The sequence below is a fragment of the Musca autumnalis genome, unplaced genomic scaffold (assembly GCF_047663935.1).
Source record: "Musca autumnalis isolate F117 unplaced genomic scaffold, ASM4766393v1 scaffold_5, whole genome shotgun sequence".
In the NCBI taxonomy this organism is placed as follows: Eukaryota; Metazoa; Arthropoda; class Insecta; order Diptera; family Muscidae; genus Musca; species Musca autumnalis.
Window position 1 is genome coordinate 149,614,402 of NW_027412088.1, and position 288,358 is coordinate 149,902,759.

At 35.3% G+C, this 288,358-nt stretch overlaps 4 protein-coding genes across 8 annotated transcripts; 2 read left to right on the top strand and 2 right to left on the bottom strand.

Moving 5' to 3' along the window:
* Nucleotides 1-4,761: 4,761 nt before the first annotated feature.
* Nucleotides 4,762-6,960, bottom strand: Cep89 (Centrosomal protein 89kDa). Of its 2 annotated transcripts, none has more exons than XM_073989493.1 (2): nucleotides 6,586-6,960; nucleotides 4,762-6,257 (listed from the first exon to the last, which is right to left on the bottom strand). In XM_073989493.1, the coding sequence occupies exons 1-2, from the start codon at nucleotides 6,844-6,846 to the stop codon at nucleotides 4,932-4,934; spliced, it is 1,587 nt and encodes a 528-aa protein (XP_073845594.1). In that variant the 5' UTR covers nucleotides 6,847-6,960; the 3' UTR covers nucleotides 4,762-4,931. The 2 variants fall into 2 exon arrangements, with proteins under 2 accessions (XP_073845594.1, XP_073845595.1); XM_073989494.1 differs by having other exon boundaries at nucleotides 6,678-6,935.
* Nucleotides 6,961-20,320: 13,360 nt separating this feature from the next.
* Impbeta11 (importin beta11) lies at nucleotides 20,321-25,024 on the bottom strand. Its single transcript, XM_073956113.1, has 3 exons — nucleotides 24,737-25,024; nucleotides 22,501-24,594; nucleotides 20,321-21,920 (listed from the first exon to the last, which is right to left on the bottom strand). Exons 2-3 carry the CDS (start codon nucleotides 24,574-24,576, stop codon nucleotides 20,886-20,888), a joined length of 3,111 nt encoding a protein of 1,036 aa, XP_073812214.1. The 5' UTR covers nucleotides 24,577-24,594; nucleotides 24,737-25,024; the 3' UTR covers nucleotides 20,321-20,885.
* A 14,615-nt stretch (nucleotides 25,025-39,639) lies between these two features.
* Nucleotides 39,640-62,328, top strand: Gmppa (GDP-mannose pyrophosphorylase A). The gene is made up of 6 exons (XM_073956116.1): nucleotides 39,640-39,928; nucleotides 39,991-40,758; nucleotides 41,155-41,291; nucleotides 41,352-41,472; nucleotides 41,549-41,692; nucleotides 62,082-62,328. Exons 1-6 carry the CDS (start codon nucleotides 39,889-39,891, stop codon nucleotides 62,180-62,182), a joined length of 1,311 nt encoding a protein of 436 aa, XP_073812217.1. The 5' UTR covers nucleotides 39,640-39,888; the 3' UTR covers nucleotides 62,183-62,328.
* Nucleotides 62,329-81,534: 19,206 nt separating this feature from the next.
* On the top strand, nucleotides 81,535-233,652 carry fus (epithelial splicing regulatory protein fusilli). 4 transcript variants are annotated; one of them, XM_073992687.1, is made up of 13 exons: nucleotides 81,535-82,097; nucleotides 132,803-133,295; nucleotides 173,054-173,542; nucleotides 187,685-187,961; nucleotides 188,030-188,119; nucleotides 188,199-188,253; nucleotides 203,606-203,716; nucleotides 204,690-204,960; nucleotides 205,026-205,340; nucleotides 206,340-206,486; nucleotides 206,554-206,794; nucleotides 227,209-227,480; nucleotides 232,463-233,652. In XM_073992687.1, exons 2-13 carry the CDS (start codon nucleotides 133,167-133,169, stop codon nucleotides 233,228-233,230), a joined length of 3,165 nt encoding a protein of 1,054 aa, XP_073848788.1. In that variant the 5' UTR covers nucleotides 81,535-82,097; nucleotides 132,803-133,166; the 3' UTR covers nucleotides 233,231-233,652. The 4 variants fall into 4 exon arrangements, with proteins under 4 accessions (XP_073848788.1, XP_073848786.1, XP_073848787.1 ...); XM_073992686.1 differs by lacking the exon at nucleotides 81,535-82,097 and adding an exon at nucleotides 90,168-91,296; XM_073992685.1 differs by lacking the exons at nucleotides 227,209-227,480; nucleotides 232,463-233,652 and having other exon boundaries at nucleotides 206,554-209,442.
* The last annotated feature ends 54,706 nt before the right edge of the window (nucleotides 233,653-288,358 follow it).

Below are 288,358 nucleotides of genomic sequence, written 5' to 3' on the forward strand. Positions count from 1 at the left end.
TATACTGACATTAATACAAAATAATTACAGATTTCAAGATTCCAGCTGTATCATTTCGTACTCTTCGTACCCATAAGTAATATTTTCCAAAACTACCTCAATCCTTCACTTTAACAGCAATTTTAATTCAAAACTTCAGGATTCCAGCTCTATCTAACGGATAGAACCAAATCCAAATTGTACCAAATTTAGAACAATTTAGAACTTTCGTACCCGTAAATACGAATTTTCAAAACTTCCTTAATGCAGCAGGGCTACAATAATCATAATTTCATATTGCAGGATTCCACCGCTATCCGTTCACCTAGATCCAAATTGTACTAAATTTAGTATCATTTAATACTTTTCGTACCTATAAGTATGATTTTTCAAAACTACCGGAATCCTACTCATCGACAGGATTCCAGCTCCAGTAATTCATCCAAATCCAAATTGCACAAAATTTAGTACCATTCAGTACTTTTCGTTCCCATAAGTACGAATTTCCGATACTATCCTAATCCTGCACTTATACAGTAATATTAATTCCAAATTTCAGGATTCCAGCTCTATCCGTTCACCCAAATCCATATTGTACCATATTTAGTACGTTTTAGGACTTTTCCTCAATTCTTCACTACAACAGTAATCTTAATTCTTAATTCCACCTCTATCCGTTTACTAAAATCCAAATTGTACCAAATTTAGTGCTTTCCGTACCCATAAGCACGAATTTCCAAATCTACCTCAATTCTACAGTAGTAGTACTGCTCGAACTCATAAATACGAACTTCCAAAACCATTTCCTTATTTTAACGCCACTTCCCAACATTGATTCCCATACCAAATTTGAAGATTGTAACTATATCCGTTTAAAATGTACAATTAGTACCAAATTTAGAAACTTTTAGTACTTTTCGTACACTTATCGGTCGAATTTCAAAAAACCCTTTTGATACATCTCTACAACTCTCCATCTGTGAACCCTCGTTCAAAATTTCAGAATTTAGCACCCTTTAGTACTTTTCGTACCTTTCTAGAACGAATTTGCAAAAACCCCTTTACACAAAAACAAATTGTACCAAATTCTGTACCATTTAGTACTTTTCATAGTACGTATTTCCAAAGTCAGCTAACTGCATATATTAATCCCACACACAAACAGTGGCTCTAAGAACAAATTGTGGAATTCCAGCTCAAATTTAGAACGATTTAGTACTTTTCGTATATTTATGGTATACACGTATTTCTGAAACCACCTCAATATACCAACGCTACACACCAACACTCTCCCTGACTCCAATAACAAATTGAGTGTCATTTCGCAATTTTCATATACATATGGTACGTATTTCGACAACTACATATATCAAACCTACACTGACATTAATACCAAATAATAACAGTAATACTCTTTTCCGTTCGTCCAATAAAAAAAATTACCAAACTTAGTACCATTAAGTACTCTTCGTACCCTTCACTTCAACAGTAACCGTAATTCCAAATAACAGGAATCCAGCGCTATCCGCGCATAAGTACGAATTTCAAAAACTTCCTCATCTCCAAATTGTACCAAAGGTGGTACCACTTAGTACTTTATACACATAACTACGAATTTCCAAAACTACCTCAGTCCTACACTCCAACAGTAATCCTAATTTCAAATTTCAGGACTCAAGCGCTATCCGTCGCCCAAATCCAAATTGTATCACATTTAGTACCATTTAGTACTTTTCATATCCATAAGTATGAATATCCAAAACTATCGTAGTCTTACACTCCAATAGTAATATCAATTCCTAATTTCAGGATTCCAGCTCTATCCGTCCACCCAAATCCAAATTGTTCTAAATTTAGTACAATTTAGTACTTTCGTACTATGAGTTTCCAAAACCCCTTTGTTACATTTTTCTTACTCTTCACCAGTGACCCTAAGTCCAAATTTGAGGAATCAAGCTCTGTCCGTTCACCCAAATCCAAACTGTACTACATTTAGTACTATTTAGTACTTTTGGTACCCATAAGTATGAATTTACAAAACTTCCACAATCCTAAACTCCACCAGTAATTTCAATTCCACATTTGGAGATTCCAGCTCTATCCGTTCACTCAAATCCCCATTGTACAAAATTTAGTACTTTTCATACACATAAGTACGAAATTCCAAAACTTCCCCAATCCTACACTCCAACAGTAATCTCAATTCCAAATTTCAGGATTCCAGCTCTGTCCGTTCACCCAAATCCCTATTGTACCAAATTTAGTACCATTTAGTACTTTTCGTACAAATAAATACAAATTTCCTAAACCTTCCCCATATCTCAATCCTACACTTCAACAGTAATCTTAATTCCAAATTTCAGGTTTCCAGCTCTGTATGTTCACCCAAATCCAAATTGTGCTAAATTTAGTACCATTTAGTACTTTTCGTACCCATAAGTATGAACTTTCAAAACAACCTCAATCCTACACTCCACCAGTAATCTCAATTCTAAATTTCGAGATTCCAGCTCTATACGTTCACCCAAATCCAAATTGTACTAAATTTAGTACCATTTCGTAATTTCCTTACGATTACGAATTTTCCAAACCATTTCCTTTTAGAAGCACCACTTCCCAACCTTGATTTCCATACCAAATTCCATGATTCTAGCTGTATCCGTTCAAAATATATAATTGGTACTAAATTTTGTAAATTTTAGTACTTTTCGTATACTTAGAGCTTGAATTTCCAAAAACCCTTTAGTACATCTTTCCAACTCTCCATCACTTACCCTCATTCCAAATTTCAGAATTCTAGCTCTTCCCGTTTGCCTAATACAAAGAGTACCATATTTAGTACCTTTTAGTACTTTTCGTACCCTTCTAGGTCGAATTTCCAAAAACCCAGCCTTATCTCACTCCTACACACCAACAGCAACCTACAGTAAAAATTTAAACTTTCTAGCTTCAGCCGTTTCCTCTGGGCGATGATATGTCAGTCAGTCACTCACTGATCACTAAGCTCTTTTATATGTATATATAGATTATTTTTTATTTTTTTTGAGATACCTCTTCGGAAATTTATGGTGACGATATGTAATAACACGCAAAAATATGTAATAATTGAGGAAAATATCCGAATTTATCTTTTTGAATTTTTTTTAAATATGCAAAATACGAGTTCTAGCGATCATTAGGAATAAGTAAAACTAGCGATATACTCGTTAAACCCCTAACTAAAATTACTCCGTATCAACATACAATTTTTAAATTCGTTACAAACTTAAAAAGTTCCGATTACTTTATACACAAAAATTATTTTTGCCTACTAATTAAAAAAATGCTTACACCAGTTCGCACATTCTGAAGAAAATGTGCTTATTAGAACAACATCACACATCGTTGACTCCATTCATTTAAAAATCCATAAATCAATGCACGGTTGTTGAATTAAGTGAGTTGTGCTTTTGCTAATCTAATTCAAAAACCGCGAATTCAATGCAAATAGGCATTTTGTATTACAAAACAAAATAACAGCTCCCAAAAATATGCTATAATAATTTGGTGTAACTAATTTCGAATTTCGAAATTTCAGCTCCCATGGTTTGCTCTTCCCACGTCGTTTAGAATATGGAAAACGTGGGAATGGGAAATTTCGCTCCCATGGGAAACAGTTCCCATGGGAATGTTCAGAATAGGGCTGATCATGTTTTTTTGTTTTGTTCAATATTTATTTTGAAAATTGTGAGAAATTCAGTTATAGTTTTTTGTGGGGTTTTTCAGACTTGAACCACTATAACTTAGCCATTTGTTAACCGATTTAAAAAATTAATATGTAACTTGTTCAAAAAATATTATTCACCCGTTTAAAAAGAAGAAGGATCAAAAAAATCTGTTGTGATAAAAAAATATGTCCGTTTAAATTTTAAAATGTAAGATTTTCACTACTTTTACCCTTAAAAAAATAAAACGAAGTGACCCGAACAAACCAAAGGTGTTGTCTTTATCCATGGATTCCAACACGATATATGTAATTTTGTATCAGAACGCTTGAATATTTTTCTGGTCAACTTTTTTAGCACAGTGTCATTTATCGACATTTTTCGAAGAGTTTGCACCTTCTCAAGGCCAAAACTGTCTGAAGCGTTCCAATGCTTTCGCGATGTATTAGAGAGTTCTTAATTACTGTCTTGGCTACACTTTTTGTCCTTGTGTTTGATCGAAAATCTCAATGGTTTGGCTGTTATATGCCAAAATGTCCAAAAAACGTGGATAAAAACTTAAAGTCAAAATCGGGAGGCTTGATTTTCACCGTAGACCTATGCTCCAGTGGACTTTTTTGATCAGTTCAATCCCAGGAATAAGAAACGCGAAGGGCCCATTAAGGTTTTCAAATCGCCCCGGCCTAATGTATATGTATGTACCTCTACTGCAGGAGGAGGCATTGTGACTCACAAGAGAGCCCATGTGCTCTAAGTGAGCGTAAATTTGTTATCGCTCACAGCCTGTGTAGATGCTAACACGTTGTGAACAACAACAAATTTACGCTCATTGAGAGCACAAGAGAGACCCAAAAATGTTCTCTGCCTCACTCTGCTCTACTGACATATGAAAAAGCTACTGCTTTCAGCGCCCTAGCTCTGTAGTTTTTTACAGTCGATAAAATAACACAAGCCGGTGTAGCTTACCACGACGGTATTATTAGATTTCTATTTGGTGAGAGATCTCTATAAAAAAAAGATCGTTATCACAGTCGATTTTGGTACTTACCAGCTTTATGTCCAAATTCAGGAGAAGATGTTTTAAAATATATACTTTTTATATTCAGATTATAACTTACTTACATACAAATGTATAAAATGTAACTGAAAACATTATAAAACATAACCTGGCATTTTTATAGAAACATGTCCTACCAATTGACTAACTACAATCAACATTTACAGTGTCCGCCAAAGAAACAACTATTGTTATCTTTTCTCTTCTATGGTGTGGACATTAAGACGATCTCTTAAAATTGTTCTAATGGTCTCCTCTTTTTGGGCCAATTTCTTTTCCATTTTATCAATCTCTTGCAGGTGGCGAGCGTGTAAACCACGAACCTGTGACTCTTTGTGTTTGACAATTGTCTCCAAACGTTTGAGGGCATCCCAGGTGCTTTGTAAATTCGCCTGACCTTCTTCCAGCTTTTGAGCCCATTGTAAAGCAATGCGCAGACGTGCCCGTAGACGATCACGAGATCTTTTAACTTTTTCTGTTGAGCGTTGAAGTGAAGCATTACGTTTGCGTAACTCTTCCGATAGAGCAGTGTGTTGTTCCAATTCTTGTTTTAATTTCGTATTTTCCTCTTTAAGTTTTTCCAATTGATGACCGGCACCGGTATGACGCTCCGTTAACTCTCCAATTGTACGCTCGAGTGAATGTTTCTCTTTACTGTGTTGTTGGCGTAGTTGTTCCAAAAGTTCTTTACATTCCTTGAGAGAATTGGCAATGGTATCTTGGGGCAGAGCTGCAATACTTTTCAAAGATACCAGTTCTGCTTTACATCTGGTATAGGCATTTTGTAAATGTTCCATATCCAAGACTAGGGCTTGTATTTTCTGTTCATAGCAGTGCATAACCTCTACAAGTTTCTCTTTGGCCAAATCAGTTTTCCGTGTTTGGGCTTCGGCTTTTTGCCTGCAAATATCTAGCTGGGCCTGAAGTCTTGCACGTTCTTCACGCCAATTGCCGCCATCTCTTTTAAGCGCATCTACTTGCTGTTGCAAGCTGCTGTTTTCTTCCAATACTGTTTTCAGTTCACCCGTAAAATGTTCAAATTCCTGGGTATACTGTTGGATTAAATCCTCTTTGTCTCGTATCATTTCATCGTAGGATTGTAAGAGAGGTGCCAAGGTGTGATTACGCAAAGGTTCATCTTGCCACTGTAAAATGGAAGATTTTGGTGGCCCAGAGCCAGTTGCAGTCTTTGGAGTTTCTTCGGAAGTTCGTTTCAATTGGCGTAGGACATCCTGATAACGTTCAATTTGTACATTCAAGCGATACACTAAGGTCTTCATCATATTCACATCGGCACATAATAAGCGATTATCTTCTTCACTTTTCTTCAGATCGCTTTCCAAACGATGGCACTTCTCACAATTCAATATTTGTTGTTGTAAGTTGGCAATCTGTTGTTGCAGCGATTTGGCCACATTCAGAAGACGTTTATTTTCATCGGCGAATTGCTCATTGAACTTATGAACTGTTGCCAAACGTTGAAGCAGCTTTTCCATTTGTTTATCCTTGGACTGCAGCTGTAAACAAAGTGGATGAGGATTAGATTTGGTATTAAATGTTGTAGAGTTTAGCACAAGTCACAACAAAAACCATCGACATTTGTCTAAAATATTTGCCAGATGAACTTCTACCCTAGCACTAAAGCACCCAAGTGGCTCCTAAGTTTATGATATACAACATAGATGGCAAATCTCTTCTTTTACACATTTCTCCCTGCCTACATATGTATGTATGAATGTATGTACTTCTAAAAATCAAGATTATCCAGGGACTAGAAAACCTAGTGAAATAACTGAAGTTACAAAGTTCAACCTATTCCTTATCGAGTCATGCTGTATAACTTACCAAATCATGGAAATAGCTAACATGTTTTATATTCTTATTTGTCTTTTCACCAGCTGGCTCCCTTTCAGCTAACAGTCTTTCTTCAGACTTACATTCAGCACTTTGGGAACGTCGTGTAAAATTCCCCGATAAAGTCTGTAATTGTTTTTCTCTGTCACGTTTCTTGTGGACAACTTTGCGATGATTTTCTTCCACTTGTGGTGGCTGTTCATTATCCGATTGATCCAGATCGGTTATTATGACATTACGGCGTGTTGACATTTTCTTTTGGAAAAGAATTTTAATTTTATTAAGGAATTTATTTAAAAATAAGGTGTTTTGTCTTTATTGTTTATGAACTTATTGTGACAGTCAGGGTGGTGGAACGACGAAAAACAGGACTTCTAAAGTTCTACGATGTCATGGTAACCGCTCAATTAGACATTGGCGCGATAAAAAGGAATAGGGATGTCACCTTGGAAACAATATAACTTATTTTCAATCCTTTTACTTCTAAACTTTTGTCTTTTGCCTTTGTGTATTATCTCAGCTGACATCCCTAAATTCTTTAATGAGATAGGGGTGACTAACATGGGAAGGAAATTTGCCTGGTACGGTTTAACATTGACAAAAAACGTGACACATGCGCCCAGATATTGGAAGAAGGATATGTGCTAAAAATCCTACAAAAATTAAAAGCTATGGGGGAATTCGGGTTTTAATTGTGTAGGTTCCGTTATGTGAACTTAAAACAGGGTACCTCCTAACGCTCCCACCGTGAATCATTTAAAGTAAAGTCCAAAATTTTTTCGGTCCACTGTGTTCATCCTGAAAAGAGAGAAGATGAAAAGTCGAAACAGGATAAGTGTGGGCAGACAAGGAAAGGAAGAGATAGGTGGATAGAGCAGACAATGAGGGCGGAGAAACCGTCTCATAGCCATTTAAGGCGGTATATTAATTGATATTGATATTGAATTGATATTCTTTACAGAAGCGAAATATTTGTTATTTATTTTTGATTAAAAATACACGGTGAGCCTTAACCAAATTTAAAAGGAAGGTGCTTACACCTGGGAAGTTTTTGCAGATTCTGAAACTACAATGCTCATAGGTGAGAAATATCAAGAAACAAAAAAAATCGACGGAGGGATTTTAAAATAAATCGCGATTTAAGTTCACATTTTTAGGTGTTCTTTAGGTTTTCACGATTGTGCTTGGAAACCGCGAGTCCTATGTAAATGGGTCTAAAGTAAATGTTGTAGCTGTGAAAATTCTCCACAAGATTGACCTTTCTGGTATTTTCGTAGGTTTTACCGTTTTTGAGAAGTTCAAATTGAGATAATGCACTGACTGTATCGCCCCTTTATAAAACAATATCATGAAGGTTGCGCCTTAACTAAATTTTAATGAAAAACGCTTACACAGGGGACGTTTTGTGAATTCTGAAACAGCAATGTTCATAGATGAGAAAAATCCCAAAACTAGAAAAAATTGCTATAGGGATTTTTAAATAAATCGCGGTCAAAATTCACATTTTAGGTGTTTTTTAAGTTTTCACGATTTTGCTTGGAAACCGCAAGTGCTATCGGAATGGGACTAAAGAAAATGTTGTAGCTGTAAAAATTCTCTACAAGACCGACCTTTAGGTTTTTTCGTAGGTTTTTTTCATTTTTGAGATATAGAGGTTCAGTTCAAATTTTTAGGTTTTTATCTTAAGTCTACAAGATTTTGCTTGAAACCCGCAAGTCATGTCAAAATGGGACTATTTTGTAGCTGTGAAAATTCTCTACAAGATTGTCTGATTTATTTTTTCTGAGGCTGTACCATTTTTGAGATATATACCCCAGCAAAATTTATTTGAAGTTGTTCTATGTGAAGTAGTGATTGAATAGCTTTTTTAGAAGCAGTCCACGCAGAGTCATGAAAAATGCAATCCGTTCTTCATATTTTGACAATGTCCGATTTGAATCCATTTCATAAAATTTTCACATTTTAGCAATGCTTACATTTCTAATAACTTTTTGCAAATAAAATTCTTAACAACGCAATAAACAATTTATTTTATGGCATTTTAATTACTCAGCAAAATGTTTGTATCCAAAAAGATAATCATAGGTGCAAGGAATATCAGACTGCATATTTGTTTGTAGCCAAAAAAGTAGTTGAATCATGAGTGCAAGTGACTACGTCTTTTTACGTGAAAGAAGCTAGGATGCTATCAATTTTAGATGTTTATCACCTATTTTGCATAACTCTATGCAAGAAGGGTTTGAGGATGTTTTTGGGTATTTTTGAGCAATAAAAGCTAACCTTCTAGAATAAAGGTACTTGATTTTTATTTACACTCAGTCGCTTTTTAAAATGATTTATTTGAAATATTCCATTATTTTATATTCATTATATTTCAATTCCATTAATTATCGAACTATTATCATACTACTATTTTTTCAAACAAAACATGAGTTTGGTAGTAATTTGAACGAAAGAGGCCATAAATATTAATTAGAAGTTACCACAAATCTTTTAAATACTTTTTCCAAATAGCGCTGAGGTCTCAAATCAGTGAAAATCCTCGCTTAATAGATGTTAACTTCTCCCATATCCTCAAAATGCTTGCTTGCGAATCAATTTTTAAATGAATCGAAAAATCAATTCAAAATACATTCCATGGAATGTATATTTATTCACTACAAAGAACTAACGCAAAATGTGTACTTAAGAAGCAAATTAGACAGTATCCTCACTGCACCATGCCCTTGTAAAAATCATGACTTCTTTCACGTAAAAAGATGTAGTCCGAAATCACTTGCACTCATGATTGAACTACTTCTTTGGCTACAAACATTTTGCTGGGAATATTTATAAAGATCTCTTCGCGAATCAATATTTGAAACATATCAATGTTCATAAAAATATTTTTGCGGATCAGCATTTTAGTTAATTATAACCGCTTTTCTTTTGATTTAACCGCGTTCATTGGGTCGAAACGAATAAAATAGCTAAAATGAGAATAGGGGGTAGGAAAAAGAAAATTTGTTCGTTATATCCGGCGTTCGCTATAAACGTGTTCATCTGTAAAATTCATATTAAAGCTTACTTATATTTTGTTTTTTAAAATAGTCAGCCTTAATCCCATAGTCGTTGTTTTAATATGTTATTAAAACAACTTTAATTTATTAAAATATTGTTACGAATGTAACTGATAGGTTTAAGTTAATTTAGTTTAATTTCCGTTAATTTAAAAATTTGAATTGTAACGTAACGTTTTATTACGCAGTTATTTTATTTAAGCAACAACAACTACCATGTAGAACTCTCTTCATCATTCTAGTCGTTACATTACCTTTTGTTAATGTTCTTTTGTTTGTTTTACCATAATCATGTAATTATCGTTTAGTTTGTTACTTCTTTTCTTGCATTTATTTGTTGTTGTAATTACGTCATTGATCATCCCCCATGTATGTGAGTCTGGTTGTTCGCTTAGTGCGAATGTGCGTCTGTGTGTTCGTTGTACATATTCGAGGAGTTGCCAGACATTTTCTAGAGGACTCTCGAACAGGGAGACTTTGGGATATAAATACAGGGGAACTGGCAATGACGAGTTAGTTGTGAATTTTATACCGAAGTGTAAACATCGACTAGTAAAGAAGTAAAGTAAAGCTGTGTACTTAGCTATAACAGTCCGCTCCGAATAAGTGTAATAAAGTAAATAAAGCATTGTAGAAACGTAATCTAAAACGAACCCTGTTTTATTTGGTACAAATCGTATCGGGGAATAAAACAACGTCTACACGGAGATTAGTTAAATCTAATTCCGTAACAATTGGTGTCAGCAGTGAGATTACGATCATCCTACAATGAAGTTTAAGGATCTACGAGTGGAAGACTTGAAGAAGGAGCTAAGTAAGTTGGAGTTGTGTTCTACTGGCAACAAGGCCGAACTACAAAAACGCTTGTTGGAAGAGTTCGAACGCCGTGGAATGAACATCGATGAATACGATGGTAAGGAGGAAGTCGAGTTATCGGCAAAGGGCGAATCCAGCGTTGAGGAAGTTTCGTCGGTAGCTGCCAGGGGTGACGATTTGAAATCAATGCTGGCTATGATGATGCTGGAAATGAATAAGAAAAATGAAGAAACTTCCAGGCTTATGGCGGAAATGAAATCTGACAACTGTAAAATGTTAGAAGAGATGTCTAGAAAGAATGAAGAAACTTCTAGACTTATGATGGACGAAATGAAAGCAGAAAATTGCAGAATGGTTGAAGAAAATTCCAGAAAGAGTGAAGAATATTCCAGAAAATTGGAGGAAAAGTTAGAAGAGAACTCTAGAAAAATCGCTAAGGGCATGGAAGAGAAATTAGAGGCAAATTCTAGAACAATTAACGAGAAACTCGAAAACATCACGATGGTGATTGAAAAGAGAGTAGAAAACATGGAGGTACAAATTAAAGAGTTGGATAAAAAGATTTTGTCTGTTGACGAGAAATTTCTGGCTCAAGATGAGAAGATTCTGGGCATAGAAAAGAAAATGTCGGAACTGGAAATTAAAGGCGGTCCAGTGAGAGCTATCCATAACGCGTTAAAAATTAAGCCTCCAGTGTTCGACGGCTCTACCTCTTTAAATGTGTTCAAATTACAGTTCGAGACATTGGCTGCTAGAGATTCTTGGAACGACAACGACAAGGCGGTATCATTCCTTATGGCATTGAAGGGTGATGCTGCTGACGTATTACAGAGTATTCCCGCCGCTTCTAGGAACAACTATGGAGATATAATGGCTGCTCTTGAACGTAAGTACGGTAGTGAACACAAGCAAGAGATCTACCGAATGGAACTGAGGGGAAGAGTCCAGAAGCCAAATGAGACCTTACAAGACTTTGCGGCTGATATAGAGCGATTGGCGCAGCTGGCATATCCAGGAGAGACACATCCATTGGTGGACCGCATAAAGATTGAAACGTTTGCTAGTGGTATTCGTGATCCAGAGATAAAATTTGCGACGTATGCGGCACCGATGGGAACATTTGCAGAAACTGTGTCATTTGCCCTGGCCCAAGAAACCGCGAAGATGCTGGTGAAACCTAAAGCTTACAACGTGCAGAGGCTGCAAGTTGAGGACAACAATTCCCAGACCATTGTCGACCTGCTGAAGGATGCACTGATGCGTGTGAAACGAGGGGCTGCTAGAACGAAAAAGACTTGTTATAATTGTCGGAAAATTGGACACATGGCCCAAGAATGCAGATTGCAACAAGCAAGGCCCAGATCAGCCTCATCGCCCTCAAAAAGTGACGACCAACCGGTGGCCAAGAATCTGGAAAGAGAGACATCAGGTAAATCAAATAAAGTGAATTCCGTCAATCACGAGACGCCGCTGGCAGAGGATGAAAATGATGGTCCCACAATCTCTATAGCCATAGTCCAGCAGAGGAATCACAACCTAACGGTTAAAGGCTTCGTCAATGGTGTATTGCGTACCTTGACATTGGACACCGGTGCAACAAAGTCCATTATTAGACCGGATTTGGTAAAAGGGAAGGTATTGCCGTTAAATGGAGTCAAATTGCGGACGGCCACAGGCGAGACTACAACGGTGCATGGAAAGGCCTACCAAAGGCTGAGCATGGGTAGAAAATCTGTAAATTTCGATTTTGTAGTGGCCGATATTGTGGACGAAGTTATACTTGGTGTAGACTTCATGATTGCCTTCGATATAAACCTGGACATAAAGCACCGTCTGATGACTTGGTCCAATGTGGAAATACCGATTAATGTGGGCTACAAAGAGAAGAAAAGCATGTGTCGCCCTAGCGCAGAATCTGACGAAATCGCTGTAGATGTCCGTACGCTGAAGGTGGAAGCCGCCGAAAAATGGCCAGTACGAAAGCGGAAAAATCTCGCAACGAGGAGGAAAAAGCGAAGATGTACGTCGAGGAAACGTCCATCGAAAAGCGGCCGTACAACAAGGAAGGACAAGTCCGATGAAGACCAGGTGGCACTTAGGAAGGTGACCACAAAGAAAGAAGGTATAACGTCAAGGTTCCTGGAGAGAAACGTCCAGAAGAGCAGAAGTCCAAAGCTGACGCAGTAGAGGGTACATCTAAATCGGTTGCCACCACTACGGAACGAGAACTGCGTCTAGTCAAGAGGAACAGGCTTAAGCGGGAGGCAGTGTTACCAATGCCCATACCACAGAGAGGGAACTGTGCCTATTCGGGACGAACAGGCTTAAGCGGGAGGCAATGTTACGAATGTAACTGATAGGTTTAAGTTAATTTAGTTTAATTTCCGTTAATTTAAAAATTTGAATTGTAACGTAATGTTTTATTACGCAGTTATTTTATTTAAGCAACAACAACTACCATGTAGAACTCTCTTCATCATTCTAGTCGTTACATTACCTTTTGTTAATGTTCTTTTGTTTGTTTTGTATAATCATGTAATTATCGTTTAGTTTGTTACTTCTTTTCTTGCATTTATTTGTTGTTGTAATTACGTCATTGATCATCCCCCATGTATGTGAGTCTGGTTGTTCGCTTATGGGTACTTTACACGGTATGTTTTTTACATATGTGTTGTCACTTCGCGTATACATTTTGTATATAAAAAGTGACAACCCATATGTAAAATACATATCGTGTAAAGTACCCATTAGTGCGAATGTGCGTCTGTGTGTTCGTTGTACATATTCGAGGAGTTGCCAGACATTTTCTAGAGGACTCTCGAACAGGGAGACTTTGGGATATAAATACAGGGGAACTGGCAATGACGAGTTAGTTGTGAATTTTATACCGAAGTGTAAACATCGACTAGTAAAGAAGTAAAGTAAAGCTGTGTACTTAGCTATAACAGTCCGCTCCGAATAAGTGTAATAAAGTAAATAAAGCATTGTAGAAACGTAATCTAAAACGAACCCTGTTTTATTTGGTACAAATCGTATCGGGGAATAAAACAACGTCTACACGGAGATTAGTTAAATCTAATTCCGTTACAATATCATAAATATCATATGTTGAAAAATTTTAAACAGTGCTTAAATTCGTCGCTGTCCGCTTGCGATAGAAGCAGGCCTGCAAATCCTAACAAATTGTAAAAATTCTACTCGCGGGGTAAAAATTTTTGTTCGTTATAATCGTAGTCGTTTTAAGAAGTAGAATGTGTGTACAAATATTAAAAAAATTCTTTGGAAACACAAAACTTTGTTCGCTATAAACGTAGTTTCTTATAAACGATGTTCGCTATATCCGAATTTTCCTGTGTAATTCTATGTTTTATCTTACTTTGCATTAAAAATGTATAAAAAGCCCATAAGTCTACCGCTATTAATTTTTGCCTCAAAAACAGGCTAAATTATCTATTGTGCATTGTTGCAGTGCTGAAAGTGTTAGGAGTTGTTAGTGGAATGTCAGAATGTGGCAGGTAAAGTGTCACGGTATATGTTGACAGCCATGCTGCTTTAAAGGCACAAGGGTCCTTTGTCATAAAATCTAAGGGTGTTCAAAATTGTAGATCTGTCTTAAAAACTTGCGGTAGGGTTGTTGAGGGAAATTAGATAGTTGATGAACTAGCAAGGAGGAGGTCTCAGTCTTCTGACCTACAGGTGGAGGGCTGTGTCAATCCACCGATTTGCTCCTCAACAAGTTTTATTTTGAGAAAACCATGAGGATCTGGCATTACGGACCTGTATGCAAGTCAATCCGACCGTTAGTCTTAGGACGTAAAATAGCGCCTCTACTCTCACTTAGCAAGTCAGAGATTACAATTGCTGTAGTAGGGGTCTTTAATTTGTCACTGATGTACATATAAGATCTATGACAAACAAGTGAGAGGACAGCTTTGCGAAAACGAGGTAGAGACCATGGGAAGGAAGGTGATACAATAATACCAACTGATGTCTTCATTTGCTGTCAAAACATATTCACGGTGCGCCTTTACTAATTTTAAATGGAAGGTGCCCAGCAAAATTTATTTGAAGTTGTTCCTTGTGAAGTATTGATTGAATAGCTTTTTTTGAAGCAGTCCACGCAGAGTCATGAAAAATGCATTCTTCTTCGTTCTTCACATTTTGACAATGTCCGATTTGAATCCATTTCATAAATTTTTCACATTTTAGAAATTTCAAAATTTTGCAAAAAAAAACTTAAAAAGACAAAGAACATAATTTGTTTCTTGTTAATTATAATAACAGCAATATGTTTGCATCCATAAAAAGTAATTTGTATACAAAAAATAATAAAAGTGATTTCGAACTACATCTTTGTTTGTAGCCAAAGAAGTAGTTGAATCATATGTTGTTGTGATTTATTCACTACAAAGAACTAATGCAAAATGTGTGCTTAAGAAGTAAATTAGACAGTATCCTCACTGCACCATGCCCTTGTAAAAATCATGACTTCTTTCACGTAAAAAGATGTAGTCCGAAATCACTTGCACTCATGATTTAACTACTTCTTTGGCTACAAACATTTTGCTGGGTGCTTACACCTGGGAAGTTTTTGCAGATTCTGAAACCACAATGCTCATAGATGAGAAATATCAAGAAACAAAAAAATCACCGGAGGGATTTTCAAATAAATCGCGATTTAAGTTTACATTTTTAGGGGTTCTTTATGTTTTCACGATTTTGCTTGAAAACCGCGAGTCCAATGTAAATGGACCTATAGAAAATATTACAGCTGTGAAAATTCTCCACAAGATCCCAGCAAAATAAATTGGAAGTAGTGCAATGTAGACTAGTTCTTTTACGGCATGTTTTTATGCAGTTCAAACGGAGTCGTGAAAAGGGCACTCCATTCCTCACATTTTAACCGCATTTGGATGCAATCCAAAGAATCACATCCATTTGTCACATTTTAACAACATCCGGAGGCAGTTCAACGGAGTCGTGAAAAAGGCACTCCAATTCCTCACAATTTAACAGCATTCGGATGCAGTGCAAACGGAGTCGTGAAAAAGGCACTCCGTTCACTACATTTTATTAGCAGTTGTTAGAGATCCCTACATGTACACAAATCAGTTTGTACATCTCTACAGGCAGCGGAATACATTTCCAAAAAGAGATAATCGTGTTAACATTTCCAAACATATGTTAATACAAACTAAATAATATTTAATTTGTGAACATTTTTTCGGTAACTCACGAGAAGAAAATTTCCCAATGGAGTGCTGTTGGAGTACATGTCGAAATCTTAACTGGTGATGGGAAGGCAATATCAAACCCATTTAGCAGATGAAGCAAAAGCACTTAAGCTTGGATTAAATGAAGAGCGGAGGAAACACACATATTTGCGATTGAATTCAATAGAGAATTTTCATAATTTGTGTTAATTTAATAAAGTTATTAATATTTTATTTTGTTATTCAAAACACGTGCTCTGAACTGCCTCCTATTCTACCCCAAAGGGTCAGTTAAAATGCAATGCCAAAGGGTCAGTTAAAATGCAGTGCCAAAGGTTCAGTTAAAATGCATTGCCAAAGGGTCAGTTAAAATGCGATGCAATGGAGTGCCTCTTTCCGGGGTCACTCCCTTGTAAAAATCATGAGTGAAAATGCATAATTTGATGCACTTCCAAATCACTTGTACATATCATTTAACTGCCTCTTTGGAGGCAAACTTTTCGCTGGGTTTTTACGTGAAAGAAGTCATGATTTTTACAAGGGCATGGTGCAGTGAGGATACTGTCTAATTTGCTTCTTAAGTACACATTTTGCGTTAGTTCTTTGTAGTGAATAAATATACATTCCATCCCAGTTGGAAATTGAATCTGCGATGACCATTTCATCAACGAAAAATTTCAAAATTGTCTTTAAGCAAGGCGGTGTCACCGAATTTGTCACTCTTCCATGTGCGATGCGTGACGTTTTCAACGAAAATGTCTTGCAATGTGCCTTGGTACAAGTGAACGTTCATTCTATCATCCGTGAAGACAACTTCGCTTACCTTGTCGCTCAACTGGTCGTGCACGAGTTTTGCGACATTTGTATGAAAATGTCGTCGATGATCGCAAAGGGCTGTCATCAAGCCGTCTTCAATGGATTGGGGATAACTTTGAAGACACATAGCAGACAACTTCCAACTGGGATGGAATGTATTTTGAATTGATTTTTCGATTCACTTAAAAATTGATTCGCAAGCAAGCATTTTGAGGATATGGGAGAAGTTAACATCTATTAAGCGAGGATTTTCACTGATTTGAGACCTCAGCGCCATTTGGAAAAAGTATTTAAAAGAGTTGTGGTAACTTCTAATTAATATTTATGGCCTCTTTCGTTCAAATTACTACCAAACTCATGTTTTGTTTAAAAAAAATAGTAGTATGAAAATAGTTCGATAATCTTAATGGAATTGAAATATAATGAATATAAAATAATGGAATATTTCAAATAAATCATTTTAAAAAGCGACTGAGTGCAAATAAAAATCAAGTACCTTTATTCTAGAAGGTTAGCTTTTATTGCTCAAAAATAACCAAAAACATCCTCAAACCCTTCTTGCATAGAGTTATGCAAAATAGGTGATAAACATCTAAAATTGATAGCATCCTAGCTGCACCATGCCCTTGTAAAAATCATGACTTCTTTCACGTAAAAAGACGTAGTCACTTGCACTCATGATTCAACTACTTTTTTTGGCTACAAACAAATATGCAGTCTGATATTCCTTGCACCTATGATTATCTTTTTGGATACAAACATTTTGCTGAGTAATTAAAATGCCATAAAATAAATTGTTTATTGCGTTGTTAAGAATTTTATTTGCAAAAAGTTATTAGAAATGTAAGCATTGCTAAAATGTGAAAATTTTATGAAATGGATTCAAATCGGACATTGTCAAAATATGAAGAACGGATTGCATTTTTCATGACTCTGCGTGGACTGCTTCTAAAAAAGCTATTCAATCACTACTTCACATAGAACAACTTCAAATAAATTTTGCTGGGTTATTATTTTAAGGACCAAATAAATCACGCAATAATAATCCCTAGTTAGAACGTATTACGGCTATAATTAACAAAAAATGTTGACCACAGCACGTCTGCACGTTTTTACAACACATAGTGAATATTTCTTTAAAGAAAATGTCTTTTTAGTTCAAATCGGATGTTTTTTGTGTTTAATCTTTCCTTCACCAAACAATATATTAAAAAAATATTTTTTCTGCAAGGAGGGCATTTAAAAAAGTGCTATAACTTAAAAAACGCAAAAAACCGCACCTTGGTAATTATGTAGTTGATTCAGAACCCTTTGCTGAAGATATTCCCTGTGGCAGAATTTCAGACAGAGTTGGACAATTTTGTAAAAGTCTATAATATAAAACTATAATTTTGTAAAAAAATTCTTAGGTTGTATCCTATATGACGATTTTTCTGTGGTAACAAACATTTTGAAGAAAATTATTTCTTAAAAGAGAAGGTTCATACCGCCACCATTCCACTGAAAATCATATCTATGTATTTGGTTATTACCAAAGTCTTACAAATTGCGTTTAAATTCTGCTCTAAGTTTTAATCTTTTTTAACATTTTTTATTTTGTCTTCGAAATTTGGATTTTAACTTCGAATTATACCGCGAGTTTTGAATATTTTTGAAAACAAATTGCAAATCCATAGAATTTGACATGCTCTTTCTTCGAATCAAATTAGAAAACTCGCGTTATTAAATGTGCAAAAATCGACTTTATGCCTAAAAACCTGTCCAAATTACCTATAGTGCAATGTCTGCCTAAAAAGGCTGCATTTCATAACTATACATACCGGCTCCCATTCCATCTTCGACCTATCGGTGAAAATTGCTAAGATATCCTAAATTGACTTGTCCGGCGCCCATGCAATCTTATCCGGCATTAACGGTCAGCTGTATCAAAGTCAGAGTGTGCGAAATTTAGTCGGTTTCCTATCCTATATATTCGCTGTAGAACGGTTGCATGACCAAACTGCGAACAACGCCACATATTTATTTCTCTGAGCCTCAAATCACCTCTGGATGCCTGATACGGTGCCCGGACATAACTCCCAAAATTCGTTGGGAGTTATGCCCGTGAAGCAAAGCGGGCATAACACCCAAAAATATCGCGGACATAACTCCCAACATTTTTTTTAATTTCAAAATTATTTCTTTGCTTAATTTTGACATTTATATTTATACATTTTTTATAAACTTTAGAGCAAATGTGTTCTTCTTTGACACGGCGGTGCCGATGATTTTCGGCAATTTACACACACACGACCCGAATGCACAGAAAGAGCGTACAAAAGAGAACAAATGTTTTGATTTGTTATTGTTTTATAGCTTGCGTGAATACAAACTTACTAACACACTGTTATAAGTTGCCAATATTTTGAATTTTCTCCGTTCTCTTTTTGGTCATGTCTGCTTTAGAGTAGAAGTTGAATGTAAACGGAATTATAAAATATTTGTTGAGAAAATCAAAAAGTGTGAAAACATTTTTGTAAAAAATCTCGCGATTTTTTTCAAAAATACTTTCGCCTGCGGCCCTTTCGTTTTTCAGAAAGTATTTGAATATTTTTACAAAAACTGTTTATCTTTTTTAATTGTAAAAATATTTTTGTAATAAATCGCGCGATTTTTTTCAAAAAATTTTCGCCTGCGGTGCATTTTATTTTTCAGAATGTATTTGAAAGCTTTTACAAAACCTTTTTATCTTCTTAAATTGTGAAAATATTTTTGTAAAAATTCGCACAATTTTTTCAAAAACATTTTCGCCTACGGCACTTTTCGTTTTTCAGAAATTATTTGAATATTTTAACAAAAACTCTTTATCTTCTTAAATTGTTAAAATATTTTTGTAAAAAATCGTCTGATTTTTCAAAAATATTGTGGCACTTTTTGTTTTTCCGAAAGTGTTTGAAAAATCTAACAACAATATTTTAATTTCTTAAATAATAAAAATATTTCGGTAAAAAATCGCGCGATTGTTTTAAAAATATGTTCGCCTGCGGCGATTTTCGTTTTTCAGAAAGTATTTTCAAGTTTTAACATTTTTCGTTTGGGAGTTATGACCGCAAACCAAGTCGGACATACATAGCTCCCAAAATCGTTTTGGGAGTTATGTCCGTTGGGAGTTATGTCACTGCACCGCCTGATACTGAACCAGAATATCCATACTGAGGTTATCATCCCACACGGGATGAGCAACAAGATCAACCAATCCCTTTTCTCGCAGTTTCTGCGAAGAGTTTGGCGACTTCCTTCGTGGGAGTTGCTGTTCCTCAGACGGGTTGTTCGACTGCTGACTAATGGTCTTTGAAGTGGTCGACGCTGTCAAAGATGCGAGCAGAAGGAATAATGACGGGAAGTGAGGCAGATGAGGAGCTCTGCGAAATCGTCTCAGATAATTTAGGTGCAGTCTTCGCCTTTTTGGCTTCTTGGAAGACTGGAACTTAGCCGCCTTGGTCGAGGACTTACCATTAGCAATAAGTAAAGGGATCTAGAGGTCTCAACACCTTTCAGTTAGATCGGACAACCGACCAAGACCGTCAAGGTGTGCTCAACGAGAAATATTTACAAAAGCACCCTGCAGACAACGTAGACAGAAATTCCCCACTGATGACAATGACTACGTCATCTGCGTAAAAAACTATCTTAGTGTTTTCGGTAGAAAAGTAGAAAGGCTAATCGGTCTATAATCTTTCCGAAACAAGTGACTTGGCTTCCCAGCTTTAGGAATGTCTGTCACTGTTACCTCTTTCCGAAGTGCTAAGTTGTTAGTTGTTTAAATGAAAACGCTACACCACGTTGATCGGTTCGTTTTTGTTTTATTTTTCCATTATAACAAAACAATTGGTTTTTAAAAAAGAATTAATTTTGTTTTTTTTTTTTAATTAATTTTAGAAGTGCTGTTTAGGAGAGAAATCTTTATTTCTCGCTCTCTTTTCTTGTTCTTATTTTAGTTTCGTTATATTGTTTTCTTCCTTGCTTTTTGTTATTATTATAAAAATGATCATTTTCATCAAAACAAAACTCTTGTTAAATTCATAAAACATAATCTACAAAATATAGTAAGTAATAGTATTAAAAAAATAATAGCATTAAAAATAGTAATAATAATAATTAAAATGACATAAAATAATTTACATTGGTATCAAAAACTGATTAGAATAGTAACTTATACATTAACCAACAGATGGTGTTAGAACTTCTTAAACTTGCCAATGACTATCTCAGACAAACGCTTTAACATCCTTCCTTCCCTAAGATTAGAAACTTAATAGATTCCCTTTAGTTTGTTGCTTACTTGTAATTTGGGGGCGTAATATGGATTTGGAGTAATGGTGACGCGTAGATGCCCACCTCAGTGCTGCTAGTTGTTAATGGGAAAATTTATTTGCAAATTAACAAATTGAGAAAATCTTTCCAAAACAGCTGGATAAACTGTACGCATTAACTTCTGATAGTCTTCATCTCCCAATTGGCTACGTAAATTTCCCAACTGCCATTCGATGTATTGCGGCAATGCAATCTTATGCACTGGATCCTTAAGTGACAACTGTCGGCAACGATCATAGTGATAGGTTTTATAATCAAAATCATCCATAGTACAATAACTGCTGGTATCCAAATCGTATTCATCGACAAACACCAACGAGTCACAATATTTAACAGGCTTATTTTCTTGTGGCGGGGCGGCATTGGGATCATCATCAGTTAAATGTTGTTGCAGACCATCGTCATCTTCACGCATTACCTCAAACAGGGCATCACCAATATTTTGCATAATGGCGGGAAAACGTTCCAATAAAATTGGATTATTGGAGAATATCGATAAAAAGGCCAAGGAGAATAATTTGATTTTCTCCAATTCAGTGACCAAAGGCATTTTTGTGATCCATACATCTAGAATGGTTTCCAAGGCATTTGGTTGTTGTAGCTCCTGTATGACTTCCATGAATACCTGTTGACTTATGAGCAAGACACGTGCTACCATTGATAGGTACATGCCCATAAGCATGGGGAAATCTTTATTGCTATACACTTGTCGAAAGATATAGGGTAGAACTGGTCTCACCAGTTCCAGGCCATTTGTTGGATCTGTTTTTAAACAGATTTCTAAAACTTTAACCATAAGTATTATACCCTCTGGTCGGATATCGTCAAACATGCGATTACAAAAGTCTACAAATGAACGTCCATAACGTTCTAAATACGCACTGGCATCAAGCAGAATATAGGCTTGTATTAACACCAATACAGTGCGTAAATTTTCCGATGACATTTCAATTATTGGCATGATGTTTCGACATAAATCGATGAGTGGCGCCGTCATGCTTGTGGAATTTTCAACAACAGCTACCCACAGTGAGAGACCTTCTTCAATGAGATATATGTGAGATGGTTCCTGGGGAGAGAGACAAAGAAATTGATTAACATTTTGAAGAAAAGCAGGTAAAAAAACATTCAAGTTCGGCCGGACCGAACATTTTGTACTCCCACCATCAAAATATTCTGAACTAAAATTAAATTATTACTTTTCTTTCTGTTAGGATAGTACCAAAGTCCACAAATTGTGGTGGCAATTCTAATTACCAATTACATCAAATTCGGGCCGAAAATGTAGATTAAAACTTCACAATACCAGAAATCGGGTGATACCGTTATATCAGGTCTAAAATTTTCTGATGGAAAAGTTTTCTGACCATTGGGAATTCAAAATGCCAAATTAGATGCAATTTGTACCGATAATATCGTTTTCCAAAACGCGGACTTATGTAAAAAATGTTGAAGTTAATGGACCCTTTCACTTTCTCATTTAAAGCTTTCCTTATACTACACTGAGCTAGATGGCTTCTGGGGATTCCGATGCCCTAAACTTAGCTCAAAAACTTTGTGTCTATCTACGCCTTAAGCACCCATAACCTCACTTGAATTATATCATTACAGCATTCAATCAAAATAAAATAACCATCAAACATTCTTACCTGCAGATCAGTACTCAAAGCAATCACACTATATAAAAATGGACGCATTTTCTCCGGTATGTCACGTATCGCTTTAACAACCTGCTGCAGTGTACATATAATGGCGCATCGCAACATACTATAGTCCTCACTCTCTTTCCATAGCAGGGGTAAATATGATATCAGACTATCGGCATAGGGTTCAATGTTATCACTCATTTTTTCCACCAATGATGACATAATGGCCAACACCTTCATTTTGGTATCACATTCTTTGGCTTCGCGCAACAGAATGAAGAGAGCATTGAAGGAGGGTTCCAAATAGGGTAGAAAAGCTTCGGGTGCAAAATCAAAATCGGATATTAGAATTGATAATGTACTAGAGGCGGCCAGACGTATAGACATATCTTCAGCTGGCCGTAGCAAATGTAAACATGCCTCATAGGCCAATGGTCGTAGATTACGCGAGAAATTAACACCAGCCCATTCACCAAGCAACCATATAATACGTCTTCTTAAGATACGGAAATTAAGTGCTTCGATTTTCAATTCATTCAACAGTTGACCACTAAACCAAGCATCAAAATCTAATTCGTTGAATAAGTGTAGCGATGCCTGTCCAGCTGCATTGTAAATAGCATCTTTGAGTAGTATATCTTTTAAATCTGACTCGGCCGTCAGCTGAATCTGTTGGGCTTTCTGTACATATTTCACAACTTCGGCTGACATTTGAGCTTGGTAATTGGTTACACACACCGAGAACAGAGTCTCCACACAAGGCCTTAGAGCATATTTCCATGTATCACCACCACTATCATCTTGGGCGAATTCTTCCGGATCCTCTAGCCATAAATCTAATTCAATTTGTGTCAATATAAAGTAGTGGGTAATAATTTTCTCACAAATATAACTGATACGTTCCTCGGTGAAGAATGTCTCCAAAGAAGAACGTGATTCTAGGCTACTGTCGCTGTCCAACACATTATCAATTTTTACCCAATAGAACGGTGACATCAGGCCCTTCATCAGATTGATACAATGTATAGCAAATTGGCGAAAGTTGATGACATTCTCAGTGAATATTAGATAAGCACTAACATGGAAGACATGATCAAATGTGAACTGCAAGGCCATTGCCACAAAGTTCCTAAAGGCCACAGCATGCATTTCTTGGAATTCCAACAACGTTTTCATTTGTTTCAAAATCAATTTTTCCAACAAGCTAACCAAGTTTTCGTCTGCATTCAATTGGCGCAGCTCGTAACGGACACTCAGACATTGTTTCAAACGTTCGAATAGCTTTTCCACAAATTGCAGGCAGACTGGTGAGTTTTGTGGCTTCATATAACCATAAATGGTTAGCTTTCTCAGGATACGTGTACACAACACGGCAATTTCTAATGTGGGTTTGGCCAACATTGGTTGGACATCTTTCAATTGGTGGAAGAACAGTGTGCAGTATGTGTCCCACATTTGATAGATAAATTCATAGATGTTACTGGTCAGTTCTTCAAATACTCTCTTCTCGGCCCATAAACGTCTCGATGCCAATGCCTTAATCACATGATGCAACGTCAAGAGGACCCTTTGTTGTTCTCCGCTTTTCAATGATTCACAGCCAGCAGTGTTTGATGCGGAGAATGCTTGTATGCGCTTCAGCAGTTCAGGCATTAATTGGGGCCAATCATGTGGACAGTCTATGCGTGCAATACGTGCCATTAGTACCGCAATTTGTAATGAAACCTGGGGAATGGGTTCATTCGAGAAATGCATCAACAACAAATCACGTATTTGCTGTTTTTCCTCTGCAGCCAATTCCTGACGCATACCCTTGCGCCAATATTTATTAATGCCATTCTTCAAATATACCACTGCCATCCAACGGACATTAACATCCAGCTGTTGGATAATATTTGGATCGCCCACCGCAGCAACACACAAACGTGTCAACGTAGTAAAGAATCCGGTCTGAGTTTCCCATTCTACCAGCTGGGCTTCAGCTTTATGTACCACCTCATGATTGCTATCCGTAGCGGCTCGTAAAGCTTGACATACCATTACTTCTGGAGAGAGAGGCGGAGTTTGTTGCAAATCCATATTATGGATGGCAAAATACTACAAAGTTTGCAACCGAAAAGAAAGAAGAAAAGAAAACGAATCAACGTAATGCATCGATAACCGAGGCCGGAAGGTGTGGCAAGAAAATTGCTGAAAATTCGCAATTTTCACAAGGCAACAAATTCCGCAGAACACTTACATTTCTTCAACATCAAATATACGTTTGTTTCGGTAATATTGATTGGTCTATTGAAAAAAAATAGAATATCTGAATCGTGAGAATGTAAAATTTCTTAAATGCTGCAGAGCAGAGATACTTCAAGAGATGTTGCTGAACAATGACACTGTCAATTGGGGTATGTTCAGTGTGCTATGCAAAAAATAAATGTTGACAATTTCATTTGCCGGAAAAATATACAACAAAATTGCAAATCCAATCAGAATGAGAAAATTTTTAAAAGGGTAGTTCACATGTATTTTTTGGCACAGAAGAGGTGTGTTTATTATTTGGCTTGGTAAGCTGAAACCACATACAACGTTTGGGTAAAGTTTTGTGTCGTTTTGGCCGTTTTTACACTGTTGGGCATGATGCCGAAAATTTTAAATACATTTGAAATATATGCCGAAAAACAGATAAACGCTGGACTTTGGTGTCGTCGTCGCCCTGTTGTTGTTGTTTTTTTCTCGACGCCCAACGCAAAATTTTAATCAAACGTTGTATGTGTTTTCAGCTTAACCCTGCGTTTACACATGACAGGACAGTTAAGCACAAGTATTGATTGTCATCAAAACCCCAAAACTTGCCTGTGGGACGTAGGCGTTCAGACAACTACAAAAACAGTTTTAAAATTATGAATGAAAATCGTCGACTTCTTGTTTTCCGTTCACATACATACATATTTTGTTTTTGTTCATGTTCTTTTGTTTTCAACACATTTCAATTATTATCTAACTTATTTTTATAAAATATGTCAAAAATTTGTTAACCCGGCTGTCTATGAAAAAATTATGGACAGCTGGGAGACAGCCGACAAATGTATGTATGTGTTAGTTAATCAGAGTTGTATTTGCAGACAGACTGTCTTGTGTAAACGCCTAGTAAGGTAAATTCACGAATTACAACAACTAACAAATTTACAAAAACAACATCGTTCTAAAAATGTTCTCAGGCATGGTATAAGTAAAGAGGTAGGTTTAAATGAAAAAAATCTATAGAACCCTTGTTTTTCTTGAATTCCTAAAACTTCAAAATAAAAGCAACAAGTGGGTTTGTTTACAATGCATTTTTGGGCATTTTATAAAAAACGCGAAAAATGAATGAAGAGTTAAGTTTTCTCCACATAATCGAGTTGTGAATATGATAAACTGATTGTTTCAATGCAAATCACACCAATTTCTTCCATACAAATGGTCTAAAAACAATTTTAAAAATCATTGAATTCGATTGTTTTTAAAATTGTTTGGCATATTATTCAAACACCACACACACATACACAGTTTGTTTATATTATTTTGAAGTTTTAGGCATACTCGAATGAAAAAATTTAAATTGACATAAAGCTTTGGCTAACCTTTCTTATTAAACCATGGTTCTCAGGAAAAAACAAATACATTTTGAAAATCCTCTAAGATAGAACAAATTTGAATCAAAATGTAAATAAAAAGCATACAGAACTGTCGTAGGTCATTGTTATTACACGTTTACGATGAAAAGAAGAATTGAATGCAAATGGAATGGAGTGGAGTTGGAGTCCATGTCGAAAGCTGAACCAGTGATGGAAGGCAACATAAAAAAACTTTAGGATGATGAAAGAAAATCAGATGCACTTGGATTAAATCGAGAACGGAGGAAGTAAGCTGAAATGTGATTGAATTTAATGGAAACTTTTTTTAATTTGTGTTTATATAATAAAGTTCTTTGTGTTCTTGTTTTACACAAATAATAAATGCATTTTATTTATTTTGGGATATTTCGCAATGGCTAGCATTTTAATTGCATCTTTGGACTGATTAAAAATGCAATCCGAAGAGTGCCTTTAAATTCAATCCAAAACACTACATCAAAAGCTGTGATTTGGATCGAAAATGGAGTGCATCCTAGCTGTGTGCTGTGGAAGCAAAATGGAGTGCATCCTAGCTGCGCGCACTCTTGTAAAATTCAAAAGTGAATTCAAAGGAAAAGATGTACTCCAACGGCAAATGTACCGTACACTTGTAGTGATTCAACTGCATCCGCGGATGCAAACTTTTTGCTGCGCCCAGCAAAAAAGTTTGGAAGTAGTGCAATGCAGAGTTATGATTTCAATACATCTTTCGATGCAGTCCACACGGAGTTATGAAAAATGCACTCCGCTCGATACATTTTAGAAGCACTGGCTTATAGATCCCTAGCCAAGCAATCCAATTTTTTGATCCCTACAGTCGCAGTTTTTTTCTGAACACAAGAAAGAGTGTCTAAAATTATAAGAATTTGTTTAAAAAAAAATCATGGTACAAATAAAAAAGTTAACCTTATGCAGTCATATGATTACAATTTTTTCTAAATTGAAACTTTGACATTTCATTGTTAAAACGGATTTGACAAACACTGTCTATTGTCTATTGACAAGCATTGTCATAGTGATAACCCAAAATTAAAAAATAAAAGAAAAAACTTAAATAAAATGAGAAAGTGTTGCGTTTGCCAAAAATGACGTAGGGGGAAATGGATCTTTTTTTATGTTCCAAAATGCAAAGAAGCAAGTGAAGAGTGGTCCCAAGCTTGTGGAATTAAGTTCAATGGGAAGGAAGTTATTTGTGAAGACCACTTTTTGCCTTCAGATATAATTCAATTTTCAAAACGGCGATGCTTGCTTGCATTTCGCCACTAAGATTCGCCATCTTTACCACTGTAATAGAAAATTATCGCAGAATATCTGTATTTTTAACTTACCAAACGTTTCATTGTGTAAATGTAAATAAGTCCCAATTTACATTGGGCGAGTTTACTTGCGGCAATTGTCATTTTGTAGGAGAGAGAGGTGAGGCATATGGTAACCCTTTGCCTCTCAGCACCCTCTCTCACCCACAAACTGACAATTGCCGCAAGTAAACTCGCCTAATGTAAATTGGGACTAAACATTTGTTTTTTCCTGTCGTGCAGGGTTGGATACGTTCAATTAGTCTGTAATTGAGCATGTCTATAAGTCCAGAGATGTATCTACGATTTTTTTAAATGAGGTTACCTTTTATTATTCTACCATGAAAAAAATAAAGAAATACAAACTAAAGATACGAACATTGCTGTAATTCACGAGACGCAAATTATTTTTGAAGTGGAGTTAGAGTTTTTTTTTTTAGAAATCTGAACTGGAGTTGGAGGAAAAATTAAAAACCATTTGGATGATGAAGCAATATCAGTTGCGGTGTCACAAAAAGCAGAGCAAAGGAAGTAAACTCAGTTATGATAAAATTTAATGGAGAGTTTTTATAATTTGTATCAGTGTAATAAAGTTAATATTCTTGTTTGCACGATTAAGCAATGTATTTTATTTATTTTGGGATATTTGGAATGGATTGCATTTTATAGCATCTTTAGACTGCATTTAAATTCAATCCAAAACACTACATCAAAGGCTGTGATTTGGATCGAATATGGAGTGCATCCTAGCTGTGTGCCGTGGAAGCAAAATGGAGTGCATCCTAGCTGCGCGCTCTCTTGTAAAGTTCATAGGTGAATTCATAGGAAAAGATGTACTCCAGCGGCAATTGTTCTAGTGATTTAACTGCATCCGCGGATGCAAACTTTTTGCTGGGTATGTACATATATACTCTCTCTTATTTTACGATTTCGCCAGCGGCGGGTAGAGATCAACCAACTGTTTTTTATAGGGATCTCTAAAGCAACTGCTTATAAATTGTATCCAACGGAGTCCATTTTTCATAACTCAGTGTGGACTGCAAAGAAGGATGTTGTGAAATCATAACTCCACATGCACAACTTCCAAAATTTGTTGCTGGGAAGTTTGCGCTACAAGTGTACAGTACAAATGCCGTTGGAGTACATCCCCCAAAAAAAAATTGGAAGCTGTGCAATTGGAGTTATGATTTCACAACATCTTTCGATGTATTCCAACAGAGCTATGAAAAATGCACTCCGTTCGATACATTTTATAAGCAGTTGCTTTAGAGATCCCTACCAAACAAAAACAGTTGTTTGATCCCTACCCGAAACAAACTAAAGTTGCGAACATTTTTGTGGTAATTTAACACAAACAAAACATTGTTCCACAACATCCCATACGGGACAAGGGAGACTTCTCTCATATCAATGAGTGCACCCCGATTCATATTTAGCTCAATGATATGGGACCTACTGTTTATCGCCGAGTCCGAACGGCGTGTCCTAAGACACCACTTATAGAGAAGTTTTTCAAGGCTGAAATACTCAGGGTATTTTGCCACGGTTGAAAAATGTTTGGTGTTGCCTGGCCGGGGAATCGAACCACCGACCTTCTGCGTGCAAGGCGGGCGTGCATACCATTGCACCACGGTGGTAATTTACGAGACTGAGATTTTTAATGGAGTGGAATCCATGCCGAAAGCTGAACTAATGATGGGAAGGCAACATAAAAACCCTTTAAGATGACGAAGCAAAATCAGTTGCGCTTGGATTAAATGGTGAAAGGAGGTAGTACACTCAATTGTGATCGAATTTAATGAAAACATTTTTTAATTTATGTTTATATAATAAAGTTCTTTGTATTCTTGTTTTACACAAATAATAAATGCATTTTATTTATTCCGGGATATTTCGCAATGGCTTGCATTTTTACTGCATCTTCGGATTGATTAAAAACACAATACGAAGAGTGCCTTTAAATTCAATCCAAAAGACTACATAAAAAGTTGTGATTTGGATCGAAAACGGAGTGCATCCTAGCTGTGTGCTGTGGAAGCAAAATGGAGTGCATCCTAGCTGCGCGCTCTCTTGTAAAATTCATAAGTGAATTCATAGGAAAAGATGTACTCCAACGGCAAATGTACTGTACACTTGTAGTGATTCAACTGCATCCGCGGATGCAAACTTTTTGCTGGGATCTTTTTCTATGAATTTTACAAAAAAGCGCGCTGCTAGGATGCACTTCATTTTGCTTCTACAGCACACATCTAGGATGCACTCCATTTTCGATACAAATCACAGCTTTTGATGTAGTGTTTTGGATTGAATGTAAAGGTACTCTTCGGGTTTTTTAATCAATCTGAAGATGGAGTAAAAATGCAAGCCATTGCGAAATAGCCCAGAACAAATAAAATACATTTATTATTTTTGTAAAACATGAATACAAACAACTTTATTATATATAGCATTTCCAAATTAAATGAAACCTTTTCCAAATTGAATGAAACCTTTTCCAAATTAAATGAAACCTTTTCCAAACTAAATGAAACCTTTTCCAAATTGAATGAAACCTTTTCCAAATTAAATGAAACCTTTTCCAAATCAAATGAAACCTTTTCCAAGTTGAATAAAACCTTTGTTTTTTTAGAAGAAGTATACAAATTAACCCACTTAGCGCCGAGAATTTTTTTTGCGAGAAAACTTAAAATTTTTTATGAAAATTATATTTCTGAGATTTTTTAAGCATTTTTTAAAAATTAACTTTTTTCTCTAAAACGTATAGTTTTCCTGCAATCGGGACTTCTTTTAAAAGTTCCAAAAACTTTTGAGGGTAATATTCATGGTAGAACAAATACAAGGTAAAGTTAATACTACAACAAATACAACTCGAACAACAACCACAAAGGAATTTGTTTTTGTTTGTAACGTTACTGCCACTTGTATTTGTAAACAAAACAAGGAAATGTCTATAAATTATTGGAATTTAAAAAACTAATAATTTTTCACATTTGGTTGAATATTTTGGAAAACATGAATGAAAATTCGTTACATTTTCAATTTTTATTGTTCCACATCATTCCACTAAATGCATAAATTCTCGCAGAAAGTAGAATTCTTGCAGAAAAGTTTGGGGTCGCTGGAAATTCATAGAAAAAGGAGAAGCTGTTTCAATGTTTTGTTTTAGAAATCAAAGAAGAACATGTTTATTAGGGCTTTATTTTTTTAAATTTTAACAAAATACCTCACATATTAACAAACGTTGTATCGCCTCTACAAGCGGTGATTTACTGCGCGGCTTATCGTTCGAACTTGGAGGAGGTTACATATCATTGATATGAAGAAGTCTTTCTGGGAAATGGTTTTTTCCGAATGATATATTTTTTTTCTCAAAAAATATATATCCCTAATGTACTTCGAAATAGAAATGAATGTATAAAATGTCATATGAAATTTGACACTAACACTACAACCCAGTTCAGTCAGCTGGGTATTGCTGCTACCTTTTCTTGTTCTACCATGGGTAATATTGGTGTATCCATGGTAGAATAATTCTTAGGTAGGACACATGGTAGAACAAATACAAGGTAAAGTTAATACTACAACAAATACAACTCGAACAACAACCACAAAGGAATTTGTTTTTGTTTGTAACGTTACTGCCAGTTGTATTTGTAAACAAAACAAGGAAATGTCTATAAATTATTGGAATTTAAAAAACTAATAATTTTTCACATTTGGTTGAATATTTTGGAAAACATGAATGAAAATTCGTTACATTTTCAATTTTTATGTTTCCACATCATTCCACTAAATGCATAAATTCTCGCAGAAAGTAGAATTCTTGCAGAAAAGTTTGGGGTCGCTGGAAATTCATAGAAAAGGGAGAAGCTGTTTCAATGTTTTGTTTTAGAAATCAAAGAAGCACATGTTTATTAGGGCTTTATTTTTTTAAATTTTAACAAAATACCTCACATATTAACAAACGTTGTATCGCCTCTACAAGCGGGGATTTACTGCGCGGCTTATCGTTCGAACTTGGAGGAGGTTACATATCATTGATATGAAGAAGTCTTTCTGGGAAATATTTTTTTCCGAATGATATATTTTTTTCTCAAAAAATATATGTCCCTAATGTACATCGAAATAGAAATAAATGTATAAAATGTCATATGAAATTTGACACTAACGTTACAACCCAGTTCAGTCAGCTGTGTATTGCTGCTACCTTTTCTTATTCTACCATGGGTAGGACGCAGCTAACAGCTGATTACAATTTTTTTCTTTTTATGGCTTCTTCTGTCAAAAGCAGGGTTGACATTTCTTACTGTTGTTGACATTATACAATAATAAAGGTAGATGCATCGGTGAATTTTCCCAACAAAAACTTCACTGTAAGATATTATCTTAAAATTGAGAACAAGGACTACAAATTCTATTAGCATTGGCAAAGTTAAATTGGTTAATAGTGATACTTGCGAAATAACGATTTGTAAAATATTGATTTGAATTGAAATTAGTTCTGAAAGTACGGGAACGGAAAAACTACAAACATTGTAAAAATTCTAGCTGCAATGTCAACGTATGTGTATGCATGGTTTAATAAGAAAGGTTAGCCAAAGCTTTATGTCAATTTAAATTTTTTTTATTCGAGTATTCCTAAAACTTCAAAACAATATACCCAAACTGTGTATGTCTGTGTGGTGTTTGAATAATATGTCAAACAATTTTAAAAACAATCGAATTCAATGATATTTAAAATTATTTTTGGAACATTTGTACGGAAATAATTCGTCAGGTTATCATTGAAACAAACATTTTATCGTATCCAAAACTTGATTATGCAGAAAAACATTGGTCCTTCATTCATTTTTCGCGATATTTATAAAATTCTAAAAATTGGTGTTGTAAACAAACCCACTTGTTGCTTAATTTTGAAGTTTTAGGAATTCAGGAAAAACAAGGGTTCTATAGATTTTTTCATTTAAATCTACCTCTTTACTTATACCATGTGTGTATGCAAAGCAGATGCCCGCAATCTTGATGTTTGATCAGCCAAACTTGTCAAGTAGAAGATAATAGATTTCACTGTCGTAAGTTTGGGTATAACTTTTTCTATTTTTGGAAGTCTTTTCTAGCAGTACTGGAACAGACTAAATATTCTGCAGCATAGCTAGTGATTTTTATATTTTACTTTATTTGGCGCTTTTATCATAAACAGTGAAGTTCTAAAATCCATATGTTTTTGTAAAATCGGCTAACTATGCAGATACATCTACCCTTATTATTGATGTATGCCATTTGACGTTTTAAGCCATGGCTACAGGGTTGTGTTTTTCAGCGATTTTCATACCTGGCCTACCTATAATTTATTGTACCATGGGTGTATCCTTACATGCCAATCCCTTGGTTTTTGATTGAGAAAATACTCTTACTATATTCCTAACAAATCCCTGACTTTATATGATTCTAACATTTTTGATTAAATTTTTATCGCATATTTAAATTTTTCATCAAAAGTCGAAAATTACTAAAAAGTCGATTTTTTTGAATAGCTTGGGTTTTTGGCCAATTGCGTGGAAATGCGTAGGTCAAATGAAGCGCTATCAGCGTGAAATTACAGATAACAGACAATACTATCACAAAATGCAAAAAACCCCACAAAAATATTTGAAAAAAAACAGAGTTTTACGTCAATTTTTGCAACCATTTTTTTGTGGCGTTTAAACGACCAGTGGCTTTATCTGGGTTAAATTTGTTTTTAATTGTCTTACGAAATATAATTTAACTACAATTTAAATTATCGTTGATTTCTACAACATAAAATTATATTTCATTTACTTTATCTTTCTTTGCAAACTTACACTAAAAACAAACAAAAACATAATATTTGTGCTCATCAAAGATTTTTAAATGAAAATAATCTGAAAGAGAGGATTTAGGTTTTAAAAAATGCTGGTAATAAAGAGGTAATTCGTACATTTCTTATTGTGACTGTTATTAGTAAACATGATTTTACATACATATTATTCTGCATAGCAACATCGAAAATAAAATAAATGACTCATTTATGGCCCCGGCACATACGGCGCGTTGAGCGTTGCGTTACAACAACCACATGAAAACTTCAAGAACAAACTTGTCATCACTTACACATTTTTCATGTGGTTGTTGTTTTTAACGCGCGACGCGACTAACAACGGACCGTATGTGCCAGGGCCATTAGTTGTATCATCTTAAACAGAAATGAATAAAGGAAAATATTTGAAAGGGAATTAAAAAATAACCGTTATAAGAATTTCTTTTTAGACAAAAATATAGAAATTTAAATCAGTTGTATTTAAACAGGCAATCCTAGTGCATACACAATTTAAAATGAGCGAACAGGATTTTAACTCGGGAAGTTCCGACAACTGCGAGCCTGAGGAGGACATGTCCGTGAACTCTTCCAGCACTGCGGAAGCTGAAGAAGAAAGTACCCAACATGGGAATACAAGGCCCCGAAATAAAGTGGGTCAATATAAACGTAGTACAAAAGATATGAAATTATTATTATTTAAATTGTTCGAAGAGGGAACAACAATTTCTGAAGCCGCAAAATTAACTTCAATAAATATAAATTCAGCCAAAACGCTCATAAGAAGATGCAAACAAAACAGTGATTGTTTAAGTGAAGGCAAACGTGGCGGAAACCGAAAAAGGACGCTTACACCAGAAGTTTTGAATGCCATTGAAACATATGTGGAGAACCAACCTGGCATCACTTTAAAAACCATCAAAACTAAATTGCTGAGGGAGAAAAACATAAGCATATCATGGTATAAGTAAAGAGGTAGATTTAAATGAAAACAATCTATAGAACCCTTGTTTTTCCTGAATTCCTAAAACTTCAAAATTAGTAAACACGAAAGCAACAAGTGGGTTTGTTTACAATACATTTTTTGAGCATGTTATTCAAAACGCGAAAAATGAATTAAGTGTCAAAGTTTCTCCACATAATCGAATTGTGGATATGATAAAATTATTGTTTCAATGCAAAAAGGAAGAGTTTCTTCCATACAAATGTTCTAAAAACAATTTTAAAAATCATTGAATTCGATTGTTTTTAAAATTGTTTGGCATATTTTTCAAACAGCACACACACATACACAGATTGTGTATATAATTTTGAAGTTTAAGGAACACTCGAAAGAAAAAAATTTAAAATGACAGATAGCTTTAGCTAACCTTTCTAATTAAACCATGAAGCATATCAAAAAGCTCAATGGAGAATGCACTTAAGCAATTAAAAATAACACTAAAGTCGGCTTCCATTGAAATAGAGAGGATGAATGACATTCGAACTTTAGACTTAAGGCAAAAATATGCAATAGATTTTACTAAATGGGCATCTCAACAAAGAGAAAAATTAATTTTCATTGACGAGTGCGGATTTAACCTCCACTTGCGTAGAACGCAGGCGCGCTCACGACAAGGCACAAGAGCCAACGTAGTTTTACCGACTGTCAGAGGCAGAAATGTCACTCTCATTGCGGCAATTAATAATCATAAAATAATTTCAAATTCTACGGTCAATGCCGACAAATTTAAATCCTTCATTGAAGGTCTTATACAGTCAACCAAAAAAGTCTACATACACCCTATAAATCTCGAGTTTTTTGGGTAAGGAAGCATTTTTATGAAAATCCAAGTACATAGTTCTATTTCATATCCCTAATAAACAATATTACATACAACAAAAATATATTTTATAATACGAATAACGGTAAATTCTATAAAAGTTAAAAAATTAATAGGGAAAAAGTGTACATACACCCAATGAAATATTAAGATTACCGTAAAATTTATGGAATAAGCAATTCAAATTTTACATTTTATTGCTTTACCGAATATCTCTGGTTGTCTAAGATATATTTTAGACTTCGCGTATAGCTCGTTAAGGCGGACCCTTGCAGATATCTTTGAGTTTGTCAGTCTGGTAGTTTATGAAACCCCAGGAAATACAGTGGGACTAATTATTTTGAGATCTTAGAGCGCTTTGAAGTTGTTTTTACGGATAATATACAGTTAGTCAACTATATTATTGCAAAACCAAAATTATTACAAAATTTTAAATAAAACATCATGTTATTGGTATAAATAAATATCATTATTAATATTTTTGTTAACAATACAATTCTTACACATGTTTATTAATATAATAAAATAAAAAGTAGCTAAATTTCACTAAACATTTTCTTAAACATAACAAAAATGAGTACAACTCATTATTTGCACTGTCAACTAAAGAATTGCAAAATTCACAACTTTTCAGTTTTTCACGGTATTTTTCGAAAAGTTGGTTTTAATATTTCCTATGCCCACATTTGGCATCAAAAACAGCTTGTAAACGTAACTGAATTTAATAAATAAGTTTCGGAATGTCATATTCCAATGGTATTTTTTAACCATTCTTCTTTATTGCATTTTATTTAGTCCCCCAGGTTAGTGGGCGACCTATTCCCGACTTTTTTCTTCAGGTGTACCCATGAATTGTCGATGTTGGGTTAATATTTAGGCTTTGGACTGGGGTGTCAATGACTTTGGTGCAGTTGTATAACAACCAAGTCCTACATAAATACGATTTATGCGTAGGGTCGTTGTCTTGGTAGTATTCATATTGCAATTTTTTTGCATTTTCAGGGTCAACAGGTCCAAATTTCTTGACGTTTTTTGGATAAATAATATTTAAAACACGTAAATAAACGTACTCTGTCATTGTTTCCTTCAAAATCTGGATGTCACCAACGTCACTGCTTGGTATACAACCCAATACCATAATAGACAGTTTTCCGAACTTTGCGGTATGTATTAAATTCTTGTTTTCCATGACTATAAAGGGGTTTCGCAGTACTTTTTGAGGCCCCTCGTGATAGTACAACATAATTTTAGTCTTATCAGAAAATATAACGTCATCCCAATACTTAAGATGGCATGAAAAGTTGTCTGTAACAAGTCTGAATAGTTTCTATATGTTGTGCTAGGAGGGCAATATTTTTTACCTAGTCACTCATGATCAAGGCTTGTTGTTATGTAGCACTTTTCTGACTTTTCCATGTGAAACACTTACTCCAAATTCTATTTTGATTAGAAAAAGCAATTATCTGCTGCTGATTTGGGGTCTTTCGTCAATTTCTTTAATCAGTCTCCTGCCAATTCGTGGATTTACTACTTTTGGCCTACAATGTGACGTCTTAAGTTTGAACCTGCCTTCTCTCTCCGTGCGGTATATGATGTTGCATATAGTTATCAGCTTATGAGAGGTGATTTTAGCGATTTCTCTGGCGGATTTACCATTATTATATTGGAATAGTCCAAATGTAGCATATTTTCCGAATTCCGTTTACCTGAGTTTCTGTTTTTCTGAATATACCGCCTATGTTACACACAGAACAATTAATTTATGATGAAAAATTATGGGTTTACATGTCCACATACCATAAAATCATAAAAATCCTTAATTGAAAAAAATCGCTGTGAAAATCCCACGATTTTATTGCACATTCATTCATTTTGCAATTATTTAGTTGACACCACAAAAACCAGGTACCTATACTTTTTGTCCGCTGTTTTTGTAATTTACGACCGATTTCTGCATTTTTTGGCTGGATGTTGTCATTAACAGGTAAATCAACAGATACGTACAAAAAACCCAACATTATTGAAAGAATTTCTTGTAGTAATTCCTAATTAAAAATCTAAATGTTTAACGACTCATCGTTTGCAATAATATAGTTGACTAACTGTATGCTCCTGAGCTTCGCAAAATATGCGAATTCCTGAGTTTTTCATAAATTTTATAGTTTTCACAGCATTCCAAGGGTCGAATTACAAGAAAGAATCTTGGAATTACCTTGTAATAAATGTTTGGACCTTAACTCAATCAGAAATGTACAATATTATTATACAAACCCGCTCCTAAAGTTTCCAAAGTATCAAAATAAAAGCACCACCAAAGAATACATGTAATTTGTATGAAATTTACAGTGTTAACTAGTATGCTCTCGTATTATGATCGTTAGGGTCACTTGAAGCGCTATAAATGTCGGATACTTTTACATTGCTTATTCAATGGATGCTCGAGGATTGTACCAGACCTTATTACAAGGTAATTCGAAAGCTTCTGCATGCAATTTGCCCCTTAAAATGTTGTGAAAACTATAAAATTAATGAGAAACCTCAGGAATTCGTATATTTAGCGAAGCTCAAGAGCATATATTATCCGTAAAAACAACTTCAAAGCGCTCTAGGATCTCAAAATAATTAGTCCACTGTATTTCCTGGGGTTTCATAAACTACCAGACTGACAAACTCAAAGATATCTGCAAGGGTCCGCCTTAACGAGCTATACGCGAAGTCTCACCTTAAATAACGCCAATTAAAGCACAAATATATTCCTATTTTGTCTAAAATATATCTTAGACAACCAGAGATATTCGATAAAGCAATAAAATGTAAAATTTGTATTGCTTATTCCATAAATTTTACGGTAATCTTAATATTTCATTGGGTGTATGTACACTTTTTCCCTATTATTTTTTTAATTTTTATAGAATTTACCGTTATTCGTATTATGGAATATATTTCTGTTGTATGTAATATTGTTTATTAGGAATATGAGATAGAACTATGTACTTGGATTTTCATAAAAATGCTTCCTTACCCTTAAAACCCGAGATTTAAAGGGTGTATGTAGACTTTTTTGGTTGACTGTAGAAAGAATAATTCCAGTCTTGGAAAATTCATTTATAATTAGGGACAATGCCAAAATCCATAAAAGACAGAACATCAAGACATTGATAGAATCGAACAGGTGTCATTTGAAGTTTCTACCACCATACTCGCCTATGTTGAACCCCATAGAAAAGGAATTTTCAAAAATTAAGTTTTGTGCTAGAGAGGAGCTTCGCGATCTGACAATCGATCATAACATTGTTGAAGTGATTGAGCACGGTATCCAGCAGCTTAATCAACAGGGCTGCTCCAATTATGTTATGGACATGGTGATGAGAATTTCACAGGCAGCAAATCGTGAACCACTACATTAGGTATATGAAATAGCCCTCTTTATTACCTGCATTTTTTAAAACCTAAATCCTGCCTTTCAGATTATTTTCATTTAAAAATCTTTGGTGAACACAAATATTATGTTTTTTGTTTGTTTTTAGTGTAAGTTTGCAAAGAAAGATAAAGTAAATGAAATATTCTTTTATGTTATAGAAATCAACGATAATTTAAATTGTAGTTCATAAATATATAAATATAAAAACATGCTTTTTATAATAATGTTACGTAAGACTATTTTTTAAATAAAAAACATTAAAAACAAATTTCTTTTGTATACTTTTTCTAAAAAATTAAAGGTTTCATTCAATTTGGAAAAGGTTGCATTTGATTTGGAAAAGGTTCCATTTAATTTGGAAAAGGTTTCATTTGATTTGGAAAAGGTTTCATTTAATTTGGAAAATGTTTCATTCAATTTGGAAAAGGTTTCATTTAATTTGGAAAAGGTTTCATTCAATTTGGAAAAGGTTTCATTTAAGTTGGAAATGCTATAAACTAAAATTAAAAAAGCTTGCATTAAATTCAATCACATTTGAGCTTACTTCCTCCGTCCTCCATTTAATCCAAGTGCATCTGATTTTCTTTCATCATCCTAAAGGTTTTTTATGTTGCCCTCCCATCACTAGTTCAGCTTTCGACATGGACTCCAACTGCACTCCACTCCATTAAAAATTTCCGTTTCGTGAACTAAAGTAAAAATGTTCGCAACTTAAGTTTTTATTTCTTTATTTTATAACAAATTTTTAGAAATGTATACACTCTTTTTTATTTGTGATAGAAATTATTTCGCCAGAGGCGGGTAGGGTACCAATAATGAATTAAGCCAGAAATCCTCTTAGGTGACGAGTCCTTTAGTCGTTTACAAGAAGTTATTGGACTTTGTACAAATTAGCTCTGTTCCAGAACTAAAAAGTTTTTACAATTTTTACCACTTTTACACATTTTGCGTTCCCGTACACAAAATTTATATGCAAATCGTTTACGACTTTTACAACTTTTACGATTTTTACCACAAACAGACCTTTAGCCGACACTTTTAACAAACAACGATTTTTAGATACCTATAACCACAGCTGAGCTGTTTTTATGCGGAATAATTAGTAAAATTACAATAAAACGGAGTCTACTGTTGGAACATATGTCGATTAGTCGATTTTCTTCCGGCAGCCGACAATTTTTGTTAAAAGTCGATTTTAGTTATGATAAAAAATCAAAACAAATAGAACAACCATTCAGAACATACCGTACATTCATTGTCACCTACAAAATAAAGATAACACAATACATCGACCGGGTCATTTAATACCACGTATCTGGGCAGCAGCACAAATATTTCATTATTCTTAGAGAACGAGCAATAAGTTCTAGAAATGATTAAGGCTGTCATACTGATTGGAGGTCCACAAAAAGGTAGCATATTTCCCATTGAAATTCGATGGAGAATTACTTATTTTCCTCACCACTTATTCTAGGCACCCGTTTTCGTCCATTGTCGCTGGATACACCAAAACCTTTGTTTCCAGTAGCTGGTCGACCCATTATTCAACATCATATCGAAGCATGTTTGCGTCTACCCGAACTCAAAGAAATTCTCATCATTGGATACTATCCACAAACCCAGATGGAGAACTTTGTTGCCGATATGCAAAATTTGTATAGCATCAATATACGCTATTTGCAAGAGTTCACATCACTGGGTACAGCGGGAGGCATGTATCATTTCCGCGATCAAATCCGGGCTGGCAATCCTAAGGCATTCTTTGTTCTAAACGGTGATGTCTGTGCCGATTTTCCACTACAGGAACTTTATAATTTCCATAGACAACGTCCGGATACAGCTTTAGTAACAATTATGAGTACAGAAGCAACACGTCAGCAAGCTGTACATTATGGTTGTTTGGTATTTGATCGTGAAACTGGTGCAGTTTCCCATTATGTGGAAAAGCCCGGATCATATGTTTCTACATTTATCAATTGTGGTGTTTATGTTTGTTCCATGGATATATTTGGAAAATTGGCGGAAATTTTCCATTCTAGGGTGCAGGAATATAATGGTACAAATTATGTTGGTATTACTGGTAGCAATGGTAATGGCAAAGATCAAGGACACATACAATGGGAACAGGAAGTATTAACACCATTGGCTGGTACAGATAAATTATATGCAATGCCCGTGCCAAACTGGTGGTCACAATTGAAGACAGCCGGTTCAGCGATCTATGCTAATCGTCATTACTTAGGTAAGGAATATTAAACGGCAATATTTTAGAAATTACATTGAATCAGTAAATTGATGAAATGAGTATTTAACGGGTAAAGCTTTTAACCTCTTCGTAATACTGGAGCTAATTTTTAGTAATTTCTTTAAGACCAACGAATCTCAAATCATTTTCATTGCAAGTATTCTTTTGAAGCAATCCTCTTAATCTAGGTAATTGAAATGAGTCATTAATTTTTTTTTTCGGTGAAATTTTAAATTGAAAGTCTAATTAAAATAATATTCGACGAAGGATTGAATATCTATATCCTCAAAAAACAAGTACGAACTTACATCTTTTGTCTATCCGAAATATAAGCCTTAGAAAGGTCAGAGTACAGGAATAGTATTCATTCTAATCAAATTGTTTTTTTTTCAGAACTATACCGCAAGACCCATCCAGAACGTTTGGCAAATGCCGGTGTGAAACATGCTGAAAGTGATGGAAATCTTATATGTACCATATATCCGGATGTACATATACATCCAAGTGCCACGGTTCATCACACGGCTGTGGTATGTGCCATTGAGGCTATTCTTTGTAGCCAATATTTAATAAATTCTTATCATTTTTAGTTGGGACCCAACGTTTCAATTGGCCCAGGTGTTACAATTGGGCCTGGTGTTAGAATACGCGAGTCAATTATTTTGGAAAATGCTGTTATTAAAGATCACACATTGATATTGCATTCAATTGGTGAGTCATATTACACGTGAAGCAAATCAATTTTATTCATTTTCTTATCTTTTTCTCTATAATTACATTTTAATAGTTGGTCGCGGCTCCACAATCGGTCAATGGTCACGTGTTGAGGGTACACCCAGTGATCCCGATCCAAATAAACCTTTCGCCAAAATGGAAAATCCTCCCTTATTCAATAAGGAGGGTAAATTGAATCCATCCATAACAATTTTAGGTGAGTATTATGAAAAAAGGAAGAAGCATCTACATAAAAGGGGACTGTTATGGTCAGTTTCACTACGACGATTCGAGTTCAAATTCGTTCGAAATACTAGCAAACTTCTGTTTTTTGAAAAAATATTTCATTCATTTTTAAATTTAATCAAACAAATATTTTCTACAACAACAGGAGCTTGGTAGTAATTCGAACGAATTTGAATTCGAAACAGGCCATGAAGGTTGTATTCAACAACATTTATGAGGTATGAATGCCATTAAAATCAAAACCTAAACATTTCACACAAGTGAATCCAAATATGTTCGGGATTGTTATACCAAGCTCAATTCTGGATTCAATTTGAGTGTTGGCGAGATGAAAAGGGTGAATGAAGTAAGGGAACCCTGTGTAAAAGAAACACCTGTTTTCCACAAACATTACCAAAGAGACAAGTTGAAATTTCTCTCCTTTTAAAGAAATCAGTATCCTACCTTGACTGTACTCAATATGTCAAAGGAGATCTTTGCGAAAATGGATCCAAGTTGTGATCTGCTTTAGCCTTCGATGATTTATTTAGATAGATAATAAACCTATCAGCAAACATTTACACTCAGATGCTGCTAAAAATAAAACAACCCAGATGAACGATATAGATTCTATGTACCGTATGGAAGGATCGATTCCGCCAGAAATTGAAGTGAGGAATCACAGACTAATATCGTTTGAAATATCATTTAAGTGTAAAACTGTCGAGGTAGAGTTGATAGGTGTCTGTATCACTTGTATAGGGAACTAATGGACTTCAATACACACGACATTCCGTCCTAGGTAGTGAACAGACGTGAATAGAGCTGGTAGTGAACAGACGTGAATATAGCTGGCAGAGCAGTTTGATTGCTCCACGTATTGAACGGAGATTATGGCCGTGCCTGTTCGGCAGACCAAGCGGCGAATAACCGGAAAATTTGTCATCTGCAGAACTGCTACGAAAACTAAGGCACTTCAATCATGTTTGGTGCATGAGAATATCTACAACCAATGATTTGTCGAAGTCCCAGAGCGTGACTGGATAAAGAGGAAAGTATTATGTCGAATAAGATCTGGATCAATATGTCCTTTAGACACACTGAAGAAGTTCATCGATCCGTGGTAAGCCCTCCTACCATTAGCCTGCCGATTTACGGCAAGAATTGGGTTAGAGAGAACGCATTCGGTTAGTCCTTCTTCATCTGCTTCCTGTTTCGGGAGACCAATTCCATCGGCTAAGGTTAGTGTTTTCCACTAAAAAATAAAAATAGCTGAGTAGCCTCAGCTGCCACGACAAACCATTTTAGTTTTGGCTCAACTACGCTCGGGATGGTGCATCCGTTTGAATTCCTATAAGACAAGGATCGATGACACCGTGCAAAACATCTGGCCAACATGCGGCACAGGTCCGCACGTCACACTGCACCTTTTCAACTGCCCTGCAAACCTACTCAACTAACTCCAAAAGATCTGTGGTTACATCCTACATCGAATACTCATTTCGTATGTTGTGCAGCTCATCAATCATTGTAGATATTGCCGCCAGGATTTTTTTGAGCTTATAGACTATTATCTCAGGAAGTATAGACTTCCCCCCGAAAAAATGTATCGCCATAAAAGGGGCCGCAAGGCAAACTTTTGCAAAAAAAAAAATTAAAAACGATCCTACAGATGTGCTTATATTGAGAAATTTTGTGTCGGAGATACCCGAGTGGACCGGTTTATTCCACATTCGGACGTGACCTCTATTTGGAAAAAAAATTATCAAGGCACATTTTTATAAGGTAGAAGTGACAATCAGCTGTATTTTTTACTTTTTTTTTTGTAAATTTGGTTTTCAAGATGTAATAGGGTTTACTCATGAAATTTGGAACTTCGAAAAATTGTTTTCATCCTAAAAATGACCCACGACAGTTCTGAATGCTATATATTTATGTTATTATGTTTTTCCTGAGAAAAATTTTTGAACGGTCCTATTATTCAATATTTTCTTTGACATTTATGGCCTGTTCCCGTACTTTATAATGTGGTAAAAGTTGTAAGAGTCGTAAAAGATTTTCATATATGGTCTGTTCTTTTACTTTTGAAAGTGGTAAAACCGGCAAAAGTAGCAAAAGTTGTAAACTGCTACCATATGAATTGTATGGTGTCTGAAGTAAAGGAGCGCTTTTCGAGTAAAAAGTGGTAAAACTTGAAGATTCTTGCACGTAAAGGAACAGAGCTATAAATTTTGTGTACGGAACGCAAAATGTGTAAAAGTGGTAAAAATTTTAAAAACTTTTTAGTTCTGGAACAGAGCTTTAATTTTCAATAACTACAATGTTGTTTTTTTAAATTTGTTAGTTGTTGTAATTCATGCATCTACCTTATATAAATATGCTTGGAATATTACGAAGTTTGGACCAAATCGGTCCCCTTTGTGGGGAAAAACGATATGGTCATTTTTTGAGGTTGATTTAAGTTTGGACAACACATAACGAGGTTCTAAGTTAGGGTTAAAGCAGTTGATCCGTTCGAGAGTTGTCGTGCGCAATAGCCAGACAGACAGACGGACTTTGCTAAATCGACTCTTAATTGTCTGAAACATTCTTTGGGTCTAAAACCATTACTTCGATAAGGCCCATTTTTGGACCTTAACCTATAAAGTCTGGAGGTATAAAAATATCGATTGGTAAGTACGAGATTAGGGCCACCGTGGTGCAATGGTTAGCACGTCCGCCTTGAACTCAGAAGCTATGCAGTTCGATTCCCAGGCCAGGCAACATCAACTTTTCAACGGAAGCAAATTCCCCCTTAGTGTAATGTTCGCGACATTTCCAGAGTATTTCAGCCATGTAAAACTTCTCTACAAGTAGTGTCGTAAGAACACGCCGTTCGGACTCATATCATTGAGCCCAATATGAATCGGCGTGCACTCATTGATATGAGAGAAGTCTCCCTTGTCCCTTCGGGGATTTTGTGGGAACATATCGCTCATTTACTCAAAGAGTGACACATCTCCAAAAATCAAGTTTAGAGAAAAACGCGTTTTAAGTTGGCGATTGAAAAGATTATAACACAAAAAATAAAATAACTACTAGGACCATTGTTTGTAAAGAGATATCCAGATATCTGTGATAAATTTCTGTGCTAGATCGAGCATAATTTGAAGTGTTTTAGTGCTTCATAAACTCAAAAGAACTTTTTTGTTGTATTATGCCAAACTTGTAGTAAATCAACTGTAACCCGTTGAGTTTTAGAGATATAGGCGTGAAAATTTGATACAAGTAGAAGTCGTAGAAAAAATAGAAATAGCTAACTCAGAAAACGCATTTTTTGAGTTATGCCAATCTTTGAGTAAAGGAGCGATATGTACAGAAGTAGAAGTAGAAAAAAAGACCTTTCTAACATATGTCCCAAACATGTTTTGCAGCAAACATATATTAGTTTGCAAGCAGTCCCAAACATAACATATGTTTGGGTGCAAACAAATTATATGTTTGGGTGCAAACAAATACAAACCCAAAAGCCACAAAAAAAAACACATGCACCAGTGGGCGCTTACTGAGAGCAAGGGAGCGTAAATTTCAATGTAAAACACATTGAAATGTATGCTCACTTGCTCTCACTGGCTATTTCCATTATATATATATATATATATACACACTTATAAATGGTGGTTGTTTATTGAAAGGCGACAACATACAAAATTCCAAAGAAATACATAACACACTTTACCCCCCGTTTACACATGCAAGTGGCAGTTCGAAAAACACAAATACACTCACACATATTCATTGCCACACCAACTAACAACCTCACTGCCGACAAAATTTTCTTGTCAGTAATCAATGTAAGTGCTTTGATTGGGTTAATAACCCAATGATTACACATGCAAGTAACTTACAGACAGTTGTGTAGACATATTATAGCCGTAACTTCAATTTTTTCGAACTGACACTTGCATGTGTAAACTTTCGGAAAAAAATTGAAATTACTTTCAATGCACTTACTCTGATTACTGACAAGGAAATTTTATCGGCAGTGAGGTTGATAGTTGGTGTGGCAGTGAATATGTGTGAGTGTATTGGTATTTTTCGAACTGCCACTTGCATGTGTAAACGAAGGGTAAAAAAAACTGAATAAAAAATTAGTAAATAGTCACACTTTTAAAAAGAAAAAATATATAGAAACATCGTTGAACGCTTCTCCTTAGTTGTGAAATAAAACACATTTTCCTCTAAGTTGAAATCATTAGCGGGGAATCGGCATCTGGAATTAAATAATTATGTAATAAATAAATATTGATGTACCCTATTTCAAATATACATATGTATGTATGTAATTACCAATATTAAGTGCGATATCTTCTTTGTCCAATAAAATAATTCCATTCACCTTTTCGATTCGAGAACGGCAAATTGGCATGTAGACTTCCAACAACTAAAGGAAACAGTAGAGGGCAATGATACAACGAAAATAGTTATAGGCGATCACAATGTAAGAATTGGAGAGGACCAAGAATTCCCTGAAGAGATGGTGGCAGAATACCAAATAAGCCATAAAAGGAATTCTAGCGATAAGACAATCAGTGCGAACGGAAAAAAGTATATCGATTTTTGTAATAGTAATGGTATGGTCATAATAAATGGAAGAATTGAGGGAGATGAAAATGGACCTTTTACTTTCGCAAATACGAATGGAAGTTCTGTCATTGATTTATGTGCTGTGTCATTTGATATAATCCCAAATGTAAAGTCCTTTTCCATCGATAATCAAATTTGGTCCGATCATTGGCCTTTTGCAATTACACTGCAGAATGAAAAGGAAAAGAGAGATACAAATAAATTGACTCTTCTGCCGAAACTTATTTGGAAACCTCAGAATAAAAATAGCTATCAAGCAGCCTTACAGGAAAATATGAGATCATTATCTGAAAATACGTCTTTGTTGGAATTTATTAAAATTATTACAGTATCGTATCCTAAAATATCACATCGAAAAAAGATTGAATACAAAAATGGATGGTTTGATAATGAATGTCTGCGATTAAGGGAGAAGTTGATGAAACTTTTGAGGGTCTACAGATTCACAAAACATAACGATCACAGAATAGCTTACACCTTACAGAGAAAAGAGTACCAGCATCTATGTAAAAAGAAACAAGTAGAGTATTATGTCGATTTAGAAAGAAGATTGGATAGAATTTCGGATAGCAGATCGTGATGGAAAGTGGCAAATGAAATCAGGCAGAAACAGAATGAGATTGGATGCCACATTACAGCTGAAGCCCTAAAGAATCATTTTTAATCCCTTTTAAATACAGGTAGACCAACACCTTCCATACATTATGCTCCTGTATTAACGAAAAATGAAAATCTCGACAAAGACTTTAGTTTAGCGGAGATCAAAATACAACTCTCCAAACTAAAGGAGAATAAAGCCCCAGGAGAAGATAGAATAACATACGAGTTTTTTATGAACGGGACAGACGAGTTTCTCATGAGGTTATGTAATCAATATTCTCAAATTTTGATATGTTTCGCACAAATGTGATATATCCAATATACAAAAATGGAGATATTAACGATCCGAGTAACTATCGAGGTATAAGTTTTATGAATTTTATTGCCAAATTGATTATGGGTATGATTAATACCAGAATAACAGATTGGATAAATGGATCTAAAATACTAAATGAGTTCCAGGCAGGATTTAGGCAAGGGTATTCGACTGCCGATAATGTATTTAATCTTACATCAATAGTAAACATTAAGTTGGAAGAAAAAAAAGAAGGTATATGCATTTTTTGTCGACTTTAGAGCGGCGTTCGATACGATTCCAAGACAATACCTCATATACAAACTACATAACCTAGGCCTGTCGACAAAAATTTTTCGCTTTATAGAAAATGTGTATATGTGGAACAAATCATCTGCATGGACGGGTACCGATTTATCAAAACAGTTTGAATCAAGAAATGGAGTTAAACGGGGGTGTCTTTTGTCGCCTGTACTATTTTCACTGTACCTTAATGACTTACATGATTTTCTAGGAGGTGGTCTTTGTGTGGATGAAATTAATATACGTCTGCTGATGTATTCAGACGATATCGTTTTACTGGCAGATGATGTCGAAACTTTACAGGCAATGATAAATAATCTATCGAGATATAGCGATATGTGCGGTATGGAAGTCAATCAAACAAAATCTGAAATTATGGTTTTTAGAAGGAGCGGTAGATTGGCGGAAAACGAGAAATGGTTGTACAAAGGAGAGTATCTCAGGATTGTAAACGAATACAAATATCTTGGTATAATATTAACACCCAGACTTTCTTTCACAAAACACAAAAACAAAACACATCGAATATAAAACAAATGCATCAAAAACATGTCTGAACTTAACCTGGAAAGATTTCATTGCAAAACCCAATATTTCTATACCTGCAAAATGGAAAATATTTCTCTCAATTTGCCGATCTATTCAAAGCTATGGTGCCCAAACTATATCGATTTTTTATTAACAGAATTTTGAAATTGCCAGAACATACACCAAACTATATTCTGGCCCTTGAAACAGGTTATGAGGAAGGATTCTTCTATACATACGCTCTATATCTGAAATATATAGCAAAATGCTTATTTGAAATGCAAGGTCATCGTTTGCCATATAAACTCTCCTTAAAAATTATGGAAAAAAATATCTCCTAGTACAAGCATTTTAAAACGATGCTTTCAGAAAATGATATGCGTGCTGAAACTGCAGCTGAAAGCAAACGTGCGTGGAACAATATTTGTTGTCAGCTGTTGGAAAATATCAAACAGAAATGCATAAATAATATTACCAATCCACAGAATACAAGTGTTAGAATTTATAAAAGACTAAATTACGATATTGGTCCTGTTTATTGTTGTAATAATTACACCCAAAATCAAATATCTCTGATAATGCGTGCAAGAGGAAGTACATATGTTAAATTTAAATGGCTCCACATATCGATCAGAAAGTCAACAAATCTGTTCTCTGTGTAATTTGCAAGAAGTAGAAACAATTACACATTTCCTTGGTCGCTGTCCGATTTTCAACATATTGAGAAAAACATATTTTCAGAAAATCCAGCTATATGAACTTGAAGTTATTTTCATACTAAATGGTGGTGAAGATATTTCCTGGTATAGTATATACAACTATTTAAATGAGGCTTTAAAGTACAGAAAAGTGTTAATAAACGAATTTAATTACTAGTTATAAATAAGAACTCAAATTTCCAGCAGACGATTCATATGAATCATGCTGTAAATCTTATTTTTTCGAAACAAATATTTACATTAGTGTAAGAGTTTAATTTGTAACGTTTATGAAAAAATAAAAAAAAATATCTTTTCGATTCAATTATAAAATGTATTGGGCATTTAATTTACTAAAAAGCACAATTTCTTTAAGAAAACACAAAACACTGATTTATTCACTCACTTTACCGCTCTGAAGAAAGAAAAAACAAAATAATTCATACCATCTTTTCCTCTTCGCTTGCTGCGTTGGTTAACAACAACAAAACAAGAAATACACGTGTTTGACGCATACAAGCCACCAAAGCCACCTTCTTCGCTTCTACTTCTATTATAACATACACACAGCTCTTTATTATAAAACAGCATTGTGCAGCCGCGAGAGCACTGTTGTTACTCACTTTGACAAAAATCCTCTCTCCACCCATAAAAAATATGTTCTAACATAAAAAATATGTTGGTACCCAAACAAATAAAATTGAGATATCTTACAAAATGTTGCAAACATATATTTGTTTGGACACAAAAAAATAATTGTTTGGATCCAAACATATTTCTAACATATATTTTTCTGCGTGTATGTATGTAAGTACGAGATTACTACGTGAATAACTTTTCGTTTGGCCATAACTTCTTAAATTAAGTATTTCAAGTATATTCAATGGAGGAAATTTACCTCTCTTCAGCAGAACCAGACTTGGAAGTAGTCATCTTTGCCACCAAACTATACATGAGGTTTGTACGACAGAATAAACATTGACTTGTCCATCTTCCTTGAAAAGGATGACATAGGACGACATATCGCTCATTTACTCAATGAAGGACACATCTCAAACAATCCAGTTTCGAGAAAAAAGTTTTAAGTTGGCGATTGAAATTTGACTTCCGAACTTAAAAAGATTATTACCCAAAAAATAAAATAACTACTTGGACCATATTTTGCAAACAGCTGGCTAGATATCAGTGCTAAATTGCTGTTCAAGATCAAGCATGGTTGGAAGTTGTTTAGTGCTTCATAACCTCAAAAATTGTTTGTTGAATTTTGCCAAACCCTTAGTAAATAACTCGTCGATTTTTAGAGATATCAGCATGAAAATTTGACACAAGAAAAAGTGGAAGTCTATCTTAGAAACACACATATTTTGAGTTATGTCACTCTTTGAGTAAATGAGCGATATGTTTACAGACGGCCTTTCTGTAAAAGGAAAAAATCTACTGGCTATATTTTGTGACAACCTGTCACATATTATTCCAACAACGTTTAAAAAAACGTTACGTCGCACTTTGTAATCTTCTTCCATGGCTATATTCAAGGCTAATAATGTTTAACAAAATTGCTTATCAATATTACTATTAAGTTATTATTTATGCAGCAACAAAAATGATGTAATTACAAAATATCTAATTATAATTTTAAAAGTTTGCTACGGGCTGTGTGACCCAAATTTTGGAATCATTTTTAATTCTCACACATTTTTTAGGAATTTTCTACATTGCCTGAATTGAAATTCAATTGAGACATGTATGTGCTAAATGTTACTGAAAAAATTTTCAGTTACTCTTGTGTTAGACTATGAAAAATTTCTTGAAAATGTGTTAGGGATTTGAGTTTTTTCAAAAAAAAACAAAAGGTATCATTTTTATTAACGGACATACCACCACAACAGGAGTAATCGTCACTATTGTGATTAGTCTATAATGATTACCCAGATAAGTGTCAACCCTGGTTATTTCTTTGTATCTTTGCACCATTATTTTACAAATACAAAAAAATACCGCTATTAGATACACACCAAAAATCACCAGTTTTCCTATGACAGGTATATTCTGTTCTTATGACAGATGAGTGACATACCTTGCCAAACAAGGACAAACATATGACACTACAGACAGAGATCTAGAATGATCCTCAAAAAACGTGACACAAAATATGATGAACAAAACAATCGGCAAACATTAGTCAGTAGCGAAAAGTCATTAGAAGGATACACACAAGAAAGCCTCACTTCGCGTTTTTTACTGTGCCTCTTAGTAAAGAAAAGAATAATTATTGTGTTTGCTTGAACGTTACCACATGAACAAAAGAAAATATTAACAACTAAGAAATATTAAACAAACTGAATGATTAAATAAAGTCGTGTGGTTGCCACAAAAAATGAAAAGAAAGAAGAAAATCATTGTGTTGTGCGGAAAATTGACTTTCGCGGTGGTCGAAGACATGTGAGGTTTTTGAATCCACGGTGTGCGTCGTAGAAATTCTAATAAAAAAAGCCGCAAGTGTCATTTGTGAAAAAGAGAAAAACTTGGCTACTACAAAAGAAAAAATTTATATGATTATTGCATACAAAGAAAATGAATTAACTGTCCCACAACATGAATTGTTCTGTATACAAAATATAACACCAAAGTCTAAAATGCAAAGTTAATAATGTAATACATTAAAAGAGAACAACTTAGCTATTGTTTAAAAGAAAAGCTTTGTTACTGCACAAGAAACAGTGAACTAAAACATGTTAAGAATTGTTCCTCATGTGAATGTATGCAACAAAAATTCAGCACGAAATCAAAAAATCATCTTTAATTGATCTAACAATTTATAAAGCCTTGCAAAACATAATAGACAGGCTATTCAAAAAAGTAAAGAAAATAAAACGAAAGAAACTAAAAGTTTGACAAAATTGTGATGAATGTGGCGTATAGCAAAATAGTTGAAACCAACAACAAAACCTAACGACTGTACTACTTGTGAAATGTCAACGATGATTAAACAACAACATTAATAATATTTCGCGAAACTCCAAAAAAAGAAGAATATTAAATCGTGGTGTCAACCCGATGTTGCCCTTTTATTGTTATTTATCAATTTTAACCTGTTGCTGCTGTTTATCATATTATCGTCGTTGCTGTTATTCCTCATGGTTGCTGTTCTTCATCATCTCATCACCGTTGCTGTCATTCTTCAAATCATCGTTGTTGCTGTTGTTATTTAATAATTACCCCTCTTTATTAGTATGATAGTTGTAAGTAGCTATAGAAATCTCCCATTGCATGACATTTAAGAGAGATCTACCACCGAATTTTAAAATTGCTGAAAGATTGCACCCGAACTGACTCTCTTAAATGAGCATACATTGATACTAATAGTTAAGAGAAACTGATATATTAAATTCCCTCCAATTACTTCTGTATGTATATCTAATAAGAAAACTATATTCATTTATTGTACACAATGCCAAATTTTTCTCTCTTTACATTATATTTAATAAACTTTATAGCACATTAAAATGAACTTTTAATTATTTCACCGGTAAATGAAGGTAAATGTCAGATCAAATAAAGTGAGCGGGTAGAAGGTCTCTTTAAGGGGTAACAAAATAAATTTCGAGTGCTCATGTTACCATAGGCGTGTAAATAGGGTGGGAGAAGTGCACTTCCGTGTCAAAAACATCAGGCACCAGTAATTTTGTTTGTTATTTCAGCTCATGCTAATACACAAGTTTGTTTTTTTTTGTTTTTATAATTGAAAAATGTGGTTGTTCATATTGGCATGAAAAATTCTAATGTTGCGAGTCGATAAACCGGGTCAAGTAACCTCACCACGGCCGAGCTAGCCATCATATATTCATTCATGCCTTGACTTCAGATTGTCGACAAAAGATAGTAGTAATAGTACCACGCTCGTAACATAGATGGCGCCCAACGAAACAAAAACAAGACAATATTTCCACCAACGTGGACTATATTAGATTAATTTAAAGCGCAGAGTTTAACATATTCAGTTGGCTGACGTCAAAGTCAAGTATTAAAAGAAGATTTGTTTTTAACATGTGCGGCAAATTTTTTATTAATTTGACATGAGATTGTATTGAAACAAAATTACATTATTTTAACAGATGTGAGGAAAGATTTTCCAGTGAAGAATAGGATTGTCTAAATCACATTTTTTTTGTTTACATCTTTCTGAACCTTTGTGAATCTTCAACGCTCTTAACATTGTTGTGTGACATTCTATGAGTCAGTTCTCTTAATTCAACAACATTAAGATTACCTTGCAATAGATATGGCAACGGGCATAGTTGAGGGACAAATTTCTTTACATTTATTAGTCTGTGCTCAATGAATTTAATTTTAATGAGTCATATTGCGATTAATGGGAGGAGATTTAAAATTTGTGGGCCTAAGTCATTCATTTAGGTTATCAACCAGTTGTGTAAATATTCAAAAGGATCAGAAAATGTCTAACCTACAACACAATAGGCATCTGTTTTATGTATTTAGAAAATGAACCGATTGAACATTGTGTTTTGTTCAAAATAAAGTCCATGCCACTTTGGGGAAAAGTGCTAGAGGACATATTTTAGAACAGACCTCTTCTTACCACTAATTGATCTGACATTAACCGGATTTGGATTTTGACATACCTATTTAAAAAAAAAAAAACAAAAAAACTACATTTACAAATTTAAGAATCACATGATAATACTTCTATCTTTTCAACCACATGAACATTTTTCTCTGATTATACTTAAATCGAGTACCAAAAAGCAACACAATTTTTATTATTTTTCTCGTTCGAATTGTAATGGAACTACGAAGTGGTACTTCTCGAGTAAGTAAACCATCTTCAAATCAATCCAGAGGTAGAGGTAGACGATTAAATACGCCAAATAGTGCATCATTGGAAAACATTCATAATCCACAGACTTCCGGTACGTTAAACGTCGGGGAAACAAATTGCGTAAGACGCATTAATTTCTCCCTAGAGGACTTGTCCCTAAATAGATTTGAAAATTCTGGAAGTGATTCGATAGGAGTTGATACTTTATCGGTTAGACAGAAAACTGACATTATTGACCCAACAGCTCATAATCCATCTGATTCCCAAACAGCAATACCAGACGCTGATAGCTTTCAAAGTTCTTTGAGTAATACCACAACATTGTACGGATTTGAAGAAAATCAAAACATGGCTTCAAATTCTGAACATACAGGTGATTCTAATCCCAACAACGTCAATCAAGATTTGCTTGCAGCAGTTCATCAGACAATGCAGGATTTTAGATCAGAACTATCCGCCGTAAGAGAAACAATATCAGGTCTTAGTCAGAATACAAACAATAACATTTCCGTTTCTCCAAATACCTCTCAGCAATCTAGAACAGTATCATCTGATCGGAATACTCTAGACAACGTCAGACCTACCAAATTTAGGATTGATTTAGAGAAATGGAAAATTTCTTATAATGGGGTGGGTAATGCGTCTGATTTTTTGTTTAAATTAGATACCTTAAGAAAACGGAATGATTGTTCTGAAGAACATCTAATGTCGAATTTCCAAATATTCTTAACCGATAAAGCAGAGCAATGGTATTGGGAGTTCCTACAAAGAAACAAGAACCCTTCTTACGCCTATTTAAAATCTTCGCTTTTGGATGAATTTGGGACCGTTGAAACCGATGATGACATTTTAGTAAAACTTCAGACTAGAAAACAAGGCGCTAAAGAATCTTACAATGACTTCCATGCTGCAATTTTATCACTGAATAGCAGGTTAATGGAACCTCTTTCAGATAGTAGAATCATGTCCATCATAAAGAGAAATATTAATCCCAATCTGAAATTATTACTTTTTAATTCTGAGCCAAAAGGTCTTAATACATTAAGGGATTGTGCTCGTCGAGCTGAGCAACTACTCTCCGAAACGAAAACTCCATCACCTTTTCTCAATCGAACTCTAAGACAAGTTAATGAAATCGAAGTTGATAATTCCGAGGACTGTGAACTAGGTGAAGATTTTGATCCTCAAATAGCAGCTATGCGATTTTCTCGAAATAGAACCACACCTGATTATTCCAAAATCAAGTGTTGGAATTGTCTTCAACTTGGCCATTCGTATATTTACTGTCCTGACGAAACTCGACAAAAGTTTTGTTACAAGTGTGGAGAACGTGGAGTTATAACCATAACTTGTAAAAACGACCATCTGGGAAACCAGAAGAAGAGCGAGCTGGCTACCGGGGACACTCGTTCTACCAAACCACCCCCGAGTACTTAAATAATCAAAAGATGAATCTCCCAAAAAAAGACGAATCGGGATTACAAATCTCCCGCTTATCATCTCTTGAAACAATCGACCATGACCCTAATTCAAATACCAGATTTGACAAATATATTCCCAAGAAAATTTTAAATTGCCGAGTTCGCTATAGCAAAAGAAAATTATTTCGTAAAGTTATAGAATCCTCTGTGCTATGTAATACAAATGACGAACGACCTTTTGCTAACATCAAAATATTCGAAGAAAATATTTATGGTTTATTGGACTCAGGGGCAAGTGTGTCGGTTCTTGGCAAAGGCAGTTTAGATTTTCTTGAAAGAAACAATATTAAGCTTAGACGTTTTAAATCCTACATTACAACCGCCGACGGTTCGAAGAATCATGTCTTAGGTCATTGTACCTTACCAGTTATTTACAAAGGCGTTTTGAAAAATATTGACTTTTATATCGTTCCTTCTCTAAGTCAGAATGCATATCTTGGTCTAAACTTTTGGCGTGAATACGCTTTAGCACCAGATATCATTCCTGCCGTAGATTCCATAGAGACTGACCATTCTGAACAAAACGAAGTTCTATTTCATGATTTAACTGCTGAACAGAAACTTAGGTTGGAAAGTGTGATACTTGATTTCCCTGCATTTGAAAAATTAGGTTTGGGTTGCACAGATTTGTTAGTCCACCACATTGACACAGGCGATGCCACACCAATTAAGTGCAAACACTACCCGCTTTCACCTCCAAGGCAAGCTGAGGTATACGATGAACTAGATCGTCTTCTAGGATTAGGAGTCATCGAAGAATCCAATTCGCCGTGGTGCTTTCCTATTGTCAATGTAAGAAAACCAGGTAAAATAAGGTTATGCCTGGATTCACGTAAACTAAACCTAATTACGAAAAAAGATTCGTATCCACTTCCCCACGTTAATGGTTTATTAAGCCGTCTAAGTGATACTCACTATATAAGTGGTATAGACTTAAAAGATGCATTTTTCCAAATTCCGTTATCAGAATCATCAAAGGAGAAAACTGCATTTGCGGTACCAGGTAGACCCCTCTACCAGTACCGTGTCATGCCCTTTGGGCTTTGCAACGGCCCTCAGACGATGAGTCGTCTTATGGACAGGGTTATCCCTTCCCGTCTGAGAGAGCGTGTTTTCATATATTTGGATGATCTCCTGGTTTGTAGTGCTTCCTTTGAGGAACACTTGTCTCTACTCCGTGAAGTAGCGCAATGTTTAAAAGATGCGAAACTGACCATTAACGTAAACAAAAGCAAATTCTGCCAAAGTGAAATCAAGTATTTAGGATATAGAATTGGAAGAGGATGTTTAAAGGTAGATCCGGAAAAGGTGTCGGCTATTGTCAACTTCCCTTTGCCCAAATCACCTCGGCAAGTCCGAAGATTTATTGGAATGTGTAACTGGTATAGGTCTTTTGTAGACAACTTTGCAGACATATCTGGTCCATTATCAGATTGTCTCAAAAAGAACGACGGTAAATTTTGTTTGACACCTAAAGCTATTGAAAGTTTCGAAAAATTAAAGGTTGCCCTATCATCGGCACCTGTATTAGCCCAACCAGATTTTGCTCGTGAATTTTTCATACAATGTGACGCGTCCAGGGTAGGAGTCGGAGGCGTACTTTTTCAGCTAGATGACCAAAACCGGGAACGACCAATTGCCTTTGTATCTAAAAAGTTGAACAAATGTCAACGAAACTATACGGTAACCGAATTGGAGTGTTTGGCTGCCATTGTATGTGTTCAACGATTTAGGCCATATATTGAGGGATTACCATTTCGGATTATTACAGACCATTCAAGCCTGAAATGGTTAATGTCCTTAAAGGACCTCAATGGTAGGCTCGCCAGGTGGAGTCTAGAACTGCAAAGTTTCGATTTCAAGATGGAGCATCGAAAAGGCTCCTTAAATGTCGTTCCAGACACCCTTTCTCGCTTTGATGTGGATGCTCTTCAAATTGATCCTAACTCACCAGATATTGATATGAATTCACAAGATTTTGATGCCCCAGATTATAGTTCGCTTAGGGATACCATAATGAAGGATAATGACAAACTTCCAGATTTACATGTTTCGGGGAAACACATATATAAACGTGTGAAATTTCGTGAAGGAATTCCCGAAGAGGAGTCAAATTTATGGAAACTGTGGCTTCCTTCAAATTTAACAAAATCAGCGATACAAAAAGCTCATGATGCATGTTGCCATGGTGGCTATGTTAAAACTTTATTTCGGATTCGACAATTTTATTACTGGCCCTCTATGACCAGGGACACTAAAGCCTTCGTTTCACAGTGTGATGACTGTAAGGAGATAAAAAGTCCCAATCAAATTCTAAGACCTCCAATGGGAGAGGCATTCCATACTGCTCGTCCAATGCAACGCTTGTATTGTGACTTTTTAGGTCCTTACCCAGCCTCGAAATCCAAGAACACACAATTATTTATCGTTTTAGATCATTTCACTAAATATTTATTTCTTTGTCCTCTTCGATCAGCAACTTCGTCGAACGTCATTGATTTTCTTCAAAACCATATTTTTAACACATTTGGCGTTCCCCAGTACGTCCATAGCGATAACGCTAAACAATTTGTTTCGGCAGAAATGCAAGATTTTTTCTCTCAACATGGAATCATTCATATTAAAACAGGACTATACTCTCCTCAAGCCAATTGCTCGGAGAGAGCCAACCGAGAAATCATCTCTAAAATACGTTATTATTTGAAAAATGAAGAACACCATCTCAATTGGGATGCATGTATACCTCGAATTTTAGCTGTCCTCCGTAGTGACTTTCATACATCAATACAATGTTCCCCATATTATGCTATGTTTGGCCAAAACATGTGTCTACATGGGTCAGCATATTCTATGTTAGAGAGACTTGGTATGTTAAGAGATGATACCATAGTTACAAGGACGGACAAGTTGTCTAATTTAAGGGACAAAATTGCAACTAATTTGGAAAGAGCCCATGAGAAATCATCAAAGACATACAATACCAGAACCAAGCCCATTATGTATAAAGAAGGTCAAGAAATTTTCAGAAAGAATCACACCTTAAGCAACTTCCAGAAGGGTATAAATTCCAAATTTACCCCAAAATACATTAAATGTCGAGTACGAAAGAGAATTGGTAACTCTTTGTATGATATTGAAGACCTAACTGGAAAGTTCATAGGCAAATTTCATGCCAATGATTTGAAACCCTGATAGAATTTTGGATGTTTGGTTTATGCCCGGCTTTCGTGGGTCGTGCCACACTGCTTGTATTTACAAAAATTTAAACCCAGACAAATCCTTTTTCCTGTTTGTTTGTTCGTCAGGACCTCCAAACAAAGCAGTTGTGTTAGGGATTTGAGTTTTTTCAAAAAAAAACAAAAGGTATCATTTTTATTAACGGACATACCACCACAACAGGAGTAATCGTCACTATTGTGATTAGTCTATAATGATTACCCAGATAAGTGTCAACCCTGGTTATTTCTTTGTATCTTTGCACCATTATTTTACCAAATACAAAAAAATACCGCTATTAGATACACACCAAAAATCACCAGTTTTCCTATGACAGGTATATTCTGTTCTTATGACAGATGAGTGACATACCTTGCCAAACAAGGACAAACATATGACACTACAGACAGAGATCTAGAATGATCCTCAAAAAACGTGACACAAAATATGATGAACAAAACAATCGGCAAACATTAGTCAGTAGCGAAAAGTCATTAGAAGGATACACACAAGAAAGCCTCACTTCGCGTTTTTTACTGTGCCTCTTAGTAAAGAAAAGAATAATTATTGTGTTTGCTTGAACGTTACCACATGAACAAAAGAAAATATTAACAACTAAGAAATATTAAACAAACTGAATGATTAAATAAAGTCGTGTGGTTGCCACAAAAAATGAAAAGAAAGAAGAAAATCATTGTGTTGTGCGGAAAATTGACTTTCGCGGTGGTCGAAGACATGTGAGGTTTTTGAATCCACGGTGTGCGTCGTAGAAATTCTAATAAAAAAAGCCGCAAGTGTCATTTGTGAAAAAGAGAAAAACTTGGCTACTACAAAAGAAAAAATTTATATGATTATTGCATACAAAGAAAATGAATTAACTGTCCCACAACATGAATTGTTCTGTATACAAAATATAACACCAAAGTCTAAAATGCAAAGTTAATAATGTAATACATTAAAAGAGAACAACTTAGCTATTGTTTAAAAGAAAAGCTTTGTTACTGCACAAGAAACAGTGAACTAAAACATGTTAAGAATTGTTCCTCATGTGAATGTATGCAACAAAAATTCAGCACGAAATCAAAAAATCATCTTTAATTGATCTAACAATTTATAAAGCCTTGCAAAACATAATAGACAGGCTATTCAAAAAAGTAAAGAAAATAAAACGAAAGAAACTAAAAGTTTGACAAAATTGTGATGAATGTGGCGTATAGCAAAATAGTTGAAACCAACAACAAAACCTAACGACTGTACTACTTGTGAAATGTCAACGATGATTAAACAACAACATTAATAATATTTCGCGAAACTCCAAAAAAAGAAGAATATTAAATCGTGGTGTCAACCCGATGTTGCCCTTTTATTGTTATTTATCAATTTTAACCTGTTGCTGCTGTTTATCATATTATCGTCGTTGCTGTTATTCCTCATGGTTGCTGTTCTTCATCATCTCATCACCGTTGCTGTCATTCTTCAAATCATCGTTGTTGCTGTTGTTATTTAATAATTACCCCTCTTTATTAGTATGATAGTTGTAAGTAGCTATAGAAATCTCCCATTGCATGACATTTAAGAGAGATCTACCACCGAATTTTAAAATTGCTGAAAGATTGCACCCGAACTGACTCTCTTAAATGAGCATACATTGATACTAATAGTTAAGAGAAACTGATATATTAAATTCCCTCCAATTACTTCTGTATGTATATCTAATAAGAAAACTATATTCATTTATTGTACACAATGCCAAATTTTTCTCTCTTTACATTATATTTAATAAACTTTATAGCACATTAAAATGAACTTTTAATTATTTCACCGGTAAATGAAGGTAAATGTCAGATCAAATAAAGTGAGCGGGTAGAAGGTCTCTTTAAGGGGTAACAAAATAAATTTCGAGTGCTCATGTTACCATAGGCGTGTAAATAGGGTGGGAGAAGTGCACTTCCGTGTCAAAAACATCAGGCACCAGTAATTTTGTTTGTTATTTCAGCTCATGCTAATACACAAGTTTGTTTTTTTTTGTTTTTATAATTGAAAAATGTGGTTGTTCATATTGGCATGAAAAATTCTAATGTTGCGAGTCGATAAACCGGGTCAAGTAACCTCACCACGGCCGAGCTAGCCATCATATATTCATTCATGCCTTGACTTCAGATTGTCGACAAAAGATAGTAGTAATAGTACCACGCTCGTAACAAATGTTTTGAACTTATAAGAAAGGGAGCGTCTTCACCTCCGCTATCTCCTAAAAGCTAAAATAAGTTCATGTGTTATTTTCAGTGTGGCACAAGAGTAATCTGGCAAATATTCAATTATACAACTGTTAAAATTTGTGTAAAAAGACAACATCTATAAACAATTTGTAACAAAATATCGACCAAGGCGAATTTAACAAGGTGATCCAAAAGGCGAATTCGGGCAAATACAGGCCGTAGTCTTCATTTTCTGTCAACATTTTTTGCGCGAAATATCTGCAAAATGTTAAAGAAAACGGTAAAATATTCTTCGCGAAGTTTAAATAAAGATTTTGTAGACATATATTCTTTATAGAAGCGAAATATTTGTTATTTATTTTTGATTAAAAAACTGGTTTTTACAGCAAATGAAGACATCAGTTGGTATTATTGTATAACCCTCTTTCTTGCACCATGATATCGGCTACGCAGCCACGCTTTTTATCTTCGCCAATTCTTGTTAATAATGCAAATGGTGCAAATTATACAAATTTAGGTTCAACAAATTGGAAACCCTTAAACAGTTTATAGAGAAACGTCAAAGACGTTAAACTATTAAGAACTGACAAGGTGCATATCGACGCCTCCAAACAATAGTATGCTAAGTCGACTTAGCATGTTTTCAAGTTCTTTACATTTTTATATTTAACGTCCTTTAACTTAAATTCTGTCAAATTTTGGTAATGATCGGACAATCCGAACAGAAGTTATAAACAAATATTTCCTTAGCATAGTACTGAAGGTCAAAGAATTTTCCAAACTTTTAGAGCTTGTCCTGCAAAACTCGTTTTTCAGAATTAGCAAACTATTATTTGGAGGTGTCGAACGTCCTTTAACTTAAATTCTGTCTAATTTTGGTAATGATCGGTCAATCCGAACAGAAGTTATAAACAAATATTGACTTAGCATAGTACTGAAGTTCAAAAAAATTTTCAAACTTTGAGAGCTTCTCCTGCAAAACTCACTTTTTAGACTTAGCATACTATTATTTGGAGGTGTCGATAGGCAGTTTTATTATTTTGGGTATAACAGAGACAAAACGGAACACAAGAGAAGATATACATATGTATGTTAATCGAAAATCGCTATTAAAAGAAATTAATGAAATAAAAATAAAAATAAAAAATATAAAATATATAAAAAAGCAACAAAGTATGGACTTTAGCTGAAATAAATACACAACAAATAAAAAAAAGCTGAAAATTAGAAAAAAGTAATACCTGGAATAAAATGCATAAAAAATAGGATCTATTTACGAACAATTTCATGCTCTTTGGTTAGCTAAAAATGGTAAAAATACAAATAAAACTTTTAAAAATAACATAATGTTAGATAACCATGCTGTTAACTAAGAATACTAACAGGGAATGCTAGTAAACCATGTAATTCACTACGGAAAAGCCACATCTTATAATATTATACATATATCTTTGGAAATGTTTCAAATTTACAGAAAATTAATCAACAACATAATAATGTTAAATTTAAATACACATTTAAAAACATTTAAATTATTACTTCGATTTTAATTGTATCCTTCTATTTTTCTTTCAGGATGTTTCGTACAAGTGCCTTCGGAAAAGATACTCTTAAATAGCATTGTTCTACCGCACAAAGAGCTGAGTCGTAGTTTTAAAAATGAAATTATTTTATAAAATAAAAAAGAAATAGTAATTAGCATCTATTATAATTTGCCATTTTAATATTTTGTCTACACAATTACTGTGAGTTTTATTGTGCAGTTTTTATAGTTTGCTTTAATAAATTTAATTATGTACCAATTACATAAGGGATTCAAAAATTTTAAGATTTCTATTTTAGTGTCATTTTTGGTAATAAAACGGTCAATTCACCAGATCGGATGCTCGATTTGTAAGATATCATCAGTCGTTTAGTTGGTGCAGGCAGGGTCTTTGTGCTTTTGTGTCATTGTCTCAGAAAGTATTGATTCAATATGTGGACGGATTTCGTTAAATAAGAGAAAAATCTTGCCTTTAAATGGGGCGGAACCAATGCTATGTGTATTAAAACGTGGATCTGAACCAACAATTTTCTGTGGCAATATTTTATAACCCCAACAAAGACTAATGGGCCGATTCCGTACAGCGAGGCGAGTCGTGTCGCGTTGTCAAATGCAATTTTTCGATTCCGTATGGCAATATCGCCTGACGTCGTCAAATTTTGTCGCCGAAATGTTCATTTTCCGGCGACAACAAATTAGCTGTCGCCGTACATTTTTACTAACGAATAAAAAATAAAATAAAAAAAAATAAAAATAACTTGTTATCGACGATTATTTTCTATCGCTGTACGTAGTGCATTTTTTAAATTTTGTCACAGAGACGATAGACGACGCGACATGACTCGCCTCGCTGTACGGAATCGGCCCATTAGTACCGAATTTCTGCTGAATTGTGTGACTAAAACCTTCAAAATTCCCAAAAATCACCAGCTACCGTTTTATGGGGTCTATATGAAAACGTGGACCATTACCGACAATTCTCTGCAGGAATGTTTTATACCTCCAATGGACACTAAGTTCTCAATGTTAGTCAATTCGGTTGAATAATGTGGATAAAACCTTCAGAATACCGAAAATCGACAGTACCGTTCTGTAGAAAAGTTTTATAGCCCCATGGAAGATTAAACATAAATTTTCAGCCATTTCGGTGAGATACATATATGTAGATATGTTCCCACACAGGGACAAGGGAGACTTCTCTCATATAAATGAGTGCACGCCGATTCATATTGGCTCAATATATGGGACCTACTTTTTTGATAAAGCCGAAAATGTTGTTGTTCTGGTCAGGGATTGAATAGCAGACAATTTGAGTGCAAGGTGGACGTGCTTAACACTGCACCACGGTGGTTTCCCATTTCGGTGTGATGAGGATACAACTTTGGAAATACCGAAAACCGGGCGGTGCGATTCAATGGAGGCTATATAAAGACGTGGACCTAGACCAGCGAAGACTAAATACCAATTTCAGTCAACTCGGTGGGATAATGAGGCAGAAACCTTAAATATACCGAAAATCAGGAAGTACCGTTCCATGGGGGCTATATCAAAACGTGGACCTGTACTGACAAATTTCTGGGGGATTGTTTTGTAGCCCCATAAAGGGTTAAACACAAAATGTCAATTATTTCGGTATGATAATGAGTCTGTGGCGGCTATATGACGAAACCTTGAGTATACCGTAAATCAGGCGGTACCGTTCAATGGGGGCTATATGGAGACGTGGACCTATTCTCTCCTCTGGAATATTATATAACCCTATCGAAGATAAAATACCAATTTTCAGCCAATTTTCATGATAATGAGGCTAAAACCTTCCAAATACCGAAAATATGGAGGTACCTTTCTATGGGGGATTTATAAAAACGTGGCCCATACCCACAACTTTGAGGTGGAAAGTTTTATACCCCCAACGAAGACTGTAAACCAAATTTCAGCCATTTGAGTTGGATATTGGGGCTACAACCTTGAAACTATCGAAAATTGGGAGGTACCTTTCTATGGGGTCTATATGATAATGCGGACCAATACTAATGATTCTCTTCTGGAATATTTTATACCATATATATATATATATATATATATATATTTTATACTAAATACCAAATTTCAGCCATTTTGGTGTGATAATGAGGCAGAAACCTTCAAAATACCGAAAATCGGGAAGTACCGTTCTACGGGGGCTATATCAAAACCTGGACCTGTACCGACACATTTCAGGTGGAAAGTTTTATACCCCCAAAGAAGACTAAAAGCCAAATTTCAGTCATTTCTGTTGGATATTGAGGCCACAACCTTCAAAATACTGAAAATCAGGCGGTACCCTAACATGGGGGCTATATCAAGAACTGGGCCTGTACCGACAAATTTTTGGAATATAGTTTTGTGGCCCCAAGGAGGTTCAAATACCAATTTTCAACCATACCCCCATCGAAGACTAAATTCCAAATTTCATCCATTTCTGTTGGATATTGAGGTCACAACTTTCAAACTACCGAAAATAGGAAGGTACCGTTCTATGGGGACAATATGAAGCCGTGACCTGAAGTAACAAAAGTCTGGGGAAAAGTTTTGTGGTCCAAATAAGACTTAAAGGCAAATTTCAGGCATTTCGGTTGGATCGGTCGGTACCGTTCTATGGGGGCTACATCAAAACGTGAACCTGTACTGATAATTACCTTCTGGAATATTTTATACCCCCATAGAAGACTAAATACCACATTTATCCATTTCTGTTGGATATTGAGGCCACAACCTTCAAAATACTGAAAATCAGGTGGTACCCTAACATGGGGGCCATATCAAAACCTGGACCTGTATCGACAAATTTCTGGAGGATAGTTTTGTGGCCCCAAGGAAGATAAAATACCAAATTTCAGCCACTTCTGTGTGTTAATAGAGACCTTAAAATATAGAAAATCGGGAGGAACTGTTCTATGGGGCTATTTTATAGCGTGGACCTGTACTGACAAATGTCTGAGGAAAAGTTTTGTGGCCCCAATTACAACTAAATACCAAATTCAGCCATTTCGGTTGGATATTTAGGAAACAACCTTCAAAATATCGGCGGGTATCCTTCTATGGGGGCTTTACCATATAGTGGACTTATACTGATAATTCTTTTCTGGAATATATTATACCCCCAACGAAGACTAAATACCAAATTTCAACCAGTTCGGTTTGATAAATGTCGCTGAAACCTTCAAAATACCGAAAGACGTGGATCTGTACTTACAAATTTCTAGGGGATAGTTTTGTAGCCCCATCGACATGTCGAAGACTACATACCAAATTTCGTCCAGTTCGGTTTGATAATGACGCTGAAACCTTCAAAATACCGAATAGCGGGAGGTATCGTTCTGTGGTGCTATTTTAAAATGTGGCCCGGTACTGAAAAAAGTGGCCCCAAAAACGACTAAATACACTTCATCCCGGTTATTTACCTCCCTAATTAACTGCCTTTCCCGTTTAATTACCTCATAATCTAAATCTCCAAAAGTTTTTCATATAAATGATTTCAAACTGTCCCGGTTAATTACTTTTCTATAAGTACCTTATTCGGATATTTACCTGTATTTTTCCAAAAAGAACATTTACTAATACTTTTCTCGGTTTATTACCCGCAATGATATATTTCTGAGACGATTTCGATGACTACGTGAATTGTGATGAAGACGTCCAGTGTTATGTTATGGTGTTATGATCACAGATGAATAAATTTCTTATTGATTAAACAATATAACTTATATTATACTCTTAAGGCCTGCGTACATAAGCTGCCTCGTCTGCTTATCTTGCTTGCTTCTGATAAAAGAATAAAAAAGAAAAGGGCAACCCAGTCTGAAATTTGCTTGGCCTTCTTCATTCTTTTATTTTTATTATGTCAGAAATGAAGTAGGAAAGCAAGGCAACCAGGCGAGGCAGCTTATGTACGCAGGCCTTTAGACTTGGTTTTATTTTTTGACTTTTTTTGGGAATTTTTTGAAAGGTAGTTAACCGGGGTGCAGTGTATGTACCAAATTTCTTCCATTTCGATTTGATATTGAGGCCTAAACTTTCAAACTACCTATACTAATAATTCTCTGCTGGAGTATTTTATACCTCCGTCACCAGTTCGGTCTGATAATGACGCTGAAACCTTCAAAATACCGAAAAGCGGGAGGTACCGTTCTATGGGGGCTCTATCTTAAATATTGCGAGCTTGATTTCTTGATTTCAAAAGACGGAAGGAAGGACATGGTTATATTGACTTTTATGCAGATCAAGAATATATGAACAGTGCCCCTCAAAACATTGCAACTCAGATGGCTATTTCACATTTAATCTATTTTAAGGAACATTTTGAGTTTTTGAATATATGTATGTATTTTTGTTATTTAATTCTTTATTTCCCTATTTTTAATAGAGTTGTGCCAAAGGAACTATATGGAACTATCTCGTTCACTTCGCAATGGCCCAGATTTTTTCTTTGAACAAACTGCGTATACTTACTATCACACGTTATATTTGATGATGTTACTCATACGTTTTGGAACTAGTACAAGGAACTAGGAACTAGATTACCCAACTCTAATTTTTAGCCAGCTCAAAACATTTGCAACTCCGTAGTACGAATATCTATTAGTGACTTTTTGTACGAGTTTCTTATATTGATTGGTATAAGATTTTTTAATCAGAAGAAGGGGACAAAAAGCTTAAGAAAACACAAATTATAGCCCGAAATTTTTTTCAAAGCTTTGCACAAATTTTTATTTTTGAAAATTGTGGATCCATCGAAGTCCAAAAATAAACATAGAGACAGTACAATTTTTAAAATTGAGCTGGATACCACATAAAAAAAGTACTAAAATCGAAATAAGATCGAATACAAACCCCTCCAATATATGAGTCGTTCAGTGCACACATCGATTAACTCCACTTTTTGAAAAATCTTAAATTTAAGTGTCAAAGCCCTTAATATAGTCATAACTTTTTATATTAAAAATAACTTTCCTGAATAATTAAGATTAACACCTTTAAATTACAAATAAACAATGACAAATATACAGATGCAAGATGGCAAGCCAAAACTTCATGGTCGCTTTTCTCCACTTTTCGTTTTATGGAGTTAATCGGGCGACACTGGGCGACACATACATATATGGATACCAGTATACCAATATAGGCAAATTTTAGGAAAACAGAAATGTCCAGGAAAAATGGACTTTTTCACAAACATTTTGCAAAAAAGAAATGTTTTGAATTGTTTTTGCAGTAGTGAAACCGAAAACTTTTCGTCGATTTAAATCAACATTGAAATTATAAGATTTGAAAAAATGTCCTTGATTTGCAGTAGTGACAAAAATCGGTAAAATTAAAACTCAAAGTTATGAATGAAAAGTATGAATAGAAGTTGGTACACTGTTGCTATCGGTAGAACTTTGGTTTGGTTGCTAACTTACCGAAATTATAATCATTTTTAATTTTACCGAGTTTTGTCGGTAACCAACGAATGCGTTAGAGAATCCCACTACAGGTCTAATGATAATAGAATTTATCCCCTTATACAAAAAAGTTTATTCAAAACGTAGAAGGTGGTTTATATTGACCTGGAGGTATTTTTATGGACAGAAATGGTACTGGAGGCATGAGGTCGAAATATTTATTAGATTCAAAAACTAACAGGACAGATAACATATCGAAATCGCACCATGTGCACACCAGTAGTGGGATTCTGTAACTCATTTTTGCTGTTACCGACAAAAATCGGTAAAACTAAATTGCAAAATTATGACTAAAAACATAAAGAAAAGTTGGCATCACTGTTTGTGTCGGTAGAGGCTAGCGACTACTTTTTATTCATCGTTAACTTACCGAAAAACTTCGTTAATTATCGAAATTATAAGCATTTTAATTTTACCGACAATTATCGATAACAGCAAAAATGAGTTACAGAATCCCACTACAGAAGTGTCGTATAACAAGGTGCTTTGACATAATACTGCCACTAAACGCACACATATATAACCACGTAAAACAAGTACTTTTTTAATTTATTTAGTTAACTGGAGACCTTTATGATGTCTTCAGATAATAAATAAAATGCTTAACTCACAATATACATACAGTCGAACCTCGATTATCCGGGATAGAAAATAAATGTTGGTCTTGTTTCGATTTCCTCTATTATCCAGTATAAACTCCATTATCCGGGAGCAAAAGCACACCTTTCAATTAATTTGATTAATACCCAGCAAGGAGGAAGGAAGAGATTCCATGCGATGACGTGATTTTATGACATCTTTTGCATTGGTTCAAACGAAGTCGTGAAAGATCCGATCTTTTCATTGGCATTTGAACCAATGCAAAGGAAGTCGTGAAAGATCCGATCTTTTCATCAGCATTTGAACCCATTCCATCGATCCAATAGAGATGAATTTCGTGTTTTTATTTATACACATTTTTCAAAATATGTATGTATATAAGATTAATTGTTTACAATAGGCTTGATGTTGTCGGAGACTCGAAATCACAACCAGCGTTGTTAAAACTCTCGTCGTAATGATAATGTCATTGCAAAGCATTGGTGAAAATGACATGTCAAAGCATTGGTGTAAATGACATGCTTTGGATCCAAAAATGAATAGCATCTTTTGGGGTCCACGCTCATATAAAATTCATCGATGATGATGCTAAAAAATGACATACCGGATCACTTGCACCCATGATTGAATGGCATCTTTGGCATCGAAGATTTTGCTGGGTAAATTCTAAATTGCTTTATGTTCCCGAAATAGTTTTATGTATATGTAAATTCTTGAATTCTTTATTTTATTTCATTTCTTTCCTTAAACCAGGGTTTCGGAGTAGAGGTATTTTTGGCTCGTCTCCGACTCCAGACGAGTTTTTTCACGACTCCGGCTCCGAGAGTGAATTCCTATACCACTAAAAATGAATATAATGTGCACAAATGTTTAACTTTTTCCTATATTTTGGCCAATATAGGCTAACGTGTTAGTTTTTCCTTACATATTCATTAAAAAGGGCATTCGTTCGAATACATTTGAACATATCAATATTGTTTCTGCCGAATCTTACACTGAAAAATAACAAAGTTCGAAAGTTTTTGTCGGGTTCCTTTTTTTGCACGAGTGTATTCTGGACGGAATTCTTCCGCGTGAGAAAATCTTTAAGCTTTCAAAATATGTGAAAATGAAGGGGCAATACAAATCATAAGGAGTACATGCAACCCGATCCTTTCCCATGAAAACTCTATGATTATGTATTTCATTGAATTTCGTATAAGCTATTGATTGCGTAGAAAAGTCGGATACTCATGAACTATATCTGTTCCTGGCGGACAGATCCGGTTATTTGAATGTCTACATCTAAAGCCCTCATTGAGCATATAATGAATCGTAGAAGAAAGAATCGTTTTTTTTCCCGGTCAAAATTCTGTAACTTTTGAACGGATAGAGATGAACAGATGAAGCTTTCAAATGAATTAAAAGCGTTCAAATTCGGTTTGGTAGTTGCAGAGAAATTCAAGGTGAAAATTAAACTTTAACTATTTTTCATCAAAATATGAGTGTTTTTGTGGTTTTTATATCTTCCTATGTATTAAAGATGGTCAAACACCAACAAGTAAATAATAAAATTCCAAAAAACTAAAATCAATTTTCGAAAAAAAAAATTCAAAAATTTAAAAAAAATACCAAAAAATTTTATTTTTTTTTAAATTAGTCCCAATTTACATTAGGCGAGTTTACTTGCGGCAATTGTCAGTTTGATGGAGAGAGAGGTGAGGCATATGGTAACCCTTTGCCTCTCAGCACCCTCTCTCACCTACAAACTGACAATTGCCGCAAGTAAACTCGCCTAATGTAAATTGGGACTTTACAAAAATACTCCTTGGGTTTTCATAAAACTTATATAACTCGTATAAAAAGTCATATACTCAAAAAAATTTTGTGTCAAAAATCTATACATAATTTATATGGGAAACGCTATAGAAAAACACACATTTTTACCCATGTAATTTCAATAAATTGAAAAAAGTGGTAAACGGACGGAACGGGTACAAAAGTATATATGGGCTAAAGGGGAGACTCTCGGGCATTTTTTTGTGAAAAAAGAACATTGTTCCATGTTGTTCCCCACAAAAGTTCTAGTCCACTAAATTTGGAATTTCTTCATCTTCCATTATTTTGACCTAATTTTTTGGTTTCCTTACTTCCAATATGTTTACTATCGAATCCCATACAGAAATCTTTGACAAAACAAAATTTTGATTTTTGGCCAGGAAAATCGATTCCTTAACCATTGTGCGCCGTTTGTCAGACTTCTGACTCAGCAAAAATTCGGATCCATTAGTCATTACGTAACCCATTACAAAGTAATGTAAACAAGCTTCTTTTCCCATTACAAGTAATCTGAAAAGTAATGGGATACTTCTTAAAAAAAATTACAAGGCAAACCTACTTACTTTGCTCCTCACTAAGTAATGAGGACGGTGGCACAGTGAGTGTGTGTCCGACTATAAATCCTAGGGTTTTGTGTTCAACGCTCACTGTCGGCACGCGAGTTTTTTTTTAATTAAAAAGTAACAGTTCGTGGTGCACATGTGCACTGCACTTTTAAGTTCTTAAGCAACCCTTAATGTTGGTGTGCGTGGCATAGTATGTAGTGTCTTTGGCTAGAAATCAGAGAGTTCGTGTGTTCAACTCGCACAGCGAGCGAAATAAAATAAAGTAAAATAAAAGTAAGAAGTGCGATGAAATTAAAAAAAATCTCTACATCAACTGTTCTAAAAACAGAATTTTTTTCAACTTACTTTTCAATTTCTAGTGGCCACAGAATAACTAGTTATTCTAGTGGTCATAAAATAACTACAAACTGAGTGCGACATGCCCTTGTAAAAATAATGGGGAAGAAACGGGGTTTGCGAGTAGTTACGGCTGCCAAAATCCCTTACAAAACCCATGATTTTGGGAGGACTTTTTGCTGGGGAGTTATGGCGGGATGAATCTGTCGTTGACCAACAACGAATTTATGATGCCCTAATCCAGAAGCGTAAACATCCGAATTTCATATATAGTTAATAGATTATGTGAAATTTACCGAAATACATAAACATACGGGTTTTTTTGAGAAAGTAACGGGTAAAACTGATAACGGACAATGAAAACGTGACAATATCGATTTCTTGGATATGGGAAACCTACATATAATTTTCATTTTTGTAGAAAATTTCATTTTGTTTTACTTTTTGAGTTCAAGAACAAAAAGGACACGGAAGGAACTGATCTAGAAGGACTACACATTCGACAGAAAGGTTCCTAATTCTATTTAACTGAAAACATGTCATCTAAAAATGATGAAACAATATCTCCAAACAGAGATATAAAGCTATTTTCTCAATGATTGATGGGGGTCACAGCGTATTCAGTAAGATTTCCCATAGAGACCATAATGTCCTTAATAGAAGACAAGGATAACTTCTCATAAGAAACAAGATGAGAATACCAATAGACCTTTGTGAGAAGACCCGTAAGACTTCTCACGAAAGAGGTTAAAGGTCCAATCTTAATTCGATTGTCATAGAACTTTACTTTTGTTTGCAAAAATGTAAAGAATCAATTGGATCAATAAAATAGAGATGAATAGTTTACACTTCAGAGGATAGTATATATCCTGTGAATTGTCCATTAACTTAGTATAATATACCGTTTGCATATATGTTTTCTTATGCCTTGTTCACACTGACGGCAATTCGCTCTCCATTCGTTATTCGAACACAAATTACGATATAATTACTACATTTCCCATACAAAATTTTGAGAACGAACACCGATTTTTGTACATTTCCCGCTTGCGCGATGGGCTAGTTCGGCATCGGAAACTCGTCGATTCTCAGCGTTACAGTAACTAGGTCCACTTCTGACCTCTCACAGTGCAATCAACTGTAAACTTTAACATGGGGATGTCATAGGAGGTAACCAATTGATACTCTATGCATTACCTATAGGTGGTATTGTACTAGTTCCAGGTTTACAGTCATATACCAGTTTATTTATAAAAATAAGTGGTGGGAAATAGTCACAACTGACGCTTCGTCGTTTACTTGGGGATATATACATATGTGTCAATTGGTTCCCTTCGCATTACTTATGGGTCAATTGTGAACTAGTACCACTTACCTCTAGTATAGGACTATTTAAATTGTGACAATTGGAATTGCTAGCGGGTAGAGAGAAGAAGAGGGCGATTTGCATATTTCCTTCGTATTCCTTTTTATACCAGAACAATATGTACGAAGATATTCAGTCCATCAACACTAGCTTCTGTTATTGGATGCTTCATTTATATTAAAGTTATGAAGAAAATGTAAATGTGAATTATTTATACAACTCGTCGTTTAAGTTAAGTTAATTAAGTCGCCACTGACGCCTCCTCGTTTACTTGGGGATAAAAAGGTGACAATTGGTTCCCTTCGCGTCTGTATACCAAAAAGTTATTTTGGCAGGTCTTTCTCTCGTTAATTTTGAAAAAAGAAAAATTAAAAAAGGTTCTGAAAACACCAAAATTGTAAGAAAATAGAAAACATGAATGAAAATAATATAATTTAATATTAAATATATCAGGAAAAATGTCTAAAATTGTCTTTTCCATTTCAAAAAAATCCAAAAAATTTTTTGATACTACATCAATGATTTTTGGTACATAGATTAAGAAAAAAATTAGCATTCCAAATCTGTTTTCGTTACTAATTTTGATCGTTGCGCGCAAAAGATATGACCGTTTTAATTATGATAATTAGAAAAAATTCTAAAAAAATCGCGGTTTAAAATAGTTAGCTGTTATATCCTATTATCGTTAACTGAATTCGTACCCTTTGCGATGATGCAAAAAATAATCGCAAAGTCTCAATGGATTCGCGAAAAATCAAATTTTTTAAATAATTTCACGTATTTACAAACATATTTTTGAAACAATAGCGCTCATACTTACGAAAAATATATAAAAAACAGCATCCAGACATTTTGAGGAATAAAATGAAATCTAAGTTGTGAAGGTTGGAGCTATTGTATTCATGTTATTTGCAAAAATACGAAGAAAATATTACGAAAAAATTAAAATCATATTATTCCAATTTTATTATACCCTATACCACAATGTGGAAAAGGGTATAATAAGTTTGTTTTCCCAAAAATTCATGTAACGCCGCGAAATATTCGTCGTAGACCCCTCATGTGGTATACCAAACTTCATATCTCGACGAGATAAAGCGATTTAGCGATGTGTGTCCGTCCGTCCGTCCGTCCGTCTGTCCGTCCATTAAAAATTGTAATCAAGCTAGAGGCCGCAATTATGGACCGATTGTCACGAAATTTAGTATGGAGGTCGGGTTTGGACCAGAATAGAACTGATTAGTTTTTGGCGATGATCGTGAAATGTTAAAGGGATGAAATGGACCAAAAACAAAATTTTTGCTCGATTTTGTAGCCGCTCTGTAGGTCGCAATAATAGTCCGATCGGCGCGAAATTTTAAACGTAGTTTTGGTTTGAGATGAAGAAGTAGCGTGCAAGTCAACGGTATGATCGGATAATATTTAGCGGGTTAAATTGATCAAAACTTTTGTGTGAAAATTGGTAAAATTTCTAATGCACATCTTATAACAGCTAGCCCGGAAAGCTAGTGCACAGGGATAGTGGTATAGGGTATCACATGGTCGGCCCCGTCCGACTATAGTCTGTTCTTACTTGTTTTTTTATTGTTTTATAGGAAAAGTTGGAGAAAAATGTTTGAGTTTTTCGGCATTTTCGTCAAAATTTCACGCAATAATGATGATATTCCGTTATAACAAATTTTTCGCTTATAGTTTTCCTATTGGATAATATTATTAGAACCTTATATTAAATCACAAGGAATTCCAATTGTGGCATAACGTTAAAATAATGTTATATTGAATATTACAACATTTGAGACGCATATAAACCGCGTAATTATGAAAATGACATGATGCGCATCCGATTTTCCAACACAGGGAATCAATCCCTTTTATTTGATGTACAGTTTGTCAAATTCTATTTGGCGGCCACGATGTAGCATCTGTTGCATTTAAGGGTGCAAAATACAGTAAAATGGTCATAATTTCCGCGAAGTTCATTTACATTTTATGCGCATCCGATTTCAATAATCACCATTAAAAAATACATCATTCTATACCGTTTCAATGCGATCCATCAAGAACCGTGGATGTAGCATCGCACTTAATTTTTAGAAAAAATCTATTATATCTCTGGATCAGCGATAGTTTTGAAATATCTGTTTTCGCGCAGTTTAAACACGCGTATCGATCTATTTATTTAAGTAGAACTGACACATCCAAAACGCGTTTTAATATGCGATATTTTCAAAATAATTTTTTGCAAATTTTCGAAATTTGAGGGGTATCATATCCGCCGATCTAGTGGGTGGATTTTTACGCGTCGTGGCTTGTTAGATTCAGAACGTAAAAAAACTAAATTTACGCGGGTTTCCACGGAAATCCAATGACGTTTGTAAATTTTAAACCAAAAAAATAGGTTTTTGAGAAAAATTTACGCACAAAAATTTCGTGTTTAGGCGCAGATTACTGTGATCCTGTGAGGGCTACACCCTCATGTTATACATTAAAAAATGCGAAATCGCGAGTACTACAATACAATAATAAGCTTTTAGGGAAAACCGTGGATGTAGCATCGCACTTAATTTTTAGAAAAAATCTATTATATCTCTGGATCAGCGATAGTTTTGAAATATCTGTTTTCGCGCAGTTTAAACACGCGTATCGATCTATTTATTTAAGTAGAACTGACACATCCAAAACGCGTTTTAATATGCGATATTTTCAAAATAATTTTTTGCAAATTTTCGAAATTTGAGGGGTATCATATCCGCCGATCTAGTGGGTGGATTTTTACGCGTCGTGGCTTGTTAGATTCAGAACGTAAAAAAACTAAATTTACGCGGGTTTCCACGGAAATCCAATGACGTTTGTAAATTTTAAACCAAAAAAATAGGTTTTTGAGAAAAATTTACGCACAAAAATTTCGTGTTTAGGCGCAGATTACTGTGATCCTGTGAGGGCTACACCCTCATGTTATACATTAAAAAATGCGAAATCGCGAGTACTACAATACAATAATAAGCTTTTAGGGAAAACCTGCTGCGCGTCCCGATTAGAGCAAAAATTCAAAAAACCCCATTTTTCAGGTTTCAAAATGTCAGCATCCGTTTGAGGTAGATACAGTGGATATATTAAAAAATCATACATTAGAAACTTCAACTCTGAAGTGTGCTCTTTAACTTCTCCTTTGAGAATTAAGCTCTACATTGTGTTGTAAAACCACTAATTGGAAAATAACATAATGAAACTCGTTTATTTCAACGATTTTTTCCGATTTTTTTACCTTGGTACGACCACAGCTTCCGCTCAAATTATTATTTTAAGAAACCCCTCGGTGAATCGGGCTAAAACAGTTTATTTTGCCGAAATGCGGTCGAAAGTTATGGTATAGTAGAACTGATCGCGAGTTACAATACCCCATACCTCAGTTTCAACATAAGTTAATTTTCTAAACATAAGTTAATTTTCTAATTTTCTAAAGCTTGATATATCTTAAAGAAGGACAAATATTTTTCCAGTTCATATCAATTAATTTTACTCGTCTTTTGGGTGAAACTTTCTTTAAAATCAGTAAATAAAATGTATGAAAATATGAATCATGTTGCTATGAATTGTGTAGTATGTCGTATGAAGGGTTAATTCGTGTACGTAGTTATGAGAGCGAACAACGTTATTCAAATGCTGGTATGAACATGGCATTATATTTTTCTTTTAAAATAAATAATGATTTAAAAAAAATTTCTTGTTCCAAATTTAATGTTATATTTCTATAATGTGGAAAAAATTTTGCCTGGAGTCGGAGTCGAGTTATTTATTTCGATTCACATTCAGACTTCGACTCCAGCAAAATTGCTCGACTTCGACTTCGAAACCCTGCCTTAAACCAATGTAATAGCACAGGTGAATATTATTGCGCAATTGTGTACGATATTATGACATTTTTACTAAAAATATGTGTTCAAAAGCCGCATAAAAAGAGTTGACTCCATTATCATTGAAAATCGATTATCCGTAATGCCTCCGGTCCCGTCCATCATGGATAATCAAGGTCCGACTGTACATCAAAAAACATAATTTCTTCAGATTTTACATCAAATATTCTCAATTGCAAATGTTTTGAGCAGAACCAAATGTGAGTTCGACGTTTGTTTTGTATATTTTTGTAAAATAAATGCAATTATCCCAAATTGTTTTTTAAATCTTTAAAAAGGGTCCAATAAAGAATCAACCTACAAAAATATTTGCATTTCAAATCCATAAATTACCTCAGAACTATATAAAATGTTAAATGTCATTCCAGTTGTAAATCTTTTGAGCAGCACTGTATATATGTATATTTTATACGGTCTCCGACAAATATTTTCATGTGACTATATGAAGGCGTGGACCTATTCCGACAAAGTTGTATACCCCAACGAAGACTAAGTGCCAACTTTCTGCCCTTTCGGTGTAATAATGAGGCTAAAACCTTAAAAATGCCTAAAATCGGGAAGTACCCTTCTATGGGGGCTATACGAAGGTGTGGACCTTTACCAACAAACTTCATATGGAACGTTTAACACCCCATATGAAGACCAAATACCAAATTTCAGCCATTTCGGTGGAATATTGAGGCCTTACTTACTTAGCTGGCCCATTACAGAACATTTGTTCCATAGACCGAACTAAGAAAAGATCTCAAATTCTCTCTGTTTCGTGCTTCGCTTTTTGGAATACCGCGCCTTTATCCACTTGTTTGCGCCATCTATTCCAAGCACTGCCTTATCTGCTTGCGCAAGTACCCAGGCTTCGGAACCATACATCAGCACGGGTAGTATCAGTGTTTTGTAAAGCGTTATTTTTGTTGGACGAGTTGTGGCTTTGTTTTTAAAGTGCATACTTAAGCCAAAGTAGCATATGTTGGCCAATACAATTCTTCTTTTTATTTCACAACTGATGTCGTTTGTTGTGTTTACGGTGGTGCCGAGGTATACCAAGTCTTTTACTACCTCAAAATTATAGGGACCAACTTGAACAGTTGGTCCGATCTCAATGGACGCATTGTGTGTAGACACCATCAAACTCACTTTAGCAGATTCTCCTTCGACCTGCATAAAGGTATCGGTTACTTCTTTTACTGATCGTCCCATGATGTCTATATCATCAGCATAAGCAAGTAACATGTGGCTTTTGGTGTATATTGTGCCACTTCTTTTGACTTTTGCCTCTCGTATAACCTTTTCTTGCAGGATGTTGAAAAGATCACACGAAAGGCTGCCTCCTTGTCTGAAAACTCTTTTGGTACAAAACTCTTCGGAGAGGTTCTTTCCTATTTTAACTGAAGATCTTGTGTCAGTTAGAGTCATTTTACAAAGCCGAATTAGCTTTGCGGGGATACCAAATTCAGACATTGCTTGGAATACCTTTGAACGTAGCGGGTCAATGGTGGACTTGCCAGGTCTAAAGCCGCATTGGTATGGTCCAATTATTTCGTTGACCATGGGCTTTAGTCGTTCTCACAATATCCCTGACACTATCCTGTAGGTGATAGGGAGAAGACTTATGTCCCTATAGTTGGAGCATAAAGTCTTATCTCCTTTCTTATGGACGGGACACAGGACGCTCAGGTTCCGATCGTTGGGTACGCGTTCTTCCTGCCAGATGGAGTTAACTATAACTAGCTGATGCCCACACCTTATCAGCGTGTCGCCTCCGGTTTTAAACAGCTAGACAGGTAGGCCATCAACTCCTGCTGCCTTATTATTCTTCATCCGGTTTATTGCTGTCTTTACCTAATCTTGGCCAGGTGGTATACATTCAATACCATCTTCTGGGATTGGATCTGTGGTATCTTCCTCGACTTCGCTACTATTGGATACCAACAGTTTGGAAAAATTTTCTTTCCATATCCTTAGCACACTATCTTTATCAGTTACCAGATTACCTTGCTGGTCTCTACAGGAGGATGTGCCAGTTCCAGAGCCATCAGTTTGATGTTTCACTCTTTGGTAGAATTTGCGGACTTCATTTTGTCTCCGGTACATCTCGATTTGTTCACACTCCCGCTTTTCCATCTCTCTCTTTTTCCTGCGGAAAAAAAGTTTCTCCTCTCTCCTTTTCTCCCAATATCTCCCTCGTGCGCTACGCGTTACAACAAATTGTAGAGTAGCCCTATATGCCGCATTTTTCTCTTCGGTAGCAGCACGACACTCCTGGTCATACCATGGATTCCTTGGTGGAGGTCTCTGGTATCCAAATACTGATTTTGCGGCTGTTTGCATGGAGTGGGCAATGTTTTGCCATTGTCCTGATATGTTATCGGGACGAGGAGTGCTTTGATTAAGCAGTTGGGCCAGTTGAGTGGAATATGCTGTGGCTATCTGTGTGATTGCAGCTTACCGATGTCCAACTTCTGTGTTGTGTCTGTTCGCACTTTGTTTGCTACGTTTAATCTGGTACGTACCTTTGCTGCAACAAGGTAGTGGTCCGAGTCTATGTTTGCACCTCGGAACGATCGTACATCCAACCCGCTTGATGCATGTCTTCCATCTATCACAATGTGATCAATTTGATTTATTGTTCTTTGATCTGGCGACAGCCAGGTGCCCTTATGAATATCGAGATGCTTAAATCTGGTACTGCTAACTACCATGCTTTTCTTGCAGCAGCAAAGTCTATCAGCCTCATACTATTGTCAGATGTTTCACTTTTGGCATTCAAATCGCCTAGTATAATGTTAATGTCATGGACAGGGCAACGGTCATACATATGTTTCTTCTAAGCGCAAGTAAAATATATCTTTGGTCTGTTCGTCCTTGTCTTCAGTGGGAGCATGAGCGCAAATAAAGCCGATGTTGAAGAATTTTGCTTTTAATCGAATTGCAGAGAGTCTTTCATTCACTGGGGTGAAGCTGGAGACCAGATGTTTTAACCTCCGACCAACTACAAATCCGCAACCAAACTCATGCTTTGTGCCATGGCAGCTATAATACAGTGTGACGCCTTTCCCGGTCCATCGTATTTCCTGTATGGCAGTAATGTCGGCCTTGTACTTTTCAAGTACATCTGCCAGGGCGTAAACTGCACCTTCTATATAAAGAGTGCGAACATTCCAGGTGCAGATTCGCAGATCATGGTCCTTAAAACGTTTGCGGGGGTCGTCAACTTTTGAGGGATTTGTTTTTCTTTTCTTTCGTTTTTTCATAGTAGGCTGTTTTTTCTAGGGGAGGGTTACTAACCCGACGCCCAAACCCAAGTTTTTAACGTTCTTATGGGTGAACGCGCGGCACATGTTAGCTCACTAACTTTAACGGGTGTTAAAGGCAGTTCCCCAGGTGACACCACGGGGAGGTCAGTGTCCACTTGAGATGAAAGAGGGACCAAGATAAATCCTGGGCTTTGTCATGTTAAAGCCGGTCAGGACCGTTCCTTGGTATCTTCCATCCCCTACCTCACCTGGAATATTGAGGCCACAACCTTCAAAATACCGGAAATAGGGAGGTATCGTTCTATATGGGCTATACTAAGGCGCGGTCCTGTACCGACAAGTTTCTGGCGGAAAGTTTTATACCCCCAGCGAAGACTAAATAAATAAGTACTGAAAATCGGGAGGTACGTTCTTTAGGGGCTATATGAAGGCGTGGAACTATACCGACAAATTTCTGGGGTAAAGTTTTGTAACCCCAATGAAGACTAAGTACCAAATTTCAGCCATTTCGGTGTGATAATGAGGCTAAAATCTTAAAAATACCGAAAATCGGATGGTACTATTATATCGGGTTGTATCTTGATTTCAACAGACGGACGGACGTACATGGTTGTATCGACTTAGAATTTTACCCTGATCAAGAATATGTATACTTTATAGGGTCTCCCTTGAATATCTCGATGTGTTACAAACGGAATGACATATTTAATTATACCCTCTATATTATGGTGGAGGGTATAAAAAAGTTGAGTATACCCATCACAAATGCAAAAAGTAAGAAAAGCGTTAAGTTCGGTCGGGCCGAAATTTTTATGCCCTCCACCACAAATATCAGCCATTTCGGTGGATTAATGTGGCCACAACCTTCAAAATACCGAAATTCGGAAGGTACCGTTCTATGGGGCTATATGATGGCATGGACTTATACCTACAAATTTTTGGGGGAAAGTTTTATACGCCTAAAGAAGACTGAATACCAAATTTCAGCCATCTCGGTGTGATAATGAGGCTAAAACGTTCAAAATATCGGAAATCGGGAGATATTGTATTATGGGGGTATATCAACACGTGGACCTATATAAACATTTTATGGTAGAAATGTTTCTTAGCCTCTGGAAACACAAAATACAAAGTTACAACCGATTCTTTGGTCAAATGGGTCTAATACATTCAAAATATATTAAAATGACGCGTACTTTATAAGGGGCCTTATGTGGGGCCTATACCAAAACGTGGACCTATATAACCCAACTTTGGTAGGAATGTTTTCTGGCCTCTGAAGACACAAAATACCAAATTACAACCAATTCTGTGGTCAAATGGGTCTAATACATTCAAAATATATTAAAATGACGCGTACTTTATATGGGGCCTTATATGGGGGCTATACCAAAACGTGGACCTATATAACCCAACTTTGGTAGGAATATTTTTTGGCCTCTGGAGACACAAAGTACCAAATTACAACCAATTCGGTGGTAAAATGGGTCAAATATCTTAAAAATTCCTTAAAACGACGACGCGTCACGCGTCATTTTGTATGGGGGCTATACGAAAGCGTGGACCTACATAGCCCGCTTTCAATACCAAAAGTCCTATGTAAATACATATAACAAAATTTCATCAACCTACGTCAATCCGTTCGGACGCTAGAGTGGTTTCCACAGACGGACAGACGGACGGACATGGCTATATCGATGTAGAATTGCACGCTCATCAAGAATATATATAGTTTGTGGGGTCTACAATGATTATTTCGAGTAGTTACAAACGTAGTGACAAACTTAATATACCCCCATCCTATGGTGGAGGGTATAAAAAAGTAAATTTGGCAACACTGACAGTGATATTTTGGCAGTGGTAAACAGAGTCAGTGACACATCTACATCTCACCACACCTGTTGTCAAAGAGTGTGGGAGTTATGAATACCTTATCGAACATTAAGAGATTGAAATTAGATATCTGCTCTTTCGTACTCTCTGTGCTGTCTTATCTTAACAAAACACACGTTTAATAGTCATACAAACATTTCAAATACATTTTTAAAGCTGTCGGTGAGTGAGCGTCGTAATTCAACAGGTAGACATACAGGTAGGTATGTAGTTTGATATGGCTTGGTTGGTTGGTTAATGATTTTTCTCGCAGGTACTCATTGTTTAGTTATTGAAGAGAGTTCGTGGAGTTATCAAGTCACCGAGTAGCAGCGAATGACTATGAAGTGTTGTGCGCTTATTAAACAAAATCGTGGTGTATAGAAGAAGAAGCTGAAAAACATACAATAAAATTAAAACAGAGAAAATGGCTAAATTCTTCTTGTCGATGACGGGTTAATTTTTTATATACAGAATTATTTTAATGGATTTAGTTTTTAGTTAACTGAAAACAAGTTACAACAAAAAAGTATTACCCATAAGAAAACAAAATAGTGTGTGGTATAACAAAATACCAAATGAAAAAGTGAAAATAATACCAACAAAATAAAGTGAGCAGCAACTGCGAAAAAAAGAAAACAAAACAGAAGAATTGTAAAAAACAAGTAAACGAATTAAGGGTTTTTCCTAAGAAACCTATAATTAAGAGGATCTACAAGTGCTGTAGCCCAGGTTTTATGATCGTCATTGTACAAAAAAGCCAATAACAACAACGTTAACCAGAGGTTATCATCTACAAGGCAAAATACACCCCAGGGGAGAGACGACTAAATGAACAGGTATGTAGGCAGTTAATTTGTTGTGCATTGTTGTTGTTGGCTGTCTTTTTGCCAGCCAAAAAGAGAATTCGAATTATTGTTTGTCAGCAGCAGCAACAGCATGGCCAAATGAGAATACAGGGTATATTCTCCACCGATTATGGGAATGCATCAGGTTGCGTGCTAACGGATATGGATGGATGGTTTGGTGGTTTTGTTGATGGCATGTCTAGGGAACACACCGTCATACATACACATGAACGTAGTGCGGTCGGTCAGTCGGCACCAGTGTGTTGCAAGTGAGCAGTGGTGTGGCCAGGAGGGGTTAATAGCAGTTTAAAGTTAACTACACACCAACATTTCGTACTACACTTGTTTGTATATAACTTTTTGTTGTTTTTATTATAACCATTAATTTCTCTCTTTTGTTGTTGGCCCAATGATGATCAGTTTTTTTTCTTAAACATTAATTTTTCCATGTTTCTTTACCACCTTTTGTCATTGCATGAGTATGGGTTATATTCTCTGTACTCAGGTAAGAAAACCAGAGATATTAACGACTGTTCATTTTTTGTGTGTTGTTGATTTTTCAATTCTCACAATTTTCGTGAGACTGAAAACGTTAACTCTCTCTATAGTTGATAGAGTAAATTTTTGTTATTCCCATTGTTGTTTTTATTGGTTTATATTTGAAAAGATAGCATCTCGCGGTAACTAACTCAAAGGTGTTTGATTCCAATTAAATGTTAAACCTACAAGTGGTTGAAAAGTGACATATCCTAATTAAAGGACTTGTCATTGTTTCCGTTTTCATTATTTTCCCACCTGAATTTCGGAACAATAAACAAGGGATGAAAAGGAACTAGGTATGTAGTTGTCAAAACAATGAAAATGCCTACAAGATTATGTGGTAGTTATCATAAACACTGGGCCAAATTATTCCACAAAACAAGTGAGCAAAGGCTATAGTCGGGACAGGGCCGACTATGTGATACCCTACACCAATACCTGAGCATATGGATTTCTCTGGTAAACATTTCTTTTTGGGAGATACGAAAGTTTTCAAACATCCTGGCTGTTATACCAGACGAATGAACGAAAATAATTAATAATTTGACTACTTTCGCAATCTACTCGTACTTGATACTGATTGAAAGCTCTGCACAAGAGAAAAAGAATAGAAGCAGTGGCATTTGTCATTAAAATGTCTTGATCATTGGTCACTTTTGTTGAATTGCACCCAACCAATGCTGGGATATTCGTTATTACGATTCAAGTAAAAAAAATGGCACGCCACTTACTCTAAAGCCACACGTTGAAACTTTCTGAATGAGCTCCTTCATCTCCCAAAAGCTGTGAAAGTTTCGTATGAAAGTTTCAACATGTGGCTTTAGAGTTACTTTGCAATGGCGATCTTTTCTTCTTCCATTGGCAGGCTTTCCTTTTGAAATATACATACTAGAAGGGAAGATATTCGCTTAAAATAAGACGTTGAATTCTTCCCACACAAGTTTGTTGCCCAATATTCTAGGTAGTGCTTTATAATTTGGTATAGAAGTTTCTATTGCCCCTAGGATGTTTGGTTCGATATTTTGAAAGTTTTAGCCTCATTATCACATCCAAATACCTGAAAATTGTTTTTTAGTCATCGCTTGTGCTATAAAATTTTCCATCTGAAATTTGTCGGCATAGTTCCATGTCTTCATATCGCCCCATTCAACGGTACAATATCCCACCGAACATGCTGGTAACAATATCCCACCGAACTGGCTGAAATTTGGTACTTAGTCTTCGTTGGGGGTGCAAAGCTTTCCGCCTGAAACATGTCGGTAGGCCCACTTCTTTATATAGCCCGCATAGAATTTTCGGTATTTTGAAGGTTGTGTCCCCAACATCCCTCGGAAATAGCTAAAATTTGGTATTTGGTCTTCGTTGGAGGTATAAAACTTTCCACCTGAAATATGCCGGTATATACTAACGCCTTCATATAGCCCCCATAGAACGGTTCCTCTCGATTTTCGGTATTCTGAAGGCTGTATCCCCAATATCCCACCGAAACCACTAAAATTTGGTAGTTAGTCTTCGTAGGGTTGTAAGACTTTCCATCTGAAATTTGTCGGTATAGGACCACGTTTTCATATAGCCCTCATAGAACAGTACCTCCCGATTTTCGGTATTTTGAAGGTTTTAGTCTCATTAAAACACCGAAATATCTGAAATTTGGTTTTAGTCTTCCTTGATGGTGTCAAAATTTCCACCTGAAAATTTTCGATATTTTGAAAGTTTTAGCCTCATAATCACATCGAAATGGCTGAAATTTGTTATTTAGTTATCGCTTGTGGTATAAAACTTTCCATCTGAAATTTGTCGGCATAGTAGTTCCACGTCTTCATATAGCCCCCATAGAACGGTACCTCCGGATTATTGGTAACAATATCCCATCGTTGGGTGGTATAAAATTTTCCATCTGTTGGTATATGTCCACGCCTTTATATAGCCCCCATAGAACGGTACCTCTCGACTTGAGGACCTTGTCCCTAATTCTGATCTTGTCACAAATATCTTTAGCTTGCGCGGACGACTTAAACAAGCTATCGAACGTTACATCCAGTATTTTGGTGTAGTTTGCGGTATAAATCAGAACACCATATCGACCAATATATTCAAGGGGAGCTTCATTTCATATTCCGCAGATAGTGGAGTACAATAATGCTTAGTTTATATTTACGAAGTCCACTCGATTTGAACTGTCAATTCCTTTGCGTATATGTCAAATGAAAACTCATCTGAAATCCTTTGGATTTCATTTCACGTTTAATCAATGGTATTGACAGTTGAAATCGAGTGGATTTCGTAAATGTAAACCAAGCATAAGTCTGCTATGTAGACATTTAACCTATCACATATGCATGTCATTTGAAACACCACCAAGATCGGGCAATCATCGGCATACACTACGATATCTATGCCATAGAAAGGTGTATACCGTGTGGGGTGTGGAAATCCAAAAAGTTGGAGGTTAAACAGTTCCGGAGAACTTGGGGAATTGCTTATTTCACTCCACCGACCTTAGGATTTTTATTTCTGTATTCCAAAAGCGACCCGCGTTCACACATATAACTAATTATCCATCGTTTCAAACCTGGCAAAGGACGTCTTCTTCCAACAGCTTGGCATGGTGTACGGTATCGAAGGCTTGCGATAGGTCAAGAGCCACCATGACTCTTTGGCACACGTCCTGTTGCTGTTGGCGTACTGTGCATTTTCCGGAATACATGCTGATATCGGGCAACTGGGAAACTGTAGTAGTGCCTCTAGAATATTTGCTACTAGAGTTGGGCAATCTAGTTCCCAGAGGGGATCGATCTTTCTAGTTCGTTTTCCCAAAAGGAACTAGTTCCTCAATATAGTTCCATAGTTCCAAATAGTTCCGAGAGCGATATAGTTCAATGAGTCTTTCTCTTTCATAGTTCTTGCTGTTTCCTTCGTTCCAAATAGTTCCGAGAGCGATATAGTTCCATAAATCTATATGAATTATCTTATCGTACTTTTTGTTTCCTTCGTTCCAAATAGTTCCGAGAGCGATATATGCAGAGCTCCGAATACTCGCTCAAATTCGCTCGAATTCCACTCGCGAGTGAAACTCTTTTCGAATTCGCGCAAGTTGAGGGGGATAACTTGCCCCGTCCCCACCGCCAAACAAAAACTTACCCCACCCCCAAATAAACTAGCCCCACTCCCACCAAAAAAATAGGACCCACAAAAAACTACCACCTCCCCCCAAATTTTCACTCGCGAGTAAATCAAATCTCTGGATATATGTAGTTCCATGAATCTTTCTGAATTATCGTTTGGTGGAATTGCCATAATAATAAATGAATTGCAGCGATGTAACGCGCATGTCAATTACGTTTATTTGCCAATGTGGCAGAATCTGAAAACTTAACACAACGAAAAACCAGTAAGGAAAGGATCAAAGTCGGGCGGGGCCGACTATATGATACCCTACACCACTGTGAATATGTAAAATATAAATCGGAGCTATATCCAGATCTAAACCGATTTTGATATAATTTGGCACATTTATTTCCAGACCGAATTCAGTCACACATTCCAAATATCATTGAAATCCGACTTATATAGCGTGTTTGGAGCAGCAAATACGCGAAATCGGCCGAAAATATATATGGGTGCTATATCCAAATCTGAACCGATTTCGATATAATTTGGCACATTTATTTCTAGACTGAATTCAGTCACACAATCCAAATTTCATCGAAATCGGAAATATATAGCGTGTTTGGTACAGAAAATACGTGAAATCGGCCGAAAATATATATGGGAGCTATGTCCAAATCTGAACCGATTTCGATATAATTTGGCACACTTATTTCTATACCAAATTCAGTCAAACATTCCAAATTTCATTAAAATCGGACGTATATAGCGTGATTGGTACATCACATACGAGAAATCGGACGAACATATATATGGGAGCTATATCCAAATCTGAACCGATTTCGATATAATTTGGCACATTTATTTTTAGACCAAATTCAGTCACACATTCCAAATTTCATCGAAATCGGACATATATAGCGTGTGTGTTAGAGAAAATACGTGAAATCGGCCGAAAATATATATGGGGGCTATACCAAAACTTGGACCGATATAGCCCATCTTCGAACTTGATCTTCCGACGGCTAAAAAAATGGTATTCCCCAATTTTCAGCGAAATCGGTCAACAAATGCGACCTGTACGTTGCGAACGGACGGACGGACGGACATGCATAAATCGACTCAGAAAGTGATTCTATGTATATCCCTAGAAGGAACTATGGGCCTATCTCGCTTCCTTTTGTATGTTACATACAAATGCACTAACACATAATACCCCTTACCACATAGTGGTGTAGGGTATAAAGATCCACGTAGGTGATAAATTAAAAGAACGAGATGAAAAAAAGGAACTATATATGCTAAAGGAACTATATAAAAGCAAGAGCCGGATATAGTTCCAATAGTTCCTTATTCGGAATAGTTCCTTGGAACTAGTTCGTTCCGAAACTACACAACTCTATTTGCTACTGGCGATAGGAGAGAGTTCGGCCTGTTCGATTCGCCTCTGCTGGAATCCTTGCCTGGCTTTAGTAGCGGGACCACACTGCCAACTATCCAGGGTGGGTGAGAGATTCTGTGTGTGCCCAAGGCTTTGGATGATTTTGCGTTTCGGATGACATCTGCAACATTTGAGAGGGCTCTTATACACCGTGGCACGCTCCTCCCTATCACTATCGGTGTGCTCTATAAACTGCCGGTTAAAATAAGACGCGTAAATTTTCGAATCTGTCAATGTCACTCCGTTGAAAATAACGGCCGTTCTATTATCCTTCTTTACCGGATTCTAGAGTGATTTAACCGTTGCATTGCCACATATGGTATAGCCACTTATGCACGCTTACTATTCTATTGATTTCAAGAGTAAGTTCCTTAACTCTAAGATCTTCGGGGTTCGTACGAGGAATCTCATCCTGCTCACTTGCTAGTTTCGTCGCGACGCGTCGCCTGTGCTGGAAAATTGGTCTAATTTCGTGTATTCAACCCAAAGATAAGTAGTGAGTAACTGCAGTCGTGATGATGTCAACTACCCGAGGATTTGAAGAAATGGTATGAAGCTTTGATTGGTAAATTCTCTGAATACTTGCCAATCAGCTTTTCCATAGTTAAGAAAAGTTCGGTGATCATAGGATATGAAATCGGGTGGTCTGTTTACGAAGATTATGATCGGGTTGCCAGGACACGGCATTTATCAGACCGGGCGCCACAATTGCGATGTCTGGTGAACTGTTGCAATCTCCTCTTGTCCTCGTAAGAGCGTGGAGCTATCAGTTTTGATAATAGCCTAGGATGGAATGCCAAAGCTCATGATGATCATAGAAGCCACTAGGCACCAGACGGTTATTGCCCTTCAATAGCGAACTATTGACGGGCATATGACGCAGCGTACACCTATATATACATTAAGGAACTCTACGTCGACAGTTCCAATTTTTACTACTACACCCACACATTCAGTGTATGAGTCACTAGAGTCAAGCTCAAGCGAAATAGGTCTGTACTGGACAGACTGGTGTAATACCACCTCCACCGCTTCTTGAACGTTCCTTCTGCCAAACGTTGTTTCCACCGCAACGTTCTAAGCTACAGGTAACGTTGAGCTTTGTTTCAGGGACCGCGGCGCCCATGATTATGCTCCTACAATTTCGCTGACGTTGTTGCGGAGAGCTTTGCAATTGCTTACAGGAACGATGTATTTCTGCGACACTGAACAACAACATGTGTTGTTAAATGCTGCGTTTGCTGTTGTTGTGGAAACTCTGATGGTGTATATTCTATGAATCCGACGACAAAGTTGGAGATACGCTTGGAGATGTTCCGACGCAACAAACAGCAACATAACTCCTATCGCGCAGCATTTCTGAAGGCAGCTAAGTCCAGAGCAGCCTCGAGGGTGCAACATTCCCTAAATCCATTACATCTCACCAATGTTGATATGTGCGGATCTGGAAAACAGATCTATGGCCTGGGGTTCTTTTCTATCCCGTCACAAAAAAAGAGCTCGGAGCTGGCATTCCGGGATATATCGCTGCTTCTTTCGGTGCATAAAACCGGCCACCGTGGGATTGGTGCCATTTTAGTTTGTTTCGGAACTTCTGGCAATTCCACATTTGAGGTTCAGTCACGAAACTTCTCCACCAAAACTAGCTATAATTTGACATTTGAAGTTCTTTGTGGTCACAATACCTACTTCTTCACCAAAAATCTTCAATACAGGTCCACGTTTTGGTATAGGCCGCATATAACTATACCTTCCGATTTTCAGTATTTTGACGATTTTTAATTTGACATTCCCAGCGGTCACAAAACTTCTCTACCAAAAATTGCCAAAATAGGTCCATGTTGTGGTATAGCCCTCATATAACCGTTGTTCCATATCACAACAATAACAACATCATCAGTTTATCTTAAAAAACAATAACAGGTGATTCTTACCCATTGTGCAATGAAAATATCAACACATGGATTAGCCCTATTAATCCGATAAAGCAGAGTCAAATGTTCTGTGTAATAAAATCTCCCGTAAAACTCATAAGTCATAAATAATCTCATCCAAGGAGAGAGTCTAGCAAATTTCTCTTTTTTCAGTATTGTTTTTGGTTTTATCTTTGATCTCAGATTTAAACAGATAGATTATTGTTTACGGTACATTGAGATGACACAGGAAAGAAAAAACAATAACAATAAAGCCATATTCAATTCGGATTATTCATAACCAAGCTAAAAGGTGCGTGAAGGCATCTCCTCAATTGTCCACAATATTAGGTGAGATAGGTACCTATTGAATTTTTTAGTCAGAGGTGTCCAATTTTGTTTTTTTTTTTTTTTTTGGCATTAGTAGTGTTAAGACGATCTTTTCTTTGTAAGCAATGGAAGATAAAAATTAAGTGAGAATATGGTTATTTTGCGTTACGAATGCGTTGGAAGTTGAGCATTGTTGATTTAGTTGTTTTGGTTATGGAGAGCCATTTTCTGTTGGGAGAGAGAGGGAAAATGTATGTAATAAAGGTGAGATAAATGTGTAAATAAGATAGTATTTGTTAAGTTCTCTCTCCACCTCTCTGGAGAAAAGGTAAACACCGTTTAACTATGAGAGATTTTAAGTTATACAGGTGAGATAAAGGTGTAAAATTTAGCCCTCTCTTCAGTTTAATTGTGGAAAGGTAAACACAATATCAACAAGTTAGGAAGAGAACCCCGTATTTTGTATGTTGATATGGAGAAATGAGAGGCCAAATGAGAACGATATCTGGCATTGTTTTACCACTACAGCTACAACAAACACCTGGTTAAATGAGTTGTGGCAAGAGTTACGTGTTTTTGAGTTACTGAATGAATTGAATGACAGAATCAACCAAAGAAACACGATTTAACCTGGCAGTGGCGGTGTTGTTGTTGTTGTTGTTGTTATTTTTGTTTCGGTGAGTTGAAATTGGAAATTGGGGACCAGACAGAAACTCACAAAAACACATTATACCGACGACGAGGTGTAAAGAAGGAGAACTGAAAAAAGAAATACGAAAAAAAGTTGAAACGCTCGTTAGTTGGCTGGGCTGCCTGGTTCAGGTTTTCGTACACACAGTGGAAACCACAAATCACCAGTTGCTGTTTTACCATCTAACGGAGAGCGCGACTAAACGGATAACCTCGGACTAGAAAAAAATCGACGGCGTCAAAACAGACAAAATATACTTTAAACAAAATTTTTGTGGACACAATTTTAGTGAAATTTTGTTAAAGTTGAAAGACAATTTTTTAAAAGTTTTTGTTTAAGAATTGTAAATTTAGAAAAAAGAAAAATAATTATAAATCAGTGATATTTTTCCATGACATCTACTTAAAACAAATTAAGATAAAAAGTGCAATAAACAAATAAAAGTTGTGAAAAAAATTAAATAAATATTATTTCAACAAACAGACAGATATCGCGATCGCCATCAACAAATTGTGAATAAAATAAAACTAACATTACATCTAAATATTGAAAGTTTCCATTAGCTTTTGGGAAATCCAAGCTAGCTTAACCACCATCCAGTTATTTGGACACTTGGCCTGCTTGTATCTTCCAGCCAACCCAACCAGCCAGCAAGCAGTCATTAGTAATTATCTACAACCTGTTGAAGAAACGGAAATCTTGAATCTTTGTGAATGTTTTCAAGTGTGGAAAAGCTGCAGGAAAATTGTGGATAAACTACTTCAAAACAAAAAATAAAAATAAAAGAAAAAAAACTAAAAGCAAAAACCTGATTAGACACAACATACCACTAAAAATAGAAATCAGACTATCAGTTAATCAGTCGGGCTACTATTCCCCAGGTTGAATCCATGAGATTATCAGAGCCGAACCATAAAAAAAAAACATAAATTAAAGCATTTCTTTTCTTCCCCCTTGGAATTGTGACATTCCGTTGAATTTACGATCTTATAAAAAACAACAACAACTGCACCACAACTGCTATTATTTCCACCTGTAACCACCTATCTATCTACAACAATAACAAGCATAAGAAAAATATAGTACATTTTTCTACAAAAACAACAACTACTCGACTCTGTATAACACGCAAAACGCTTTCATGCGTGCAACAAGTGCAGTGCTAATGTAAGTACCACTTAACTATCAATCTAAACTACCTACCTACCTAACTACCCATCTACCTACATTCGAGTACGAACTATTCGAAATAGTCATAGGCACATTAGACATGACAGCCTTATAGATGTTAGCTAAATAGATGGACATTTTTGAAAGAAATTCACTTCCCATTCATTCATCTTTTAATTATTTAGAAATGTTCCGAAAAAAAAAAAAACATTTCCTTCCCATTGATTGGATGCCCGATTTTTAGTACCTACCAACCAACTTCTTTCTTCTTTAGACTGTCATCATTTTTTTACTATTTCGTTTTATTTTCTAAACGTCATCTCATTTTTAGTTTTCTTTTTCGGTTCGGTTTCTTGTTGATGATCTGTGAAGTGAAAAGAAATTTACAGTTAAAAGTAACGACCAACGTTGTTAAGCAGAATACCAGAATTTTTCTTTTGAAACAAAAAAGTAAAAAAAAGAAGAACCAACGAACAGCCAGGTAAAGCAAGAATATTACAGTGAACGTCAAAAGTCTATCCATAGTTTTAAAACATGTTTTAGAAGTTTGAATAGCCGTTGACTAGTTAATATTCCACGAAGATGTCAGACGGTGTAGAGGGTGGTATTCTACTCGATTTTTTTTGCTCAACGAACCCTGATTAATCAAAACAAGACATTATTGGGGAGTTTGGGTCTGAATAGCTTCTTTGCAAAATCCACAGTTCTCAAAGTTATGTCCAATCCCTTGAGTTCCATCTGTAAGTGTAACTGCAAAAGGGGACCTAGTCCAGAGACAAAAAAAGAAAAATAAGTTCAAATTAAGATTGCTCAGTTATAGCTTTAAAACCCTGAATTACATAAGGCAAATTTGCTTCTGGGGAAGTAGATTGGAGTACTAATACCCCGTTTGCACTTAACTGGATTTAATAAACACACTGGGTTTCAGATGTTAATTCCATAGAGCAAACGTCAAATAAATCCTCATAAAGAAGGTTAACCCGGCAAAAAACTCTACTGCAAAGGCAAATTTGCTTGTGGAAAGTTGATTGGAGTGCTAATACCCCGTTTGCACTTAACTGGATTTAATAAACACACTGGGTTTTATATGCCAATTCCATAGAACAAACGTCAAATAAATCCTCATAAAGAAGGTTAACCCGGCAAAAAACTCAACTGCAAAAGCCGTTTAACCAAAACAAGACATAGAGGAGTTAGTTTGGGTCTGAGGGCCCGTAGCTTCTTTGCAAAATCCACAGATTTCAAAGTTATGTCCGATCCCTTGAGTTCCGTCTGTAAGTGCAACTGCAAAAGGGGACATAGTCCAGAGACGAAAGGAGAAAGATAAATTCATATAAAGATTGCTCAGCTATTCCTAGTAAGCCCCGAATTACATAAGTCAATTTTGCCTGCGGCTAATCCATGCACCGGACTTTTCCAAGAAAAAAAGAAAACATTTTGAAATATTGCTAAATCGTCGAGAATGTTCTTTTAGACCCCATAACGTCTATACATACCTAGCAAACAAATATTCGATGAACGTTACAGGTTACATAAAGAATGGGAATTTTCGTGGGACATTAAGCGTTATAGTCGATCAAAATTATCACCTGTACATTTGTGGTCCATTTATTTGGAACCTCATGATGGATTCTCTGTAGCGGGAATTAGCGGCCATATTCAGGATCTGGGCGTATGCGGATGGCCTGCTTATCATGATCGATGGGGAGACTCGTGTCGAAGTGGAACATCGTGGTGAGCAGGCCAAGGGCATCGGGGGTGGTTCTAAAGTGACCGAGTGTATGTTGAGGTGTCTAGAGAGAAGACTAAACTAATTCCGCTGATAGGCAGATTAGCACACAGTCGTCCTCCCCACGTTCAATTGGGTGACCATGGCATACGGTACGTCATGCAAGTGAAGTACCTGGGTATAACGATGACCGAGAGAATGATCTTCCTGCCGCACTTTGGTCGCTTGAAGGACAAGTTGACAGCTGTTGCTGGTGTGGTCAGAATACGTTCAGTGCGTACCATATATGGTGCGCTTTTTGTTACCTGTGCAACATATGGTGCACCTGTATGGTATGTCGCAGCAGAGTCAGCTTTTGGACGGAGAAAGCTCTTGTCGTCTCAACGTGTGGTGATGTTAGCATGTCTGCAAGTGTGTCGCGCTGTGTCCATGGATGTAATGCAGCTGTTACTTGGCGCCCCGAAAGCGAGATGTGGGGCTGTTCTGTATAAGTTGAAGCGTGGCTTGCAGCTGTCTGAGGATGATTGGCTCGAGCATTCTGATTTGGTGGATGGGGATGTTAGGCGGCGCAGTGCAATCCTTCGGCAATGTGCTGCTGATAGGTGGCGGACTAGGTGGACGAACAGTGAGAAAGGGAGGGTGACGTACGAATTTATTCGTGACGCAACTTTCGCCCTGGTCCGCCCAGACTTCGGCTTTAGCATGAGTTTGGGATTCTTACTGACGGGAGATGGCTCTCTAAATGCATTTTTTCCACGCAAGAGGTCTGTCCGGATATATTTCTGAGGACTGAAGGCATATACTGACGGAATGCCAGTACTATGATGACATTAGAGATATAGTCAATATGGGTATTACATATGAAGGGGCGGGGTAGGATTACAGGGCCCCTGAGACAGTCGGACCTTTAGTTGTTTAAGTAGTTTTGCACGTCAATTGTTTAAGGACTAGAGGACTAGAGAATGCCTAGACTTAGTGGAGGTAATCCCTCCACATAGTCATATCTACAATAGGTTGTTGTGTTGGTGTTGGAGGAGACTTGGTGTAGGTCCACACCTTCATATAGCCTCCATAGAATGGTTCCTTCCGCTATTCGGTAGTTTGAAGGTTGTGGCTTCAATATCCCCCTGAAATGGCTGAAATTTGTTATTTTGCCTTCATTGGGGGTGTAAAACTTTCTACCTGAAATTTATCGGTATAGGTCCACGCCATCATATAGTCCCCATAGAACAGTCCCTCCCAATTTTCGGTATTTTGAAGGTTGTTGCCTCAATATATCACCGAAATTGCTGTAATTTGGTATTTAGTCTTCGTTGAGGGTATAAAACTCTCCACCTGAAATTTGTCGTTATAGATCGGTGCGTTCATATAGTGCCCATAGAACGGTCCCTCCCAATTTTCCCACCAAAATGGCTAAAATTTGGTATTTAATATTCCTTGGGGGAATAAACCTTTCCACCTGAAATTTGTCGGTATAAGTCTACGTTTTCAGATAGTCCCCATAGAACGGTACCTCCTGATTTTCGATATTTTGATGTGGTGGCCTCAATATCCTACCGAAATGGCTTAATTTTTGTATTTAGTCTTCATTGGGGGTATACAACTTTCCACCTGAAATTTGTTGGTATAGGCCCATGTCTTTTGTATCCCCTATAGAAAGCTACCTTCCGATTCAAGGTTGGGCCTCAATTTTCCACCGAAATGGCTGAGATTTTGTGTTTAGTCTTTGTTGGTGGTACAGTATTTTTTGCTTACCTGCACAATCAAAAATTGCACGACTTCTTGTGCAGCAATCCCCAAAATGCAGGAAGCTTAAATTCGCTTACCTGCCCAACAAGGCCGATATCTTCAATATTATTTACGTGCATATGATGAGCAGCTATAAGCAATGTTGAAATAATAAAGTGAGAGACATTTCAAGTTCGTATAGCCCCCATATAACGGGGGATTTTACCTAAAATTTTTAACCTAACTACCTGTGAATTGACGTTTGGACTTCCCAGTTGTCACAAAACAACAACAACCAAAAATTGTCAACATTGGTCCACATTTTGGTACAGCCCTTCCGATTTTCGGTATTTTGAGGATTTTAACTAAATTTTTGACCGAACTACCTGTAATTTAACATTTATGGTTCCCAGTGGTCACAAAACACCTCACGGTATTTTGAGGAGTTTGGGTACAATTTTTGACCAACAAATGTTTTGTCCGTATTGAGATGCCCACATGTCCATATATGTATGTATTAGCAAGTGCCCGCTACTTCGTTAGCGGAAGTGACACAATTATAAAGAAAATCTCAGCATTAAAACTATTTTTTTAATAGAAATTATTTTTGTTATTTCTGACCGATTTCTGAATTTAAAACCCTAATTTTGTCTTCAACAGCAAATATGTTCAACAAACCAAACATTATTGAAAGAATCTTTGTTTTAATTTCAAATTTAAAATCAAAATTTTTACAAATTCATCGTTTGTAATCATCTTTTGTCTAACTGGATTTTAACGAAAGAAAATCTTTTGTGCGACACCTGTGATGTGAAAACAAAATTATTAAAGAGACGTAAATCAGGATCGGTTGGTATTTATAGCTTAGAGGTAGTTTACACTATCTATCGATGTCATATGACACGAAATAAAAAAATTCCATATCTACCCACGCAGGCAATGTGGAGACGTAATTTTATTACATTTTTGCTGGTGTGGACGCACAGAGTAAATGGCGTAAGGAAAATCTCCAATATTGCTCATATTAGTGAATATATAACGATGGAAAATTTCATGTCATATGATATTTACATATAGTGTAAACTACCCCTTACTTGAAGTTTATACCATTATCACCAGCTGCGACATCTGTTGCAATGGAAAATAACAACCTTCTTTGTCTTTCCAATATATATTGGTTTACGATAAAATAAATGCGCCTAGAAGTAAACTACAAAATTTGGAATTGTTTGAGATATTTTACGGTATTAAGAAATTATAGCATTTAATTTGACAAATGTGTTGCCAATAATAAGGATTTTTGTTATTGTTATTTTTTGTGGTTCCAGGACGAATTTTGCAAAACCCGGCCTTATCTCGCACATTTGCACCAACAGTGACCTACTGGTAAAATTTCAAGCTCCTAGCTTTAGCCGTTTTAGCTGGGCGTTGATGATGAGTCAGTCAGTCAGTCACTTATCACCAAACTCAAATATATAATAGATAAAGGAACTTCTGCATATCCACGTTTTGGTTTCAAAAATCTTCCAGTTTTAGCACTTTTACAAGGCAAGAGCACTTACTTTACTCCTTATTAAGTATTGAGTAACGGTGGTACAATGTGTGTGTTCGACTTCATAAACGAAAGTTGTGAGTAAATCTAAGCGTATAAACAACCCCTAATGATCGTAAGCATGGCACTGCGTGCAGTGTGTTTGGCAACGGACAAAATAAAGTGTGCTGAAATTGAACACAACTTCACCCCAACAGTTCTTTAAATAGAACATACGCTTTTCAGCTTGTTTTTCACTTTTGTCCATAGAATAAGTACTTATTTAATGCGACATGTTCTTGCTACAATAATGGGTTAGTACTGTATAAGTCAGTTATTTGGTGTTTGCTGGTCACAGACTTTTGAGCTTTACTTTTTTTGTCAAGAATCATTAACTTTTCGTGTTTTACCAACAATTCGCAAACATCGTTAATGGTGGTTTGGCGCTTATTCTCTTGAAGGCCTCGGTTTCTCTTTTACTCAGTGATTGTGATCAGAAAATCAACACAAAAAAAAAAATCACAGAGAGAATGGGAGAAATATTGAGAATGACAGTTGGGGCCATGTAAAAAAAACGGTGGCAGATGATGCGTAATGGAGCCATCTTTTTATGGTTTTATTTCCCCCCCCACATTCTCTGTTGTCATGTCTTGGATAGATTACTCTCTGTTTTCATGCTGTGTTCTCTCGCAATGAATAAGCTCACAATTTACTCCATTTCTGTTTGTTATTATGGCTTGTTGGTTGTTTGTGGCTTGTTTTTGTTGAAAAAGCCAAAAACACACTTAGAAGAAAAAAATTACCAAGAAGAAGAAAAAAACTTGTTAAACAGCCGTTTGCTGCCAAAATGTGAACAGCAACAACAACAACAGTACATTATTTGTATATTGCTGCTGCTGTGGTCAATTGGTAAGATAGATACATGGACTAGCTATGTACGAGTAATATCTTAGCACAATGTGTTATGTACATATTGTATTAATGAAACAAATGGCCTAACAACAACAACGGCAGATACTTAATTTGTTGCTATTGTAGGCTTTAATTTTTTGCAAAATACAAAATTTACGGTATAATTCCAAATAATAAAATAAAACCATGACTGAGTTATCTGAGGCTGTTAGTGCTGCTCCAGATGGCGATCAAAGGTGTTGGTTGCCAAGAGGCGTTTAGCGCGGTGTTGGCAATACATCAGTTGCATGCACCATGCAACAAACCAAGTCAGTAATATAAACATGATGGCCAGTGAGAACAGCCTACTGATCGTTTGAAAGCCACATAAACGGTGACAACAATGTAAACGTCACATTTGTTACAACATTTGATGATAATTGTTGCATCCGTCGTTGTTGTCTTCGTTTACATTCGTTGTCATCGTCATTGTTGCATACAACAAACATGCAGTTTATTGTCGATTTCCTTTTCTATTGAAGATTTCCTAATATAAGATTTATCTATTTGACTTCGTGTGTGAGATTTGACTTCGATGTTCGTTGCTCTGGCTATCTTGTGTGTCATAGATGTTAGTTCAGAAGAAGAATTTATGGAATTTCAGTTATTTTCGGTGAGAATACAGTGAGAGAAAAACAAGTAAGCTCTTCTTCTTATTCCTTGCAAGAGAATATCTTAATGAAATGAAATTCCTTTAAAAGAGCTCACATGGGACGTCATCTTCGTTCTTTTCAAAACAAGGACCAACATGTACAATTTACCGAATTGAGATTTTGAATCCTCTAAAAAATTTCAACATCTCGAAAATCGGGAGTATCGTTCTATGTAGGCTGTATCAAAACGTTGACGTGTAACGATAAATTTACGAAATTTGTGTCGGGGAATTGATCCCACAACCTTCAAAATGCCGAAAATCGGGAGGTACCCTTCTATGAGGGCTACATAAAGGCAGGTCCACGCCGACAAATTTCATGTGGAAAGTTATATACCCCCAACGAAAAGAAAATATGTACTTAATTTCAACCATTTTGGTGGAATATTATATGTTGGCGATATTTCCTGAGTATTTCAGCCATGAAAAACTTTTCTACAAAGTGGTGTCTTAAGACACGCCGTTCGGACTCGGCGATAAACAGTAGGTCCCATATCATTGTGCCAATATGAATCGGGGTGCACTCATTGATATGAGAGTCTCCCTTGTCCCGTATGGGATGTTTGTGGAACAATTATATATTATTATATGAAGACGTGGACCGACAAATTTCAGGTGGAAAGTTGTATAACGCCAGCGAAGACATAAAACCAAATTTCAGTCATTTCAGGCCACAACTTTCAAAATACCGAATATCGGGAAGTACCGTTCTATGAGGGCTACATGAAGGTGTGGATCTATACCGACAAATATCAGGTGGATAGTTTTATACCCCCCAAAAAGACTAAGAATCAAATTTCAACCATTTCCGAGGGATATTGAGGCCGCAACTTTCAAAATACCGAATTACCGGAGGTACTTTTCTATGGGGGCTATATGAAGACTTGGACGTATATTGATAATTCTCTTCTGGAATAATACGGAAGACTAAATACTAAATTCCAAGCATTTCGTTGGGATATTGAGGCCACAACTTTCAAAATACCAAAAATCGGGAGGTACCGTTCTATGGGCGCTTTATGAAGGTGTGGACCTATACCGACTAAATTTAGGTGGAAAGTTTTATACCCCCAAGGAAAACAAACTATCAAATTTTAACCATTTTGGTGGGATATTGGAACCACAACCTTTAAAATACCGAATATCGGGAGATACCATTCCATGGGGGCTATATGAAGACATGAACCTATACCGACAAATTTATGGTGGAAAGTTTTACTCCGCTAACAAAGACTAAGTACCAAATTTCAGACATTTCAGTGGGGAATTGAGCCCACAACCTTCAAAATGTCGAAAATCGGGAGGTACCGTTATATGAGGGCTATATGAAGACATGGACCTATATCGACACATTTCAGATGGAAAGTTTTATACACCCTACGAAGACAAAATTTCAAACTTCATCCATTTCAGTTTGATAATGATGCTGAAAACTTCAGTCGTGGACCTATGCCGTAAAATTTCAGGTGGAAAGTTTTATACCACCAACGACGACTAATTATCAAATTTCAGCCATTTCAGTGTGATAATGAGGCTAAAACCTTCGAAATACTGAATATCGGTACGTGGACCGATATAGTCCATTTTCAATACCAAACATTCTAGGAGTAAAATAAACTTCTATACCAAATTAAAAAATTTAAATTGCGAGCTGTATCTTGAATTCAACAGACGGACGGACAGACAGATGGACAGACAGACGGACATGCCCAGCAAACCGACACATCTGAACAATTTCGGAAGCAAAATCGTTCAGGTTTCGTTCCGATTTCTATACGATTTTTCTTAAGGGAATTCGTTCCGATTTCGGAGAGAATGTCGAAAGTAAATTTCCCTTCGAATATACCAATATTTTTCTTCCGATTTCGTAATTCGGAGCGATATTTTGGAAACAAATTTACCTTCGCACAACAACCACCTTTTCTATGTATCTAACAACAAGGGATTGGTTTTATTTTAGTTTGTTGTTGAAAAAAAAAACAAAGTTGTTGGTTATAAAATTCGCATATACATTTTTTATATTGGAACATTGGAGACGTTTTTTTTATTGGGATAGCTGTTACAATTTTGATTTTTCAAAATAGTCTGGCTGTATCCCATTGTTGTTGTTTTAATATTTAAAACAACTAATTTATTAGTGGAGAAGGTTTGGCATTGTTCGACAAGGGGTAAGGCAGGGAAGACTAGTTTCGATCTTCGCCACAGGATCTCATCAGTTCCCTTGTTTTTTGTTTGTGGATATTCTCCACCGAAGTTGTTTTTCAATAACTTCTTCAACAAAAACTTTTTATACCCAAACATCAATCGTCAGCTCGAAGTATAAAGGTGAACCAAGAAAAAACTTCTCATTGAAGTTTTTCTTTGGCAACCTCACACAACCCCGACGAAAGTGTTTGCAAAACAAAGCAAACCTTCTTCCACTGTTATGTGTCGTTGATTTTCAATGAAATTATTTCAATATCGTTCAGAAGTCTTTACGAAGATTCGTAAGGTACCTCCGATTTCCATACGACATTATTCCGAAATCTTTCAGAAATTTGTATGAAAATTCGGAAGAAAAAATTCGCCTTCCGAATTTTCTCAAGGATTTTCTTCCGATTTCGTTCCAAATTCTGACAGAAATCGATCCGATTTCGCTCCGACATTTCGTTCCGAAATTGTGTCAACCACTTCATACAACTTTTGTTAAGATATCGTTAAGATTTGGGATCCGATATCGGACGTGGGGTCCGAATTTTGTTCCAATTTCGTTACAATGTCTGCACGATTGGTTTGCTGGATGGTTGTATTGACTTGGAATTTTTATTTACTTTAAGGGTCTCCGCCGAATATTTCGATGTGTTACAAACGGAATGAAAAATTTAATTATACCCACCCCCATATTGTGGTGGAGGTAACAAAAAGAGATTCTCTCTGAAGAAATTCGTCCTATCAACAACATCAACTTATAGTCCACAATGGCGTACCAATAATTAATAAATATTTCTTCCCGAATTGGTTTTATTTTGAATTATTACAAAATAGGTCTTGTCATTGATGCAATTAAAACCACAAATTATAGTTTTTTTGTTTGAAAATAATTATTTATTTTATTTAATTTTTATATATATTTCTATGTCTTTAAAACAAAATTTGCATAACTGGAAATGGCCATGTTAGGTTACTGAATGTGTACCAGTTCGGATTTTTTTTGGGAATTTGTTGTTGTTTTTGGTTTGTTGTTATTATTTGTGGCTTTTTTTGGCTAATTCATATTTAATTACTTTTTAAAACGTATTTCTCAAAAATTCGAACGGTGAAAACAAAACAAATTTTACGTTAACGCGTACATTACGTATTTGATTATTCATATTTGCATCCACCATTCACACTCAGTTAGCCAGATTATCTTCTGCCTGGCCTTTATAATTGTTCCTGATTTTATTGCCTGTGGTTAGTTGAGCTGATGATCGTTGTCATGTGGTTTTGAATTTGTCCTTGTTTTGCAGAGTGAAGAGATTTTCTTCGGGGAAAATATATATTTTTTTTATTTATAAAATAAAAATATTTTTGGTCATGAGAAATTTTTTTGGCACAAGGTCAATGCATGAAATTTGGTCTATATAGACATTCTAAAAATAATATACAACGTATGTATTTTACAGATTGAAGATATTCCGTAGATTTTCTACACAAAAATATTGGCCTGACATAAATTTTGATCAGTAGAGATGGGTAGTGGGTACTCTAATTGCTAAACCATTCTTAAAATCGCAAAATGATGAAGTTTTTGAGATGTTTAAGATAAATTCCTAAATAAACCAACAACACAAATGTTAAAAAAGTGAAATATTTTGTATTTTCTGATAAAATAACAAATATTTCACACTGGTGCAAAGGAAAAATTGTCAATACAATAAATTTTAAAAAATTAAGAAAAAAATAGTAATCATTCGAATCCCACTACCAAACAGGACTTGAAATTTTTGTAATCAATCGTAGTTTAATACAAAAAAATTCAAGAAAATCGAAGAGTACAATCATTGATAAAAATCGATTTTAAATATTAAATCGTAAAAATTGCATCGCAGCCCGCTGTGGAAAATTCTTTTCTAATTTTTATTATATAGCTGATAAAAAATAAAAAACACAAAAAAAGTTTTTTTTCTATTTGGACCAATATTAAAGAAGTTATTTCTTTGCATATAGTTTTTACAGAATTCGACTTTTTCAAGGCGCGATATGATCTGAAACCGTTAGACAAAACATTTTGAAAATATACTGAAATGTTTTGCTGAGAAGCATCATTAACACAGCAAAAAATAAAGGAAATCAAAACCAACTTTTTAAAAAAAAAATTGTCCGATTTCCTCAGAAATCCCCATATACTCTATAGGGTCGCAAAAGATTATTTCAATGTGTTACAAACGGAAAAACAATCAAGTAAGAAAGTATCAGTCAGCTGTGCTGACAGGGATATACCATCAGCCACTTACCAAACATAAAAAACAAAAACAAACACAATAATTATGCCGTATATAAAACATATTCATTTTGTATCACAAGTTTGCTTTAAAATCTGTATGTATGTACCGTAATCTGGGGCTATACCAAATCATTGACATATACCAAACATTTTTAGTAACCAAACTTCTTCATAAAGGACGAGAAATATTAGATTACGTTAAACTAAGTTTGAAAGAAATTTTTGAAACATTTTTAGAGTTATCTTGCACGATAGCTATTTGTGTATGTATCGGCAGGGTTTTGGAGCTTGGACCATTATCTCAGGAAGTATTGACATACTCTGGAAAAAGACTGTACGGTTGTAAATGAGACCGCTAGAACAACTTACCGAAAAAAGAATCTAAATGACGCGAAATGAGCTCTTAAACTTCAATTTATCCGAATTTTGTGTGGGAGGTACCCGAAGGCGTGGACCGATATAGCCCATATTCCAACCTGATAGATGACCGGATGAAATAATATGATGTGCAAAGTCTGCGCCAATCAGAAACTCCCTGCGAAAATTATCTTGCGGATTTGTCATTTTGGTTGGTGCCGTCAGGGTTTCTTGGAACATTTAGGCAAATATCTCAGAAAGTATGGTCTTGCGCAAGAAAAAAAATTGTACCGTTGTAAAGGGAGCCGCAAGGACAACTTACTGGAAAAAAATCAAAACGATCCGAGAAGAACTCTTAAACTTCACTTTATCCGAATTTTGTGTGGGAGGTACCTGAAGGAGTAGACTAATATAGTCTATATTTGAACCCGATCTATATCTGGAAGGAATAATACAATGTGCAAAGTTTGGACCAAATCAATTGCTCTCTTCAAGAGTTATCGTTCACACCATTTTAGAGACAAATTTTGAACTTTTGTGGGGGAGGTACCCGAAGGAGTGGACCGATATGACCCATCTTCGAACTTACACTAAGTTTGGACAAAATATTACGATACCAAAATTTGATTCGAATCGGTTGATCCCATCGAGAGTTATCGGGCGCTCGAGCCAGCCAGACAGACAGACGGGTATGGCTAAATCGACTCCAAATTGTCGTCCAAACATACATGCGGTCTAAACCATTGTCGTCCTTTAGTATTCTTGAGGTTACGAAGTTTTTCGGCAAATCACACACACACCACCCGAACGCAAAGAAAGAGCGGGCAAGAGAGAGAGCATATGTTTTGATTTGTTTTTGTTTTGTAGCTTGCGTGCATACAAACTTACTAACACACTGTCATAAATTGCCAATGTTTTTAATACATTCACATTTTTGTGTGCTCTCTTCTTGGTCGGCACTGGTCTAAACCATAGCCGACCAAGAGGAGGGCACACAAAATTCTCAATATTTGCAACTTTTGACAGTGTGTTAATAACGTTGTATGCACGCATGCTGCAAAACAAAAACAAATCAAAAGATTTGTGTGCTCTTTCGTTGCTTTCGGGTCGTGTGTGTGAATTGCCGAAAAACTTCGTAACTTTAACAATACCAAAGCACGACATTGGTCTAAACCCGTTATTTCGATGAGGCACATTTTTGGTCGTATCAAAGTGTATATACTAGGCCGGGGCGATTTGTATGGAAGGAAAAAACCTTCTAAAGGCTGAGGGTATAATTAAAAACTTAAAAATTAAAGTGTTTTGCTAAAATGGTGTGTACGACAACTCTCGAACTTTTTACATCGCAATATTTCTTGCAGACATACGTAGATCGGGCTCGAATATGGACCCTATTGGGTACCATCCACACAAAATTTCAATCGGATGTCGTTTTGATTTTTTTTGTTGCGAGGGGTTGTCCTTGCGAATCCCTGAGTTTAACGGCTGTTCGAGGATTGTTTTCTACATTTTGTTTGTGGTTGTGGCCTTAATATCCAACCCAAATGGCTGAAATTTGGCACTTAGTCTGAAATTTGTAGATATAGATCCACGTATTCATGTAGACACTTCCGATTTTTCGATATTTTGAAGGTTGTGGCTTCAATATCCAACCGAAATGGTGGGAATTTGACATTAAGCTTTCTTTGGTGCTCCAATACTTTCCCTCAGAAATTTGTCAGTATATGTCCACGTTTTGAAATAGCCCCATAGAACGCTCCTCCCGATATTCGGCGTTTTGAAGGTTTTAGCCGTATTATCTAACCGAAATGGCTGAAATTTGGTGTTTGGTCTTCGTTGGGGCTTTAAAACTTTCCTCCAGAAATTTGTCAGTATAGGACGATTTGTTGATGTAGCCCCCATAGATGGTACTTATCGATTTTTGGTATCTTGAAGGCTTTAGCCACATTTCCTCGCCGTAAAGTCTGAAATTTGGTGTTTAGTCTTCGTTCGGGGTACAAAAATTTCCAGCTGAAATTTGTCGGTATAGGCCGACATCTTCATATAGCCCCCATAAAACGGTGCCTCCTGATTTTCGGTATTTGTGGCCTCACTATCCACCGTAATGGCTGAAATTTGGTATTTAGTCTTCGATGGAGGTAAAAAATATTCCGAAGGAAATTATTAGTATAGGTCTACGTTTTGATATAGCCTCCATAGAACAGTACCTTCCGATTTTCCGTATTTTGAAGATTGTAGCCTTAATATCCAACTGAAATGGCTGAAATTTGGTATATAGTCTTCGTAGGGGGTATAAAAGTTTCCACCTGAAATTGCTCAATATAAGTCTACGTCTTTATATAGACCCGATAAAACCGGTCCTACCCGATTTTCTTTATTTTGAAGGCTTTAGCGTCATTATCAAACCAAAATGGTTGAAAAGTGGTATTTAATCTTCCATCTATCGTCTAGATATCTCTATGCAGGTGGACGTTTTGATACAGCCCCCCCCCCCCCCCCCCCCCAGAGAACGTTCGTTTAGCCCCCATATAGGGATACCTCCCGATTTTTTTAGTTTTAGTCATATTTTTCTACCGAAGATAGAATATAGGAAACTTACTCGCAAAAAACTATTCATATATCCAGGTTTTAGTTAGTTGTGTGTTCTTTCGTTGTGTGTGTTAGTTGTGTGCTCTTTCGTTGCTTTCGGGTCGTGTGTGTGAATTGCCGAAAAACTTCGTAACTTTAACAATACCAAAGCACGACATTGGTCTAAACCCGTTATTTCGATGAGGCACATTTTTGGTCGTATCAAAGTGTATATTCTAGGCCGGGGCGATTTGTATGGAAGGAAAAAACCTTCTAAAGGCTGAGGGTATAATTAAAAACTTAAAAATTAAAGTGTTTTGCTAAAATGGTGTGTACGACAACTCTCGAACTTTTTACATCGCAATATTTCTTGCAGACATACGTAGATCGGGCTCGAATATGGACCCTATTGGGTACCATCCACACAAAATTTCAATCGGATGTCGTTTTGATTTTTTTTGTTGCGAGGGGTTGTCCTTGCGAATCCCTGAGTTTAACGGCTGTTCGAGGATTGTTTTCTACATTTTGTTTGTGGTTGTGGCCTTAATATCCAACCCAAATGGCTGAAATTTGGCACTTAGTCTGAAATTTGTAGATATAGATCCACGTATTCATGTAGACACTTCCGATTTTTCGATATTTTGAAGGTTGTGGCTTCAATATCCAACCGAAATGGTGGGAATTTGACATTAAGCTTTCTTTGGTGCTCCAATACTTTCCCTCAGAAATTTGTCAGTATATGTCCACGTTTTGAAATAGCCCCATAGAACGCTCCTCCCGATATTCGGCGTTTTGAAGGTTTTAGCCGTATTATCTAACCGAAATGGCTGAAATTTGGTGTTTGGTCTTCGTTGGGGCTTTAAAACTTTCCTCCAGAAATTTGTCAGTATAGGACGATTTGTTGATGTAGCCCCCATAGATGGTACTTATCGATTTTTGGTATCTTGAAGGCTTTAGCCACATTTCCTCGCCGTAAAGTCTGAAATTTGGTGTTTAGTCTTCGTTCGGGGTACAAAAATTTCCAGCTGAAATTTGTCGGTATAGGCCGACATCTTCATATAGCCCCCATAAAACGGTGCCTCCTGATTTTCGGTATTTGTGGCCTCACTATCCACCGTAATGGCTGAAATTTGGTATTTAGTCTTCGATGGAGGTAAAAAATATTCCGAAGGAAATTATTAGTATAGGTCTACGTTTTGATATAGCCTCCATAGAACAGTACCTTCCGATTTTCCGTATTTTGAAGATTGTAGCCTTAATATCCAACTGAAATGGCTGAAATTTGGTATATAGTCTTCGTAGGGGGTATAAAAGTTTCCACCTGAAATTGCTCAATATAAGTCTACGTCTTTATATAGACCCGATAAAACCGGTCCTACCCGATTTTCTTTATTTTGAAGGCTTTAGCGTCATTATCAAACCAAAATGGTTGAAAAGTGGTATTTAATCTTCCATCTATCGTCTAGATATCTCTATGCAGGTGGACGTTTTGATACAGCCCCCCCCCAGAGAACGTTCGTTTAGCCCCCATATAGGGATACCTCCCGATTTTTTTAGTTTTAGTCATATTTTTCTACCGAAGATAGAATATAGGAAACTTACTCGCAAAAAACTATTCATATATCCAGGTTTTAGTCTAGCTCTCATGAACCGGTTTTGGCCAATTTTATGTATTTCAAGGGTTCTTTCTTAAATTTTCGAATCGAGATTTCTGTAGTTTCCAATTGTATAAAAGCACAATTCGGAAAATTGATCCATGTTTTGGAATGAGCAGCGATGACGTCCCATATGAGCTCTTTTAAAGGGTTTTATTCCTTCTGAAGTGGATGCAACTTGGTATTTTGGAATCTCAATGGGTAGGGCTTCTGATTATAATTAGTTAAGATATTCTGCTCCTCCAAAAAATAAACCTTAAGGCCTCGACACATAAGCTGGCTGGCTTTCTGGCTGAAGCCATTTCTGGGAAAATAAATAAATGTCAGAACTACATTTGAATTAGGTCGAACTTGGTCTTTAGTCTTTTACCAGAAATGACTTCAGCCAGAAAGCCAGCCGCTTATGTGTCGAGTCCTTTAATGTAGAGGTAGAGCTTAGTATTTTCATAAATGAAAGGAATCTAATTGTTCTAATTTACTTCCATAGAATTTGTGGTGGCGGAGGGTATAAAAGTTCGACCCGGCCGAACTTAACGCTGTTTTTAATTGTTTAAATAAATTTTGTTTTGAAACTAAGTGCTAATTTGGGTCAAGGAACTACATGTTTATAAAATTAATATACGTCATAATATAGATATTCAAATCATTTTGTTATTCAAAAGCATTATTTTTTTTTAAATTTCAAAATCAATAATATTCCATCGCAAAATGAATTTTGTGGTTTTGAAAAATCCCAACTTAAGAATCATATGTTTATTCCATATTGCATTGCATTGCTCCCTTTCAATAATGAAAAAACAGCCAAATGGAATATTTGTTAATTAGTTGCATTGTCTAATAGCTTGTATTTTATAATTATTAATATTAAACCAAATATATTTCTTTTGTTCAATTGAAAGATGATGAAATATCTTAATGAATGTTAATCAGATTCATTGATTAAATTCTAGAACTTAATGTGAACACAGTCATAGAAGATTTTATGGCTGAAGCAAGATTCTAGAAAGATGACATGTGGAACCTCAAGTAGCAAGAGTCCTCTGGTAGACTTCTACTTTGAGAAATATATGCATGGTTTTTGGAACCTAGAGGAAAATGATGCTTTTTCGGTAGTCACACGGTGAAAACATGAATATGGAAGAACTGCTTCATATCCGCTCTCTCCCAAAACCTAAAAAAATGCCTAAGAAAGATTCCACCGTGTTTATACATGATGTCTACATCCTTTGACACTCACCATGTACATACATTTTACCTTCCAAAATATTTTCTCTTTTTTTTTGGCTTTTAAATTTTGATTTTTTAATATTTTCCTGTAAATGTCGCCTCTAAAACCAATGGTTTATTTGAAAGGCTATTTTTATAATTATAGCCTAGACTCATCATCACCTGTTGGACAGTTAATCTCACTTTTATTGATGTATGTGTGTTTTATATATATTTTGTACAAGGTTTTTGACATCAAGGCACTTTTTGTTCACAAAAAAGTGAATAAGATTGCCTATAATGTTGTAAATGTGGATAAATTATTTTGTTTTATAATGTGGACAATAACGACAATAAATTAACTTAAAAGGTTAAGTGGTGCTAAAATTAAAACCATTTTTTGTGTAAAATAATTTTATAATTATGAAGTTCCTTATTTGATCTGACATAAAATTTAGGTCTTTTTTTGTTGATGATTTGTGGGTTTATTGCGATTTGTGTGTAATTAATACACAACATTAATTGATTTTCAAGGATAAACGTAGGATTGAGTGATGACACAGTACATCAAAATTGAACTTTTTTGAAAATTACAACAAACCCCGCACAGATTTTGAAAGTAGACCGAAAAAAGAAGACACGTGTATTGGCATTTTGAAAGTTTACGTCGGGAAGTAACCCAAATAGGCGTGGCAAATTCTGCCCATTTCTACAAAAATAGTTTAGAATGAGCACACATAATCTTCTGAAGGAGTTTATCATGAAAAAACATCAATAAAATATATTTTGTGACCGCAGATTACGAAAATGTGAATAAAAACGGTAGAATATGGTCCTAAATTATATATAAAAGGCGAAAGCTTCTGGAGATGTTAAATATTACAGCTACAAATTTCTTTTGTTCAGAGACTCATAACGAAATTTGATTTGGAACATTTCTTCTTTTGACACAATCCCCAAAAAGTGAAGTATTTTAGGAGATTTTGACTCAGTATGGAATAAATTTTAATTAAGAGTCTTAAAGTTTAACAAATAATTTCTACCTATAATATCTAATTTTGTAACGTCATTTTCTTAACAAAGCGTTTTACTTAGATATCTAGTTTTTTCTGGAACTTACAGTGAAATTTTGTGTAGAATATTTTTTCTTTTAACAACTTTCGTCTTAAACTAAATTTCCTGTTACTTTCATACATCAACTCAAAAAAAGACCAAAACTAATTTATTCAAAAAAGATTTGTTGGCAGATTTGATGTATATATTTTCTTGATATATATTGCAAATACATATTTTATTTATTCGGCGACTAATATTGAAATTTGATGGGGAATATTTTTGTCTTTGACGCCTTCTATCTAGAATGAAGTTTTGTGGGACAAAACTTAATAAATTCAGATAAAATACAACATTAACCCTAAAACGTGATTTTATTTTTGGCAAATTCCTGGCGTTTAGGTACGATTTAGAGTTTTAGTGTATTCGGGGACAAATAATTTTGTAGAATATTTTGATCAGATACGAACGATCACATTTTAAAGGAGTTTTTAAACTTTTTTGAAAAAAGGGACCAAAAATACCCTTTTAGTGACTCGCATGAGGGTTAATTTGTCATTATAAGATTCCCCGCATCGTTGTCAGTAATATTGCCTAAGACACTTTGTACCTTTAATGCAAGGATTCCAAGGAATCTGATGTCGAATATTTTAAAGCCTGTAGGGCGGAACTTGCCACGCCTATTTAGGTTACTTCCGACGTAAACTTTCAAAACGCCGATACACTTTTCTTTTTCGGTCCTCTTTGATAATCTGGCCGAATTATCTTGTAATTATTTGTTGTGTTGTACAGTGTAATTGTAGTAGTTCACACATTCAACATTAAACCAGTAAGGAAAGGATCAAAGTCGGGCGGGGCCGACTATATGATACCCTACACCACTGTGAATAGGTAAAATATACTTATATGGGAGCTAAATCCAAATGTGAACAGATTACGATATAATTTGGTACATATATTTCTAGATCAAACACCGACACACATTCCAAATTTCATCAAAATTAGACATACATAGCGTCTTTGGTCTTTGATTCTATACATATCCATAGAAGGAACTATAGGTCTATCTCTTTTCCTCAGGCATGTTACATACAAATGCACTAACACATATTACCCTTACCACAGGGTGGTGTAGGGTATAAAAAACTGGATCTAATTTTGGGAGATATTCATTTCGATATTTATCGTGCCAATCAACTATTTAAGTGTCATTTGGGTGCCACCGTGGTGCAATGGTATGCACACCCGCCTTGCACGCTAAAGGTCTGTGGTTCGATTCCCAAGCCAGGCAACATAAAATTTTCAACGGTGGTAAAATACCCCTCAGTAATGTTGGCGACATTTCCTGAATATTTAAACCATGTACAAGTGGTGTCTTAGGACACGCTAATATGAATCGGGGAGCTGATATGTAACTGAAAATATGCTTTGGAGCCACACGACATAACCAAAATGCCATAACCTTTTGTTTATCACCATATCATTACATATAAATCATTTTATATCATATATAATTTCATTTCATATATCTAGTAAAAGTGGTTTGTGCGGGACCTTTTTATACCGTCCACCATAATATGGAGGGTATAATTAAATTTGTCATCGAAATATTCGTTGGAGACCCTATAAAGTATATGTATATATTCTTGATCAGCATAAAAGTCTAAGTCGATTTAAACATGTCCGTCAGTCTGTTGAAATCAAGATACAGCTCGCAATTTTTAAGATACAGCTGTATTATTTGGTATAGAAGATTTTATTACTCCTAGGATGTTGTGGTATTGTCAATGGGCTATATCGGCCCACGTTTTGATACAGCTCCCACAGAACGGAATTTTGAATGGTTTATCCCCATTATCACAACGAAACGGCCGAAATTCCGTATTTAGTCTTCATTGGAAGTACAACACTTTCCACCCAAAATTTGTCGGTATAGGTCCACGTCTTCAAATATCCCCCATAGAACGGTACCTCCCGATTTTCTTTATTTTGAAGGTTGTGGCCACAACATCCCACCGAAATTGCTTAAATTTGGTATTTAGCCTTCGTTTCTTTCCACCTGAAATTTGTCGGTATTGGTCCACGCCTTCATATAGCCCCATAGACCGATACAAAACATTTATAAAGGCACAATAAATGCCTTGCAAAAAAATCAGACAGTATAAGTCCGCATTTTTGTACATACCCCATATAAGCGTAGCCACCATTTTAAGAGATTTTAGTTTTTCTACCGAATTGGATTAATTGGATTTTTGTGTTCCCAGAAGATAGAAAACTTACTAGCACACAAACTGTCCATAAACATATGTATATCTTGGTTTAAGTCTAGCCGGTATTGCCCAATTTTATGTATTTCGAGGGTTGTTTTGTTAAATCTTCGAACCGAGATTGCTGTAATTTAATATTTTGTGTTGGCAGAAGATACTACAGCTCAAATTGCAAGTATTGGTCCATGTTTTGGAAAGTAAAAAAGTTAAGAATTAAAAATGATCCTCGGACAGCCCTTAAACTGTAGTTAAGCCAACATTTTGTACTTTTGTGAGTAAGGTACCCCAAGGTACCTCCTTTGGAGGAGATCTATAATTCATCAGATTCTGAATGGAAATAACCGTCACTTTATTTACATAATTAAATTTGTTTATTTTGCCCATAAATTCATAATAAATTATGACTGGTTTTACTGCTGCATGTCGTCATATTACAATGCATTTTTTGTCATTAACAAGGATTTTAAGTTATATGTCTAGGGATTTCCTTTGTAACCAAAAATATGATTCACTCAAATTGAATAATTTTACAAATTCATACTTGTAAATAAAACAGAAAAATTAAGCTGCAATCTGTAATACATGCGGAAATATGAAACGTAATATTAAAAACAATTGCCAAGATGCCATAGTTCAAGTTGCCCTTCACTATTAACATCAATAATTCTAGTCATGCAATAATCTATGGAGAGAAGAAAAATCATTAACTATGATTACACAATGTAACATGAATTTTATACATATGGGGATTTCTGCGTGAAATCGGACACTTTTTCAAAAAGTAGTTTTTGATTTCCATTACACTATGCAACACTGAAAATGCAAAGAACTTCTAGTATGCATTTTTTGAAAGTACATAATTAGACTACAAATACCCTAGTAGGGTTTTGTCCTGTCAGATCCAGTTCGGATTTTATGGCCTCATCTAAACCGGATAAATCTACACTTTGTTGCATTTATCAGGCCTTTATCTCAGAAACGAATAGGAATTTGGCCTTGCTGTCTTTAGCAATATGGTAGCCCTTGAACTTATCTTTTGAAAAAACCACATAAGAAAAACTCCATATAGGGGATCAAAATCTATAAAATATTAAAAATTTTCCATAATTGCTGAAATTCTGGTCAGTATCGGCTAAACTATTGGAAGTTGAACCTAGTAACCTTTTGCAAAAATCTTCCAAATAAAGTTCTCAACAATTCTTTAAACATTCTGAAACTCTAAAATGCTTACCTCATGTTGTTTCAGCGGTATTTTGCATCATGTGTTTTACAACACGTATTTCAAACAAAGTTCACACCAACAGTTTATTCTCGCATTTCAGATTTCACTACATTATTGACATTTTTATTAAATCGTCATTGAAAAATTTACTGAAAACAACGGCATAGAGGCATTTTACAACAATGAAATGTTCTGAAGAGTTATGTATTACATTCCAGGGAATAGTTTTGCAAAAGAAAATATTCAGAAAAAATTAACGGTTTTGGAGATACGGTGCGAAATGTATAAACATTGTGGAATTTTTGCATATATTTTGAAATTTGAGGCAATAACTGTAGTTTGTCGAGTTCATTATTTCACCAAATATTTTATTCTTGTCCTTATCTATAAATTTGCTTCAGAGGTCAGAAGAAGATTCGCATTGGTTTCAGAGATATAGCCCCGAATTTCTTTAAAAGCTATATATTTAACCATGTTTAGATGGGGCCATAAAATCCGAGCTGGATCTGACACAACAGAACCCAACTAGGCACAGTGGTCCCACTTGTATGGAAAGAAGTGCCAAAAATAGTTCTAATCGAGTTAACGCCTCGAAATTTTAAACATAGTTTTATAACGTGCCCAGAAAGGAGAAAACAAATTTAATGGATGTAGGTCCACATTTGGGTGTAGCCCCCATATAAAGGTACCCCCCGATTTTTCATATTTTGACGATTTTAGCCAAATTTTCCAGTCGATTTCGCTGTAATTTTGCATTTTGTGTTCTGAGGGAACAACATACCACCTTGCAAGAAATGTTCAATATAGGTCCACGTTTAGGTATAGCTCCCATATAAACGTACCTCCCTATATTCGGTATTTTGACGATTTTAGCCAGATTTTCTAACCGAGTTGGCTGTAATTTTGTAATTTGACTTCGGAGGGAAGATCATACGTCCGTGCAAAAAATGTTCAATATAGGTCCAAGTTTAGGTATAGCTCCTATATAAAGTACCTCCCGATATTCGGTATTTTGACGATTTTTGCCAAATTTTCCAACGGATTTGGCTGTAATTTTGCATTTTAAGTTCTGAGGGAACACCATACCTCCTTGCAAAAAATGTTCAATATAGGTCCACGTTTCGGTATAGCTCACATATAAACGTACTCCCGATTTTCGGAATTTTGGCGATTTTACAGGCGTGGTATAATTTATAGGGTGGCAGATAATGGCAGCTGGATTTCTGTTTATCGTAAACTAGAGACCTTCCCCTGTATTTAAAAAAATATGGACTTGCCCTTACGGGGCCATCATTAGTAAAACTCAACATAAATTTATAGCAATGCTATTAAAAATATCATAAAAAGTCATTTACAAAGAATTTATTTTTAAGGAACGAATTTTGAATTTGTTTTTTCGTAAGAATATTGTCAATGCTGTTAACTATAGGTTTCATTTTGAAAATTGTACATTTACCTCTTAATTTTTTTATAATTTCACTCATAAGCTACGAATGCTTTGCGGAACTTTTTTTCGTTTTTAAGGTACCACATACAAATCTCAACTTCTTCGACTTAACTTGGCATATTACCGCTGTAAATTGGCAAAAATAATACTGGATAATAAAAATTTAAATAATCATCTTCTGATGAAAATGTCACTTTAATATTTTGTAGATTATTCGGCTCGGATGCCCAGTCATATAATTCCCGAGCTGTAGTTATTTGATCATCAATTTAGTTAGTTTATTGCTAATCCATTTTCAAAATCGAAAAATGATGCAGTTTTTAAGATGTTTGAAATAAGTAATTAAATAAGACAACAAAACAAATTTTAAAAATTAGTCTTTTTTATTTATTTTTTGGTAAAATAACAAATGTTTCACATTGGTATAAAGGAAAATTGTATTTATAATAATAATAATTGTTCCACAAACATCCCATACGGGACAAGGGAGACTTCTCTCATATCAATGAGTGCACCCCGATTCATATTAGCTCAATGATATGGGACCTACTGTTTATCGCCGAGTCCGAACGGCGTGTCTTAAGACACCACTTTGTAGAGAAGTTTTACATGGCTGAAATACTCAGGAAATGTCGCCAACATTACTGAGGGGTATTTTGCCACCGTTGAAAATTTTTTGATGTTGACTGGCCGGGGAATCGAACCCACGACCTTCAGCGTGCAAGGCGGTTGTGCGTACCATTGCACCACGGTGGCACCCACATTCGAATCCCACTACCAAGGTTACCCACTACCGATGTTAATAAAGTCGAAGAGTACTATCATTGATAAAAATTGATTTTAAATATTAAATTGCGAAAATTTCATCCAAGCCCACTGAGTATTTTTTTTATTGGATAAAAAATATAAAATACAAAAAAAGATTTTTTCTATTTGGACCAATTCGACTTTTTCAAGGTGCGAAATCTCGGGAACCGTTTGTCAAAAAAAAAAAAAAAAAAAAAAAATATGAAAATATACTGAATTGTTTTGGTGATGAGCAGCATAACCACAGCAAAACACTCAGAAATCCCCATATGTACTATAAAGATTTGCTGGAACCTTTTGAAATAAATTCTAAAAAAATCCATACTGTATTATTTTAGAAGGTAGTATAACCTAGTGTTGTATAATGCAATAGGGAGTTGTTTTAGTATTTATTTCAAAAGGTTCTGGTTAGATCTTTATAGTCTGTTTGATTTTTTGGGCATGTGGGTTAGGCCGTTTTGGCGTTGAGCGCCTCATATGTAAGGCATTGTGGAGATTTTTGTTCTTTTACATGGAGCAGTACACAAAATCTTTATGTTCCGCTGTGTAATGGAATAGCATCAAACACAAACTACAACAATTTAACTATTGCAACATTTTACTTTTAACAGACACAAACATTCCGACTTAAAAACATCTAGTGAATGAAGCGCATTCACTCTGAGCTGTATATCCAACAACAAATAAATATTAAATGAACATATTTTCAGTGGATTAGAAAACCGACTTGTACAAAATCCATTATTTATTTATTTTTCAAAATACAATAATTAACTTTATTAATAATAATAAATTATTAGTAGTAGTGATAGTTGCATTGAACCTTTCTGCATAGAGGTCGTCGTAGTATACTTAATTGTAGAATTGAAATTATAGTGTTTTAAGTCCAAGTCTGGGTGTCTAGAAGAATATCAATTTTTAATTATGATTTGATTTGAAATTAATTAAGATTATAACAATTAAATAATATAAAGGGGGAGACATTTTGAAGCAAATTATTTTCACATTGACTAGGAGGTGATTCCGATTATCTTTGACTCTCTGAAACGAATTTCGTTCAAACACTCTTGGGGTCTAAAACCATTATTTAGGCGAGGCACATTTTTGGTCGTATAAAAGATTATATACCCTCATTAGCCTAAAGGCTGAGGGTATAAAAAAAGGTTTATCACTTAGTGGTTTCCGCATATGGTTATATTTTTATACCCTCAGCCTTTAGGCTAAAGAGGGTATTTACACTTTGATACGACCAAAAATGTGCCTCATCGAAATAATGGTTTTAGACCCCAAGTATGTTTGTACGATATCCGTTTTAGACAATTTTGAGTAGATTTAGCAATGTCCGTCGTCTGTCTGGCAGGCTGGTGCGCACGATAACTCTCGAACGGATCAATCGATTCGGTTCAAATTTTGGGTATCGAAATATTTTGTCCAGATTCGATTTAAGTTCAAAGGTGGGCCATATAGGTCTACTCCTTCAGGTACCTCCCCCACAAATGTTCAAAAATTGTCGCAAAAATTGTGCGCACGATAACTCTTAAGTTAAGTTTCATTATGGGCAAGTCCATACTTCCTGAGAAAATAGCCTGAAAGTGACAAAAACCCCTATGACACCGTGTGTAGTTGTTGGAGCGCAAGATAACTCTCCAACAGACCTGCCGATTCGGTCCAAAATTTGGCTTTCGTAATATTTTGTCCAAACTTAGTTCAAGTTCAAAGATGGATTATATCGGTCCACTCCTTCCGGTACCTCCCCCACAAAAGTTCGAAAATGTTCGGAAAATTTGTGCGTACGATAACTCTTGAAGGCAGTAACCGATTTGGTCCATACTTTGCACATTATGAAATTTCTACCAGACTTAGATGAGGTTCCAATATGGACTCAATCGGTAAACTCCTTCAAGTACCTCCCACACAAAATTTCGGAAAAGTTCAGTTTAGGACCTGCTCTCGATTCGCTTTGTTTTTTTTGTAACATCTTGTATTCACTGTCCCCTATACGAAGGTACAAGTTTCCTCAGGGGCAAGTCCATACTTCCTGAGAAAATAGCCTGAAAGTTGCACAAACCCCCTATGACACCGTGTGAGGTGGTTGGAGCGCAAGATAAGTCTCGAACGGATCTGCCGATTGGGACCAAAATTTGGTCTTAGTAATATTTTGTCCAAACATACTTTAAGTTTGAAGATAAGCCATATCGGTCCACTCCTTCAGGTACCTCCCCCACAAAATTTCAAAAATGTTCGGAAAAATTGTTCGTACGATAACTTTTGAAGGGAGTGGCCGAACTGGTCCATACTTTACACATCCTAATATATCTACCAGATATAGATCAGGTTTAAATATGGACTATATTTGTCCACTTTATCCAGTACAAAATTACGGATAAGTTCACTTTAAGACCTGCTATCGAATCACTTTGATTTTTGTTGAAGCAACTATAGCATTCGCTGCCTCAATTACGAAGGTAAAAGTTTTTTCAGGGGCAAATCCACACTTCTTGAGCAAACAGCCCGAAGGGTGTAAAAACCCAATATTGCACCATATGTAGTGGCTGGAGATCCACTTCCATAATGGTCAATGTTGATCCATTAATTTAAGTATTTCCTCCGCAAAACTGTTGCTCTTTAATCCTAATCAACATTTGTGTCGTTTCATACGCCCACAATTTTTAAAACCCTCTAAATACATACGTTTTTTGGGAAAAAATTGTTTCAATATACACAGCTGAGGGTATATCTCTGTTGGCCAAGCCTACTGATACTTTTTTACTTGTTTAATATCATGTAGTGTAGGGGTTTTTAGTGTAGATGTTTTGCAAAGACTTTTCCAATTAGCCCATTTTTGGCTTCCGTTGGCCCTTTACCTCGATCGGTTAATATGTAGTTAACATCAAGTTTTCCTTCTACATGCACTGCTTAACGTGCCAGAAAGTATTGCCTCAACTCTGCTCAATTTTGAGATCTGTAGTTCGATTCTCTAACTCATTTTTAAGTTACCGACAAAAATCGGTAACATTAATAGGCTTATAAATTCAGTAATTAACGATATTTTTCGGTAAGTTAGCGACGAATAAAAAGTAGTCGTAAAGTTCTACCGATAGTAACAGTGTTGTCAACTTTTGTTATACTTTTCATTTATAATTTTGCGTTTAAATGTTACCTCAAAAAATGAGTTAGAGAATCGCACTACTGAAGTCTGAATTCTATTCTAATTTCTGCTTTATGATTCAAGGTGGCTTCATATTTTCAAAGATTTTACACAGCAAAAAAGACTATTATGAATAGCATTCAAAGAGTATTGCAAATGTTCAGATTCATGCATATTATGAACGCTATTTCTAACGTTTATACCGTTTTCTGCTAAGAGAGATTGAGAAAGCAATTTTGGTGAGTTTTATTTTTCTTTTTGACAGGTTGAATTTTTGTATATCCTAATTTTTTATTTACACAACCCAGATATAGAGGAACTAGGAAAAAAAGTTCGTTCGTGAACTATACAAATCTATTAATAAATTTGTTCAATGATCTTAGCTCAGTGAACTAAAGTGAACTATATATACTTACTAGTTCATAAGTTCTTTTCAGTGAATATAAAATTGAACTAGTTCGTTGCTGAACTAATGTTAGCTATTATAGGCTTGAGTCAAAAGAATTTGGAGTGGAATTTGATTGATTTCGGAACCACTTGGAGGCATGTTAGTAAATTTTCAAATATTTCAATTTAATATTTTGTTTTCTTTAAATACATTTTCGATCGTATTCGTCTTTATCCTAAATTCTGCTGAATGTTTTTCTTAAGCTTTCACTTAAATTTAGTGAATGTCAATACAAGCCATTAAGATGTGTGATATTCATTGTAATGTCTTTGTAAGCTCTATAAAATGAACGTAAAACGATCATCAGATGGATGACCCATTAATGTAAAAAAAAAACAAAAGTTCCTGCAGGCCAAGGGAAATGTTACATTTAATAACTTCATTCACTCTCCACACACATACATGCATACATACAATAATTGCCCATGAATTATTTTTTTTTTAATATTTACCTCACCGATTGGTGTGTAATTTTCATTAAAGCCTTATACCGGTTTCCATTAAAACAAAAAGCAAAATACTCAACAACAACATATTTAATAACATCTTTAAGTGGACAGACAGGTAAAATAAATGCAAAAATACATTTTGTTTTAATTCTTATAAAGTTGGTTTTATTATATGTTTTTATTATACATCGATGTCGGCTCATACTGACGTCTCATTGACGTCTCAATTGCGTTCAATGGTCATGGGTCAAGTTTAGAGGCGTTTAGGTTAATCGAGCAACGCAGTCAAAGCAGCCCCAGTCAAGCTTATGGAAATTATACAAAAACAAGAAATAATTGGGAGTGAGTTTCTAGGGATTTTGAAATACAAGCAAGTGGGGATTTTAATTACCACCGCAAACGTCAATTTAGGTGACTGCAGAACAGCAAGAAAAATATTGAAATTCGAAAAAAATTACTTAAGCAACAATTGATGATAGGCGTTGACAAAGGGAGAGAGATAGAGGTGCCGCGAGCATACCACAAATTACTAACTACCTGACTAAATGACACAGATACTTACATAGATATGGCTTTTGGCAGATGTATAATTAAGGCACCTTGCCAAACTTCAACATCATCACCACGATGGTTGTGATTATCGACAGTTTTGTCAGTAGCAGCAATACATATGACAGTTGATCTTGGCTGATGATAGTTTGAGATGGCGACATATTCAAAGTAAGGGAGTAAAGTAAAGGGAATGTGGTATGAGAAGGTGCGGTGACAATTATTTTAGATAATTTTTTTAACCACCAAACGAGGATTACATATCTACAAAAATGTGGATAATTTATTTTCCACAAAACGTGGCAAAGTGGAAAAATTATTTATCCACAAAACATGGAAAAATTATTTATCCACCTTGCGTGGATAACTTTTTGACAAAACGTGGATATTTTTATCCACAAAAGTGGATAATTTATTTATCCACAAAACGTGGATAATTTATTTATCAACAAAAATTCAGATAATTTTTTTATCCACAAACATGTGGGTTATTTATTTATCCACAAAAATGTGGATAATTTATTTATCCACAAAAATGTGGATAATTAATTTATCCACAAAACGTGTGTAATTTATTTATCCACAAAAATGCAGATAATTTATTTATCCACAAAAATGTGAATGATTTATTTATCCACAAAACATGGATAATTTATTTATCCACAAAATGGAAAAAAATATGTATGTATCCACAAATAGGGGGAAATTATTAACCACAAAACGTGGAGAATTTATTTATCCATAATTCTTGGATAACTTATTTATCCACTAATTTAGTGGTTAATTTATTTATGCACAAAAATGTTGTTAATTCATCCAAATTCAAAAACGTGCATAACTTATTTATCCACAAAACGTGAATCATTTACATATTTATCCACAAAAGTGCTGATAACTTATTTACCCACAAAAAATGAGAATAACAAAACTGTTTATTAATCCACAAAAATGTGGATAATTTATTTACCACAAAAATGCGGACAATTTATTTGTCCACAAAATAGGGAAAATATTTATCCACAAATAGGGAAAAATGTGAATGATTTATTTGTCCACAAAACATGGATAATTTATTTATCCACAAAACATGGATGATTTATTTATCCACAAAAATGCAGATAATTTATTTATCCACAAAAATGTGAATGATTTTGTTGTCCACAAAACATGGATAATTTATTTATCCACAAAATGGAGAAAAATTGTATTATCCACAAATAGGGGAAAATTATTTTTCCACAAAACGCCGATAATTTATTTATCCACAGCACAACAAACAACATTGTTCCACAACATCCCATACGGGACAAGGGAGACTTCTCTCATATCAATGAGTGCACCCCGATTCATATTTAGCTCAATGATATGGGCTGAAATACTCAGGAAATGTTGCCAACATTACTGAAGGGTATTTTGCCTGGCCGGGGAATCGAACCCCCGACCTTCTGCGTGCAAGGCGGGCGTGCATACCATTGCACTACGGTGGCACCCAAATTTTATCCACAAGTAAGGGAAATTATTAACCAGAAAAAGTGGATAAATTAGTTATCCACAAATAGGGGAAATTATTAACCACAAAACGTAGAGAATTTATTTATCCAAAATTTTTAGATAACTTATTTGTCCACTAAAATTTGGTTAATTTATTTATGCACAAAAAGGTTAATTCATTTATCAACAAACCGTGGATAATTTATTTATCCACAAAAGCGTGGATGATTTATGTATCCAAAAACGTGGATAACCTATTTATCCACAAAACGTGGATAATTTACATATTTATCCACAAAAATATTGATAATTTACATATTTATCCATAAGAGTGTTGGTAATTTATTTATCCACATAATAGGGAAAAATGTTTATCAACAAATAGGGGAAATATAATTACACTGTGCTACAGTGAAAATTTGCAGGGGTTCTAATGCATAAATTCGGTTTTGTGGGGTTCCACAGAAGACGAAAATACCTTTGGTTTCTTTGGATCACTTCGGTTTTTCATTTTATAACAGTAAATGTAGTAAAAAATGGGCTTTCTTGGATTTTCAACTTTAAACGGACATTACTTCTTTTTTCCACAACCGATTTGCACACACTGTTTTTCATTATAAAGGGGAGAGTAATGCCCTTCGAACGAGCCATAGATTTTTAAAATCGGTGAACAAATGGCTATGTAATAGTTGTTTAAGTGTGACCAAAACGCATTAAAAAACAGTAAAATGTTTTTCCTTGTGCTCTAGGCTGCGTAAATGACACCTAACAGTACAATTATTTACAGTTAGCAAGTAGGAAATTTAGTTGGCTTTCCAAAATGGGAAAAACCAACAAAATCCGTTGAAAAATGAATGCGTTATTACATTTTTTGTGTTTCAACTTTTTGGTTTTTTTTCATATTTTCCTTTAAAAACATTGATACCTTGTGCGTAATTGTTAAGCAGGATAATCACAATTACAATCATGCATGCTAAGATACCCATCTTTTATAAAGGAAAATATGAAAAAAACCAAAAAGTTGAAACACAAAAAATGCCATAACGCATTCATTTTTCAACCGATTTCGTTGGTTTTTCTCATTTTGGAAAGCCAACTAAATTTACTACTTAGTTACAGGAAATAATTGTACTGTTAGGTGTCGTTTACGCAGCCTAGAGCACAAGGAAAAACATTTTACTGTTTTTTAATGCGTTTTGTCACACTTAAACCACTATTACTTAGCCATTTGCTAACCGATTTTAAAAATCTATGGCTTGTTCGAAAGGCATTACTCTCCCCTTTATAATGAAAAACAGTGTGTGCAAGTCGGTTGTAGAAAAAAGAAGTAATGACAGTTTAAATTTGAAAATCCAAGAAAGCCCATTTTTCACTACATTTAACGTTATAAAATCAAAACCCGAAGTGACCCAAAGAAACCAAAGGTATTTTCGTCTTTTATGGGCTCCCACATTTATCTATAAATCGTGGATTATTTATCCACAAAAATGTGCATAATTTATTTATCCACAAAAATTTGGATAGTTCATTTATAAACATGTGGATAATTTTTGTGTCCACAATTTATTTATCCACAAAAAATTGGATAACTTATTTATTTAGATAATTTATTGATCAACAAAACTTGAATAGTTTATTTATCTAAAAATTGTGAATAATTTATTTATCCACAAAAATGTGGATAATTTATTTATCCAAGAAAATTTGGATTGTTTAATTATTTACAAACACGTGGATAATTTTTTATTCACAAAAATGTACATAATTTTTTATGCACAAAAATGTGCATAATAATTTATCCACGAAATGTGGATAACTTTTGTGTCCACAATGTGGATAATTTAGTTATCCACAAAAATGTGGATAACTTATTTATGCACAAAAATTTAGATAATTTATCCACAAAATTTGGATAGTTTATTTATGAAAAAATCGTGGATAATTTATTTATCCACAAAAATGTGAATAATTTTTTGTGTACAGAAATGTGCATAATTATTTATCCACGAAATGTGGATAATTTTTGTATCAACAATGTGGATAATTTTAAAAAAAAATTGTATAATTAATTTATCCACAAAACGCGGATAATTTATTTATCCACAAAAATTTGGTAAATTAATTTATCCATTAAAATGTGTATACGTTTTTTATCCACAAGCATGAGGATCATTTATTTATTTACAAAAATGTGGATATTTTTTTATCCACAAAAATGTGGACAATTTGTTTATGTGGATAATTTTTGTATCCACAATGTGGATAATTTATTTATCCACAAAAAGTTAGGATAACTTATTTATGCACAAACATTTAGATAATTTATTTGCCCACAAAAATGTGGATAATTTAATTATCCTCAAAACTGTGAATAATTTATTTATCCACAAAAGGTGGACAATTTATTTATCCACAAAATTAAGTATAATTTATTTATCCATAAAATTTTGGATAATTTATTTATCCACAAAAATGCGGATAATTTAGTTATTCAAAAAACGTTTATAATTTATTTATCCAAAATGTTTATAATTTTTTATCCACATAACGTGGTTATTTGATGATTTTCTTCCCTCTTATCACACCCACCTCGTTCTTTATTATTAAGTAGTACATCAAGATATCTTTATGATTTCACTCACTGTTACAGCTCTGGGCATGTTTTCATCACAAACCAAATTGCTTTTGTGTTTTATAAAAAAAATCATTCATGGACATTAAATCTTATTGTGGTAGTTATTGTTTTGTTGTCATTACTTATGACACATAGGAAAAATAAAATAAATATATAAAACACAAAAAAAAAGATACTTTAACAAGACTTTCAACATTTTGTTACCGTTTTTCATTTAGTTGTTTTTGGAAAATCTGAAACAAAATTAACAAGTAATATAATTAAGTTGCAACATATTCATGAAACAGAAGACTGTCTGCCACACATTACATGTGTGTGTGTGGTATGTAGTTGTTTCCGGATGTTACCGTTCAATGGTCAGCAGTCAAATGTTAAGTGGCGGCGACAATGGCGTCGGCGACATCATAAAAACTTCTAACCCCGGAAAATAAACTTAAAAAACAACTCTAGTTTATTTTATGTGCGTGTGTTTGTGTGCTATTGAATGCATTTGTGGTGACATTTTCTTGACATCTTGTTAATGTGTGTGGACCTATCATTAAACCTTTTTTGAGAGCCGAAATGTAAATCAGGGAATATAATTCACGTTGTTGTAATACAATTCCGTAACAGATAAAAAAAATAGTTTTAAAAAGGAAATAGAGTACTTAGAACTGCAACCTTCGGGACCCAACTTCAACATTTGCTTGATATTTTAGAATTTTAATTTGAAAAACATTTATATGTTGTCTACTGACCTATACCCCAAATAATTTCCTAATTTAATTCTGACAACATTTCTGCCTTATGGATATTTGTTGGTGTTGGATAAAATAAAATTCCATTTGAATATAAATGAACTACACTTTTAATTTATTTAAACAATTTAAGTTTGTAAAAACATTGTGTGATTCTTATGAAATATTTAATCCATTTTATTTGCAAATACATATTTTTTATTCTTATAACGATGACTTTGCATTTCATTTAATTTTTTCTATTTACTTTTACAATTATTTAACATTTTTATTAGACTTAACGCTACTTGAATCATCACCATCACACCGCCGACATCATAAGCGATTAGATTGATGTCTATCGGACTTTCGCAGTCAGTGGTTTTATTTTCGCACGTGTTTTTTGTTTAAACAAACAAACAAAATGATTTAATGAACTACTTCAGTGTTTAGTGTTCAGATAAATAGAACTTTCGATCATTTAAAATGTCATAGTTATTGTGAATAATAGTTTTTTGTGGGGCCATAAATAAAGGAGAAACTCCAGACAATAAAAATAATAATATGGTTTTATACCCTCCACCATAAGATGTAGAAGTGATCTTTAGCTGGATCAAAGCGCTAAATTGCATTTTTGTAGGGAAGGTAACGGAAGGAATGGGCCTCATCATCGGACTTGATCTGAGTTTAAGAGCCACTCATTTCGATAGTTATAGTGTTCATCAGCCATTTAAGCTGGTCTTTGTAAGAGGTTTTAGAAAGACTTACTTACTCAGGTGGTCATCTTCAGAACGCTTATCCCATAGGCCGAAGTAAGAATAGATTTCAAACCGCACCGCTCTTTTGCTATATTTCGGATTCCATGCTTTGAGAGATCCCCCTTAACTTGGGCATGTCATTGCAGTATTGGTCTTTTAACTTTGTGGTAGTGTTGCGCTCGTATGCCTTGCTAGTGGGTTCGTCGTTACTCATCATTTCCAATCGAATATTAAATAGATCACATAATATACTGTCGCCTCAGAGATATTCTTTTCTAATATAACTGCAGATTTTGTATAAGTCGATGTTATTCTGCATAACCGTGGCTAGAAACATCTTTAATCTTATTGGGCTATCGAAGGCGGTCTAGTAGCTGCCGAATAGCTGAATTGTGGCGATCTTTTTTGTGGGTCTTCTTTAAGTTTTGGCGTATAGTAAAGATTTGATGTATGGTGGACTTTGTAGGTCTACAACCGCATTAGTATAGCCCGATTAGAAATGCTTTTAGCCGCTCAATCGGTACGCTCGACAGCAATTTATAAACGATGCACAGGACACTTATGCCTTGTGCACAAAACGTAATAGAATAAGATTCCAATTATTGGGCATGCGTTCCTCCATCCAAATTTTGCTCCTCAGCTAATGCATACTACTTATCACCATATCGCCATCGATCTTCAACAGTTCAGCTGACAGTCCATCAACTCCTGCTACCTAAAGTTTTTTCAGCAGCTGGAAAACAGTCTTGACCTCACTTTGGCTAGATGACATACACTCAATGCCGTCGTTTGGGCTTGACTTCGGGGCATCTTCATCACCGCCTATATTTGTTAGCAGAAACTTACAGAAAGAAGGGTTATGTATTTGCAGATTCTAAGTACGCTTTCGGTATCAGTAAGCAGATTTCTTTCAACATATCTGTGGGAGAATGTCCCTGGGATTTCATTCTGACTCCAAAACATCTCGCTTTTCTCTCGCTCACGTTTTGCCTGCTCTTTAAATACGCTTCTTCTCCTCTTCCGATATTTTTCGTGACATTTCTGTTGCTACTGACTTGGATACCAAATGGTGTTGTTTTCCAACAAATGGGTAATTTGAATGGAGTAGGCTTCTGTTACCTGAAGGGTTGCAGCTTAGCGATGTCTAGCTTTTCTGTGTTATATCGCAGTTTTGCCGTCACATTAAGACGGGAAATGTATCGTTCGTTGGTCTAACACATGGGAAGCGTGTCTTCCATCTATAAAGATGATCAGCCTAATTTCTGGTTAATTCACCTGGCGGCACCTACGCTGTTTTTGTACATCGTGAAATTTGAATCTGGTGCTGCTCACTACCATGTTTTGTACATCTGCAAAATCGATCAGCCAACAAAGAAATGCTGGATATTACCTCATGAAGGCATTGTGTCAAGAATATTTTCTCATTTTTCTCAGGGATAGTAGTGTGATATGGTCGGCCCCATCCGACTGTAGCCCTTACTTACTTGTTCTACCCTTCACCATAATATGGAGGATATAATTAAATTTGTCATTCCGTTTGTAACACATCGAAATATTCGTCGGGGACCCTATAAAGTATATATAAATCTTGATCAACATAAAATTCTAAGTCGATATAACCATGTTCGCCTGTCCGTTGTCCGTCCGTCTTTTGAAATCAAGATACAGCTCGCAATTTTTAGGATTGATCTTTGTAATTTGCTATAGAAGTTTCTATTACTCCTAGGATGTTTGGTATTGAAAATGGATTAAATCGGTCCACGTTTTGATACAGCCCCCCTAGAACGGTACCTCCGGATTTTGGGTATTTTAAAGGTTTTTAGCCTCATTATAACACCGAAATCGCTGAAATGTAGTATTTAGTCTTCGTTGGGAGTACACAACTTTCCACTTGAAATTTGTCGGTATAAATTCACGTTTTCATGTAGCCCCCATACAACAATGCCTCCGGATTTTCTGTATTTTGAAGGTTGTGGCCTCAAGTTCCCACCTAAATGGTTGAAATTTGGTATTTAGTCTTCGTTGAGGGTATAAAACATTCCACCAGAATATTGTTGGTATCGGTCCACGCCCTTATATAGCCCCTATAGAACGGTACCTACCGATTTTCAGATTTTGAAGATATTAAAAACAAAAAACACATTGTTCCACAACATCCCATACGGGACAAGGGAGACTTCTCTCATATCAATGAGTGCACTCCGATTCATAGTTAGCTCAATGATATGAGACCTACTGTTTATCGCCGAGTCCGAACGGCGTGTCTTAATCTCCATAGAACTGTACCTCCATATTTTCGGAATTTTTAAGGCTGTGTCCTCAATATCACAACAAAATGGCTGAAATTTTGTATTTAGTCTTCCAAAATGCAGACGACATTTCCTGAGTATTCCAGTCATGTTAAAACTTCTCTATACGTGGTGTCGTAAAACACGCCATTCGGACTCGGCGATAAAATGTAGGACCCATATCTTTGAGCTAATATGAGTAGGCGTCCATTTATTGATTTGAGAGATGTCTCCTGTGTCCCTTCGGGGATGTTTATGAAAAGTCTAGCCGGTATTGGCAAATTTTATGTACAATCGAAATCGCTTATAACGTCGGTCAAGGGACCGACGGAATTTGTCGCTATAACCGATATGTCGTTATAAGCTATAGGGCTATAAAGGGCCCCGGAGATTTAGGACTTTTGGATATCGTCGTTACAACCGATATGACGTTATAAACGACGACGTTATAAGCGATTTCGACTGTATTTCGAAGGTCTTTTGTCAAATTTTCGAACCAAGATTGTAGTAAGTTAATATTGTGTGTTGCCAAGGGATACAAAAGCTCAATTCGGAGAATTGAATTGGTCCATGTTTTGGAAAGTACAACGATGACGCCCCATATGAGATCTTTTAAAGGTGTTATCCATTTGTTAAGAAATTCTTTTCCTGCACTGAAAAAGAGGAAGCGCTTAGTATTTTCATAAACGAAAGGAAACTAATGGCATGTTTCACTAAGACGATTCGAATTCAAATTCGTACGAACTACTACTTCTTTTTATACCCTCAGCCTTTAGGCTAAGGAGGGTATATACACTTTGATACGATGAAAATGTGCCTCATCGAAATAATGGTTTTAGACCAGGCCTGCTCAGACACATACAAACACATTTTGTAATTGTGTTGGTTTTGAAATACACAAATTTCAATTTTCCTTTGTCTCTCTGTATACTGTGAGAAATATCGTAACAGTTTTTTTTTTTATTTTATATTTCAAAATATAGAGTAGAATAATTATTTTATTTTGACCAAATGTGACTGTTGATGTTATAATTTGTTGCAAATCAAGTTCGTTAAAAACCAAAGTGCGTTGACAAACCAAACACTCTAATTTGCCGTAAAAATTTTAGGCAAATAAAATTTCGTATTCAGTATCTTCATTCATTTTTTCAGTGTACGCATATAAATTCATAGACAAATTCGAAAACAGAACCTTCCTCATTGAATGTTCAATAGAGACTGATTTTTAATTTTGAAAATATTCAAAACAAAAACAAAAGCTCTCTTTTTAAATTGTGTGTGTGAGAAAATTGACACACACCGACAGCTCAGGTGCGCACCTTGAGCAGGCCTGTTTTAGACCCCAAGTATGTTTGGACGAAATGTGTTTCAGACAATTTGGAGTCGATCTAGCCATGTCCGTCCGTCTGTCTGTCCTGCTGGCTGGAGCGCACGATAACTCTCGAACGGATAAACCGATTCGGTTCAAATTTTGGCTTTCGTAATATTTTGCCCAAACTTAGTTTAAGTTCGAAGATGAGCTACATCGGTCCACTCCTTCCACTAAAGTTCGAAAACGTTCGGAAAGTTTGTGCGCACGATAACTCTTGAAGGGAGTGACCGATTTGGTCAATACTTTGTATAGCGTAAACTTTCTACCAGTGTAATATGAGGTTCCAATATGGTCTCAATAGGTCCACTTCTTCGGGTACCTCCCACACAAAATTTCGGAAATGTTCAGTTTAAGGCCATCTCTCGAATCGCTTTGATTTTTGTTTAAGCAACTTGTATTCACTGCCCTCCATACGACGGTACAAGTTTCATCAGGGGCAAGTCCATACTACCTGGGAAAATATCATGCAAGTTGCAAAAAAACGCCTATGACACCGTGTGAGGTGGTTGGAGCGCATGATAACTCTCGAACGGATCTGCCGATTCGGTTCAAAATATGGCCTTAGTAATATTTTGTCCAAACATAGTTTAAGTTTGAAGATAAGCCATATCGGTCTACTCCTTCAGGTACCTCCCCCACAAAAGTTCAAAAATGTTCGGAAAAATGGTTACCGTACGAACCATTGAAGGGAGTGCCCGAATTAGTCTATACTTTACACATCCTAATATATCTACCAGTTGTAGATCAGTTTCAAATATGGACTATATTTGTCCACTCCATCCGGCACCTCCCACACAAAATATCGGATAAGTTCACTTTGAGACCTAATATCGAATCACTTTGATTTTTGTTGAAGCAACTTGCATTCGCTGCCTCAATTACGATGGTAAAAGTTTTTTTAGGGGCAAGTCCATACTTCTTGAGCAAACAGCCCGAAGAGTGTAAAAACCCCCTATGGCACTATATGTTGTGGCTGGAGATCCACTTCCATAACGGTCAATGTCGATCCATCCCTTTTTGTATCTCCTCCGCAAAACTTTTGATCTTTAATCCTAATCAACATTTTTGTCTGTTCAAACGCCCAAAATTTTTAAAACCCCCTAAATACATACGTTTTTTGGGAAAAAATTGTTTCAATATACACAGGCTGAGGGTATATTTCTGTCGGCAAAGCCGACTGATACTTTTTTACTTGTTGAAAAATATGTGAATAATTTTTGTTTTCAATCAAACAATAATTTTCTACAATAACAGGATTATAGTAGTAGTTCGAACGAATTTTTATTCAAATCGTCTTAGAGAAGCAGGGCCTAATTGTTCCTATTTATTTCAATACAGTTCGTTGTGGATGGTATAAAAACTTCGGTCCGGCCGAATTTCAGTTTTTATTTTTTTTTATTATTTTTATATTATTATTTTTATTGTTATTATTATATTTTTTAGTACTATTTATACCCTATACCACAATGTGGAAAAGGGTATTATAAGTTTGTTTTGGTAAAAATTCATGTAACACCGCGAAATATTCGTCGGAGACCCCCAATGTGGTATACCAATCTTCATATCTCGACGAGATAAAGCGATTTTGAGATGTGTGTCTGTCCGTCCGTCCGTCCGTCCGTCCGTCTGTCCATTATAAATTGTAAACACGCTCCAGGCCGCAATTATGGACCGATCGTCACGAAATTTTGTATGGAGGTCGGGTTCAGATCAGAATAGATCCCTATTCTTATTGGTGATGATCGAGAAATGTTAAGCGGGTGAAATGGACCAAAAACAAAATTTTTATCCGATTTTGTAGCGGCTCTGTATGTCGCAATTATAGTCCGATCGCCTCGAAATTTTAAATAATGTAAGATTATATGACAAAGAAGAAGCTTGCAATTTGAGATGGTGATCGGATGATGTTTAGAGGGTTAAATGGACCACAACTTTTGTGTGAAAATTGTGAAAATTTTTAATATACCGGTAATATCTTTATTCCTGGACCACACATTCCGCCCACATAAATAATATTTGGAAGGACTACTCTTGCCCTTTCAATTAATGCCAACTATGTTGATTTGTGTGGTCAGATAACAGAGTTACAGCCTAATATATCGAGTGTTTTGCTTGTAATGTAATCAAAAGCATACTAGAGGTCGCAATTATAGATCAATAGTCACGAAATTTTCCACGAGGTAGGGGTTTAGGTCGAAGAAGATGCCTACAATTTTTGATGACGATCTGGTGCAATGGACCATTACTTTTGTATGCTAAATAAAAACATTTTATTTTTGGTCCATATTTGAGTCCCTGGAGGCCATATACCGGCAAAGTCGCCTATATAAGAAAAATTAACTACCGATCTTTCCTCTGATGAAAATTGCAATAATATGTGTGCTTGGTAACGGACCTACTACCTAAGATATAATGAGTTTTATGAGGAGAACCACATCTTCCTCCCATGCTACAAATTTTCTCTATCATGACAGACAAATTCCCAGTTCTTACAAATTGCGTGGAACCCTATCATATTACCTGTCCAATTGCTCAAAATTTAAAGATGTAGCAGAAATTGCAAAACAACGCCAATTTTCAAATTTAAGAATATTTCTTAAAATGTACTGTATATAATTGTTCCACAAACATCCCAGTAGGGACAATGGAGCCTTCTCTCATATCAATGAGAGCACCCCGATTAATATCAGCTCAATGATATGTAGACAGCGGAATTTTATGCAACACCTATTTTTGTAAAATTTGCATATTTTTGGCTTCTAATTAAATTCCAGTCGAAATATATCACATATGCAAAAATAGGCGAAATGTATAAATGATGCATATGCAAATATTAGTTTTGCATATGGAAAATTTCTGTATTTCACATGTTTTCGTATGCTACATATATTTCAATAATATCTTCTGTTTGAAATTCACTTCAGACAAGTCAATAAAACAGAGAAATCTGTAACCAGAGCCACAATCTTCAAAATGTCGAAAATGGGGAGCTATCGTTCTATGGGAGCTATATGAACGCCTAGACCTATACCGACAAATGTCAGATGGAAAGTTTAATACCCCCAATGAAGACTTAATACCAAATTTTAGCCAATTCGGAGGGATATTGAGACCATAACCTTCAAAGTACAGAAAATCGGTAGGTTCTGGTTATGGGAGCTATATGAAGACGTGGACATATAACGACAAATTTCAGGTGGAAAGTTTTTTTACCTCCAACGAAGGCTGAATACAAAATGTCAGCCATTTCAGTTTGATATTGAGGCCACAACCTTCAAAATACCGGATATCGGGAGGTACGGTTCTATGGGAGCTATATAAAGACCTGGACCTATACCGATAAATTTCAGGTCGAAAATTGTGATGAACGAATACTTAATACAAACATTCAGCCAATTCGATGGGATATTTAGGACACAAATTTTTGCATATGGTTTAGCAAAAATGTCAAAATATACAAAAAATTAGGTCCACAGTAAATGCCCGTTCTAAAATTACTTATTGGTGCCACCATGGTACAATTGTTTGCACACCCGCCTTGCACGCTGAAGGTCGGGCGTTCGATTCCCGGCCAGCAAACATCAAATTTCCAACGATGGCAAAATACCCCTCAGTAAATTTGGCGACATTTTCTGAGTAATTCAACCATGTACAACTTCTCTACAGGTGGTGTTTTAAGACATGCCTTTCGGACTCGGCGATAAACAGTAGGCCCCATACTATTGCTGTAATATGATTGGTGGTGCACGCCCTGTCCCTTCTGTGATGTTTGTGGAACCATTATTATATTGTTATTTAAACTTAATGTGATAAGGTTTCAGACTCCAAAAATTTATTTCTTACAATGAGCTTATTTGTCCAAAAGAAACTTTGATTTGCTGAAAGCTAACTCGCAGGGTAGTGGTATAGGGTATCGTATGGTCGGCCCTGTCCGACTATAGCCTTTGCTTACTTGTTTTTAATAAATATTTTAATTTGTTTTTTCTTTTTCTTTTTTGTTTATTCTTACAGATAAAATGACAACTTCAACATAAATAATGTACCAAAATCAATAATTGGTACTTTTCAGTACAAAAACAAACAACCTAACTACAATACAACACAACAACAATAAAACAAAGTCCAAATGATTTGTAATCATTGCCAGAAAGTAAAACATCAACAGCAGCAACAAAAACATCATCAGATTAGTTGCTTTAACGTTAAAGTCCTCTACAACTGCAACGTTTTGGCATCATAAGACACAAAAAAATCGCACAACTCTACAAACAACAACAACTACTTACATAAATTTTAGTTAGCAATTTTTTTAAATAAATTAAAAAAATAAATATCAATTTTCTACGACAATTTGAAAATCAGAGCAGCCACAAAAATGCAGGTTCCCGAACATGTTGTGTCATTTTATGTGGCAACCTGTGGACAAAATGGTCCCGGTTTGGGTTCCGATGAAAAAGAAATCATATTGCTGGTCTATGTGATTTTGGAAGCAGCAACGGGACAGGTAAGCATCATATGTATTTTTCATTGTTTTTATTTTCCACTTCTATTCGGAGAATAATTTAATTTAATTCGTACCACCAATTATATTGATTTGTTATTAAATTACTTTAGCGTTTTTTGTTGGTTTTTATATATGTACATACATATGTATGTTTTTTTATTTTTTATTGGTTACTTTTGTTTTATTTATAAACATTTTTTATTTAATTTTGTTGGGTAACGCCTACTTTGTCTTTAATCGAATGGAAGGGGGAAAACGCCATTGTTTTTCCTCATTGTATGGTTTAATTAAGAAATTAAACGTATGCGTGCCTGTATCAACGAGAAAAAGAAAAAACATAGAATCGAGCTGGGGTATTCAGTTCATGTGTATGTGCTTAAAAATTATACATATAGATTTACTCGCCATATTTTAGTTATTAGGGATGTCGTTGTGGGAACAGAATTATTTTTATACCCTCCACCATAATATGGGGGTATAATTAAATTTATCATTCTGTTTGTAACATATCGAAATATTGACCAGATACCCTATAAAGTATATTTATTCATGATCAGCATAAAATTCTAAGTCGATATAACCATGTCCGTCTGTCCGTCCGTCCATCAAGATACAGCTTGCAATATTTAAGATAGAGCTTTATAATTTGCTACAAAAGTTTCCAATACTCATAGGATGTTTGGTATTGGAAATGGGCTATATCGGTCCATGTTTTGATATAGTCCCCATAGAACGGATCCTCCGGATTTTCGGTATTTTGAAAGTGGTGACCTCAATAGATCACCGAAATGGCTGAAATTTGCTATCTAGACTTCGTTGAAGGTTACAAACTTTCTACCTGCAATTTGTCGTTATAGGTGCACGCTTTAAAATAACCCCCATAGGAGCGTACCTCCCGATTTTCGGTATTTTGAATGTTGTGCACTCAATATCCCAACCAAATGGCTGAAATTTGGTATTTAGTTTTCGTTGGAAACATTTGGACTGAAATTTGCAGGTATAGGTCCACGTCTTCATATAGCCCCCATAGAAAGGTCCCTCCCGATTTTCGGTATTTTGAAGGTTTCAGGGTCATTATCACACCGAAATGGATGAAATTTGATATTTAGTCTTCCATGTGGATATAAAATATCCATATCGGAAGAACGGTACCTTCCGATTGTGAAGGTTTTGGCCACATTTTCTCACCGAAATGGCTGAAATTTGTAATTTAGTCTTGCTTAAGGCTATAAAACTTTCCAAAGAAATTTGTCAATATAGGTCCACGTTTTGATATAGCCCCCATAAAACGCTACCTCCCGATCTTCGGTATTTTATTAGTTTTAGCTATATTATCCTGCAGAAATGGGTTAAATACTTCTTACTTGTTTATACTTATACTTATGTTTAAAGTTGCGAATACTCCCATGCCAGCAAAATGCGACTTTCCTTTGAGTTGATGCAGTTTCCTATTAGAGAAACAATAATTTTCTTATTAAAAACGGAATTCAATTAATATAAAAACATTACTTTCTTTAACCACCAAAATTAATAAATAAACAAAAACCTCAACTTTTGCAATTTCCAGTTTTCTTCTACTTGTTTTAAAAAATTTTATTACTGCTTTGTGGCGTAGACAGATAACTGGATTGTCTTCATATTTTTTTTGTTAATAATAATTTATTTGTTTTAAAAATTAACATTTGTTAAACCAATTTTAAATGACACAAATGCAACAAAAAGGTATATTTTCTTATTACTGCTACCGCCGATTGCGTCGATGTGTCCAAACGCTTTGCCGTTGCATCTTTGTATACAGATTACCCCACTAATGATGCCATGACGGCGTTGAACCATAAAGGAGGCATTGACAATTTAAGCCAATTTCTTGTTGTTTGTTACCTATTTCATTATTTTTGTTGTTTCTTTCAAAAATCAGTACCAAAACAAACATTGCCATCTCGGTAGTGTTAGCCTGGGATGATAATTTATTATGGACCGGTTTCATTATTTCCCAAAAATCTGTTGTCAAATATTTATTGAAATAATTATTTGCAAATTACTTAATTTTACGTTGTTGTTGTTGTTTATTAAGGATGAGAGTATTTTTTGTTATTGTACATTAGAAGCGAATTGGAATAGTCAAGGCCTAATATAAAGGTTATTAAACTTGTTAATTATCAGCTTCTTTGATTTTAGCGAAGATAGCCTTAAAGTGGTATTAACAATTAACTTTCTGTCAGTACATCATACCAAATATTATAATTATCTTTCATTACCAGTTTGTTATGACATGGGCAAATAGAGGAGGAAACACACGATTAACCCGAAAATAAATCATTCGGTTTTGCTGAATAACAATGGCAGGAGTGGTGGACCTAAATGTACTATAAACAGGACCTTAATTATAAAAGTAAATATAATTTTGTAGGTGACAAAACGTTTTGTAGTACAAATTTTAAGACGTTTGTGGGTTACGATGGCCACTAGAAAAGTTTTTGGCCCATGCAACATTACGAGTTGTCAGGCGCCATTTGACATTTCAAAAAAAAATTTCGTGGGATCATTTTTCATAGTATTCGACGTGGATTTTCACGACAAGAGTGCTTCGATGAACTCATAATTTTGTATGGTGATGAAGCACCATCCTTTAGCACATTGTTTTCATTGGAAGCCTGTATCTCAAAAACGTCGTGAAGGTCGTCCAAAAACGGCCGTTGTGCCAGAAAACATTGATGCCGTGCTTGAAGTGCTAATGTAAGATCGTTATTTGACGTACCGTGAGATACAGACATCCTTGGGCATTTCTTCTACCAGCATACATTCGATATTCCATGTACACCTGATCGTAAAATAGGGTTGTTCTCGTTGGATCCCTCACAATTTGACAATCGCTAAGAAAAAGTGTCGATTGGTGCAAAGAAATGGTGAAACAAGTAAGAACGGCGTTAAGTTCGGCAGGGTCGAACTTTTTATACCCTCCACCACGAACTGTATTGAAGTAAATTATTGAATAAAGTATGTACTAAACATTCCTCTTAATTCTTGCAAGAGTAGAATATTTTAACTTAACTATGGGGGCTATATGAAGCCGTGAACCTATACCGACAAATTTTATGTGGAAAGTTTTGTACCCCAAATGAAGACTAAATACCAAATTTCAGCCATTTCAGTGGATTATTGTGGCCACAACCTTCAAAATATCGAAAATCGGGAAGTACGGTTCTATGGGGATATATGAAGGCGTGGACCTATGCAGATAAAATTCTAGGGAAAAGTTGTTACCCCCAGCGAAGACTAAGTACCAAATTTCAGCCATTTCTGTGCGATATTGAGGTCACAACCTTCAACATACCGAAAATCGGGAGGTACCGTTCTATGGGGGCTATTTCAAAATGTGGATCTATATTGACAAAATTTCGGCAGGAACGTTTTTACCCCCCAACAAAGACTAAATACCAAATTTCAGCCATTTCGGTGGGATATTGGAGCCAAAACCTTTAAAATACCGAAAATTGTGTGGGACAGTTCTATGAAGGCTATATGCAGATGTGAAGCAATAAAGACAAATGTCTGGTGGAAGTTTTTATTCCCCCAACGACGACTTAATACCAAATTCCAGCCATTTCTTTTGGGTATTGAGAGCACAACTTTCAAAATACCAAAAATCGGAAGGTACGCTTCAGTGGGGGCTATATGAAGAGGTGGACATACAGTGATAATTCTTATCGGGAATACTTTATATCCCCATGGAAGACCAAATACCAAATTTCATCCATTTCGGTGTGATAATGACCCTGAAACCTTTAAAATACCGACAATCGAGGGGGACCGTTCTATAGAGGCTATATGAAGACGTGGACCTATACCTGCAAATTTCAGTCTAAATGTTTCATTCGCCCAACGAAGACTAAATACCAAATTTCAGCCATTTGGTTGGGATATTGAGGGCACAACCTTAAAAATACCGAAAATCGGAAGGTACGCTCCTATGGGGGTTATATTAAAGCGACAAAATGCAAGTTGAAAGTTTTATACCTCCAACTAAGCCTAAATAGCAAATTTTAGCCATTTCGGTGTAATATTGAATCCACAACCTTCAAAATACCGAAAATCGAGAGGTACCGCTCTATGGGGGCTATATGAAGCCGTGGATCTTTACCTGCAAATTTCAGTCGAAATGTTTTATACCCCCAAAGAAAACTCAATACTAAATTTCAGCCATTTCTTAACCTTAAAAATACCGAAAATCGGGAGGTACGCTTCAGTGGGGGCTATATGAAAAGGTGGACCTATACTGATAATTCTCATCGGGAATATTTTATATCCCCATGGACCATTACCTGAAAATTTCTGTCGAAATGTTTTATACCCCCAACAAAGACTAAATACCACATTTCATCTATTTCTTTTGGGTATTGAGAGCACAGCCTTCAAAATACCGAAAATCGGGAGGTAGGCTTCAGTGGGGGCTATATGAAGAGGTGGACATATACTGATAATTCTTATCGGGAATATTTTATATCCCCATGGAAGACTAAATACCAAATTTCATCCATTTCGGTGTGATAATGACCCTGAAACCTTCAAAATACCGAAAATCGGGAGGGACCGTTCTATGGGGGCTATATGAAGACGTGGACCTATACCTGCGAATTTCAGTCCAAATGTTTCGTACACCCAACGATGACTAAATACCAAATTTGAGCCATTTCGGTGGGATATTGAAGCCACAACCTTCAAAATACCGAAAATCGGGAGGTACCGCTCAATAGGGGCTATATGAAGACGTTTTATACCCCCAGCGTTGACCCAATACCACAGTTCAGCCATTTCGGTGCGATAGTGAGGTCACAAGCTTTAAAATACCGAAAATCGAGAGGTACCGTTCTATGGGAGCTATGTATATGTAGGCGTGGACCTATACCACCGAATTTCAGGTGGAAAGTTGTATACCCCCAACGAAGACTAAATACCAAATACTAAATACCACTTCGGTTTGATAGTGAGCCTAAAACCTTCAAAATACCCAAAATCGGAGATGTATGCATCTCATATAATCTTTTCCAGCAGAATGTTGAATAGGTCCTTGCCTGAAGCCTCTTTTGGTACTAAGCTCTTCGGAGAGGTTATTTCCTACATATTTTAACTGAGGACCTAGTATCTTACAAAGCCGAATGAGCTTTGCGGAGGATATCAGTCCCGTCTTCTGGGATTGGATCTGTGGTATCATCATCGCCTTCGCTAGTATTAGATACCGAAAATTTGAAAAATGTTCTTTCCATATCCCGAGCACACTATCTGTATCAGTTGTCAAGTTACTTTCAAGTTGTTGGTCTCTGCATGAGGATTACTGCTAGGATATTTGGTATTGAAAAATGGGCTATATCGTTCCACGTTTTCATATAGCCTCCATAGAATGTTACCTCCCAAATTTCGGTATTTTGAAGGTTGTGGCCTCAGATCTTACCGAAATGGTTGAAATTTGGTATTTAGTTTTCGTTGGGGGTGTAAAACTTTTTACGTGAAATTTGTCGGTACAGGTCGGTCATCTACATATAGCCCCCATAGAACTGTACCTCCCGATTTTCGGTATACATATGTTTTGAAGATTGTAGCCTCAATATCCCACCGAAACGGCTGAAATTAGTTACTAAGTCTTCGTAGGAGGTATACAAGTTTCCAAATTAAATTTTTCGGTATTGCTCCACGTCTTCATATATAATTTTCAGTATATATAATTTTCAGTATATTGAAGATTTTGGTTCCTATGTCCAACTGAATGTTTTAAATTTGGTATTTAGTCTTCGTTAGGGGCATAAAATTTTCCACCAGAAATTTCTCGGTATAGGCCCACGTCTTAATATATTTCCGGTGTTTTGAACGTTTTAGACAAATTATTAGAACGGAATAACTGAAATTTGGTATTTCAGCATAAATTTGTTATTTCGGAAAGCTGATTGTGTTGTCTGTTGAACAAAGAAAGAGTTATGAAAATATCTCTATCCGATTCTGAACCACTGTTCATCGTACAGTCATAGGCTGAATTATTAAAAAAAGTCTACCCTTGGAATAATTTTAATTAATTTTTTTTTCAATTTTGCAACGTTCACATTATCATTTTAATATAAATCTATAGTTTTCTGAAGATCGTGAATGGAAAAAACCTAATTAATCACTTGAGATATGATGATTGTCACTACTGACCAACTTTTTCTGGTTGGCGTCATCATGTTGGTTGTTTCATCTGATTTTTGGCAAACTTTCTGCATTATTTGTTCTGAATTATTTTATTAGTTATGTAAATTAAATGCAACAACAACAATTAAAATCTATTTAAGTATCTTCTCCCAAATTTTTTGATTTATTTTATTTGCCAAATGTATAATAATAGCCAATGCTGCTTGTCTTCAACTCGCATAAAAGTTTATTGGGGCACATTTTTAAACGGAATTCAATGGAGAAAACCAGTTTGTTGTTGAAGAGGTAGATATTAAAAGTATTTTATTTTTTTATGTTTCTTTCTTTTTAATTTTGCAAAAAATATGTTAAACAGAAAGTCCATCCGTGTCAGCCAACCCAATCGTTGCTGAACATAGATATTCATTTAAATTTCTTATAAAAAATATTTTATTTTGCAGAATGCCTAATGTCGCAATGACTATTTTTTGCACAGCTAAGTATAGCTGACAGAGTTGAAAAAATTTGCGATGAGGGTCTCTAATTCATCGAAGCCATCCATTCAAACGATTTACATAAATCGCCAACCATAGCCCCCCTTTCCCCCGTCAAATGGCTAAGGTTTTACTTTTTTTCTTAGTTAATATGCAATATTTGACTTAAGGGGTTAATGACATACAGCAAGTTTTTTGCACGCGAAAAATATTGTTGTTTTTTTTCTTTTTTGTGTTTTGTAAATATCAGCATTTCTATTGGCCACAAAGAAAGGTGATGTTTTAGAATTAAATGGGCTACTTAATTAAGTGTTTTTTTTCCTGAAATTGTTTTTATATATTTTTTCTATATAGCTTTAATACGGAGGGTTTGTCTAAATATTGGGGGAATGTTTGCGGTGCCACATGTAATTATTCCCTTCACCATAATTTGGATGGTATAATTACATTTGTCATTTCGTTGGTAACACATCGAAATATTCGTCGGAATATAAAGTATATATTCTTGATCTACATAAAATGCTTAGTCGATATAACCATGTCCGTCTGTCTGTTCAAATGAATATACAACTCGCAATTTTTAAGATAGCCCCCATAGAAGTGTACCTCCGGATTTTAGGATTTTTGGAGGTTTCAGCGTCATTATCAAACCGAAATGTCTAAAATTTGGTATTTAGTTTTCGTTGTGGGTATAACGGTACCTCCCGATTTTCGGAATTTTGAAGGCTGTGGCCTCAATATCCCACCGAAATTTCTAAATTTTTTTATTGGGTCTACGTTGGGTGTATAACACTTGCCATCTGAAATTTGTCGGTATAGGTCCACGTCTTCATATAGCTCCCACATAACGCTACCTTGGATGTTCGGTATTTGGAAGATTCTTGCCTCAATACCCAACCGAAATAGCTTAGTCTACATTGAGGCTATTAAACTTTCCACCTGAAATTTGTTGGTATAGGCCATTGTCTTCATATAGCCCTCATAGAACAGTACCTCCCGATTTTCGGTATTCCGAAGGTTGTGACTTCAATATCTCCCGAAATGGCTGAAATCTTCCATTTAGGTGTGGTATACAATTTTCCGCCTAAAATATGTCGGTATAGGTCACATCTTAATATACCTCCAATATCCCACCGAAATAGTTAAAACTTTCTACCTGAAATTTGTTGGAATATGTCCACGTTTTCATATAGCCCCAAGAGAACAGTACCTCCCGATTTTCGGTAGTTTGAAGTTGTGCTCTCAATATCCCACCGAAAAGACTGAAATTTGGTATTTATTCTTCATTGGGGGTATTAAACTTTCCACCTGAAATTTGTCGGTATAGGTCAACGTCTTCATATAGCCCTCATAGAACAGTACCTCCCGATTTTCAGTATTTCGAAGGTTGTGACTCAATATCCCCCGAAATGGCTGAAATCTGGCATTTAGTTGGGGTATATATACACCTTTCCGCCTAAAATATGTCGGTATAGGTGAAACGTCGTCATATAGCTCCCATAAAACTGTTCCTCTCGATTTTCGGTATTTTGAAGATTGTGGCCTCAATATCGCACCGAAATGGCTGAAATGTGGTATTGGGTCTTCGTTGAGGTATACAACTTTGCACCTCAAATTTTTGGTATCGGTTCATGTCTTTATATAGGTCCAGAGAACGATACTTCCCCATTTTCGGAATTTCGAAGGCTGTGGCCACAATATCCTACCGAAATGGCTAAAATTGGTGCTGGGTCTACGTTGGGGGTATAAAATTTTCCACCGGAAATTTGTCAGTATATGTCAACGCTTTGACATAGCCCCCATATAACGGTACCTCCCGATTTTCGGTATTTTGAAGGTAGTGGCTTTAATATCCCGTCTAAAATATTGCATTGGGTCTAAGTTGGGGATATTAAACTTTCCACCTAAAATTTGTCGGAATATGTCAACGTCTTCATATAGAACCCATAGAACTGTACCTCCCGATTATCGGAATTTTGAAGGTTGTGGTCTCAACATCGCACCGAAATGGCTGAAATGTGGTATTGGGTCTACGTTGGGGGTATAAAAATTGCCACCTGAAATTTGTCGCTATAGGTCCACGTCTTCATATAGCTTCCAGAGAACTGTACCTCCCGATTTTTGGAATTTTGAAGGTTGTGCCCTCAATATTCCATCGAAATGTCTAAAATGTGGTATTGGGTCTACGTTGGGGGTATAAAACTTTGCACCTAAAATTTTTCGGAATATGTCAACGTCTTCACATAGAACCCATAGAACGGTACCTCCCGATTTTCAAATTTGAAGGTTGTGGTCTCAATGTGGGTATAAAACTTGCTAGAGGTTGTGCCCTCAATATCCCACCGAAATGGCTAAACTTTGGTATTATGTCTTCGTTGGGGGTATAAAACATTCAATCTAAAATTTCGCTATAGGTCCACGTCTTCATATAGTCCCTATAGAACGGTACCTTCCGATTTTCAGGTATTTTGAAAGTTGTGACCTCAATATCTCTCCGAAAAGGCTAAAATTTGGTATTAAGTCCACGTTGAGGGTATTAAACTCGTGGCCTCCATATCGCATCAAAATGGCTGGCATTTAGTAATTAGTCTTCGTTGGGAGAACAAAATTTTCCACTGGAAATTTGTCGGTATATACTCACGTCTTCAGATAGCCCCTATAGAACGGTACCTCCCGATTATCGGTATTTTGAAGGCTGTGTCCTTAATATCCCTCCGAAAAGGCTAAAATTTGGAATTTAATCTACGTTGAGGGTATTAAACTTTCCACCTCAAATTAGTTGGAATTTGTCCACGTCTTCAAATAGCCCCCATAGAACGGTACCTCCCGATTTTCAGGTATTTTGAAAGTTGTGACCTCAATATCTCTCCGAAATGGCTAAAATTTGGTATTAAGTCGTTGAGGGTATCAAACTTTCCACCTGAAATTTGCCTGTATAAGTCAATGTCTTCATATAGCTCCAAAAGAGGGGTACCTCCCGATTTTCGGCATTTTGAAGGTTGCGCCCTCAATATCCCACCGAAAAGGTTGAAAATTGGTATTTAGTCTTTGTAAAATTTTCCACCTTATATTTTGGTGGACGTGGATCTATCTTCATATATCACCCAGAGAACGGTACCTCCGATTTTCGATTAAAGGTTGTTGCCTCAATATCTCACCGAAATGCCTGGAATTTGTTATATAGTCTACGTTGAGGGTATAAAACTTTCCACCTGAAATTTGTCGGAATATGTCCACATCTTCAATAGTTCCCTTTGAACGGTACCTTCCGATTTTCGGTATTTTGAAGGGGGTATAAAACATTATTACAGGAACAAAACATCCCTTGCAAAAGTATATTTCCATATAAAGATAGCAAGCCTCCATAAAAGGCTAGTCCCATCCTTTGTATTCTGAGATACTTCGAGTCACACCAATTTGCGCAATGTACTCCTTAAGTTGAGCTTTGGCATTTTTGGGAGAAAGTAAAACCGATTTATGTTTTCACCTACCGCGTATCTCTTAACCCACAACCAAACACAAAAATGATAATTTTATTAACGCTTTTTTTGTCGTTAAACATTAACCCAATCTTAACACCAAACAATCGGGTTAATTAATATTGAACATAATTACCATTATAATTATATCGCTTTGGGGGGAGTATGGAAATCACAAAATCTTCCCACAATATTTAAATAATCTCCATGATGTTTATTTAGCTTGAAGAAGTTAAGCCATTTGGTTTAAACCATCATTAGATGTGCATTTCTTGTCTTCTTCTTCTAGATGGTTTTAACATTTGAAAAGATTGATTACCATTAAACAAATTATTTTTATTTTTAAATCTATGTGGCTAATAACTTTCATTTTGATCACACAAACTCCACATGTATGTATGTATTTTAGCCAAATTGCGTGCAGTGACCCCTGTGGCTGGGTGAATCCCAATATCTTTCCACTGTGATCATTCACAATTTACATAAAAACCAAAAAAAAAGTTATAATTATGAATTTTTTGTATGTTAGTCGGTTAGCTGGTGATGGTGGTTTTGTCATTTGAAAGTTGGCTTATTTTTAGTTTTTGACTCATATATGTGTGTGTACGTTTGCGAATTTTGCAAAAAATTAGTAAAGAAAATCTATTATAATTTTGAAGCCCAACTCGCACACGCTTAGCCAAATGAATACAAAACTTTTATTTGTTTCAAACATAATTATGACAAACATTTGGCTAACACGGAAAATCCAAACAATGCCCCAACTGTCATCTTTAAAAAATTAAAAAAAGAAACGCTAAAGAAGAAGATTAATTAACCCACCAACATTTAACCAAAGATGACCCTTATAGACACTCGCTAACAATAGGCAAAATCTGTTGATGTTTGATGACCAACTAACCAAGCAACGATATTTGCCTAACCTGAAATGGTATCCACCATACCCCCTTTGTTTTTTTGGACAGATGGCAAAAAAATCAGAAATGGAATTGGCTAATGATTTTTTTTTAAAGAAAACAAAAATACAGTTGAAATGTAGAAAACAAACAAGTATCAAGTAAGAACCGAACCTTTTATACCCTCCACCAAATTTGCAAAATATCAATTTCTTTTACACAAGTTTTAATACCAATGAGAAATCAATGTTTTCTTTCCATTGAGATTTCGGATTCGAGATTCGGATTTGCTGCCCTCAAAGAAGACTAAATACTAAATTTCAGCCATTTCGGTTAGATAAAGTGGTTAAAAGCTTCAAAACACCGAAAATCGGGAGGTACCGATTTTTAGGGGCTATATCAAAACGTTGACTTATACTCAAAATACTATTTTTTTATTTATTTAATAACTACACCTGCAAATTTCGAGTGGAAAGTTTTTATCCATCAACGAAGACTAAAAAAGAAATTTCAGCCATTTCGGTGGACTATTGGGGGTACACCCTTCAACAACTATAACAACTTTACGCAAAGAAGTACTTACATCTTCTATAATATTGGTTCTAATAGAAAAATAAAATCTTTTTTGTATTTTGTTATCAGCTATCTAATAAAAAATAAAATAAAAATTTGCACAGTGTGTTTGGCTAACATTTTCGCGATTTAATATTTAAAATCAATCTTTATCAATGATTGTACTCTTCGATTTTCTTGAAATTTGTTTGTATTAAACTACGATTAATTACACAAATTTCAAGTCGTTTTTGGTAGTGGGATTCGTGGGAAATATTTGTTATTTTACCAAAAAAATTAAAAAAAAAAAATCATTTATATAAAAACTTCTTCTTCATCTTTGAAGAATGGTTCAGTAATTAGTGTACCAGCATTAGTGGGTATGACTGAATGATGTTTCTTTTGTTCCCGCGATAGGTTAAGCCTTTGCATATCTCAAATCCTCTTTCGTATTTAAATAATCATCTTCTGAAAAAAATATCACTTTAATATTTGGTAGATTATTTGGCTCGGATGTCCATTCATATAATTCCCGAGATATAAGTATTTTATTATTAATTTATTTAGTTGATTGTTCGGCTGGTACAATAACTGCTAATCAATTTTCAAAATAAAAAAATGAAGCAGTTTTTAAGATGCTTAATATAAATTCGTAAATAAAACAACAAAACAAATTTAAAAAATGTATTTCGTTTGTTCTGTTTTGGTTGAAGATCCAATCATATGATTGCTTAAGTCTGGAGTATTCCTCCATTGGCTTAACTTCATTACTATCCTCTTTGCAGAGAATAATGTTTACAAAACGCACTGACAGCTTGCAAAATTTACTGATCGCTACCAATATCAGGATTTCATCCCGGCGAAGGGAATTATCAATTGGCTTTTCAGTTCTGGTGTTTTTTTTGGGAAAACCGAAAAGTGAGCATCATTCTCATTAACAAGAGAATACTCGATGCTTAAAGAGTTCAGGGTTTCACTAAAAAATCATCAATTCAAAAACTGAAAAGCCAATTGATAATTGGTATTGAAAATTAGCTATGTCGGTCGACGTTTTGATACAGTCCCGATACCTCCCGATTTTCGATATTGGAAGGTTTTAGTCACATTCACCCAACGTAATGGCTGAAATTTTGTATTTAGTACGTTTTGGGGCTACAAAAATTTTCCCCAGAACTTTGTCAGTATAGGTCCACAATTTGATGTAGTCCCAATAGGACGATGCCTCCATATTTTCGATATTTTGAATTTTTTTATCGTATGGAAATGTTTGAAATTTGGTATTCGATATGGGTATTAAAAATGCCTGCAGATAATTGTGGGTATAGATGCACTTTTAATATATCCTCCATAGATGAGGTATTGCAGGTTCTCTGATTGGAAGGTACTATTATAACGCTCGATGTGAATTCATTTTATGGATTAGTCTACTGTAGTCACTGTAACATGGTATTGCTGATTCTCAATGGGTACAAAGCTCTACGAATAAATTTATTAATATAGGTTTATATTTTGGTATGAAGGTACCACCAAATTTTTATATTTTTACGTATTTTGATGGTACACTAGGCCGAAACTAGGGTGCCATCGTGGTGCAATGGTATGCACGCCCGCCTTGCACGCAGAAGGTCGGTGGTTCGATTCCCCGGCCAGGCAACATCAAACATTTTTCAACGGTGGCAAAATACCCCTCAGTAATGTTGGCGACATTTCCTGAGTATTTCAGCCTTGAAAAACTTCTCCACAAGTGGTGTCTTATGACACGCCGTTCGGACTCGGCGATAAACAGTAGGTCCCGTATCATTGAGCTAAATATGAATCGGGGTGCACTCATTGATATGAGAGAAGTCTCCCTTGTCCCGTATGGGATGTTGTGGAACAATGTTTTTTTTTGTTAGGCCGAAACAAAAAAAATGGAACACCTGCCCCCTGATTTTTTTCCATTTAATACAAAAACCTTACGAATTGTATTGAAGGAAAATGGAACAAGTATTTTCCTTTACTTTATGGAAGTATTAAGCTCTTCCGCCACGCTAACTAAAGAATATCGTTTTCTTTTAAACAAGGTTTAATACCAATGAGACGTCGATGTTTTCTACCTATTCAGCATCCGAAATACCATGTTGACCCAAAAGATTTTTTTGGAACTCATACCCCCTAAATTGTTTCCATTTGATCCAAAAACCGTATATTTGAAATTTTATGGCGATCTGTTTACTTTAACCCGCCCACTCGGTCGATCTTTCTGTCCATTGGTTGCGGGATTCTTCTTGAACGACCTCCCAATATGATTTTCTGGTCGTTGGTTTTGATGCTGTAGTTGCCTTATTGACCTTAGTTCACAATTTTTTTGATTTGTTGTAGTCTAGGAACAAAGTAAAAGCCTAGAGAACGGCCACGGAACTTCTATACCACAAGTTCTTTGTCTTTCCTCCAGATTATAACCCAGATTGTTACTGTGTACATCCTTTTGGAAGGACCAAACTAGTGCCAAGTTATCATCTAAATGAAATAGAGTCATATTTTCTAGGATTTCAACAAAAACATGTTAATTCTTCACAGTTTTGTTACCATGTATGGGGTTTAGCCTCTAACGGCAAAGTCATATCCATATTATTACGGCATAGACTAATAAATGTATAGACAAAGAAATCCTCTCACCTAAATTCTCTCACTGAGTGCGAATTGAGTCAGTTGGATATGCACGCAATTTTTAAAATGGCAATAACTACACAGAAACAAATATTTCAAGAATTTTTACATATTTTTTTCATACTGTACAGGTACCTCACAGAAGATACATGTGCAGTTTCTTATATCCAAACGAAAGCCACTATTTTTTCAAAACTATGTAAGATTTTCATGAGATACAAAATCACTTTCCTATTTTTCCCGATATTCCACTATTTACTCTCATATTTCCTCTCTTGGTTGGCAAATGCTCTCAACTTTGTTCTCGTTTTCTTTTGTCTCGTCGTCTCACCATCGTACTGACAATGTATCAACAAACCACAACACAACCCCCACCATCGTCTCACCGTCACATTGAGACTATATCAACAAACCACACCACACACATACATACCACAACAACATACCTAAACTGCCACTGTAGGTCGCAACAATTTTGTTGGTAGTTAACTGACAAACCAAACAACTACAGTGCATTTGGTGTTGAAAAAAAAAACAAATTGTTTGGCTGTATAGTTCGCAACTACAAATTTTTAATATCTTTAATATAAAGGCAACATCTAATATCTGAACCTAGTGCTGATAGACTCAACATGTACATATGTACATATGGTTCGTATTGTTCTGCTATGTTCACAAGACGATAACAACTACAGTGAAAATCATTAGAAGAAACGGTAAGTTACAATAATACAAAATAAAAGTATTAATTAATAAAAAACAGCAAAATATGTCTCTGGTTTGGTTTGTGGTGTTGTTGTTGGTGGTTGTTAGTCAATAATAACAAAAACAACAACTCGCCAAAATTGTTTTTTTTTAATCTCTCAGAAAAAAACAATATTTTTTTCTTGCTTTATGAAAGGCGTTCATGAAATGCAGAAATTTTAACTTTGGCAAGACTTTATGAACACTATTCCTGAAATGCAGTAATTATTTTTTTCGGTGTATGAATTTTTAAACTATTTGTTTTTGGTAAAAAACAATATGTGGGTAATCTTGACCGCATCTTAATCCTTATATAAAAATATTCAACAAAATATTGCGATTTACCCCAAACATATTGCAATTGAGTGAAAACGCTGCGCAGTTTCCGTAAGGGCGACACCTACAAAAAACGAGCACATTCCATTTTTTTCTGTCTATACATTTATTAGTCTATGAATACGGTTAAAAAATCCTCTGTTAATGGGTTTTGTTATATATTTGTGGTTCTATTCTGAGCTTTTGAGGACGTCTAACTGAGAAAAAAATATTTCCCCTCAAACATAAATATTTATCTATATAAAACATTGTTCCACAGTTGTTATGGTGGTGCTGCTATTGTTTTCGCAACTGTATATTTAATATAAAATATAATTTTTATATTTTCTAAAACATTTTTCTTTATTTTCAGGTAAGATGACATTTTTTATAAAATAAACCGCTAATATTTTGTAAAGTGGGTTAGTTTTAGTACGATAAGAGAGAATTTTCAACTGAAGACCTGATTATTGACAATTATGACCAGTTTCACCATGCATTACTTAAAGAATAAGTTTATATTCTTAAGTGACGTTTAAGGGTGAAACCTCATATTTGGTAGATTTGAATAAACCGAGGTTTGCTTTCTTGTCAATAGTGATTTACAAGCAGAAGGAGGAATAAAGGTTTTGGTTTAAAAACTTTTTTTATATTTACTCTTTAGAGCTTTTTCCCCCTTTTAATAAAAAAGAAACATTGGTAGATTAATATTAGTTGACAGCTAAATTCGTAACTAGTATTATAGACAATTTAATTATATATTCGGTAGCACTATAGAGCCCTGCTGCCGCCTGCCTGCAGTCAATAACTTTTACTTTATTCGCATTAATCAAAATTCCACAATAAAAACGGTTTTGAAGTAGCTGAAAGCAAAACATGGCAGCAAAAAAAAAGAAGAAAAGCATAGCAAAATTGCCACCACCAATGGCAAATGGCTTGTGTCATGTTAATAACTTTAGAGAGCTAAAGATAGTTACTGGGTCAAATATGAATTCTGAGAATTTGAAGAAAATTTTAACAAGTCGTAGATTGGAATTACTTTTGCAGATTTATAACTAAATTAAGACAATTAAAAAAAAAAGTTTTTTATTGTGGTTTTCAAAACAAACTCATGGACCTGTTTTGGTGGATTCAGGTGCCAAAAGATAAATATCTCAATTTGGATTTTGTTTTATTCATTGGCATAAAATTGAAACAAAACTAGTTTGTATGGGGGGAGTTTATATATTTTGAGTACATGTGGCATATAAATAGTATTTAATTGCCACCGAGCAATTATGTTTTCAAAAAATAACAATAAAACATTTCACACAGCAACAATCAACAATTACCTCCTTCCCTCCATGTTATTCCTCTCCTCCTCCCCCCTTAAACCCATTTAAATTCTATTTCGAAAAAGATATTAAAACTTCATAAACAAAAATTGATATTTCAATAATATGTAAGCCACAACTATCACCACTGCTGCCAAACTCTATCATCACCGGGACACATCATCACCGTCATAATTACCCCTTCTATAAAAAAGAGAAACCTCATTTCATTCCCTTTGAAATCTTTCTTCTTCTTCACCATCTTCTCCATTATAAAATAATATTTTTATTCATGCCACAACTTTGGACATAAAGTTATAATGTTAAAACCACAATGTATATAAATTTTGACATAAACACATGACAAACAAATAAAAACACACACACTCTCACACGTTTGCAAATAAATATGACTTTTCCCAAACATGTCAAACAAACAAACCAACGAAATATAAAAAAAATTGAAATCTCTGAATATTCAAAAAGCCAAAGCCATTATTAACTCATTTAATGAAGCGATTTATGATAAACATTTTATATTTGTTGATAGTTTGTAATTACGGATATATGTATGTATGTATGTACACACGTGTATATGACCGGTCATACAATTAAAATTGTTATTATGCTTAAATGCAAAAATAATAAAAACAGAAAACTCCACAGGCTGAATGAGCGACAGATATAAGGCAAGCGATAGGCTGACTGAACTGTCCCTCATTAGACAGCCTAACACTGTTGGACTAAATAAAGGCGAACCCTGGGAAGATTTTTATTAACCTTAAGGAAAGTAACGAGTTTTAGATATTTCTCAGACACTTCATGCACGGCACAATTTTGAAATGCATTTTACATGCTCAAATATACTGATTGTATATTTAATTTTCAAAATTAGTAAACCATTTCATTTTCACTTTTCCTTAATGATATTAAAGATTTGTAGGAAACAAATGTACCTTTGGTTACAATTCCACGGCAGCGGGTTCTCTCGTTCCGGATTGACCCGGCAGCTGCCGACTCAGTGTTCATTAGGGTTATGACTTTTCGATATTTTTCTCAAAAATAATTTCCTGTAGCACGGATGAATGAACTTTCTCCTATTAATTACTAATATAACGGTTATTCCATTGAAATATAAAAAGTTCACACACAAATCGATTTAAGAAAAAAAATATTTTTTTGAAAAAATGTATGAAATGGATAATTTTTTTTCTCAAAAATTATTTCCGGTTGCGCGAATTAATAAACTTTAGTTTGCTAATAACTAAAATAACGTTTATTCCATTCAAATATTGAAAAAGGTCTTGCACAAACTACTTTGAAAAATTTTGATTTTTTTGTTAAAAAATATGTCTTTGAAAAAAGCGCTTACGATATTTTTATAATTCTTAGAATTAAAGAAAAAAAAATGAGAAACAAATGTTATGTCAGTTTGGTTATCTCAGGGGGCTCTAAGGTTTATTTTCAATTTTATATCTGCTTACAGTGACTTCAAAAACTTGCCCATAATTCTGATAAATTCAAATTTTAAAATCATTTTGTGCATGAGGTTTTTTGACCGAATCACCTTATTATTAAGATGTAATCCTATGTAAAAACTCATCTCGCTATGATACAGGGATACAAGGTTGTAACCCTAGTGTACATACGTTTGTATTTGTATCGTTTTTCTGTGTTGGGAGCAGCATATACCGGAATGCCTTTTCCGGATTCTTTTGGCCCGTGTCGGGACGGAGGAAAACCCAGTAACAATATATTCGTGCTCGGTTTGACACATCCGCATTTTCACCCACATCCAACCTTCGGTGAGATGCAATAGATGTCAGGAGTGGGTGCATATAAGGGGTTGCTCTGGACTTGTCCACGTGAGGGACTATGTTGCTGCATGCTTCGTGAACACAGCCCTCAGTGAGTCGTCGTCATCAGACTACGAAACTCCCCCGCAGTCCCTCCTACAGCAACCGCACACGCAGCAATTAACACCAGGCGTTGTTGAAACAACCTCAACAACAACTGCAGCTTACAGCGTTGTGGTGGTTACAGCATACTGAGAACGGATTGCACCAGAAATGGAGGTGGAGGATTAGCTTTCCTATTGCATCAGTCTGTTCAATAAAGACATATCTTGAGCCTAACTCTAATGACCCGTACATGGAATGTATGGGGGTAGCAGGTCAGGTGTGGAACTGCCGGGAAAGAGTTGCTGAACGTATACATCCCGCAGATAAATAGCTGTATCTCAGGGTACGAGTCTGACATTAGTTCGCTTTTGGATGGTCCTAACCGTATGGTCTTGGCGGACTTTAATGCGCACCATGAGTTGAGGCATTCGGTCCTTGGAAACGACCGTGGGGGTACAGCCCTGGCTGAGCAGATTGATAGCTGTACGTTTTGCTCGGTTAATGAGGACGTCCCTACCAGTATTAGAGAAGAGTGTCACAGTTCGCCAGACATAACCATTGTGTCACCTGGCCTGACAAATAACGTCACCTGGCAACCCCTTTTCTTGGATCAGACTATCTCCCCATAATTGTCTTCATTAGCAGACCACCCGATTTCGTCACCTCTGAACACCGCACTTTCGTCAATCATGGTGAAGCTGATTGGCCGAGTTTCAGAGAGTTCACCAATCACCGCTTCAGAGATCTGCCCAATCCTTCGGATGTTCGGGGAAAGGACGTTCCGAGATATCATCACAGCAGCTCGCCATATACCTGCTGGACGAATACCCGAAGTGACACCACCCTTCCCAGCAGAAGCGAAGGGATTAGCAAATGAGCGTGATGAGTTTCGTCGAGCCAACCCCAATGACCCCAGAGTCAGGGAGCTGACTCTGGAAGTTAACAGGCTGGTCGGCGAGCACAAGCGGAACAAGTGGTTAAATCATCTGAAGAGTTGCAACATTGGAGCCGGTATAAGTGAATTGTAGGCAACGGTTAAGTCACTCTCGAACCCTGGAAGGAGTGAAGATAGGACATCAGTCACGTTTGGCAACGTTACGTTGACTGACCCGAAGAGATGCTCAAGTTATTTCAATCGACAGTTTGTCGAGCACCCTGGGGGTGACAGGGTGAAGAGAAGAGTACCCCGTCCCATAAGATCTCTTCCAGCCGAGGATGAACCACCACAGTTTACAATGGATGATGTTTCGAATGCCATCAGGAACGCTAAATCATCCAAAGTGTTGGTCCCTGATGGAATCTCCATGGTAATGCTGAAACAGCTGGATGAGCCGGCAGTGGAGTATCTCACTAAAGTTCTCAACTTGTCGCTAACCACCCTCATTGTTCCCGAAGTCTGGAAAATGTGTAGGGTGGTTCCGCTAACGAAGCCAGGCAAGGCCGATTTCGCTTTTGTCGCCCGTAGCAAAGACCCTTGAGGCCTTAGTCCTCCCCAGCCTCAGAAATAGCTATTAAGTTTCCGATCATCGGCATGGATTCCGTAAGCAGCACAGCACGACAACAGCGCTGCACGCCATCTCCACATATATTTGTCCTCCTCCAGTTGTCGATCACGAGGAAGGATTCCGTAGGCAGCGCAGTACGACAACAGCGCTGCATGGCATCTCCACATATATTTGTCGAGGACTCGACCAGAGACCGCCGTGTGAATGAACAGTGATGGTTGCGCTTGACTTATCAAAAGCCTTTGAAAACCGCCAGGCACTCCACGCTGTTTGTGGACATTGACTAGACAACCCTCCGGCCAAGTCTGAAACGTTGATAATCAATTACATGTATGGACCCCAGTTGCACGTGGAATTCAGGAACAACAAGCCCAAACCCCGTAGAGTGAAACAGGGACTCCCCAAGGTGGCGTAATATCTCCGGAACTGTTTAACCTCTACCTCTACCCCACCAGATGGCATCGAGATAGTAACGTATGTGGATGAATGCACGAACCTGACGTCAGGTACCTTCCCTGGTGACATCTGTGAGAGACTGAACCCCTTTTTAACCGATCTTACCACCTTTTTCCACGCGAGGAATATGTAGATTTGCGCCACTATATCTTCGGCCACTCTGTTCACATGGACGGCGCAGTTTGCAGGTGAGTTGAATGTCGCGGTCGACGGTAGCAGAATTCCGACCACAAACTGCCCCAAAATTTTAGGGGTCACATTCGACACTACTTGCACGTCATGCGCACACGTCACAGCTATCTGCGACAAGCTAAAAAGCAGGAACAAGTTACTCAAGTCCCTAGCCGGCAGTACTTGGGGTGCAGATAAAGAAACCTTGTTGTCCTCATATAACGCGATAGGTCGGTCTTTGGTGAGCTATGCGGCGCCAGTTTGGTCCGCGTGTTTATGTGATACGTAATGGAATAATATTCCAACTTGTCAGAATGCCGCGCTGAGAACAGCAGCAGGGTGCCTCCCCATGTCTTCAGTGGACCACCTGTATGAGGAGACAAAGATTCTTCCAATACGGCAACACAATGAGATGCTTTCGTTGTAGTAGTTGCTTGGGTGTTACCGTGAGAGCCATACCATTCACCATCTGGTGGGTAGGCCTGACACACCCAGGCACATCAAGAAGGATCTACACGTTTTAATCAAGAGGCATATGAAGCAGGTTTGAACAGCATTCACACGGACGCAATCAATCTAAGGCAATCACCAACTGTAGCGTGAATAAAGCCCTCGGAGTACATACCCCATCCATCGCAGCCGAGGAGCATCAGCTGCCACGATAAACCTGAGTAATTTTGCATCAGCTACGCTCGGGATATTGCAGTCGCTTAAATTCTTATAGGGCAAATATCAATCGCAACGTATTGCCACATGAGCCCGCACGACACACTGCACCTTTTCAACTGACCTGCCTAACCTACTCATGTAACTCAAGTGAATCTGTGGTTACATACCATCTAAGTAACCACTTTCCTGGAACTGGAGATAGACTCAGAGCCAGATTGAGCAGAAGAACGAACACACAAACATATAATAGGAAACACTGTTACAAAAACCTTTGGTTACAATAAAATACATACAAACTTCAAATTTCAATACCAATCAACATAGGCAATGTTCAGTCTTTATTGTATGTATATATGTCGCCAAAGAAATTCCCTCGAAAAAAGTGATCAATACGGCGATACATCCGTTATAGATCACCAATGCTTGCAGCTTCGGAAAATTCCAAATGAATTTATATAAAATTATCTGCCGGCCGGACAACCATTGATATTGAAAAAAAAACACTGACTTTGAGAAAATTTTTTACCTGAAGCGGGAACAGAGAGAGGTTGCACATGAATAATTCTGCTGGAATTAATTAACCAGTTACTCATAACTCGCAACATCATGTAACGCTATGATAATTATTCCGATTGTAAGTGGTGATAATAAAACAGAAAGAGAGATACTTAAATGTTGTGGACGGAACGATGGATGGTCGCACAGATGAGTGGCCCATACCGATTGCGTATGCAATAGAATTCAGTTCTGTGTGTAGAAACATTTAAATATGGAAAATTTTCTTTTTTTCAACAACAAACATTTTGTAATGGAAAATTACAATTACAGTTCAATTCGATAATCGGCACCTAAAGTTGTTATGCGGTTCGGATACAAAATCATGTACATTTCTAGTTATGGCCATATCAATTGCGTATGCAATAAAATTCAGTTGAAACATTTAAAAATGGAAATTTTTCTTAAAAAAAACCCTACATTTCTATTTAATATACGGAAGAGACAGTCTGTAACATTTAAAGGGATTGAGGTATTTTAATAAATTAGCAAAGGTAACATCCTAAGCTTTCCTTTAAATAAAATTCGATCAAAGGTGGCAAAGTGGTTCCTGAGGAATTTCGAGTGAAAATCTTACTTTTGAAAATTTTTATACCCTCCACCATAGTGTGGAGGCTAATTAAGTTTGTTTTTCCGTTTTTACCGCATTGAAATAATCATCGGAGACCCTATAAAGTATATATATTCTTGATCAGGATAAAATTCTGAGTCAATTTGGCTATATACGCCTTTTTTAATCGCTTAGCATCCGTAATAACTGAGCTAGAACGCTATATTTTCACCTTTTGATATAGCTCCTTTATAACGGTACCTCCGGAGTTAAGGAATTTTGAGGATTATGGCTGCATATTTATCCGAACTAGCTAAAATTTGACATTTGAGGTTCCCAGTTGTCACAAAACTTCTACACCAAAAATAAGTCCATATTTTGGTATACCTCACTTATAACGGTGCCTCCGGATTTTAGGTATTTTGAGGATTTAAAATGTATTGTTTGTGTGAACTAGCTAAAATTTTACATTTGTGATCACAAAATTTCTACACCAAAAATTGTCAACACAGGACCATGTTTTGGTATAGACCCCATATTTACCGATTTTCGATATTTTCAGGATTTTAGGTAGAATTTTTAACCGAACTAGCTGTAATGTGTCATTGGGTGTTCCATGCAGTCACGAAACTTCTCCACTAAAACTTGCCACCACAGGTCCATGTTTTTGTATAGCTCCCATATAACGGTACTACCCGCTTTTCCGTATTTTGAGGATTTTAGCTGCAAATTGTAACCGTACCAGTTATAATTTGACATTTGATGTTCCCAGTGGTCGCAAAACTTCTTCACCAAAAATTGTCAACACAGGTCCATGTTTAGGTAAAGGTCCCACATAACCGTAGTTCCCGATTTTCGGTATTTTGAGGATTTTAACTACATTTTTTTACCGAACTATCTGTAATGAGGTTCGCAGCGGTCACAAAACTTCTCTACCAAGAATTGTCTACATAGATCCATGTTTTTGTATAGCTCCCATATAACGGTACTACCTAATTTTCGGTATTTGGAGGATTTTAGCTACATTTTTCGACTGAACTATCTGAAATTTGACATTTAAGGTTCTTAGCGGTCACAAAACTTTTCCACCAAAAATTGTCATCATAGGTCCACACTTTGGTATAGGCTCCACATAAAGGTGTCGACCGAATGAGGACATATTAGATATATTTTCTGACTTTATTTAGGCATTTGGGGTATTGGGGTGCTGAGGAATTTAGACGTATGCACCATCCCGAGCGTAGTTCAGCCAAAACTACTCTGGTTTGTGGCGGCATCTGGCATTCCTCTGCTGCAATAGATGGAGAATGTACTTTATGGAGACATGAGGATGCACCCTGTTGGAATTTTAGCTTCAGGTTTCCATCGCGTTGCACTAGTATTCGCGGCCACACTGGTATGTGGTCAACAAGGCTTCTTTGTCTGCAACCCAAGTGCTACACTTTAGCCTGTCGCATATATATGTGGCATGCGCGAACCACGTGTCCGCCCTGTCGAATGTAAACCCTAGAATCTTGGTGTTGTTAGTGATTGGAATTCTGCTATTATCGATTATGACATTTTTTCCTCCTCACAAACATATAATTGAATATCCAACGTTTCAAACTTGGCCGGAGAGTAGTCAGCTCAATGTTCTCGAACAGTTTGAAGTGCTTGAGAGTATCAAAGGCTTTTGATAAGTCGAGCGCCACCGACACGCCCCTATCGCATGGCTTATTCTATTTGAGTCCTCGATTAATATGTGAGGAGATGGCGTGCAGCGCTGTTGTCATGTGCTGCTGGATAGCTATTTCTGGTGCTGAGGAGGAGTAATAAAGCTACTGGAAGGCTACTGGCGCCAAAAGCGATATCGGTACAATTCACCTTTGCTGGCATCCCTGCCAGTAGCTTCAGTAGCTGGACCATCCTACCCATTTTCCAGACTTCGGGAACAATGAGGATTGTTAGCGATAAGTTAAGAACTTTAGTCATCCAGCATTATCATGGAGATTCCATCAGAGTCCAACGCTTTGTACGTTTTAGCGTTCCTGATGGCATTCGCAACATCATTCATTGTAAACTGTGGTGGTTCATACTCGGCTCGAAGAGATCTTATGCGACGTAGTACTCTTCTCTTCGCCCTGTCACTCCCGGGGTGCTCAACAAACTGCCGATTAAAATAACTTGCGCACCTCAACGTAACGTCGCCAAACGTGACTGAGGTCCTATCTTCCCTCCTTCAAGAGTTCGAGGGTGGCTCAACTGTTGCCGACGATTCAATTATACCGGCTCCAATGTTGCAACTCTTCAGATGATTTAACCACTTGTTCCGCTTATGCCCCCCGACCATCCTGTTAACTTCCAGTGTCAGTTCCCTGACTATGGGGTCATTGGTGTTGGTACGACGAAGCTCATTACGCTCATTTGCTAATCCCATCGCTTCTGCTAGAAAGTTTGGTTTGGTCTCACTTTGGGTATTGATCTCACAGCTGGTAATGGCGAATGGCTGCAGCAGTGATGATGTCTTGGAACGTCCTTTCAGCTACCCGAACATCAGAAGGATTGGGCAGATCCCTAAAGCGGTGATTAGTGAACTTTCTGAAACTCGGCCAATCAACCTTCCCATAATTGACGAAAGTGCGGCGTTCAAAGGTGACGAAATCGGGCGGTCTACTAATGGAGACAATAATGGGGTGACGTCATTTGTCAGGTGATGTCATTTGTTAGACCAGGTGACACAATGGTTGTGTCTGGCGAACTGTGACACTCTCCTCTAATTCTGGTAGGTGAGTCCTTATTGACGGAGCAAAACGTAGAGCTTTCAATCTGCTCAGCCAGCGCTATACCCCTCTGGTCGTTTCCAAGGACCGAACGCCACATCTCATGATGTGCATTTAAGTCCCCCAAGACCAGACGGTTATGACCTTCCAAAAGCGAGCTAATATCAGACTCGTACCCTGAGATACAGTTATTTATCTGCGGGAGGTATACGTTTAGCAAGTCTATCTCAGCAGTTCCATACCTGACCTGCTACCCCTATATATTCCCTATATATACAAGGTGGCGCAAAAGTAATCTTCCTATCAGAAAATGCTATAATTTTTGCGATTGGCCCCTAATGTCAGTTCTGTTTTGACATTTGTGTAGTAGACACATGCAAAATACACATTAATAAACAATGTTACGCTTCACTGCTCCAGAACGCGGAATATTGGTAAATTATTATTTGACTAATAATCGGTCGGTGACTTTGGCACAACGTGAATTTCGTCGCAGACGTTTAGCCGCTCGCCTCGAAGAGACTGGCTCAACACGAGATGCTGCCAGGCATGGCAGACCCCGGAGTATCCGTTCTGCAGAGAATATTGCTGCTGTAGCCGAGGATGTCATGGAAGCGACATAGACCAGACGACGTGCCACGCAAATGGATATCAGTTGACGGTCTTTACAGCGAATTTTGGTACAAGATTTGAAGATGTTTCCGTACAAAGTCCAGACGGTGCATCAGCTGTTAGATGCTGACCGCCAATCGCGTCTAACATACGATCAAGCCATCCTTAATCACCACCAAGAGGATGATGATTTTTCATCAAAAATAATCATGAGTTATGAGGCGCTCCAGACTTCTTTTTGTGGGGCTTTTTGAAGTCGCGGGTTTATGTCAACAATCCTCAGACTCTTTCAGCTCTTAAAGACAATATCCGCCAAGAATGTGAGGACCTATCGCCGGAAGTTTTGGCCAAAGTGATATAAAATGCCATAAAATGGGCTCAAATGACAATAAACTGTGGCGGCGGCCATTTATCTGATATCATATTCTGGACTTGATGTAAAAAAAATTAAAAGACCACATAAAAATAATCCACAAAAATCAAAGTTTTTCATCTTTTTTTTTTTAATTACATCCAAAAACATCGAAAGATTACTTTTGCGCCACTTTGTATTAGGCTCAAGCGAGATAGGTCTGTATTGAACAGACTGGTGCAATAGAAAAGCTTATTCCCCACCTCCACTTCTGGTGCGATCCTTCCTCAGTACGTCGTAACCATCACAACGCTGTAAGCTGCAGTTGTTGTTTAGCTTAGTGGAATCCACTATTTCCTCCATCTTTCCTCGGAGTCCATTGCAATTAAATTGCAAAACGGTCGCATTTTCTGGGATTGGAACAGCAAAAGCTGGTGTTAAGTGTTGTGTGTGCAGATGCTGTTTATGGGACTGCGAAGAATCTCGTAGCATGCAGCAACATAGTCCCTATCGTAGTCCCTCACATGGACGAGTCTAGAGCAACCTCTGAGATGCACCCACTCCCGGCATCTATAAAATCATACCGAAGTTTGAGTGTGGTGTATGCGTATGTGACAAACTGAGCACATCCATATTGGTCCTGGGTAGAGATGGTATTTACCGGGTATTTATTTGGGTATTTACTATATTGAATGGCAAAAACAAAATTTTACTCCCTATTCTTGGGTTTAGGTTGTAAATTCGTTTCAAAATGGATAGTTTTACAATACTTTAAACTAGTGGGTAAATACTTGGGTAAATACCCGAGTATTTACCCTAGTGTTGGGTAAAAACTCATTAACTGCCGAACCACTTGACGTATGCTGACAAAATTTGGCTTACATCTTTCTTAAGTCAACAGAACTTCTGGTACTGAACATGGGGTCTCTGGGTCCATGTTTTGATATAGCCCCCATATAACCGTACCTCCCGATTTCAGGTATTTTTTGTCTATTGGCCACATTTTACAATAATATTGGCTGTAGCTTGGCACAGTGAGTTCTCAATGTGTAGAAAATATCCTTGCAAAAATTTGTCAATATAAGTCCACGTTTTCTAATAGCCTCCATATAGGGGTATCCCGATTTCGAGTATTTACCCAAATGTTGGGTAAAAACTCTTTAACTGCCGAAACACTTGACGTGGGCTGACAATATTTGTCTCAAATCGTACTTATAGCAAGAGAACATCTGGTATTGAAAATGGGATCTCTGGGTCCATGTTTTCATGTAGCCCCCATATAGCCGTAGATATTCTCTTGATAAGGTATTTACCCAAGTATTTACCCACTTGTTTAAAGTATTGTAAAACTATCCATTTTGAATCGATTTCATAACCTAAACCCAGAAATAGGGTCTAAGATGTTGTATTAGCGATTCAATATAGTAAATACCCAAATAAATACCCACAAATGGGTACTTACCCGGTATTTACCCACTGTCCATCTCTAGTCCTGGGTTTTCCTCTGTCTCAACACGGACCCCATGTACACGGACCAGAGAGTAACCCCTGAGACGCACCCATACTTGGCATCTATTGCATCTCACCGATGTTTGAGTGTGGTGGATGCGGATGTGACAAACCGATCACATGCATAATCCGGGATGTGCTGCTCCCAACACAGTGTTATGCCTTTTTTTACACCTTATATCCCAGTATCATATTTTCATGAGCTTTTACCTAAGATTAGATAAAATTTTAATAATAAGGTGATTCCATAAAAAAGCTTCCACACAAAAAGCTTTTAAAGTTTTTATTTTTCAGAACTTTGGTCAATTTTTTGATGTCACTGTAAGCAGATATATCACTGAAAATAAGCTTTAGGGCCACAGTCTAGCCGCCTACAGCGATATCTCTCGGTTTTACGTATTTGGAAGATAGTGCATGGTGGCGTTTTTTATTGAGTTGGCTGTTACAATTTTGTTTTTCAAAATAGTCTGGCTTAATCCTATTGTTGTTGTTTTAGTATTTTAAAACAACTAATTTATTAGTGGAGAAAGTTTGGCATTGTTTTCCAAGAGGTATGCAGTGAAGACTAGTTTCTAGTTTCGATCATCGCCACAGGATCTCATCAGTTCCCTTGTTTCTTGTTTGTGGATATTCTCCGCCGAAGTTAGTTTTCAATAACTTCTTCAACAAAAAATTTTTTATTAACAAAAAAAAAAAAACGAAATTGTAATTGCTATCTCAACAAAAAACGCCACCAATGCTCTATTTGAGAAACGCTGGCTCGGTTTGTATGGCTATAACAAGCATACCAACAACATTTTGTTACGTTGCCTTGTAATTCAACGACACATAACAATGGAGAAGGTTTGTCTTGTGCTGCAAACACTTTCCTCGGGGTTGTGTGAGGTTGCCAAAGAAAAACTTCTCATTGAAGTTTTTTCTTTGTTCACCTTTGTACTTCGAGCTGACGATTGATGGTTGGGTATAAAAAGTTTTTTGTTTAAGAAGTTATTGAAACATAACTGCGGTGGAGAATATGTACAAACAAAAATCAGTTCTCTTCATTAGATCCTGTGTCGAGGATTGAAACTAGTCTCCCTGCCTTACCCCTTGGCAAACAATGCCAAACTTTCTCCACGAATAAATTAGTTGTTTTAAAATATTAAAAAACAGCAATGGGATTAAGCCAGGCTATTAAAAAAACAAAAGCAAAATATTTGGAAGATATTTACGTTACGTTCGATTTTAGTCGGCTGTAATTTTGCAGTTTGTGTTCTCAGAGGACAGTAAATCCCTCATTCTAAAATTTTGTAGACATATCTGGTGGGGTAGTTAATAAAATATGTACTGAATTATGCTGGTTCTGCTATTCAAATCAATCTTATTTAACCTTTTCTTAACCCAACTCGAATTATTCAAAATTTTCCAAAAGCAATGGTTATGGTTACAATTAAGAAGTCATTTTGATTTGAACTCTTGTCGATCGTTTGGCGCTATAAGCTTTAATTTCACCTAATATTATATAATAAAATACAATGTTAACTGTTTTTTGTTTTGTTGCATCCAAAACGTCTAATAGTTGTACCACGTAATAGTTCAATGATAGCCAGGTATTAGTTATCTATCAGAGTGCTGCGAGTTGTTAATAATTGTTAATTTGTTTAACACTAAAATGGAGAACTTTGTAATTAAAGACAAAAAAAAAAACTGCAATAGCTATGGATTTCAAGTGGTCCCCTTGGCCTATCAACTTTGTGAAAAAACAACAACAATAACAAAACATTTTTAAAATTCACTTGAAATATACGAGATTTTATTGTGTATCTTATAAAATGAGAGAAATATTATTCAATTAAATCAAAAAGCAAAAAACAAAAAATGTGACATAAACTACATTTCAAATCCCATTAAGAAAAACCCCAAACTTAAGAAATCCACAAAAACAAAATGAATTCAAAATCACACACACACACACACCATGTATCATTCACCATGGTCTTGGTCTGGCTCAAGATGCACTCCTCAAGTTGTTCGTTCGCTCGCTCACACGGTGTGAATTTGTTATAACTGTCCATTTCAATCTTAAGTAGAGTGGCTGCTCCGTTTTTTACTGTTTGTTGTTAGTTTTTTCTTCTTTTTAACAAACATCGCTTATGATAATTACTTTTAATTGTTGTTATTCAAGTCATAACTATATAATAATTAACTACCAATTATTAGCCATTTTCATATCAATTCAAAAAATGGCACATAGATCACAAATACAACAGTAGAAAAATGTATCTCAGAAATATTTCTTGTTAGAAGTGTTGTTGTTGTTTGTGTTGCATTTGCTCGTGTTGTTTATATATAAAATCTAATGTGTTCAAATGATGCTCACACTTCTAAAAAAAGAGTACAAATATACTAGTTTGTATATATGTATATGCAAAAAAGAACAAGTAAAAATACGTTAAATTTGGTCGGGCCATGAAATATTCCTAACTAATATAGAATAATTAGTTTTCCTCCTGTTACGAAAGTACCAATGTCCACAATTTGTGATAGGGAAGTTTTCTGCCCACTGGAAATCCTAAATGCGAATTACATCAGATTTGGGCAAAAAATGTAGATAAAACATCAAAATATCTCAAATAAGGCGGTACTTTTATACATGTCCTATACCAAACATTTTGGGTGGAGAAGTGTTTTGACAACTGTAAACACCAAATATCCAATTTTAGCCAATTGGTTCAGCTAAAAAAAAACACCAGAAATCAGGCGGTACTCCCAAAATTGGTCCTGTGTCCAAAATTTCTGATGGAACCATAAATGCCAAACGAAATTCAATTTTGCCAGAAAATGTACTAAAAACATAAACTCGAAGTCCGTGCTACAATGCCAAAACATGGACCTATGTCCGCAATTTTCGGGGAGAAGTCTTTTAACCAATGTAAATGCCAAATAACATCAATACCTTAAATCCGGTGGTTTTTCTTTACAGTCCACAATTTTTAATGGAGAAGTTTGTTGAGCACTGGGACCCCTAAATGCATAATTACAGTGAATTTTGGCCGAATGTAAATAATAACTTTCAAATACCTGAAAGTTCCATTATATGGGGGCTACACCAAAACATGGGGGAGAAAATTTTTTGACTACTTTGAATTCCAAATTACAGCAAGATATATAATGTAGATTAAATCTTTAAAGTAACTGAAATCGGGTGGTACCGGTGGTAAGATCGAGGAAATCTGGACTTCATGAGTCGGAAGAATGTCATGGTCGCGGTGGTGTAGGAAACCAAGCTTAACAACAACTTTTTCATTCATAATTTTGCGTTTTAATTTTACCGATTTTTGTCGGTAACTCAAGAAATGAGTTACAGAATTCAACTACTTGTCTGACAAATGACGTCGCCTGGCAACCCGTCATTTCTCTTGGATCAGACCATCTCCCCATAATTGTCTCCATCAGCAGAACGCCCGACTTGGAAAGCTTATTGACCGAGTTTCAGAGAGTTCACTAATCACCGCGTCAGAGATCTGCCGAATCCTTCTGATGTTCGGGTAGAGACAACATCACTGCTGCAGCGGCTCGCTATATACTTGTTGGTCGAATACCCGAAGTAAGACCAAACTGAGATCCAGCAGAGGCGACGGGATTAGCAAATGAACGTAATGAGCGTCGTCGAGGCAACCTCAATGACCCCAGATTCAGAGAACGGACACTGGAAGTTAACAGGTTGGTCGGTTAGCATAAGCGGAACAAGTGGTTAAATCATCTGAAGATTTGCAACATTAGAGTCAGAATTAGTGAATTGTGGGCAACGATTAAGTCACTCTCGAACCCTGGAAGGAAGATGTGACCTCAGTCACTTTTGGCGATGTTACGTTGACTGGCCCGAAGAGGTGCGCAAGTTATTTCAATCTACAGTTTGTCGAGCACCCTGGGAGTGACAGGGCGAAGATAAATATGAACCACCACAATTTACAATGAATGATGTTGCGAACCCTAAATCTGAAACAGCTGGATATGCAGGGAGTGGAGTATAGTACTAAAGTTCTCAACTTGTCGCTAGCCACCCTCATTATTCCCGAAGTCTGGATAATGGGCAGGGTGGTACCGCTACCGAAGCCAGTAGCAAAGACCCTTGAGGACTTAGTCCTCCCCAGCGTCAGAAATAGCTATCTAGTTGCCGATCACCAGCATGGATTCCGTAAGCAGCACAGCACGACAACAGCGCTGCACGCCATCTGCACACATATTTGTCAAGGACTCAACCAGAGACCGCCATTTGATGGAACAGTTATGGTGGCGCTTGACTTATCGAAAGCCTATGATACTGTCAAGTACTCCACGCTGTTTGAGGACATTGAGCAAACAACCCTCCGGCCAAGCTTGAAACGTTGGATAATCAATTATAAGTGTTGACGCCAGTCGTACGTGGAATTCAGGAACAAAAAATCTAAGCCCTGTAGAATGAAACAGGGGTGATATCTCCGGAACTGTTTAACATCTACCTCTGCTGTATTCCGCCCCCTCCAGACGGCATCAAAATCGTAACGTGTGAGGATGATTACACGATCCTGGCGTCAGGTACCTTCCCTGGTGACATCTGAGAGTTGAATGTCATGGTCGATGGTAGCAGAATTCCGATCACGAACTGCCCCAAAATTCTAGGGTTCACATTCGACACTACGTTTAAGTCGTGCGCTCATGACACAGCTATCTGCGTAAACTGAGAAGTATGAACAAGGTCCACAAGTTCCTAGCTGGCAGCACTTGGGGTGCATACAAAGAAACCTTGCTGACCACTTAGAACGCAATAAGCCGGTCTGTGCAGGTACTGCATCGACAACAGCTTTTTGTGTTGATGTATCGGTAAATAAATAAGTAAAAATCTTCATCTCCTCATGGCGATGGTCCACTGGTGTCAGTCCTCAGATCGGCCTTCTGGCAACTTTGAATATTCTTCCTCTGCGTAGCGCTAACATTTGCATAACACACTGCTGCCGCATACCTTACCACAGACCGGCCTATTGCTTTTTAGGAGGTCAACAAGATTTCTTTGTCAGCACCCCAAGTGCTGCCGGTCAGTGACTTGTTCTTACTTCTGTTCTTGTCGCAAAATGCTGTGGCTTTTGTGGACCACATAAACACAGTGTAGAAACTTACACTCAATTTCATCGACCAATATGTTCTGGGAATGCCTCATTTTAGTAGTTCAGGTGGTGAACAGGGTTGCAGTGAATTTAGGGGCGGATATTTTCATATTCCTTTGATGGAAGAACTATATACTATCAGAGCTACATATGTAGACATTTAACCTATTACATATGTCATCGTTGCGACGATAGGACCCGACGACAAGATCGTACAAACACCCGCATACATTAGGATCGCTATGCCATATGAAGGATGTGGAATTTCAGAAAGGTAGATGTTCCGAAGTTATCTCCCGCTTTGGGAACTTCCTGTTTCACTATACGGTTATTAGAGTGAGGTCTTCTGAACCTCACAACAATTGGCGTCCGCACATATAGTTGATTATCCAACGTTTCAAACTCGACTGATGGTATCGGAAGCCTTCAATAGGTCAAAAGCCGCTATGACTGTTCGGTCGCACGGCCTGTTTTTGTACAATCTTTTACTAATAAGTGTCGATATGGCGTGTAATGCTGTTGTGGTACTGAACATTTTCCAGAATTCATGCTGATGTTGGGCAACTGGGAAACATTTGCTCACCATGGGCTAGAGTAGCGCCTCATGAATCTTCTCTACTGGCGACATGAGGGAAATTGGCTTGTACGATTCGCCTCCGTTGGCATCCTGGCTTCAATGGCGTGACCACCCTGCCAACTTTCCAGGCTTCTGGTACAGCATGGGTGGCTAGCGATATGCTGAGGACACTTGTCAAATACTAAACTTCGGGTTCATTCAGCAGCTAAAGCGTTACCGTTGAGATTTTGTGTGGGCCCAACGCTTTGAATGATTATGCGTTTCGGATGACTTCTGCCACATCGTTAATCGTAAATTGTGTTGGTACCTCCTTGGTTGAGAGGGATTTTATACGGCGTAGTACATTCCTCTTCACTATCGCGATGCTCCGTAAACTGCCGGTTAAAAAACACGCGCATCTCTACGGATATATCACTGTCATACAGTTAAAAGTAATAGCTATTCTATCATCCTTTTTTCCTGGATTTATTTCACTTAATCCTGTGCACTGGTTCAAGTGCTCTAGCCACATTCGGCTTATACTCGGCCACTAGCCTGTAGATTACAAGAGTAAGTTCCATAACTTTTGGGCTTTCAGGGTTCGTACGACGAATCTCATTGCTAGCTCCGTCGTCTCTGCTGGGAAGTTTGTTCTAATTTCTGGTATTCGACCAAGTATTCAAGCAAGTATGTAACGAGCGCCTGCAGTTGTAGTGATGTACCGGAAAATTCCTGAGGATCTGAAAAAAATGTTACCTCCGTGAAGCGGTGATTGGTAAATTTTCTGAACCCTTGCCAATTAGTTTTTCAATGGTTCGGAAAAGTACAGCTGTTAGATTTTATGAAGTTGGGTGGTCTGTTAACGGAGACGAAGGGTAACCGGTTGCCAAAACACTTCATTTTTCAGAGCGGTAGCCGCAATGCTGATGTGTGCCCAGCAGTGGCAATCATCTCTTATGCTCATAGGAGCGTCTTTGTTCACTGTGCAAAATGTGGAGCTATTAATTTGCCGGCCAGCGTGATCGTGATGAGCACTGCTTAGTACCAGAAGGTTATTGCCGGGCTTATAACGCAGGGCACAACTATTCATCGGCGGTAAGTCGACAGTCCCACGGTTTACTGATATCCCCATACATTCCCTGTGTGGATCACTAGAGTTATAACGCAGGGCACAACTATTCATCGGCGGTAAGTCGACAGTCCCACGGTTTACTGGTATCCCCATACATTCCCTGTGTGGATCACTAGAGTCGAGCTTAAGCGAGAACTGCCAGGATGTTTCGTTTTACAACGATTACGACAGCCCATCATCCATTACGTCTGACCACGATGTTGGCATGTGGTGGATGCGGATCTTAATTACCAACATATATAACATACATGTGTACCAACATAACATGCAAAATTAAAAAAACGGGATTTTCAGACCTCTTAATGCAATCATTATCTTACACATAATTAAAAAATAATGAGTCTAAGCAAGCCGAAATGTAGTTTTTATAAATTTTTTTTTTATAATTTATAATTTTTTTTATAATTTATACAATTGTTTTTATATTTATGTATGTATGTGTAATAAATACATAGTACAGCTTAGATAAATAATTAGATATATCTTTATACATTATTACCAATTGTGTAAGACAAATCTTATATATAAATAAATATTATTGTTCTAAATTTTAATTCAAATTATTCATCCTGAAAAAGACAACAGTTAGAACTTGTTCCGTTCAAGATGAGTTGGTTATTAATGTTTGCATTTTTAATTCTATTTAAAATGATTTTACTGAAAAGAGGCTATTATGCAATATAATTTAACTTAATCCTGGCTTAGTTCTAAGTATTATTTTTTATTTATTGAAAAATGTATTATAATTATAAATCACAATAAAATTATATTCAATAAAGCACTAATTTTATTGGACCGGTCATGTTTTACGATTTACCAGAATTTAAATGTCTAGTAATCCGATTCAAAGGATGATGTACAATTAATTACGAGTTATTGAGATATTTGATTTATTTGGATGCAAATTATCTTGATTCCATTGAATATAGTCTTCATTGTGAATTCAGTTTTTGGGTTATACGCGTAAAAATATTATTTCTTGTTTAATTATATTTTTGTCGGAAACAATCTTATTAATAATTAGTTTAGTAATTGCAATATGTTTCTAATGAACTTGTTTGGACCAATATTGTTATTGGATATTAAATTAGTAATTAGTGTTCCATAAAACGTACAGTTTTCAATATTTTACTCGTAGTTCCCATGATTACAGACAAAATATATTTGGCATTGTGTGTTATTCACAATAACCATTTTTGTGACTGTAATTTAAAATTTTATTAAAACCGCTCGCTCGATATATGTACATATATACATATTTTTTTCAACAAAAGTTTCAGCTTGTTTTGTACGTTCATGTAAATCGTTAACGTCGTTTATGGGACAAGTTAATAGGCTTTTAGGCTAATAAAAGCCGAATACAAAAAAAGAACACAAGTCATTTTAATAACTTGTGAAAAAAAAACTCGTACGAAGTAGTAAATCAACCATTTTGAATTTAAGTCAAATTAAAAATACTAATATTTCAACAAAATTGTGATATATGAGATTGAATGTGAATACTAAATGGAACGAATATATATGTATAGGAAAAAAGTTATGATTAGGGTTATGGTTCTCCGGAATTTTACATATGTATGTATGTTTCTGTCGGCAAAGATTCTGGACTTTGCCCAATGTTCTTGGTATTTATCGTCCTATTTGATCAGATCAACTCAATACACTTGTTTTGAAGACTCTTTCCTGGCCTGGAGTATAATATGAGCGAAAACAAAACTCTCTCTTCCTTTTGATAGATTTTTTTCAAAAATATTTTGAAGTACTGATTTGTTGTTTAATTGAATTGTGTTTAGGCTTTTAAACACAGCCATCCACATTGTGACAGTAAATATGAAAAATCCACACACAATACAAAACACGCAACAAAGTGATTTTGTTTATTACTTAAATTATTTGTTAATTTTTTTTCAAGTTTAACTTGTTAAATTTATACTTGTAGTCATAAATACTAAATAAAAAACGCTTTGTAACCAGCAAATTAATATGCGTCATAATATCACAATATCTTTGTGTAATATTGGACCGGTAGGGTCATCATTAATAAACTTTATATGATGCTGATGTGTTGTTGCTTAATAACAGTAAAAACTGTCACATAATTCACTCATACTTAAATTCCATAAGAATAAGATTTTTCAGTGGTATTTAACAACTCTTCTAAAATTATAACTACTTTTTTAGAGTGCTCCGAAAAAACTTCTGTAAAAGTGGTGTCGTACTATGCTTCGACACATTGTTCATCCACTGGGTCCATATTATTGTGAGAAATCTCCGCTCGTCCCCTAGGGAACAATCACAGAATTTTACTTCTTACTCATTCGATCGGTATGTGCCCAATGATAAGATTTTAAAATTTTTATGACACCACTGTGCTGTAATTTACAAAAACAGTTTCACAAAAACCAACCAGACACTAAGACGCTTACTTTACTTCAAGGTGCAGCTTAAACTGCTTTAAAATTTGTGGTCATGGAAAATTTTGTCGCAAGACCAAATAACTGATATATTGATATCATGGGGTGTGTCCAACTCCATAATACAAAATTATAAAATCCTATAAAAGTCATCGGAATTATGAAAAAAATAGAAATTTACATGTGAACCTATGTTTATTTCGGGCACTACATACATATGTGTGCCGGGGCTATGTTATTAAGCATTCTAAAGGCGCATAAAAAAACTCCTCCTCTCCTTGATAAGATCAATCGTTATTCGTGTGGCCTATGTACAAATTAATTATACATTTTATTTAGTTCGTTTTTGGATTTTTTGCCAATATTCAAATAGTTTACAAGAGCTGATTTTGAAGGCGCCTTAAACGATTTGTCATCGCCTTCTGTTGTTAATAAGATCGATATTCCCATGGTCTATATATGTATAACAACTCTTTAAATGCTTAAATTTGCTGGCTTACAAAGACAATATGGGATTCATTTCTAAAGATTGTTTTTAGCTTTCTAGAAAGACCACATCGATCGATATATCCACAAACTTTACCTTCTGTTAAAGTCTGTACTTTTCAAGTACTCGAATTTTCCTTACAGCAGAACATTTGCAGACACAAACAAATAACGAATGCAAAAACACAATGGAATATTTTTTGTTTATTTGCAAGAAATCGTATCGAAGCTATTGCAAATTCCAATAATAATAAAAAAGTAATGAAATATTTATAAGCTTAAAAAACATGGAGCTTCATACCTTCACCTAGCCACCGATTCTTTTGTCAATGTGCGTCTGACAATTCGAGGTTAAAACCTGTGCGAATCCATTATAGAGGAGAAGAAGAAAATTTAAGAAAGAAATACGCAAAATATAGTATTGACAGAGAGGAATTGTGTATATGACCACAAGAATAGAATTAGCAGAAGAAATAAAGGAAGGCACAACGAAAATAAAAAAGTGCTAGAAAAGTTAAGTGAACTGCAAAAAAAACTGTATGTTTTCAAACGGAAATGTTGCAATCTAAACGAATTTTCGTACAGGTGAAACGAGCGATTGGATTTTATATTTATTCAGCAAATACAGTGAATGAACGATTGATTTAATTTAAATAAAGAAATTGAAGATTTGAAGCCTATCTGTCGCTTTGAGCGACTATATAGAGCTTCTAGTTACTAAATGGTTGCGTCAGGCCAAAGACAGCTTGACATTATCACTTAAGTCATTTCGGGTAAAATAGTAAGGGACAAGTACACCTAATTCAAAAGTGGTTTCGACATTTCTCCATTTCTTTAGCAAAAATTACTTAAACAAGAATACCATGCCGTATTCAAAACTATATTCGATGGGAGTATAGAGTCCATAAAAAATGCCTTAGTGGAATAAGACTCGTTTAAAAAGATTCGGAACAACTCGTCTATAATAAATTCCTTCAACCCATCTATAAAAAGACTCCTCAAAGATAAAAGACTCCTCAAAGACTACCTTCAGTTGTCTTTCAAGATTTAATTCCACTCGTTTATAAGGACTCCCTTTAGCTTGTATATAAAGACTCACTTCAGCACGTATATAAAATGCCTCTAGCTTGTCTATAAGGACTCCCTTCATCTCATCTTCGAAGACTCCCTTCAGTTCGTATATAAAGACTCCCTCCAATTCGCCTATAAAGACTCACCCCATATAGTCTGAGAGTCCTTGAAAAAATATTCTTTAAAAAATCCATGAGCTGGGAGGCCTTGAATTTTTTTAATCCACAATCTGAGAGATCTTCAAAAAATATTCTTTAAAAACATCCACAATCTGAGAGACATTGAAAAGATATTCTTTAAAAAATTCCACGATCTTAGAGTCTTTGAAGAAATATTCTTTAAAAAATTCCACGATCTTAGACTCCTTGAAAAATATTCATCAAAAACATCCACGATTTGAGAGTCTTTGAAAAAAAATATTCTTAGAAAAATCCCCGACCTGAGAGACCTTAAAAAAATCCTCGAATAGGGAGTCCTTGAAAAAATATTCTTTAAAAACATCCACGATCTGAGAGGCCTTGAAAAATATTATTTAAAACACATCCACGATCTGAGAGGCCTTGAAAAAAAAAAAAAAAAAAAAAACAACAAAATCTTATTCTTTAAGAAATTCCACAATCTTAGAGTCTTTGAAGAAATATTCTCTAAAAGATTCCACGTGCTTGGACTCCTTGAAAAATATTCTTTAAAAAATTCCACGAACTTGGACTACTTGAAAAATTCCACGAACTTGGACTACTTGAAAAATATTCTTTAAAAAAATCCTCTATCTGAGAGTCCTTGAAAAATCCCCCACCTGAGAGTCCTTAAAAAATATTTTTAGAAAAATCCTCGACCTGAGAGTCCTTGAAAAAATATTCTTTAAAAAATCCACGATCTGAGAGTCCTTGAAAAATATTCTTTAAAAAAGTACACGATCTGAGAGTCCTTGAAAATATATTCTTTTAAAAATCCACGATCAGAGACTCCTTGAAAAAATATTCTTTAAAAAATCCACGATCTGAGAGTCCATAAAAAATATTCTTTAAATAATCCTCGATCTGAGCGTCCTGCTCGTCAATAGAGATTACTTTCAGCTGGTCTATAGAGACTCCTCCTATCAGCTTGACTACAAATATTCCATTCAACTCATCTATAATGATCCCATTTACATTTACATATTCGAATTGGAATTTACATATTCGCCTTTTTGGTTCTGTTCATATTAAATATTTCCTTCTGTCCATCTTTGAGTTCTCTTTTAAAATTTACTCTCCTTCCCGATAATATTAATATACCAAATAATTTTTTTTCTATTTATTAATTATTCTTTCTTTCTCTCTCTATCTTTTTGCAGATAATCGGTACAAAACAAATTTTAGTACGTCCCGATGGCACATTTGTCAAAGATCGTACAACCTCAACATCATCGGATGCATCACACACTGCTGGCGGCGCATCACCGCCACCCTTGACGAATACCTCATTTCAGGATTCGGGCAATAATAGTACATGTAGCGGCAGCAGTAATCACTTAAATTCAACTAGTAATAGTATCAACAGCAGCTCACTTAACATCACAAATAATAGTTCAACGCCAACATCGCCAAATACTTCAATAAGTAATTGTACAACATCAACACCATCTATCAATAGCAATACTTCCACCACCAGCAATGTCAATAATGTGACAGGCACAATCAATAACAATACAATTATCAATAGCAATAATAACAACAACATCACAAATGGCCCAACATCGCTGTTGACAAGCGATATTATCGAACAATTGCCAATTGCTATGGCTCAGGCTGCTGGAAAGCCTTTACAGGAAGCTATCGAAGAGGTGAGTTTTTGTTTTTTTTTTTTTGATATGCTATTAAGATAAAAATTGTAATAAATGACAAGATTTGTTGTGGTAAAGCAATTCTTCATCTGTCTATCAAGACTGTCTTCTGAACGCATGAAAAGCTATAATTCCAATTTACTTTATTCTGTGAGACTATTTAAGCTCCAACTACTCCTTTGCTCGTTTTTTAAAAACTCTCTACAGCTCATCGATAAAGACTCCCTTCAGCTCGTCTATAAAGACTCCCTTCAGCAAGTCTATAAAGATTCCCTTCAGCTCGTCTATAAAGACTACCTTCAGCTCGTCTAAAAAGACTCCCTGCAGCTCGTCTATAAAGACTTCCCTCAGCTCGTCTGTAAATACTCCCTTCAGCTAGTCTTTAAATACGCCATTCAGCTCGTCTATAAAGCCTACCTTAAGCTCGTCTATAAAGACTCCATTCAGCTCCTCTATAAAGACTCAGCTCTTCTATAAAGACTCCCTTCAGCTCGTCTATAAAGACTCCCTTCAGCTCGTCTATAAAGACTCCCTTCAGCTCGTCTATAAAGACTCCCTTCAGCTCGTCTATAAAGACTCCCTTCAGCTCGTCTATAAAGACTCCCTTCAGATCGTCTGTAAAGACTCCCTTCAGCTCGTCGACAAAAACACTCCCTTCAGCACGTCTTTAAAGACTCCATTCAGCTCGTCTTTAAAAACTCCCTTCAGCTTGTCTATAAAGACTCCTTTGAGCTCGTCTATAAAGACTCCCTTCCGCTCGTCTATAAAGACTCCCTTCCGCTTGTCTATAAAGACTCCCTTCCGCTCGTCTATAAAGACTCCCTTCCGCTCGTCTATAAAGACTCCCTTCCGCTCGTCAATAAAAACGGCCTACAGCTCGTCTATAAAGACGGCCTGCAGCTCGTCTATAAAAACGGCCTACAGCTCGTCTATAAAGACGGCCTACAGCTCGTCAATAAAGACTCCCTTCAACTCTTCGACAAAGCTCGTCTATAAGACTCTTCTATTAAGACTTTTATCGTCTCGGGTATAAGACCCCCTTCAGCTCTAAGGCTTACATCTGGATGCCCTTCTTCTTAGAACTGACTCTCCTTAGCTAGCCTACAAAGCCCACCTCCTCATGACCTCATGAGACATATTCCCGATAACTATGAATTGCAATCAATATCAATTTGCACTTTTCATTGGAACTCAATTTAGTTGCCATAAATAATTATAATAATATTGTTTTAAATATTTAAGTTAATGGCCATTAACCAGTTCCCCAAGATCAATTTAAAATTTTTATATAGAATTATAACCAGTAACCAGAAACGTAACCAGTTTCCCAAGATCAATTTACAATTTTTATATATGGAATTATAATTTAATTTTAATTTCGTCGTTAGTTTTCCTAATTTGCAAACAAAGCCAAAGAGTGTTGAGATATTAATTTAATTTATTTTTTACTCCACACCGGAAATTATAGATTTCCAATTATTGTCAAGCTCTCTGGAGTGTTTAATTACCAATCGTCAATAAGTATAATTTGTGGAACGCAATACTGAAACTACCTTACCTTAGCATTAATCTCTTTTGAGGGGTTCGAACAGCAATTAGTTCAATATATTCCAAAGTTCATAGCCACGCATTTACTGGCTATTTCGAGAATGGGTTGCTGGAGCGCCACACATTTTTGTTCGTTTTGTTGTTAGTTAATCTAATCTCCGCGATAAGACCAACTACTATAATACATACCAGCTTTCTTTCCACCCTTTTCAATGATGAATAGCATTTTTTTGGTTGTTGGAATTTCTTCCATATTTGATTGATGTTGCATTTTGAAACTAAAAATTCTTGCTGAGCGTATTTTACGGGGAATATTTTCATATGAATATTCAATAAAATAATTTAACTAAAGAAAAACTCAATTCAGCTAAGATGAATGAGCATTTTCCGCAAAAAGTCTGCGGTTTAGCCACTCCTTATTATGTTTTTTATTCGAAAAGTATACCTTGCCCTTTCTGGAATTTTTGTGGAACAAAACTCACAATTCAGCTAAGCTGAATTCATAGTTTCGATGACACCTTTAACATTTCCACAAGAAATTTGTTCATATGTTTGTAAAAACTCAATTCAGCCAAGCTGAATTATTTATTTTCAATAAAAATCCATCTTTAACAAAATAATTATATATATATTAAATTATAAAAATGCTATTCAGCTAAGCTGAATTACTTCCTTTGTGTAAAAAATATTTTGTCATTAAAAAAAGAAACCAACTTTGAAATTTTCACTTTTTGTTAAGAAACGATAAATATTGAGCAACTCCACCAACTGTCAAAAATCTCAAATTATTTTGTCCACTCTTTCGTCCAAAAATACTGTTATGTCACTCTTCATGTAGTGGCTCTGAACCACTTGTGTATCAACAGTGTTTTGTCTCTACTGAACAAGAAAAAATTTTGAGTTACTACCCTTTTGTTGAACAGGTGCGATATGTATTTTTGGTCTAAGCATATTCACCTGATATAATAACCCTATTATGTTTAAGAACTAGACGCATACTCTCCTATCGCTATCGAACTAAATTTACGATTTGATATCTCTCTCACACAGTTCACACCGAATCCCAACAAAACATTAATCAATGCAATTGGTAGCAATTGACGAAATAAAATTATTATGGCCGTAATTGTTAACATTTAAAAAAATTGTACTTGAAACTGTAAACAAAAATGTACAACAATAATAGGTATTAAGAACTGACAACTCTATTCGATTTAATCCATTTTAAACAAAAACTGATAATACACGTTTTTGGTAACATACATTTTTTATTCGAAAAATAGCTGAAAGAAAGTATGCAAATTAAAACTATGTAGATAAAGTTTGATAAGAGCAACAATATGCAAAATTGCGGAAATCAAGTACATTCCCCCTCAAGGACGTATAGAAAGAATATTGAAAATTCTAAACAAAACAAAACAATGTCAAGATTATAAGCTGAAGGCGGTCTTCATGGACGAGCGGAAGTGGTTCTCTATAGACGAGCTGAAGTGAGTCTCTATACACGAGCTGAAGTGAGTCTCTATAGACAAGCTGAAGTGAGTCTCTATAGACGAGCGGAAGTGGTTCTCTATAGACGAGCTGAAGTGAGTCTCTATACACGAGCTGAAGTGAGTCTCTATAGACGAGCTGAAGTGAGTCTCTATAGACGAGCTGAAGTGAGTCTCTATAGACGAGCTGAAGTGAGTCTCTATAGACGAGCTGAAGTGAGTCTCTATTGACGAGCTGAAGTGAGTCTCTATTGACGAGCTGAAGTGAGTCTCTATTGACGAGCTGAAGTGAGTCTCTATAGACAAGTTGAGGGAAGTCTTTATAGACGAGATGAAGGGGTTGAAGAGAAATATATTCTTTAAAAATTATTAGTCAAGTGTTCCTTGAAAAGTTTTAAAAATCTACGATTGGAAAAATGTATTTTAAAGATCCACAATTGGAAAAATATTTTTTTTAAAGATCCACAATTGGAAAAATATCGTCTTAAAATCTACGCTTGAAACAATATTATTTAAAAAGTCCACAATTGGAAAATATTGTCTAAAAATCTAAAAAAAAATAAAATAAAAAAAATATTTGAAAATTCGACTATTATTGTAAAAATATTATTTGAAATTTCCACTATTATGTAAAAATATTCTTTAAAAATTCAAAATTATTGTAAAAATATTCGGTAAAAAATTTTAAAAAATTATTTTAAGAAAAATTCACGATAATTGAAAAAATATCTACGATTATTGAAAAAAATTTAAAAAAATATTTTTTAAGTCCTCAATTATTTATTGTGCAAAAATATTTTTTAAATCAACGATTATTGAAAAAAATATTTTTTAAATCAACCATTATTGAAAAATCTACGATTATTGAAAAAAACATCAATTATTTAATATATTTTTCAAATCACCGATTATTGAAAAAAAAATATTTTTTGCGCCTTAACTAATTTTAAATGGAAGGTGCTTACTTACACCTGGGAAGTTTTTGTAGATTCTGAAACTACAATGCTCATAGATGAGAAATATCAAGAAACAAAAAAAAAAATCGTCGGAGGGATTTTCAAATAATTCGCGATTTAAATCCACATTTTTAGGGGTTCTTTAGGTTTTCACGATTTTGCTTGGAGACCACGAGTCCTATGTAAATGGGCCTAAATAAAATATTGTAGCGGTGAAAATTCTCCACAAGAGTGACCTTTATGACATTTTCGAAGGTTTTACCGTTTTGGAGATAAAGAAGTTCAAATTGAGACAATGCACTGACTGTATCGCCTCCCTATAAAACAGTGTCATTACTGCAATTTCCCAAATTAAACTTATATATCTTGAAAATGGTACAACCTAGGAAAAATTAAATCATCCAGTCTTGTAGAGAATTTTCCCAGCTTCAACATTTTCTTTGGTCCCATTTTGATATGACTTGCGGTTTCCAAGCCAAATCTTGAAGACTTAAGATAAAAAAACTAAAAATTTGAACTGAACCTCTATATCTAAAAAATGGTAAAACCTACAAAAAAAAACCTAAAGGTCAGTCTTGTAGAGAATTTTCACAGCTACAACATTTTCTTTAGACTCATTTCGATACGACTTTGGGTTTCCAAGCAAAATCGTGAAAACCTAAGAAAACACTATAATTGTGAATTTTGATGGCGATTTATTTAAAAATCCCTCCGGCAATTTTTTTCTGATTTTTTAACTTTTCTTTTCTATGAACATTGCTGTTTCAGAATCCGCGAAATCTTAACATGTGTAAGCGGTTTTCATCAAAAGTTAGTTAAGGTGCACTGAGCATGATATTGTTTTATAAGAAGGCGAAACATTCAATGCATTGTCTCAATTTTAGCTTCTATATTTCAAAAACGCTAAAACCTGCGAAAATGTCATTAAGGTCAATCTTGTGGAGAATTTTTACAGCTACAACATTTTCTTTAGGCCCATTTGCATAGGACCCGCGGTTTTCCAGCAAAATCGTGAAAACCTAAAGAACCCCTAAAAATGTGAACTTAAATCGCGATATGTTTAAAATCCCTCCGGCGATTTTTTTTGTTTCTGGATATTTCTCATCTATGAGCATTGTAGTTTCAGATTCTGCAAAAACTTCCCAGGTGTAAGCACCTTCCATTTAAATTTGGTTAAGGCGCACCGTGATTATTGATAAAAATTTTCTTTAAAAATCCTCGATTATTGTTCTGTTGGGCGTTGCAAAAATGTTCTTTAAAAAATGCCACGATTATTGCTCTGTTGGTCTTTGGAAAAATATTCTTTAAAAAATCCAAGATTATTGGTCCTTAAAACACATTCATTAAAAATCCACGATTATTGGTCTCTTGGTCCATAAAAATATTCTTTAAAAAACTCGATTATTGGTCTGTTTTTGGTATTTTAGAAAACATCCGTGATTGCTGGGCTGATGATCCATCATTAAAAATCTCTAAAAATCCGTGATTATTGGTCTGTTGGTCCTTGGAAAAAATTCTTTAGAAATTTTAATTTTATTGGCCTGGTGGTGCTTGAAAAATATTATTTTAAAAATCCTTGAACAAATATTTTTAAAATATCCACGATTATTGGCTTTGAAAAATATTCTTAAAAAAACTACGATTATTGAAATTGTGATACTTGGAACAATATTCTTTAAAATATACACGTTTATTGAAATAGTGATCCTTGGAAAAATATTCTTTAAAAAATCCACGGTTATTGACTTTGTGATTCTTGGAAAAGGTCCTTGAAAAATATTATTTTAAAAATACTTGAAAAAATATTTTTAAAAAATTCACAATTATTGGCTTTGAAAAATATTCTTAAAACAACCCACAATTATTGACATTGTGATACTAGGAAAAATATTCTTTAAAATATACACGTTTATTGAAATAGTGATCCTTGGAAAAATATTCTTTAAAAAATCCACGGTTATTGACTTTGTGATCCTTTGAAAATAATCTTTAAAAAATCGTGGATTATTGACATTGTGATCCTTGGAAAAATATTCTTTAAAAAATTCACGATTATTGGCCTGGTGGTCCTTGAAAAATATTATTTTAAAAATAATATTTTTATAAAATCCACGACTATTGGCTTTGAAAAATATTCTTAAAAACCCACGGTTATTGACATTGTGAAACTTGGAGAAATATTCTTTAAAAAATCCATGATTATTGACATTGTTATCCATGGAATAAATCCACGATTATTGACATTGTGATCCTTGGAAAATATTCTTTAAAAATCCACGATTATTGACATTGTGATCCTTGGAATAATATTCTTTAAAAAATCCACGATTATTGGTCTGTTGGTCCTTGGACAAATATTCTTTAAAAAACCACGATTATTGGTCTGTTGGTCCATAGAAAAATATTCCTTAAAAAATCCACGATTATTGGTCTGTTGGTCCTTAGAAAATATTCTTTAAAAAATCCACGATTATTGGTCTGTTGGTCCTTAGAAAAATATTTTTTAAAAAATCCACGATTTTTCCTTGGAAAATAATCTTTAAAAAATCCACGATTATTGACATTGTGATCCTTGGAAAAATATTCTTTAAGAAATCCACAGTTGTTGGCCTGGCGGCCCATGGGAAAATATTCTTTAAAAATCCACCCTTATTGGTCTGTTGGTCATTGAAAAATATTCTTTACAAAATTAATGATTATCCTTGAAAAAATATTATTTTAAAAATCCTTGAAAAAGACATTATTTTAAAAATCCACGGTTATTGGATTTTCTGTCCTTGAAAAAATATTATTTAAAAAATCCACGATTTTTGGTCTGTTGGTCTTTGGAAAATAATTTTTTAAGAAATCCACGGTTATTGGCCTGGTGGCCCTTGGGAAAATATTCTTTAAAAATCCACCGTTATTGGTCTGTTGGTCCTTGAAAAATATTCTTTAAAAAATTAATGATTACCCTTGAAAAATATTATTTTAAAAATCCTTAAAAAACATCTTATTTTAAAAATTCACGGTAATTGGTTTTGCTGTCCATGAAAAGATATTATTTTAAAAATTGGTTATTGGTTTTTCTTAACTTGAAAAGATATTATTTTAAAAATCCACGGTAATTGGTTTTGCTGTCCTTGAAAAAATATTATTTTAAAAGGCCACGGTTATTGGTCTTGCTGTCCTTGAAAAATATTATTTAAAAAATCCACGGTTATTGGCCTTGAAAAATATTCTTAAAAACCCACGATTATTGGCATTTTGATCCTTGGCAAAATATTCTTTAAAAAATCCACGATTAATGATTGTTCTGTTGGTCCTGGGAAAAATATTCTTTTAACAAATCCAAAGTTATTGGTCTGATGGTCCTTGGAAAATTTTAAAATCCTCGATTGGCCTGGTGTTACGTGAGAAAGGTATTGAAATATTTTTGTTATCAGATCATTTCCTAATCCCCAACGCATTGATCGAAGGTTCATCTAGTTGAATGGGCAATCCACATTGAGGTACCCCCGCCCTTACAACACATGTGGTTTTCTTCAACATTTATCTTTCGCACTTCCATTGTTAGCAACAATGGGTAATTTTATATTTCACGGTATACATATGTAAAGGTTTATATTTATTTTTGTTGCATCTAAAAATGTAAATCCCTATATTGACTCCATCACTTATCATGACGGCAGTTGGATCTTCCCCTTTATCTCAGACACACATTCCAATAGACAATAGAAACACCCCTTTAGACATACATACATGATGCTGTCAAATGTTGATATTTTTCTAATTGATTTGTCAAATAAATAATAAAAAATATTAATTCCCTTAGCAAAGCAAATCCGCACAACAATTTTCTCTAGACAGTCGTCGTAACAATAAATACGTTTGAGCTTGGCAAATATTTTAACAACAAATTAACTCAACAACAAACACACAATACAAAATGTCCATAACAAAACGAAATTTTAAAGGAAATCAAAAATATATGTAGTTGGTTGGTCATGCAATAATGCTTAGTTTCCTCGAATCTCTAGGCAACAAATGAGATAAACTGGAAAATCTAAGGCAGATACTCACATAAGCATGTGTGTTTGTATCTTTCAACAAATATCGACGTTATGACTTTTTTCACAAGCCTTTAATAAACAATGACATTTAAAATTATTGACTTTGCAACAGCAACAGGTTAATGTGCTGTCAAATGTTGATGAAAATTTGCTGGGTTGCGGGCCAGCTATTACTATGACAATTTTTGCTCTCTTGGTCAACCAACCAACCGGCCCTTTAAAATTTCGTCCGTCATGCCTATCATCATACACTTGGTAGGAGTATAATGTGTGGCGTAATGTTATGAAGTGGCGGCGGTATAATCTTCTCCAAGTGTGTAGTAACAATTATTGCTTTGCTGTTAGTTGTTGTATGCCGTCTGTTGCTGTTGACGACAACAATATTCCGGAGTGTAAATATAGACATAATGATGACACTGCTAGAATAGAATTGTTGAGGTTGTAAACGATTATGATTGCATTTTTGTTGGAAGGTAGGAGGTGCAGGAGGTTCCGCTGCCTCTCAACTTGATTTTTTTGTCCAATAACGTCAAAACAAAAATTCAAAAATACGAAAAAAAAACTCTCACAACGTTTTTAGCTTGTCACGCAAATATGCCTACCTTTGCGTGTGTTTGGCACGCGTTTTTAATAAAGCCATAACGATTTCAATTCGAAAAAATGAAAAACAATTAAAATAATAAATCAATGGCGTGTCCCCCTAATACATAACAAAATACCATTGAATTTTATTATAAAAGATTGAGATTTTGTTTTCTTAGCTCAAATCGGATATGGGAAATTAGTTGAATGACATTTCTTAATGCATGATCGGTAAAGTCTTGCGTTTCTCTCTAACCTCCAAAAAAAAAAAAAAAAAAAAAAAAACATTTGAGAAGTTGAAATTTAGTTTAAATAATCTACGATTACTGGCTTGGTGGTTTTTAAAATATATTATTAAAATAATCCACGATTATTGGCTGGTGATCCTTGAAAGATATTATTGAAAAAATCCACGATTACTGGACAGATGGTCCTTGAAAAACTTATTTTATTATTTATATTTATTTTTATTGTATTATAATATTATAAAAATGCACGTTTATCGGCCTGGTGGTCCCTGAAAGTCAATTATTATAAAATCCTGGTGGTCCTTGAAAAACTATTATAATAAAAGTCCTCGATTATTGAAAAAATATTTCTTAAAAAATTCGCGGGTATTGAAAAAAACATTTTTTTAAGTTTACTATTATTGCAAAAACGTTTATGAATTCACGATTATTGAAAAAAATGTTGTTTAAAAAAAAATGCCCGATTATTGAAAAAAAATTTTTGAAAAATCCACATTTATTGAAAAAATATTTTTTAACAAATTCATGATTATTGAAAAAAAATATTTTTTAAAAAAATCCACAAATATAGAAACAAATATTTAAAAAAATCTGCAGTTATTTTAAAAATATTTGTTAAAAAATCCACGATTATTAAAAAAATATTTTTTAAAAAATCTGCGATTATTGAAAAAATTATTTTTAAATATTCACGATTATTGAAAAAATATAAAAATTGCGATTTTTGAAAAAGTACTTTTTTGAAAAAATATTATTATAAAAATACAAGATTATTGAAAAAAAAATATTTTTTAAAAAAATCACTATTATTGGAAAAAATATTTTTTTAAAAATTTCACTGTTATTGGAAATTTTTTTAATCCACTTTTATTGAAAACAATTTTTTTTAAGAATTCACGATTATTGAAAACATATTTTTATTGAAAAAATGTTTTTTAAAAAAATCACGATTATTGAAAAAATATTTTTTAAAAATTCACGATTACTAAACAAAAATTTTAAAACATTCACGATTACTGAAAAAATATTTTTTTTTTAAATTCCGCGTTTACAAATATTCACTATTACTAAAAAAAATTTTTTAAATTCCGCGTTTATTGAAAAAATATTTTTTAAAGTTCACGACTATTGAAAATATATTTTTTTCTTTTAAATTCACGATTATTAAAAATGTTTTCTTTTTTAATATCGCGTTTATTGAAAAAATATTTTTTAAAAGATTCACAATTATTGAAAAAATATTTTTTAAAAAAACTATATTTATTATAAAGATATTTTTTAATAAAAATCCAGATATTTGATTATTTTGGTTATTTAGTTCATTTTTTTAAAAAAATCCACGATTATTGAACACATTTTTTAAAAATCTACGATTATAGATTTTTTTTTTAGTTTACTATTATTGAAAGTATAATTTTTTAAAAAATCCACGATTATTAAAAAATATTTTTTAAAAAATCCACGATTGTTAATAAATATTTTTTAAAAAATCCACTATAATTAAAAAATATTTTTTAAAAAATCCACGATTATTAAAAAATATTTTTTAAAAAATCCACGATTATTAAAAAATATTTTTTAAAAAATCCACGATTATTAAAAAAGATTTTTTAAAAAATCCACGATTATTGAAAAATATTTTTTAAAAAATCCACGATTATTAAAAAATATTTTTTTAAAAAAATCCACGATTATAAAAAATATTTTTTAAAAAAAATCACGATTATTAAAAAATATTTTTTAAAAAATCCACGATTATTAAAAAAATATTTTTTAAAAAATCCACGATTATTAAAAAAATATTTTTTAAAAAAAAATCCACGATTATTAAAAAAATATTTTTTAAAAAAAAATCCACGATTATTAAAAAAATATTTTTAAAAAAATCCACGATTATTAAAAAAATATTTTGTTAAAAATCCACGATTTTTAAAAAATATTTTTTAAAAATCCACGATAATTGAAAAATATTTTTTAAAAATCCACGATAATTGAAAAATATTTTTTAAAAATCCACGATTATTAAAAAACGTGTCTTAAAAATCCAAATTTACTAAAAAACATATCTTAAAAAACCAAAAAAAAAAAAATATTTTTTAAAAAAATCCACGATTATTAAAAAATATTTTTAAAAATCCATGATAATTGAAAAATATTTTTTAAAAATCCCCGATTATTAAAAAACATATCTTAAAAATCCCAATTTACTGAAAACATATCTTAAAAATCCAAAAAAATATTTTTTAAAAATCCCCGATTATTAAAAAACATATCTTAAAAATCCCAATTTACTGAAAACATATCTTAAAAATCCAAAAAAAATATTTTTTAAAAAAATCCACGCTTACTGAAAAGATATTTGTAAAAAATCCACGATTACTAAAAAATATTTTTTAAAAATCCATGATAATTGAAAAATATTTTTTAAAAATATACGATTATTAAAAAAAAAATTTACGATTATTGAAAATTATTTGTTAAAATGTGCACGATTATTAACAATATAGTTTTTAAATAACCCACGATTATCCACGGTTACTGAAAAGATATTTTTAGAAAAATCCACGATTACTGAAAAGATATTTTTAAAAAATTCCACGATTATTGGAAAATATTTTTTAAAAATATACGATTATTAAAAAAAATCTACGATTATTGAAAATTATTTGTTAAAATGTGCACGATTATTAACAATATAGTTTTTAAATAACCCACGATTATCACTATTTTGGAAATATATTAAAAAATACAATTTTGAAATTTGAAATCCACGATTATGTAAAAAGTATTTTTTAAAAATGCACAATTACAGAAAAACATATCTTAAAAAAAAAAACTAAAAAATATTTTTTAAAAAATTCAAAATTGTTGAAAAGTTGTTTTTAAACAAATCCACGATTTTTGACAAATATTTAAAAAAGTTACGTTTATTAAATAACCCACGATTATCACTATTTTGGAAATATATTAAAAAACACAATTATTGAATTTTTTTCTAGAAATCCACAATTATATAAAAATTATTTAAAAAAATCCACAATTACTGAAAAAAATATCTTAAAAAATCTACAATTAAAGAAGAAGTTTTTTGAAATTTTGCCTTTTTAGGGCGAAGATCATTTTTAATGATTTTTGTTAATTTTCTCGTTTAGAGTTAAGCTTGATGATCTGAAATTATTTGCAAGTATTTTTTTTAAATCCACAATTACGGAAGAAAATATTTTCACAAAAAAAAAAAAAAAAAAAAAAACACACAAAAAATAAAAAATATTTTTTTAAAATCCACGATTGTTGAAAAAATATTTTTTTAAAATCCACGATTATTGAAAAAATATTTTTTTTAAAATCCACGATTATTGAAAAAATATTTTTTAAAATCCACGATTGTTGAAAAAATATTTTTTTTAAAATCCACGATTATTGAAAAAATATTTTTTTAAATTCCCGATTATTGAAAAAATATTTTTTTAAAATACACGATTATTGAAAAAATATTTTTTTAAAATCCACGATTATTGAAAAAATATTTTTTTAAAATCCACGATTCTTGAAAAAATATTTTTTTTAAATCCACGATTATTGAAGAAATATATAGTTAAAAATCCACGATTATTAAAAAAATATTTTTTTTTTTAATCCACGATTATTGAAAAAAATATTTTTTTTTAAATACACGATTATTGAAAAAAATATTTTTTTTAAATACACGATTATAAAAAAATATTTTTTAAAAAAATCCACGATTATTGAAGAAATATTTTTTAAAAAATCGAAGTTTATTGGAAAGATATTTAAAAAAATCCACGATTATTGAAAAATATTTTTTAACACGATGTGGTCCTTGAAAATATGTTTTGGTCTTGTGGTCCTTAAAAAATATTATATTTAAAAAATATCATTTTAAAAATTCCCAAATTAAATCATATTATAAATAAGGCTAATATCCCTTTCATGTTCAGCATGTGCTAAGTGCACGCTTTGAAATGATGCGCAAGTGTACTTAAAAAACATCAACAAACAAATACAGCTTCAAGTATGGATAAACAAAGTTAATTTTAACATGTTTGAAGAGCTAGGTATATTTTTCCGTTGTTTCTATTTTGCATGTAAAATATGGAATGAAATCTTCACCTTAATTTTTAGCAAAATAACAACTAGGCAAATAAGAAACTTATATTCTCTAATTGATTAGCGATAGTTGTATAGTAGAGCTGAGCAGCAGCTCTCTATATAACATTTATGGAGTTTCTAAAGCGTTTATTTGTTTGTAATGCACATCATTATTTACATTTCCAACCCTAAGTACTTATGCTACACTCCACATCGATTTCAAAGTTTGTATTATACACGTAGCTTTTTAGAATTATGATGTCAAGGTTGTTGTTGCAATTACATATTTCGCGCTTCATTTATTCGCCTTTGTAATTGTAGATACAATGCGGATGAGCATTTTTGCAATTGGCGACTATTTTCTCACTTTGGGCATTTGATGCATGATTTTTGTTGTTTTTGCATAGACTGACTGACTGTATCAAGATAAGTGCATATTTAAAATTTTTAAATATTTAATATCATCTTAAGGTGTAAACAAATTAATCGCTGATCGCAGTTAAGTGATTTGCTAAAGATAACATGTGTGGAATATTATTTTCCTAATGGTTTTCCAAGCGGTTGTCGTAACACAAAGTATTATGTTTAACGCCGGCGGATCTCAAGCTTTGCCGAGTAAGCGTCAAATTATTTTTCTTTTACCCAATGTGATACAAATATCATGGGTCACTGTTCCTATTTATGATATTATGAAAGATATATGTATATGTAGCTGGAAATGCCTATTGAGTGTCAAACTAGTATTGAGGACATTGCTCTGAATTGTATATCAAATATTTATTGCCTACTTTTAGGATTATTGCATATCTCAAGTTTACACAAAGTGACAAAAAATATTAGTAAACATGTTTGGGATTTAAAATGGGAAATCTCTTGAGAGATTATTAAAACAAAAGAAAAATAGTTGAAGTACTTCGGTAAACAAAAATGTAAAAATATGACAACTTTTTGCAAGTTTTTTAATGACAAAAAGCTAACACCATAAAAAGCAAACAAATCATCAAACGAACAAACCTATTTTTTATTTTTAAACAAACAAAACATCTCTAAATGTGTGTTTTAAAACACTTGAGAGATATTAAATATTACAGAAACCTAAATTGATTTATTACATTGCTTAGAACATCTGTTTATATTTATTTTTCCTTTTTTACAGTTCGATGAATACCTACGTTCTTTGTCCTTGGTGGATACAGATTTCAAAATCATTACCGATGGTCAATTGCCCCTGCGTCAGTGTTTGCATCGTGAGGCGTGTGTCAAGGATATTGAACTGCCTTTGTACTACAACAAATTCAGTGATTTACGCAAAGAATACAACAACTACAAATCGGGTGATTTATCCAGGGCTTTGGTGCCAGTCAAAGATGTCAAGAAAATGCTACAAATGCCTGTGGTGCCAATTGTACAAAGCATTGGTGAAATAATGAGTGGTAAATTGAATCATTTTCAAACTCCTGTTATATAATTTATTTAATTGTTTTTCCTTTGTCTCTTTTAGAACTGAACCTTACATCGGTTGAAGAAACAGATTTCTATATACGTGAATCTCGTGACATGGTCTCAGTTATTCAACATTTACTCAGATCAGGTAAACATTTGGTTATTTTATTGCATATTATTATTTCTATGGTAAATTGTTTATTATTATTTATTTGTTATTATTTTAGGTCATAAATTCACAGCCAGCGAAACTGTTAGTTTAGTTTTAGAACCTGGAATTTGGTAAGTGATAAAAAATCGTCTGTTATAAGATTTTAATGAGACATATTAAAAGCTGACAATCATTTGACTACTGTGGGCAGTGGCCAATAAAAATATTTATTATCTAATATTTGTTGAGATATTTAATTAAGATTTGTTAATAAAATTTTTTATTAAGATTTCAAAAAAGGCAACTACGACTATTAGGGCAGTAACTAAATATAAATATTTTTGTGAACGCACTTCTGGGTTGTGTGTACTATAATTCTTTAAAGTAAAAAAGCTTTTTTCTTCAAACTTTGCACCTCGTAATATATGTATCTTCCAAACTTAAGTCGAATATTGTTTTGATCGGTCTCTTTCTTGGGCACACACCAACCACTCTTGCAAAAGCTCAAACATGTTCGGTTTAGTGCACTTTAAGGGCTGTTTGAGGACGTATACCGAGGGTAGTCCTGGTGATCTTGATCAAAACTATATATTTGTTCGTAAAAAACTCCATAATTTCTAAAATAATGGTCTGAATACTAAAAAATAAAAAAACGACTGGTCAGCTTTAACTTTAACAAGTAAAAAAGCTTTAAGTTCGGGTCGAACTTTTTATTCCCTCCACAATAAAATATTCTGAACTAAAACGGAATAATTATTTTCTTTCCTGTCCACAATTTTAGACGGAGATATTTTGATACCACCTTAATAAGGTAAAAAAGCATACAAAATTTATTCAATCGGTCGGGAACCTTCCCTGCAAAAATTTGGATACATTAGTCATTATGTAACCCATTACAAAAAAAATTTATACAAAAATAACTACTTATATTACTCATTACTAAGTAATGAGTACGGTGGCACAGAGCTTGTGTGACCGACTACAAATCCGAGGATTGTGTGTTCAACGCTCACCGCCGGCTTTTTTTTGTTAATAAAACATTGAACAATTGTGGTGCACATGTAAGCACATGTAAGTCATTAAACAACCCTTAATCTTTGTGTGTGTGGCCGAGTGTGTAGTGTGTTGGGCTACAAAGCAGAAGTTCGTGTGTTCAAATCCGGGAGAGGGCGAAGTAAAAAAAAAATAAAATAAAAAAATATGAAGTGTGTTGAAATTGAAAACAAATTCCACCTCGACTGTTCTTAAAATAGAAAATATAATTTTTTAACTTATAGCTTATTTTTCAACTTCCAGTGGCCATGAAATAACTAGTTATTCTAGTGGTTATATTGGTCATAGAATAACTAGTTATTCAGTGCGACATGCCTTTGTTAAAATAATGGGTTAGTAGGGGAGGACTTTTTTGCTAGGTATATGGGGCTATATCAAAGTGTGGACTTATGTTTTTGATTGAGAAGTTTTGTGACCACTGGGAACCTCAAATGTCTAATTGCAGATATTTGGGTCAAAAATTGTTGCTAAAATCAAAGAAATTGAAAATCGGAAGGTACCGTTATTGGAGGACTCTACAAAAACATGGACCTAGGTGGACAGTTTTTCGAATTGCAGATAGTTCGGTCAAAAATAACGAAAATGGGGAGGCACAGTTATATGGGGGCTATACCAAAACATGGGCATATGCTGACAGTTTATAGTGGAAATGTTTTGCGATTACTAGGAACCTCAACAGTCAAATTACAGGTAGCTCGGTCAAAAATTGTAGCTAAAATCATCAAAATACCAAAAATCGGGATGTACCGTTGGGTGGGGTCTTTACCAAAGGAGATGTTTTGTGACCACTGGGAACCTCAAATGTTCAATTGCATGTAGTTCGGTCTAAAAATTTAGCGAAATCCCCAATATACCGAAAATCGGGAGGTTCCGTAATATGGGGGCTATACCAAAACAGGGACCTATGTTGACAGTTTTTGGTGGAGGTGGCTTGTGATTACTAGGAGCCTCAACTGTGAAATTACAGGTAGTTCGGTCAAAAATTTAAGCTAAAATCCACAAAATACCGAAAATCGGCTGGTACCGTTATATGGTGGCTATACCAAAACATGGACCTATGTCGACAGTTTTTAGTGGAGCTTTTTGTGTGACCTCTGGGAAACCCAAACGTGAAATAACATGTAGTTCGGTCAAAAAATGTAGCTAAATCCCCAAAAAACCGGGTGGTACTGTTATACCAAAAAAGGCATTTTTCATATAGGAGTTTTCTGTCTACTAACCTAACCCCAAATGCGGAATTTCAGCTAATTCGCCCAAAAAATTTAGCAAAAAAACATAAAAATACCTGAAATCGGGTTGTACCTTTATATGGGGGCTATTTTAAAACGTGAAATTATGGAGAGTTTGGTGTATAAGGAAGGTATGTCTTCGTCATCCCCTTCTTGTACGATCCCTCCACAGAACGTTGTAACCATCGCTACAGGTGAGGTGAGCCATGTCTCCTCGATCACGGCAACCATGAACACAATCCCAACGGTGCACAGTGCGAAATATGGGAACTTTAGTGGAACTTTACTCAAAAATTAAAGTACATAAAACTAATGAGATTCTTGTTGAATTCTATTGCTAAGTTTCCCATGACTAATGCCTCAAATGCGAAACAACTAGAAATGCACTTAAAAGTTGCACATCCGTTTTACAATATTTATTTTCTTAAAAAATTGCTTCTAACTTTGCTTAAGTAATATAGTGATACAAACAAATTGTACGTTAGTTGACTATAGTTTTTATTGCTGTTATAATTCTCGACAATTTTTTGATTATTTGGCGTTTATAGCATTGTAATATCTAATTTAGTTTGGTTGCTACTGTTCCCCAAAAAAGTGCTTTTTTAAAAGTCTACTAAATTATTTTTTTATAAGTTTTGGTGGTTTTTTATTGTTTTGTGGTAAATTGCAGTATAAATCGCACATTTTCTGAGATGTAGGGTATTTTTCTATAGACAAACCAAAAATTAGATGCAGGTTCGCGCAGGTTTGCGAGATATGCGACTTTTTCAGAAAGTCATTGGAATATTCATATATCTATATTTTTGAAAATTTGGTTTCGTTTATCCCAAAATGGGTTCACCAATACTAAGAAAAGTTGCTTTTAATAGTTTTATGACTATTCTTGAGAATTTTATTCACATTTTATAGAAAAAATTGTCAAATTTGAGCAGTTTTCTCAGGACATCGTTACGTACGAGTACCTAAAACAAATCATAGTTGCACCAGATGCTTTTAGGTGATATACTCATTTGCAGAACCGTGTAATAAGATAAACATATCCTCAGTCGAAACGTTCAATTTGTAAAATTTATGTTACATCAATGACACTATACTAAAAATAAAAAATCTCATTTTTTTCATTTTTTTATTTAAAGGATCTATGCTCTGAATTGTTTTTTAGAATATTTTCTATTCAGTGAAGACAAATTTTAAAGTAAACCAAACTCGGTTGGCAATAATTACCTAACACCATTTAAATATCCCAAATTGTGTGATTTGGTAGGATATTTGGTATTGCAAAAGGGCTATAACGGTCCACGTTTTGATATTGCCCCCATAGAATAGTATCACCCGATTATCGGTATTTTGAACGTTTTATACTCAATATCCCACCGAAATGGCTGAAGCTTGGTACTTAGACTTCGTTGGGGGTATACAATTTTCCACTTGAAATTTGTCGGTACAGGTCAACGTCTTCATATCGCCCCCATAGAACGGTACATCCCGATTTTCGATATTTTGAAGGATTTAGATACAATATCCCACCTAAATGGGGAAATTTGGTATCAAGTCTTCGTTGGGGATATACAACTTTTCTCTCGAAATTTGTCGGTATAGGTTCTCGTCTTCTCGTAACCCCATAGATCGGTATCCCCCGATATTCGATATTTTGAAGTTTGTGGCCTCAATATACCATTGAAACAGCTGAAATTTGCTATTTAGTCTTCGCTGGGGGTATACAACTTTCCACTTGAAATTTGTCGGTATAGGTCAACGTCTTCATATAGCCTCCATAGAACGATACCTTCCGAGTTTAGCCTCAATATACCACTGAAATGGCTGAAATTTAATATTTAGTCCTCTTTGGGGGGTAACTTTTCAACTGAAATTTTTCGGTATAGGCCCACGTCCTCATATAGTCCCCATTGAACGGTGCCTTCCGATTTTCGATATTTTGAAGGTTGTGTCTTCAAGATCCCCCCAAAATGGCTAAAATTGTATATTTAATCTTCTTTAGGGGTGTAAAACTATATCCTGAAAATGTTGGTCCACGTCTTTATATAGTCCCCATTGAACTGTACCTTCCGATTTTCGGCATTTTGAAGGTTCTGGCCTTCAATATCCCCCCAAAATGGCTGAAATTTAATATTTAGTCCTCTTTGGGGGTAACTTTCCACATGACAAAAGTGGGATTTTGGAATCTCTGTGGGTAGAAAACCTTCACACAGAAAATTATCAATATAAAAAGATTATCATCAGTTAAGATGTTATACTTGACGTAGAGAAAGAGCTTAGTAGCTACAAATTGTTCATATTTACTTCAATACAGTGGTGGTGGTGGAAGGTATATATTACACTGTCCAACAAAATGGAGCTCGAGGTCTGGGGGTTGGAAAATTTCTTTTGGGGGTGAAAGCCCTTGAGGAGTATGTGCTGAACCCCAAAGGGCAGATCAGCCTTGTGTCGAACTTTTGAGTTATGGCGTTATGAATTTTTCACTGGAGATCTTATAAGCCATCACCGTTATATCTTTGTAAGCTGAAACTAAAAGAGCAAAAAGGACCATGAAAACGCGACGATATCGATTAGTTGTCAATGAGAGCCTTACCTAAAACTTTCTGAGCGACAACATGTTGAAGCTGAAAAATGTCATCTTGTGGTACTTTTATTGCGGTTCTTGAAATAAGGGACGAAAAGGACAGTTAGAAGGTCGAAATTTTCTACGAAAAAGATCCTTATTAGATTTGAATGAAGACATGTCATATCAAAAATTAGCCAAAACAACAGCAAACAAAGATATAACGCTAATTTCTGATAGCTTATAGGGTCTCTAGTGAATAATTCATCACTCCATAACTCAAAAGTTCGACTCACGGCGTATCTCCCCTTTGGGGTTCTGTATATACTCATCAAGGGCTTTCACCCACAAAAAGAATTTTTCACCCCCCAAAATTTCGGTTCATAGTGTTATTCGGCCCGGCCGAACTTAACCCCTTTCTTACTTGTTTTTTCTATGTTAGGATATTTTTTGGGTTTTTATAGTAAGCTTACTAAATTTCACGCGTTTTAAAGGTAGTTCCCCACAGATGACAACAGTTTTTTTCCGCCAATTTAAATTTTTTACCATCAGATTTGATTTTTAGGAAATATTGAAGGGAAACATTGGCAAGGGTCGCCGACATATGCTTCAGATTGGTGGATACATATTTTAACAGCACATCACCTTCACCCGTTTCTTAGGTCTTATAAATATCGTAAATAAAAAGGTATGAAAATGGTTGGTCGAGGATTAAAAATCGACTTTTCGTTTTTCACTCCAAGCTATAGCCGACTTTGATTTTTAGATTTTTCATTTCTAAATGTCATAGAAATTTTGTTGAAAAAATGTCGAAATTTACAGATGTAAAACAATTCCAATTTTCCAACCCTTTCTCACTAACAAAATGCGATCATTTTAAAATGTGTCATGTAATCCCCTATGTAAATCCACTCAAAACACCCTTTCTCCCCACAACCAAAACAATGTCTCCAAATCATAAAATTTATTGCCTATACATGAAGAAAATATTTATCACAAAATATAATGACACCAAATAACCTGAGAGCTGATAAGAATGACACTTCAAATCCAATATTTATCCCAAAAAGATAATCTTTTAAACTAAAACGATATCTTCTTACACAAGAAGTGGAAGAAAGAAGAAGAATTCTAAAAGAAAACCCTATCATCAAACACCAATGAATTGGTGCATGGTGATTCGATGACTCCTTCTGTCACGGCATGTGTGACCGGCAAACTAAATGTGTATCACTGACTGACTGACTGTCTGTCCTCATAAAGTGGCTAGAAACTAAGTCAAATAGCAAAGCGGAACGCCAAACAAACCACTTGTGTGTGTGTGTGTGTGTGTGTTTCAAGCGATGATTATCAGCTGGCAGTAAAAAATGTAAACAAACCCCTGAACTACAAATAAACCAAAAAAATTGAAATAATTTGACACTTAAAGATCACTCAAAATACATTTCTCAAAATATTCTCAAAAGAAAAAAGAGTATAGCCCGAAGAGAGCAAAGGAGAATAAGTCAAATCTTGTGTATTTCTTTTTGCTGAGAATTTCACTCGAACTAGAATTTCGAAATTCGAATAACGAATGTTGGAGGGATGGAGCTATAATTCGGCTATTGATTTTGAAAAATTATGGTTCTCTGTTTAAACAAGACTTCTTCGTACAACAGTAGCAATTTTTATTGAAACCCGACTAGACGTCAACAGTTTTGAGTTGCTCTTGTTTTCTATGGGATTAAAGCTCAACTAAAATTTAATTAAAAGTCGTACAACAACAACAAAAATAAATAATCAAACCAAAACAGATTATTTGTTATCGGATCAGCCGCTAAGACAAAAAACGCGAAACAAAAAAAAAAAAACGAAATACCTTCCATTAACCATTAAAAATAAACAACAACAACAATTAAAAATAAATAATTTTCGTTTTAAATGTCTGTCGGTGACAATGTCTCGAAATACTTTTGAAAATTCTTGTTAAGAATACTACATCGAACAGAGCAAAGAGCAGAAAATGCAACAATCAAACAAAAAGTTATAAAATATTTTTGTTAATATAAATAAAATGCAGCAAGCACAAATCTAGCTTACAAAGCATTTTTTTCAGTTCGTTCGGATTGCTGTTGTTTGCTGTTTAATGCGACTTTGAGAAAAAAAAGTGAGTGTGGGTTGGTAATTTGGTTATTTTGATGTTTATTTAAGAAAATGTTTTATGGGACTATTTTTATGTTCCCTATTATATGAGAGCTATATATGAAACTATAACAACAACAATAAACAAGGAGTACTTACGGATAACGTTTCTTGTAGTTTTTTGTAATGAAATTGGTATTATATTGTAAAAATTATGGCTTCCTTTTCTAAAATTGTCTGAGGAACCTATTCTCCATTCATTGTCGTCCGTTAATGCCTTCTTTTTATACAATCCCTTTTAGTAAGTTCGTTTTACCGTTTATAATGCATTAAAACAATCATTTGCGACACGATGAGGTATCAGCTTGTAATTCTGAGTCGGTATATTCATGTCCGTCCATCTGTCTGTGGTAAACACTCTGGTATCCAAACAAATTTAGATAGGGCGCTAATATGTTGCACAGTTGCGTGTTTTGTTTGCTGGCAAGTCAAGTTCGAAGATGGGAATAGCCCCCATCTAACGGTGCCGCTCGATTCAGGCATTTTGGAGTTTTTAGTTAAATTTTTTAAACTGAAATAGTCATAACTTAGTTAGCAGGGATAAAGAAACTTCACTACCAAAAATTTTGATAATAGATTTGATAATTTTGGTATAGCCCACTATAGCACGATACTTCCTGGTCACGTTGCTCCTTAACTAACATTTAATGAAAGGTGCTTACACATGGGAAGTTTCTGCAGATTTTTAAACTACAATGTTTATAGATGAAAAAATAAAAAAAAAAATCGCGGTCAAAGTTCACATTTTTAGGGTTATTTTAGGTTTTCACGGTTTTGCTTGGAAACGGCAAGTCCTATCGTAATGGGTCTAAAGAAAATGTTGTAGCAGTGAAAATTCTCGACAAGACTGACCTTCACGAATTTTTTCTAGGTTTTACCATTTTTTAGATATAGAAGTTTAAATTGGGACAATGCACTGACTGTGTTGCCTCCTTATAAACAATGCCTTCCCTGTACGGTGTCCTTAACTGACTTTAAATGAAAACCGCTTACACCTGCAAATTTTATTGCTGATTCTGAAACAGCAATGTTTATAGATAAGAAAAATCTAAAAACAAGAAAAAATCGCTGGAGGGATTTTTTAATAAATCGCCGTCAAAGTTCACATTTTTAGGTTTATTTTAGGTTTTCAGGATTTTGATTGGAAACGGCAAGTCCTATGGAAATGGGATTAAAGAAAATGCTGTAGAAGATTTTCACTACTATAACATTTTCTTCAGTCCCATTTTGATAGGTCTTGCGGTTTCCATGCAAAATCCTGAAAACCTAAAAATGTGAACTTTGACCGCTATTTATTTAAAAATCCCTCCAGCGTTTTTTTTTGTTTTTGGTTTTTTCTTATCTCCTTTCATTTAAAGTTTTTAGCTATGAATTTTCACCAAATTAGATGTGATTTGGCGTTTAAGGTTCAAAAACTTCTCCACCAAAATTATTGGCCTAAATCCACGCTTTGAAGTAGCTCCCATATAACGACTTGTGGACTTGAGTCTACGGTTTGGACTGGCCACTATATGACGATACCACCTGATTTCGTACCAAATTATAAATAGTTCTTAATTCAGGATTTAAAGTTTTCAAAAATCTTCTCCGCCAACAATTGTGACATAAGCTCATGTTTTGAATTGCTCCCATATAACGATATCGCTCGATTTCAGGTATGTTGAAGTTTTTATCGACATTTTCAGCTCAAGTTGGATGTAAAAAATCTGTCCAAGTTTGAGGAAAAGCTGAGAATTTAAGGAAACTAAAGACCTGAGATGATATGTCGCTTGCGGGATAACATTGGGCAACAGTATTTGTGTAATTGCAGTACCTTTTCATCACCACAGAGTCGGCAGTAATCAACGCCGTCATCTTTTCCATTGCTGGTAAACGTTCTAGTATTACTCTGCCCGGTTCTTTGGCTCTTTTATGAGGGAAGGTTTCAATTGCCCAAAAGGATATATAGGCTTTTTTTACAGAGTCAGTGGTAGCTGTTATCTGTGGCCCATATCTGGCAAGTTCATCTGCTTTCTCGCTTCCCATATGGTCGCAATGTTCTGGTATCCAACGAAAACGGAAAGCATTTGCAAGTTTTTTCAAGGCTTTGTTGCTACACTCAATGACGGCCTCGTATTATTTACTGACTTTAAGAGCCGCTTGGCTATTCATGTTGAGATCAGTTCAAAGGTCTTAACACCAAACTTTTTATCAAATCTGCTGCCTTCCTGGTCGCAAAAATCTCAGCTTGGAATACACTACAGTCGTTTTCCAACCTGTACAAGTGTTCATAATCTAGCCTTTCACAGTAGACTCCAGCACAGGTACCTTCTTTCATCTTGCATAATAGGCCAGACCGTCTACAGGACGGTTACTTCGGTTCCAGTCATTTCTATTCGGGATAACCACCTCGATGTGTTCAAGTCGCATGACAGGTGATGTATAATTGCTAGATAGATTTCCCACGAGGATCCAATTTATTGCTCTTTCCCAAGTCAATTAGTATACATCCAAGTCCACAGGTGCTATCGCTGCAAAACTGCCTTAGAGCAGTACGCGTTACATTATATTTAATATTGAGTTACATAATCTGAAATTTTAGTATTGCGTGCAGGGTTAATTCGGTTCCAGTCATCTCAACAATATTTGCAAATCACATGATAGGTGAGGAGTACTCGCTAAATTTCCCATTTTGTTGCTTGCTCCTTATCTAGTCTGCTGCAGATTGATTTGTAGCGTTAGAAATGCCACCATACAAGAAGCCCGTGAGATAGAATTTACCGCATCACAGTGTTATACATCCAGTGTATAATTCATGGGCTCAGGCGTCAGCTTTTTCCAATCGAGGTCTTTCAAGAATAGAGTGCAATTAATTTTCAATAGCAGTTGACAATCCAGAATTGTACCTAGGTACTTAACTTTTACTTGCAGAAAATCGTCGAACTTACGGTTTCTAGTAGAGGGAATGAAGTAACCTATTTGCTCCAAACTTTGAACATCGTAGTATCTCTTCCGGACCAATATCGGGTTTGAATATGTGCTATATCGGTCCATTACTTCGGGTACCTCTTACACAAAACTTTAAAAATGTTTGTTGAAGTGCGTTTTTAAGACATTTCTTGTATCGTTTTGAAACATTGTTGTCCTCGCGGCACTTATTTCGACGGCATATCGGGGGTAGGTTCATACCTCCAAAGCTAATGACCTAAATGCTATAAAATCCCTGCCGGCAGCAACTAATATTCTAATAAGCCCAATACGAATTTTGAGTTCGATTTGACAGAAACTGGGGACATCGTTTGCAAAGTTAAACCGGTAAGGAAAGGATCAAAGTAGGGCGGGGCCGACTATATGATACCCTACACCACTGTAAATAGGTAAAATATATATGGGAGCTAAATCCAAATATGAACAGATTACGATATAATTTGGCACATATATTTTTAGACCAAACACCGTCACACATTTCAAATTTCATCAAAATTAGACATACATAGCGTCTTTGGTGCATCAAATACCTTAAATCGGGCGAAAATATATATGGGAGCTATATCCAAATCCGAACCGATTTCGATAAAATTTGACACACTTATTTATAGACCAAATTCCATCACACATTCCAAATTTCATTGAGATCGGACATATATAACGTCTTTCGTGCACCAAATACTAAAAATCGGCCGAAAATGTATATGGGAGCTATATCCGAATCCGATTTTGATATAATTTTGCACATTTATCTATAGACCTAATTCCATCACACATTCCAAATTTTATCAAAATTGGACAGATACAGCGTGTTTGGAGCATCAACTATCTCAAATCGGTCGAAAATATATGTGGGAGCTATATCCAAATCTGAACCGATTTTCACCAAAGCAATAGCGTTCCTCATTAGGCTAAAAAAATGATCTTCACCAATGTTCAGCCAAATCGAACAATAAATGCGACCTGTACGTTGCGAACGGACGGGCGGACATGCTTAATCGAGTCAGAAAGTGATTCTATACATATCCCTAGAAGGAACTATGGTTCTATCTCTTTTCCTTAGGCATGTTATATACAAATGCAGTTTAAGGGCGAGATGATATTTCCTAGAATAATGCTCTAAAAGTGGGGAGCACAAAATGATGCGCTTAAATCCAGTCTAGAAAGCACCAAAATGACGCACTGCATTTAAGTCCAGTGTTTTATTGCAGGTAGTCTATGTGGTCTCTATTACAACATTATAATTTTATTCTCCATATTTTCCTGAATAATGTGTCAAGAGCTCCCACCCAAGTGGTGATCCAATAAAATATTTCTTTTGTCACCTTCCAAAATTAATTCTTTTCAAAATTAGGAATCTGCCCTAATGATTGTAATGTCCCCATCACGTTATTGATAGTAGGCTGAGTCAGCGAAAGCGACAGATTCTTTTTTACTTTCTTTCAACCAAGTAATGAATCCGAGTTGAACTTCGGCTAAATTAATTGGCCGCCTTCCACATTAAATGACTGGCTGCGATTCTCAGCCTAAATTTTTGAAAAAAAAACTGACTAAGCGGATAATTTTTAATAGTGGCGCCCAACGCGACTGCTTCGATGTTGAAATTCGGCTAAAATAATTTCTAAATTATTTCTAGATGCTACCGTGGTGCAATGGCTAGCATGCCTACCTTCCATACTGAATTTGAAAAAAATTGATTAGGAGAAAATGTTGTAACATGACTGATTTCAAGTTGAAATTCCTTAAATAAGTTATTTGCAGGTGCTACCGTGGTGCAAAGGTTCGTAAGCATGCGCAGGTTATTGCAAAAATTTTACTAAGAGGACAATTTTAAGTAGTGTCGCCCAACGTGACTGCTTCCAAGTTGAACCCGCTCTAGAACAATCAATCATTTTTTTCTGGATGTTACCGTGGCGCAATGTTTAGAATGCCCTTTCTACACACTGAATACCCAGCTTCGTCGAATCTCCCTGTTCCTTCGGAATGTTGGTGGATGATAGTTTTTTTATCTGTGCGTAACTATGAACTTAATATGAATATCATTTTTAAAAGAGGCGCCCAACGTGCCTTCTTCTAAGTGGAATATCGTTAAAATTATTTTTCCTACATGTCACCTTCTTTAATACTCCCTCTAGTAACTATGAATTCGAAAATGAGTCCAATTTTCAATAGCGGCGCCCAACTGAAATCGGGTTATTTAGGTAGATGTGGTATAGGGCTAGGTTTAGGGATGAAATCTGGAAATATCCTCAAAAATTTATGAATAATTGATATTAATTTATTAATTAAATTGATATTAAATCCATATTCTCAAAATGGCGCCCAATAACTGGAATTTTGTATCGTCTCCTTATAAAACAAGGTCATGACTGCAATTTCCCAACTTAAACTTATATATCTCAAAAATGGTACAACCTAGTCTCAAGTCCCATTTCGATAAGACTTACCGTTTTCAAGCAAATCGTAAAAACCTAACAAAAAAAACTAGAAATGTGACCTGAACTTCTATATCTCAAAATTGGTAAAACCTGGGAACAAATCAAAACGGCCAATCCTCTGGAGAATTTTCACAGCTACAAAATTTTCTTTAGCCCCATTTCGATAGGACTTGCGGTTTCCGAGCAATATCGCCAAAAAACCTAAATGTGAACTTTGTCCGCGATTTAATTAAAAATCCCTATAGCGATTTTTCTCATCTATGAACATTGCTGTTTCAGAATCCGCGAAAACTTCCCAGGTGTAAGCGATTTTCATTCAAAGTTAGTTAAGGTGCACCCTGCATGGCATTGTTTTATAGGGGGCCATACAGTCAGTACATTGCACTATAGGTAATTTGCCCAGTTTTTGAGGCAAAAAGTCGATTTTGCAACTTTTAAAAATAACAATTTTTTAGTTGGCATTGAAAAAAGAACATGTCAAAATTTATTAATATGAATGACATTTTTCAAAATAGAGCCATTATCGCGGTTTAAATTGCAGTCAAAGTGAGAATTTCGAAGAAGAACTAAAAAAATATATATTGTAAGGCATATTTCAATGTATTTAAAACCGCGGAAAAATAAACCAAATATAAATATATGTAAAATGCAATAGATTGGCAATTGCGAGAGGAATTTATTTAATATATAATATAGCTTAAACATTTTGCGTAGCGACCAAAAAACAAAAAAAGTCAGAAATAAATATTTTATTTTTCTTAAACTCACTTCATTTAGACTTGTACTAAATTGGCCGTGATTTTGCCATCTAGAACACATTACTGAAAGTCTTCTGCATTGGTATTGCTAGGTTTCAAAACCCGATTTTGCCCGTTTTTTGATATTTATGAGATTTTATTAGATTACTTCTCAATAAAAAGTCTCAAAATTGTGGAAGTTTGGTTTGAGGAAATAAATAATGAATGTAAAAAATATTGTTGTTTACAATTTCATTGCAAGTAAAATAAGTAATGGCGACAAATTGTTCGGTATATCCGTGGTTTTCTATAAACGGTGCGGAAGTAGTAAGATTTATTTTATCTCTCTATTACATATTAATCATTGATACGGCTTAGGGGAGTACTAAACTCGTCTTTATTAACGTATATTCAAAAAAAAAATATACAAAACTGTAGTAACAATTCGCTTGAAAATCTACTCGCGGGTACAAATTTTTTTTTACTTACTACCGTGATCGTTTTCAACAGTTTGTTGTGTATTAGAAAACTAATAAAAATGGTTATGTACGTAGTTGCTTATAACCTTTGTTCTTTATATCCGAATTTATCTGTAGAAATCTTTGTTTTTTCTCACTTTTACACATAAATTATTTAAAAAGTTAAAAAATCCTTTAATTCCGCTGTTATTCATTTTTGCCTGAAAAACAGGGCAAATTACCTATAGTGCATTGTCCCAATTTTAACATCTATATCTCAAAAATGGTAAAACCTACGAAAATACCGTTTAGGCCAATCTTGTAGAGAATTTTCACTGCTACAACATTTTCTTTAATCCCATTCGATAGGGCTTGCGGTTTCCAAGAAAAATCGTAAAAACCTAAAAAGCCCTAAAAATGTGAACTTTGACAGCGATTTTTTTTGAAAATCCCTCCGGCGATTTTTTTGTTTTTTTTTTTTTAATTTTTCTCATCTATGAACATTGTAGTTTCAGAAACTGCAAAAACTTCCCAGGTGTAGGCACCTTTCATTTAAATTTAGTTAAGGCGCACCGTGCTTCTCTTTTAAAGTAAATTTCTTAAAAATATTCGTAATACAACATTGTCAAGCGAAATTCTATTTCCGAACCAATATTTAAAATGGCTACCTGAGTAGGTACTTCGTATGGTTTTTCGAGTTAGAATATTTACTCAGTATTGGTCTAGAGCTGGCAAACTATCGATAGTCGGACTATCGTTTTGATCACTGTCGTAAAGCTTTGTTTAAATTGAACTCAGGAGCAATTATATTTTAAATAATTAGGTACAGATAACCCAAATAAACTATTTTGGTGTCCGAAGTAACCTTTGTTTCGCGACAGCAATCAAAACGATAGTCGAACCATCGATAATTTGCGAGCTCTATATTGGTCCCAGCAGTTTAACAACCCGTGATGTAGCTCGAAGTTACAATCATCCTGGTTTCAATACCCCCATTCTGCCGATTCTGAACTGTAGCTATATTTTCTACAGTATTTCTGGTGCTACCCTGGTGCAATGGTTAGCATGCCCGCCTTCAACGCTAGAGATGGACGCGTGTCACGATCGTGACAATAAACAACAAATAAGCAATTAAGTAACGACCAAGTAATAACCACTTTTTAGGTTTAGTGTCACGATCGTGAAACGAGCCCCTCTATATTCCACATTGTGTACCTGGATACGTTTCTCAGTTGAATTATTGGACAAATGGACTAGCTCACAACATGAATGCTTCTGTGTTGCAATTCGGCTAAAAAATTCTAACTGGCGCCCAACATGGTCGCTGGAATGATTAACTTCCGTTGGAGTGAATTGCGTAGGAATATTCGTAATGTAAAATATTCAAACGAAATTCTGTTACGGATTCAAAATTTAAAATAGCTCCTTGAGTGGGTACCTCATTTGGTTGTTCGGGTTAGATTATTTTCTCAGGAATTGTAATTGATGTAGTTTAGTCAAAGGGTCGAAATCACGATTTTCCTGGTAAACAAATGAATATTGGTTGAATATCCAGCTCTATAGGCTAATAATTTTTGAGGATATATCTGACCGATTCTGAACTAAAGACCTCTGAGTTTCTAAGCTAGCATTTGTAGGTTAACATTTAATGAATTGAAGCTTTAAAATAAGTTTAAATATTTTTTTTAATGGAGTGCCTTCTGTCATTTTCTTTGTTTCTGTTATTGTATATATTTTTTATTATTTAAAATAGGAAACGTGATTTATGCTTGTTTGAAATATCTGTCAAAAATACCAGTATGCATGTGCAAATTATGAAGACTTATAGCATTTTCTTTGTTTTATTTCTTCTCTTTACAGCTCAATTGACGATGAAATTGATGGCAATTGTATTGTAAGAGCTCGTGGCTTACCCTGGCAGAGTAGTGATCAGGATATAGCAAAATTCTTTCGTGGTCTCAACGTTGCCAAGTAAGTAGTAGAATTAATTTGAATGATGTTGCACAAAGCAATTCGTCTGAAATAATCTCAACCAACGACAACAACAGTAGCAACTATTGATTGATATAAAGAAATAATCAGTTTTTTTTACAATTCGATTTTTCTTCACTGATAATCCAATTTGAAGACACATGTATATTTACATATATGTACATATATTCTGAGTATAGGTATAACTGTAGAATTTACATTTTATATGATAATGAAAGACTGCGGATGCAGCCTCAGTCACGCTGCTGCTGCTGCTACTCCCAATCGTTCCAATACCAATGAAAATTGATTTTAGTAACAACGCAACCATTTGTTTGCCATGCTCACGTTGTAGCGCCACAGATTTAATGCTCTCACTGTTAGTTATTCCTTGAAAAAATAGCCAATGACCATGCGACGGCGAATAGTCAGTGCACCATGGGTCGCATTACGCACTGATAAAAAACAGTGTTTAATTTTTTCATTCGATTTGAAAATTTGTTATGGTTATAGATGGACTATACATACCAAAGTGTGATAAGTGTTACAACAAATATATTCTCTCAATGGGATTTTCTTTCATCAGCTACAGTAGCCTAGCCAACTTATCAGCAGCATGAAAATCAAATGAATCGGTTTTACATTTCTGCCCTGTTGGGTAATTATCATGTGTTGCTTCGATTGTTCGATATTAGAAAACAAATTCAAAGGTTTTCCATATTTATTTCATATACTTTGATCTTGAAATAGGTAGGAGCAGAGAAAGTGAGTGATATGAAATGATTAAATATCACACGATTGCTAAAGGCAAGATTTAAGAAAAAATCGTATTTTTGTACTTCTGTTAGCGTACTTTGTCGTTAATGGCGCCCAACGTTGAGAATGTCGAAAAGGCAAAGTCCATACATCTTCCTTTATTTTGCGTCACTATTCTGGCTCATTCATTTCTAATAATTTTTTTTTGCACTTACAGAGGCGGCGTCGCTTTATGCCTTTCACCGCTGGGTCGGCGTAACGGTGAAGCTTTAATTCGTTTCATATCCCAGGAACATCGCGACATGGCGCTAAAACGTCACAAACACCACATTGGCAATCGCTATATCGAAGTCTATCGGGCAACGGGAGAAGATTTTCTCTCTGTTGCAGGTGGAGCTTCCAATGAGGCCCAGGCATTCCTATCAAAGGGAGCTCAAGTTATTATACGCATGCGTGGCTTGCCCTATGATTGTACAGCCAAACAAGTGGTAAGTAAAATCGACTCTTTAAGTTATGATTAAATGCTTTATTAAAACTCTCCTTTTCTTTGCAGTTGGACTTTTTCACAACCGGTGACCAACCATGCAATGTCTTGGACAACAGCGAAGGTGTGTTATTCGTTAAGAAACCCGATGGCCGTGCCACGGGTGATGCCTTTGTTTTATTTGCCAGCGAAAGTGATGCACCCAAGGCATTGTCACGTCACCGCGAATCGATTGGTCAACGTTATATTGAGCTGTTTAGATCAACAACGGCTGAGGTGCAACAGGTTTTAAATCGCTCCTTGGATCCCAAGACATATGAACCGAATCATCAGCCACCGCTAATTGCTCAATTGCCACCAATGCAATTGTCTTTATTGCCACAGGTGAGTAAAATATTTTTTTCATAACAAAAATTGGTCAAGGGGCCTTATTGCAAAACAAAAAAGGGGGCAGAGGCAGTAACTAGGAACCCAATATTCAAAAAATGGCACCTTCTTCTACAGTTAAGTACCTCCATTATCGTGAATGGGTTTGCATAGTCCAGTTAAATATTCTTTAGAAACTAGGTGTTATTGAAAGTAGAATTTAACTAAGAAGCCAATATTCCAAATGGAGTCCAACTTTGTTTGTCTTAGAGTGAATTGATTGGAAGCATGAATAATTGCAGTAGAATTCGGTCCGTGTCCACTATTTAAAATGGTTCCTTGCCTAGGTACTGTCATTTGGTTCTTTTGATTTGATAATTTGTTCAGGATTGGTCAATTAGAACCAATGAAGTAGGACTATCCTTAGGGCTATAATCATAAAATAATCCTAATAATTGGTGAACAATTGGCGATAGATGTTACTAGGTAGCCAATATTCAAAATTGCGTCCAACGTAACTTCTGGAATATTGTGTCTCTGTAGCGGGACTGTGAGACCAATATTCTACATGGCCGTCGAACTTGGCTGCTGAAATCTATACTTCCATTACAGTAAAATGGTTGGGATATCCAAAGGGTTATCTCTTCAAAATTTTCCCATAATCCATGAATAATTGACAATAGAATTTGACTGCTGATGTGACCTTCAAATGGCGCCTAACGTAGGTAATTGAAATTAGATAATTTGGTCAGGTTTGGTCAGAGTTAATGAGTTATAACTACTCTTATATTCCTAATGGAGCCCAACTTGAATGCTAGAACTGAAGAAAAGTGAATTACTTGGGACAATCCCTTTGGTTAAATCGTTAAATACTAGTAAGAATTTGTGTATATTTCGGATACTTATCCCCTATTTAAAATGGCGCCCAACAACTTAGCTGAAATTTGTGAATAATCAACGGCTTTTATCTTTTTTAAGTTATTTTTTAACCACATTCCATATTTTATTCTCTTCTAGCACTTGATTACATCTGGCACTACCAAGAATTGTATACGCCTACGCGGTTTGCCCTATGAGGCCTTAGTGGAACATATTCTCCACTTCTTGGATGACTTTGCAAAGCACATTATCTTCCAAGGTGTTCACATGGTGATAAATGCCCAGGTAAGTTTGGAACTTAGACTTATTTTTTAGACTTCATGATTAAGAAAACTGTTTTCTTCTTCTTTAGGGTCAACCCAGCGGCGAAGCCTTTATACAAATGGATTCCGAAGAATCGGCCCGTTTGTGTGCCCAACGTAAACACCACCAGTTTATGGTGTTTGGCAAGAAATACCGTTACATTGAAGTGTTCCAGTGTTCGGGTGATGACATGAATATGGTCCTGAACGGAGGCCTTCAATCACCAGTTCCTGCCGCCCATCCCCATCCACATTTGGCTGGTGGCAAGCAGCCATCATTATTATCACCGGGTATGTTAGCACAACAACCGCCGGCCAACGCACAAGCTATAAGTCCTCATACGCATGCTCATTCTCATGTCCATGCCCATGCCCATCCTCATTCCCATGCTCATGCCTTGCAATCACAGTCCTCTGTAGCTGCTGCTGTTGCAGCCTTGGCACAGCCACCACATGTTGCCGTACCAGCTGGAGCACCACCACCAGTACCACTGGGTGCCGCTGCTGCGGCGGCAGGTGCCATTTCACCTTATTTAACTGCCCCTGGGGCTCCACACACAAGTGTTCAACACCCCTCCTTGGCTCAAACGGCCGTGGCAGCAGCTGCTGCGGCACAAAATGCTGCCGCTGCTGTTGGCTCTCTTGCCTCACCGCCAAATCAATTGGCGATGCACACAGCCACAGCTTCGGCTGTAAGCCCCCAGGCGGCCATGACTTTCCCCTTCAATTTATCTTTGCCTCCACCACCCACAGCTGCTGCAACTGCTGCCCACAATTCTGCTCTTATTGCTCAACAACAAGCTCAATTTATTGCTCAACATAATTTAATGGCACGCCAACAGGCAGCTGCTGCCGCCGCTGTTGAACAACATCATCAACAGCAACAACATCAGCAGCAACAGCAACAACAACAGCATCATCAACAATTGTATACCCAATTGAATCCCTTGTTTATGCAGCATCCTGGTGTTGCTGCCATGGGTGGTGGACCAAGTAGCGCAGGCTCCGCTCATTCAGCGCTTGCCGCTGGCTCAGCTGCTGGTCAGCCCCAATTCGTGTTTATGCCAAGACCCTATTTCCAAACTTTCAGCCCATTGGGTTATATGCAAGCCCAACAGAGTTATCAATATGCGGCAGCAGCTGCTGCAGCTGGTATGATGCCACAACAAATGCCACAATCCGCAGCTGCTAGTAGTGGTGGTTATGCTGCTGTTGCGGCAGCAAATGCCGCTGCAGCTGCCGCCGGTACATTGCCCCATTCCATGAAAAGATCCTATGAAAATGCCTTTCAGCATGAGGCCAATGCAGCAGCCGCTAGTGCTGCCAAAAGGGCCCTAACCCGACCACCGGGTAATATTTATCATTTCTATAATCCGGGTGTTTAAGGCGATTTCGATTCAATCGATGTTTCAAGAAGAAATTTTGAGAACAAACTTTGATTTCTTGTCCCATGGTTCAAAATGTAGCCCATATTTAGTCGGGGAGGTTAAAGCGTTTTTCGTTGCAAAATTTGAGGTTATGTCATAAGTAATTTTCTTCATGACATTTTTTCTTACGTTATAGGTCTTAATTTATAGAGCTTCTACAGAGTTCACAAGTACATAAATTAGGCTCAGAAGATCTGAATGAATTTCGAATTTGTAGGGTTTTTGCACACATAAGTTTTGAGATAGGGGGCCCACTGGAAATTTAAAAAAAAAACGATAATAATAATTGGGTTGGGAAGTCAATATTTTAAAATGGCGCCCAACCTGACTACTGTAAATTTGAGTTTATATCTTAAATTCATGACATTTTCTTAGGTTTTACTTTATAGATTTTCTTAAGAGTTAACGAAGTGGCCCTGCATCGCAATTACCAACAGCGAATTATATTCAATAACCTAATAAAGCACCTCAAAATATCATGTTTCTTCACGCAACATCCATAAGCTTTGGTCTAGGGGTCGATCAGAAATGTTGAAAAAATTTTTCATTGGAATGGGAAGTCAATATTTTGAAATGGCGCCCAAACTGACTGCTGTAAAATTGAGGTTATGTTTTAAATTCATGACATTTTGTTAGGTTATAGGTCTTAATTGAGATATAAGAGTACTCGAAGTGGTCCAGCATCGAAATTTGCTGCAGGAATTAAATTCTGTTGGGGTAAAGCCCAGGAATCTGAATGCACCTCAAAATTGCATGTTTCTTTACACAACACCCATATGCTTTGTAAAAGTTCAAAGAGATAAAGCAAATGGGAGGTGTATATTCAGAAATCGCGCCCAACGTGACTACTTGACTTTTAGCTTATGTCTTTCCAATTATGCCTTGATATTTCCCCCATGAATTTGAGGTTACATTTTGAACTAGACCACGATTTGCTCAAAACACCACCTCCTTGCATTATAATTTGAAAATTTTGACCCATATATAAATCGAATATTTCTTTTAAATACAAAAAACAGGGTCTTACCAACCTTTAGCATAACTACAGAGACTGCTTAGCAGCTGTTCTTAAAAATCGTAATTTATAATTTAATTTTTTTTATAACATAGTTTTACCAAACAATTTTGGTAGAAACTAAAAACTCCATTACTTTGCTCAATGCATTCCATTACATTATAGAACTAAGTAAGTGCTTCCATGATACTTAAAATTTTGCCTTACAGCCAGCTTAAGAGGGCTGCGATAACAATGATTGCAATATTTCAAAATTATTTATATAAATAATAAAAACAAAACAATAATTTTGTTTGAAAACATTTATCCTTCTTCCCCTCATTTTCCTTCCCCCACTATTACCTTTAACCTTTATTAAACCTTGGGTTAACCTTTAAACTATATTTAACTTAATTTTTATGTTTACAAAATATCTATTTTTTATTAATTGAATTATTTTTAGCTTAGAATTTTTCCATAGTTTTTAAGTAAACAACAATTTTTAGAAAAAAAAAAAACATTACAAAGGATTAAGTAAAAGACAAATATTTTTGCACAAAGAAAAAATAGAAAACCAGCAACTATATTTTTTTGGAAAGCTAACCTTAAATATTTGGCAGCTAAAATTAATGTGGAATGAAAAACAAACTATGGGTCATAAAATTGGTTTAAAATTCGAAAACATCAAACAAAAAAGAGGCTAACGTTAATCAAATACTGTTTAACCCAATATATATACATACGTTTTTTACGATTCTTAAAAAATTCAAATCCCTCCATATTAAAAAAATCACAACAAGTGCAATTCTTTTAGGTATTTTTAAAAAATACCTAATTTGTTTAATTTATTTAAAACGAAATTATTCATCCCAAGTTAAACCGTGTTTGATTAACGTCTGGTGTTGGCATAAAAATAAAATCAACAACATTTTTTGGTTATTTAAATATTGGATTTCGTGGGCTTTTGTCCTTGCATCATGATGACAAAAAACAAAAAAAAAACTCAAATAAAAATTGTAAAAAATCATAAGCAACATATGAAGCAAAAAATCAAATCACCCTAGAGTTTGGTTTCTTATCATTTTTGTTTTTAATCTATTATTTAATTTTTTCTAGTTTTAATAATCATTATTATTGTTTTAAATATTAATTGCCTTAGTTATAGAATTTCATTAAGAAAAAAAACTAAAAACAAAAACTCAGAATTTGGAACTTCCACATTATTGATTGATTGATCTATCGTTGAAAAAAGTGGTTTACTCTATCTCTCTATTGAAAACCTTTCCTGTCATCTAAATGTCTCTCTATGTGTCTTATCTTCTTAATGTCTTCCACTAATTTTTTGGTTATAATAGCACGTTAACAACAGCAACAACTACTTAACATTGCAAAATATAAGAAACAAAAAGAAAACATAAAATGTGATATACATATTTTCACAAAGTTGCAATTTTTGAAAAAAAATTTTATGATTTTTTAAATTAAATACTACATTCGACTTCAAACTTTAAAAAACTTAATTTTTTAACTGTTATTAATATCAAAATAATCCTCATTTAAATTTTGTTAAAATCAGTTTAAATTGATAAATGAAATGAAAATATTTTCTTTATAACTTTTTTCATTTGACAGTTTTCTCCTTTATAAAAGTTTTCATTTCACATTTTCATTGAAACAGAATTGAGCCCCTGGTTGGATTCTTGTTCTATGAAAATTGTAAATGAAAATTAATTTCTTTAACAATTTTTCATTTGACATGTATTTTCTACTTGAAAATGTATTATTCCCTTTATGAAATATTCATAGAACAAGAATTGAGCTCCTTTAGTTAAACTATGTCCAAATTTTATTTTCATTGCAATTTTGTGAAAATATTGATAACTCATATCATCATTTGTTCTTAAATTCGATAAATTCGATATTTTAAATTTTTTAAATTATTTTTTAATTAAAAAATAATTTTATATCATACATACATAATCGCATAATGTCATAAACACATGACAATAAACAGGAGAATATAGAAAACAGTTAAATGGTGGTATCTTTATATAAACCTTTGAATTTAATTTTGAACTCATTTCTATTACTCATCTTGTTATCACAATAACGCTCCTTGATCATCCATATTACACAAATAAGTTATGACCGAAATCCCATTTAAAAGGGAAACCGTGTTGAAGACGTACATATTAAAATTTTCCAGTTGTCTCCACGTACGTACCTAAAGATTAGATAGGTATGGATGTCAACTAATGTTTGCAAAAAGAAGCTGCTAATGTTACTCTCGAAACTAGATACATGTTATGGACTGTCAGATATGGCCGCATTTAGAGTCTAGTCATTTGCCCAGATTTCCCCAGAATTAAATCGAATTAAATTGGGTAAAATGTGCTCAAAACTAAAAATATTTAAGTCGTGTTTTTATAAAACAATTTGTGAAAATAATAACCTAGAAAAGTGGCGCCCTGATATAACGCCCAGTGTACATAAGGCCCAAAATGAATCTTGGGAGTTCAGAATGTCCAGACTGTAGATAGTGACAGATGCAATGCCGATGATAAAGCCCATTAAGTCCATATTTAATAACAATATTAGTAAGTTAAGGAGAATTTTGATCGCATTGCCGGCTTTAGGTTGGTCCAAAGGTACAAAACCGAACTAGACACAACCACGTTGTTTGTGGTAGTAGGCTTAGTCATCTCTACTTAGAGGCTTTAGTTTGAGCAGCTACATGTTATCGGAAGAAGATTCTATCCACCAGAGGGTAAATTTTTTCAAAAAAATTTTCTCATGTACCTGAGTTTGCTTTTGATAAAGAAGTGGACCTCCTCGTCAGAATGCACTTTCTCCTCACCCACGACTTTGCGGAGTTACGGCACATCACTGCTACGTATTTCTACTATCTTTATAGTTCTGTCCTTAGAGTCATTGACTGTTGGTGGGGTCATCTTGGATTCTTCATCAAATGACACTGTATCTGTGGCATAACTGCCTCGGAAGTTTTTATCGGAATTTGCCGATCAACATAGTACCGGCTGGAACTAGTGTTGCTGCCAGCTGTGTGTACTTGAGTCCCTTCTTCCATTTTACCCTCATCTTCCTTAGTAGAACATGTCCTCGGGGGATATGTCCTGGTACTGTTCTTCTTTAACAAGCCTTTCCAGATGTTCAAAGAGCTCCCTACTTTGTTTTTATAGGCTATACTAAATAGTCCTTACAGCCCTTGTCCATATTTTCGGCCCTGTCGCCTGTCCTATGGTCGAGTCGTCTTGTCAGTCCGTTTGTCTATCTGCTTGGCTGATGCGCACAATAACTCTCAAACGGATCAACAGACTTGATCCAATTTTTGTATCACATAATAGCTTCGTTCCAGAACTAAAAAGTTTTTACACATTTAAAACATTTTGCACATTTTCCCCAAAATGCGTTTCCGTAATCCTAAAAATTTGCAAAATGTTCACTTCTCTTTGAACAAAAATGGCGCTGAATATCTTTCTCTATAGAAACTTTTTACTCGACAAATTTGAGCGAGCAACAATGTGCAACATGTAATATTACATGCAGACATAGATCAGGTCCAAATATGTACTATATGGGTCCATTCTTTCGGGTTTCTCCCACGCAAAATTCTAAAATTGTTCGCAAAAGGGCAGTATAAGGACATGTCTCGGATAGTTTTGAAATTTTTTGCAGCACCTTATGTCCATGAGGTAACGGTCCAAAAACTCTAAAAGACTCTGGCGAAATCAATTAAAATCTATAACTTACGAATTTAGTATCAGATTTGGCACAAACTTTGCAGACCACAGAATTTAATTTAAGTAGGTATTCGAAATGTTGTTTACAAAAGTTCAAAATGTTCCCTTAATGCAGTTTAAAGGCTTTTTGAGGACCACTTTGAAAACTTTTCATTGAAGGTGGTGCTTGCAATTCTGATATTTTTTTCATGGGCAAGACCATGTTTCTTGACGTAGACTCCCAAAGGCTCCCGAAAATCAAACGGTGACTAACTAAAAGGGCTTATTGGGACAATATCTGTCGGAAGAAATCACTCCCAAAATTAGATCTACTTCCAAGATAGACTATGTCGGTCCATTCCTTAAGTACTTCCTCCGAAAATGTTCAACACATTAGCGCTTTAATCCAAATCAAATTTATTAGCAAGCATTTGTTCCGAACCTCCACAGTCATTAAGATAAATGACATAAAAGTTGCATAAAACCCTATGGTCGATCTGTCCATATATCAGCCTTCGGCAGCGCCTTTAATCGCGAGCAAGCAAAGAGAGTTTCTCTCTCAACTCACACAATTTAACTCATTGAAAAACCATGCACTCACACAATGACAACAGTGTTTGCTCAAATTTTGTTGTTGTATGTCGATCGCTGCCATAGATGAAAGCAGGTATCGGCACCAATACAAATGAAGTATATGCGGTCACACACATACGACATCGAGAGGCTAAATTTCGCTCTCTCCACAAAAATCATGTGGGTTAATGCATTGCTAAAATTAAAAGTCATTGAAAAAAGCGACGGCACAACCTTCTTTATTGACTTCTGAGTGAAGACTAAATTGTGGTCGTTTTGTTGTTACTCTCATCAAGGCAGCCAAGATCACCCATATACGTTAACGTGACTACATCAACAACATTCGTACTCATTGTTCTCATCTGTTAGCAAAGGAAAGACTATCTCAGAGAGACTAATGTACAAAATATTTTGAGCACCACCGCATCAAGGGCACATGTGCCCCTTTTTGCCTCATGCTGGATGAAAGTTTCAATATTGACACAAGCTGAGGCTATACCTCTCTCGGAAAAAATCACTGATACTCAGCCAAGATCATCCATATACGTTAACGTGACAGCAACAACAACATATGTTCTCTGTATTCTCATCTGTCGTGGTTCAGCAAAGGAAAGACTCGCTCAGAGAGACTAATGCACAAAATATTTTGAGCACCACCGCTGATACTTGTTATTTTGATAACCCAGCTAAAAAATTTTTCCGAGGGCTCTGATTTTGCCGATTTCTCTAATATTTTTTCTAGAAATTGGACCGATTTTCTATAAGTTATTTTTTTAAGAATCTCTTAAGACTCGACATTCTGAATTCGTTTCGACATCTAATCGATTTTCTACGGGATTTTTTTGTTCAGTGGTTGTCGAAAAACAAAATGACCTGTTACTTACAAAAATTGTAATTTAATGTTGATTACATATAAGGTTAGGGAGGTTGCATACGCATAGCCAACTTTGCATCTGTCCAACGGTGAATTCATTGGCTTATTTATTTTAACTATATGGGTCACAGACTTTTTTCTTTGCTGAACTTGATTCTTCCTATCAGAAGATGATTGCTTCTTATTGTGGTTTGAGTTGTGTTCTTTGTGCTTCTTCACTCCTTACGAGTTTGGGTTCGGCTTCGGAACAGAACTACCCAGCGGAGTAACAGCTTCGTATTTCTATTATCTTTAAAGTTCTGTCTTTAGAGTCATTGACTGTTGCTGTGGTCTCCTTGGATTTTCCATCATATGACACTGTATCTGTGGCATTCACTGCCTCGGACATTTTTATCGGAATTTGCCGATCAATATTGTACCGGCTGGAATTAGTGTTGCTGCCAGCTGTGTGTACTTGAGTCCCTTCTTCCATTTTACCCTCATCTTCCTTAGTAGAGCATGTCCTCCGTGGATATGTCCTGGTACTGTTCTTCTAAAAAAAGCCTTTTCAGATGTTCTAGGATCTCCCTACTTTGTTTCTACAGGCTATGCTAAACAGACCTTACAGTCCTTGCCCATAATTTCGGTCCTGTCGCCTGTCCACTGGTCGAGTCTTCCTGTCAATCCGTTTTTCTCAAATTTTTGTATCACATATTAATTGCAGACATAGATCAGGTCCAAATATGGACTATATGGGTCCATTCTTTCGGGTTTCTCCCAGGCAAAATTCTAAAATTGTTCGCAAAAGGGATGTCTCGGATCGTTTCGAAATTTTTTGCAGCACCTTATGTCCATATGTACTTCCTGAGGTAATAGTCCAAAAACTCTAAAAGACTCTGGCGGAATCGATTAAACCCTATAGACTCCCAAAGGCTCTCGAAAATCAAACGGTGACTAACTAAAACGGCTGAATGCGACAATATCTGTCGGAAGGAATCACTTCCAAAATTAGATTTAGTTCAAGATGGACTATGTCGGTCCATTCCTTAAGTACTTCCTCCGAAAATGTTGAACACATTAGCGCTTTAATCCAAATCAAATTTATTAGCAAGCAATCATTAAGATAAATGCCGTAAAAGTTGTGTAAAGCCCTATGTTCGATCTGTCCATAGATCAGCCTTCGGCAGCGGCTTTACTCGCGAGCAAGCAAAGAGAGTTTCTATCGCCACTCACACAATTTAACTCATTGGAAAACCATGCACTCACACAATGACAACAGTGTTTGCTCAAATTTTGTTGTATGTCGATCGCTGCCATAGATGAAAGCAGACATTGGCACCAATACAAATGAAGTATGTGCGGTCACACGCATACGACATCGATAGCGTAAATTTCGCTATCTCCACAAACATCATGTGGGTTAATGCATTGCTAAAATTAAAAGTCATGGAAAAAAGCGACGGCACAACCTTCTTCGTTAACTTCTGAGTGAAGACTAAATGGTGGTTATTTTTTTGTTACTCTCATCAAGGCAGCCAAGATCACCCATATACGTTAACGTGACTACAACAACAACATTCGTACTCATTATTCTCATCTGTCGTGGGTTAGCAAAAGAAAGACTATCTCAGCGAGACTAATGTACAGAATATTTTGAGCACCACCGCATCAAGGGCACGTGTTCCCCTTTTTGCCTCATGCTGGTTGAAAGTTTCAATATTCACACAAGCTGAGGCTATATCTCTCTCGGAAAAATCACTAATACTCGGCCAAGATCATCCACATACGTTAACGTGACTGCAACAACAACATATGTTCTCTGTATTCTCATCTGTCGTGGTTCAGCAAAGGAAAGACTCGCTTAGAGAGACTAGTGCACAAAATATTTTGAGCACCACCGCTGATACTTGTTATTTTGATAACCCAGCTAAAAATTTTTTCCGAGGGCTCTGATTTTGCCGATTTCTCTAATATTTTTTCTTGAAATTGAACCGATTTTCTATAAGTTTTTTTTTTAAGAATCTCTTAAGACTCGACATTCTGAATTCGTTTCGACATCTAATCGATTTTCTACGGGATTTTTTTTGTTCAGTGGTTGTCGAAAAACAAAATGACAGGTTTTAAAATTCGCATATACAATTTTTAATTTTTTTTAATATAAATGTAACATATAATAATTCAAGCTAGTGTTGATAGCTTCAACATACTCGTGTACATTGCCTCTGAGTGGGGTTTGTTCTGTACAGCACTACACGTGTTGTGTCAATACCAAAGGCATCAGCGTCAGAATTTTTTCCGAATTTTTTTTTTCAGAAAATCTAAACTTTTCCCCGAAATTTTCCAGAATTTATTTTCGAATTCGGACCGAATTCTGTCAGAAAATCTATTTTTTCTCCGAATTTTCCAAGAATTTACTTCCGAATTCGGACCGAATTCGTCGCGAAACTCAAATAGTTTTTTAGGGTTTTCTTTAGAAAATTCTTTCCGAATTCGGTGACCACGTTCGTACAAATTTGGTACCGAATTCGGTACCAATTCGTCATCAGAATCGGAAATTTTTCAGAAATTCTTCTGTCTTATCGAAGTATACCTTTGCTCTTAAATAACCCCAAAGAAGGAACGATGTCAAATCCAATGATATTGGCGGCAAATTGACATCGCCACCACGTGAAATAACACGGCCAGCCCATTAAACGCACCAAACAGTCACTCTTTGTGTTTTTTCGACAATCTTTCTTGGATTATCGTTCGTCCAAATGCGGCAATTCAGCTTACTGTCGAATCCACTGAGGTGTAAATGTACCTCATCACTAAAGATGAGTTTCTTCGAAAATTGATCATCCACTGTAGCCATTTCTTGCATCCGTTCTACTGACGACGTTGGTAATGTTTATCATCAACGAACGTGGAGCAGTCATTGTTGGCCATGACGACGAGTTACTGACTTACAGTGAAAGTGAATAAAAACAAACAATAAACATCATGTGGTTGTTGTTTTCTTCACTCATACATACACACACTAAAACATTAATGAAAATTCTTGGGCGACGCTGCCCTAGATCAGCGTCAGGCACCATACTTTTCTATTGCATTCTTTACGGGGTGTCATTGTGTGAGTGCATGATTTTTCAATGGGTTGAATTGTGTGTGTGGAGAGGGCAACGATAAATGAGCGCACGTGGGCACTCTCTCGCCTGACGCTGCCCCAGACAGACGGCAGTGTTAATTTGCATTAAGATGTGCATTTAATTTTAGCCTGACAGACGACAGTTTCTGCATTTAGGAAACAGCTGATTGCTGTTTTGTTGTTGTTTGCACTGTATTTTTTGTTTTCCTTGTGCCTCAGAGCATGATATGCTCTCTCCATCATATGAATATGGGCTCTCTTCTACGGTATTGCCATATTGAAATACCTAAATGCCCTCTAAATTCAGTTTGATATTGTGCATTAAGAATGTGGATAATGCACGAATTAATTTGAATTAAGGCAGTTAATGCAAATTAACGCTGCCGTCTGTCTAGGGTATTAACCACGTGTTTTCACAGCTCCTACAGACAGACCAGTTGGCACATTTGGACGACTAAATTGACCAAAAACCACTATTTAGAAAATTAAACATTAGATTTGATTGAAGTCAGATTTTTCTTGATGTTATGCACATATGTGATGAAAATAAGTACAAAAAATAATGGACCCAGTCTGTGACATACATATATTTTCTGTTTAAGGAACAGAGTATTGAACACCTATAGAAATGTAGCTCATTTATCTCTCTCTCTCTCTCTCTTTCATAGAAACTATGCGAATATGTATGTATGTTTTAAAATATTGGCAACTGATTTTGAACTTAAAGTTTTACTTAATTGTACTTAAAGTACATATATGTACATCGTAGAATAAATTATGCAAACCCCTAAAGGCGGAAATGCTTTCAATAGAGTTATTAACAATTAGAATTTAGAAAAAAAACACATATTGGTTTTCCATTATTATTAAGTTTATTATGCATTTTTTTACGTACGTATTTAAATATTTTCTTCTTCAAGATTTTAATACACAATTATTTGATATGTGATAGGCATCACATTTTTGGGTTTTGGTATAAAATGTTTAAAATAAGTTATTTTTTCGACATAGACAATATTTGCACTGCTTAATAAATCTATTTTGGATTTTGTTTTAATATAACAAAATATAAAACAATATATTATTTATTTTTAAAAAGGTAAAAATGTATTGTTTGTTGTTTGCATTTATTTTCTATCCACCGTGCAAATATTAGTTGTGTCTAGATTTTGTTGTGGTGTATTTTTTGTATTTGGTCACCTTAGAAAAGGAGCACAGGCCCAGTAGGGACCTATTTGTGCCTTAAGACAAAATTGCTTTTATTTTCTAGATTTAGCCAAATATTGGATATCTTACAAATACTTCCCATGCTTGACCCAAAAAGAATTCTCAATTCTTGGCATATGTATGTACTTATTGTGTATTGGAATTTGGAAGGGGAACATATTTAATTTTTTTTAAGAAAACAAAAAACAATGGTTAACCCCAAGTTTTTTAACTAAAAAAATAAGTTTTCATTTTGATATTAATAGAAAAAAAATTAAAATATTTTTTTGACAATATTTTTAATTTAATTATTATTTTTAAATATTAGCATAGTTTTTTTCTTCTTTAAACATTTTTACATACTCTATATATAAACAACAACAACTACAATAATATACATTCATTAAAAACAACAAAAAATTTCTTCAAAATTTAGTTTTGTTTGTGTGTGTGTATAACTTTCTTTCATAGTTATTTTTGGTATCGTTGGGTGGGTAACTCATTTTTTTCATTATCTTTTATTATTTTTTTTTAGCATTTTAAATGTGTGTGTCCTTTTTTATTTACTTATTATCTTCTTCTATTTTTTGCAAAGCAACGTCGTAACGTGTGATAATTTTCATATTTTTTAACCTAAAACAAAAACAACAACAATGTGGTGGTTGCAGCTCAAAAAAAGTTATACGGTTTCAGTTGGTGGCTTTAATACAACATTTTTTTTTCTTCAACTAGTCTACTTTCTAAGTGATATTTGCTATTTAATTGATCATTTTTTGTATATGTATGTGTGTGTCTTGTAGCGTCCGGTCACATTGTTCTCTAGCAAAAGAAAAAGAAAACACGCCATGGTTGTCTAAACTTTTTGGTAACATTTTGGTTGGGGCTGCAGTCATAGTTGGTTGGCTGCGTGCTTTAAAAAAAATGCATCACCTTAAAAATGAAATCACAAATTTCCCTTTAGCTTTAGTTTATCTTAAATCTTTTCTAGATTGGTGCTAACATTATTTAAAAAAGTTATAAGTTAAGTGTTAAAATAAGACTATTTTCATATTTTTTTTTTTAAATTGATATTAAACGTTACATTGGTTTGGTTATGATTTTGGTTTATGGTGCTATTTCTCATACTATCATTTTTGGAACATTATCATTTTCTTCCAAATTTGTAATATGATCGATCTACAATTGTGAGCAGAATTTTGTTTTCAGATTTTTGCTAAAATTTGTGTAATTTTCCAACTATTTCCCACGAACATTCCTGCTGGGACGAGGGGAGTTGTCTCTGATATCAGTGAGTTAAGTTTCGAATTCGAAGGAACTCTCCAACGATATCGCTTGTAAAGAATTTTTGCACGACTGAGGTGTTTTTGTCACTGCTGCTTTCTTATATTATCTAGCCTGGGTATCACGGGCATTCAGAGGGCAAGTCGAGCATTGTAACTATTGCAGCACGGTGGCACTTACTAACTCAATATTTTTGATTAGAAAGAAGTCATACTCACATGAATTAGCATCAAAATGAATATCGATATTAATAGAGGCTCCTTAAAACTTTTTTGAGTATCTAAAAAAAATAATTTGGCAGTTAATACAAAAACAAATGAATCGAAGATACTTTTATTACCATTTCATAACAAATATTGGTACAGATTTTAAGTAATGATTTTTTTCACGCAATTTTATTTCCCTTGGGACACTTTGATTCGATCAAAAATACACCTCATCGAAATAATGGTTTTGGACTCCAAGTATGTTGGGACGCAATCCGTTTCATACAAAGTGGAGTCGATTAAGCCTCGTCAATCCGTCTGTCTGTTTTTGTAGCAGCTACTCGTCCTTCACATGTATACGTTGATATGTTTTCAACTCCAAGTGAATAGGATTGGTTTGGTTGAATATTTCAACATGCGGACCGTTATTGCTTGCTAGGCAGATGTTTCGCCTTACGTCATCAGTTCTGACCCAGTAAGAATTGAGGCCGCTCACGGTGGTCCCACTTGTATGGAAAGGAGTGCCAAAAATAGTTCTAATCGAACTACCGCCTTGAAATTTTAAACATAGGTTTATAACGAGGCAAAAATTAGTAGTAGATGTAGGTCCACATTTACGTATATCCCCCATATAAAGATACCGCTCGATTTTTGGTATTTTGACGAATTCAGACATATTGTCCAACCGATTTGGCTGAAATTTTGCATTGTGAGCTCTAAGTGAACAAGATACCTCCTTGCAAAAAATGTACCGCCCTATAAAGGTACCGCCCTATTTTCGGTATTTTGCGATTTTTGCCAAATTTTCCAACCGATTTAGTTGTAATTTTGCATTTTGAGCAGTGAGAATTGAGGCCGCTCACAGTGGTCCCACTTGTATGGAAAGGAGTGCCAAAAATAGTTCTAATCGAACTACCGCCTCGAAATTTTAAACATAGGTTTATAACGAGGCAAAAAGATAAAAAAATTGTAGTGGATGTAGGTCCACATTTACCTATATCCCCCATATAAAGATACCGCTCGATTTTTGCTATTTTGACGCATTTAGACATATTTTTCAACCGATTTGGTTGAACATTTGCATTTTGAGTTCTGAGTGAACAAAATACCTCCTTGCAAAAAATGTTCACTATAGGTCAACGTTTAGGTATAGCCCCCATATAAACGTACCTCCCGATTTTCGGAATTTTGAACTATTTGTGCCAAATTTTTCAACCGATTTAGTTGTAATTTTGCATTTTGAGCAGTAAAAATTGAGGATGCTCACAGTGGCCCCACTTGTATGGAAAGGAGTGCCAAAAATAGTTCTAATCGAACTACCGCCCCGAAATTTTAAACATAGGTTTATAACGAGGCAAAAAGATAAAAAATTGTAGTGGATGTAGGTTCACATTTACGTATAGCCCCCATATAAAGGTACCGCTCGATTTTTGCTATTTTGACGAATTTAGACATATTTTCCAACCGATTTGGTTGAAAATTTGCATTTTGAGTTCTGAGTGAAGAAAATACCTCCTTGCAAGAAATTTTCACTATAGGTCTACGTTTAGGTATAGCCCCCATATAAACGTACTTCCCGATTTTCGGAATTTTGAACTATTTTCGCCAAATTTTCCAACCGATTCAGCTGTAATTTTGGATTTTCTCCTGCACATTTAGTGGGACCGATTTGGTTGAAAATTTGCATTTGTGAACAAAATACCTCCTTGCACAAAATGTTCATTATAGGTCCATGTTTAGGTATAGCCCCCATATAAACGTACCTCCCGATTTTCGGAATTTTGAACTATTTTCGCCAAATTTTCTAACCGATTTAGCTGAAATTTTGGATTTTCTTCTGCACATTCAGTGGTAGCTTCATACCTACCGGATATTTTCATATTCCTCGCGTGGAATTGATGAGATAGGCAATTTCGTGTGTGTGGATTTCACACATAAAGTTAGTGACCTAACGTTTTAAACAAGGCCGCAGGGTACTACCTTCGACATCCTCAAACAGCTTAGCATGACTAACCGCTTTATATGCTTTAGTCAGGTCTAATGCTAGCATCACTGTTGGTGTGAATGCGATTCAAGCCTGCCTGATAGGCTCGTTGATCTAGCGGTTCTCTTTTATACCTTTGGACCTCTCTCTCTAGATCATGAAGGTCTCTCCTGACGTGCCTGGGTGGGGGAGCCTGTCCATTAAATCGTGACAGGGATGCTCACTGCGGTAACACCCAAACAGGTACTGCATCGACAAGATCTGATTGTGCTGACGCAACGGTAAAACCTTCGCCTCCTCATGAAGATGGTCCACTGGTGTCATGAGGCAGGTTTGAATCTTCTTCCACTGCGATGCGCTAACCTTTGCAGACCACCGCCGCTGGCGCCGAATAGCTTACCACAGACCGGCCTATTGCATTGTAGGTGGTCAACAAGGTTTCTTTATCAGCATCCCAAGTGCTGCCGACCAGCGACTTGAGAACCTTGTTGCTACTTCTGATCTTATTGCAAATAGCTGTGCCATGCGCGAACGACTTGAACATGCTATCGAACGTTACACCCAGTATTTTGGGGTAGTTGGTTGTCGCAATCAGTGCACCATCGACCAATATGTTCAGTGGGCGCCTCATCTCAGCCGTCCATGTGGTGAGCAGCGTGGCTGTGGATTTAGCGGCGGATATTTTCATATTTTCATGGTGTCTAATGCTGTCGTAGTACTATGCATTTTCCGAAATCCATGTTGATGTTGGGCAACTGGTAAACACCTTCTCATCGTGGGGAGGAGTAGCACCTCTAGGATGTTTGCTACTGGCGACAGGAGTGAAATCGGCCTGTACGATTCACCTCTGCTGGCATCCTTGCCAGGCTTCGGTTACGGGACCACCCTGCCAACTTTCCAGGCATCTGGTACAACATGGGTGGCTAACGATAGGTTGAGAACACTTGTTAAACACTCAACTCCAGGTTCATCCAGCTGGTTAAGCATTACCATCGATATTCGGTGCGGGCCTAACGCTTTGGATGATTTAGCGTTTCGGATGGCATCTGCAACAGCGCTGATCGTAAATTGTGGTGGTAGCTGGAAGAGATCTTCTTATACGGCGTAGCACACTTCTCTTCGCCCTCGGGGTGCTCTATGAACTGCCGGTTAAAATAACACGCGCACCTCTTTGGGTCAGTTACTGTCACGCCGTTGAAAGTAACAGCCGTTCTGTCATCCTTCTTTTCCGGACTCGAGCGTGATTTAACCGTTGCCCACAATTTAATTATTCCTGCACCAATGTTGCATTGCTTCAGATGATCTAGCCACTTTTTCCGCTTATGTTCGCCTACTAGCCTGTTGACTTAAAGAGTAAGTTATCTAACTCTTGGGTCTTCGGGGTTCGTACAGCGAAGCTCATCACGTTCATTTGCTAGTCCCTTCGCCTCTGCTGGGATATTTGGTCTTATTTCGGGTATTCGACCAGCAGGAATGTAGCGAGCGGCTGCTTTAGTGATGATGTCTCGGAAAGTTCTCTCAGCTACCCGAGGATCTGAGGGGGTGGGCAGTTGTCTGAAGCGGTGATTGGTAAATTCTCTGAAACCTTGCCAATCAGCTTTCCCATGGTTCAGGAAAGTACGGCGTTCAGAGTTTATGAAGTCGGGTGGTCTGTTTACGGAGACGATGATAGGGAGGTGGTCCGAACTAGGGAAATGACGGATTGCCAGGATAAGTCCTGGTGCCACAATGGTGATATCTGGCGAGCTGTGGCAGTTTCCATTTCATTCACCGCGCAAACCGTGGAGCTATCGATTTGCTCTGTCAGCGCTGTACCCTGTACTCTGGTCATTACCTTGGACGGAATGCCAAAGCTCATGATGGGCATGACGGTTATCGCCCTCTAAAAGCAAACTAATATTGGGCATATAACGCCGGGCGCAGCTATTCATCGGCGGTATGTACACAATCCCGCGACGGCCGGTTCTATGCACCGGATTGACTCGGAGGAATTTTCGACCAGGGGCCGTCACCTCAACAATTATGTGCTTCCTCCATAACCCGTGTTGCAACTTATATCTTTGCTATTGCCCAGCAAACCAATCGTTCCGAAGTCACTACGAACTTCGGATGCTTCGTCCATCGTAAACTATGGTAGTTCATCGGCTGAATTAAATCGTAAAAGTCGTCCGGTCGCTATCGGGTGTCTACAAAATTGTCGGGTAAAATAACCCGAGCACTTCTTCAGATCTGTCACAAGTACGTCGTTAAGCATTACAGGTGTCCGATTTCCTGTATCTACTCTCAGGAGTTCTTCCACTTGAATTCGAGCGAATTTCACTTTATACTCGAATACATTTCGGAGTTGTGCCCATTTCATAAATTCGACCAACAGAAATATGACTAGCGCTTGCAACAGTGATAATGTAGCGGATATTCTTCCATGAACATCAGAGTGATTGACAGTCCGTTAAAGCATTGGGACGTGAGATCTCAGGATTGGCCAATTGGCTTTCCCATGATTAAGGAAAGTACGGCGTTCAGATTTTATGAAGTCGGGTCGTCTATTGATGGAGATGATCCGACCCAAGGGAAATGACGGGTTGCCAAGTAATTTCATTCGTCAGACCAGGTGACACCATGGATATGTCAGGTGAACCATCCCAGTCTTCCTGATTCTGGTTTGGGCGTCCTCGTAGATTACATAGATTACATTTGAATTAGCCCTTATTCAAATGTTTTAGAGTTTTAGGATATGTCTTGGTTCATTTTGAAATTTTTTGCAGAGGGTTGTCCTCCCTGCCCCATATTACGGTACAATTTTGTTCGAGGACAAGTCCATAATTCCTGAGATAATGGCTCAAAAACTCTAAAACCCCTGCGGACACCAACTAAAATGATTGATGAGCACGATTATTTACGAATTAAGTATCCGTTTTGTCCGAAACTTAGCACATCGTAAAATTTCTTCCAAACGTGCATCAAGTTCTAAGAAGGTCCATATCAGACAAGAGCTCCGGGTACTCTCAAAAAAGTTCGAAATTTTCGCTTAAATGCAGTCTAAAGGCTGTTCGAGGGTTCTTTTGACATGTTTGCCGAAGTTAGTATTTGAGATTCTGTTTACAGCGATATAACGTTTTTCGTGGGAAGGTCCATACTTCCTGTCGTAATGATCCAAAAGTTCTTAATAATGCTACTGTAACCAACTGAAATGCCTGGTGGGCACGAACATGGAAGTATTTCTCTTAAACTTAGATCATGTTCGATTATGTGGAACTACTCCTTCCGGTACCTCCCTCACAAAAGTTTAAAAATTTCGCTAAGTGCAGTGTAAGGGCTGTTCGTCGAAACAGTCCTTGTTATTCTCATGACATTGACTTATTTTTTTTCGTGGGCAACTCCATGCTTCCAGACTTTACGACCCAAAAGCTCTAAGAAATTCTACGTTGAACAACTAAAATTGCTGACTCCCTAAATAAGATCCAATTCAAAGATGAACCCGTAAAAGTTTAACACTTTTGCCCTTTAATCCACTTAAAGGCCACATTATCGGATCGTGTTGAAATGTTATAGTCATTGTGGTCCTGACGAGAACAGTATACAATTTTTTTTGCCAAGGGAAGTCAACACTTTCTGAGGTATGGGCCCCGAAATGTCGGGTCACCACTTCTTAAACCTCTCGCGCTAATGTTTACAGTAGTTTTTGAGGTCCTTGTTACCCGATATAATTATATTCCAGCCCAATTTTTATTTTTGCAATTTAAAAAGGACTATGGTTTTTTGATTGGGTCAGTTTGTGGAATAATTAGGACCACTGTTTACAATTCCGACTAAAAATGGACGCGTGCTAAACAAATTAGGCTCGAACATTCACGAACACTGACCAACATATTTATGCAATTTCACGCACTAAAACAGCGATTTGAAAAGATTTTTAAACAAAATGTTAGGCACGATCGTGACACGCATGTTTCGTGAGTGATACAATTTTACAAAAAAGCATGAGTACGCACAGTCCAAAAATTTTTCGGCGCGCGTACAGCTGAACCCGAGTTTTTTGAGAAGGCATAACTTGCACTACTCACGAAAATGGTGTGTCGGATATGTACGACGCCACTTTGAAGAGAAGTAATGTCGAAATACGCCGAAATTGTGGCTAGCAGTTAGTTGAGGGGTTTTTATCGACCACAAAAAATGTTATGTTCACTAGTTTATGATGACTTATTGCGTGATCCACATTGGATTGGATTCTTCCAAATAGTTGGGGTTTGCTATAAATTTTTCTGTTATTTTAGGTTAGTCGTTTGTTTGTTATTACCGATAAAGATTTCACCTTAAAAATTATAAAAGCGTGAGGACCCCTGACTGTCTTGTTACATCTAAAAAAATTTTATTTAGCAAAAAATTTTATATCCAATGTAACGTTTAATATTATTAAATTTTTAAAATACTCAGCAAACTCTAAAATTTAAAAAGAGAAGATAAATAACAAATTTATTGCACCTCGAAATTTAGATGTTAGGCCTGCTTTTCACATCAAAGAGGTTTGGTTGCAAGAAAAGAAAACAACAACAAAGGTGTAACCTATTCATGGGCAGCTATCTTTATAACGTGTGTATGTGCGTGTTTTTCATGTTCGTTGAAAATAAAAAAAATAGAAAAACGAATTTTAGCCAACTACTAAACTTAAGTATTACTCCTACCACTATTACTACTACTACTCCACAAAAATCAAACAACAACAAATTCATCATCGTACGTATGTTTCTGGTCCAGAGTTGTGTCAGTTGTAATTCTACTCTTATGGTGGTGCTGGTGGCATAAAAATTAAAAAAAAAAACAAAACGCAAATGCAAAACCAATGCAAATTTGCAATTGAGTCCTCTTTATCATGGTGGGTCGGTTCACTGGTAAATATTTAATTTAAATGTTTTCTAAAAATAAATTTGCTACGGTGAGTGCTTTTTATATATAATTATTATTTTTTCTTTCTATGTATGTATCTATAATCTACTATCCTGTCTGATCTATCACTTTATGCTCTAACACATAACTTTTCCCCTAAAATTAACTATTTTTGAAGAAGAAGAAAAAAGAGAAAGAACAGAGAAGAAGAGGAGAAAAAATTAAATTACTAAAGAAGAAAAACGTATCACTTGTTACTTACACAAAAATTCTTCTATTTTAGTTTTCCCGTTTTTTAATAAATTAACACAGTTTTTTAAAACAAATATTTTAAAAATAAATTTTGAAAAACTTTTTTAATATTTTTTATTAATTATCAAAATATTATTTTTTAAGTTATTTAATTAAAATATTTATTTTAATTCCTTAGGTGCTTCCGTTTTGGGTCCTCCCTTTGGTCATTTTGGTCCATTTCCACCACCACCTGGTCCCCTTTTGGCAGCTCCCCATCGTGCACATCATCCTCATGGCCCTACACATCCAGCAGCAGCTCCACCACCCCCACCACCACATGCGGCCGCATTTTATCCTCATCCAGTAGTCTATTGGCCATATCCAAGTCCTCCCGTTTCGCCAACAACATACTTCAATCAACCGACACATTCGCCCACACACGTTCCTGGCAGTCATGGGCCACCTATGGTAGGTAAATATTGATGTTTTAGTAAACCTTGTTCAAAATTGAAACTTTGAACCTTTATGCTTATCTATATTGCTCCATGTTAAACGCTGATGAAGGTAGATTTCACCCAACGCCCCTTATAAGGTCTTCCAATGTAACTGATTTTCAACATATTCGTTAAAAATCCACGATTATTTAAAAAAAATATTTTTAAAAAGATCCACGATTATTTAAGAAAATATTTTTTTAAAAGATCCATTATTATTAAAAAAATATTTTTTTAAAAAATACACGATTATTAAAAAAAATATTTATTTTTTTAAAAATCCACAATTATTGAAAAAATATTTTTAAAAAATTCACGATTATTAAAAAAAAATATTTTTTAAAAAATCCAGGATTTTAAAAAATATTTTTTAAAAAATCCACGATTATAAAAAAAGATTTTTTAAAAAATCCACGATTTGTAATTTTTTTTTTTAAAAATCCACTATTATTGAAAAAATATATATAATATTTTTTAAAAAATCCACGATAATTGTTTTTTCAATAGTAATAAAATATTTTTTTTATTTTTTAAAAAACCCACGAATATTAAAAAAATATTTAAAAAAAAATATAAAAAAGATATTTTTAAAAAAATCCACGATTATTAAAAAAATATTTTTTTAAACCTTTTTGTTTAATAAAAATTAACAAATGTTTTTTTGAATAAAAATGAAAAAAAAATTAAATAAACGATTATTGAAGAACACTTTAAAAATCTACGATTGTTGAAAAACAAAAATCCACGAACTGCGATTATTAAAAAAATATTTTTCAAAAATTTAAAATTCCACGATTATTGAAAACATTTTTTATATAAATTTAAAAATCCATGTTTATGGAAAAAATATTTTTTTTAAAAATCCACGTTTATTGAAAAAATATTCTTTAAAAAATCCATGTTTATGGAAAAAAATATTTTTTTTTAAAAATCCACGATTATTGAAAAAATATTTTTTAAAAAATCCAAGTTTATGGAAAAAATATTTTTTAAAAAATCCACGATTATTGAAAAAATATTTTTTTTTAATCCAAGTTTATTAAAAAAATATTTTTTTAAAAAATCCATGTTCATGGAAAAAATATTTTTGTTTAAAAAATGCACGATTATTGAACAAATATTTTTTAAAAAATCCAGTTTATGGAACAAATATTTTTTAAAATAGTTTTTTTTTTTAAAATCCACGATTATTGAAAAAATATTTTTTAAAATAGTTTTTTTTTTTTTTAAATCCACGATTATTGAAAAAATATTTTTTAAAAAATCCACGATCATTGTTTTTTCAATAATAATAAAATATTTTTTTTTAAACCCACGAATATTAAAAAAATATAGAAAAGATATTTTTAAAAAAATCCACGATTATTAAAAAAATATTTTTTATAACATTTTTGATTAATAAAAATTAACAAATTTTTTTTTGAATAAAAATTAAAAAAAAAATTAAATAAACGATTATTGAAGAACGATTTAAAAATCTACGATTGTTGAAAAACAAAAATTAAAATTTCAAAATCTACGATGAAATATAAATATTTAAAAAAATATTTTTCAAAAATCTATAATTATTAAAAAAATAAAAATCCACGAACTGCGATTATTAAAGAAATATTTTTCAAAAATTTAAATTTCCACGATTATTGAAAAAATATTTTATATAAATTTAAAAATCCATATTTATGGAAAAAATATTTTTTTTAAAAAATCCACGTTTATTGAAAAAATATTTTTTAAAAAATCCATGTTTATGGAAAAAATATTTTTTTTTAAAAAATCCACGATTATTGAAAAAATATTTTTTAAAAAATCCAAGTTTATGGAAAAAAAAAATTTTTAAAAAATCCATGTTATGGAAAAAATATTTTTTTTTTTAAAAATCCACGATTATTGAAAAAATATTTTTTAAAAAATCCAAGTTTATGGAAAAAATATTTTTTAAAAAATCCACGATTATTGAAGAAATATTTTTTTTTTAATCCACGTTTATTGAAAAAATATTTTTTTTAAAAAATCCATGTTTATGGAAAAAATATTGTTTTAAAAAAATCCACGATTAATGAACAAATATTTTTTAAAAAATCCAGTTTATGGAACAAACATTTTTTAAAATATTTTTTTTTTAAAAAATCCACGATTATTGAAAAAATATTTTTTAAAAAATCCACGATAATTGTTTTTTCAATAATAATAAAATATTTTTTTTTATTTTTTAATAAACCCACGAATATTAAAAAAATATTTAAAGAAAAAAATATAGAAAAGATATTTTTAAAAAAATCCACGATTATTAAAAAAATATTTTTTATAACATTTTTGTTTAATAAAAATTAAAAAAAAAATTTTTGAATAAAAATGAAAAAAATTTTAAATAAACGATTATTGAAGAACAATTTAGAAATCTACGATTGTTGAAAAACAAAAATTAAAAATTTGAAAATATACGATTAAATATAAATATTTAAAAAAATATTTTTCAAAAATCTACGATTATTAAAAAAAATAAAAATCCACGAACTGCGATTATTAAAAAAATATTTTTCAAAAATTTTAAATTCCACGATTATTGAAAAAATATTTTATATAAATTTAAAAATCCACGATTATTGAAAAAATATTTTTTAAAAAATCCACGTTTAGTGAAAAAATAATTTTTTAAAAAATCCACGATTACTGAAAAAATATTTTTTCAAAAATCCACGTTTTTTGAAAAACTATTTGTTAAAAAATTCACGATTATTGAAAAATATTTTTTTAAAAAAATCCACGATTATTGCATTTTTTTCGCTATAATTGAAAAATCATTTTGTTTATTTTTGAAAAATATTTTTTTTTGAATAAACAAATACTGAAAATATATATACTTTAGTATTAAAAATATTTTTTTATTATTGAAAAAATATTTATTAAAAAATACACGATTATTCAAAAAATTAAATAAACAATTGTTGAAAAATATTTACAAAAGAGTATTGAATAAATGTATTTGTTTAATAAACAATTATTTAAAAATGTTTTTTTAAAAACTAAACCATTATTGAAAGTTTATTTTTTTAAATAAACTGTTACTGGTTTTTTCAATAAACAATTAGTGCATTTTCTGTTATTTATTAAAAACGGAAAACATTTTTTAAATAAAATTAAAAACATTTTTTATAAATAAAAACAAAAACACATTTTTGTTAGATAAACGTTAAAACCCGTTTTTAAATAAACAATTATTGCAAAAAAAAAAAAAAAAACTAAATATTCACAATTCTTGAAAAAATTTAAAACTACACGATTATTGAAAACCAAATTTAAAAATCCTCGATTATTTAAAACGAATTTAAAAATCCACGATTATTGAAAAAATTTTTAAAATCCACGATTATTGAAAAAACATATTTTTTTAAATCTACGATTCTTAAAAACATATTTTTTTAGAAATCCACTGTTATAAAAAAATATTTTTTAAAAATCTACGATTATTGAAAAAATATATATTTTTTAAATCTTTTGAAAATCCGTGATTATAAGAAATATTTTTTGAAAATCCATGATAATTGAAAAAAAAACTATTTTCAAAAAATCCACGTTTATTAAAAAAATATTTTTTAAAAAATTCATGATTATTAAAAAAAATATTTTTAAAAAAAACGTGGATTTTTTTTAATGAAAAATATTTTTAAAAAAATCCGTTTATTTTTGAACAAAATCCAAGTTTATTGTACATTTTATACCCTCCACCATAATATGGAGGGTATAATTAAATTTGTCATTCCGTTTGTAACACATCGAAATATTCATTGGAGACCCTATAAAGTATGTATGTATATTCTTGATCAGGGTAAAATTCTAAGTCGATATAACCATGTCCGTCCATCCGTCCGTCTGTTGAATTCATGATACAGCTCGCAATTTTTAAGATAGAGCTTTGCAATTTGGTATAGAATTTTCTATTACTCCTACGATGTTTGGTATAGCAAATGGGCTATATCGGTCCACGTTTTGATATAGCCCCCATAGAACGATACCACCCGATTTTCGGTATATTGAAGGTTGTGGCCACAATAATCCACAGAAATGTTTAAAATTTGGTATTTGGTCTTCATTTGGGGTATACAACTTTCCATATGAAATTGGTCGGTATAGGTACAAGCCTTGATATAGCCCCCATAGAACAGAACTCCTGATTTCCGGTATTTTGAAGGTTTTGACCACATATAGCCATATAGAAGGTTTGTGGCCACAACCGTCAAAAATACCGAAAACCAGCCACCGAAATGGCTGAAATTTGGTATTTAGTCTACGTTGGAGGTAAAAACCTTTCTGGCTGAAATTCGTCGGTATAGGTCCACGTTTTAATATAACCCTCTCGATTTTCATAATTCTGAGGAATGTGCCGTCAATATCCCACCGAAATGACAAAAAATTTGTTATTTAATCTTCCATGGGATTGTAAAATATATACCGGAAGAGACTTATCAGTATAGTCCAAGTCTACCTATATCCCCCATAGAAGCGTACCTCTTGATTTTCAGTATTTTGAAGGAAGATAATGTGGCTAATCTTACCGAAATATCGGAAGTTTGGTATTTAGTCTTCTTTGAGTCTAAAAACTTTCCGCCAGAAATTTGTCGGTATAGATCAAAGTTTTAATACAGTCCCATAGAACGGTAACTCCCGAATTTCGGTATTTTGAAATTGCTGACATTTTGTATTTAGTCTTCTTCATAAACGAAGGGAAAGTAATTGTTCCATTTTACTTCAATCCAACTGGTGGTGGAGGGTATAACAAGTTCGACCGTTCATACTTGTTTTAGTTTTAAATCCACGACTATAGAAAAAATCCAAGTTTATAATACTGAATGGCTTGGCCCTGCTCGAGCAATCAGTTGCAATTTTGTTTAATTGTTTCTCATTTTTCTTATTTATTGTTATTTTCTTCTTTTTTCATATTCTCTGTTTTCTTTGCAGTATTCTCTCGATTATATAACCACTGTGCCACCAACAAATTACGCTAATCCACAACCATCACCACTCAGTCCACCAAATGTTGCAATTCCGCCGAATGCTACCAATGGCCTTATTTTAACACCCAGTAAAGGTGGTGGCGGTGGTCCAATGACATTGGTGACACCAAAGCAGTATCCAGCAGCAGTGGTACAGGGATCACCAACAGCTGTGACCCCAACAATCATTCATCCCAATAACTATCATCATCACAAAAACAGTAAGGTTGTGACTGTAACACAACAGCAAGCAGTGGTGACCAAATTGTCACCAACAGCAGCAGTATCCGCACCAGCACCAGCTTCTACTATACGTCCAACACATAATAATAACGTATATCATCAACATTATGGATCACCACCGCCACCAGTAAAGCCACAAATAACGTTGTCACAACAGACACCACCAACAACAACTGAAGTCACACCACCCAATGCTCCTGTTATTGTGACTACTCCAACCACTCCAATATCACCTGCCGCTGCTGGCCAGAATGCAGTAACGCCAGTTATTGTTCACAACAAGCCATTACTTGCCATTGAAACAAATACACCGGCAACGACGACGGGAGAATGTAATGCCAATCTTAAAGCCAGTGTAAAAATAACCAAAATAACAACCAAAAATTCAACAAAAACAGCTCCTCCGACTAGTAATGGTGTTGTAACACCGCCACCTGCACCACCTACACTGGTCACCACCAATCGTTGTGTGGAGTTGTATTCTGCCTAAAAGGCAAGAGATCCAAATAATAAAACAAAAACAAAAACAAACGAACAAACTAAAGCAATCACCAAGTGGACAATTTTTATAAAAAAAAACCCATAAAAATATTAAAAATAATTTATTTTATATTTGCATAGTTGTAGTAATTTCCTTATCTTGCCAAAAGAAGGGATTCAATAAGAAATAAACTCTTTTCCCAAGTGGTCTTGGGGTGCTACTAAAAGCAATGAAATCCAACTATTGACCACTTTAAACATTCAACGAATCTCGAATGTAGGCTACAAAAAATGCATATTTCTTTTCTTAGATGGAGGGCAAACTTCGCAATATTGTTCGATCCCAACAATATTGCTTTAGGATCGATTGTCTTCAACCAATAAAAATGTTTGCCACTAAAAAGAAAAGTAAAAGTGTTTTACCAAGAAAAATTTTAAGAATAAAAATACATACATGTTGATATTATCATATAAAATTATAAAAAATAACAACAAAATAAATATTTTAGTATAAATTTTATAAAAGAAAACATAATTTAAGAAAAAAACATATATTCCAAAATTCCCACAAAGAAACTGCTAAAGATCAAACATTGGAAACCAGTGCAATTTCAAAGAAAATTTTTATTTATCAAACCGTAAAATAGCGACAGTTGAAGGATAACCATGACAAAATGTTTTTAAAACATTTTCCGTTCGTGATGCCTATCCCTCACACACTCCTACATAAATACCTACATACATACATATCTAGTTAAATACAAAACTATAACCAATAATGTTGAACAACCAATCAACCAACAACAACACAAACAAATACCCTAGTCAATAGTAAAATTATTTATAAATTTATGTAATTTTTTTGTGTTTGTATATCTGTGTTCTTGTCTACATAGTTCATACTACACATGTTTGTTTGTCATAAATAATTATTAAATTGTTTTCAAAAAACACACAACATTAAACGTAAATAAAACAAAGATAAAGTAAAATATAATATTTGTCATTTGTTCAAATAAATCAATTAATTTTTTAAAAAATAAAATAAATTTATATTTTTTATAAATCAATTAAATATTAAAAAAATACAAAATAAATTCAAATATTTGTTGTACTTCTTGTTCTTGTCTCGATCCATCTCGTTAAAGTACACTACAACAGATTGTCATTTATGAAATTAAATACATTTTTTAATTTAATTTTAAATATATATTTTAATATATCCAAATTGTTTTTATTGTCAAGTCTATTGTTTTTTATAAATATACATATACATTTTTGAATAAATAAATAAATCTATAAAATATATAAACACCATTTTTGCGAAATGTTAAAGATTACCAAACATTTCAAGGTAAGTAAATAGCAACACCATGTGAATCCTTGGGCCAATCTGACAGGTCTCTTTGGTTATTACCTAATCTCTCTCCGAGAATCATAAATTAATGGTTCCCGACACTCCTTGTTCTCACTCATAGGGATGTAGTACAACGAAAACATATTGTTAGTCTGACGACTGGGAGAACTTTCTGGAAGTTCAAAATTCGAATATGTTGCTCGCGAGAGAAAGCAAAGAATCATTTCACATTATAGTATGTGCAGTAGGGTTATGACTTTTTTACAACCTCATATCCCTTTATCATAGCGTGATGAGTTTCTACATAAGATTACATAAAATCTTAATTATAAGGTGATTCGGTGAAAAAACCTCATGCACAAATTGGACCTTTGGACTCTCTCCTGAAGATCTCTCTTGACGTGCCTGGGTGTGGGAAGCCTTTCCATTAAATCGTGACAGGCATGCTCTCTGCGATGAGACCCAAGCAGGTACTGCATCGACAAAATTTTGTTGTGCTGACGCACCGGTAAAAGCTTCGTCTCCTCATGAAGAAGTTGCAGTCCTCAGTACGGCATTCTAGCAGGTTTGAATTTTCAGTAGCGCGACCACCCTGCCAACTTTCCAGGATTCTGGTACAATATGGGCTGGCTAACGATAGGTTGAGGGCACTTGTTAAATACTCAACTTGGTACAAATTGGATAAAGGTAAATTTTTTAACATCAGTTTTATGGGCGCTCATTCTCCCACTGAAGACAAGGACGAACAGATCAAAGTTATATTTTACGGATGAACAGATTAAAGATATATTTTGGCCCAACAGTCCGGATGTTCACTTTACACGGTGAAACATATGACAATGGAATGAAGCTGATAGGCTTCGTAGCGATAAAAAACATGGTAGTTAGCAGTACCATATTTACACATTTCATATTTTTTCATAAGACCACATGGCTGTCTCTAGAAAAAAAACAAGAAATGAAATTGACCACGTTGTGATAAATTGAAGTCATTCATCGAGCGTGTTGAATGTACGATCGTTCCGAGGAGCAAACATAGACTCGGACCACCAGCTAGCTGCAGCAAAGGTACGCAACCGCAATACGCAAATAAAGGACGAAGAGACACAACGCGGAAGTTGGGCATTGGTGAGCTGCAATCACAGCAGATAGCCACATCATATTCCACTCCACTGGCCAAATTGCTCAATCAAGGCACTCCTCATCCTGATAACAAAATCAATACTTCTATACCAGAAACCTAAATCAAGGTACCCATGGTATGAGCAAGAGTGCAGTGCTGCTAGCGAAGCGAATAATGCGCCATATAGCGCTACTCTAAAATCAGTTGAGAGAGGTATTGGGAGAAGAGGAGAGAGTGGAAACATCTTTTCCGCTATAAGAAAAGAGAAATGGAAAAGTGGGAGTGTGAAAATATCGCCAGAATGAAGTCCAAAAATTCTACCAAAGTGTGAAACACAAAACTAATGGCTTTGTTACAGGCACATCTTCCTGCAGATACCAGCAAATTGTTATGGCTTGCCAGCCGAGATGTTCAAAACCGGAGGTTTTTTTTCTTTATTGAATCATTTATAGATTACAATAATTAAACAAATGCTACGACTAGCCGACTGGACTTACTAGTAACTTCCCCCCAGTCGAAAAGGGGTTTACTTCCAACGTAGACTGAATACCAAAGCTCAGCAATTTCGGAGGAATATTGAGACCACAACCTCCAGAATACCGGAAATCGAGAGGTATCGTTCATTGGGGGCTATATGAAGGCGTGAACCCATACTAACAAAATTCTGGGGTGAAATTTTATACCGCCAACGGAGGCTAAGTGCCAAATTTCAGCCATTTCGGTGTGATAATGAAGCTAAAACCTTAAAAATACCGAAAATCGGGAGGTACTATATGAAAGCGTGGACCCATACCAACAAAATTTTATACGGCCAACGAAGGCTAAATGCCAAATTTCAGCCATTTCGGTGCGATAATGAAGCTAAAACATTCAAAATACCGAAAATCGGGAGGTACCGTTCTATGGGAGGCTATATCGTCGGTGTCATGCTTAAGTGTTCCATACGCCATTTGCCTGATTCGAGAAAAACTCAAGTTAATGTTTAAGGCCATACGGGATAAAAATGGTGCAAGAATTCAATACTTTAAGAGCTCAGTTCTACTTAACTAAACTCATAGAATATATCAGTAGTTTATTTTAGTCAGATATCTGTGATAGTCTAGAAGTTATGGCAAATTTTTATAATTGCAAAAAGTTGCTGAATTGTTCCATGGAATCTTTTTTTCATGTTTTTGGCAGTTTGTGTGACATGGAACACGTTTTGTCACATTTCAACCAAAACATTTTTTATCAATCGTGTTCCACCTCCCTTATATGAAGTGCCACTGTGGTGTTTAAAAATCAGGACTTTAAATGAAACATTTATTTTTCTCATACAAATACAATAAGGACCATTATTATAGGTTTCCTTAACATTTATTTAAGTGATTTCCTCCACTTATCATTATTTTTTTGTGGTAAAAATTTCGATCCACAAAACGGATTGATATTTTGCATTTCTAAGGTAACATAAAACATTTAAACGCGATTTTCTTATAATACCATTTTTGTAGTCGGTTAGCTTCAAGTCGAATGGACGTTTTTGCGTATATTTTTGTGGACTCACATCAAAATTTTGTCTTTAAACTATGGATTATTTGTTTAAACGATTGATAAATGTTCGTTGGTTTTAGAAACTATTATTCTTCAGTTTTTAAAACAATTCCTTTAAAACAATTTGTTCCATACGCCACAATTTTCCGTAACTTGGCAAAAATGGGCAATTTTTTGTTCCAAACGCCATCATTTTTGGTGCGGAACAATTCGTTTTTGTCTCTTTTTGTTCCATACGCCAAACGACATGGATATGGAACTAAAAAGTTCAAAGTTGTTTTGTTCCATACGCCAGGCTTTATGGATATGGAACAAAACGACAAGATTTTTTGGGTCACAAAGCGGATATGGAACATACTGGCATCTGAATATCTCAAAAACTATAAGAGATAGAGAAAAACCGACCAAAAAATCTGAAAGAGCATGGTTCAAAACCTTGTAAGGTACCTTTACCTCAAAATGTCAAAAATGGCGTATGGAACACTTAAGCATGACACCGACGATATGAAGGTGTGAAGCTGCAGATACAAATTTCTGGGGGAAAGTTTCGTACCCCCAACGAAGACTAAAAACCAAATTTCAGCCATTTCGAAGGAATGTTGTGGCCACAACCTTCAAAATACCGAAAATCGGGAGGTACCGTTCTATGGGGACTATGTGAAGGCGTAGACCCATACCAACAAAATTCTGGGGGAAAGGTTTATACCCCCAACGAAGACTAAGTATCAAATTACAGCCATTTCGTTGTGATAATGAAGCTAAAACCTTCAAAATACCGAAAATTGGGTGGTACCGTTCTATGGGGGCTATATCAAAACGTGGACCGATACAAGGTCGTAGCCAGGATCAAATATAGGGGGGGGGGGGGCAACATCTTGTTTTTTTTTTGGTTATGTGTATAGTTTTTACATACAAAATTTTAAAACCTTAATTTAGGTACTTACCTAATGAAAAACAAGTAAAAAATGTCCACCATGAAGTATTCTGAACTAATATGGAATAGATAGTTTTCTTTCCGTTACGAAAGTGCCCACAATTTCAGGCGAATTTGTTTGACCACTTGGTGAAACATTTTTTTACGTCGCGCTGAAAATTAGGTATAGCTGTTAGGAAGTACAAAGTTTTTGGGAACATACGCAAATATTTTTTAAAAACGATAGGAGCCGCAGCTGAAAATATTTTTGAAAAAAAATCACGTGATTTTTACAAAAATACGTTTACAGTTTTAGAGAATACAAAGTTTTTCTAAACAATTGCAAATACTTCTAAAACCGCGAAAACGCCGCAGGAGAAAACAATTTTTCTAAAATAGTGCAAATATTTTTGGAAAAAATCGCGCGATTTTTAGAAAAATACAAAGTTTTTCTAACAAATTCCAAATACTTTTATAAAAACGAAAAGCGCCGCAACCAAAATATTTTTGAAAAAATATTTTCACAATTTTGGAATTACAAAGTTTTTCTAAAAAATTGCAAATACTCTTATAAAACCGAAGAGCGCCGCAGGCGAAATAAAATCGAGCGATTTTTTTCAAAAATATTTTTATTATTGAAAAAATACATAGTTTTTGTAAAGAAATGCAAATACTTAAATTTTTTTCACTTAAAATTTTTTCAAATTATGTTATTAATATACTCGAATATACGACTGTGTCTTCGTCGAATACCGTAGTCGGGTAAAATTTTTCGAACTGCTACTGACAAATTCAGATATAATATGATTTTTTAACAATATTATGAAATCTAGACGATTTTGTGGAAACCTCCCTATTGTTTGGCACTTAAACTTTCCGAAATGTACAATTCCGTTTATATTCTAACATCTTCTCTAAAATGTATAACAGTTCTTTGATCAATAAAAAATAATGAAAATTTTCGAAAAGCAAAAAAAAAAAACGTTGAAATTAGGAACAAAATTGTTCGGAGTCCGACTTCTATTTAGTTATGTCTGCTTTGCTTCACGGACAAAACTCCCAACCAATTTTGGGTTTTACGTCTGGGCACCGTGTTTTATTGTTTGTTCTTAATAAAATTTGTGAAATTACACCCTAATTTTTCTTCGGATTTTTTTTATGCGGCATCCTCCTAAAATAGTTAGCTTTGTTAAAAATTAAGATTGCCAAAGTTTGAGCTCAATCGGAATATGCTAACACGTGCCACTAGTGCCTCAAAGTTTCCATGGACCCTTTATCTAGCTAATATTAAAATCTGACCCGATTTTAAAAATTTTTTGTAGGATTACTTGTTTAGCCACCACAAAGAACTGGTAAACTGTTTTCATCGATTGGACAATAAATTCATTTCATTTCAACCGAATTCATTGGTTTTTCCAATTTTCGAAAGCTTACTTGCAAATAATAAATTAAATATTATAAAATAAGAAATAAATTATATTGTTTGGTATCCTCTAAGTAGCCTAGAGCTCGAGGAAAAGCATTTTCCTATTTTTACACTTCAATCACCATAACTATATACCATAACTATATAACCATATGCTATATTTTTTTAAAAGTGGTTAACAAATTCGAAAGATATTAGTCACTCATTTGCCGTTATAAAATAAAAAGTAGTACATCAGAACATCTGCACCTTTTTTACTTTTGTATAACAGTATAATTTTTCAAAACTTTTTTGAAGGGTCTAGGCGGGGTGGCAGCTTCCCCCCCTGCCCATAGCTGGCTACGCCCATGGACCGATATATACCAAACATCCTAGGAGTAATAGAAAAAATACCAACGAAGGCTAAATGCCAAATTTCGGCCATTTCGGTGTGATAATGAAGCTAAAACATTCAAAATACCTAGAATCGGGAGGTACCGTTCTATGGGGGGCTATATAAAGGTGTGGACCTGCAGCTACAAATTTCTGGGGGAAAGTTTCGTACCCCCAACGAAGACTAAAAACCAAATTTCAGCCATGTCGAAGGAATATTCAGGCCACAACCTTCAAAATACCGAAAATCGGGAGGTACCGTTCTATGGGGACTATGTGAAGGCATGGACCCATACCAACAAAATTCTGGGGGAAAGGTTTATACCCCCAACGAAGACTAAGTACCAAATTACAGCCATTTCGGTGTGAAAATGAAGCTAAAACCTTCAAAATACCGAAAATCGGGTGGTACCGTTCTATGAAGGCTATATCAAAACGTGGACCGATATAGCCCATTTGCAATACCAAACATCCTAGGAGTAATAGAAACTTCTATATCAAATTACAAAGCTCTATCTTAAAAATTTCGAGCTGTATCTTGATTTCATCAGACGGGCGGACGGATGGACAGACGGACGGACATGGTTAAATCGATTTAGAATTTTTCTCCGATGAATATTTCGATGTGTTACAAACGGAATAACAAGTTTAATTACAACCTCCATATTATGCAAAACTTTATTTTTGAATTTAATTTATTACACTACTAGCAGACCCCGGTCCGCGTTGCTGGCCCTTTGTGCTTGACAATTCAAAAATTGGTATTTTTTACCTCACTTCTTCCGTCCACTGTCAAACCGAGGAGGATTTTAAATATATCTACAGATTTAGTCTGTATCCTTTCTATTCTCATACGGGCTTTGTCGAATTTTTTTCGCCCATAATGATGCTGTTTAGGATTTTTTATCGTTCATGTTCACTGTCTTTTCACTAAGCGATCTAATTATAAAAGTTAAAAAATGGTTAATGTGAATTCTTCCTCTTATTAAGTCTTATATGTTTTAGTTTTTCATTGCTGATGGAACGTTGAACCTCACCATTTAAGGACATTTGTAAATATGGTAACACGTTTTTGTTCAAAATGCTCTCATACCGACACCGTTAAAGTTTTTTCATATATTATTTTTGGTACAAATATTAACATACCTTGAATATAAGTTTTGATATATAAATGATTATAATTATGATTTTAAAATATTATTTTTGAGAATTTACAAAATGTCTAAAAAGTGGCGAAGCCTCCCCACCCATGGGGCAGCTTCGCCATTGATATTGAACATTCTCCAACGGACTCTAAAACTGTAATTTACCATACTTCTTCCTTAATTATCAATATTATGCGAAAAAGGAACATGGTTTCTATTGAATAATCAAAAATGATTTTAAAAATCACAAAAAGTAACCTATTCTAGCGGTTAATTGAAGTAGGTACCTTGAATTTAGGTACAAAAATCATAATATAACTAAAACAAGATACGTTTAGGATAATATTTGATTTTAACTTCACATTATAGTGTGGTATCATGGCGTAGGCGCCCCACCCCTTACATATTTCATAATATTAATATATTGACATTTGCAATTGATTTTTTCATACGAATTATTGGGATTTATATTCTTCAGTAGTTGTCTTCTAACGGTATAAAATGTGTTTTTGATATCACAAAAGGTAAGGAAGATATCACAAAAAATATTTACCATAATTATTTTTCCCAATACCCCGAAAACACAAAACCACGTGCGCCCGCTATCATACCTATGACACAACTGTCAACATTTGGGAGATGATAGATCTTCATTAAACTCACAATTCTGCATTTAACGCATTTTTTCTACCACTTGTATTTTGCGAGAAAATCGGCGTTGGCGTAGCTGCCCCAGGGGCGAAGGCGCCCCATGTTACCATATATCGTTTTTCTTGGTCGGAGGCGCAACCACCGTTATATCGAAAATTAATTTGCAAGCCTATGCACTCATAAGTTTAGCAAAGATAGCGATTATAAAAGAATAGGCTTCCGAAATTCGGAAATATATAGCATTTTGGACAACGGGATATTCCTGAACATTTTCTGAAAATTTCATGAAATTAGGTTCAATAGTTTTGAAAAAATGATGTATTGAAAAGAGTGGGCGTTGCCATCAGTTTTCAAGATATAACATATTTAAAAAAGTGGGCGTGGTCCGGTATTTTGGCTCCAAATATGTACATAGGCTACACACAATCCGAGTGCCTCCCAAAATTTATGCTGAAACCGATATAATCATAAGTTTGGCTTATACATATAGCGTTTAAAAGAAAGGTGCGGGGAAGGTACCCCAACTCGTCCGAAAGTCATAAAATATACACAACAACGGCAAACATTGAGCTTTTGCTGCAAATTTGATGGAAATCGGTTCAGTTGTATTAGAGATATAACATTTAAAAAAACAGGCATGGTCGGGTCTTTAGGCTCCAAGGAAGTACTACATTGTAGATTAATCCGTAAATTTTTAAACCAATAAACCAATACATGCGTAATTTTTGCAAATATAGCGTTTTTTAAAAATATCGCATAGGGGAGGTACACCGCTCCCCTCTGGAATTCAAAAACATATGTAGCCTGTTTTCGAGTGCCACCGCTGTACTTTCCCTGACAATTTTACGAAAAGTTTATGCCGAAAAACTTAAAATTGGAAATTTAAATTATAATGAAAATTGAACAAGTAAGAACGACGTTAAGTTCGGGCAGGCCGGACTTGTTATACCCTCCACCATGAAGAAGACTAAATACCAAATTCCAGCAATCTCAGTAAAACAACAACGTTGCTATCCTCCAAAATACCGAAATTCGGGAGGCAGCTTTCTATGGGGGCTATATCCAAAGGTGGACCGATATAGCCCATTTTCCATACCAAACATCCTTGGAGTAATAGAAAAGTCTATAACAAATTGCAAAACTCTATCTTAACAAGTAAAAAAGTGTCAGTCTGATTTGCCGACAGAGATATACCTTCAGCCAATGTGAAGTAAAACGTTCATGTACGGGCAGATCGAATGTATTTAGGGTCTCTTCAGAATTTTGTGGCCCTTTTTGAACATTTCAACTTGCCGACAAAAATGTGGATTGCGAATTAACTGCACTTAGACACAAATGTTGAACTTTTGTGGGGAGGTACCCTTAGGGAGAACCAATATGGGCCATTTAGAAGTTAAACTAAATTTTGACAAAATATTAGGAGAGCCAAAGTTTGGATCAAATTGGTTTACCAATTCAAGTCATATCGTCCTAGCATTTTAGTGACATTTTATTGGGGGAAAAGTACCGGACCACAATAACTTTTACCGTCGTAATGGAGGTAGCGAATGCAAATCGCTTCAACAAAAATCAAAGTGATTCGAAAGAAGATCTGAAAGTGAACTTATCCGAAAATTTGTGTTGGAGGTACCAGAAGGAGTAGACAAATATAGTCCATATTTGAACCAGATCTATGTCTGATAGATATAATAGGATGTGTAGAGTATGCATCGGTCACTCCCTTCAAGAGTTATCGTGCGCACAATTTTTCCGAACATTTTTGAACTTTTGTGAGGGAGGTACCTGAAGCAGTGGACCGATATGGTTTATCTTCGAACTTAAAATATGTTTAGACAAAATATTACGAAGGCCAAATTTTGGACCGAATTGGCAGATCCGTTCGAGATTTATCTTGCGCTCCATCCACTACACACGGTGTCATAGGGGTTTTTTGCACCTTTCAAGCTATTTGCTCAGGAAGTATAGACTTGCGCCTGATAAAACGTGTACCGTCGTATGGCGGACAGTGAATACAAGTTATTACAATAAAAATCAAAGCGATTCGAGAGCAGGTCCTAAACTGAACTTTTCCGAAATTTTGTGTGGGAGGTACCCGAAGGAGTGGACCGACTGAATACATATTGGTACCTCATTTAAGTCTGGTAGAAATTTCACGATGTACATAGTATGGGCCAAATTGGTTACTCCCTTCTAAAGTTATCGTGCGCACAAATTTTCCGAACATTTTCGAACTTTTGTGGGGGAGGTACCGGAACTTAAACTAGGTTTGGGTAAAATATTATAAACGCCAAATTTTGGACCGAATCGGTTGATCCATTCGAGAGTTATCGTGCGCACCAGCCAGACAGACAGACGGACGGACATTGCTAAATCAACTCCAAATTGTCTGAAACACAGTTCGTCAAAACATACTTGGGGTTTAAACCATTATTTCGATGAAGCACATTTTGCCCGTATGAAAGTGTAGGGTATGTTAGCATAAATGCTGAGGGTATAAAAATTGCGAGCTGTATCTTGATATCAACAGACGGACGGACAGACGGACATGGTTATATCGACTTAGAAGTTTACCCTGATCAGGAATATATATACTCTATAGGGTCTCCGATGGATATTTCGATGTGTTACAAACGGAATGTCAAATTTAATTATACCCTCCATATTATGTTGGAGGGTATAAAAAGTGGGCTCGGTAAATTTTCTTTTCATAAAAACCCTAAGTTGGGTTATGACGGCATTTGTTTGTTACTCATAAAGATATGGCATTTTTTAAATATGGCAAAGGGAAGTGCCCCACCCCCTTCGAAATTCAAGAACATCCTATTCATCCTATTTCCACAGGAGGCCATCCCTGTACATTCCCTGAAATTTTCAGGAAAATCGGTTCAGTAGTGTTGTAGATGTAACATATTTTAAAAAGTGGGCGTGGTCAAGTCTTTGGTTCCTTAAAAAGTAGGTAAGGTCGTAGACACAACCACAATTGTCTCACAAATTAATTTCCAAACCGATACATTCGTAATTATTTTAAATATAGCATTTTTAAAAAATAGGGTATAGGGAAGTACCCCGCCACCTCCGAAACAAAATTTGTAGTCTATTTGCACGGAAGGCCATCCCTGTATATTCCATGATAATTCCAGGAAAATCAGTTCAGTAGATTTGGTAGAAAAGATAAAAATTTAAAATTGTAAAAAGTGGCACGCCGTTCGGACTCGGCGATAAACAGTAGGTCCCATATCATTGAGCTAATATGAATCGGGGTGCACTCATTGATATGAGAGAAGTCTCCCCTGTCCCGCCTGCGATGTTTGTGGAACAATTATATTATATATATATAAAAAATGGGCGTGGTCCAATTTCTTTGCATAAAAACCTAAGTTTGGTTATGGCGAACAATTCAAAGAAAGAATTATCCAAATTGGTCCAGCCGATCTCAACTGATGCCATTACCGACGAACGACATTTGATTTTTATTTATATAGATTGATAGGTTGCACTTCTTTCCAATCAGCCAGTTAATTTTCGAGTATTTTAAATCAAGGTCTTTTCTGTAGATCTTTCTTTGCATAGTGCCATACCTTGGTATTTAGCTGTATTGCATATCGTCGGTATCATGCTTAAGTGCTACATACTCGTACACCATTTGCCTGATTCGAGAAAAAACTCAAGTTAATGTTTGAGCCCGTACAGGTTAAAAGTTGTGCAAAAATACAATACTTTAAGAGCTCAGTTCTTTTTAACTAAACTCAAGGAATATATCAGGAGTTTATTTTAGTAAGATATCTGTGATAGTCTAGAAGTTATGGCTAATTTTTATAATTGCAAAAAATTGTTGTATTATTTTCCTTGGAATCTTTTTTTGTGTTTTGGTAGTTTTTGTCACATTTCAACAAAACCACTTGTTATCAATTGTGTTCCACCTCCCTTATGTGAAGTGCAACTGTTGAGTTGAAAATTCAGGGACTTAAATGAAACATTATTATAGGTTTCCTTAATATTTAGTTAAGGGGTTGCCTCCACTTATCACCTTCGAAAAATATTTGTTTGCTTCTTTTGAAATATATATGTAAGTAACGTAGAATATGTGGTAAAAATTTCGTTCGTAACAAAACGAACCGATTTTTTGCATTTCTAATGTAACATTAAAACTTTAAACGCGTTTTTCTCAAAATACCATTTTTGTAGTCGGTGCTTCTTCAAGACGAATGAACGTATCTGAAGGTATATTTTTGTGGGCTTACATCAAAATCTTGTCGTAAACGAGTGATTTTTTTGGTTTAACCGTTTTTTTTCTGGGATATTACGTAGGAGGCGTTAAAATTAAGCGAAAATAAAATGTTGTTTTCATATAACAATACATTATTTAAAAATATTTAGATTCTTCAGTTTCTAACCCAGTCCTTTAAAACAATTTGTTCCATACGTCACATTGTTCATAACTCGATCTGCATTAGAGTATGGAGTTAATCGAAATGGCTTCTGAAATAAATTACTTATTATTCATTGTCAATACAAAATTGTCATTTAACTGTGTTAATCTTTATTATTCAGGGAATTTATTATTTATTATATTAATCGATGTGTGCAATGGGCGGCTCATTTAACGAATGTCCTGTAGAGGGCCAACTAAGCAAGTACATCGAAAATGTGATGCCAACACAGCTTCCTCGTAAATTAGTTTTAATGGTCGATATTATGAAACCCTCCTAAAACAACTCATTTTAGAGAAATTCAGTCGTATTATGTAGAATATGTCAACAAAAATACACCTTATTTTCTTCTTGCCGTCATTAGAATATTTATTTCAGTTCATTTTTATTAGAAGACAATTCATATTGGTATCCGCTACAAGTTTCTTCTATATTTAACAACAAATCACAATAGAGTCAGGAGCTAATTCAAAAACCAACATCTGACTGGGTGACACGTTATTGTCCTTTCAACAAATACATCGAAAGGTTTATGAATTAGATAACATTCCAACAAGGACATTGAAGCATGAGCTTCATCCGAGTACTTCATAGTAAAACTGACTAAAGGTCGAAATGTAAAAAATTGCTTTTACATACAAAACAACAAAACAGTCAAATTTGTATACGCCATTTTCTACGTAATTCGAATTATTTCAGTTGTAATCGTGGATTTTTTGAAAAATATTTTTTCAATAATCGTGTATTTGTTAAAAAAAATATGTTCAATAATCGTCTATTTAAAAAATTATGTTCAATAATCGTGGATTTTTTAAGAAATATTCCTTCAATAAATATTGAATAATAATGAATAATCGTGGATTTTCTGAAAAATATTTTTTCAATAATCGTGGATTTTCTAAAAAATATTTTTTCAATAATCGTGGATTTTCTGAAAAAATTTTTTTCAATAATCGTGGATTTTTTTAAAAAAATTTGTTTCAATATTCTTGGATTTAAAAAAAAATTCAGTAACAGAGTATTGTTTAAAAAATATTTTTTTTAAAATTTGCGAATTTTTAAAAAAATAATATTTTTCCAAAAATCGTGGAATTTAAAAAAAAATATTTTTTTAATAATCGTGGATTTTTTAAAGAAATATTTTTTTAATAATCGTTTTTTTTTTTTAAACAAATATGTTTCAATAATCGCGGATTGTTTTTGTAAACATTTTTTTTTTTAAAAACATTTTTCAGTAACCTTGGATTTTTTAAGAATCATTTTTAAAAATATATATTTTTTTTCAATAATCTTGTATTTTTAATTTTTTCTTCAATAATCGAGGATTTTTAAAAAAATATTTTTTCAATAATCTTGTATTTTTAATTTTTTCTTCAATAATCGAGGATTTTTAAAAAAATATTTTTTCAATAATCTTGTATTTTTAATTTTTTCTTCAATATTCGAGGATTTTTAAAAAAATATTTTTTCAATAATCTTGTGCTTTTAATTTTTTTGTTCAATAGCACTGTGCAACACGAAAATTATTACATTTTTGTAGTTGACGGCATCCTTAATTTTTGGGCGGTTGGGTATCTTTGGAGCAGAATTGGAGAAAAAAGTGTACAAATTTAATATTTTCAAAAGTTTTTTTTTGCTATTTTCACCTTTAAGTACCGTTCATAGACATTTCGTATGTTCCAGAAAGTTGTTCACTGATGTCATTGCTACATTATTTCAGTTGGTTGTTTTCTTGAATATTGAACGGTTTAGTATCTGTGGATCAGAACCAGAGAAAACAGGATAAAAATCCCATTTGCTTTGTTACTTTGACCTTTAAGAAACGTCTATACAGAGATCGTATGTTCTAGAAAGATGTTTATTGGGATCTGAGGTACTTTTTTGTTGGTTGTTTCTTCAAATTTGATCGGTTTGATAGCTGCAGACCAAAACCCGAGAATAATTTTTAAAAGAATTTAGACCTTGCATATGAAGTTTGATGGATTATAGGTGATCACAATTTTTGTTCCTTAAGACAAGATCTACAACAAGTTCACAACTCCTAACGGTTTGGAAGATATAGTCTTGAAAAATTACCCCTTTTTACATCAAAGCCTCAAACCTTTGGAGGCCTACAACCGCGAAAGTTGATGAGATAGGGAAAAACGGCAAGACATGTGTCTTCTATTTTTTTGGTCTTCTATCACGCTGCGGTGTCAGAATATGGTCAATGAACCATGACTCAAAAAAATGACACACAGTGTAATCGTAGATTTTTTTAAAAATACTTTTCAATACCCCTGGATTTTTAAAAAAAATATTCAATAATCGTGAATTTTTTTAAAAAAAATATTTTTTCAATAATTTTCAATAATTTTTTCAATTATCGTGGATTTAAAAAAAAAAATATTCAATAATGGATTAAAAAAATATTCAATAGTCGTGGATTTAAAGAAAATCAATAACAGTGGATTTAACAAAATCGATCATTGTGGATTTAAAAAAATCAATAATCGTGGATTTAAAAAAAGAAATTATTTTCAATAATCGTAGATTTAAAAAAAAAAAAAAAAACAAATTAATAATCGTGGATTTGTTTAAATATTGTTAATAATCGTGAATTTGTTAAAAAAATTAATAATCGTGAATTTGTTAAAAAAAATTAAAAATCGTGAATTTGTTAAAAAAAATTAATAATCGTGAATATTTAACAAATATTTTTTTAATAATCGAGGATTTTTTTAGCAAATATTTTTAGTAATCGTGGATTTAAAAAAATGTTGTTTTTTTAAATTTGCCGATTTTGATTGCTTAAGTCTGGAGTATTCTGCCATTGCACTATAGGTAATTTGGACAGGTTTTTAGGCCAGAAGGCGATTTTTGCACTTTTAATAACGCGAGTTTTCTAATTTGATTCGAAGAAAGAACATCTCAAATTTATGGATGTGCAATTTGTTTTCAAAAATATGCAAAACTCGCGGTATAATTCGAAGTTAAAATCAAAATTTCGAAAACAAAATAAAAAATATCAAAACTCAGAGCAGGATTTAAATGCAATTTGTAAGAGTTTGGTAATAATCAAATACATAGATATGATATTCAGTGGAATGGTGGAGGTGTGTACTTTCTGTTTTATAAAATAATTTTCTTCAAAATGTTTGTTACAGCGGAAAAAAACGTCATATAGGATTCAACTTAAGAAAACAATATTATAGTTTTTTGTTATAGACTTTTACTTTGTCTGAAATTCTGACGTCGGGAATATCTTCAGTAAAGGGTTCTGAATAAACTACATAATATACCAACGTGCGATTTTTTGCGTTTTTTGAGCTATATGACTTTTATGAAGGTGCCCACCTTGTAGAAAAAAATATTTTTTTTTAATTTTTGATTTGGTGAAGAAAATATTAAACACAAAGAAGCATCAGATTTGAACTAAAAATACATTTTCTTTAAAGAATTTTCACCATGTGTTGTAAAGATGTACAGAGGTGTTGTGGTCAACATGTTTGTTAAAACCGTATTCGTCTGTAATATTCCTATTAAAGCTTACTTTTAAATATTATATATTAAAATATTTAAAACAGTGCTTAAATTCGTCGCTATCCGCTTGTACTTAAAAACGGGCCTGTAACTCCTAACAAATTGTAAGGAATTCTACTAGCGGGGTGACAATTTTTGTTCGTTATAATCGTGGTCATTTTAATATGTTGAATGTCTGTACAAATGTTAAGAAAATTTTTTTGGGAAAACAAAACTTTGTTCGTTATAAACGTAGTTTCTTATAACCGATTTTCGTTATATCCGAATTCTACTGTGTAATCCATTGTTTTAGCTTACTTTTGCATATAAACCATTAAAAATGTAAAAAAGCCCATAAGTCCACCGCTATACATAAAAATATTTTTTCAATAATTATTGACTTTTTATAAAACATTTTTTCAATAATCGTGGATTTTTTAAAAACAACATTCTTTAATAATCGTGGATTTTTGAAAAGGATTTTTTCAATAGCCTTTAATTTTTTAAAAATCATTTTTTCAATAATCGTGGATTTTTAAAAACACATTTTTTCAATAATCGTAGAATTGTCAGTAATTGTCGCAAAATTGTCAGTATTTAGAAGATCTTAACCTAATTTTTAAGAATTCCGGCTGTAATATACATTTTGGAACTCTTCTTAGTTGGAGAACCTCCATGCAGAAAGTGGTTAAATATATCCACGTTTTAACGCAATCCCTATGTACCTTGCGAATATGTCGAATAGAGCTATACAGGTTTTTATTAAATTGAAGAAATCTTTGACCGCAAGGACTGATTACCCTCAATTCTGAAGAATTAGATATGAGTGAAAGGCAAACAAGGATTAAACTAAGTGTTTTTTAGCTACAAAATTTGCGTGGAAGTTATGAACGCGTAAATGAATAAAAATAGGTAAAAACACGTTGAAGCTAACGAGGTTTTTTACGTTACTATTCGATTTCATGTTAAATCATTCAAATGACGGACATCTGTCCAAAGTAAAAGTAGAAGAATAGAAAATGAAGATTACACTTCTAATGTATCACTTATCAAAATTTCCACTGCATCCACCTTTTATCCATGCTGACATTTTGAAACTGAATTTTAGGTGTTTTTATACCCTCAGCCTTTAGGCTAAAGAGGGTATACACTTTGATACGACCAAAAATGTGCCTTATCGAAATAATGGTTTTAGACCCCAAGCATGTTTGTATGATATCCGTTTCAGACAATTTTGAGTCGATCTAGCAATGTCCGTCCGTCTGTCTGCCTGTCTGGCTGGTGCGCACGATAACTCTCCAACGGATCAATCGATTCGGTTCAAATTTAGGGTATCGAAATATTTTGTCCAGATTTGATTTAAGTTCGAAGATGGGCCATATCGGTCCACTCCTTCAGGTACCTCCCCCACAAAAGTTCAAAAATGTTCGGAAAAATTGTCCGCACGATAACTCTTGACGGGAGTAACCGAATTAGTCCATACTTTGCACATCGTGACATTTCTACCAGAGATAGATGAGGTTCCAATATGGACCCTATTGGTCCACTCTTTCGGGTACCACAAAATTTAGGAAAAGTTCAGTTTAGGACCTGCTCTCGAATTGCTTTGATTTTTGTTGTAGCGTCCTGTATTCGCCGCCCCTCATACGACGGTATAAGTCTCATCAGGGGCAAGTCCACACTTCCTGATAAAGTAGCCTGAAAGGTCCAAAAAACCCATATGACACCGTGTGTAGTGGTTGGAACGCAAGATAACTTTCGAAAAGATCTGACGATTCGGTCCAAAATGACGCCTTCGTAATATTTTGTTCAAACTTAGTTTAAGTTCGAAGATAAGCCATATCGGTCCACTCCTTCAGGTACCTCCCCCACAAAGGTTCAAAAATGTTCGGAAAAATTGTGCTCACGATAACTCTAATATATCTACCAGATATGGATTAGGTTCGAATATTGACTATATTTATCCACTCTTTCGGGTACCTCCCACACAAAATTTTGGATAAATTCACTTTAAGACCGGCTCTCGAATCACTTTGTTGAAGCAACTTGCATTCGCTGCCTCAATTACGAGAATAAAAGTTTTTCAGGGGCAAGTCCATACTTCTTGAAAAAAGAACCCGAAAGTTGTAAAAACCCCTATGGCACCATATGTAGGGGCTGAAGGGACTCGAACCGAATACTGCGTTCGTCCACACTTTGGATATCGTATAATTTCTTCGAATATTAGATGAAATTGGAAGGTGGTGCTTATAGGCCACCTCTTTCCGGTACCTTCCCACAAAGGTTCGAAAATATTCGGTAAAATGGTACGCGCGATATCTCATAGACGTAGCAACCGATTTGGTCTAAATTATGTATCTCTAAATATTGTCGAAACTTAGTTTATGTCCAAATTTGGACCCTATCTGTCCAATCCTTGGGGTACCCCCACACAAATGTTCAACATTTTTGTGTGGTTAAGGGTCTTTTCGAGGATCCTTTGGACATTTTTACCGAAGTTTTTCCTAGGGGCCCTGTTTACAGCGATATTATGTTTTTCGTAGGTTGGTATGGTTGGTATGGTAAAAAGCCCTATCTATCGATATCCCCGCAAAATTTTGAGCTTTAATCCTATTCAGGGACGTAGCCAGGGTTTCATTTCGGGGGGCCCACCTGACCAAAATTTTGAAAGTTCAAGTTAGCGAAAATTTCTTATTTAGCAATGATGTAAACCTTATTTTATACTTATATTATTCATGAAATAATCTTCATTACCATTTTTAATTAAAACGCCGTAAGACTTCTTGACCAATTTACCCTTGCTTTCAGAACTTTTTTGACAATATATCAGAGTTAATATATGTTCAAACAATAGATATATTAATAATCGCATATACTTTTAGGTGTATCATTTATCAAATAATTTACAACTACAGTGAACGTTAATTCAGTGATATCACTTCGGTAAGACCAAGAGAAAGAGTATACAATCGGAAAACCTTAGAAATATCGTAACCTTTCCTTTGTTTCCTACTTCACAAAAGTTCAAAATCATGGCTTTAATTTTCCACTCCAATTTTATTGATTAATTTATGGAAAGAAAATGGGATTAGTAGAGAATTGAGGGCATGTTCGGATATCATGGCGTTATCCACTAGTAATTTTTATATTTGCAAATAGTTTTAGGAGTTATATAAATAGAGGAAAAATTCCAAGACACGTGTCTTTTTTTGTCTTTTATCACGCTGCGGTGTCATAATATGGTCAGATTTTCAATTTCGGAAATTCAGGTGTCCAATCGTTGTTACTGTTACTGTCATTGAAGTTATTCCCTAAAGATATGTAGGTGTCCAATCGTAGATCTTATCACAAAGAATTTCTGAAGGCCGATAGTGGTTTTCTTGATAGAGAACTAATGCTGAGCAATAGTGAGTCTATCCATGATGAAATTCTAGCACCCAATCCACAGTGGTCCCACTTGTATGGGAAGGTGCGACAAAAATATTTATAATCGTCGGACCAATCTGATTTTTTCGGCATATGCTAAAAATAAGTAAAAAATACTCTAGCCAAAAAATCATCAATATGGGTCCAGTTTTTCCTATAGCCCCCATGTAGAGGTACCTAACGATTTCAGGTATTTTGAAGATTTTATCAACATTTTCGGCCCGAATTGGTTGTAATTTGCCATTTGGAGTTCTCAATGATCAAAAACCTTCTGCGCCAAAAATTGTGGTACGGTATAGCCCTCATATTACGGTTCCACCCGATTTCAGGTATTTTGACGATTTTATCAATATTTTCGGCCCGAATTGGTTTTAATTTGCCATTTGGAGTTCTTAATGATCAAAAACCTTCTGCGCCAAAAATTGTTGTCTTAGGTCCAGGTTTCGGTATAACCCTCATATTACGGTACCTCCCTATCTCACTTACTTTGAGGTTTTTATCTACATTTTCGGTTCGAATTGGTTGTAATTTGCTATTTGCAGTTCTTACTGGTCAAAAAAACATCTCCGAATGGTATCGTGGACAGGAAAGGAAACAAATTATTCCACTTGATGTCAGAATATTTCATGGTAGGGGATATAATAATAAATTTTTATTGTTTTTTATATTATATGTAGCATCATATATCAAAAATATATAATATATGTAAAAATACACTCATAAGTAGATCCCAAAACAAAAATGTCTAAATCTTTAAAGAAAAAACCAAAACAAACAATTAAAACACAAAACTAAGAAGAAACTGAGAATCCAGTAATACGGCATATTCACTGAAACGCCAAAGGCATCGTCAATGTCACACACGGAAATGCAAATATATGCAGCTGAAACCAAATTTTTTGTAAACTTGACACTATGTATTTCGAACATTCTTCAAAAAAATTGGAGAGTGGCGAAGGATGGCGAAGTTAGTAAAACTCAACTTCAATTTTTAGGACTTGGAAAAAAATCCACAAAAAAGTATAAACAAGTGAGAAAAGGCTATAGTCGGAACGGGGCCGACTATGTGATACCCTACACCACTACTTCTTTGTATAATATTTTAACTCGAAAACATTTCTTTTGTTTTCACCTATCTGGCTTTTATACCAAATGACTTAAGGCGAACTGAACCAAAATAATTAATATTTAATTTTATATTTGACTACTATCGACATCATTAACATCAATATTCTTCTATCTCTGTGAGAAAATGTCATGATGATCCGATCAAAATTCCGACTTGTAGTGTGATTGCAGAAAAAGTGGAAAAAAGGAATGTATTACCGACTATTGCGATATCTCTATTATTTGACCACCTACGTCAACCTATTTTGCTCAATTTTAAAGATGGGATTTTCCACTTTCTGAGTCAAGATTTGCTTTTAGATGGTCCCAACCAAAGGTGTGATATTCGTCATTATTATTAAAATCGCAAAAATGAAAAGTTGGGTTCTATTAGCGACTATTGCGATATCTTCGTTGTTTGACCACCTACGACAACCTACGTTACATCGTTGTAAAGGTTATATTTTCTACTTTCATTGCGATTTGCTTTTTATATACCCTTTTATAGACGCAAAAATGAAAATTTGGGTTTAATTCGCTACTATTGTGATACCTACGAGAACCTACTTTAGAAAGGTGATATTTTCTACTTTCATTGTCAGGATTTGCTTTTGGTATACCCCATATAGAAGCTGAGACATTCGCTTTGGAAAAAACGTTGTATTTTTATGCAAATAAGTTTTTTGCCCATTACGACCCCTAAATATTATCCGACCATCACCAAAATCAATAGGCTTCTTCATCTGTGAGACCCCCATTAACCCTCAAATTTTCGATCCGATCAAAATTGCGACCTGTAGCGTGATTTCCAAAAAATGGAAAAATGGGATGTATTACCGACTATTGCGATATCTCCGTTATTAGGTTACCTACGCCGACCTAGTTTGCATCATTGTAAAGATGGGATCTTCTACTTTCATGGTCAGGCTTTGTTTTTGGAAAGTTTCCAACCAAAGCTGTGATATTCGTTATTATAATGAAAATCGCAAAAATGAAAAGTTGGGTTTTATTTGCTACTATTGCGATATCTTCGTTGTTTGATCACCTACGAGAACCTACTTTACATCATTAGAAAGGTGATATTTTCTACTTTCATAGTCAGGCTTTGCTTTTAGTATACCCCATATAGAACCTGAGATATTCGATTTGAAAAAAACGTTGTCTTTTTTTTCCACATAAGTTTTTTGCGCATTCCGACCCCTAAATATTATCCGACCATCGCCAAAATCAATAGGCTTCTTCCCCTCCGGGACCCCCACCAACATCCAAAACTTCGGGACGATCCGATCAAAATTGCGACCTGTAGCGTGATTACAAGGTTTAGATGGACAGACGGACAGACGAACGGAGGGACGGACGAACACACATAGCCAGATCGACTCAGCTCGTCGAGACATTCATTTTGGTATATATAAGTATGGGTTTACGACCATTATTTCGATGCGTTACAAACTTTTTGGCCAAAACCAACTTATAATACCCTCCCCACATAGTGGTATAGGGTATAAAAATGTGATTTCCAGCACATTTTATGGGAATAATGTGTACAAATGTTTATGTAAAAGTAATAAGAAAACTTTGTTCTAAAACTTCCATTTAGAAAAAAATAATTTTATCCTTTCAATTTTGAGTTATTTGCCTTGTAAGAAGTCACAACCTTACTGATGTGTTTAAAGTTTTTAAGAGATTATACCTAAATGTCAACTTCTTCTGTTTTGTATTGTTAAATACCGTTATAAATTACAAAAACAGTGCTGGAGTATTAAAATATGATGTTTTTAGAGACAATTCGCTAAATTGTCGCTGAAATTTCCTGATATCGATTTTTCGATTTTTGTCGCAGGTTGGGACCAGTGTGCAATGTAGTCACAAATTCTGTCGCCCAATCGTGCATCTGTCAATAGACTATTTTGGCGCCCAATCGTCGGACTTCTCTTATAGAAATCGTGGATTTTCTCATAAATTGATCAGGAACCAAGAAAACTCTTGTCTTGTCAGTCTTGAATATTTTTAAAATGAAATTCTGGCGCCCAGAATTTTAGCAAAAATCCAAGAACACAATTTTTCCCAATATAATTTTTTGTACTCGCAGCCTTTAGTCAAAATGTGCCTCATCGAAATAATGGTTTTAGGGCCAAAGGAAATTTGGAGTCGACTTAGCTATTTTCGTCCGTCTGGGTGGCTGCCTGGAGAACACGATAATTCTCGAACAGATCAACCGATTCGATCCGGTCTTTAGATAACCTTCCACTGAGTATTTGAAAATTTTTCAGAGAAGTACATAATTAGTAAATATACCTGTGTAAGCTTAAGACCTCAGAAGTCAAGGCTTCACTTCCATTATGCTAATAATTTAGTTATATGTAAAGTATGAACTAAACAAATTAATAAATAGAAATACCTCTCTGGAAACGGTTTGCTTTTTTGCAACAATTGTTCTCGGGGCCCATATTACTACAATACAAGTTTTTTCAGGGACATGCCCATACTTCCAGAGAAAATGGCCCGAAATCTGTAAGGAACACATACGGCCATCATGTGTAGTGGCTGGTGCGCACGACAACTTTTGAAACGGATACTGCGTTGGTACAAACATTGTTGATAGCAATATTTCTGCGAGCCTTATATAAAGTTCGTAGATGGTGATTTTCGGTCTACTCCTTCTGGTATTCCACCCCCCCCCCCCCAAATTGAAGAATTTTGTGCTACAGTGGTAGGTATGTGCGATTTTTCTTGAACGGGGCGACAGATTTGTTCCAAACTTTGGTTTTAGTAATATTTTGCCCAAACTTAGTTTTAGCTCGAAAATGGATACATCCCATCATCACTTCTCTTCAAAATAGTTGGTTAATGCAGATTAAGGTCGATATTCATTGTGTTTAGAGCGGTATTATGTTTTTCGTGGGCAAGTCTATTTTTTTTCTTGAAAAAAAAAAAACGAAAATTATACTGTGACACTCTGAAATGATTGGTGGGCGCAATATACTTTAAAAGGGAATGACTCCCAAAATAAGATGTACTTTCAAAATAAACTATGTCGGTCCGGTCCATTTCTTCAGTTACCTCCTCTGTAACATTTGTGATCAATGATAAAATTTATATTTTGTTAGTGAGTTCACACGTCCGAAAATGGCTACACAATTCTGAAAATCGCCTAATACATAGCTTTGGGTTAAAGGATTTTGGTTGTGTAGCCGCTATTCGATCTGTCCATAGACTAAAGTTTCAGTTCACACAGGCTAAGGGTATATTCCTATCCGCAAAGCCGACTGATACTTGTCGAGATTTTGACGAATCTGTATCTGTTTCCGATCAGTTTTTTTTATTTCGCTTGTCGTTATAAAGTCCTTTGCCGAAGAAGGAAGGGGGAACAATTCTAGAAATGTGCATCCATTGAAAGTACTTCCCAAAATGAAGATGAAATTCAATGTAATTTCGAATTATTTTAAATAATATGCAATAAATAAAATATGAACATTGACCTCAATCTCATCGAACAAAACATAAAAATACGACAGAAGAATCCTTTTTTGTGCAATAGACATTTAAGAAGAGACGAGTTTCAAATAATCTTACGTCGGTGATCCTATTCATATTTATGTCGGTTCATACTCCCAAAATTTTGAAAATCCCCCTAAATACATAAGTTTTTCAATAATTTTTTTTCAATAATCGCTGAGTTTTTAAAAAAATATTTTTTCAATAATCATGGATTTGTTAAAAAATATTTTTCATCTTTGTGTTTATTTCAGCTTTAGTCCATATTTTGTTGTATTCAAGTATTTGAATAACAACAAAATGTTTTACAGTGGATATGAAATTGATTAGTTGCAGGCGGAGGGTAGGGAATACTATAGTTTCAGTTGTCACCAAACAACTTCATCAGTTCCCTTTTCCGCCGACTCTGTATCGATAAACAGGTCAATAAGCCCATCCAGCAAATTAAACAAAATGAGAAATTTGCTATATGGCCCTAAAGCTGATTACCCTACAATTTGAGTCGAACTAAAGAATTTCATATCCACCACTGTTTTTATGTCGTCTTTGCTTTGCAAAGAATACGAACATAGGATTGTTGCTTCAATAAGCGGGGGTAAAACAACGAGAAAGTTGTTGTTTTTGCATTACGCATTGATCAACAAGGCCGTGCTGATGCCTATTATTGTTGTTGGCGTTTTTTATTGTTGGACTGCAGAATTTTACATCTTTGTGTTTATTTCAGCTTTAGTCCATATTTTGTTGTATTCAAGTATTTGAATAACAACAAAATGTTTTACAGTGGATATGAAATTGATTAGTTGCGGGCGGAGGGTAGGGAATACTATAGTTTCAGTTGTCACCAAACAACTTCATCAGTTCATGAAATTCTTTAGTTCGACTCAAATTGTAGGGTAATCAGCTTTAGGGCCATATAGCAAATTTCTCATTTTGTTTAATTTGCTGGATGGGCTTATTGACCTGTTTATCGATACAGAGTCGGCGGAAAAGGGAACTGATGAAGTTGTTTGGTGACAACTGAAACTATAGTATTCCCTACCCTCCGCCCGCAACTAATCAATTTCATATCCACTGTAAAACATTTTGTTGTTATTCAAATACTTGAATACAACAAAATATGGACTAAAGCTGAAATAAACACAAAGATGTAAAATTCTGCAGTCCAACAATAAAAAACGCCAACAACAAAAAATATTTTTTTCAATATTCTTGGATTTTTTTTTTTTGAAAAAAATATTTTTTTTAATATCCGTGCATTTTTTAAAAAATATTTTTTTCAATAATCGTGGATTTAAAAAAATCAATAATTGTGGATTTAAAAAAATCAATAATCGTGAATTTTTCGAACAAAAATTTCCATAGTCTTGGATTTTTTAATCAAACATTTCAATAATCGTGCATTTTTTAAACAAAAATTTCAAAAATTGTGGATTAAAAAAAATCAATAAATTTTCTAAAAGATATTTTTTCAATAATCGTGGATTGTTTAAAAAATAGTTGTTCTATAATGCTGGATTTTTTAAATTATTTTCAATAATCGTGGATTGTTTAAAAAATATTTTTCAATAATCATGGATTGGTTAAAAAATATTTTTCAATAATCGTGAATTTATTTAAAAAAATATTTTTTCAATATTCGGGAATTGTTTCAATATTTTTTCAATAATAGTAAATTGTTTAAAAAAATATTTTTTTTAGTAATCGTCAATTGTTTTTCAATAATAGTGGATTTTTAGATTTTTTACCTATAATCGTGGATTTTTAATTTTTTTTTCAATAATCGCGGAGTTTTTAAAAATATATTTTTCGATATTCTTGGATTTCAATAATCGTGTATTTTTTAAACAAAAATTTCATTGGTTCGTTAAATAATAATTTTTAATAATCGTGGATTGTTTAACAAATATTTTTAATAATGGTGGATAAAAAATATTTTTTTAAAACCTGTGGATTTTTTAAAAAAATATTTTTCCAAAAAACGTAGATTTTTAAAAAAATATTTTTCTAATAATCGTGAATTTTTTAAAAAAATATTTTTTCATTAATCGTAGATTTTTTAAAAATATTTTTTCATAAATCGTGGATTTTTTAAAAAATATTTTTTCAACAATCGTGGATTTTTAAAAATATTTTTTCAACAATCGTGGATTTTTAAAAATATTTTTTCAAAAATCGTGGATTTTTTAAAAATATTTTTTCAAAAATCGTGGATTTTTTAAAAATATTTTTTCAAAAATCGTGGATTTTTTAAAAATATTTTTTCAAAAATCGTGGATTTTTTAAAAATACATTTATTCAATGATCTTGGATTTTGTTTAATATTTTTTCACTAATGGTGGATTTAAAAAAAAATATGTTTTCAAAAATGTTATAATAATAATAATTGTTCCACAAACATCCCAGACGGGACAGATGAGACTTCTCTCATATCAATGAGTGCACCCCGATTCATATTAAGCTCAATGATATGGGACCTACTGTTTATCGCCGAGTCCGAACGGCGTGTCTAAGACACCACTTGTAGAGAAGTTTTACAAGGCTGAAATACTCAGAAAATGTCGCCAACATTACTGAGGGGTATTTTGCCACCGTTGAAAAGAGTTTGATGTTGACTGGCCGGGGAATCGAACCCACGACCTTCAGCGTGCAAGGCGGGTGTGCATACCATTGCACCACGGTGGCCTGTCGCACATACTAAAATGGCTATTGTGCAAGATAACTCTAAAACTTTTTCAAACATTTCTTCCAAACTTAGTTTAACGTAATTTAATATTTCGAGTCCTTTATGAAGAAGTTTGGTATATGTCAAGGATTTGGTATAGCCCAACATTACGGTACCTACAGATTTCATAGCAAACTCGTGATACAAAATCAATATATTTTAGATACGGTATAATCCTTGTGTTTGGTTAGGTTTTGTTTTTTTTTTTTTTATTTGTCGGTGACTGAGGGTATATCTCGTTCAGCACAGCTGACTGATACTTTCTTACTTGTTTTGATTTAACTTGGACGCGCATTCGATTGCGAAAAACCAATAATAGAATTAAAGTACTCGCAATTACGGATAACTTGATATGTATAATGACTATGACTATGTAGCCCAGACAGCATCAGAATAATCCACTGCAAAAATGTATATTACCCGATACCCATTGCCCATTTAAAGAAACCTAAAATTTATTATCGCCTTAGTATTGTCTTTGAATGATCAAACGAGAAAATGAGTGAGTGTTAAGAAGAATCAGAAATTTGACACAAACATTATTTGCGTGTCTAAACTGCAAGGAAATTTTAAAAGAAATTGAGAAGAAAATTTGCCATTCCAGTTTGAAAGTCTAAACACGGACTAAGCGAGTAGCGAGTCTTTCATTCACTGGGTGGAGCTGGAGACCAAATGTTTTAACCTCCGACCATCTACAAATCCGCAGCTAAACTCATGCTTTATGTCATGTCAGCTATAATACAGTGCGTCACCTTTAGGTGTTGTTGTGACGCCTTTCACAATCCATAGTATTTCCTGTATGGTACATTAATACCATAAAGGTATTTATACCCTCAGCCTTTAGGCTAAAGAGGGTATTTACACTTTGATACGACCAAAAATGTGCCTCATCGAAATAATGGTTTTAGACCCCAAGTATGTTTGTACGATATCCGTTTCAGACAATTTTGAGTAGATCTAGCAATGTCGTCCGTCTGTCTGTCTGTCGGTCTGGCTGGCTGGTGCGCACGATAACTCTCGAACGGATCAATCGATTCGGTTCACATTTTGGGTATCGAAATATTTTGTCCAGATTCGATTTAAGTTCGAAGATATATATATATATATATATATACATATAGGTCCACTCCTTCAGGTACCTCCCCCACAAATGTTCAAAAATTGTGCGCACGATAACTCTTGTAGGGAATAACCGATTTGGTCCATACTTTGCACATCATGTTTGCACATCTACCAAACTTAGATGAGGTTCCAATAGGACTCAATCGGTCCACTCCTTCGGGTACCTCCCACACAAAATTTCGGTAAAATTCAGTTTAGGACCTGGTCTCGAATCGCTTTGATTTTTGTTTACGTACGTTGTATTCGCTGTCCTCTATACGACGCTGTAAGTTTCATTAGGGGCAAGTCCGTACTTCCTGAGAAAATAGCCTGATAGTTACAAAAAACCCTTTGACACCGTGTGTAGTGGTTGGAGCGCAAGATAACTCTCGAACGGATCTGCCGATTCGGTCCAAAATTTGGCTTTCGTAATATTTTGTCCAAACTTAGTTCAAGTTCGAAGATGGATTATATCGGTCCACTCCTTCCGGTACCTCCCCCACAAAAGTTCGAAAATGTTCGGAAAATTTGTGCGTACGATAACTCTTGAAGGGGGTAACCGATTTGGTCCATACTTTGCACATTATGAAATTTCTACCAGTCTTACATGAGGTTCCAATATGGACTCAATCGGTAAACTCATTCGAGTACCTCCCACACAAAATTTCGGAAAAGTTCAGTTTAAGACCTGCTCTCGAATCGCCTTGGTTTTTGTTGTAACATCTTGTATTCACTGTCCCCTATACGAAGGTACAAGTTTCCTCAGGGGAAAGTCCATACTTCCTGAAAAAATAGCCTGAAAGTTTAAAAACAAACCCTATGACACCATGTTTATGGGTGGAAGTGCAAGATAATTCTCGAACGGATATGCCGATTCCGGCCAAAATTTGGCCTTCGTAATATTGTTTCCAAACTTAGTTTAAGTTCGTAGATAAGCCATATCGGTCCACTCCTTCAGGTACCTACCCCACAAAAGTTCAAAAATATTCGGAAAAATTGTGCGCACGATAACTCTTGATGGGAGTGACCGATTTGGTCCATACTTTACACATTCTTATAATATCTACCAGATATAGATCAGGTTCGAATATGGACTATATTTGTCCACTCCATCCGGTACCTCCCACACAAAATTTTGGATAAGTTCACTTTAAGACCTGCTATCGAATCACTTTGATTTTTGTTGAAGCAACTTACATTCGCTGCCTCAATTACGATGGTAAAAGTTGTTTCAGGGGCAAGTCCATACTTCTTGAGAAAACAGCCCGAAGGGTGTAAAAACCCCCTATGGCACCATGGTCTATGTCGGCCCATTCCTTTAAGTACCTTTTCCGCAAAATGTTTGAACTTTAATCCTAATCAACATTTTTGTCGGTTCATACGACCAAAATTTTGAAACACCCTAAATACATAAGTTTTTTGTGAAAAAAGTGTTTCAATTTGCACAGGCTGAGGGTATATCTCTGTCGGCAAAGCCGACTGATACTTTTCTACTTGTTTTATCTTGCTTTTTGTATGGGTGGATAACTAGACCAACACCCTACCCAAGTTTTTTACATTCTTATGGGTGAACGAGCGGCACATGTTGCCTCACTACCTTTAATGGGTGTTAAAGGCAGCTCCCCAACTGACACCGCGTGGAGTTCAGTGTCCACTTGAGATGATGGAGGGTCCAAGATAAGTCCTGGGCTTTGCCATGTTAAAGCGGTGCAGGGCCGTTTAACGTTTTTGTTCCAAATATTTTCCTTTAATCTAACATTAATATTAGCTTCGTTCCAGAACTAAAAAGTTGTTAACACATTTTGCAAATTTTTTCCCGAAATGCGTTCCCGTACACCAAAAAAGTTGCAAAATGTTCACTTCTCTTTGAACGACAAATTTGAGCGAGCAAAAATGTGCAACATGTTTGCCGGCTTCTGATTGGCTGACACGCCGACTCTGACATTTGTTCCAGATTTTTTGACAGTTTTGCCATTTTTCCGTTCCCGTGTTCTCGTACATTTTGGAAAAATGTGTGCGTTTGTCATTTTTGACAATTCTCTCTTTTGCATATTTTACCATTAAAAAAGTACTGGAACGGAGCTATGGTGTAGTTTTACAACATTATATTTTCCATTTTATTTACCAAACAATTTTGTAAGATGCAACCAACCAACCACCGCCTGCCTATCACAAAGCAATGCAATTACATCCTTCTTCTAATCATGGTTTCATTACAATCAAATCAATTACCATGAACTAATTTTCCTATTCTTGATTCCAAATGAAATGTTGTTTTTGGGAAACAAAAGCAATTTAAATTTTATCCACACTGGACACGATAGATGAATGCTGCAGCTGCACATATCGATGACACTTCAAAAGCCACAAAGTGTAAATTTTCAAAATGAAAATAATTTCAAGAATCCACAAAAGTGGAACGACGTCGATGACTGGGTTTCTTGATGATAGTCACAATTAACCGATAATAGGTTGAAATGCAACTAAACTCACGTTCGAGTATGGCGATTGACAATGGATGATGCATTTTGAAGTGTGTGTTGTAGTGGTGGTAGTGTAGCAGTGGATGCTTCCGAGTGCTGTTTGGTGATTTGTCTCAATGGATGCTTATGGAATGTTGTAGTTGTTGTGATAGTTCACTTGACATAATCCAAATATTTAAGACGTTTCGAAGAAATTTTCTTGCTATTTGTCAAAAAGAATTTATGGAATGCAATATTGTTAAATATTTAAGATATTTATTGCAATTATGTATGAATTGAATAAATTGGAATTTTAATTATTGAAAATTATTGGGTGAGGTAGAGGATGAAGGACACCAAGTAACGTCCTTGACCGGCTTTAACATGGCAAAGCCCAGGGTTTATCTTGGTCCCTCTTTCATCTCAAGTGGACACTGACCTCTCCGCGGTGTCACCTGGGTAGCTGCCTTTAACTCCCGTTGAATGTAGCGAGCTTACATGTGCCGCGCGTTCACCCATTGCAACGTTAAAAACTTGGATTGGGTGTTGGGCCAGTCTCCAGATCAAAAAACACGGTGTAGTAGATGAATGATATTCATCGAGCGTGTTGGATGTACCATCGTTCCGAGCAAATATAGATTCGGAACGCCACCTTGTTGCAGCTACGATACGTACCCGAGTACATGTAGCAAGTACGTACAGACACAACACGGAAATTATACATCGGTAAGCTGCAATCCCAACAGATAGCCGAAGAGAAAAATGCTGCATATACGGCTACACTACATTCAGTAGCAACGCGTAGCGTACGAGAGAGGTATCGAGAGAAAAGAAGAGAGGAGAAACGAAATAACGCAGGAAAAAGAGAGAAATGGAAAAGCGGAAGTGTTAAAAAATCCAATCCAGATGTGCAGGATCCAGAATGAAGTCCAAAAATTCTACCAAAAAGTGAAACATCAAACCGATCGATTTGGTACAGGTACATCCTCCTGTAGAGACCAACAAGGTAATATGGTAACTGATGCAGGTAGTGTGCTCAGGATATAGAGAGATCATTGTTCAAATCTGTTGACATCCAATACTAGCGAAGACGGCGGGGATAGAAACAGTGAACTATCAAACCGATGGATTTGGTACAGGAACATCCTCCTTTAGAGACCAGCAAGGTAATTTGGTAACTGACACAGGATATGGAACCATAATCTCGTAATACAACAACTACTACCCTTACCATACGGAACAAGCCATCCAATAAGCATCCAATAAGCAACATACACTACAGGTAACATGTAATGCAAGGGAGAATTGCATTCTAGTGTAACTTTACAATAGTCGTTGTAAATTCTTGCAACTAATAATTCTCATTTACTTCACACTACAGGTCACTGAAGTATTTCAGAAATGATTGAGAATGGGGAACTAAAGACTGTTCTAAATCCGCCAACGTATACCTTGGTGTTACTGAGTTGGGAATAGTTTTTGAAAGCTACCCATTAAATTGTGGTGCAAATAAATTGCACTTGACTTTCGGGCTTTTCAGTTGTACAGGGCTCTTGAGTCATCTGTTCCATTCGGTCATCTGTTCCTTCGTGTTTTTCAGTTCTACAGGGCCTTCGGGTCATCTGTTCCATTCGGCACTGGACCTTCGGGTTTTTCAGTTCTACAGGGCTTTCAAGTCATCAGTTCCATTCGGCACTGAACCTTAGGGGTTTTCAGTTCTACAGGGCCTTCGGGTCAGCTGTTCCACTGTATAGGTAATAGTAGTAAATTGTAGAAACTAGACCGTATACTAACACACGGGATACGAATCCATCGTGTCAACACCCGAACGCCGTACCCATCGTGTTCCCGAACATCAACAGCCGAACGCCGAATACATCGTCTTCCCTATCAACTGCCGTTGAACACCCAACACATCGTCTTCCCGAACATCAACAGCCGAACGCCGGACCCATCGTTTTCACGAATATCAACTGCCGAACACCGAATACATCGTATTCCCGAACATCAACAGCCGAACGCCGAATCCATCGTGTTCCCGAACATCAACAGCCGAACGCCGAATCCATCGTGTTCCCGAACATCAACAGCCGAACACCGAATACATGGTCTTCCCAATCATCTGCAGTTGAACACCCAATACATTCTCTTCCCGAACATCAACAGCCGAACGCCGAATACATCGTGTTCCCGAGCATTCACAGCCGAACACAGACAGCACCGTTTCTCGCGAAGAAGAACCCGCTAATTCATCACGAGCTTCTCAGCTGCCAAACCCCAGCGAGTCTGCATATTCATCACACCAACTATTGATCCAAATATATACCCATTGAATTTATTCTTATTGCATTTAAACACAAGTAGATTGTAAATTAGTATTTAATCAACAACTCCCTGATTTAGCCCCCAGGAAAGGTACCATACCAGTATTTTCATTTCGTAACGTCCTTATGGAGACACTGGACGCGACTGAACTTACCCCAGCCGACGAGAAAACCACGTTACATATGGTCAACGAAATAATTGGGTCATACCAATGCGGCTTGACACCTGGTAAATACACCATCGATCAGATATTTACCCTACGGCAAATCCAAGGGATACAGACCGACACTTAGAATCTGTTTGTCCATTATAGAACAGGTATTCCTGTCCATGTTTGAATTTACCCCCAGGTTATGTATTTCGAAACGAAAATGTGTGCGCATGAAAGACACCCAAACTTTAGTTTTTGAAATATTATTTCATTTGCTTTTGCTTCAAAACAAAAAACAAATTTGAAATACATACTCAAATTTGGTAGTTTTTCTTCCGCATTCGTTTTCTTATCGACATACATAAACAGGCCCTTAACCCCGCAAAGCTTCGGTTTTGTAAGATGACTTTAGTTCATACCAGCTCCTCAGTTAAAATAGAATATAACCTCTTCGAACAGTTCAGTATCAAAAGAAGTTTCAGGCAAAGAGACATTCATTCTGGTGATCTCTTCAACATCCTGCCGGAGAAGGTTATACGAGTTGCACATGTTAAAGAAATGACACAATTAACACCAATAATCACATGCTACTTACTTATCCTGACGACATACATACACATCATGGGTCGATCAGTAAAGGAAGTAACTGATACCTTTAAGAAGGTGAAGGAGATCAGCTTAAGTAGGTCTGGCAGTAACCGGCGACAAGACCAAGTAGATGGTGCCGACGCGAAACGCGTCCCTAGAACTCGGACCAACTGTGGAATATGGTTCATATAATTTTGATGTTATTAAAAATTTCGTCTACCTCGACAACGTCCTAAATACAACAGTAAACATCAGTTGTGAAATAAGAAGAAGAATTGGACTGGCTAACAGATGCTACTTTGGCTTAAGTAAGGAATTTAAAAACAAAGCCACATCTCGTCAAACAAAAACAACACTTTACAAATCACTTATACTAACTACCCGTGCTAATGTATGGTTCCGAAGCGTGGATACTTACTCAAGCAGATACGAAAGTGCTTGGTGTGCTTGAGAAAAAATTTCTTCGAAAGAAATACGCGGCCAATTTGCGTTGACGGTGAATATCGACTTCGTATGAACCATGATATGCATAGGCTATACAACAACATAAGTATAGTTCATCGTATCGAGATACAACGATTGCCTTGGTAAGACTATGTCATACGGGCAGCATGGCGGTACACGCGATAAAAGGCTTCGATGGAGCAAACAAGTGGATGACGAGATCGATAAACACGGTATTCCAAATTGTCGAAAACAAATAGAGAAGAATGGAAATCTTTTCTTAGTTCGGCTATTAGATCAAATGTCCAAATAAGTAAATATTGGAAGTATTTTAGCGAAAAGTTTTAAACTTTTGTTAGAGGAGGTACCGTAATGTGTGGACCGATATTGCCCTTCTTCGAACATATTTAAAGTTTGGATAAAATATCACGAAGGTCAAATTTTGGACAGAATGGGCTGATCCGTTTGAAAGTTATCGTGCGCTCCGTATTACATACGGTCCCATAGGGCTTTTTTTAAAATTTTCGGACCATTTTCTCTACCAAATTTTGGACCCGATCGGCTAAATCGTTCGAGAGTTATTGTGCCCACTAGCCAGCCAGACGGACGCATATTGCTAAATCGACTCCAAACTGTCTGAAACGGATTTCATCCAAATATGCTTGGGGTCTAAAACAATTATTTCGATGAGGCACATTTTGGCCGTATGAAAGTTTATATACCGTCCTTAGTCTTAAGACTGAGGGTATAAAAGAATTTTATTGATTTCTAAGTGTCAAATTTCTTTGGTCTAGGGTAATAGGGGGAAATGGTTATAAGAGGTAAGGTGGGGGTAAAAATGGTTCTAATCGAATTCGAAACAAGTACAAAAGTTATGTTCGGCCGGGCCGAACTTTTTATACCCTACACCATAACATATTCTTATACTAAATATTTAATATTATTTCCTTTCCTGTCCACAATTTTAGGTGGAAATATTTTGTGACCTAAAATGCATTTAAAAATGTCTTCAATCGGGCTCCACCTTTATATGGAGCTATATCAAAGTATGGACCTGTATTGAAAATTTTTGGTGTAGAAGTTTTGTGACCACTGAGGACCTCAAATGTCGAATCACAGATAGTTCGGTTAACAAATGTAGCTGTACTCCTCAAAAACCCTAAAATCGGGTAGTAAAAAATACATCTAAAAATGTCTTGAATCGGGCGGAAAATTTATATGAAGTTATATCAAAACATTGACCATAATAATGTTGGGTGCCACCGTGGTGCAATGGTATGCACACCCGCCTTGCACGCAGAAGGTCGTGTGTTCGATTCCCCGGCCAGGCAACGTCAAAAATTTCAACGGTGGCAAAATACCCCTCAGTAATGTTGGCGACATTTCCTGAGTATTTCAGCCATGTAAAACGTGTCTATAAAGTGGTGTCGTAAGGCACGCCGTTCGGACTCGGCGATAAACCGTAGGTCCCATATCATTGAGCTAATATGAATCGGGGTGCACTCATTGATATGAGAGAAGTCTCCCCTGTCCCGTCTGGGATGTTTGTGGAACAATTAGTAGTAATTAGTAATGTTAGGGGAAGAAGTTCTGTGACCATTGGGAAACTCAAACGTAAAATGACAGATAGCTCAGTGAAAACATATAGTTGAAATTGTCAAAATACCTAAAATCGGAAAATGCTATATAGAGCTATACAAACTGCAAATTGTCAAACTGCAGGTAGTTGGGTCAAAAAATTTAGATGGAATCCAAAAAACAATTTTCAGTGTGCCAAAAAAATTTTGAAAATGCCCAAATTTGGGAGAAGACCTTTATATGAGGGCTATAACAAAAGAGGGACCTATAGTGATCATTTTTGGTGGGGACGTCTTGTCACCACTGGAAACCTCAAATGTCAAATTATAGATAGTTCGGTCAAAAATGTAGCTAAAATCATCAAAATACCGAAAATCGGGAGGTACCGTTGTATGGGGGCTAACCAAAATTTGGACTTATGTTGAAAATTTTTGGTGGAGATGTTTTTGACCACTGGGAACATCAAATGTAAAATTACTGGTAATTCCTTTAAAAAAAAAAATTAGGTAAAATATTCTAAATACCGAAAATCGGGATGTACGGATATATGGGCGATATACAGGGACGTAGCCGGCCACCCGACCAAAATATTGAAAGTTCATGTTAGCGAAAACTTTTTATTTATCTACTATGTAAACCTTGTTTTAGACTTATATTACTGATGACATTATTTTCATTGCTATTTTTTCCTTCAAATGTCATAAGACTTCTTGACCAATTTTCCCGTTTTTCAACAATAAATATGAGTTAATATACATATGTTCAAACAATTGGTCTATTAATAATTGCATTTATTTTTGTTGTCATGTATCAAATTGGAGATCCTCGTCAATATACTTCAGAAGTAGGCTTAAAATCACAACTAGTGTATATAAGTGTCATTCAATTCAGTGACATCACTTCTCGGTAAGACCAACGTAGTTAAATGACAAAAGAAAGCGAATACAATCGGGAAACCTTAAAAAATATAAGAAAATATCATAAAAATATTGTCTTCTTTGTTTACAAATACATATTTATTTCAGCATAGAGAATATAGCCAAAGCGGTTGTATTGCTGTGGATACTACAACTATAAAATTTCTTAGGAAATCCAATCTTCTCGAAATAATGTACTAAAACGCCACGCCCAAAATTGCGTTAAATACATGTGTCCATGGAATGTTTAAGGCCTCATCGCCTGACTTCCTTGCCTTGCTTTATTACTGACATAATAAAAATAAAAGAATAGAGAAGGCCGATGCCCTTTTCTTCTATATTCTTTTATGTTTATTATGTCAGAAATAAAGCAAGGCAAGGAAGCCAGGCGACGAGGCTTCTTATGTATCCAGGTCTTTAGATCCAATCCTTTGAACAAAAGTTCAAAATTACAGCTTCAGTTCTTCACTCTAATTTTTTGAGTAATTTATTAGAAGATGTGATTAGATGAGAATTGATCCATGCAGAGGGAACGTTGGGACATCATGGCGTCATCCACTTGTATTTTTTTGTGTGGACAGATGCAATTCAGAAGTTGTGAAAGTGATGGGAAAAACGCCGAGACGCATGTCCTCTTTGTTGGTCTTTAATCACGCTGCGGTGTCAGAATATGGTCAATTTTCCATGACCCAAAAATTACGCACAGTGTTATAATATTTTCCACACGACGGTCTGTTAAAATACAAATTCTAGCACCAAGACGTGGGTTTGTTAATTGACCATTCGTGGTATGTTGATTGGCCCAGAAGTTGCCCATCACGGTTCTGTTTGTGTTAATATTCCAATAGTTGTTGTTTTCATAAAGAAACCAATTGTAGTTATTTCCCTAAAGCAAAACATGTACATATGGTAATTTTCAAATTTCCTTTAAAATTCCATAGAAAAAAAATTAAATATTTTTGGCGAGCACATCCGCAATTTTTGGTACATGGGTTACGAAAAAAATCGTGGTTTCAAATCTGTTCGCGTTCACAAAATTGGATGCTGCACTCAAAAGTTATGGAGGGTTTTAATCTCTTATAAAGAAAAAATATTTGAAAATTCCTATTGTGTTGTAATAAGAACATGTATATATGAGTCGTTAACAGCATTTGATATCTATGCGTAGATGCTAAAATAGTTGTTAAATTTATTTTTATTTTCACGGAAAATCAACAAATAATGAACAAATCATGGAGTAAATTTTATTTATTCTAACTCAGAGTCCATAAAAATCTCTAAACAAATAATTTAAAAATACGTACATAATCTAGACAACGCGTAGAAAAATGTGAGACCAAAATTATAAAGATCTTGTTTATAACTTGCATATTACAGCAACAACAGAGAACGGAAACTTATTGTTGGGAATTATTTCAAAAATATATTTATTGGTTAAATACGAAAAATTTGAAAAAAATGTTGGGAGTTATTCTATTATTTCGCTAAATTTCGATCCAAATCCTGAAGTATTTTGCTTAAACTTCTACGAGAAAATTAATTAGTCATCGTGAAAGTATATTTGCTTTCTGTGATAAACAATAGAAATAAGAAGTAGAGAGTAATATTGAAATTACAATCAAAGAAAAAACATAGAAGTTAAAAACCGTATAATTCGCGAATTGGTTTAAATCGGTTGAGGTGCATGTGCTTTTCGGATACAGGGAGTCCATGTCTATCAATATGCATGGATTTTCCCATGTTTCATTCAGCGGCCAAAGTGTGCCATCAGTTGCATCTTACTATTCAAAAAACCTTCAAGTGGGCAAAAATTACGCGATGTGCATAGATTATAAGGTGCATCCGATTTCAATGGCCGCCTATTAAAAATACGTCAATATAAGTTATTTTAGACAGATTCGCCAAGAACTGCGGATGTGCCACCACATTCTATTTTGGGATAAATAGGGATATTACTCCCGAATCTTTGTAATTTGTGACACACCTTTTTGGCAAATATTATAATCGCGTATAAAGGATTACATTTCTGTAAAAATAATCAAAGAAAATCGCGGTTCAATTCGCGGAATTGTCAAAATATATTTTTGCAGATTTTCCTACTTTCAGGGTATCTATATCCGGCATTGTAGTGGCTGTATTCGAACGCGGAAGGGCTTATTAGATCCGGCACGTAAAAAAACGGGGTTCAGGGGTACCTGTACGACAGTTGTAAATTTTAAAGCTAAAAAATAGGTTTTTTCAAAAAATTTACGCACCAAATTTTCGCCTTTGGGCTCCTATTACAAGGAAGCTGTACGGAGCACATTCATGAGATATACATCGAACGACGTGGAATCGCGAGTTCTACAATCCTATATACTAGTTTCGATTATTATCTAGTTGCACCATCTAATTATAAGAAAAATTCGAAAAACACTGAAATCAAAACTTCAAAATGTCAGCATCGATTTTAAGGGGATGCAGTGTATATATCGAAAAGTCATATACTAGAACCATGTTGCCCAAGGGGTATTCTTTAGTTCTCTCTTTGAGCACAGGTTTGAGTTTTGCGTGGTTTGGCCAGAAATCAAGAAAGAACACAAAAAAACTTGTTTACTTCAACACATTTTTTCCATTTTTTTATATTACCACCATCGCAGCTTCCATGAAAATTATTTGTTATGGTCCATATTATGAGATCGTGGCTAAAACACTTCAATTAATATAAATATATTCATATTTTATAAAATATATTAACAGTTCGCGACTTATTAAATGGTGAACCTCAACTTCAACGATTGTAAAACTTTTTTGAATATCACCATATACAAAAAGTCTTAAGCAGTGTAAACAATTCTTTTTCTTAACACAAAAAATCAATGAATAGGCACACTTTCATGCCTCATCCAAATCAATTTGTTAGTCCACAAGTTTGTTTTTAATAAGATTCAGACAATTTGGAGACCGTCCGGATCGGATTAACCGATTAGGTCCAAAATTTGGCCCTCATAATATTTTGTACGAAAGTAGATCAATTTCGGGTACCTCCAACACAAAATTTTATTTTTTTTTAAAGTGCAGTTTGTTTTTAATCAGATTCAGACAATTTGGAGTCCGCCCGGATCGGATCAACCGATTGGGTCCAAAATTTGGCCCTCATAATATTTTGTACAAAAGTAGATCAATTTCGGGTACACCCCACACAAAATTTTAATTTTTTTTTCGAAAAGTGCAGTTTAAGACCTGCTCTCAAAACATTTTATTTTTTTAAAACAAGTTGTGTTTGAGGCCCCTGTTACGACATTATATTTTATTCAGGGGCAAGTCTATACTTCTTAAGTAAACTGCGTAGAAGCTATACAAAACCGCTACTGAAACAATGTGGAGTGGCCGTTGTGCACGACAACTTTCAAGGCGGGTTCTGCGTTGGTTCAACTTTGTAATGTTTCAGCGAGTCTTGGATGAAGTTCGAAGCCGGTCCACTACATACGGCACCTTCACCACAAAAGTTCAAACTTTTTTGCTAAAATGGTAGACACGATATTTTTTGAACGTAGCAACAGATTTGGTCCAAGCTTTAGGTTTAGTAATATTTTGTGAAAAATTATTTAAAGCTCGCCAAATCGGGGCGCTCCTTAGGGTAACTCCCCCACTAAAGTTCAACATCTTTGTTTAAGTGCAGTATGTTCGAGGATCCTTTGGAAATTTTTACAGAAGGTACTCTCTATTTAGAGGGATACAGCCTTACCAGGCTCGGCAAACCCGACTGATACTTTTTTTGTCTTCCCAAAGTCGAAGAAGAAATAGGAAAATTCATCCATTGAAAGTACTTATTTATTCCATAGCGTCCTATTTTACCCAAAATACAATTATTTTGGTTTTCTATGCTAGATGCAGTCGATTTAATCAATTCTTCTGCCTTTATCAAAAAAAAAATAATCAGCAGAAAATTCCTTTTTCGTTCAATAGACATCTTAGAAGAGTGGAAAATAGGGCTTATTTTCTAGAGTACGCTGTATCTCTGAAACTTATTCGAAGTAAAACAAAGATACCAGTTTAACACAATCTTAACGGACATCACTGCGGTGGTTGATATTTTTTTTTTTTTTTTGCAAATTTTAAGCACAATAAAGAGTTTGTAATTTTTATAATAATCAGAATAGCTCATTACAAAAACAAGTTTATTTATTGTTCAATTAACATTTCAAAAATTTGAAAATCAAAAAATTACAAGAAATGTTTTTCTAGATGTTGTTCATAAGCTATAGTATTGGGCGTTTTATGCCACAAAGGTTCAATAAATATTTCATTGTTCTGAAGTCAGTAACACTATAGTCGGTCCAAATTACGATTAGACCCTTCAAAACGACTTTAAACCTGACATCAACTGTGCACAAAATTAATCATATTTCGCGCGACATGCCCTTGTTAAAATAATGGGTGGGAAAGGAGGTTTGTAGTGAGGATTTTTGCTATGTAGCTAAAATTCTCAAAATACCCAAAATCGGGAGGTACCGTAATATGGGGGTTATAATAAAACATGGACCTATGCTGACGGTTTTTGGTGCAGTTATTTTGTGACCATAGGAACCTCAAATGTAAAATTGCAGGAAGTTCGGTCAAATAATGTGGCTGAAAATCCCCAAAATACCGAAAATGGGGAGGTACCGTTATGTGGGGGCTATACTAAAACATGGACCAATGCTGACGGTTTTTGGTGCAGTTATTTTGTGACCACTGGGAACCTCAAATGTAAAATTGCAGGAAGTTCGGTCAAATAATGTGGCTGAAAATCCCCAAAATACCGAAAATCGGGAGGTACCGAACATGGATCTATGTTGACAGTCTTTGGTGGAGATGTTTTGTGACCACAGGAAACCTCATATGAAAAATTGCAGGTAATTCCGTCAAATAATGTAACTAAAATACCCAAAATTCCGAAAATCTGGAGGTACCGTTATGTGGGGCCTTTACTAAAGCATGGAACTATGTTGACAGTTTTTGGTGGCGATATTTTGTGACCACTGGGAATCTCAAATGTAAAATTGCAGGTATTTCGGTCAAATAATGTAGCTAAAATCCCCAAAATACCGAAAATCGGGAGGTACCGTTATATGGGGCTATTCCAAAATATGGAGCTATGCCCATATCTTTTGGAATATATGTTTGTTGATCACTAGGAACGCATGTCAAATTATAGCTAATTCGGTTTGAAAGTGTAACTAAATAAAAACGGTAAAATACCTGAAATATGGCGGTACCGTTATATGGGGGCTATACCAAAACGTTGCCCTATATATCCCATCATTGAACTTGACCTGCCTGCAAACAAAAGACGCATCTTCCCAAAATTTCAGCGCCCTATCTCCATTTTTGTGGATGCTAGTGATTACCAGAGACGGACGGATATGTACAGATCGACTCAGAATTTTACGCTGATCAAGATCAATACCCTCCATACTATGGTGGAGGGTATAAAAAAAGAAAAAAAAACTAGAGATGTTAAAGTAGTTGGTTAGCAGTAATCTTCTATCTTTATTAGACACATCCGCCAACGCAAACATTTAGTTTTATTGGTCTATTTTGTTTGTGTTATTTTTATACACGCGTACAAAATTGATTTGCTGATACCGAAACAACTAAATTTTAATATGTAGTTTATGTTTGCTTTAACAGCTCTCATTAAAAAATTTATGAATCATCTATATTTTGTATTATCAAACAACATGTTTAACCCATAAAATGCTGCAATCATTATTTCGCAAAACTAACAAATTTCACACAAACATTCTGAGAGCAAACAAATTCGACAAAATCGAGTCTCTTTCTTAAAAACATTGTAGAAGACTTAATTATCTTTATAGCTTCTAGGAATGTATTACTGATCTAGATTTAAGTGAAGATCTTCTTCACACTATCAATGTTGTTTTAGGGTTAAGAAATATTAGGAACCGGTTTAAAATACCACTATCTGATCATAGCTACTCTACTAAATAGTTTTATTGTTTTTATGTTGCATTCCATATCTCACTAAAATATTTGCATACGAATAAAATTAAATACAAATGTTTATTAATATAATACAAAAATCTATTTAAGACAGTTTATGAAATTAATTAGATGTTTTAGTATTCGCTTTACCTTCGTTTAGTTTAAATCGCAAAGCTCTTCCTCAAAATGCAAAAAATTATAGTGAGTTTTATTATTATTTATAATGAAAATATTAACAGATTGTTTCATTTTTTGTATTTTATTTCATTACATTTCAGATTTTGGCTATTTTGTTAGTCTGCGCATTGGCGTTAGTTGCTGGTCAAGATTTTAATACTGTTAAAAATCAAATTATGGGTATGTAGTGTTGTGAAACAAGCTACAAATGTTCTTGTGATGTTCTAAAATGTGTATTATTTTTTTATAGCGAAATACAACATCATGGGCGGATCTACTGTGATACATCCTGATGAAGTAGCCGACACTATCGATATCAATGATGTTCCATTTCCTATGATTTTTTAATTGTTCAAAAATTGCTGTTATTAAAAACAAATTTAGTTTAAATTAACCCTGCAGTATGACTATGTGTGGGTTGATATAAATACAAGTTATAGTTTATGAAGTGAATCAGCGCGAAGAGCAAAGTTGTTATGCCAACATTTTAATATGTTTATAAATACGAAGTACATATGTATAAAAATGGATGGCCTTGTAGAACTACATTTCGCTCATTTACTCATAGAGTGGCATAACTCAAAAAATGAGCTTTCTGAGTTAGTAATTTCTATTTTTTCTACGAATTCCATTTTATCTTGTGTCAAATTTACATGCTCATATCTCGCAAACTTATCGAATTCAACAAAAAAGTTTTTTTTTCAGTTTATGAAGCCCTAAAACACTTCAAATGAGTCTTGATCTTGCACAGAAATTTAGCACTAATATCTGGCTAGCTGATTGCAAAATAGGGTCCAAGTAGTTATTTATATTTTTTTTTGTAATAATCATATTAAGTTGGGAAGTTAAATTTCGTGTTTTTCTCGAAACTGGATTTTCGAGATGTGTCACTCTTTGAGTAAATGAACAATTTGTACTTCAGAAAATAGTTGATTAATGTGTTTAAAGAGGACCAATACCCTTTGGGAATTAAGCCTACCTATGGGTAGGACAAGTCTACCTATGGGCTTCGTAGGAATAAGGAAATGTATGTTATATTTAAAATATTTTTATAAATAACAAGTGAGCCAAGGCTATAGTCGGGTCAAGGCCGACTATTTGATACCCTACACCACTACCCCTGTTCATAAGCTATTGACTAATAAAATTCAAAATATTAAAATTGGGATAGCTTAGCGCCTTTGCTCTGAATGTCTTCATTAACACAGGTCAATTTTTTTGAAACGCATTTAAGTGCATCGACTGTACAACCCAAATAAAAAATGGAAAAGTGGGATGTATGCCAACCATCAATAGGCTACTTTCTCTGTTAGACCCCCATCAACCCCCAAAATTTCGTGAGGATCCGATCAAAATTTCGTAGTGTGATTACACAAAAATGGAAAAAGGGATGCATTACCGACTATTGCGATATCTCTGTTGTTTGACCACCTATGACAACCTACTTCACATCGTTGTAAAGGTGATATTTTATACTTTCCTTGCGAGGTTTTGCTTTCGATATACCTCCTACAGAAGGGAGATATTAACTTTGAAATAAAACGTTGGTTATTTTTTCAAATATTTTTTTTTGTCATATTCCGACCCCTGAATAATATCCGGCCATTATCAAAAATCAAAAGGTTTTTTCTTCTGTGGGACCCCCATTAACCCTCAAAATTTCGTGACGATCCGGACAAAATTGAGACCTGTAGCGTGATTTCCAAAAAAGTGGAAAAATGGGATGTATTGCCGACTATTGTGATATCTCCATTATGTGGCCACCTACGCCAACCTACTTTGCATCACTGTAAAGATGGGATTTTCTTCTTTCATAGTCAGACTTTGTTTTTGGAAGATCCCCAACCGAAGCTGTGATATTCGTCATTGTTATTAAAATCGCAAAAATAAAAAGTTGGGTTCTATTAGCGGCTATTGCGATATATTCGTTGTTTCATCACCTACGAGAACCTACTTTACATCATTAGAAAGGCGATATTTTCTACTTTCATGGCCAGGTTCTGCTTTTGGTATACCCCATATCGAAGCTGAGATATTCGCTTAGGAGAAAAACGTTGTCTTTTTCTCCAAATAAGTTTTTTGCCTATTACGACCCCTAAATATTATCCGACCATCACCAAAATCAATAGGCTTCTTCATCTGTGTGACCCTCATTAACCCTCAAAATTTCGTGACGATCCGATCAAAATTGAGACCTGTAGCGTGATTTCCAAAAAAGTGGAAAAATGGGATGTATTACCGACTATTGCGATATCTCCGTTATTTGGTCACCTACGCCGACCTAGTTTACATCATTGTAAAGATGGGATCTTCTACTTTCATAGCCAGGCTTTGCTTTTGGAAAGTCCCCAACCAAAGCTGTGATATTCGTCATTATAATTAAAATCGCAAAAATGAAAAGTTGGTTTTATTTGCGACTATTGTGATATCTTCGTTGTTTGATCAACTACGAGAACCTACTTTACATCATTAGAAAGGTGATATTTTCTACTTTTATTGTCAGGTTTTGCTTTTGGTATGCCCCGTATAGAAGCTGAGATATTCGCTTTGGAAAATAACGTTGTCTTTTTATCCACATAAGTTTTTTGCCCATTCCGACCCCTAAATATTATCCGACCATCACCAAAATCAATAGGCTTCTTCCCCTCCGGGACCCCCATCAACATCCAAAATTTCGTGACGATCCGATCAAATTTGCGACCTGTAGCGTGATTACAAGGTTTAGATGGACAGACGGACGGACGGACTGACGGACGGACACACATAGCCAGATCGACTCAGCTCGTCGAGACATTCATTTTGGTATATATAAGTATGGGTCTACGACCATTATTTCGATGCGTTACAAACTTTTTGGCCAAAACCAACTTATAATACCCTCCCCACATAGTGGTGTAGGGTATAAAAATGAATGGCCTTGTAGAACTACATTTCGCTTATTTACCCATAGAGTGGCATAACTCAAAAAATGAGTTTTTTGAGTTAGCAATTTCTACTTTTTCTACGAATTCTACTTTAACTTGTGTCAAAATTACATGCTCATATCTCTAAAACTTACCGAATTCAACAAAAAAAGTTTTTTGAGTTTATGAAGCCCTAAAACACTTCAAATCATGCTTGATCTTGCACAGAAATTTAGCACTGATATTTGGCTAGCTGTTTGCAAAATAGGGTCCAAGTAGTTATTTCTTTTTTGTGTAATAATCGTATTAAGTTGGGAAGTTAAATTTCGCGTTTTTCTCGAAACTGTTTTTTTGAGAGGTGTCACTCTTTGAGTAAATGAACGATTTGTACTTCAGAAAATAGTTGATTAATGTGTTTAAAGAGGACCAACACCTTTTGGGAATTAAGCTTACCTATGGGTAGGACAAAACTACCTATGGGCTTCGTAGGAATAAGGAAATGTATGTTAAATTTAAAATATTTGTATAAATAAAAATCAAATGTCGTTTGTTGGTAGTTGCATAAGTTGAGAACGGCTGGAATGATTTGGATAATTCTTTTTGTGAAATATTCGCCATTTAGGTTTTTATGCAGAGAAAATTTGACCACGCCCACATTTTCAATTCTCAATTTTTATTTTTTCTACAAAAACTTACTTAGCTGACCCATTACAGAACATTTGTGCATAGACCGAACTAAGAAAAGATCTCCAATTCTCTCTGTTTAGTGCTTCGCTTTTTGAAATACCGCGCCTTGTCATCCTTCATCCACTTGTTTGCCCATCTATTCTTTGGCCTGCCAATTCTGCGTGCACCGTCATGTGGCTCGAATTTATACGCCTTTTTAGCGGGTTCGACATCGCTCATTCTTATTATATGGCCTAACCAACGCAGTCGCTGCATCTCGATACGTTTAACTATATTGATGTAGTTGTATAGCAGATGCAACTCGTGGTTCATACGACGTCGATATTCACCGTCAATGCAAATCGGTACGTAGATCTTTCGAGGAATTTTTCTCTCAAACACGTCAAGCACTGCCTTATCTGCTTGCGCAAGTACCAAGGCTTCGGAACCATACATCAGCACGGATAGTATCAGTGTTTTGTAAAGCGTTATTTTTGTTTGACGAGTTGTGGCTTTGTTTTTAAAGTGCTTACTTAAGCCAAAGTAGCATCTGTTGGCCAATACAATTCTTCTTTTTATTTCACAACTGATGTCGTTTGTTGTGTTTACGGCGGTGCCGAGTGATACGAAGTCTTTTACTACCTCAAAATTATAGATCTCAATGGACGCATTGCGCGTCGACACCATCAGCTTGGTTTTCTCGCCGTTTACCGCCAGACCCACTTTAGCAGATTCTCCTTCGACCTTCATAAAGGTATCGGTTACTTCTTTTACTGGTTGTCCCATGATGTCTATATCATCCGCATAAGCAAGTAACATGTGGCTATTGGTGTATATTGTGCCACTTCTTTTGACGTTTGCCCCTCGTATAAACTTTTCCAGCAGGATGTTGAAAAGATCACACGAAAGGCTGTCTCCTTGCCTGAAACCTCTGGTATAAAACTCTTCGGAGAGGTTATTTTCTATTTTAACTGAAGATCTTATGTGAATTAGAGTCATTTTACAAAGCCGAATGAGCATTGCTGGGATACCAAATTCTGACATGGCTTGGAATACCTTTGAACGTAGCGGGCTCTCGAAGGCTGCTTTATAATCGACAAAAAGGTGGTAGGTGTCGATCTGCATCTCTTGGGTCTTCTCCAGGATTTGCCGCAGGGTAAAAATCTGGTCAATGGTGGACTTGCCAGGTCTAAAGCCGCCTTGGTATTGTCCAATTATTTCTTTGACCATGGGCTTAGTCGTTCGCACAATATCCCTGGCACTATCTTGTAGGCGATAGAGAGAAGACTTGTGCCCCTATAGTTGGAGCATAAAGTCTTACTCATTTCTTACGGACGGGACACAAGTTAACTTGATGGTCCCTACAGGGGGATGTGCCAGTTCCAAAGCCATCAGTTTGATGTTTCACTCTTTGGTAGAATTTTCTTACTTCATTCTGTCTCCTGTACATCTCGATTTGTTCACACTCCCGCTTTTCCATCCATAATTTTAATGTCATGGGCAGGGCAACGGTCATAAGTTTCTTCTAAGCGCTCGTAAAATATATCATTGGTCTGTTCGTCCTTGTCTTCAGTGGGAGCATGCGCGCAAATAAAGCTGATGTTGAAGAATTTTGCTTTTATTCAAATTGTAGCAAGTCTTCCATTCACTGGTGTGAAGCTGAAGACCAACCAAACCCCCCGAGGGGTTTGTTTTTCTTTTCTTTCGTTTAAAAAAAAACTACTAAACCGATTTTCCTGAAATTGTCAGGGAATGTACAGGAATGGCCCCGGTTAAAATAGGTTACAAATTTAGTGGGTAGGCTACAAATTTAGCGGGGTACTATGCATATAAAAAATTCAAATGTCGTTCGTTGGTAATGACATCAGTTGAGCAGGGCTGGACCGATTTTGATAATTACTTACTTACTTACTTACTTAGCTGGCCCATTACAGAACATTTGTTCTATAGGCCGAACTAAGAAGAGATCTCCATTCCTCTCTATTTGTTGCTTTGCTCTCTGGAATACCGCGCCTTTTCATCTCAACATCCAATTGTTTGCGCCATCTATTCCTTGGCCTGCCAATTCTGCGTGCACCGCCATGTGGCATGTATTCATACGCCTTTTTAGCGGGTTCATCATCGCTCATTCTTATGATATGGCCTAGCCAACGCAATCGCTGCATCTCGATACGTTTAACAATATTGATGTCGTTGTATAGCAGATACAGCTCGTGGTTCATGCGACGTCGATATTCACCGTCAACGCAGATTGGTCCGTAGATCTTTCGAAGAATTTTTCTCTCAAACACACCAAGCACTGCCATGTCTGCTTGCGCAAGTACCCAGGCTTCGGAGCCATACATCAGCACGGGTAGTATCAGTGTTTTGTAGAGCGTTATTTTTGTTTGACGAGATGTGGCTTTGTTTTTAAACTGCTTACTTAATCCAAAGTAGCATCTGTTGGCCAATACAATTCTTCTTTTTATTTCACAACTGATGTCGTTTGTTGTGTTGACGGAGGTGCCGAGGTAGACGAAGTCTTTTACTACCTCAATATTATAGGAACCAACTTCCACAGTCGGTCCGAGCTCAATGGACGCATTGCGCGTCGACACCATCAACTTGGTCTTTTCGCCGTTTACCGCCAGACCCACTTTCGCAGATTCTGCTTCGACCTTCCTAAAGGCATCAGTTACTTCCTTTACTGATCGTCCCATGATGTCTATGTCATCAGCATAGGCAAGTAACATGTGACTATTGGTGTAGATTGTGCCACTTCTTTTGACGTTTGCCTCTCGTATAACCTTTTCTAGCAGGATGTTGAAGAGGTCACACGAAAGGCTGTCTCCTTGTCTGAAACCTCTTTTGGTACCAAACTCTTCGGAGAGGTTCTTTCCTATTTTAACTGAGGACCTCGTGTCAGTTATAGTCATTTTACAAAGCCGGATGAGCTTTGCGGGAATACCAAATTCAGACATGGCTTGGAATACCTTTGAGCGCAGCGGGCTGTCGAAGGCTGCTTTATAATCGACAAAAAGGTGGTAGGTGTCGATCTGCATCTCTTGGGTCTTCTCCAGGATTTGCCGCAGGGTAAATATCTGGTCAATGGTGGACTTGCCAGGTCTAAAGCCGCATTGGTATGGTCCAATAATCTCGTTGACCATTGGCTTTAGTCGTTCGCACAATATCCCTGACATGATCTTGTAGGCAATAGGGAGTAGACTTATGCCCCTATAGTTAGAGCATACAGTCTTATCTCCCTTCTTGTGGACGGGGCACAGGATACTCAGGTTCCAATCGTCGGGTACTCGTTCTTCCTGCCAGATGGTGCTAACTAGCTGATGAATACACCTTATCAGCGTGTCGCCTCCGGTTTTGAACAGCTCGGCTGGTAAGCCATCGGCCCCTGCTGCCTTATTATTCTTCAGCCGATTTATTGCTGTCTTTACCTCATCTTGGCTGGGCGGTATACATTCAATACCATCTTCTGGGATTGGGACTGTGGTATCTTCGTCGTCTTCGCTGCTATTGGATACCAACAGATTTGAAAAATGTTCTTTCCATATCCTGAGTACACTATCTGTATCAGTTACCAAATTACCTTGCTGGTCTCTACAGGAGGATGTGCCTGTACCAAAGCCATCAGTTTGATGCTTGACTCTTTGGTAGAATTTTCGGACTTCATTCTGGCTCCTGTACATCTCGATTTTTTCACACTCCCGCTTTTCCATCTCTCTCTTTTTCCTGCGGAAAAGACGTTTCTCCTCTCTCCTTTTCTCCCTGTATCTCTCTCGTGTGCTACGCCTTGCTACGGATTGTAAAGTAGCCTTATATGCCGCATTTTTCTCTTCGGTGGCAGCACGACACTCCTCATCATACCATGGATTCCTTGGTGGAGGTCTCTGGTATCCAAGTATGGATTTTGCGGCTGTTTGCATGGAGTGGGCAATGCTTTGCCATTGCGCTGATATGTTATCGGGATGAGGAGGGCTTTGATTAAGCAATTGGGCTAGTTGAGTGGAATATGCTGTGGCTATCTGTTGTGATTGCAGCTTACCGATGTCTAACTTTCGTGTTGTGTCTGTTCGTACTTTGTTTGCTACGTTTAAGCGGGTGCGTACCTTTGCTGCAACAAGGTAGTGGTCCGAATCAATATTTGCGCCTCGGAACGATCGTACATCCAACACGCTCGATGAATGTCTTCCATCTATCACAACATGATCAATTTGGTTTCTTGTTTTCTGATCTGGAGACAGCCAGGTGCCCTTATGAATATCGAGATGATTAAATCTGGTACTGCTAACTACCATGTTTTTTGCAGCTGCAAAGTCTATCAGTCTCATACCATTGTCAGATGTTTCACTGTGGAGACTGAATTTCCCGACTGTTGGGCCAAAGATATTCTCCTTTCCAATTTTGGCATTAAAATCGCCTAGAATGATTTTAATGTCATGGGCAGGGCAACGGTCATATGTTTCTTCTAAGCGCTCGTAAAATATATCTTTGGTCTGTTCGTCCTTTTCTTCAGTGGGAGCATGAGCGCAAATAAAGCTGATGTTGAAGAATTTAGCTTTTATTCGAATTGCAGCAAGTCTTTCATTCACTGGGGTGAAGCTGGATACAAGATGTTTTAGTCTCCGACTAACTACGAATCCACAACCAAACTCATGCTTTACGTCATGGCAGCTATAATACAGTGCGTCACCTTTAGGTGTTGTTGTGACGCCTTTCCCAATCCATCGTATTTCCTGTATGGCAGTAATATCGGTCTTGTACTTTTCAAGTACGTCTGCCAATGCGAAGACTGCACCTTCTCTATAAAGAGTGCGAACATTCCAGGTGCAGATTCGCAGATCATGGTCCTTAAAACGTTTGCGGGGTTCGTCAACTTTAGAGGGGTTTGTTTTTCTTTTCTTTCGTTTTTTCATAGTAGGCTGTTTTTTCTAGGGGAGGGTTACTAACCCGACGCCCAAACCCAAGTTTTTAACGTTCTTATGGGTGAACGCGCGGCACATGTTAGCTCACTACCTTTAACGGGTGTTAAAGGCAGTTCCCCAGGTGACACCACGGGGAGGTCAGTGTCCACTTGGGATGAAAGAGGGACCAAGATAAATCCTGGGCTTTGCCATGTTAAAACCGGTCAGGACCGTTCCTTGGTATCTTCCATCCCCTACGTCAGATTTTGATAATTATTTTTGTGAAATGTTCGCCATAACCCGACCTAGGCTTTTATGCAAAGAAAATTTGACCACGCCCACTTTTACGGCCACTTTTTTCATTTTGTATTTTTAATCTTTTCTACAAAAACTACTGAACCGATTTTCCTGAAATTGCCAGGGAATGTACAGAGATAGCCCGCGGTTAAAATAGGCTACAAATTTAGTTTAGTTGAATTTCGGAAGGGGTGGAGTACTTCCCATATACCCTATTTTTTAAAAATGTTATATTTACAATAAATACGCATGTATCTATTTGGAAGTTAATTTGCGTAACAATCAAACAATCTCCGACCTTACACACTTTTTTAGGACCGAAAGACTTGACCACACCCACTTTTTAAAATATATTACATCTACAAAACTACCGAACCGATTTTCCTGAAAATTTCAGGGAATGTACAGGAATGGCCCCCGCTGAAAATATTATGCATATTTTCTTGAATTTTGAAGGGGCCAGGGTACTTCCCTTTGCCACATTTAAAAAAAAGCTTTATCTTTATGAATAAAAATCAAATGCCGTCATAACACAACTTAGGTTTTTATGGAAAGAAAAATTTACCACGCTCACTTTTTCCAATTTTCAATTTAAATCTTTTCCGCAAAAATTACTGAAAGTGTCAGGGAATGTACAGGGATGGCCCCGAAAACAGGTAACATATTTTTTGGAATTCCAGAGGGGGCGGTGTACCTCCCCTGTGCGATATTTTTAAAAAACTTTATATTTGCAAAAATATGCATGTATCGGTTTAAAAATTTACGGATCTACAATCTTGGTAGTTCTTTAGCGCCTAAAGACCCGACCACGCCTATTTTTTTAAATATGTCATAACTCCAATACTACTGAAACGATTTCCATAAAATTTGCAGCAAAATCTCAATGTTTGCCTTTCATTTAAACTCTATATATAAGCCAAACTTATGATTATATCGGTCTTAGCATACATTTTGGTAGGCAATGAAGTTGTGTGTACCCTAGGTACATATTTGGTGCCAAAATACCGACCACTTTGTAATATCTTATATCATGAAAAGTGATGACCACGCCCACTCGTTTCAAAACATTATTTTTCCAAAACTACTGAACATAATGTTCAGAAAATGTTCAGGAATGTCCCGTGGTCCAAAAGGCTATATATTTGTAGACGAGTGCATCTGCCCAGCAAACCAAAATCGGAAGAAACATCAGAATTCGGACCGAATTCGGTCCGAAAGTCGGATGAAACGTCCGAGTTCGGATCCGAATTCGGTCCGAACTCTGACCGAAAGTCATATGGCGTGGTTGACGTGTTCTCTGACCGAAATTCGGATGAAAATCGGATGTTTTAGCCGACTTTCGGACCGAATTCGGTCCGAACTCTGATGAACTATCGTATAAATTTCTGATTTTTTGACCGACTTTCTGACAGATATCGGTCCGAATTCGGAAGTAAAATCTTATGAAATTCGAATGTGTTTGCCGACTTTCGGACCGAATTTGGTCCGAAGTCAGATAAACTATAAAACGATTTATTTACCAGCATTAGACCAGAATTTGTTTTTATTATTAAAAGATGTTAATTCATGAAATATCCATATCCTATAACAGTTTATCTACTACAAACATATTAAAGGTTTTAATATCGTCTTATGCTGTGTTAAATGCGCGACTTGGTGGAAAAGCAAACTGTGGAGAACAACAAATTCGTCAACACGATCTGTGAAATATGTAAAACAGCTGTTATTAATATATGAAAAAATACATTCCTTCACATGCAAAAAATGTTGATACACATAAAAGTGTTAAGAAACTTAACTTTGGTCATATACAAATATAAAACATATGACTTTCCACGGAATAGTGTTGAACTTTGACGAAGAAAATCTTTACTTTCATTAACTTCATAAAAATAAAGAAATATGTATGCAACCGATCAATATGAATAACATTTAAACACTATCATGCATCAACACGCATAACAAAAATAAACCAAATTTGTTCTCCGATACAGAAATTTAAACCCGAGCACTCAATTTTTCGTTCGTACTGCATCAACGTCGGCACATCAACAATTACACATTTACAATGTGCGAGCGAAGCTTGTACAATTCTTTTCTCTCTGCTTGCAGCACAAGAGAAAATTGAAAAATTCCCTTCAGAGAGGGAGAGAGAGAGGACGGGAAAAAGTTCGTCAGACTACTCGGACAGAGCTCGGACCGAAGTCGGTCAGACGCGTCGTAAAAAACTTCCGACTTTGAGCAGACGCGTCGGACGTCCGACATTGTGTTTGCTGGGTGGTTGCAAATAATTTTCGAGACAACGGTGGTTGCGCCCACGATAAAGAAAAACTATATATCGTCTGCTCCGTCGGAAAAGGTCGTAAGTCCACTTTTTTTGGAAATCGCGTTTTTGTTACAAGATGATAGTACAAGTCAAAACACGTCGTATGATACAAAGAAAATGGTAGTATGTCGCGTTTTTCTATATGTTTTGCCGTTGTCGGAAAAGGTTGTAAGTCCACAAAACGTACAAATTTGAGTACGAAAAGGCCGTAAGTCCACAGGAAAATGTATACTTTAAAAGAATACTACAGCTAATGTAGTTCATATATAATGTTTAACGTCATCCATGGTTGGCGTACAATGTAAAGAACTAGCCTACACTTTTGGATGATAATCGGATGATATTTGGCGGAGCCTGTGGACCAAACTTTTGAACAAAAATGTGATAATTTCTATATTGCAACGAAAATCTACATTTGAAATCTATTTTCCCCTATAAGCGAACTGATTATGAAAGATGGACTTCTGGCCTTTTCATTGATACAAATTGGGATGCTGTATGTGTTCAAATACCTCATATATTGAAAAATTTAAAAAAAAAATCAAAAATTGTACTGTTTTTACTGTCGTATATCTTACTTAACTTTATCAACTGGTCATTTGTGGTTTCTCGAGGGACATTCATAGGACATAGGACATTCACATAACGAGATTAGTGTGTATTCTGAATTCAATAAAGTAATACCTTCTAACGGACGGGTAAGTGCAATGTTTATATTATTAAATGATTCTATAATAATAATAGATTGAAATGTTATTAAACTAAGAAGTCATCATGCTTTTTGCTAACAAAGAGCAGTATGAATTTGGAATGGAATTAGACGATGGTGTCATGGGTCTAGTTCCTTATGGTTTTCACGGTGATTCTGAAAGCTATGATGATGTCAATACCAAACATCCAAGAAGTAATAGAAACTCTTAATTTCAAAAGACGGACAGACGGTCATGGTTACACCGACTTAGAATTTTACTCTGGTCGGGTCTTATTGCTAAAATATGTACCCAGGATGGGAGAAACGGAAGTTTTATATATAGAGCGCATTTAAAAAATAGGGCACCGTTTTAACCCGCTCCTCCGAAATTCGACAAAATATATAGCCTACTTCCACCAAGGGACATTCCTGTGCATAAT

Bases quoted from the DNA above. Each gene is read 5' to 3' on its own strand.
- Cep89 (XM_073989493.1), bottom strand. From the start codon at position 6,846: ATGTCAACACGCCGTAATGTCATAATAACCGATCTGGATCAATCGGAT. The intron at 6,258-6,585 runs GTAAGTTATACA...CTTTGTTTACAG, and splicing joins TTAGCTATTTCCATGATTTG to CTGCAGTCCAAGGATAAACA.
- Impbeta11 (XM_073956113.1), bottom strand. From the start codon at position 24,576: ATGGATTTGCAACAAACTCCGCCTCTCTCTCCAGAAGTAATGGTATGT. The intron at 21,921-22,500 runs GTAAGAATGTTT...CTCTCTCCCCAG, and splicing joins CTTTGAGTACTGATCTGCAG to GAACCATCTCACATATATCT.
- Gmppa (XM_073956116.1), top strand. From the start codon at position 39,889: ATGATTAAGGCTGTCATACTGATTGGAGGTCCACAAAAAG. The intron at 39,929-39,990 runs GTAGCATATTTC...CACTTATTCTAG, and splicing joins GATTGGAGGTCCACAAAAAG to GCACCCGTTTTCGTCCATTG. The intron at 41,693-62,081 runs GTGAGTATTATG...TTTTTCTTTCAG, and splicing joins TCCATCCATAACAATTTTAG to GATGTTTCGTACAAGTGCCT.
- fus (XM_073992685.1), top strand. From the start codon at position 133,167: ATGCAGGTTCCCGAACATGTTGTGTCATTTTATGTGGCAACCTGTGGA. The intron at 203,717-204,689 runs GTAAGTAGTAGA...TTGCACTTACAG, and splicing joins CGTGGTCTCAACGTTGCCAA to AGGCGGCGTCGCTTTATGCC. The intron at 205,341-206,339 runs GTGAGTAAAATA...ATTCTCTTCTAG, and splicing joins AATTGTCTTTATTGCCACAG to CACTTGATTACATCTGGCAC.